Here is a 288,358-nt window from a genome sequence, read left to right on the forward strand (position 1 = left end):
GTATTTTATCCAAATGTTGCACTCTGATCTCTCAATGCTTATCAGAAACCACTTAGGTTGAATTCAGCATGCCACAGTTGCACACTCATACTCACGTAAACACAAGCTGATCTGATGTGCACCCGTGAACAAAGCAACTTGTTGCAACAATGATTTTGAAATTTTAAGATTTTTACTGAACGATTGTCTTTTTTTTTTAATGCTAATTCGACCACACATGGAATAGTAACAATGGTCATTTCATGTACTCCTGTAACATAACATTTCTACAGTTAAAGTTGCATATTATAAGTTGAGCCACACTTCGGCGCAGAATATAATTAGTAAGTATTCAGAGTTTTCATGCCCAATTTAATGATTTCAAAACACTGCTGTCCTCTGTCTGTTTGTCTTTTGGTGTTAATACGTGGCATGGTTTTTCAGCAGCCAGGGCAGACTGATGTCACATCAGAGTCACCCTCTCTGTCTCCAGGTGACAGAGCAAAAGCGATGGATCACTGGGTTGCACCAGAGGAGAGTGGAGGCAAACAGAGTATAGGACAAAATGCTATCAGCTCTCTCTACCGTATGTTGATGGCATTAGGCATGGATGGGCAAATCTTACACCGTCAAAGATACACAAGGGACTGTGCTTTTCACCTGTGTGAATATTTGTGAGTGTACGTGTGTGTATGCGTGAAAGTGTGTGTATAGGGGATTGCACAAGGGTTCACCCAGCTGTGGTGTGAGGGCCTACAAGTGATCGACTTTTCTTTCAGAATTTTCGGACATGATGTCGCCTTTTTTCCACCAAACAACTCTGCAGTGAAAGCTAAAATAACAGACTGAAATTAATTTGAGTGCCGTCTGTGTCCTTTATGTTTACATTAGCAAGTTAAGTGTGCTATGTTAGCATGAGCCTGTTTGCTAGTTTGGTTCACAATATTATTAAAACGTTTTCTTATTACTGCTAGATAATACATCACCTCTTAGTTTGTGGACTATCACCTTTAAGCCAAGAGTTGGCCATGTTAACTAGTAACTGGTCACTAGAGTGACTTTAAAAAAACTGCACAGGCTAGCTAGCATAGCGAGGTAAAGCTATGATTTAGTGTAGCACTGTATGGAATGCTAACTGGGTCAAACTGATATAAAAAAAAACACCTAATTTGAAAAGGTCTTATAAAAGTAGTGGTTACTTGTTAATTAAAAGCTAAAATGTTAATTAAATGCAAAAAATAATTAAAAACTAGCTACCTTCTTGGATTGCCTTACCTAAGGATCTTGAACCAGTAACAGTTATTTTTTATAATCTTTCTAAACCTGTAATCAGGTTTTTATGTAGTTTTAATTCTTACTGTGTGTTTTTTTAGCTTGTATTTCTTGTTTTTAAAACATTTTGATAGTTTTTGTTTCATTTTTCTACTTTTGTCAACTTTGAAAACAGTCTCAATAGTAATAATAATAACAAAGGGATTAAAATTATTATACAAATGTAGTAGCAGCAGAGCTTAGGTCAGTATCAGCATTAGCAGTATATCTGTACTGCTTCCGCACATGTAAATACAAGGACAGACTTTCTCTTGCATCAGTACACATATTTCCACGAGCCCTAGAGACAATGCGAGAGGGTACACACTACTTCACAGATTATGTGCATTACCCAACTTGGTTTTCACCTCAGTGGCACTGCAGTAAATAAAGGAATGACATTCAATATTGACTAAAGAATGAGCTATTGTATGCATTCATCTTAGCTTCTCAACTCCCTTCCAACTGTGCTCTTTGTTATTCATTGAGGGGGCAAAGACAATAATGCTAATGAATTCTGAATATGCATATCTCTGAAGAAATGGAAGAAAAATGTAGCCAGATTAGTTTTTCATGTCAAAGCTTTGGGTTAGCACTGATTAAAATGTGTGCAATTCCCAGTGGGTTACACTGCAATTATTTGTTTGTAAGGATAAGTCATAAACTTCAAAAATGAAATCCGCCCTAATGAAGAGAAATTGCTATTGCGGAAGAGAGGCGAGATTAGAGCCGATTTTTCTGCCTAAATTGCACAAGTTATAAGAAATCATTTACACACATGTTGGACTTTGCCTGAGAAATCATTCATTATTTTTTGAAAAGAGAAATTAATAACTTGAGCCCTCAAAGCATTATGCCTATTCTTCACTTAAGAGTTTAACAGTAAGGCTTGAAACAAAGCTTGTTTTGAGCTGAAACATGTATGTCTTATTCAAACTTTAAGAAGCTTTAAGAAGAAAATGTCACTGTATTTTTCTTTCTTTTTACATCCCACAACATGCAGTCCCTTCCAAATTACTCCTACCGCTGCCAAGAAACATCTACCTACGAAAATTGTGTTCACAGCAATAAATATTCCCTCATCCCTATGTTTCTTTTTTTTTTCTTTTCTTGTTTTTTTTCTCCTGCAGCACAGATGTGCTTTTTTGGCAGCGGCACCCGTCATTGCATCTGCCTGTACCTCAGTGCTCAAGGATTAACTGGGACAACTGAGGATAATTAACCATGCAAAAACCCACCCTGACTCTACATCCACCTGTCTAACAGGGTAGATAAATAAATTGATGACCCTGGCTTGCATTAATATTCAAGGCCCTTTCACGAGGCATCTGTAAACACTTTCTCCTTTATTTTCAAAGGATTTCTTCTTGTCGGAAGAACCGCATGCCGCTCTCTCTTCCACTCTCACTGCCTCTACAGAATGTGTAGGTGGAAAACTTCAATGAAGGACCTGTGTGCTTGGAAATGGGACCTTCTCTTGCTGTCTCCAAACATGAGCGGGGAGATGAAATAGTCAAATCGCTGCGAGAAGGCCTAATTTGCAGAACGACAAGAAATCCCGGCTCACTGGCTCTTCTCCATCGATCGGCGTTGTATAAAGCAAAACCCGAACCGCTGCATACAAATGATTGGATGCAGCCTGTTGAGATCTACTTTATATGGGTGAACCACAGAGGGTATCGCAAAGTTTTAAAGCTTTGAACTTCATCCCGCATGTGTAATCAATTGAAGGATACGTGCCGGGGAACGTGCATCGATTGGCTGAATGCGAGAGATCGGGCTGTGCGTCTCTGCCACGTGGAGAAGACGCCATTAAGAGGATTACGTTTAGAGATTTCGCCATATTCATGGTGCAAATGGGATCACTGCAACTACAGTTCACACACATTTGTGGAAGCCAGTGTTATATGGCGCGGTAATAGGATCATGTTAAAGGCATTAGGTGTAATTTAAGTTCACCTCCTTAGCTGTTTATGGATGTGCAAAAAAAAAAAAGTACAAGAGAGTTGTGGGGTGGCAGGTGGCGAGAGTGCTCTTTTTCCCTTAACCAAAAGGTCACGCTATCGATTGGCACAAAGAGAGTGGCCATCCATGACAAAGTGTCCTTGAGTAAGACACCTTCTGTAGCTGCTGCAGGAAGGATGCCCAAAATGACTCACTCTTATATAAAACAGCAAATCCATTTATGCATTCCAAAACATTTTTATAGATTGTTATTCTTTAATTAGTATGCCATTCAATATAAACCCATTAATTAATTGTTGTTGGATTTTTTTTTCTAAATAATGAATTGGAAGGAAACAGAATGTGCTGAAAATGCCACCTAAGGGCCCCGGGGAAGGCAGAGCATTAGGTGCTGGTGAGACGGCTCGCCTTATAATGCTATTTTCAAATGACAGAATAATATGTTATGGATCATTTGACTCCTCTCTCATCTTTTTTTTTCTCCCTCGCTCCACTTGCATCTCCCTGAGACGAAGGCGTGTGCTGCGTACAGGCTGAACAACACTGCCTCATATAATGTGGCATCTGGCAACAGTGAAATATCAGAGCGTGTAAGGCAGCCAGAGGGGGAAGGGGGTGGGTCGGGGTCCTGAGGTACGGGAAAGATAGGAACTCACAGTCGGCAAGAGTGACTTTCCATGGGGTATATGCCATTCAGACCCTCCTTTCCCTGAAGCTGGAGGGCCTTTAAAGAGTCATCCCCCCACGTTTCTGTGGCTGGGAGCTAAAGAAGTGGTGTTAGCTCAAGAGGTTCTGTCACATGATTGTGGGAAAAGGTGCTCAGTGAGTGGAACACACCATCACATGAGAAAATTGCAGACGGGAAGAGCGTGTGTGTGTGTTGTACACGTGTACAAAAAGGGTGGGCGGGAGGTCTTTCATGAGAATGGGAACAGGTTAGCAGGCAAAAATCATTCTTTGAGTGTGTGCTATGAGCAGGCAATGGGGGAAAGAGAGCATGTGTGAGACTGTGTGGCTTGCTGCTGTTTACCCTGACATTTGCCTGAGGTATTGCTACACTGACCTTTCCATCTAGTTTTTAATTAGTATTTCTGCTCAGATGAAAATAGTATCAGATTTACAATCGAATAAAAGAAAAAAAATGAAGCATGTGTTTGATGTTCTTTCACTTCATTTATCCTCTCTGTTGTAACATTTGGTTTTGACAGGCTTGTGACTGTCTGTCTACACATTTGAAACGCCAAAGAAAGGGAGCGAAGCATAAAAAATTCAGACAGACTGGGCGAGAAAAAAGAAGGGAAAGTGAGAGGTAGAACCAATAATGGTGAGATGGAAAAAAGAGGGAAATTTGCATTGGTAATACAAGTAATGATTATTATCAGAAGTGAGAGTAAAATTTACTGTGGCATGAATGGCACCCTGGCATTTCTCCGGGATCTACTGTGCTGTGGATGCCCAGGGCCATGATTACTCATCTCCTCACTGCATTTGAAGTATGTCTATTAGCTGAAATAAATAAAATACAAGCTTGGCATCTTTTTTCTTGTGATTCCATGCTAGCACATAATTGACACATAAACACTTTTCCCCCTCCTTTTCCCCTTCCTTCCCTCCCCTTTATCCCCTTACTTATTTGCTTGCTGGCGTTCCATCAAAATAACAGTAAATACATAAAACACTCAAACTAATTAATGATTTTGGAAGACTATGGGGTAATGAAAAGTATATAGATGGTGTAGGAGTGCTTAAATCCATTTAATTACATTTAGAGACAGGAATTAATTAGAGGATAGAAACCCAGCCAAAAAGAAGCAGATTTATAAAAGTGTGGAGTTCAGCCAGTCATCCTTCACTCATTAGGGTGTGACAGTTGCCGGGATGTACAGGAAGTCATCCAAAAGCGGGGTTGACACATGCATTTTTCAGGTAGTCTTTGTACAAGTGACCTTGGTGGCCTAAAAGTGTCCATACCACATAATGAGCATGAAGGTAAGACTTTAGAAATGCTTGTGCTTGTTTTGACTGATTTACTTTTGACTAATGTACTGAGTGCATTTTTTGTTTTTCTGCAGTAAACAGTCCCTATATTAATGCTCTCAATTTTAGAATTTAATTTAATTTATTCATTTATTTATTTTGCCTTTGACTGATTTAGTCAGTATCGTAATTTGCATGGTCAGACATGCTCCTACTTTAGGAAAAGAAGGAAATCTAAAGCTATCAACATTTAGCAATTGAGAATGAGTAACTTAAAAAAAATCTAACTCAAGGGGGTTATTAGGCTATGAATGAGCATAGTGTGTATTATATATAACTTTCAGACTACTTTTTTTTTTTTGCATATTTTGTTTATTCAGTAATTTCAGGTTAATTTCAGTGGTGTGTATTATAGCTAGGTCGTCAGCAGCCTAGTTACCTGGTCTTGCTATCTACCTCTTAGAACTACTACTACAGACAGACACATACAAAACAAAACCAAACAAAAAAATCCCCAAAATGCATAAGACAGAGAACAATGTGTGTAATTTGTGTGCTCCAAATACACGTAGCCTATGGGGTATTTAGCATTCAGGAGTTAGCTAACACTCAGCAGGTATGTATGGAAAATAGGCTATATGTGATGACAATAACACAGCAGGTGTGGAAATAATGTGGAGAACAACTACATAGCATTAGCATTAGCAAGTGGCAATGACTTATTGACTTTGATGACATTAACTCAGTTAGCTTAGCTTACTAGCTTCTAGTTTGTAAGCTAGGAAACTAGTATGAGAAGCAAGAGGTTTATGACAATGCGAGTGAAGTATGTAAATCGGTATCCTTATGTACCACACGGTATAAGAGCACATATAATAGTAAATATACTAATTTCTTACTTTATAACTTTATAATTCTGGCCAAAATCTGCCAAACCCCTTTAAGTGGTAGTTTTTTAGCCCCTAAACCTCTGCTATGTACCGGATGTGTACCACTTAAACTTGACAAGTGTAAGGTTACTTCGAGAGACTTTCTGAAATTCCTCAGCACTTTTGAGACAAGTGCTGAGAGCACTTTTCCATGAGAGTAGTGAAAGTGACACCATTCATGAAACGGGAGGGTGACAAGAGAAGAGAGAAAATAGGGAAGGGGGAAGAGAGAAAGTAGGATTTTGGGAGGGGTGAGGGTGAAGAAGAACAGATTTGGCGGGGGTTACTTTGCCTTTGCATTTCATCTCCTTAGAGCGCTGACTTCAGCATGGATTAGGCAACGTGTTTGTTCTCAGTGGTCTGTTCTTCTGCTCAGAGGAGGAGACGAGAGAAGCTGTACTTCATGCACTGTCAAGGTCAGCAAATGCCCTCAGATAATCATATTCCACTGTAATTTTACCTGTGTGTTGAAGCCAGCTGTCGGCGTGAATAGATGAGCACCCAAAGTACACTCTAGATCCCAGAACAAATGGTGTGGCTGTGTAGGTGTTTGTAGTTTTGTGCACTAATATCCACCTTTGTGTTAGTTTTTCTGTATAAATTAGACTACTCATTGAGCTGGAGGGCAAATACCAATTTAAAACACTGTGTCGATTTGGCTTATTTCCACTGGTGACTTTGCCTTTAGGATAATGACAAAGAGCCTTGAGAATCTCCCCTGCCATTTGTTAAATGAGCCTAAGGACGGCAAGGCAAGGAAATCCCTTTTGAGTGAAAGATACAGGCAGTTGTATCATTGCTATGATAACTTTCCTCTGGTTCACAATGTGCTGGGTAGTGGAGCTCGTGTCTCTATAATGAACCTCATGGGCTTTGCAGAAGACACTGTGAGCTGCCTGAGCTGTGTGCGGTAGCCCTTTCCCATAGCCTCTGGCAACCTAGCACGCTAATGATGCTGTGCTGGTTCAAAGTGTTCCACTGAGCACATTTCTGTGTGAGCAGGATACCCAATGTACTGTTTTGCGTTTGTGTGTGTGTGTGTGTGAGAGAGAGAGAGAGCGCGAAAGAGTGCCTTTTCATGTATCTGCAATTGTGTGTTTTTGCTTTCATGTATATGTGTGGTTGAATGTATTGCTGAATGTGGCCTCACAAGATTATTGTGTTTTTTTTAAAGCACACTGTGGATTATGTTCTAATTAATAAAAAATTAGCTTTGAAGGCCACTAAAATAGCTGACCGGCATTTGAAGGAGGAGCTGACCAAAGTACAAATAAGGAAGTCCAGATGCTGCACTGTCCCATGGCGCTAAGTTATGAAGGATCAACTGTTGATGCAGTCATTACAGTCTGGGATAATTACCTAGTCCACCTCATGCACTCCCAAGAGGGAGTAATTCTGGACTACCCTGCCAGAAAACACAACATATAGTTAGTCAGCTATTTTTCAGTTACAACACTGGGAAATTTACAGCTTATTCAGTGGAAGACAAGCAGCAACTGCACCCAGTAAAAGGGTTGACATAAACTTGTTTTTATTTTAATGTATGTTTTGTTTATTATGTTTTTTTCCCTGTGGTTTCAAATGGAAACTCGTTATCAACAATGCAGCTATCGCCTAGGTGTCATTGTACCTTGGCAGAAATGTCTAGTTGAAGTCCAGTTTTGTGTTGAATTAAAGATCAGCAGGGGTAAATCAAAAGTATAAATTACTTTGCAGGCATAAATAATGTAGGGTATACAGAACATAATGGCTCAGTCTCACTAGAGGAAGAGCTCAAATACAACCTTGTGAATCAGTGGTTACCTGGTGTTTGTGCTTATTTTGCTGTTGGAGACCAATTACGAGTAATTGTGGTGGCCCAGAGGTTGAGTGTGCAACCCTTTCAACTTCTGGGTGGTCGCTTTTGATAACAAGGTGACTGAAAAGGTCAACAGGTGGGAGACAACTTGTCTCCAAACAATTCTGGTGTGACTCAGATTGACTGCAGTCACTCCCAGACAGTGTGGTGACGTTTCGCGAATAGTTACCCTCTAATTTACAATTGCAGACTGCATTACAATCAATTTGAGTAACTCTGTGCTGATGACCCAAAACATGTCTGCAATGTGTTGCTATGCAAAAGGGAACTCAATTCAATTGGTCGCCAACTGGCTGTATTCTGGTTATATTTCTATATAAAAGTAAGGTTGTTGTCATCGTGCAGTTAACAACTATGTTACTACATTACTCTCTAAGGAATTTCTGAATCTTATCCATGAGGTTCTGGCTAGACTGAATGATATAGCTATTTTGTGAACTTCTGAGTACACGGGAAGAGATTGGTGACCAACGGTGACAGAGTTGCAGTTTTCAACGATCACACATAGATTGCATGTGATTGCCAAATTTACTCCCATTCAGCTGCAAACTGACAAAAACACTTGCACCAGTAAAATCAAACATTTAAGTGCTCTGACAAACAGTGTCACCAAAATCCTCAGTGAAATGACACAACATGTTGCGCAGCTCTTGATAATGATCCCTATTTTATAATGCATTTACTCCCATATATGTCACTTGGATCCTTTACACTATCAACAGCAGCCATATATAGAAATAATGCAATTCTGTAGTACTCGCAGCCAGCTGCTCTCTCACAGTGGGTATCTAACCTTTTTATCTGGTGTGAAAAAGACAGTGTTGGAGCAGCGGAATTATCCCGACCTCTAAGGTCTGAGCTATACACTTCTGCTGACGTGCTCCTCGGCTAAGGTCTTTATACTGTGTCACCTAGCCCCTTCCAATACCAGCAGTTTCAGTTTCCTTAATGTCAAGCCACTTTTGTGCATTCAGCAGCAGCCTGTTCCTCAGAGGAAAAGGTTAAAATGCTGTGTTTCAGGGGCTTGGGCAGGATGCCTCCCGTGCTTTCACCAGAAATAGTCCCACGGGGAAGGCCACAGCTGAAACTAGCTGACAAGTCCACTTTGCCAGTAGGTCATCACGTAAATTGGAACCAATTAATTTTAGATGTAAGCAAGTAATTCTTCTGATCTAGATTTTGGACAGCGGTGACTCGCATGAACTGCACACATTGTGTGTGTTATGTGTGAGAGCAAAAATGCGCTATGCCAAATGTTGCTGAGCATCTTGCCCTCAGGGCTGCAGGTTCCCAAAGGAAGATCCGCGTATGGGTGACAGTTTGTGACTAACAAGTGGAGCTGCTGCTTTGCACTGTTTGATCAAGGTCTACACACCTGATAATGACGTGGATTTTTCCACATTATCCACCACGGATGATTTCTCAAAATGATGGTCTGCATTTTGGAATTTCTCTGTGATTTTTAGGAAGTTATATCTCTCAAGGACAGTGAGAAATTTCCCACATGGCGACTTGGCTGTATTCACAGTACTCTTACCAGCCTCTTCTTTTTCTTCTTTGCTATTTTCTTTTCTTTCTTTCTTTTTTTTACTGTTTTTCAGCAGAATCACAAAGACAATAAATGCAGTAGGAGAATGTCTTCTAATCAGGGAGTGTGACAGAGGATTTACAAGAAGGGAGCAACAAAAGCTCTGTGTGCCACAAACAAACAAAACCATGAACAGTAAATTTGTTTCAATTTACCAAAGGAAAAGAAGCATGAATAATTCATACTTTCTTTAGTTAGATTTTTACAGTAGATGATCCCCCAGCATCATACTCCATGGAGAGTTGTGGCTAGAAACAAAAACAATAATAAAAAAATAACTTTTTTATTAGTAACACTATGTTCTGCCCAAATCAAAATTCATTTTATCTATGCATTTTGTTTGTTTACTTCTACCATCCTGAAAAATGCTGAATTTTTCAGTTTTCATTGTGTGAAATTGCAAGAGCGCAAAACGGTAAAAGGATAAACAAAAACATGAGAGAAACCTGCAAAAACAAGACAAAATGTGGACTGTGTATTGGTAAAGATGTTTTGTCTTATTGACATATTGACAGTTCCCTCATCCAACCACGCATATATATATATATATATATATATATATATATATATATATATATATATATATATATATATATATATATATATATATATATATATATATACACACAAATTGAAAAACACAGTTCTCATATGTATGGCTTTGATTCAGATATGTATCAGCCATTAACATACAGATAATGTATTTTTGTATACATGTGTATACAGAAGCGCCTTGAGGCAACCATTGTTGTGATTTGGTGCCATATAAATAAAAGTGAATTGAACTGAACTAAACAAGAGTCCTTACTATGCTAAAATAAATCTGCTGGGTATCTACTCAACAATTAGTTTCACTTCACCAAGGTCAATGAGCCAAGAGAAGGTGTAGAAGGTACCATCATATAGGGCCTTTGTAAAAACCTTAATGCTAATTTCCAGCCATTGATTTGACCTTTGCTGGAGAAGTGAAATGAAGAACCTTTCATGGTTGGTTGAATGAAAAACAAAGTCCATATGTATCTTACCCTAGAAAGCATCAGCTTGTTAAAGGGTTTGAGGTGGGTGTGAGAGAGCACGAAGTCGTCACTGTACCTGTGCAGTGCTTATGGAGGGCCCCTAGCATCCGTTTTCCATATTCCTCATGTTGCTAGAAACTATATGGCACATTTCTCTGAGGCAAAAATCCCCCAGACTCCTGCTGGCAGACCGAACAGAACATTCTGACCTGAAACTATCTCTTTCATAACTAATTAATGCTGCGTTTAGGCCTAATCTCCCAGTGCGTTTTCTTTTATGCCTTTCTTACTGTAGTTTATCATCACAGTGACAGCAGGGATCTCCCTTCCTCGAATTCAGTGAGCAGCAGCACGCAGCAGGAGGGAATTTTCGACAATAAATGGGTATGTGACTTAAAATACTAAAAAGCAACATGTGTCATCGCTGTTCAAACAATTGATTGCCATTCAAGGTCTCACTGGTCAAGGATCTGCTGCTGCAGCAGGCTCAGCATGGAGTATGATGCCAGACTGGAAAGATAAAGACAGGAAATCAACAGCCAAACTGACATGATGCCATGGTTAGGGTTACGTCAATCTTACACCCTAGCCTTAGCTGACAAAATTTAAGAACAGATATCTTCTCAGATGTCTGAGTCATTGCTGCACTTGGGCAAATTAATCTCAAGTCCCAAATAGGCTTAGTATCATCATTTGTATATACAGTCGCAGCCAGCTCACATGTGGTCATCAGCTGAGAGTGTAATTCTCGCTGTTTGCCTTGAGCAAAGCTCCAGCTGACCCTCATCTTTTGTTTAACGAGTAACAAACTGCAAAATGAGGAATCACCACAGCTGCCTCAAATAGAATAGTTTTTCTTTTTTTTCAAGGGCCTTTGTGAGAAGATAGCGGGGGTTTCAGTCCCCGATTTCCTCTTTGCTACCATTCCTGTCTTTTCAAGTGATCTTTTTAAACGGCACTTTTACAGAGGTGGCAGTGAGTCATAAAGGAAAGATTGGGTGGCTGTCTTATGGGGACATATTTGTCCCATATTTATCCAGTTTAAGCTATAACTGCACTGTAAATGCTCGTGCTCATTCAAGTTGCTGAAGGAAAAATCACTTTTAAATAACAAACAAATAACGATTTCTCACGCGTCACAGGATGAATGTTTGTAATATGATTCCCGTGCAGTGTACAGGAAATGCATTATTGTTACAAAAGTGCATCGTGGTTGCATTTTATCACCGATACGCAGCAATTTGAGTTCATTTGGAATTAAAAGAAGCAGACACTGACATGTGCAGTGTAAGAGGGGAGAAAGACAGGATTGCTTCTTAAAAAGTAGCATTGGGAGGGGGGAGTACTCTGTCTTTATTTAGGTGTTAAGGCCCCAGTCACACAGGCCTACAGACCAGTCGCTAGGGAAAAATATATATTCCCTGAGCAGCTGGGAAGTACTTGGTCTAGGTTCCTGGCTGTCACTTGCTAAAGCCACAGGGAGACACAGAACTTGGCAGGACCTGCAGCAACCTGCTAGAGGCTGCTAGAGAATAAGTGTATTTCCTGACTGATTGCTGGTGGTTGCTAAGTGGAATTGTTCGCTGACGTTTCCAGTGCTGCACCAAAAATCTCCTTGCCGTTGCTTTGGTTACTAGCAGATTGCCATGGCTTGTATTTTGCACCAAGAGTGCTAACTTCTCTACAAACACTCGCCAACTACTTGATAATTGGTGAAACCGTGCCTTTTTCAAATTACTTTGAAGGTGAACAGTCACCTTTTATGTTTTACTTTTTCAGTTTTCAGTACTTGGAAGCTTTTTCAGATAAGTCAGTTTCTCCTCTGCAAACTACAGGAAAAAGAAAGGATCACAAAGAGGTTTTTGGTGCAGCTCCACTTACGGATGCCAGATATTTTGGGGAACATATATTCTTCCATCACTGACGGGTTTCTAGACCTGTGTTACAAAGGCCTAAAGTTCTGTTCATGCTGCATATTTACTCATATTTGTTCACCAACTCGTTCACCTTCTGTTGGAATAAACAGTGTTAAGCAATAAGCCAATAAGTCGTATGAGGCGTCTTTCTCTCAGAGTAGCTCAGCTGTCTCATGGTCACAAACACAAAAAGACACAGACTAATGCACACATCAGGAGAGGCGGGTGAATATGACCCAACACTTCACATTCACCCGTAAGGAGCAAATGGAACAAAAGGTGAAATATAACATCTCCGGAAAGGAAAAGAAGAGATGCAGAAACCATTTGGAGGCAGCGCTATGGAAGCATTTTCTTTTTCCTTATGTCTTTATTTTCCTTTAATAGTAAATAAACTTCCTTTTACATAGCAAGTTGTCTGTGTATCCGTAGCCACATTGTAAACAGGGTGCCAACATGTCAAAATCAACATAAAAAGGCTTAAATAAAATAAGGCTTATAAATTATGCCAAAATGAATCCATTGTCCAAATCATGATGTTTGATGGTTTTCAGTCTTGTATCAGGAAAATGGGCAAAATTCATTGTTGTCTTCTCTCGGTTCTTTTACATTTTATTTTGATAACAGCTACACAGATTCCTTTATGAACGCAAATACAATTCATAATATTCATATGGAGAGTGGGGCCACATAAATAAAATACTACTAATACTATGAACAGAAGCGATTACAGTAATTTTCCTGGAGGTCTAGCAGAGACTAGTTAATGTCGCTATCCATGGTGCTGATTTGAAGTCAAGGGCGCAACGAGAAGAGCTCTTAAAATACATAAATCATACAAGAAGTTTTAACTCTTGCAAATTTATATTAAATAAATAAATAAAAAGAACAATACACTATTTAAATCCCCATTTATGATGGAGGATTCACCAGCACAAATGTTTACCTGAAGCGGTGAAACAGTAGTCATGAATATTCACAGCGTGATCGGAATGTCTTTGTGTCGTTGGGGGAAATGCCATTTGCTTTTCAAACCTGTGACAAGATCAACTTTTATGAAGTGAGTGTAGGTTGGCTAGGTGGGAGGTCCATCTGGCGCTATGGGATGCCCTTGTCATTGAGGGGGGACACAGCATGGACATGCCCACGGAACAAGGCGACAGATGCCAAAAAAAAAAAAAGAAAGAAAAGAAAAGTACAACAAAAAAACAAAAGTACACACACTGACAGGAGCTGCAGCTGGCACCCGGGGGTGGCATATCCTTGACATGCAATCGCCTTTCCTTGATAAGAAAGTGAAAGACAAGAGGGTGAAAGCAAAGGAGGGTATGATTGAATGTGGGTTTTGCTGTTGTTTTGTGTGTGTGTGTGTGTGTGTGTGTGTGTCGTAGACTTTTCCGCTGCCTCAGCTCCTTGGCAGTATCTGTCTGTCGCCAAGGGGCCCCAGCCCTGGCCCCGAATCAGCCGGCGAGCTGTGTCCACTCAGCACTTCCCCTTGCCGCTGGTAAATTAGTCCCAGCAATATGCCACACAGCTCCTCACACCCTTCTCACTTGTGTGCTATTGTTCATGCCCTTGAGGGAGGCAAGTATGTGTGTGGACTCTTCTGTGTGTGTGTGTGTGTGTGTGTGTGTGTGTGTGTGTGTGTGTGTGTGTGTGTGTGTGTGTGTGTGTGTGTGTGTGTGTGTGTGTGTATGCACTGCTGATGCAAATATGTTCATGTTCAAATGTGATTAAGGAAGCTTATACTAGATTTTTAGGCATATAAGCCTTATTTCCTATCAGGGACTTTGGTCATAATTCCAGCGGTCACCTTGAGTTCCACAAAGCTAACAAAAACTAGTCTCCTTTAAATCAGATGATGAATTCAGACATTTCAGCAATTCAATAACACCATTTCAGTGGTACGTATCTGATGGGCCCTCAGGCTGAATTTTCTTCTTTCAAAAGGTCTCTGCTGAAACCAGAGTGTGTCTGTTTTAAAGAAACACAGAGAGTGCTGTTTGTCACAGGTTGCCACATTATAAGAAGCCACATGATACTATGATGGGCACAGCCTTTCCATCACATTTGGCAGAATTGCTCTTAATTTTCAGAACAGCGTTATTGGCTTGTGGTCGCAGGGCTATCGCGCTCAGCTCTCCTTTCCGATTTACAGCTTTGACCAGGCGGAAGTACATTTTGTTACTTTTTGGTATTTCATGGGGTCATTTTTAGATCTTACTCAATTGAATTTCAGAATTTCAAAACGTGTTCTGTTTTCAATAGAGGTCAAGGTTGTTCATTTTGGACAGTTGTTGCTGTTGTTACTGAAACAGTTTAGTTTTTTTAATGGGGAAATGTCAAACAATAGCCTAGGGCTTAATGCTAGACATGACAATTTTTTCTTTCGGCTCACCTCACATAATTTCGAAGAAAACTTTTCTGTTAAGGGTGAAAAAAGAAGCAGACATCGGCAGATACGATGCATTGCAGTTCTCTGGTCGCATGAAGCACAAGACAGCGGGTGTCTTTGGCACTTTGCGCAGCAGCCGGGACATTAATAAAGCTGAACTGCCTGACTTTGGTCTTGTCGGTGAGCTTCAAAGTTAAGGTTATAAAACCCATGTATCAATATTAAATAAGTGTCGTTTTCAAATTGTATCGCCAGTAATGTGACTGCTTCTCACAACAGTGTTTTCATTTTTAAAAGAAGATAAGCTGTTCACCTATATAGAGCGCATAAATAAAGATGTGACATTTAAAAGGCCCCACATTCCTGGCTGTAATTCTACACACTCACCCAGTGGGTGGTGGAATTAACGAGGCTACTAGCCACTAAAGCACATGTAGCGGGTGGGGACCCCTGATGGTTGCAGTGCTACTGCCAGGGCTGGACAAACTTTACTATCTTAACCACAAACCAGGTCCAAAGGAGAAACACATCCTGTGATCTGTCACCCCCCAGTTGTGCATCAGTTCAGTGAAGTGGACCCCTAGCTTCAAGCTCCAGGCAGGTCAACAGATGACTGTTCAGACCTCCTTTGTAGGTAGAATCTCCTAGGGCCCGTTGCCACTCACAGATCACTACAGAGAATTTGCTTTCTAGATACAAAATATGCACCATTTAGAACAGCACGGCAAGACAAGATTTAGAGCAAAGATTATTTCTTTGGTTTATAAAACCATTATGTTTACCACATTACGCTAATTTCCTACCACGGAGAGATAGACATCGTATATGGCTGTATACGGTTCACTTTGATCTTAAATTAGGCCAGATCAATGAAACTGCCCTTTCTGTCAGGGTAAAGAAGTTTAATCATGCATTGAATCCCTCAGATATTTTCATGTCAGATAAAAGAAGTACGATTTAAACAGTACGTCTCAACTTCTCTACATGATAAAGAAATGCCGCTGTGATAAATACAGGAGATCTGTTAGCACGGCTCTTTGGAACTAAAATGTAAGTAATACATGTATAAAATTACAGTAAACGTAACTCACTGGCCAGACTGTCTTGTAATGATGAAATGAAACAAAGCTGTTTTGCTTAGATTTTTTTATACTGACTAACTATAGAAATGGACATTTCTGTTGTAGATAGTGAACAAAGAAGAAACATTATGCTATACCAATGTTTATCTATTATTTAGTTTCTTTGGTGTAGCATCACTGGCCAAGGAAGAGGCCTTTATTGGCACCCGTTTAGCCGATTCTGGTCCCTGTGGGCACTGTTGGGTTAGGGTCTATTTAGACTCAAAATTTCTTGCTACTGCACAGACACATTTTCTCCAAAGACGTTGATGTACAACTGATACATGTTTTAACACACCGGTGCTTGCATGAAAAATGTGCCTTCTTCGTTTTCAAGCACACACACACACACACAAAGCGGAAACGCAGCTTTCATCCGAAGAGTGCTGAGTTTCTTGTTTTTGTGCTATTGATACGAGCCCCGGATCGATGGGTCGATCCGACCTCTCCTTAAATCAGACAAAAGAAGGAAGCAAGTGTTTGATGATAACTTTCTATTGACAGGGATCTGGGGGTGTAGGGTGGGGGTGTGGATGGAGGCATTTAACATAAAAGCATAAAAGGGGGGGGGGGCAGTTGTAGGACACAAAAAGCAAAACATGACAGATAAGCTTCTGTGGATTTTTAACATAAGCCAAACCCTTTTTGGGGTTGTATTAGGTTACGTACAGTGCAAAAAGCCAAATCCTCACCTCATTAATTCACCCACATGTTTAGAGCATAAATATTACTATCCACACAGAATTCTTAGGAGCTTGTGGTAAAGGTGGAGTGAACATATTAGCTCTGATTGCCAGTCTGGGGGAAATGTGCTTTTACATTTTTTGCAGGTGGAGCAGCTCCTGGATCCAGCATGTATACCTAAGAGATGAGGTGCTGATGGATTTTGTGGATTTTTCTTTGTTTCATTTTGGTCATATACAATTCCCCGTGCATCCCGGCTCTCTTCACCTTTCCTCTCGATTACTGAATATTGTTGTTTCCTCAAATCTCTTTTATTCATATGCTGGAAAGCACCTGGCCAACTTAACACCATTCATCTGGATCCCTTAGCATATCAAATGCTTTCAGTCAAGGGTCGTTTGCATATCCTCTTGTCTTTCTGAGGAGAATGGTCCCCACTGATAAATGCAGAGCGTATGCTGCAAACTGAAGACAAGCCAAGAGTTTGCAGGCGCTGTGAACTTGGGCGATCAGTCGGCTCTCGTCTGCCCTTGCTTTTCACGCTTTCTGAACTTGAGCCATAATGGTAGTTGATGAGCAAACGCTAAGGCATCTGTTTCACTATGATGTACAAAGTTGTTTCCACAGGGACTCAGGTGGCAGTGACACCTAATTATGAGTTCAGCTTAAGTTTTTCCAATTGTAAGTAGTTGTACTGGCATGTAAAGACGTGCCACTGTTTAGAGGGAAAATTATTTCGCCACAAGCTGTACCGACGTCCACTCGCAACCAATAACTAACACGGTGTAAAAAATGTTGCCATGTTTTACAGATTTATATTTAAATGTGTGGAAATGGTGATGACAGTGGATTGAAGGCAGCGAGGCGCTGCTGGAGATGCAGCAATGTTTATTACAACCTGATTCTGCATGCGGCACGGCACTTGCTGCCAAGAGAATGGGTGGCTTTCTTCTCTGTCCTATTTTCAGTGTTCGTTTCCTTCAAGTGGCCATTTTGTGCCATAATCCTGTCACTACGGCCGCTCTGTTTGAGTTTGATATTTTAATGTACTCATTGCATGGCTCTATGAAGCTCTAAGCCTTTCCGTGCAGCTCACCTCAGATGAATTGTTGGGAGGGGGTTGGGAGAGAAACAGGGAGCCAAGAAAAAAGGTTTGATGCAAGTGCTGAAAATACCTAAATAAAGTGGATGGTGTATACTGGTGACATATGACTGCAGTGCAGTATTAAAGCACCCTGCCGAGAGTACAGCTGCACGCCCAACTTTCTCTGAGGCCTTCTAAGGTGCAGCAAATACTGTTGAATATAAAATATTCATATGCAGCTTTACCAACAGGATGATAGAACTGCCATGTGACTGCAATCTTGCAGTGGAGGCATAATGTCTGAAATATACATTTGTAGGGTTTGATGAGAGCAATAACAGCGCAGGCAGAACTGCTGGTTCGGCAGGCACACCAGACGCCGCAGATTGCACTGCGCCATATATTTTATTTTTAATCATGCAAAGTCCTGAGTCTAACGACCAAAACAAAATGCTACATCAACGATAATGATAATGGCGCTCATGATCAAGAAAGCAAAGCGCTAGTAAAGTGTAAAGGAGTTTTGCAGTGACAGAAACCACATTTACTGTCCATATGGTAGCCTGTTGAACCACATAACTCATCGAACAAAGCGTGGCGAAGGAGAAACCTGGGAGGAGCGCTCAACAGGCAAATGGAATTGGAAAATTAAAAAAAAAGGCACCCGAATAAGGCTTACAATCACCCTTTTATAAATCAACGAAACAACGTTCATTTCCAATCGTCGTGTAAATCTCACAAGCAATTCCTGGTGCTAAAAGTCGCAGTGCTATCAGGGAGTGATTAGTTCCCTCGCAATTTCAACACTGACACTACTCAGAGACACTAAAATAGTATGTCACAAATTAGAGGTGATGATAATCTCAGTAGAAATGTGCTGAAGAGTGGAAAAGCAGGGCAGATGGCAGGAGCTTCATCACTGGTCTGTTTAGTGACACACCAAGTCGCTTTGCCAGAGCAATATCAGCCCCCATCCCATATGACCAATTATCAGAGTTTCACCTTGGGCTCATGGTGGTAATGGTGCTGATGGTGGGTGGATGGGCAGGGGAGGAGAGGGGAGGGGGAAGGTGGGTAAAGGCATGAGCACCTGTTACTAAAGCAAACTGAATCCTCTGTCATCAGTTGTCTTGAGGATGCGCCTGCTTTCCGTCTATCTGTTAGTGTCAAACGGCAACCGTAACAAAGGGCAACTGAGCAAGCAGATAAATACTCTAATAATGTGGGAAGATGGTAGGAGGTTGTTTGTAATGGCTGCGATCAGTAGATGCTCGGCCTTTGATGCCCATGGCTTCAGCCGTCCTCTAAATTTGTCAATTACACCTCCTTTGTGTTCCCCCATTGTTAAGCCTTTGCATGCCACACAAAGCCAATTTCTGGCTGTGCTCAACAGGGAATCCCATCTTCAAAAGGCAGCAGGGATCTGTGTTTATTAGATTTGAGAACCTGGCCGGAGATAAGGTGAATTACCCTGTTGTGTCATCTCCCAGATGAGAAAGGGAGTGTGAAATACAAGTTGTTTGACTAAGGGAAAAGGGAGCAATTCAAGACTACAGATTAGTCTTAAATGGGTAGAATTTGTAAATGCCTCCAGGCTGCCTACAATATTTATCTCTTTACATCACTCATCATAATCAAATATTACATATGAACACATTTGATCAAGAGCATTTTCACATTTAGTAAACAATTATCAGCAGCTATTATCATGATGTTCAGTTCCAAAGCTTTTATGTTCAACATGTTGCCTGCCCAGCGCCCTGTCAGATGGAGACCGTCATCATTAGCATCAATGTGCACATTTGAGCTGATGTTTATAGAGCCTAACAGAATCCTAACAGAATGTTCCACATTCTCGAGGATTCTGGAAAAAAAGCAGAAATCTGATGAAAATACTTGAATTTAAGTGTTTATTTAAAAAGCATCAGTTATAAATTAGCTTTAAACTAATGCAACAAATAGCTCTTTTCCCTTTCTTTTCTCATTTGACATAGATACAGTTAGATATTTATCAATATACCTTCATCAGTGTGCATGCCTCCCTTATCTCCACTTCATCCTCTTCCTCCTCGCCCAAAGTACCATTTTCTAAAGTGAAGCCAGGGCTCTAACAAAGGGAAATATGCCTAAATGTGATTATTTATTCCTAAAATTTTACGCAGTTATGTATTATTAGTTTAACTTTGTTACGTTCCCACATGAAAGCTAGGCGAAGAGGGTGGGGGACTGTAACATTAGCATATCACAAATGTAACCCTCCTGTCTCAGGGCAGCTGAGAACGAGGCAGCCTTATGAACAACAGTTGGTTGTAAGCTAACATTATGCTAGCTCCTAGCTTTTAGCTAAGTGTCCTAAAAATCGCATTTTCCCCTGATAACACATTTTAATATGCTCTCACATTGCATAAGAGTATTTGCTAGATGCCTGACAACATTAGATCCACTTCAGTTGGGGATAATTTATTCCTGTCAAACATCTATAAATGGCTACTTGTTCAACACATCCCCATGTTTCTATTTCCGTGCCTTGCCCTCCACTTTCCTCTGGTTGACATCTGTCAAAGGTATCAGGGGATCCGCCAGACCTGAGAGCTGCCAAAAATTCAATTCAGTTCAATTTTGTGTATATAGCACCAAATCACAGAAACAGTCTTCTCAAAGTGCTTTATACTGTAAGATAAAGACCCTGCAATAATAAAGAGAAAACCCAAACAATCAGACTCCTGTGAGCCGTTCTTTGATGAGGCCAAGCTTTTTGCTTCTATATCAGTAATCACATTGCTGGCACTTTGATCGGATAGAAGTGAGCTTCATTGACTCAGTAACTTATATTGGATTTCTTTCACAAAGATTTACAGCCAAAAATTTTATATAGTAGAAATTCAGAGAAACTAAGGCACAGAGGCCTAAGCTAGTGGTGGGCGGATCGATCCAAGTATCGATTTTATCGATACCAAGTCGGCATCGGTATCGGATCGATACTAGCCTGGTTAAGTTCCGCTCTTGTTTGCAATGCTGTGGTTTCGGCAAACATGAAACAGCCAGGTCGCTGGACTCACTGTTCCTGTATCAGCGCAGAGCAGACACAGTTCCCCCTCCCCCCTCTTGTGTTTAGATGTTGCACTGTCACATGACATAACTTAGGCTACGTTCACACTGCAGGTGAAAGCGCATCAAATCCAACTTTTTCACCCTATGCGACCCACATCCGATCATGGCATGACAGTGTGAACGGCACAAATCCGATATTTTCAAATCCGATCTGGGTCACTTTCGTATGTGGTACTGAATCCGATTCATATCTGATGTTTTAGAAAGCGACTGCTGTTTGAACGGTCATGTCACATTAAATCTGTCTTTTACGTTACTGACACAAGACAGACGCCAATTATCAGCGCCGGAGAAGCGCCCGAAGACATCGCGAACGCTTCCTGGCCATTCCGTGTAGATGTCAGTGAAACTGTTGGGAAGACAACGTTGGAGAAACGTGAACATTTTATTTGTACTTTATAATCTGCAGATTCTGACAGAAATCTGCAACTATCCTTTGAAGCAACGCTCCTCTCTAAAACAGCAATAAGGATAATTATTAGGCCATATGTAAGTAACAAAAAAACTTTAAAACTTAAAGTCAAAGGAGCTCCTTTGACTACGATGACCTGGATGACTGAGAACCTTCACAGACATTTAAAACTTAAAGCAAAATTGGGAAACATAAAGTCCGAAACAAGTCTTTATATTAAGGGCCATCAGTCAAACAATACTGTTTGCTCTGGGTCTAAACAGAGCACGTTGTGTGTGTGATGTCTTCTTTTGCACATGGAGGTCGCTTTGAGGGCCGTGAACAGTTCATGCTGGAGCGCGTTTGCTGTCACATTTTATTTGTAGTGTGAACAACCAGACAAAAAAAATCAGATTTTATCAAAAAATCGGAATTGAGCTTTAAGACCTGCAGTGTGAACGTAGCCTTAGACGCTTTGGGGGTTGTTGTTTACATATTATTTATATTTTCACCAGTTGTTGTTTTTGTTGTTGAGAATTTTAATTGTAATTTTTGTATTATAGTTTCTCAATAGTACTTGTTTGTTTTAATTTGTTTACTGGTTTGCATGCACTGTTTAGATTTTTCTTTAAAAAAATTAGAATAAAGCATTTTCTATATAATTATAAACTTTGTCCTAATTATATCCTGGGTGTTAACTATTTAATAATGAAAACGGAAACATCACAAAGAAGACTTGTCATGAAAATTAATTGACATTTAGCAAATCAACTACATATCCACCTTATTTATTGAAACGTATCGGCATCGTATCGGTATTGGCGATACTGGTCCGTACTTACTTGGTATCGGATCAATACCAAAATATGCAGTAGCTTAAGCTTCGTACTTTTTAGCATGTCACATTATTTGTAGCAATAATTATTTTAATTACTTTTTATCCAAATATTTTAAGTCTTTATTCTATTAATTTATGTATATCAGACTCTTTGTCGTCCCACTCTAGCTCTTCCTTCCTGATATTGTTTTTCTTCAACGCACATTAGTAGGTACAATTCCTAGTGTAGGACTGGTGCCTGCACTTGCTTGCATTTCACCTTCCTGCTGCTTCTTTCTCTTTACAACTCACTGTTTGTCTCCATGACTGATTTGACTGCGCCCCAGTCCCGTGCTCCAATCCCGCTGCTGTAGTAATCCACACACCTGCTTTGAAAAGTGCAGCTAATCTGTCAGTCAGGAAGGCTATGATTTCAAATAAGCAGCTCACAAGGGTGCCGGATCCATGTCAGGTGGGGTGGGGATGGAGCATAGAATACCAATTTACCATAAGTTCCTGTAGGAACTGGAAAGCAAACCCCTAAGTTATTGGGCCAGTGCTCTACGACGTTACCCCCACTGGCAAGATATAAATACATGTCAGGGTTAGTAACTCACATCCTGGTCCCTCCTCAAAATGAGATCGCAACAAAAATGTAACGATTTTGTTGTGGTACACGGACAAAAACTGTGCCTTTCTGTGCTTACTGTACTAAACTTAAAGCTGATCACCTGTCATTAAACTAAGAAATGTATATATTTGTTTTTTCAAAGCAGTAGATTTGAGAATTCATGGATAACAACAATAACAACTATATTTTAGTATTTAAAATATAATTTTTATTAAAGAGCTTGCACATACTGGTGGTTTAACCATAACCAGGAATATTTTTTAAAATGTATTTTATTAATTAACAATATTATGGCTGTTGTTAAGAGCAGCTGTGGTATGAAGCTTACATTGGGTGGTGATATGATACATTTAATAAGCACTGCTTTTCAAAGCATAGTTAATGGCATGTTTTTGAGCCAACACTCACTCAGAAAACTGAGCTTTTAAATTAAAAAGTGTAATCATTGTATTTTAACCCAAACCAGTACCTGAATAGCTCTGTTCCCTAAATCTCAATAAGAAAACAACGAATGAAAATGCAACTGGAGTGTAAAGTTATAGCCTACAAAAGAGTTCTTAGGAGTATACTTGTAGTCTCTTCACTGAATGACAAGTGAGCCATTGCTAACACCTCCTTATGCACACGTAGTTGCTCTTTCAAACTGGAAGCACAAAATATGTTTCAGGAACACACTGTGTACATTTCTTTACCATGAAAACGAATCAGTAGATTAAAGTGCTACGCTTGCCATTAGACTGTGTCGAAATGTAGGATGACGTCTTCTCAGGGGCGAGAATATAACTTGAACTTACATGTGAAAAACTAAACGGTGTTAGAATGCATTCAAACGCCCTTAAAATTGGCATGATATAACTTACAAGTTGTGCTTTATGTCAGGTAATGATATAGGAGCAAAATTGCCAGCCAATAGTATAATGATTTAACATTATTATTGGCATTGGAGCGGATGATGCCGTCATTCACCTCCTACATCGTTCCCTCGCTCACCTGGAGACCGCTGGAAGCACTGTGAGAATCATGTTCTTTGATTTCTCCAGTGCCTTCAACACCATTCTTCCCTCGGTTCTGAAGGACAAGCTGGTGAACTCTGGAGTGGACCATCACCTCACTACCTGGATCCTGGACTACCTCACCGACCGACCACAGTATGTGAGGACTCAGGGCTGTGTGTCGGACAGGGTCGTCTGCAGTACGGGGGCCCCACAGGGAACGGTTCTGGCTCCGTTCCTCTTCACCATCTACACTGCAGACTTCTCCCACAATTCCACCCAGTGCTTCCTGCAGAAGTTCTCTGATGACTCTGCAATAGTCGGCCTCATCACTGATGGGGACGACAAGGAGTACAGAGGTCTGACCCAAGACTTTGTGGACTGGTGCCAGCTGAACTACCTCCAGATCAACGCCAGTAAAACCAAGGAACTGGTGGTAGACTTCCGCAGGCACAAGCATTCTCCACTGCAACCACTGAACATCCAAGGTATGGACATTGAGGCTGTGGACAGCTACAGGTACCTTGGTGTTCATCTGAACAATAGACTGGACTGGACTCATAACTCAGACGCCCTCTACAGGAAAGGGCAGAGCAAGCTGTACCTGCTGCGGAGACTCAGGTCGTTTGGAGTGGAGGGCCCACTCCTGAAGACCTTCTATGACTCTGTTGTGGCTTCTGCTATCTTTTATGGTGTGGTCTGCTGGGGCGGCAGCATCTCTGCTGGGGACAGGAAGAGACTGAACAGGGTGATCCGAAGGGCCAGCTCTGTTCTAGGATGCCCTCTGGACCCAGTGGAGGTGGTGAGTGACAGGAGAACGGCGGCTAAGCTGTCATCCCTGATGGACAACATCTCCCACCCCATGCAGCAGACTGTGACAGCACTGAGCAGCTCCTTCAGTGGGAGACTGCGGCACCCACGGTGTGGGACGGAGAGATTTCGCAGGTCTTTCCTCCCCACTGCTGTCAGACTCCATAATAAAGACTTTAACTGATCAAGCACACACATCCATACATATGCAATAATACTAAGTGCAATAATCCTTTCTGTCATCGTTGTATTTTTACTCAGTTGTATATAGTATTTGTATTTGTATTCTATTTTTATCTTATTGTATATTTATTTTATTTTATTCTACTGTATATAGTATTTTATTTTATTCTATTCTGTACAGTTGTGTACTGTATTTATTCTTATTGTATTCTAATTTTTGCCTCATAACTTTTGCACTGTCCACTTCCTGCTGTGACAAAACAAATTTCCCACGTGTGGGACTAATAAAGGTTATCTTATTAACCTGTCTATTTAGACAATTTAAGTTTAAGTAAAAATCCATTTTACTTTTATTGAACTATTCCAACTATTTACCTTACTGTTAGTTATCTGTTCAGACCTCCTTGTTTGCTTGTTAATTAGTTTTTTTATGCACTCAGATACACAATACATGAAACCACAGGTGTTTTTCTTTTTAAAAAAAACAAGTAATCTCTTTTTGCCCTTCATTGAGCTGCTGAAGGATTTTACCACTTGGTAATAACAAAAACCAATTAAGTCAGCCAATGTTCATTGCTCTGAAAAATATGAAGAAGTAAAAAAAGAAAAAAAATGTCGTGTTGAAATTGTGTGTCAGCCAGCGAGAGAATGGCATTCACATTTTCCCTTCAAACTTGTATTCAAATTGGGATGTGTGACACCAGTGTCACTGCTCCACCTGGCTTGAGCGTCTGCTGTCACCTTTGGGGAGTGAGTTCAGCTTTTGCCAGAGTGTCGATCAGCCAAACTGTCGTTAGGCCACAGAACAGTCACGCACTGCCAACTTTAAATCGCTGCCAAGACAACTTTGTATGCAAGCATCTCCTTCACTTCAGATGCTCCTCTTGCCTCTTTCTTCCTCTTTTCTCTTCTCACTTCCCTCCATCCTCCACGCCACCTGTCCTGCATTCTCTGAGATTGAGCGCAAAGTTTCTCACTTTTGTCACCAAGACAAGGGATTGCGAGTGCGCGCGAATGGTGTACGTGTGATGGCGGCCGTGGCCACAGACTTGTGGGGTCTTCGAGCCTGCTGGACCTCCACTTTCCCCCACTAGTCACCCATTGGTGCGCTGAAGTGGTGTCCATCTGCTGAGTGTCTGTACGCCTGCCTTCCCAACCCACACAAGAACCCCTCACTATGCCACAAGTTCATTTTACTAACCAAATGGAGCACATCTTGTATTAGACAGATGGACATCCTTAGTCAAAAAAAGAGGTTATGACTTAGTGTTGATAAAACGTGATTTGGCTAAAGAGCCAATGCATGCTTTGTGTGTGTGCAGGTTTTTTTTTGTTTTTTTTTTACTTTCTTGGTGCTTGTATGTGCTGCTTCGGACCTTTTCCGAACGCCATGGAAGTAGAACAAGTTGCACACTAACAAATGATTTGTCAAATGACAGACAACATTAGTAACCTTTTAAGTTGCAATGCTAATGAATCGCTTATGTATCATGACCAGCAAACTGCCAGGCAGCATCCATCCAATTGTTAGGTGAGAGGTGGAGAGAGACAAGGCAGGACCAGCATCTGAGCACCATTAACTCTTTATGTTTTGTTATTCAGCACACAGTTTATTCTCTTGTGTCTGGTGGAGGAGCCTTGGGGGAGATAACCAAAAGTTATGTGACTGGGCTTTTGATGAGTCTCAGCAGCATTCAGTGAAGTGCCGTGCTTGGTATGAGTTTACTAAGGTTCTGGAAAAGGGAGACAATAAAAGCTGTATTTCATTACATACTATTCTATAAAGGCGTATAGAGGTATAAAATGTTTAAAAGTGGGTGTGTTAAAATGGAAACAGGTGACTGGAGGAGCAAAAAAGTGCTGAAGCAGCTTGTTTTCAGATTAAAAGTGAATCTGAGCTGATTTTTAATTACCCTGTTTTGCATTTTTACTTTAACACCCGACAGATGCAGTTCCCTCAAAGAAATTATACTTTTTTCTTGAAGAGGCATGAAAAAGTAAAATCTTGTTAAAAGTACAGTTAGGCCTATATGCATTTGAATGTACAGTAAGTCTGTCACTGTAGATGACCACAGTGGCCTTTAAATCCATCTCTAAAGATGTGATTGCAGTGCAGACCTACAGACTGTGCAAACGTTTTAAGTCAACCCTCATTTCTTTATATTTTGCTTCCAACGAGCCAGACTTTCTTTTTTAAGGTACTTTTAAACGATAGTTCTCTGGTTTTCCAAAGGTCTTTCAAAGTTCTTCTTTGGCTGATTTTTCATTCATTTTCAGTCCAGTCCTTGTACCTGATCATTTTGTGAGGAATGTTTTTGTTTGCCACTCACCTATTAATCATTTACGGATAAAGAGACACCTAACCTGCGAAGTTGTCTTTGCTAAGACTTGCAACAGTTTAATTTTTCAACATGACAATGATCCCAAAGACGTTATCACTGCAGTAAAAACATACCTAGATAGAAAAATCACACAATGCAATACTATCAGTCACGGAAATGACTCATTCTCTATGTGTTAATTCACTCACTATGTGTTAATAGACCTCTCTACACTGAATCAAGCTTGTTATTCATCTCTGGCACTCTTCCACAGCATGTGTTTTATCCTGTCTTCGGCCACCCCCCGGCCCTCGAACCTCGATCTGCTGGAGGTTAAAAGGGAGATTTTCCTTTCGACTGTTGCCAAAGTGCTTGCTCATAGGGGGTCACATGATTGTTGGGTTTTTCTCTATATGTATTATTGTAGAGTCTATCTTACAATATAAACTGCCTTAATGCAACTGTTGTTGTGATTTAGAGCTGTACTGTATAAATTACACTGAATTGAATTGAACTGAATGGATTGGTTTTCCCAGAGACAGGACCTCAAATTATTGTATACTATATAAGACATAGCATACATTTTCACTGCTATGCTGATGATACCCAACTCTATCTGTCCATGAAGCCAGATAACACACACCAATTAGTTAAACTCCAGGAATCATACCTGTTATTAATCTCTGTCTCTCTTCCACAGCATGTCTTCATCCTGTCTTCCTTCTCTCATTCCAACCGGTCACAGCTTGAGCCTGGTTCTGCCGGAGGTTTCTTCTTGTTAAAAGGGAGTTTTTCCTTCCCACTGTCGCCAAAGTGCTTGCTCATAGGGGGTCATATGATTGTTGGGTTTTCCTCTGTATCTATTATTGTACGATCTACTGTGCAATATAAAGCGCCTTGAGGTGACTGCTGTTGTGATTTGGTGCTATATAAATAAAATTGAATTGAATTGAAATTATTGGAGTAGTGTGGGATCATCTCTACAGAGATCAGAACTAAAGGCAGAACATCCAAAGAAGAGCTTTGAATGACCTTCAAGAAGTCTGGAGAACTATTCCTGAAGACTACTTAAAGATATGAGAAGAAAGTTTGCCTCAGAGAGTTCAGACTGTGTTGAAGAATAAAGGTGGTCAAACCAAATATTGAGTTTCAAGCGCATAATTAAGAACCATGCAAACTTTGTTTTTGCGTTTATGCTGTATTTACATGTATGTTTGCACATGCTTAAATAAGTCAATTTCCTAGCAAAAGATAAAGAAATGAGATGTTGCTCCACCCTTTCACGGTTCTGTAATGTAAGTGATACAGTCATTTCTATACATAGACTTTGTGTCCAGAAATGTCCAGAAATGTACTACATAAGAGGGAAAGATGTGTTTCTCTTGCTAAATGTTTTACCACTTGTATATCCATGTTAGAGTTCAAAAAGAAAGTTATTTTCTGTTGCCTCTTTCTTAAAACAATATTGAGGCTAAAAACAGGGCTGAAAGTTTTAGCAGTGAACTAACTCGCTTCGCTATACTTTAAGCCTGCATCCCCTAAAGCATTATGTGAACCCTAATTAGAAAACACAGAGCATGATTATAAGTAAGAATAGACAACATTAATTAATTTAGCGCCTTTTCTGCATACATCAGTACATTGTTTCGACATTACTAAGCCTCAGATTGCACAAACACGGTGCTTATAATCCAGCAATGAGGACGCTTCTCTATACAGTAATTTCCCTTGTGTCTTAAAAAAAATGTATATAGCACAACTGACTAATTGCATTCACGAGTAGCCCCGTGTATACTGATGATTGTGAAAATAACTATGTGTTAAAGACATGACACTACTGTGCTAAAAGCCTCTAAATAAATGGAGCAAAAAAAGAAGATAAGCCTACCGTTAACAGGATTAACTTTTTATTAATCACTACACTGAAAGGAGTCTCAAAACAAGGTCATATCTTTTGTTTTTTTCAGTGCTGAAAGACCTTAACGTGCACTTCTTAAAAACGACTCCACTTTACCAACCTAAAATATTCATGTTTTAGATATTTTAATAGTTACCTGTGCAGTTAAGAAGATGTTATGTTGGGTGTTTGCTTGATGGACTCACAGATAATTATGGTTGTTGCTTGGTGTGCAGATCGTGGCTCAGTCTGGGCCCAACGTAATTGCTTCAGTTTAAAAAACAAATGGTAGTTTTATGAAACCAATTCCAGTCTTTAAGACATCATTTCGTAAATGTGCGTCTTACTCAGATTTACACAGTATGTTAATCGTTTCTAACTGTGAATCATTTGCAAATGGAACGCACACAGGCGTACCGTACTACATGCATTAAGGCGCTCCTCATTGCAGTAACAAGAAACTGCTTTAAAAAGTGCTTGAAAGCCTTAAACAAGTAAAACAGAATTATATCTTGCCTCACAAATTAAACAAAACTAAAAGAAAAAAAAAAGATGCTTTCCCTTCTGAACTTTTTAATTCCTTTTAAATCACTTTACGAGATTTAACTCTGAGCTGAACAAAGGAGACGACAATTAATTGAAGGCTTTTCATTAATCGTGCTCAATTTCATATCAGTCTCCGGGGAGAAAGATGCTACGATCGCAGTTCTTTGTCTCATTACGTTTTCTTATCTTTTTCAGCGCACTAGTTAATGTTTATTTATTTAACTCGATATCGTCTACAATGCAAGGTAATGAAGACGAGAATGTGTGGTTGAGAGGAGGGATGTGCAAAGAGCGACCTGTCAGGATTGATTAGCCTTACAACAGTGCAGACGCAAGCAGACAGAGGCAGAAAAAGAAAGGGAAAACTCGGGGGACTGTGTTTTTTTATTTCCTTTTCTTTTTTGTTTAAACTCCCTAAGCCCCTTTGGAGGAAATCCTCATGAACATTATTGTGTTGTATTTATTTCTTTATTTTTTTAAGGGTGTGTGTGGGTTCTTGTATCACTCACACTGCGGGGACACAAGTCTCTTTCATCTCTATCGTTGCTGGAACACACCTCCCTTTTGGGAAGACCGAAATAACAAAAAGCAAGTGTCTGTATAGAATTTAATGTCATGGAAATTTATAATGAAGACTAAAGGTGTGGGCCTATGTTTAGAGAATAGGCAAGTAGGTTATCCATTTATATGTTGAATGACGGGTGTGTGAGATCCAATTTAGAGTATATACTTACCTAATGCTTACCTAAGACCAACATTGACCAAGTTATGGTTGCCCTTTGGCGATTACTGTGTATAAAAGCAGAAAACCCCAAACAAATGCACCATTTCTTCCTGACTGCATTTCCATTACTGTTTCTAATAACCTTGAAGGATTTTTTTTTTGGCTACAAAATTGCAATTATGTGGAAAATATATTGTGTTCTTTTAGTGCAAGCTTAGGTGGCTTCGAAGAAGGAATGGTGAGAACTAATGCTGCCACAACCCCAGCCCCTTCAACTATACCTATTAAGCTTGATGAATTGAAACTGAAATGACTGGGATCCCTGCAGTGAACATATAAATAAGCTTCTCTCCGAGGGACAACAACAGAATGGGTTGGAGATTTATTGACAAGTTCTGGAATAGTGGGGAAGGTTTTTTTTCCTGTTTTCTTTTTTCTGAGGGGGACTTTAAACCTCATGTTTACACTACTTTACTTTATAGGATATAATGTAGGGGTGTATTGTGTAGATCAAGACAGTGAGAGGGCCAATATAGAGGATGCACATGCACTCCAAGTTTTAACTCTATATGGTTCAGAGGTGGATAATAACAACTTACATTCATCTTTTTTAAAACTTATTATACACATTATTTTAATGTTTGGGGGGGGGGGGAATACATTTGGGTTTCATGCACAATACATTAAGAACCCGATCTGTGTGGATGTCGCCCCTCCTCATGAAACTGTTAAATAAAGTTAAAAGAGATTGAAACAACACAAAAACATGAGCTCAACATGAGCTTCAAAACTCTCCTGCTTTGTGTCATAAGTATAAGTTAAGGCTGTGCATCTTTTAACTGTATTTAAGTAGTCATGTTAGTCTGATGAAGACAGAAAATTGCATGCATATAATAAATGTAAGAAAATGTTATAACATATCAGCCATGACATGGTTGGAAGTGAAGAAACCTAAGTGTCTAAGTTTGACAGATCACTCAGAATAAAACATCAGCTCCTTCCTGACAGCAGCATGGTAGTAGAGTGGTCAGCACTGTAGGCTCACAGCAAGACGGTTCCTGACTTGAACCCCTGCTGGGGACTTTCTTTGTGGAGTATGCATGTTTTCACAGTGCCTGCATTGGTTTCCTCACATGCATGGTTATATATGTATGTAATGTATGACTCGAAGTCCCAACTGCTTGGAGTGGTCAGTATGACTAAAAAAAACGCTATGCAAGTTCCAGGTGGATGCAGCTTTGGAGTCTGAAAAGTAAAGCTAGTACAGAAATGTCTTACACTTGTATACTTTTTAATGTCCACCAGGGAGGCAGATGGAAAAGAGGTCCAGCTACATATAAGTGTGAAAGAAAATGGTACTTATTCTCATTTTATTTGTGCTGTCAGAAAAAAAAGTTCCTAATAATTTCATGTTCTAAATTGTCATAGTGTTGATTTTGCAAATTATGCTTCAGTTTACAGTACAATTAAGGATAGAATATGATTGGCAAATGTGCATGCAACACCCCCAGTGCACAGGGTGCGGTAGTTAGCTGGGGTACATAACTCTTGATGTATTAGCAGCAAAAGAAAAGAACGTCCTGGCAGTGTCATAATATCATGTAATTTGTTGCAAGAGGTGATCCAAATGCCCATTAATAGCTGTATTTTTGGTCATTTGATTAGTCAAAGGAGTTTGCAAAGAAAAGCGTCTGGTCATTTGATTACATGCAAAATATGAACTGAAACAAGCGGGTTAAATGGATTTAAATTAGGGCAACAGTTGCAAAGGCCTAGCATAGCATACATATACTTTATATTACTTACATACTTTTTATAATGGAAAAATCTAAGTCTGAATTTCCACTGTTAGCTGTATCTGTCAGGTGGAAATCAGTGGTGTAAAAAGCTTAATACTTGAATAAGGAAGCAGAAACTAGAGCATAAAACTGGGGCACTCAAGTAAAATACAAGGACATGCAATTTGTACTTGAAAATAATATAGTTACATTCCAGCACAATGTGAGGAACCAAAACTGAATTTTTACTTTAGTGCAAGCTGATATAAAATCATTAGGGGAATATTGGTTGTGCCAGTGTGTTTTCCATTATTTTTTCTTGATCATTACATACCTAAAGAAATGATTAAGGTATAAAACTTGGCAATGTGGATGTCTATTTATCTTAGTTGAAGCCTCTGGTGAAAGTGTTGTGACTGGCAGCTTGTTGGATAGTGTCCCTTAATCATGGTTAATGAACTGTGGGATGGTGATCAGTGCACAGTTGCATAAAATGTATCATTTCACCTAAATTGGGTCTCTCTCCTGAGTGCTTTGCTTTCCTCTCCTCGGGGATTCTTTGATAGGTGATGCATACAGTTTCACACATCACATCCTTAGCGGAGATGGTTTTATGTATATTTTTTTTTACATGTTATCTTTTAAGGTTATTTTGGCTGTAAGGTTTAATCAGAGTTTCTATGGAAACTGCTCCTGATTCCAAAAGATTTCCAGCCACTTAAAAACTCATTTTTAACATGCACATGAGTTATTTGACTGATTAGCTGAAAGAGATTCCACTCTATTGCTTTAGTTAATTAATTAACTTCATATAAGGACAATTAATGGAGGATATTACACTCTTTTGTAAAGGCAATTCCAGTTTAAACTCAGGTAATGAGTTTGTGGACCTCTGCCACCAGCTGTTGGTCTCCGGTCTACAAAAGAGTTTCGTAAGACTTCCCAAGGTAATCCGACTTAGTTAAAATGCCAGAGACTTTGATTATGAAGAACAAAAAGGAAAAGGGACAGGTGGGGGGGCAGCATTGTTTCATGGTTCCCCTTCAATTAGATTTAGCTGTAATTGAACCCCTGGGGAAGCACTGATCGTCACAATAAAGTGCGGCATTACCTCAAACCGGATTTAGTGGCAACACGATCCTCCGCCGCTCTAGGTGAGACATTTAATTAAGTCCCATTGCTTTTGCAGCGCAGCCATATAACTGAATTAACAGTGCAGAGACCCACCAGGCATGCATTCACTCACTTTATACGGCATCTTCTTATAAATTACTACCTTTTCTGCCCAGCTTTAACAACAAAGGGATTTGAAGGCATCTTTCTTTAGCAGAAGGGCAAAAGCACAATGACACTGAAACTTAAAATACAAAAGAAACACAAACATAAACTTTTATTTTTCATGAACACATAAGCTCCTGGTGTGTCAGGATCTCTACCCCTTTGGGCTTTGTTTTTGTTTTTTTGCACAACTTACTCTAAGTGAGTCTGCACCTTTTCTCCAGTGTCTAGCCTTATTGATGTTTGCTGAGATTTAGTCATGCAGTAATGAAGGCCAGCTTTGATTTGGTTGGTGGCTTTGGTCTTGTGTATGTGTGTGTGTGTTAGAGGCAAGCAAATCAGGGCATGCTTGATAACACCCCTAGCTTCCCTCTCCTCATTACTGCCAGACAAATAAATGCTGTGCATCTCCCTGGACCGCTGGCCGGGAAGATGGACCCTGGGACTTGAGTCTATGGGAATCTCACTGTGAGCTGTGCATTTACAGATACAGGCACCAAATTCACCACACACATTCAGTCACCAAGGAGACGAGAGAGGAACTGACAAATATGACAGCGAGGGTTGAGCAGGAGTGTAGCGTGAGGACAGAAATACGCAGAATGTGTAAAGCAGCGTCACTGTCCCAGAGTTGGCTGAACTCTTATCTAATCTTATAACAGTTGTCCAACAGTCCGATGAGCATAACAGTGTGTTCTTTGTATCAAGGTCACAGATCAAGAGGTCTTTTACTTCTACCTCTTTAAAAGCTTTACCTTCTTCTTCTTCTTTCAGGTGCTCCCTTAAGTGTACCATCCCCCTCTGTCACACACACCCTCTGCATGTCTTTCTTCACTATATTCATAAACCCTCTTTGTGTTTTTACTCTTATTCAGCATTTTTTGTCCAATAAATCTACTATCCCTCCTCTGCAAACGTCCAAAACATCTCAGTCTAGAATCTCACTTGATTCTGGTACTGCTGATATACGCATTTCCAATTCTATCCATCCTGGACAATATATGAGCTTATTTCATTTACTGAGAGCATGGATTTCCAATTTGAGATAATGATTTATTGTTTTCCTGTTCAGCCATTGCAATGTTCTTCTTCAAAACTAAAACTCTTGCAGTGAAATTGTCTGCACTTCGGCACTCACGTATATTTGGCCAAACGTAGCCCTCCCTTTTGCTCTCAGACTGCTTCTGCACAATCACAAAAACCATTGTTGGATTGTTTTGTTTGGATTATTGTGTTACAGCCCTATCAAAATCCCCCCAAAAAACACAATGGAAGATATGGTGCCGGTCAGTGAACTCATCTTTGCCTCATTGCGGGTATGTTTGTTCTTCTTCTTAGAGTGCTCCTTGCGGATGAGTATTGTTCTGCTTGGCAAACAAGTTGGTAGATGCTAAATTGGATCAGCAGAAGGCATGCTCTGGTCTACTGTGATTGGTTGCTTAGCTACCAGGTTGTATTTTTCTTTTCCCCATAAGGCAACTGGTGATGTTCTTGGAATCTGAAAATGCTGTTCAATATGTCAGAGTCTTCCCAACTTTGTAATAATTTATACCGAGGATAGAAGAATCACACGGGTCACTCAGAAGACGAGAACTAGGAGGAAGAGTTTGCAAAGTTAACGCACCTTCTTCTCAAAAGACATGCACCACATTCAGAGAAAGACAGATGCATAGTGATGAATATGCAACATGTATAAAAAGCCTCTTTATTTAGCTTGAATGTCACCTGTTATCAGAATGACTTTCAGCATGGATGCTTGCCTCACATCTGTCTCAACCATGAGAAAGAGACCAAAACAGATCATTTGGTATTTTTTAACCTGTTTTTTTTTTTTTAAATCTTTGACGATACTTCTAATGAATCTCTACCACATCCAAAGCTGTATGCCCATGCTGTTTTCTATTTCTGTCTATTTCTGACTAGATAACAAAACATATCTACATACAACGTTCATTTCAGTCGGCCACTAGACAACATCTGTCATAGTAGCCCTCAGGCTTCCGCTGCCTGAGCATGTAGGGTCAATAGATCTAAACTGACCCAAATCTCACCGGACAGCCTAGGCACACTGCAACAACGGGGGAGATAGAGACGAGTCAGAAATGAGATTATTCTTTTTTTCTTCCTCTTCTTCTTTTTCAGGCAAGTGTGCCTCTCGCTCACTCGTCTGTCACGGAGAGATAGACAGATGAGACATAATGTCAGTGAAGACAGAGACAGTCAGGCATGGACGCAATGCATGCGTGTGTGCATTCAAATGCAAACAAGCAGACAGAGCACACCGCTATGGACGCTTCGACGTACAAAGTCAACCAACTGTCTAACTTTCTCTTGAATTTGGCCTGACAAAATACCCATCTAAATCTAAATTTTCCATTAAGACACTTTCACTGGCCCAGTAATCTTCAGGAAAAAAGGGTCGTGCAAGGCCAGCTGGTGAGAGGCTTTATGGCCGCTGAGTCTCACTTTCAATCCCCTTTTAGGAAAGCCAAAGCTCCAGAGATCACCTAACCACTGGACAAATCTGGCCAGTTCCATCCAAACAGGACCTTTTGTACCCCACACCGGATTACCTGCTGAGTCCCATAAGTACCCAATGTCTCCTCTCTAAAGATTTAACAAGACCCAGGGGGGAAACCTCTAATTTTCTGGCTGTGTATTCAGTTGAGTTTCCCCTGGCATAATCCCTGGTCAGCACCGTTGGGTCCAGCTAATCAAGTGCTCTACTGTGTTTGGACTCGGTCGTGGTCTGAAGTCAGTCTTCATATGAGGTGTACATACCAGAAAGAGAAGAGAAATAACACAATGAAGGCCAGTATCAGTATTCGCTGATGTTTAGGTCATGGGAATTGCCTGTAAATAACCCATTAGGCTTCAGAGTGTAGGAGATACACACAGGGGAAAAGAAGCCAGTGTTACTCTTCCTCAGCTTTCTTCTGGCATGTTTTCCACAGCCAGCTGAAACAACAGCTACACAGAGCAACCAAAGGATTCTTGTTCAAAGCTATACATTTATTGATTTTTGGCCACCACAAGGCAGAAGATGTCCAAAACAAGATGATAGAAGGAGGCTAACATGGTACCAAGCAACTACGTGCTTAGACACCGTGCCAAGACAGAGCAACATATCCCACTGGAGTTCTGTTTTTGGCCATATGACAATGAAAGTCCAATATATGTCTGCTTTGTGTATGCTTTGAACTCTAGAAACTAATGATTGAAAATGTTCTTTTTAGCTGCTACATGTTAGACTTTCTTAAACAACCACTTCTGGCTGTTTATTTCAGGGCAAGCTCCATATACGGTGCGGTTTTATCCTGTGGTTGTTTGTGTGGTTGTCGTCTCTCCACACAGTTTCTGTTGAAAATGGTTTGCTGCTGATACATTTGACAAAAAATATACAGACTTTCACACTTCTTGTTATGACTCTACATTGAAATTTGTTAAGAAAATTAAGAGTGCCTTAGATTGGGAGGTAAATATCTCTTTACTAGACCAACAATTCTTCAATTCTTTTGTACATTGCTTAAAATTCACAAGAGATGCATGGAAACTAATAGAAAAGATGCGAATATGCACTGGAAGCACTACATTGTTAATTGAATATAAGGGGACAGCAGATTTCATTCACAGAACTGCTAATGAAGTTAGCAGAAATGGTTCTCACCAAGAATTATTTCAGATTTGAGAGTATGCTTTTCCCACAGAAGCAGGGCTCTCAATGAGTAGCCTTTTCAGGCCTAATTATGCAAATTTATTTATGGGGAAGTTTGAACTAGTTCATGTTTATAATAATAATAATAATCCATACTTCTTCTTCAGCAAGTGTTGATTCAGATATTTAGATGACTTGGTTTTATATTCACTAGGACTTTAGAGGACTTTAGTGGTTTTAAGGTATACCCTGATGCTAGGTTACCTAGACTGCCATTTACACCAGAGGCCACTTCTTTCTTTCTTTCTTTTTCTTTTTTTTTGGATCAGAACTATTACATTGAAAGGAATAACTTTTTAAATTATACGTCTTATTTTCCACGCTCCTTGAAGAAGAGTTTACTTTATAGTCAGCTCTTGCAGATAAGAAGGATTTACAGTTCTAAGGAGGAGTTAGAGAAACAAGCCAAAAAAAGACAAACACAAAAACATTTTAAATGACCGTCTCTCTAGGATCAGACAAATTGGATAGAAACGACCTTTTGGCATTTAATAATTCTTCTCGACAGGGACATTCAGTTGTTTTTTTCACCCGTTTCTCATGCCCTTAAAAATGTGATAAATATTGGCGTTTTTTTGTCTAATGACCCTGCTGCGGGTAAAGTTTGATAATTCTTCCTTATTCTCCACAAGGCATTCTACTAATTTGAGAGATAATCTTGTAAAGACAGATATTTATTTATTGAACTTAAAAAACGAACTGTTATGTAGTGCCTTAATTAAAGGGCATCATTCATCACACCCACATACAGGTAAAAAAACAAAAATGACTAATAGAATCACTTGTGTACGTTTATATTTATTAAAGTGCCCTTGTAGATTTTGTTATGTGGGGAAGACTGAGATAAAGGTGATAATGAAAATTTCTGAGCAGAAGAGTAATATCAGAAATATTGATGAAAGGTCTCCTAAAGCAAGATATTTTTTAGTCTGCTCCACAGCACCACATCATGGGGATTGAAGCAGCTGAGTGGTTGAAAAGAGGACGTGATGGGGAATGTAAACCTCCAAAGGGAGGCCTATTGGGCATATTACCTGCAAACATTGTGTCATGGAGGATTAAATAAGGAACTACAGTTTATTAAATACATTAACATATCTGTAGTTTGTACCAGGAGTCCTATGATATGTATATAATTAACTGACTTATGTAGACATTTGTGGAGTTTTAGATGGATTCTTTAGCTTGATATCACAGAAAACTCGTCATTTAGGATTTTCTGCCCGTTGAAGCAGATGGCTGCCCCTCCCTTCTAACAGGTTTCTTCCTGTTAGAAGGGAGTTTTTCCTTCCCACTGTCGCCAAGTCCTTGTTCATAGAGGATCGTCTGGTTGTTGGGGTTTCTCTGTTGTAGTGTCTTTACCTTACAATATAAACTGTCTTGATGTGACTGTTGCTGGGATTTGGACCTATATAAACAAAAGTGAATTTAATGGAATTGAACTTTGCCCTTCTTTGTACGTGGAATAAATACATCATTACTTTTGTTAATGCTGTTGCATCAATGATTCTGGGTTATGCTCAGATATGTTTCAGAAACGTGTCTTTTTCTGTATTTTCTATTCTTTTCTTCCAGCCATATTATATTAAATTACATTCTAAATGCAATTTTGAGTGCTGGAGTTCTTATTAATAATTGCTGCAGATACAAACATATAATTGCAAATGAGGGGTCTTTAATATCCTCCCAATAAAAGAGCGGGCTCAAATGATCTGCACTGAAGAGCCAGGCAATAATTCTCTGCTTAATTGTAACAAGCAAAAACCCTTTCACATTAACAGTCATGGTTTCGCCATGTGATTCAGAAAAGATAAATGATGATGGCGATATGACAAATGATTAACAGAGATTCAAGGATGTTCTCTAAAACAGCACACGCAGTCCTCCTGTGGATGCTATCAACTTCTAAAGCACTCTCTGATAATGGCAGTCCAAGCAGGCTTTATAATGACAATCAAATGGTTTCCTGTCAAAACCTGGGTCCCAGCATTTGGAGTAGGAACTATGTTATTACCCTTATTGACATTCACAGCATTCGTTCCACAGTTTCAAGAAAGACTGCAGCAATTGCCCTTGAGTATAATACTTGAATAAAATTTATACAACTTCCTGCTATTAAGATATCTTCCCACTGACTATATGAGATGTTATCTCTCTATAATAGATGTATTATTTATGACCAGCCATGCTTTAAAGTCAGCAATAAACAAGTGACTGAACACAGGAAACAAAGGCTCAAAGGAAAACAGACGGTCTTGGCTAAGTCGCATTAAGGCATGTCAAGATGCCCTCTGTGTCACTGTGGGGTCTATAAAGGCCTGATTAATCACTTAATAACACACCGTAGAATTAAATCATCTTCACTGTTGCAGACAGTTAAAGCATGAGAAAAAGGTTTAGAGAGGAAAATGAAAAGAGAATACCTCAGCATCCAGCTCAGTCCATGCCGATTTTCCTGAAAAAACGTTACATATTGTTAATGGTCTGTTGTTATCGTATCTGCCCTGCATGAGGTGGTCATGTACGTCAAGGTACTGCTAATCACAGCATACACTGATTATTGTTTTCAAAGTGCCATTTTTCATTACCGCACATGTAAAAAATAATTGGAATTTCTTTTCAGTTGCTGTACTAATAGCTTGCCCGCAGGTTAAAATTTCAAAAAAAGGGAGAAACAATGCGATCAACACATGCAGTTCATTGGGAGTATTCTTAGTTTATGAGGTTTTAAAATAATTCATGGGTATGAGTGCATTCCTGACATGTCAGCACATTTGCACTTTGCTTGATTGAAGACGTTTGTGTCCGGACGTATTAGTAATTCATGATCTTGGATCATTTAAATCCGAGTTACTACTGCTGCATTAACTTTGGACTATGCAGTCTTACCTGCAGGCAGGAGGCTTTTTTTTTTTTGATTGCTGAGGTGCATACAGCTGTTGAATTCATTACTTTTATTCGGTTCACTTTATTCAAATAGTGCCAAACCTCTGTCGTCTCAAGGCACTTTGAATAGAGAGGGAAAAAACGCACTACAGGACCATGTGAGCATGCCAAATAAAAGCATGGAGTGAAAGAGAAGAGGGGAGGAGAGATGCTCAGTGCTTCACAAGAGGCACCCCAGCCACCTGAGCCTACACAAGAATAACCAAGGGATGGTTGAGGGTTTTCAGAGCAAGCCTTAACTCTAAGCTATGTCAAAAAGGAATGATGATTTTTAAATGTACAGAAGACTGTGCCTATATGAAAACCAGACTGGAAGCTAGTTTCACAGGTGGAGACCAAACATCTGAAGGCCTTCGAAGTTAGGGATTTCTGTTACACTGATATGCTCAGGGACGTTAGTTCAGTTGAGCTAAGGATTAAAGAGGTAGTGATGAAGCTCCTGAGATAGCAGGTTCTACTTACTTTGGCTTTCCTTAGTCACTAAATTGTTATATATATATATATATATATATATATATATATATATATATATATATATATATATATATATATATATATGAAAGAGAGAATACCCTCATTTTAGAGTCTCCTCCTTTTCATTCTTTTTTGATATCATTATTCAAGTCACTGTCGGCTCGTAACAGGTGATGATTAGATCCCTTCCGAGCCCTCCCAGCTTTGTCAGGCCAAAAGGGTTCACCTAATTCCTTTTGGCATTCATTCCACTTAGTCTCCACTCTTTGCTTGCAACTCTCGCTCTCTCTTTCTCACTCTTAGGGGAGTTGTCAGACAAGGATAACGCCTCGCTGTGAAGAGAGAGGGGGAGCGAGTGAGTGGGAGTGAGTGAGAGATGGAGATAGCTGCTGGGATAAAGGGAAAACACACCGAGGAGACAATTTACTTAGTAACAGCTTTTTTTAATAGAGATTTTGTTTAATGCTTTTTGAGGGGAAAAAATAGGTGCTGCAGGTTTTACAGCAGTAAGATAACTGCTGTTCTTAAATCTTATAATCAAAGGTCTTTAAATTGAAAGGTACGACCTCCATCTGGAGGTGGTACTGTTGGTTAATGTAGGCAAGGCGGAGGTGAAACATTGTGGGTTTATTGTTAGCGGTTCAAATTTTACATTGACAATTTTTTAAACGCACACACTTTTCTTCACCACTACGATGCAGTGAAGCAAAGGAAAGTAACACCTACATGTGGATTGGTGAAGCACACGCACATTTCGCACTTTCTAAAGACTATCTCAAAGAAGACAATGTGTTGTTATGTAAAGCAGAAAATTATCTTTTCTTATTTTACAGGAATAATTGATTCCAACACAGAATAAAATGTTATAGAAAATAATATAAGCTGTTCATCATTTTAAATAAGTTCGTAATGGTAGCATAGCTCTATTGCTCATGCCATGACGAGGAGTCCATCCATCCGCGCACAATTGCCAGAAATCACTACTCCTCTTGCAGAATGGGCCAGAATTTAGTGAAACTCACACACATCGATCACCTGATGGGGCTTCTCAAGGTCAAAGTCAAGTTTGCTTTTTTATGGGCATTTTCGCCAAATTCTTGTCCCTGACATACAGCAGAAAAAATATCCTGAGTTATTAAATGATGTGATATTGTAGCTAGAAATATCATTTGGCCACACATGCTGTATGGTAATTGTATCCCATTGAACGGTGATAATCATGGAGGGAGTGGCTCCTATCGGTTGATTCCCTCATTAAGCAGGCACGGTTGGAGCCTTCTCATCACCATTAGGGCAATATCAGTAATGGAGTCATGCATATTCGTGCACATGTTTTCATGCTTTTTATGTCCATAATTGCAACTGACCATATAGCCTTAATACTCTTGAACTCAAACGCTTTGATTTGGTGGTGAATGATGCCGGCTCATCCCGGATATGACCGTTTGTGAGCCTCTTTGAGTTCTCGGTGGATTTTAATTCTGATTAATTGATGCAATGATGAGAAATATTTCCCTTTACTTGTGGTTTGATACATTACCATAATCTGTGAATTGTAATGGATCGTGAGGTGGGTAAGCCACTCCCGGTGTTTTGTTTTTTTTTGTTTGGTTTTTTTTTTTTTTGCCTGTTCCGTTTGGCTCTTTTGCCATCAGAATTGTTGTCTAAAGGCAAAGAAAGATGCCGGTGTTTTGGTTTTAAGTGTAGGGTGGTTTCTTAATATGCATACTTGGGTGTGTACTTGTGTTCTGGTGGCCATGCCTGGATGCATTCTCATTCTGCCCATTTTATTGAGCATGCACTGGTGGTGACTTGTGTTGTGTAGCCTCTGTTGCATGATGGGTCATGATCATAAACTGTAGATTTGATTATACTTTCCAAATCAGTGAATCTGCTAGAGTCTACCAGGGTCCACTTAGGTCTAAGTGATGTAAATTTCATCATCTCACGGTAAGCACAAGGGTCGCACAGACTGACCCCCAGAATCTTTAACCAGTGCACCCAATGCTCAGCCGCCCCCAGGCAGCGGACTTTAAGCAGACTTAAAAGAAGTAAAACAGGAATGACTCCTCAGCTGTTGTGTATCAGCTCTCCTTGTTCATGTTTTACAACATACAGAAAATGTTGACAAGTTCACCAGTTTGTTCATTCTAATGGGTGCAATAATACATTATGGGCTGCACATTAAAGCTTCGCATGAACATGATCAGATGTTAAAATTTACCTCGCAGTGATAACTTGGGCTTTGATTTGTGCAAAGCAGGGATCCTCTGACACATCATTAAGAAAAGCAAAGACCATCTGGTGGCCTAGTGCTTAAAATGCATGACATATAACAGCAATGGCCTGGTTTGATTTTGGCTGGAGACCTTGATTGCATCCCTCCCTCTCCTGATATTTCTTGTACTTACATTCATTATAAGCTGTCTGTTAGAAGCGAAGCCCTAAAGGATTTTTCCCCCGCAAAGAAAAACAAAAAAAACAAAACACACATTTTACCATGCTTTCCAAGTCAAGGAAAGACAGTTTGGACCATGCATCAAATTATATGCTCTAGTTGCAGTTGTAGCCCAGCCCCATGGAAACAAACAAGCCCTGCAGCAGCGTGTCATATTTACAAGTATTTCTAACACTAATACAACCTAGCATTTCTAAAATGAGTATAACGTGGCTGCAACATGATCAAGGTGATTATATTCAGAACTGTAAAGGCCAAAATATTTTTATCATTTTATTTCTTTTTAGGTTACTTTTATATTTACTCAAAACAGGCTCTTATTTTGAAATTTTACATAATTCCAGCATTTTGTTTAAATGAAATAGCGCCTTATATTGTAGATGAAGGTTCCCAGGAATATACCAAAGCATAAGATAATGAAAGGGCAGTATAAATGATATAATGTGATCAAATGAGATGCTACATTCACTTATCGTAACACTTACCCCTTGGCTGCCCACTCACACAGCCCCTATGGACATTGTCAGTGTATCTGTCACCAGTTGTAACCCCCCCTAAATGTGTGTGCCTGCTTTCTCTCATCCACACACCTACACACACTAGGGTTGCCAACCGTCCCTTAAAAAACGGAATCGTCCCGTATTTCGAAACAAAAGTACACGTCCCGTATTGAGCTAATAAGGGACGCACTTTGTCCCGTAATACAGTGAGAATCAAAAGTAGTCTATAACTTTTAATGGAATTAACGCTTTGTTTGAAAACATAATTCCCAGCCCCTCTCCTGCTTTGTGACCAATGAGCTGACAGCACACTTATGACAATTCGAGTATGACAATTCAGATTACCGCTCATCTCATTGGTCGAGGAAAGGTCGCTTGCGGAGAAAATACCGGAAGACAACAGATGACCACAACAAGAAGCATGGCCAACAGGGAAACAAACGCTGACACTGCGGTGCAAGTCTCGGACGACAGTACACCTAAAGCTGGGCAAACACTGTGCGATTTTTTCAGTCACGTTATTCAGCTCCTGCTCAAACTGCACAATTGACTCGCAGGGGTTAGAAGTTTGCAGGTCACGATGCAGGTCTCACACTATACCACCCGATGCTCTGATGCGACCTGAGTGCTCACACTGTGCCTCCATAAAATGAAGGTTATAACAGAAAATCTGTCGCTCGCTCTCCCTCTCTGTCTTTCACTCACACAGACACACCACCACCATCAACTTTGCTAAATTGCTAATGAAAAACATGATCAGGCAGCTGTGAATGAGCAGCAGTGTAAATCCAACTATTTTCACGGTTGTTGTGGTCGTGATAATTTTGTGAGGCCACATCGAAAAGACTCGGATGAGCTTTCCAAAGTTCTACAAGTTGTGCCTCCATCGCTTGTGTCCAGATCACACGCTGCACAGCCGCGCTGCTCCGTCTTTTTCACCGACGTTTACGTGTTTGCGCGTGAGCAGTGTGAGCGGCTGTGGTGAGACCCTCACGAGCGATTGATGATCGGGAGCTGGTCGTGAGGTGTTAATCGCGTCTCGTTACCCCACGTATACTACACGATGCACGACGCACGATGAAGGCCAAAATCGGGCCGATCGCCAAATCGGTCGCACGACTCAAAAATCGGTTCAAAATGGGCCAAAAATCGCACAGTGTAAGCCCAGCATTACACTCACACAGACACACCACCACCATCAACTTTGCTAAATTGCTAATGAAAAACATTGATCAGGCAGCTGTGATTGAGCAGCAATGTAAATCCCACTATTTTCACGGTTGTTGTGGTCGTGATAATTTTGTGATGCCACATCGAAAAGGCTCGGATGAGCTTTCCAAAGTTACCCCACGTATACTACACGATGCACGATGAAGATCACTCAAAAATCGGCTCAAAATGGGCCTAAAACCGCACAGTGTAAGCCCAGCATTAGAGCAGCAATGTTTGTTCCCCTCAGAGAAGGGGAAGAATGGGAAAAGGAAAACACCTGGCTGGAAAAAGTTAATATGGGCATGTGCAGTGAATATCAGCGCTATGTGGCCAGAAGTGTGATAATATAATTTATTTTGTGTAATAAACAACTGCAAGGATAGATGATTACAAATAGATGACTAATACATAAAAGTAATACATAGATGAATAATGATGATGAGTTAAGATGCGTAATCATGGGAACAAGCGGGTTTACAAACAGGAGCAGCTGATTAGCATTAGAAAAGCTGAAATAATACCTCAACTGAAGCCAACTGTACTAAATGCACTAAATGTGCACTGTTACAAGAATGTTTTTCTTTCTATTGTTTTCTATTATTTTAAGTTAAGCAGGACAGAGTTCTTTTAAAGAAAGATTTACTTATATTCTCAAAAGTTAAGCATGACAGGCTTCTGTTTAAGAAGGAGACCTGTTTTACTGTGTTAATGTTGTCATTTTGAGCTAAAAATAAATAGCTAAATGATCATTTGTTTCACATGTGTTCATATCACAAAGAATATGCATCTGCTTAAATCAAATTCAAGTCAAATGGTTAAAAAAATAATTTCACACACAAAAAAAGAGCTACCACACTGGGAAGGGTGAAGACAACTGGGTCGCCCGGCCCTGGCCACGAGGTGTCCCTTATTTATTTTTCAGGGAGTTGGCAACCCTAACACACACACACACACACTGTGGATGGCAGGGAAAATGCGGGGACAGTCATCCTATCCGCCATCACTGCAGGGCTTCTGGAAGAGTGGACACCAATTACAGCCAACCAGACTGAGCCAAACACTGCTTTAGTCCACCAACCGCTCCTCCATCCGGCCACCGCAGCCCCCGACACCCCCTTTCTCTCCGCCTGGCTCTGTTGCATTCCCTTTGGTCATAGCTGTACGATGGCCAGCCATGTGTTACAAATGGGATAAACTGCAGCGGTTGGGTGATGTGCGTGTGGGTGGATGTGAGTGGGTAGCCATGGCAGCCAGCGGCCAGGGCACGAGATAGAGGGAAGGTTGGGGTTGAGGGTGTGAGAGGAAAATGGGTACAATTTTATGTGTGTGTGTGTGTATGAGTGAGAGAGAGAGACTGCACTGGCCTGCATGTGGAAGTCGACATTTGACAGCTTTGAAAACACGACACCAGTTCGACCAGCCCTACCTACACAAGGACAGAAAGCAAAGCAGAACTCTGAAGCGCTGGTCTCTAATGCACTTCAAGTGCTCATCAGCTGTGTTTGTTTATCCGCAAGGTTTCATTTATTCCCGTGGTCCCAGCACACTTGGCAGGTGGAGGGGTGAAAATGACTCGTGCTGGTGAGTGGTGCTGCGCGGCGCTGCCAGTCCCTGCCTTGGAAGCACATGGCAGATCGGCAGGCGCACTGGGCCACCATATTGACCTGGCACTGACTGACACATGTCGGGAGAGAGAGGTGTGAAGAAGAGGGAAGGGGAGGTCAGTGATACGCTCATCTGTGTCATCAAATCGTTTCTCACTGCCCCTCCCCACCTCCATCAGACGGACATTAAACATCTGCTGCAATGCCCGCTTCTAAACCCAGACTCCACAGCCACCACCTGCGGGCACGGCCAGCTTGATTGCCTTCCATCCACAGTTGCACACAGTGGAGCCTGTGCAAACCTGGAGAGCACTCAGTTCTGACCTAGGCACCCCTCCTGGGCAGATCATCTGCTGACAAACAAGCTTGTGTACCATTAAGCGCACCTGACCGTTCAAAGGATGGATGCACAAACAATTAGGGTTATGTATACTTTGTTAAAGCCATTGTCACCTCCACAAGACAGGGACCGCAAGCTGAACATAAACTTCAAATGCCAAGTGCAGGCAGTGAAGCGCAGGAGCTGCTTAATGGGATCTTGATCTGAATCCATTTGGCTCTTTCATCATTTTGTTGTGATTAACAATCCCTCCCCAAACACCTTCCCAGATTCATTTTGACTCCATCAAACAGTTGGATTGAAATGGAGAGCCTGATTTTGGAATATGGTAGATGGGTGGTGAGATTGATCTGCAATGCAATGATGACAGCTTGCTCATTTTTAGAAAGGAAGAAAAAAAAAAACTGTGGGTGCAGAGCTCTAATTAAGTCATTCATCAAGCTGTAGCCAATATATTCTGCAGGAGAATTGAGGCTAAAAAGGGCCGATTGAGGCAAAAATCATAATTTCCATACGTGCTGTTTATGTCAGACGGCGCTGCTGGGAGATTTAAACCACAACAGAACATCTTGTTTTTAGCTTTCACAGCAGTACAGGCACTAGCCATCCGAAATGTATGCTTATACTTGTGCACCCCTCTTTGTGTCCTTATATCAACCACGTACACACACATTTTGACTTGGCATGAAAATGACTGTTATCTTGCTGCGAGTGGGCAGGTAGGGGTTTAGCATCTCACTCAGTAACCATTTCGACAAGCCAAATAGTCCCTTAGTGGCTAAACATTTTAGGTTGTGAGGATCAACCATGGATTATAGGTTAGGATGAGAGCTTCAAAGCTGCAAAAGGTGCACAGGCATGCAAAACAGGACGAGTGCATGAGGAGAAAGTTTATTAAAAGCATCGATTTAATGACTTCCTTTGAGGAACTTGTTTATGTTTTGGTGCGTTTAATCCAGGCTAGTGGTTGGCTGGCACTGTTGAATTGTTGAGCCAGTGTTTGGGCTACAGATATATATGTAGAGAGGAGGGATCCTAATGATGTTAATGAGCTCTTTCCTTTTACTTTAGGTACAATAATCCAAATTATTCATAATCAGTTTAATTGATGGGTATATGATTATTTAGTAATGAACCTCTGATGTGAATTAGTCAAATATCTCTGTAGATACTGTGACGTCCAGTGCACAAATCTGTAATGCCAGTCAAACTATGAGCGCTTCAAGCTTCCAGAGTTCAGTTTGTGTCACCATGTCTGTCTTTTGCACAATTTACTATCATCCATAGTGTGCGGGAATGTAGACGAGGTGTCTCATCTTTATTAGCATAACTTTCCTTAAGCAACATTTATTACCGTTTAGGCCCTCTACCGCCTCCCCCTTGTGCCTTCTCTCCCCCATCCAAACTTGTTTCATATTTATGATGCTGATGATGACTTTTAGTGCTAATCTGTTATACTTCCCACAGTTTATGACTATGTATTTTGCTGATGTAGGTGTCTGACAATTTATGAGGGGGCACAAATGACTCTTGAAGAAAGCAGCCACACACTGAGTTGACGCTTCCCAAAAACCTTTATTAGATGCACATACGGCTCCATGTATCTTCTTTAGGCAGGGGGGAATAGTATTGGAGTAAATAGCAGTGGCGGTGTTGTATGAATGTGAGTTGTGTAAGGGATATTTACAAACTTGCACCAATTACTGACATTTATTAATGATGAAATAGTTCTAGATATAAAGAAGAAATGTACTTTTGGTGAATTTATTATTAAAGAGGATTCTGTCTGACACAACTCTTGCTACAGGGTGTCTGCTTGACTGACCGGTGTGATGGCTCTTGTTCTACCTCCAACCTCTTGATCAGATCGCGGCCCACATGCTAGCCCTGGGCGAAGCTTACTGATGTGCAATGTTTTATTGAGATGGCTGCCAATGCACAGCCCTATAATTGAAAGGTTTTAGATTGAAGCAGAAAGGCATTGCATTCAAAAAATAGCAAAAGAAAGAAAAAAAAAAGCTGAAGGTGTTACAAAAGTACAGCTGCTTGATTTTCTTCCTCCTTCATCGGAAGAATAAATTCAGAAAAAAATGCAAAGAAAATGCAAACAAGGGCTGTAACTTAACTCATTTCATTTTGCTGTGAAATAGTGAGCCAAATCAGCCTTTACCCTAATTGGTAAATGACAAATTAGACTTTGCCAATACTTAATTGAAATGCTGGGCTAAATGCACCCATGCTGTTGCAGTCGTGCTGTTGTGAGAATAATTACCAAACCAGTCCACAAATATACAGGAGGGGGGTAAGAATTATCATTCGTCTTCATTGTCGAAGTGGTAGGGATATTGCTCTCGGGGTCAAATTAATTAATACTGACTATCCGTGTGGTTAAAGAGTGAAACGCTATAGTTGAACACTGATGGAAACCAATGTTTTATTTTCATTTATATCTTGAAACTTCTGTTTTATGCTGTTATTTTTTATTATTTTTGGGGGGAAAGGGAGTTCAGAATATTATTGAATCAGTTTTGTGATCTACTATACTGAAGTTGTCAGGTACTGCCCATCTTGTTGACAACACCACCTCTATTTACAACATAATTTCATCATTTCAGTACAAAATGTATTTACTTTGTATTGTGGTGGCATGGGCTTGACCATAGTCTGACAGCTAAAAAGCCTGGAGCCAATACTTCAACATTAAATATTGTTTCTGTCTAATAAAGCGAGACATGCACAAAATCCTGGATGAGCTGGTGTCAGTAGTATATGGTTTCAACGGCAGAAGCGTATATGTAATACACACTCACTCACACGCACACAATTACTTCCTATTTCCCCCATGTCTGAATGTAACTTTGAGGTCTGTAAGATTGTTCCAAAGTTCCAAATGAAATTGAAATAGTCTCCTGTGCTCATAGATTATAGATGGCCTGAACTTAAAAAAAAAGCATTTGTCTTTTATTTCTCTTTGTACTTCCTAGAACATATAATAAATCTCAAGATGATAAAACCTGGCATACTAATCTAGGTCTATTTCCATCTTCCACTTGAGAACTAAAAGGATTTTGAGCCACAGATAATGTTCCTTTCTATCTCCCCTGTTCATCCCTAACCTTTTGTGTTTCTCTGGGGTAGCTATTGTCTCGAATTTGCACAGGCTATTTCAGGACAAAAAAAGAAAAGAAAAATAAAGCTGCCTCTAAGTGCAGCCCCATGCAATACTTAGCTCAAAAAAATACTGCAAACCAAAAATCCATTTAAACTGTCTTGTGAGTATATAAGAAATTATTTTGTGCCGTTATTTTTGTTGGTTTTTCTTGTTGTTGTTTTTTTACTTACAGCTAGCTATATTCTGATGCTTCATCAGTATTCATTGGCGCTTTACAATACCAAGCAGTGTCTCAGTGTCAATATTTACTCTGTAATAATACCAGGATGTGGATAAGGAATTATAACAACCAGAGATGGGAACTGAGAACCAGTTCTTGTAGAGAAGAGGTTCCTAGTAGTCAAATTCTTTGGAATTGTTAGTCTGCTTTCCTCTTGGGCCTGTTTATCGATTCTTGCACATTCGGCTCATTTCAGTTGTTGAATGAGAAGAATAGCAGGGCAGTTTACAGCGTGGATATTGACATAACTTTTATTTTTATTCCACAAAAGGACAAGAGCGTTATGGTAACTGGATACTGCATCCAGGACAGAAACAACTGTACTACCGTATGCTGCTAAGCTCTTTGTGAGCTAACAGACAGCATGCTAACGCTAAGCTAGCCAAAAACTCAGAGTGACGCTAAAGCAGAGTGAATGGCGACCCCAGCCCAGCACTGCGTCTAATGAGCAGTCATTTGTGAGCTGTGGTGAAGCCAGCTGCTGCTGAACTTCATCAGGTAACAAACAAGTTTTTCTATCTGTTCTTGCTTCAATAGCAGCAACTAGTGATCAAGTGTCTTTGTGCAGGTTTTCAACTTTGTTTTGTACTGCTAAATTTGTGCTCATACCTATATACTAAGAGAAAGACAACATATTTGTCCTCATCATGACAGGGATTTGTGTTGGTGTGGGAATATAGCCTTGGTGTATATTGTTAAATGGTAATTATGAGACAGTGCGTTTAAGGTTATTTTACAGAGCAACATTAAAGTAATCTTATGAGTAATATAAGATTAATATGTATTTATTTATTAACCTTTATTTAACCAGGAAAATCCCATTGAGATTAAAAACCTCTTTTTCTAGGGAGACCTGGCCAAGATAGGCAGCAGCAGGTGTCTCACAGTTACAGAAATTACTCAAACACAGGCAGCAACAACACACATGCAACAATAAGTTAAAGAATACAAATAAAATAAAATAAAATTCAATAAAATTCAACTAAAAATAAATAAATAAATAAATAAATAAATAAATAAAAAAATCAGTTAAAATGACAATCAATCTAATTGAAACAGTTGCATGTTATGGACTTGGCCTCAAGGATTCGTAGTTTAGATTTAAAAACACTTAATGAAATAAATTCAGTCATATATATAATTCTAATCATATAATTAACTAGTTAATATAATTAACTAAAATACTAAATACTAAAAGTATTTTGTGTCATATGTGTAATAGATTACTTTTTTAAGTAATGACCCCAACACTCACAACAAAGAGAGGAAATAGATCCACTATGCCCAAAATTTGACCACACAGCATGCAATTAATTTGCACAAATGACTTTGATATGCTGCTTAGTGAAAGCGGAGCTAGTGACAACGCAATGAGAATCGGTAAGAGAATTGATAAGGAATTGAATTGATAAATAATATTGATAATGGAATCGGAATCGCTTAATTCTTATCAATTCACATGACAAAAGTCTGCCTGACTTTTGGGATACGGCCTGCAATATTTAAACAACTTCCACTGCTATTTTCAGACAGGTTGTCTGCCATTTTCTTGTTCACTGCTGTGACAACACCAGCAGAGCACATTTAGCTGCATTCCCATGGAGTCAGAAGTTAGGGGACTTACTGGAGTCTATCAGACTACCCTGCAGGTTGAAAACTTTATCGCAAAGGGGTTCCTATTGCGTAAAAATATGACACGGGCAGACAAGTTGGGAGCGAGAACTGTTTCCACCCCTAATTTACAGCTTAATGTCCAGATCTTTCCATGGCTGATTCCCATAACTATAACCACTGTCCCTGCTCTTTCCAAGTGGAACAAGTGGGAGTTCATCTTGTTTGGCAAGTACAGCTTGATGTGCACCCAGTTGTTAAACGAAATGAATTCAAGTCAAACTGCAGATCACAGATAGGTTTCTGTGTTCTGTGCACAGTGCAACACATTAAATCCAGTTGGTGCCTCACTCTCCTCATGCCACACAGTATAACACACACACCCTCCTGATTTGGCGGCCTATTTAAGCTGCAGAATTTGTCATCTCCCCCTCTGACATGTCAGTGCTGCTGCAGCTGCTTTGCATCATTGCCTGCTGTTTCAAGTAGCTGTTTACTTATCATACACCAATTATATATGCAGCATATTTGCAGGGTGTGATGAGCACGGAGGCTAGAATCCAAACTCTAACTGTATTCTGTTGTAATGATTTTAAATAAAGTCACGTGATAATTTTTCAAATTTCTCTTTTAAAACATGGAGCTTTAGGAAGGGTCAAGGTGCGCACCATCACCACCGTCATGGGTGTCTTGCTTATTTTTACCTGATAGGGCTTAACATCATATCAGCTAATCTACATGAGCCAGTTATGTTTTCTGATCTTTAATTCATTAACTGTTCACAAGGACAGAATTTTGAGTAAATCGTATGAAAAATAAAAAATGAAGATAAAAAATGTTTCTTTTAATTTGCTCTCTGGATGAATTTTATAAATCCTTCTGATAAGGACAGCAGGGCAGTGTTTGAAAAATATCATGATTTAGGTTAAAAGTACTAGTAAATGACTTTGGTCACATATATAACAATTTCCTGCATCTGTACTCTGTAAGGCTGTATTATTTGATTGAAAAATCAGAGATTATCTGGGGCAATTCTGTGAAACAATGAACAGACAAATGTAAAGTTAAAAATCTGCAGTCTTGAACTTATGGTGCAGTAAGTGAACCTCACACCAGCTCTAGTCCGATGATTCATAACTAACTCTCTATTATTAGTCCAGCTTCTCTTGGACACAGATGATATATGCTCTTTATCGGTGAGCTGCTATTGTTGGAGAGGACCTGATGCCCCTACGAGGGCCAAAGAGTGCTTCATGTGGTTGCTAGAGATACCTAAATGCATGTCTGATGATGGATCCTCCTTTTGTTCAGTATTTTTCTGCCAGAACTGAAGCACTGCATCCAGCCATTTTTGTCCATTTACTAAGAACTACAATCTGACCGATATGCCTACTTCAAGCAATGGTTGGTGGAGTACATGAAGCTTTGATAAAAGGGCAGGTTTGAGCTTTCTTTTTTCATTAGTTATACAATCACTTTGTGTCTGAATATGCTGTGACGGTAGTTCATTAAATACTCACAGAATTTGTGGACATGAATTTTTCACCTTTTTCATGTTCATGCACACAAATTCTGTGAAGTCTCGAACCACGTGGTTTCACGGGTTTCACCCCCTTTACTATTATATTGATCTTATAGTTACACATAACTTCACTTCTCTACTTCCTTCTGTTGTTTATTTAGTAGTATTTGTAGTAGTATTGAATTGAATAGAGCCCGACATATCCACATAACCACACAATGTGTTCTTACCCCCTGAACTCTCCTTTGGTTGTGTTGCAGTAGGTTTCATGGTGGATGGCCACATCTGGTTCTGTCAGAGGTTTCTTCCTGCTTAAACTGAGTTTTTCCTCCCCACTTTTGCCAATGATTGCTCATAAGGGGCTGTGTGATCGTTGGGGTTTCTTTCTAATACCATAGGGTCTTTACCTTACAATATAAAGCACCGTTTTAGGGAGAATATAATGTGGTGGAGCAACAGCTGCAGAACTGACAAGCTAAAAACGACTAATAGCAAACATGTATCTACTGAAACATATGGATCATGTGATTAATTGTCTCTCTGTTTTGTGACATTTTTTTCTACTTCCTTTGTGTGCTTATTCAACTTTTATTATGTTTTGTGTCCTTTTGCAGCGCTTTTCCATTTTCTGGCGTTTTCTCCAGCTATAGTGCCCGTGAGCTGTCAGGGTCACTGTAAGTTTATATACCAGCAAGTATTTATAGGTAAATAAAATGGCCCCAAATGGACCATCAATTTGGTCCATTTGGTCATATGAAATGAGCAGGCACAACAAATGCACATGCTGAAATTATCCTCTTTCATTAATGCCTCCATGTTATTTCAATTTCCTCCTGTGAAGAGGTTATATACTGTAGGAATAATTATTGAGGCAAATAATTCTGCCAATCTACAAGGAAATAATTGGCTTTTAGCTGCAAAGAGAGATTTCCTTGGCTGCCTGAACACAGAGACAGCTCTGGAGTCGTTTGGCGTGTATACATTAGCAGGGGACCAGCAGTGTGCAGAGGCCCCGATGACGGGGAGAAATAATTATGAACGGAAGCAATGTTCAAGCCAAGAAGCCAATTTGTAAATGTCTCTTGGTTGCTGCTGCTGTTGTGTGCGTCTCTTTGCTCTCGTGACTATGTCTGTTTATATTTAATGCATTTTGTGCAACTTTGCATTGTGTATGTGCGTTTAAATGCTGGCTGAGTGTCTCTTAGTCACTTAGACCACTGTCTGGGCCTCTTGTCATCCCTTTTCTGGAGACCTACCTTATACTATATATATATACTGTAAACACTGAGGGCACCATGCTGAACCTTACACAGCAAACATTTACCAGACAAAAAAGCAGCTTCTATATCAGGACAATTTAATAAAAGGGCGAAATCCTCTGTGGGTGAAGGCTGTTTTCTATTGGCCATCTGATCCCCAGTCACTACAACTGAGCCAGAATTTTAGGTAAACATTAAAGGTGTTTTCACAAAGCAATATGGCATCTGTGGTGGCCTCAGCCATCTTCTATGGTGTGGTCTGCTGGAGCGGCAGCATCTCTGCCGGGGACAGGAAGAGACTGAACAGGCTGATCCGAAGGGCCAGCTCTGTTCTAGGATGCCCTCTGGACCCAGTGGAGGTGGTGAGTGAAAGGAGAACGGCGGCTAAGCTGTCATCACTGTTGGACAACATCTCCCACCCCATGCAAGAGACTCTGACAGCACTGAGCAGCTCCTTCAGTGGGAGACTGCGGTACGCACGGTGTGGGACGGAGAGATTTTGCAGGTCTTTCCTCCCCACTGCTGTCAGACTCCACAACAAAGACTTTAGCAGCTTATCAAACCCTCACACGTGCAATAAGACTGCTATATGTGCAATTCTAAATGCTATATGTGCAGTTCTTGTTCAATTCTTCTTCTGACGAAGTTGTACTTTTGTATTTTCTTACTCGGTTGTACTTTTGTATTTTCTTACTCAGTTGTATATAGCATTTGTATTTCTATTTTATTCTATTGTATATAGTATTTTATTTTTATTTTATTGCATTCCAGTGTTTTCTAATTTCTGCTACATAACTTTGCACTTTTGCTGTAACAAAACAAATTTCCCACCTGTGGGACTAATAAAGGTCATCTTATCTTATCTTGTCTCAGTTCTGCTAAATAAGCAATATAATTCCATTTAAAGTGGTATGGAGTTATTATGGAAAAGCACTATGTGTAACTTAACTTGCATCTGCATTTTTTTCTCTCTCTCTGCCTCGGGGCCTGCCTTGCCAGACCTGATGGTGTGACCTGGTATGGCAGACTGTGTGTCCCCCCCTCGTCCCCACACCTGTCAGTCCTGCCACAGTGTCCTTTCGCACTGGTCAGCAGCACCATTAGGGGGTCTCTTCTATGACAAGAAGCCTGCATGGAGGCGACCAGCCCTCAAACCTGCTCTGCAAGAGATCACACACTGATACCACCTTCATGGGTGTGCCGAATATACTAAAACAAGAAAAATGAGTTTTCCTTTTATCTGGTGATTTTTCTTTTTTGCACCATGGTGTCTCAACAGAGCGTCATTTCTGTACAAATCTGCTAAAAAATATCGTATATTTTATGGCGGAAGGGGATGATGAGGGTTGGGTGGGAAGTGGGGGTGAGAGCTGGGGGAGAAAATGAATATGTATGTGCATATTTATCCGGAAAATGATTACTTGCTGAAGCATTCATTAATCGGTTTTCATAATTCATTCTGTGCATATTCTCTTTTTTATTGAATTTAAACAAACCCATTAACGGGGATTAACTTCCCTGAATGAGACTTTGGTTCTCTTCCCAATTGCTTCCAAAAAGGGCCCCTTGTTCCGTCAAGTGGAATTACTTGTGAGCGTCTGCAATCTCCTCGGAAAAGAATTATAGAACACAAGGGTGTGCTACACCGTCCCTCCTTCCCATTTTTGCCACTCTCCCTAAAGTCAATTTATAATCACTTTTCAAAGGATATATCCCCTCATTGTTCATTTTTCTTTCTTTTTTTTTTAGCAGGAGGGTGTGTGGAAAATGTTTCTGCAGTAATGAGAGCATTATTGCGTGTTGTTTTTAATAACTGGTAATTTGTGTTTGACCATCATCACCATCTCTCCCATGGTTGTTGTCAAGTTATTTTCCTGGCCTTTGTTGCTGCTTATTACATGGCACTAATTATAGCCTGAAGAGAATTGCTTTTCTGGACCCTGACCTCTTCCATCTACTTAAGGCCACAGAGAGGATAAAAAAGAGTATGAAATGAATGAAAGAGCTAAAGGAGGTTATGGGGAGCTTTGTAGCTGATTATCCATAAGGCATACATTAATGATAATTGGATGAGAGGATATGAGTGGAGCCGTGAGCGAGAGATGCACTCCTTTATTTCTGCAATATACTCAAGGTTCTGTTCATTACTGCTCTTTTTCCTCTTTTTCTCTAAAGAATTAAGGAGAGCCAACAAAGATTGCCATTAGGTTTGGGTGGAGGATTTGACTTTGACATTTTGGAGTGGGGGAAACATAGAAAGGCTGCACTATATCCCACTGTGCAATGCTGCCCCAGATCTGTAAGTACAGCACACATTGCATGTTACAGTAAACAATTCATTTGATATCTATCGTATTTTGTGTTTTCAGTGATAATACCAAAGAAAATTTAGTCTTCTCATTCTCTCTCTCTCTCTCTCTCTCTCTCTCTCTCTCTCTCTCTCTCTCTCTCTTCTAAATTCTGAACCGCCACTGTAGAAAGGATGCAACGAAAAAGGGTAAACATGGCTGCCGGCATTACTGTTTGGGGGAAAAGTCTCCCAAGCAGGTGTGTCCCTGGTCACAAAGCTCAAATGAGCACACCAATAAAGCAGCTCTGTGGCCGCACCGAAGCAATGCTTACTCACATGTGCAAAGGCAAACTCAAAGGAAATGTGCACACGCTTGCATAAACACATGCATGCTGAACATGCAATCATGGCTTTAACTCCAAAGTGTTCACCGATTGTGTACCAGATGAGATTTACTTGCCCTGTTGGCACAGCTTGAGAACAACATGTAAATGATGCCAGCCAAGCCAATTAGCTTTGATTCAGACATGAGACAGGAGGCCAAATATCAGACAGGATAGACTGTTTTTGCTGTGACACTTTTCAGGATTAGAGCATCAAATGTTGGCCCAGCTGAAAGCAAAACTAAATAAAGTAGCGCTCTGGCTAAGTGGCCGGAGATTGAATGCAAGGCAAGTTAAAAAGAGAAAGAAAGAAATCCCAAAAAATATTTATCCCTCGTGGTACATGAGCATCTCTGTGCAGTCATTTCTTCATCGCTCACTTTTGCATCTCCCTCTCACCATTTTCTCCATTCCCCCCCGAGCCCTTTGGTGAAAAAATGGCAAATGATCACGCTTCTGTGAGCACCATCTGGCAGCTCGTACACTCATAGCACCCATCACATCTCTCACTTTTCTGCCAACCTATAAAAATATACTAGTACACAAAGCCCTTTTCTTTCCCATTGGAAAAAAAGTCAGTAGGAGCTAATCGCAATAGGCACTTTCTATGTTTGGCCTAATTAAGCAATCTTGCGAAAGAAACATGGAAGGTAGCGATGACATATTTTCAGCCGGTTCTTGCCTTAAAGTGGCTCCTTTGGCCACACCGATGGATGGTTACCTTTAAAACAGCTAGTTCACTTCAATATTAAAGAGCCAACGTTATGTCAATGAAAAAGTGAGTTAATGTTGTGTCTCTCAAACTCAGGTCCCCAGAACCCCAGGCGTCTGCGAGCCATAGATCGGTGTTCCTCAAAAGCATGTAGTGGCAAGTCAACACATGTGCATCATCCGAGGTTAAGCTAATTAGCACAGTGGACAAAGACTGAAGTCTGTCCAATTCATCAAGTAATGCAACAGACAAACCAGGTAAAATTAGAAAGTATGACAACAGTTACCTCGAATTTGGCTTCGTTGAGGAAGGCTTCGTTGGCTTCGATGATGGAAGACCAAAATGTGCAGAGTGTCTTCAAGTACTAGCAAATGAAGCAATGAAGCCAGCTAAGCTAAAGCGGCATCTCATCACAAAGCAGCCAGAGTTTTATTAGCATGAGGATTATAAGGGGGTCCTTGGGAAAAATTGGAGTCCCTGGGGTCCAAAAGCTTGAGAATCCCTGCTGTATAGGATACTTTATACACAACAAGACACAGTAAAGATCACAACCTGAATTGGAGAGATACTTAGCAATGACTGCAATTCTTAAAATCCCTAAAAATTTTATCCTATTCAGTTTCACAACACCTGTGTTTTGTAGTAGTGACAGCAACGGGTAAATGGACTTCTGTAGTCTGACTGAAGCTACAAGCCGGATTCCTCATTCACCCTACACGATCACTATCACACGCACACATATGACCCACTGCAGACAATTTTAGCGGTTCAGTATCACCCTAATGACACTCAGCATGCAGAAGGGGGTTCAATATGCACATTAAAAAACAACAGCCTTCTGATGAGAGCCTGCTCCCCTGAACTACAGTTATCTGTGAGACAGTTTAATAAACCAGTACACTTCAAAACATTCCAGGGGCAGCGATAAAAGCTGCTGTCTTTGAAATATGTCTGTTAAGAAAATAAGGAAATGAGAGTGAAAGTCTTGATAAGCGTTAAACTTACCTACTTCCTTTCAGATTTAAAATATTTATTTATGCCACCATGGGTGGTGGCATTGACATATCTTGTTTTTTTGGTTTTTTTTTTTTTTTTTACCTTTTTTACTTTTTTAAAATTATTTTTAGAGATAATCTTTTTATTTGATTTATATTAGAAATGAACAATTTTTCAGATTTTAATCTTGATCACAATTTTGGCCTTCCACAATTAAATGAACATGATCAAGTCGCTTTTAAACAGAACACAATAAATCAAATCAAGCGCTCCCATAAATTGCTGTCTGAAAAGGTGCCTGCGTGTGTACAGATGTTCCCTGCAATGGGCTCTGGACTAGTCTGGAGGAGTAACGCTGCATTAAAAGACAGCTATACAACAAAATTCAAATGTCTGGCACATCAGAAAGCAAAGAGCTTGTCCCTCAAAGCAGATCATTATCTGTTGTTCGGAAATACTTTGGCTGTAGTGCAAGTGATGTTAACTAAGAACACATTATATGCAAACAGTGCTGTAGAGTTGTGTCTGTAATGCAAAGCAATGGAACTAATTCATTCATATTCATAATGAAGGCCAAGGAAAACAATACAGCGGTTTTTAATATGAATCGTCCAGCATCAGTTCAGAGATCCTGAGACGTGAGCCTATACAGCATGTCAGCGACAAGGTGAGTAAGGTTTCAGGAAAATGGTTAACATGCTGGGAAAAAGCAATTGTTTCTCCAAAGTGCTCAAATTTGTGCTGCATGCAGTAGGTATGTCACACATTGTAATAAATTAAAAGAATAATAGTGACAAATGGATAGATATTAGTAGATATTAATTTCATACAAACAAAAGAGTCCATGTTACTTCTTATTCATTTCAATATCTTTTCCATATATTTTACACAAAGGATAGCAATTTCTTCATGTATGTTTCTTTTGTTGTTAACAGGGTGTCACAGAATATTTACATCAACCCATCAAGTGACCTGCAATCTGTAAAAAGCGAAGTGACAGCACTGTTTCTCTGGTTTGGAGACTGACTTGATTTTCGCTGCATATTGTATCGGGCATAGTGTGTTGTGAACTTGATAATCTAGTTTTGGGTGGTACACCATGCCAGAAGCAATTGGAAAAAGGGTGAAATGGATTGTGTTAGCAGACATAGATAAGATAAATAATTCTGTGGCAATATGGCATCCAAATATTTATATAACAGTGTGTATTAAACACTTCTACATTGCCCTGAATGCATTTGTGGATAACAGACAACAAAAACCCAATGGAAAACATATGGAAATCACTCCAACAGGAGTTTGTTCGTATTGTATGCAGCTGACAGACTTTAGTGTTGTACAGGTCACATTTCATTAAAGCCATTACTATTATTATTATTGATTTTTGATTTGATTTTTATTGATTAGCATTCAAATATCTCAGTGAAAACAGAACAAAGATCTACCACAAAGCAAGAAAGCATGAGACAAGGCTAATCAAAAGGTATTGGCTTAAGCATTTGCTTATTACGCCAACCCTTTTAACAAAATATCTTTTTGCATGCAGCTCCTGTACACAGGGCTCGAAGCAAATAATAAAACAAATTATTATTATTAGTAGTAGTCGCAGTATTATAAATACTGTGTTTAATGAAAGTTAAAGGTACTGCATACCTCAACTTTACGAATTTAAATCAACATCAGAAGTTACATTTTGGATTTCTTTCAGTCTCTTTGATGCAGTTTCTTTTGACCAATTTTGATTCTTCTTCCTTCACCTACTTTGTGCTTTAGTTGGTTTACATTAAACCTGAGTCCAACTACAGTCTCAGTTGCTGATAGCAAACTGTTGTGGGTAAAAGCATCTGTTTAAATGCTTAAGAAGTAACTCCCAGGTTAGAAATGTTGGATATGGATGTGGAAATGAAAAGACACTAAGTAGACTGACAAAGAGAAAGCGCAGACTTGTCAATGAAGGGAGAATGTATGAGCATGTAAAGAGACAAAAGTAGATTTACAAAGCTTATAAAAAACTTACTGCTTCAGTGCAATAGACATTATGGACATTAACACACAGCACATACTAACTACCAAAGTTTTATACATCATTTCTGTTGCATATTACAGCAAATTGTTAGTTTAGAATCATAAAATCTTTTGGGCAAATAGCAATTTGTTTTTTCCATTAAGCATGAACTATCTAGTTATGATCCACAAGAACAGCAATGACATTTAAAATTCTAATGAATAACTAGGTATGTATGCTAACAGCTCAGTAAGGCCACCAGCTAAATGCTAATGTCACCGAGCCAACATGCTGACATAGTTCATGCTAGTTCTGTATTTGTCTGTGAAGGTTCTCAGTCATCCAGGTCATCGTAGTTAAGGAGCTTGCAAAGAAAAGCGTCTGGACTTCTTTAAGTTGCTTGAAGACGTTTCACCTCTCATCCGAGAAGCTTCTTCAGTTCTAAGGTCCAATGGTGGAGAGTCCCAGATATAAACCTAGTGGGAGTAACCCCCCACAGAGGGACAAAATGACCCCTGATGATCCTCTAATCGCTTGAGCCCCCCCTGACCCCACCTTATCATGTTCACACCTTATCATGTGAACATGATAAAGTGTGAACATGATAAGGTGGGGCCAGGTTTCACAATGAACTCACCCGAAACTCTGGCCGATTGGGACCCACACCCAGTTTCACACCTTGGCTCAGGCGATTAGAGGATCATCAAGAGGTCCTTTTGTCCCACTAGGTTTATATCTGGGACTCTCCACCATTGGACCTTAGAACTGAAGAAGCTTCTCGGATGAGAGGTGAAACGTCTTCAAGTAACTTAAAGAAGTCCAGACGCTTTTCTTTGCAAGCTCCTTGACTAGTTCTGTATTGTTTAACACATCGAATATTTTCTTATGTACATTTAAGTTGACATTTACAGATTAGCATGACTTATGTTGATAGTTGTCAGTGGTTTTGGATGTATACCAAATCCCTCTTATGGTTTCTGACAGATGTAAATTAAAAGAAATCAAAGGAAAGTTTGATTTCAGTCTCTCTACATTTTCACACTTCCCAAACTTTCAACACAAAAACTATGAGGAAGTCTCCCAAACACATTTTTTCATGAAAAAGTGAAACTTTCAAAACAGCTTTCTTATATATATTTAATGCAAACTGTATTAAACTGTAAACTGTATTACCATCAAGATCGTTCTATATTTTCGAAAAACAAAACAAAACACAATTAGGCTTAAAATTTGGAACTCTCCAACATTTTGTCTTAGAACTGAAGAAGCTTCTCAGAGATGAGAGGTGAAACGTCTTCAAGGAAACTTAAAGAAGTCCAGACTCTTTTCTTTCCAAGCTCCTTAGATGCCCAAGGAATGTTTTCAGAACCATATATGAACTCTTTAACGAAAAAAGAAAACATAGCAGAGACAGGTACTCTAGAACAATGGAAAAAACATGTTTCTACATAGGTTTTTGTAGTTATGCACACACACACACACACATATATATACACACACACACACACATATATACACACACACACACATACACACGCACACACACACACACACACATATATATATATATATATATATATATATATATATATATATATATATATATATATATATATATATATATATATTGTACACATGAACACAATTTTAAATTGGCCATAAACTAGTAAAAACAATTCATCCATTTTTTTCACCTTAACCGGTTCAGAGCCTGTTCCATCTGTCAGATGGGGAAAGGTGACTACACCCTGCACAGATTGCTGTTCATGTTCACATTCACACCTACCAATTCAGCCAATCACAAATGAACCTAACCCCATGGATGCCTTTGGACTGTGGGAGGAAGCTGGAGTATTTGGAGAGAATCCATGCAAGCATGGGGAGAATATACAAACTCCACACAAAGAGTTTAACTGGGTTGATAATTATTAACTATCAGTATTATTGTGTTGCTGTTCAGGAATCACAGAAGTTCATTTTCATATCAAATACTGTGTGACAACTCTTTTTTCTGGCCTATTTCAATTAGTCAAGCAAATCACTAGAATCAATTATTTACTCAGTCTTCATTAGTAGGCTAGTAGGCATCTGTCGAGCTGCACACCTACAGAACTACCACCCATCTAATTCCAACTGATATTTGAAAATTGGCAGCCCAGAAAATACTAAAAGAAAGATTCAGGAAATTAACAGAACCTGCTGGGATTCATCTTCTTTACTTTTATATTTGTACAATAATTCATATAAATAAATTTGCTTAGTTTGAATGTGACTTTGTAATCCTGGCGTTATCGCTCAGGTCAAAAATGGTTACAGTTTGATGCCAGAAAGTAAAACATTGACAGACAGATGTTAACGTGGTTTTCATGTACTGTAGAATAGTAGTTTGATCAGACTGCCTCTTACAAAGTAAGGATATATACAACACATTATTGCAAAGAATGTAAATACATCTGTTAAAAAAAGCAGCTAATTTGGTTAGTACATGGTTGTGATCAGTCTTTCCCACATACACAGCCCAGTACACAGTGGAATGGTGATGATTAAGCACCAACTCAAACCAACATCATGGTAGTCTCACTGTTATCTGTTAAATTGTTTTTCCTATGACTAAATTTTAAGAAAATGCCATTCACTGTTAAAATGTTTGCTGGAAAGGGTTTGAAGCAACCTTCTTGCTTGGAAGCATCAGGGCTAAAACATCAACCTGTTGGTGTTTCTACAGGAAGTCTTGTCAGATCTGGGGTTCATGAACACCCTCCTAAAGTTTTATTAGTAATTCATCCAAAAGTTGTTGAATTCTCTAAGTCTGTTGTCTGTTGGGAAACTTTCAGAGGGCCAGATGCTCCATCTTTAGACTAATAATGTAAGCTTACATCACAACCTGCTTCAAAAGTTTTACTGTCTGCTCAAAGAATAATTTAAAGTTGGCAACAAAGACACTAATTGAATTGTAAAATCAAAACATTCGCTGAAGGTCTATTTGAAAAAAGGTAATGAGCCATAGCCAACACATCTGACAATGCAAGAAGAACAACAGCAGCTCAAGGCGGCTGTTAAAACTAGCTAAAAAAAAACTGACCTCTCTGAATATCCCGTTATCAGGAGCATTGTGAATCTGATGCAGGTGTGTCTGCTGATATTCTCTAAATTATTTCTTTTTAAATAGAAAATCTTTAAAATCAGTGGCTGAAAGTGGAAACTATTCCGTGACCAACACCAATATAAAATGTAATTTCCTCTTCTTGTTAAGCTAAATAAAATATGCAATGGAGGCTTTGCAAAATTTGTCGTCACAAATCGAAAAAAAAAAAAAGAAAATCTTCTTCTCTAAGTAGCTCATAAACTTCAGGAAACTACATCATTTTCACTGAAAAGTGACAAAAAGTTAAAGTATCTTTAACGCACTTTTCAACATACTTCTTGGTGAAAGTTCAGAAACGAATCACAGGAAGCTCACTGGTTCACAGGTGACTCAGGATAGCATGGAGGTCTGTCTTTTCATTTAAACATTACTGCTGTTTGACCACACTAAAAAATAATATATCATTCATGTTACTCACTATACTCACTATGACGTGGTGCACCTTATGTTAAAAAGGGAATATTTTCCTCAAGAAAATGACTACATAGATCATATGTGCAAGCTGCTCCAGCAAAGTTGCTTTGAAGTCAAGAGATCTCTGGCCAGGGTCTAACCAGGGTTTAGAAATTAGTGAGGTGTATCACATTTAAGGTGCACCACCCGTGCCTATATGACCAGTTTAAAAGGCTACACTGCGTCCTGCAGTTGTAATAAAATCAAATATAAATTTTGAAAATCATTAGTGCAACTTCCTTTTTTTTGCAGGAGAAACTGGGTATTAACCAGTGAAATAAAATAACACAATATAAATGTTCCTTCCTTTGAAATTATAATAGTCCAAGGAAAAACATTACTTACTAAATGGCCTGCTGAGCCACTGACTCACCCTAACCCAGAAACACAACGTAAAGAAAGGTAACTGAGAGCAGAACTTAACTTTGTAGAACTCTTTACCTCATAGCTGGTTACGACTGTGCCTCCTGCAGCTGTGTGAATAAGTATATTATAACTATATAGCAGAGGTATGGACTTGAGTCAGACTCAAGTCATTAATTTTATGACTTTAGACTTGACTTGAAAAAATGTTCTAAGACTTGTGACTTGACTTGGACTTTTACACCAATGACCTGGGACTTGAATTGGACTTGAACCGGTTTACTTGAAAAGACTTGATATTTTACCCCAAATATAAAATTCAACATGCATATTATATAGAGATTGAAAATGTGACGTCATTCAGGGGTAGAACCGCAAAGGATTCTGCCGACGGATAAAGAGATCGGTTGTTATCGGATTACGTCGTTGAGAGAAATTGTTCAAGCCGTGTTTCCGAAGTGACAAACAGGCGACGGATGGCCTGGATTGCAGCCATTCAAAGATCAAATATAACGTCCCAGAACACTCCAGCTCACAGGTTAGTCTGCTCCAAGCATTTACACGAAGGTCAGTGTTTTTTAGTAGTTAATACGTCATTTTCATAACATAATTAGTGATATAGGTTACAAGCAAGTCTGGCGCTGAACAGAAATTGTCGCGCTATGCTCCTTTATTTATTGTGCATAAATAGTGAATTGTCCTGACACAATATTGCGTTTCGCTTCTGTTATTATGGTACATTGACAAAAACATATACTTTTATTCACAGGGTAAAACAGGTTTTTTGTATCACTAATTGCCCAGTACGATTACAGCATACAATATTATTGTCACTGCTACATTTCTGTGATGGGTACCAGAAATTATTTCCACTGCTAATTAATTACCCTTGAGCTCAAAGGTCCTATTAATAAACGGTTAACGAATATGTATCTATGAAGACCATTTGTGAGACTGGTAAACTTATGATACGTACGATGGTCGTTTGTTCTACACGGTGCATTTCAAGGTCCTGTACCCATCCGTCGGTAAACTGTACCTGGGCTTGTTGCAGTGACCTGAAGTTACTAAACTTCATGAGTGTGTGCGCTCACTCCAAGAACCGTATGATTATAAATATGCATATAAATATGCTACGATGAGATAGCTGACTTCATCTAACTAGCAAATGTTGTCCAGGCTACATTGGTGATGCAGTTTTTTTTAATGTGTATGATATTTTTGTCATGCGATTTTAAAGCCGGTCCTACAACCGCATCCAAGAATAACATGCAGCTTATCTCAGAACTGTCGGTGAAAATTATTCTTGGAGCTAGGTTTAATTGAGCTGCATTTTAAAGAGGTGCAATTTCACAATTTGTGTATATTTTCTAAGTTCACTACCGTATTTTGTCATGTGTTGAGAAAAACACAGATTTAAAAATTACATGGTCTAATATTTACATTTAGCATAACTGCAACATGCTTTTTTCGTGTTTTTTTTTTTTTTAAAGACTCGAAAGGACTTGAAATTCAAAATTTCAGACTTGTGACTTTACTCGGACTTTTACACCAGTGACTTGAGACTCGACTCTGACTTGCCTGACATTACTTGAGACTTGACTTGAGACTTGAGGATAAAGACTTGAGACTTACTTGAGACTTGCAAAACAATGACTTGGTCCCACCTCTGCTATATAGTAACTAGAGATGGGTATCGAAACCCACTGTTTCAATTCCTTGGAATTGTTTGCCATTTTTGCAAACGATTCCCTTATCGATTCCAGTCGCCCCGAATGATGTCACCACGTTGCGGAGCGTCATTTACCTGGCAGGAAACACGGCGCCTAAGCGGCTCAAACGCTCAAAGGTTGGTTATACTTTAGAAGAACGGATGACAACAGGGCAACTTGCAATACTTGAAAAGTAGATATTTCATTTAAGGGAGGAAACACTACGAGTATGCAAAAGCATTTGCTCACAAAACACACGATAAGCTTAAATGAATGTCGTGTTTTTAATTCCGCTCCGGACTCGTGAATCTCAACCCAGCAGCAGCGGTAACGTTTGTACGTCCTCTCCCGTTAATGCGACAGGTAAATAATCAACTAACAGTGCATATTATGTTAGTGCGATCTGCCTTCTTACAAAACCTGCTATTACTGTGCATTTAGGTGACCATGATGAGAGAGAGAGACAGAGTCTGGCCCAGATGCTGGCAGTTGTCGCTGCAGTCTACCGGTAGCGTCTCCTTTCAGGCCAGGATAGACGAATGTCACCGAGCAGTGACTAAGTTTGTGGTCAAAGGCTTGCACCCATTTGCCACAGCAGATGCCCCGATTTTCGGTAAGTGAATGTGTTTAATTGTAGGCAGGGACATTACTGGATATTCTTGTGTAATTGCTACAGAATAATTTATGTTATACTTTGTTATTGCTACAGAAGAATATTAATTTTATTATTTTACATTTACAAATTTTTTTCCTGGGGACCCTGTGACACCCCATTGAAGAGCCGTAGGCTGTGGATCTCTTAAGATCTCACTGTTGGGTTTGTAAGGCCATGTTACTCCTAAGTTTCTATCTTGTTCAAAGAGAAGATATAAAACAAAGTTCTAAGATAATCGAGCTTAGTGTTCTCCTTTTTTTAAAAAGAATCGATAAGAGAATCGATAAAGAATCGAATCGTTAAACAGAATCGAAAATGGAATCGGAATCGTGAAACTCTTATCAATACCCATCCCTAATAGTAACTATATAAATATTACATGCTCATATGGTGTTGTGCCTTTGTTGATTACCATGGAAGCATGATGTTGCAGCATAACGAATGTGCCTCATACATTACATAATTAATGTAGCCAAAGAGTAAACCCAACTGAACCAAAACTGAAACCAAACAGTGAGTGAAAATAAAACTTAACAGTTTTTCCAACACTAGAATTGAAGCGTCCTCATGGAAAGTCAAATAAGTTTACCTCCTCCAGTGGCCATTTTAAGTCAGAAACACTGTGTGTCTGGAACACTTGTGTGAGTCTTACGAAACAGCTGGAACAAATGGCCAAAATGATCATTTAACTGAAGGACTGTTTGGTTAGAAGTCTTAAAATTGAGGGATTCTTCTTTACTTCTATATTGAATGTGATCATGGACTGAACATTACAGATTAATGCCTCCTATTCTCACAGATAAATTACAGTCAATTCAGACTGCGAAATTATCAGTCCTCTCACAAGCACCGTTTTCCCTCCACAATCTCTTTTCTGTGTAATTGATGGGAGCCCGACTATTGAGTATTTGACTGAAGCTGTCTTCCCTGTAATTTCAATCAAGACTTTAGTAGGGCAAATCAATAGGACAGACTCCAAATGAGAAACTATAATGCTGACTCTGTCCCATATCTGTCACATGACCAATCTATTACACCTAGCTCTTAGAAGCTGTCTAATCACTCAGATGCTTATGCTAACAAATGCACACACAAATAAGCTAAATAATGCCATATATTAAGAATAACATGAATTGATGCATTAAAAGTGACAGTTATTAAATTGCCAACATTTGTATGTATTTGAGAAATATGTATGGTACAAGTGTTGGTCATTTAAAGATATAAATTGGATGGATTAAATTATGTAGAACCATAGTAAAGCTTTTGTTTCCATTAATTTATGACCAACCATAGATTGGTCTGTATAAAAACAAAACTCAAACTAAAAAACAAAAGCAGGCCATATCGTTTGAGGATCGCATTTTAATCATTTTATCAGCATGCCGACTTTCTTTGGCAGTCCACTTTATGATATCAGCACAGTAGTCGGCTCTTGGACCTACGCAGATACGTCATTAATGAGAATTCCCATGTTGTCGACTGTGTTTGCAGTTTGTCTTAGCCGTTTGTGGATCGACGACTCCAATAAGCCCGCATGAGCCAGACCCAAGATTTTCTAACAGTTGAAGCCAAGTGGAACGTTGTTTGTCTGGGCCTGCAGCCAAGTCTTCCATTAGGCCTTTGGCCCAGGTGAACAGTAATTAAACAAGGCTGCGCTGAGTCGGCAGTCCGCATCGCCAATGCCTCTGCATTCACATGATTTTTGTTTATGTTGCTCTCCGGTGTATCCCCCCCCACAACCACTCTCAGTAGGGACGTGAGCCATATGTCTGTGTTTGTATCTCTCCGTGTGTGGACAAATTTGCTCTAAAGCAGAAGTTTCCTGTAAAGATGCGCCTCTCGGTGGAGGGGATAATGTTTCAGGTGAAAAAAAGTGCACAATGTCGGTCTGAAGACACACACACACGCAGCAGTGTGTTGATTTTGACAGCAAATTTTGATGTAGTTGTAGTCATAGTCTTTTGACCATAATGTCATTTAGTTTTAGTCATAACTAAGCATTTAAATCTTTTTTTTGTTATAGTCTAGTAGTGGTCAACTAAACATCATAAGATTATTGTAGACTTTATCTAAAGTTGAAAGTTAAACTTCAAAGTGTAAATGTTTACCGGTGGGCGCTGCTCCACAAGGTTTATAAAGGATCTTATTTTCCTTGGCATCAAATGCAAAATATGCCCATATGACTGCTCTTCACTTTCCCCCTGCCTACATCTCCTTTTTTTGTTGTATTTATTTGTTGATGAAAGTTTCGATACATTTCATCACGGTCTCTGCCATCATGTTTTAAATTTTAATTTAGTTATCACCTTGTTTTCATCAGAAAAAAAGGTAATCAAAATTGGCCACCGGCAAACACACAAAGAACTGCAATTTCCCAGAAAATCATGTTTTTTAAACCTCCTTGTTTGTCTATGTGAGGCGGTCTTTTCCAAAATCTGAAGGACATAAGGTCACAGGAAATCCCTCCAAAATCCCCATAACAGGAGGATTAATGGTAAATGGTAAATGGCCTGTATTTGTATAGCGCTTTTCTAGTCCCTAAGGACCCCAAAGCGCTTTACACAACCTGTCATCCACCCATTCACACACACATTCACACACTGGTGATGGCAAGCTACAATGTAGCCACAGCCACCCTGGGGCGCACTGACATTTTTAATAATAAAAATGTTGAAAGTAGTAACCGATAATGCATCAAGGACAGTACCGAGGAACAGCAGCACTATCTGTCAAGTCATCCATGTTTGATACCCTCAAATATTTCCACTTTGAGAAGAAAAAAAGAAAGAAAAGTAGAAAAGAATGAGTAAGTCCAAGCAGGGGTGGATGGAGACATTATGGTGTAAGTGTAGACATTTTTGCTGTTGTTAGACTTCAGGAGTGACAGGAGTGGAGGAAGACAAAATAACGGTGTGTGTGTGTGTGTGTGTGTGTGTGTGTGTGTGTGTGTGTGTGTGTGTGTGTGTGTGTGTGTGTGGGGAGAGGAGGTGCTAAGGCTTGAAGATGATATTGAGGGAAGAAGCATGGAGGAAGGAGTATTTTGATAGGAGAAAGAGCAATAACAACCTAGGAAGCACATAAACAAACAATAAAGAGATGACAGATGGACACTGCAAAGAGAGAGGAAGGAGGCAGTGGTGGTGGGAGTGACGGCAGAAGACACCCACCCCCCACCGCACATCCTCACTTTTCACTTATCCTGCTCTGCTCGTGTTGGTTAGAAAGTAACCCCGGGAGGGAGCAGGAAAAACACACAGAAAGAGACTTGGAGAGTGGGACAGTGCTGAGGCTGCATTCACAGAAGATTACAGTGCAGGCCGATCAGGCCCACCACCATTTTCTCTTACTGTGTGCAAAGATGCGTCCACCTCCCTTTGATCACGCCCGCAGCCGTAAGATCACACAGGTGGGGTAAGATAATGTAGACCCTTCTGCTATATATGTACACATGACCATGCCGGGAAATCAGATTGCATGTGCTGGGGACAATATTCATACCTCATCAAAGGCTAGCATGCAAGTGAGCGCGAGAGGAAGGGACGCAACAATTAAAGCTAGAAGAAGTGTGTTTGTAAATGTGTGTGTGTGTGTGAGTCACATGGGTGGGTGCGTGGTTGGGGGTTCATGAGGAAAAAGAGCAATATTCAAATCTCCTAATTCATTCCCAGCAGGGATGAGGATCGATAGCTCTTTATGAAGGGACTTAGTGAACTAATTAGGTAGCTGAATGGCTGTGAATTCCAAATGAGCTGACCGTGTGCACAATGAGAATTAAGTTGTGGATGTGCGACAGCAAACTGAAGGCGACTTAATTCACGAAAGTCCCCCGAATCCATCAATTGAACAAGATTACTCAGATACACACACACAGAGACACACACACACGAGCTCAGGTGTATGTGCACAAAGCAATGTGCATTTTTGCTCTCATCATCGCAGCACGGTTACTGTTGCGTGCAGATGTCGTGCTTGTTAGGCTGTTGATTTCTATCAGAATGGATTATTTTGTGTTTGGTGTTGTGAGTAACAAGTTAAGCATGAAACATCAAAAACTAAAGGCTGGAAAATGGAAACTAGGAGGTTATGAGACAGGAATAACAATTAAGGCTAATCTCAGCTTTACTTTCTGCACTCCAGGCAAAAATGTTCCAGAGCAAGTACATTGTGTGTTTTGATATTGAGAGCAGAGAAGAATATTAGCTTTGGAGCATTTCATTTGTAAGCAATATTACAGATTAACCTCCTATCCTTGAGTCTGAGATGTATTTTGAGATTGTATTTGTTCTGTGTGTCACACTAGGTCAGAGGATGGTGCAGGATTGCGGTCTCACAGCTGGAAACTTTTGGATTTGAATCTGCTGGTCGACTCAGGTCCATCTGTGTGGAGTTTTTATGTTCTCGCTGTGCTTGTACGGGTTCCCTCTGGGGCCACTGTTTTCCCTCTACAGCCTGAAGACATGTGTGCTAGGTGAGTCTAAATTGGCTGGAGGTGTGAATGGCTTGTCTCTCTGTGATGGAGTGGCAAGCTGTCCAGGGTGTACTTCGCTTTTCATCAAGGTCAGCTGGGATAGGCTTGCTTTATGCTTGCTTTTTGGGTGGACTGACCTTTTTGCTCTTATTGTAAAGTGGTCTGTCTGTACAAACTGAAGGCAACTTAATTCAGTGGTCCCCAACCTTTTCCCTTTTCTTGATCTTTTAAGCTATTAACCCTCATCCAGCTGGGGCCTGTGCACTCCGCCATTTTTGTCATATTTTTACAGATGTATCATTCCAGCTGTGTATGACTTTGCCAATCATTTTGTTCCCAATAATATCGCACGCATTGTTTCTTTTTCTGCTTTGAGTTGTGGCGTTTAAAAATACAAATATGACCCAAGTGAAAGCACACATTTTTGCATATGTGGGTTTACCCCTCATCCCTTAAAAGGCTGATGGGAAAGCCTGCCAGGTGAGCATCCAGCATGAACATCCGAATTTGTGAATATAATATTTCAAATTATATTAATACCATTGGTGCATGTACTTATTTAAACTTCTGAATCTGTAGCACCGATGACATAACCTGCATTAGTGGCCGACGTTGCATTCCTGGTACATTTATGTTAATTACCTTGTGGTTAAGTCCCAGTGTTTTATATGAGGTGCTAGGACTTTTTTCCCTCCTGGGTCCTTTCAGCAATCTCCCTATAGGAATGTGCTGATATTAGTGAGCTTAAATTGATGCTATGATTATTATTCCTTATATTTTGTAGTGGTTGGGATGTGAATTAGCATGTCCAACTCTAAAGCTGTGGTTCTCAGAAAACGGTGGGATGCTCAACAAGTTGCTGCTCCAAGTGGAGGATTTTAAGCATCTTGGAATCTTGTTCGAGAGTGAGCAAGATTCCAGGGAATAAAACGGAAGACTGTCAGACAGACTGGTGCAGCGTCTGCAATGGATGTTATACCACTCTGCTGTGGTGAAAAGAGAGAGAGATGAGGGTGAAAATAGAGCTGGTTGTTTACTGGGTAATCTAAGTTCCTACCCTTGCCTATGATCATGGCCTGGTTTGTGAGGGGAAAAAAAGCTTGCAGATACAAGAAGAAGAAACAAGCTTCCTCCATAAGGTGTCTGGACTCAGCCTTAGAAAGAGAGAGAGAAGTTTGGTCATATGGGAGTGCTCAATTAGTGATGTGTTTTGGGTAAGTCCTCAAAGGCCGTGTCTTAGACCGAGGGCACGCTGGAGAGATGACAGATTCGGGATGGCTGACTGTTTGTTGATTTGAAAGAAATAAGTTTTCCCTTTATTATTTTTCTGAGAGTATGTTAATCTTTGCTTCCTCTGGGATCCCAGTGGGTAGTCCATGTATGTTAAATATGTTGGTTGGATAACGGTTGTAGAAGAGTAAAATCCCTTATAAATTGCCTTTATATTCTTTTTTTAGTAGGTTAGTTACAGCTTGTTTTATCCTATAACTCTGGTCCAACCAACTTTAGCTACCATATTTAATTTCACTTCAGCTCACTTGCGGACTCACGCTATTAATAACAGCAGGAGATTAGAAAATTATAGTTGAATTACTTGGAAGGCATGTTTTAACCAGGCTTTGTTACTGTAACACTTGGGTAAGTGTGTGTGTGTTTCTCATGCCTATCAAGATAAATATGAACAGATTTTATTGGAATTTCTTCTTCTCAGTTTCTTTCAGTTGAGACAGTTGGCAAAAATAAAAAGCATTCTGTCGAAAGATCATTTTGAAACAGTAATCCACGCCTTCATCACAACTCGGTTGGATTGCTGTAACTCTTTAGATGTTGGTGTTAGCCAGTCCTGCCTGCCATGTCTTCAGCTGGTGCCGCACAACTTTTAACTGGAACAGCACATTACTTCTCCGTCATACTCACTGCACTGGCTGCCTGACAATTTTAGAGTTCATTTTAAGTCTTTTATTTGTTTTTAAGCTCTTAAATGGCCTTGCCCCGCCCTACCTCTCTGAACTGCTGCACTTGCCCTTTATTTTAGTGTTTCTCCATCCCTATGTTCAGCACTTTGGTCACTGGTTGCTGTATTTAAAGTGCTTTATAAATAAAGTTGGCTTTCCACATACTCTTGCCGGTGTTCTGGGAATCCATCCTACCTGACAAACCAACCCGTTGATTCTATGCATGCGCACAACAAGAAATTCAATGGCGAACCGTCCTACCTTTGTGAATATAAGCTACAAACATACTCTGATGGGTAAAATTAAGTGCCAAACCGTCCTACCTTTGTTAATATGATCTAGAAGCATACCTTAACTGCTAAAATTAAGTGACAAACAATCCTATCCTTTGTGAATATGAGCTAGAAGCATAATTTTACAGCTAGAATTCAGTGGCAAATCATCTTGTCTTTGTTAATAAGAGCTAGAAACATACTCTGACAGGTAAAATCACGTGCCAAACCATGCTACCTTTGTGAATGTGACCTACAAGCATACTTTAACGGGTAAAATGAAGTGGCAAACCGCCCTGGCTTTATGAATGTGAGCTACAAGCATACTCTGATGGGCAACGTTAAGTGGCCATCCGCCATACCTACTTAGATTTGTGCTGGAATTACTCTGTGACAGCAGAAATGTGCATAAACTACTTACGGTAGGACGTTTTGTCAGAACACCGGATTCTACCCCCAATGGTAAATGTATAGCTTCTTTGCAATCAATGATCATATTACTGGAAGTTGAAAAGCACGTAATCATGGTTTGATATCCACCACAGTAATACATATAAAGCGCCTTGAGGCGACTGATGTTATGATTTGGCGCTATATAAATAAAACTGAATTGAATTGAACTCAATTTGAACAAAGGCAAATCCAAAAAAAAAAACAATGCAGATGGCATTCTTCAAAGATCTGTTGCCAAACTTCTGACGTTAGTTGCAAAATTATACCATTTTATATGTACTGTAGAACTCTTCCAGTGGACTTTGCAGTGTAAGGAAATGGAGCTGCTCTAAAAAAAACTTAAATAGTACTCAATTTGTAGCCTGTAAATCCCTGTTATTTGATCCTCCGCACAAATAAAAAACTCTTAAGACGTTGACCGTGAGAATCATTTTAGCCGTTTTCCTGAGAGATGCAACAAATGAACGCCAATTTGCATCTGAGGTAGCAAATTGTCAGACTGGATGGGGTGGTGCTGGGGATGAATAACACAATTTGTCAGTGAAAATGACCATTCTGCTGCCCAACTGTCATTTTTATTAAAGAAGGTAGAGGCGTGCATTCATCAGTGCCAGTTAGGGCTGCTCATGGCAACACTCACAAACTCTCCAGATACACAGCTTACATTTAATTCCATCTGCCTGCCTGCTGCATTACATTTCCATGATGAGCTCTCCACCAAAGGGAGGCTGCAATTAGCTCCATACCTTGTGGCGGGCACACAGTTAACGCACTGCTCTCTCTACTCCACGGCTTAAGAAATGACCAGCAATTATTATGAAGGAGGATATTAGAAGGACTTTAGATGTGGTCAATTTGCATGCAACAGTGTGGGCCTTGTGGATCATGTATGCACAATTAAACAAGAATTAGTCATCATGTTGCTTGCAGCCTGTTAGCAGAGACCTCTTGCATCAGTGAAGTGCAACTGGATTTGACTAATTGTCAACTGAAGTTTGGTTTCTTTCCACCAGTGAAGGGGGTGGGGGTGGGGGGACAGTTCAGTTCAAAGATTGACACAAAGGAAAACATGTTTGCTTGGATGGATCAGAGAATGACACAGTCAGTCCTGCTCTTTGGTCCAGATTTCAGTGTCTTGGTAACTACTGTGGAGACTGACATTACATTATTACATTACATTTTCTTCAAACATTCATGGGTTTGAGTTGGAGGGGGGGTTCCTGACTTTTTCTTTAGTGCCCCCATGAGGTTTCCACTTTCTTTTTTCCCTAGATTGCTGGAAATTTGTTCTGGGGTTCTGTTGTGCTGTGAACATGATTTACATATTCACCTCCGACTGGTGAGTATTATGTTTTCTCAGCACCCTGAGATGGCTAAGGTTGTTGCTTGTTTATTGTATTCGAGAACTGAAAAGCTGTGGACACAGCAGCAGTGCGCTAACCCCATTTTATTCCTTCTTGTAATGTTGTGGTTAAAAGAAAAAACAAACAAACAAACAAAAAACTGAGCATTTGTTTCTGCTGGAAACTAGATGATTGTGATTGGCTGACACCTGGCTGTTGCTACAACATGACAATGATATTTTCCCAACTTTACCTTGTGGTGAAGCTGAGGAGGAACAGGATTTATTCACCTTTTGCTATTCAAGCTTTTTTTTTCAGTCTTTACAGTATATGTGAAATGTGGCATGGGGTAGGTGGGTGGTTAGGGAACTACCTGTTGACAAAAAAATCCTCATAAGTGAAAGACAAAAGTGGTCTACCTTCTCTCTGAACAAATAATTGAGTACATTCCAAATCCACACTGCTTAGAATAAATGTTCACGCTACTCTGTGGAGTTACATAATTAAAATCATTCCAACTTGCTAATATAACATTAAAGCTTGAAATAAAAGTCTCTCAACACAAATAACAAGCTTCCTGCAAAACAGAAATCCCTCTCAGCCAATTCCTATCATCAGGCTGTTGCAGGGAGATTGTGCAGTGATTGAAGGGTTCCAGTCACTTGGTCGGATTACTGGTTTTGAGATGATAGCCAGATTTAATAGACTTCTGAAGGCATCAAAAAGCAATTCACATACAGAGACAGCGAGCCTTTGCCCCTCCCATTGACCTGCTCCTGCCCTTCTATTGACTCTTTAACCTTCATCTTGGATCAGCAGCATCTCTATTTTAAGCCCTCCAGCTCATTTCTTGCTTTCTCACATCGCTGAAATGTTTTGAATCTTTAAAAGTTCTCAGTGAACAAAGTCCTTAATTCAAGCTATTAATGTGAGATTAATCTTCCCCTCTGACCTAATCCCTTTAACCCTACCTGACTGGTCTTCAATTTTCTCATTTGTGCTCTCCTTTTTAGCCTCTATAGGTGGTCTATATACATAGACTGCTGGGAAACTCCTGACCTGACAAATATTTGGAATCTGCCTCTCAAGTCTGGTGTCATTAGCCATTTCCAGGTCCAAAACTCTTCTGTTCCCAAACTGAAACAAACAATGTGACGTCACCAAGAGTTAGAAATGTCTGAAATGTCTCAAAGTCTTTCATCTTCAATAAAATGATTTGTGTGGGTGGTCTCCCAGCTGTTACAGTAGTTGAACATTAAGGCATCTATCAAAAAGAGGATTTACAAGGTTTAATGGCGTTAGAGGTTAGCAGGAACCTTGCTAGCATCGATCTAAAGTTGATGTACCAAGTTCGGACTGAGAGATTTCTAAAAAACTAAAACAGTTCTCCTATCACTTCGGACATAAATGAAGACAGAAAACTGAACACCAACAATGTTTGTAGGGTTTTTGAACTTTGGCTAAGTGGCAGATAATGGTCTGCCGCTTAGTGGCTAGCTACAAAGCTATGGTTAGGATAACATGAACACATTAGTACATTTAACCCTCCAGCGGTTTAAGTCAAAAAAAGGGACCCAAAGTCAAACAAGTCCCTTTTTTTGACTTAAACCGCCGGAGGGTTAAGACAGAGGATGAATGTTATTTTTTTGCTCTCAATACATTATTATTTTAAATTATATTTAATTATACGGCACGAAAAAGACACTGAAAATAGATCAAACTTGAGCCAAGACAACACCTGAGATGATCCACTCACAATATGAGGCTAGTGATTAATACGCTGCTGCATGGTTTGGATGACTTGCTGTTAAAACACAGTGAAAACACTTGCTTCGAAGAGTTATTCCATTCTAACTCTGGTTCCTTTTCCCTTTGTTGCAGGTCATTTGTGCAAAAATAGAGTGTGAAAAGAGTAATCGGACTTTGGTGTGAACCAAAACAACCAGACTGAGACCCTTTGGAGGAGCTAGTCTCAGTGAAGTTTCGAATGAACTCCAGAGATGTCCGTTAATAGTGCAAACTTGATCCAAACCCCTTTGTTGGTCATGCCCCAGACACATATGGCCAATAAGCAGACTGAACATTGTCACATATTTTGTAATGATGCATTTGGTTTACTTGGAGTTCACTTGGACTTTTCTCTGTGTGAAAAGAAACCGTATCACAGGGGAAAAGCTTAAAGCTAAATTTTACAAACTCATCAACTGATTCGGGCCAGAGTAAATGAACTCTAGTTAACCAAGGTTAGCCTCAGAGTGATTCTTTTCTGAAGTTTTCAAATATTTTGTGTCTATCAAACTGTGAGCTGTGATACTGTAGTTGCATTTTAAGGTCTTAAAAACTGTGCTTAAGAATGTGCTGCAAGGGAACAGTGGTAATAAACAATACAAGACAACAGCCTTAATTGGCTTGAATATAGAAGCAGGGTTGATTCGTCGTCACTTTACAAATGGAGTCTCAGGCACAGATGATTGACTGCAGCTCTCCAAAAAGTGACACTGAATGAAAACTTGTTTCAAATAATTCCCCTATCTTCATTATGCAGAATCTTTTTTGCTTTTATGATAAATGTTGTCTCGTTCTAAAAGTAAAAGTCAAAGAATACTAAGTAAATTATACATCTACATAGCTAAATCACCATTTTAGGGTGGCAAGAAACTCTAGTATGGAATTACAGCTAGAAAATGACATTTTTATTTGAGCATGATAAAAGTGAAGGTAGAAGACTAGATTTAAAAAAGAACTGTCAGAAGCAATATCTGAAGCAACCACAGTTCAAATTGTAGTTTAGAAAGAATCATCCATCAAGTACAGCATGAGTTATCAGCAAAAGCAAAATCAAACAGGGATGTGGTGAATAATTCACTGTGGCATACTTTGAGATTCATTTCTAATCAGCCAAGATGTTGATTTTCCAGAGCTTTGGCATGTTTCATGGCCATCTCTCTGTACCCTACTGATCTTTCCTGTGAAACCCCAACAATTTTTATGAAACCTTATTTTAAGCAAATGCCATTAATTTTGAATGCGTGTCTGCCATTGCCTAGGTTGCCAGATCATTTATGATAAACTATGTTCACACATGTCTGTGAAGGTTCTCAGTCATCCAGATCATCATAGTCTAAGGAGCTTGGAAAGAAAAGTGTCTGGACTTCTTTGAGTTGCTTGAAGACGTTTCACCTCTCATCCGAGAAGCTTCTTCAGTTCTAAGGTCAAATGGTGGAGAGTCCCAGATTTAAACCCAGTGGGAGTATCCCCCCACAGAGGGACAAAGGACCCCCTGATGATCCTCTACCTAATCACATGAGCCAAGGCGTGAAAACGGGTGTGGGTCACAATCAGTCGGGTTTCGGGTGACCTCATTATGAAACCTGGCCCCACCCTATCATGTGATTTCCTGAGATCAGACACAAGCGAGGGAGGATAAGAAAGACAGAAGCAACAACATTGTCATCCCCTATGGAGCCGGTGTATCTGAGAAACTGAGGAGAGTTTTCTCCAAGCACGACATCCCAGTGCATTTCAGACCCAGCAACACGCTCAGACAAAAACTGGTTCACCCGAAAGACAAAACTGCAAAACACAAACTTAACAATGTGGTGTATGCTGTACAGTGCAGCGAGGAATGCCCAGACCTCTACAGTGGAGAGACCAAACAGCCATTTCACAAGTGCATGGCACAACACAGAAGAGCCACCTCCACAGGACAAGACTCAGCAGTCCATCTGCATCTTAAGGATAAAGGTCACTCTTTTGAGGATGCCAATGTTCACATTTTGGACAGAGAGGACAGATGGTTTGAAAGAGGAGTGAAAGAAGCCATCTATGTCCACTGTGAGTGACCATCTTTGAACAGAGGCGGTGTCTGCCATCTATAATCCAGTTTTGAGTTCCCTTCCCAGACGCCTTAACACCCTGGGCCATCTGACCTCAGGAAATCACATGATAGGGTAGGGCCAGGTTTCAAAATGAGCTCACCCGAAACCCTGGCTGATTGTGACCCACACCCGTTTTCACACCTTGGCTCATGTGATTAGGTAGAGGATCACCAGGGGGTCCTTTGTCCCTCTTTGGGGGGAAACTCCCACTGGGTTTAAATCTGGGACTCTCCACCATTTGACTCTTGGAACTGAAGAAGCTTCTCAGATGAGAGGTGAAACGTCTTCAAGCAACTTAAAGAAGTCCAGACGCTTTTCTTTCCAAGCTCCTTAGATTATATTCACACATAATCCTCACACCACATGCAATTCAGCAGATCTGTCATTGGAACCTCGTATATAGAGATGGCACGATACCACTTTTTTATGTCCGATACCGATACCGACATCATAACTTTGGATATCTGCCGATACCGATATGAATCCGATATAGTGTTTTTTAATCAACAAAACTGTTTTTTAAATATCTTGCTGCATTTTGTATAAGTTCATACTCAAGTTTAAAACAACAACTACACTAAAGCTATTCTGTTATACCTGTATGCAAAAAAAATATTTCATAGTTCAGCAATACTGATCAATCTAATAAACTTAAACCTGCACCATCCTCCCTATTCTGGTATTTTAAAGAGTACTTAGCGTAAATATTAAGCAACCTAACTAATAGGGTTCCAACTCCCAGCAACAACAAAAATAAATAAATAAAAAATAGGGAACCACCCCTCACGCTCCACCTCATGATGCTTAATCGACGTAATCAACCTTAATTTGATGCAGTGTGAAAAAAAAATGCACAGAAATCAATTATTTTTCAAGAAATATTAAATAGATTCAACATCTTTCTTCAACAAAATTGCAGACTGCACAGATGGTACCTTCCCAAAGGAAAAAGTACTATAGCTTACTAGGGTATATATATTACACTTAATAGTCACTATATACAGTAATTGACTTCTATTCATTTTACATCAAATTAAAACTTTGGGTGTCAGATAATTATTTATTAAAAGCGAGACATTTTAAATGAGAATAAGAAAGAAAAGTATGTCTTTGTGCCCCTTTTCCCTGTTCATGCCCTGTCAGCCCCCCTGGCTAAACTTTGCTAGATCCGCCCCTGCACAGTTACCAGCGTCAGCTACGTAGAAAAAGATCCTCGAGTAGAAAGTAATATTAAATAAATTCTAACAACAGCTTATCAAGCTTAAACGTTCTGCTGTTGTTCAGCCGCTGGTTTCCTCTTTCTGGTGCAAAGTGGGCCAAAAACAAACAAGACAGACGGACTCGCGACAGAAAAGCCGATCAGCTGATCATTAAGCAGTTTCATGATTGAAGTAGCAGCAAGAAGAGGCAGTCGCTTGTTAAGCTTAACGCAGGAATGCTTTACAAACATTCAGAGATGGACTTACACACTTGCTTTACTTCTCTCGGGGATAACTTTGTCGGAGATGAAATGCCGGGTTGCTAGCGAAGCTCCACATGCTATCCAGACCACCAACAGGTCCCGCATGCCACAGCCGCTCTATCACGTGATGCATACTGCTCCGACGTGCTAACGTTCTGAGGCGAGTTACGGCGTGTTGCAAGTTTTGTGAGGTGCTTTCGTGATATTTAATGGATCGGATTACATTTTTTATTTTTCTACGATATCCGATCCAGTAATTTAGGTCAGTATCGGACCGATACCGATACGTAATATCGGATCGGTCCATCTCTAATACTGATACAAGTGTCGTTCCTGCTGCTTTCTATGAAGGCACATAGATCTCTTTAATGTTGGATAAATTAGCTTTCCTATCCTAACCACTGTTGCTGACTCACCACTTCTGCTCTCTTAGTTAAGAGGACACAGTTGATTCTGATGCTTTGAAACCAAAACAATAATCGCCCATCACACCATGTCCAACTCCTTAGGTATGAATGAGAGAGATGAAGTCTTTGTAAAAGAAGGAAATATTCAGATTCTTCCCCTGTTGTTAACTAATAACACAAACTATGTTGCTGTCCAACTGCAGTAAGGTTCACTATGAGCTACAATCCAGTTTTCATCTGCCAAATTGGAAAAAATATATTAGTCTTATTAGCCAGCTGTGAGCATGTGTGCAGTGACTGTTCATCATTGAGATACTTCACTCTGACAAAGTGCAATTTTACCAAACCTTTTCCACAAATCACTGATCTCTTCATGGTTATACCACAATATTAAGTAACTGGAAAAAAAAGGTGTTAGGGGGGATTTTTCCGATAGGAACTCCTTTGCTCTTGGATACCTCCTATGCCTACCTTTGTTTCTCTTTTCTAAACTGAACAGTTTCTGTCATATTTCAGGCCTCCTTTCAGAATAAAATAATGGAGTGTGCATCAGAAGTTAGTGATGGTGATCTCTGCCTACTCTTAGAAAAACCTGGAACCTATTCTAATGGTCATCAAACCACATTTTTATTGATATGTATTGAGCTGTTAAAACTCATCATTAAGGGCACAGGGTGGTCAAATGAAGGAACGCGTTGAAAGGAAAGAGCTAAATTAAAAAATGCTGGTATGTTGCATTGGAGCAAATTGGCATTCAGTTAGCCTAGTGCACATACAAAAACACTCAGAGAATACCCAACTCTACAGATGAACATACTACTCAAAAAACCACCACACAGATCTGAAAGGACAACGTGTCAGGAACAGATGGATGAGGAAAGTAGGTTAGGGTGATAGAAGGTAAAAGACAAAACGTAGAAATAAGTTGAGGTAGAAGAGAGGGAATAGAGGAAATGCGAAGAGGAAACTTTATGGTGTGGAAAGAATGTGGTGAGAGTGCTGGATGGAAGATAGAAACATGAGGTTAAAAGAAATTGGAGGATGGGGTATGGAAAAAAGGAAGCACTAAGCAAGAGGTGAGGGAGATAGAGAAAAAGCAGGGATGCATTAGATGGAGTATCAAGAGATGATTGCAGATATCCTTTAGATGCTTAACTGAATTGCTGCCCTGGTATAGAACAGCAGTTAGGTAGGTGCTGCATGTCAAATTAAGATCCACATGAAAGAGGATATCTGATATCTGTAACACAGACAGTGGAAGAGGATGACAAGCCTTTGTCTTGCTGATTTAGACTAAATATTCTATGATGTTTGGTTTTGGTTTTGAATTTATTGGTCCTCCTTCCTGTGGTTCTCAGTATACAGTTTCTCTCTTTTTGAGTACTTTTGTGATTGCGCATTACAGAATCATCACAAACAACCTATGTACCTGCTGTTCAATATTAGCTATAGCTGGTTAACAATGAACTTACCATATGTACGCATGGCATAAGGCTTATTTCCGACTTATTTGACAGAACTTAAATAAGATGGATCATAGACAGCATAGTTTGTCCAAATGGTAGCACTAAAGGACTATGCCAACAGGATGTAGCCATCACAATTTAACTGCAGTAGTACAGTAAGAAAAACAAAAGGGGCACAAAAAATTGACCAAATGTCATCCTTAAGAGATGTTATAGAGATTTTAATTTGGATAAATTTGTAGATGATGTTCAGAAAACATGTTGGTGAGAAATTTTATCTGAAATGCATCCAGAAAATGCACTAGCAAAGTTTGAAGTGTTATTTATGCCAGTGGTGGAAAAGCATGCACCATTAAGAATGTTTACTGTTAAAAATGTTAGAACACCGTGGTTGGACAGGGAATTGAAGGCCCATAGGGCAGAGCGCAATCAGGCAAAATTAATAGCCAGAAAATCTGGTTATAAATATACCTGCCAGATTGGCAGGTATATTGTAAATTAAGGAATTTTCTTACTGGGTTAACTAGGGGAAAAAAAGAAATTATATTATGAAAAGAAGATTAAAAATGCAAAAAAAAATGTCAAAAAAGTTATAGAATGTATTAATGGACTTAATGGGCAAAAAGAAAAAAGACATGCCTTTCTATATAGAGACAGAAGGTCAAATTTTAAGCCAGTTGATATCGCAAATCATTTCAATAAATGTTTTATAAATTTTATACCTTTTATTCTTCATTAAAAGCTTGATTTGTTACCTTATAGAAAAGGGTATTCTACAGCTACTGCTTTAACTCAAATGACTGATGATTGGTTGAGAAGGATAGAAGAGAAGAAAATAATTGGAGCAGTATTCCTGGATTTTACAGTGGCTTTTGATATAATGGATCATGAAATACTATCAAAGGAATTATAACGTTATGGTTTTTATAAGTTTGCCTGATTGCTGATGAGGAATTATTTGAGTGAAAGGAAACAAACAGTAGTTTTAAATGGAACATTTTCAGACATAAGTGTTGTAAAATGTGGAGTGCCCCGAGGAACCTGTCTTGGACCACTGTTGTATGATATGGTTACAGCATACCATTTGTCCTCAATGAGGCAACTATGTCTATGTATGTGGATGATTTAACTTTATATATAACAGCTAACACTGAAAAAGAGTTAAAGCTAGATCTAAATGTTGAATTACAATTAATCGTTGGGTTTCTACTAATGTTGCACCTGTTAACCAGGTCTATGAGACCAGGCTCCTGGGTGTAACTTTGGACAGTGAATTTGTTGTGGATATAGAACAAAGATTGTAAGAATGCATACATTTATTAATTGGTTAATTGTTAAAGATAGATAGCTTTATTCTTTACTTGTACTTATTAGAAATATTATTGTTACAAATACAAAAATCATTTTGTAAAAAAAATTGTATTTCAGTATGGATAGACATGGATACTGTACTAGACAAGCTAGAGGAAGAAGATTTTTATTATCCAAAGCAAGAACCAATTCAATCAAAAGAACAGGTTTGTACATGGCAATGGAAGAATGTATTTTTTTTTACCAATACAGATAATACAAGAAACCATAAAAACTGGATTAAAAAAAACCATCTAAAATGATATTTATTTGGTCTGACTTTTGATCATTGTTAAAAATGGTAACATGAATTTGAAATGTTGTGTGTGTGCTGTCATAATGATGGTAAATTAATCTCACGTTGTGCAAATGTTATATTATCAACGCTTACCCTGATGCAAGGCCTAAATTGTGTTATATGGAGCTGTTGTTTATTGTGTATATGTTTGGTTTGTCTTGTCCAAATGTTACATTGTATATATGTGTCTATCTTATAATACATTGCTAAAATCTAAAGATTTGCGACCCCAGGAAGAATAGCTGATGCATTACTTCAGCTAATGGGGATCTTAATAAACATAAACAGATGCCTACAGTCATTCTTTTGATTAATAAATCAATAGACGGTGCCTGCAAACCGATGAAAAAATAATCTTCCCATTGAAATGTTTTTGTGATTTCCTGCCTCTTTGGAGCTAAAAGAAGCCACTCAAATACATGAGATTTCAATTGAAAGCCAAGGATGTCCTCTATTCAGTACATCATGACTTAGTAGGGTATCACAAATAAGTCAAAAGATGTAAACCAACAACTAATGTCAACAGAGGACATAATTGAATTATATGTGCATTAGTCTCGTAGTGCAACAGTCTCGAGCCACCTCTCATTTCTTTATATTTAGCTCCCAATCAGTGAAAAAGGTAGAAGAGAGGGTATTGCTCCAGACCAGTAGTTCCTCAGGCTTGCTTTAGGACTTCCAGTTTTTCTTGGGACATTGCCTCCTTTTTCATTTATTTTCAGTCCAGTCCTTGTACCTGACCATTTTCAGTGTTTTTTTTTTCTTTTTTCCTGAAAACTACTTAAAGATGTGATAAGAAAGCTGCCTAAGAGAGTTCAGACTGTGTTGAAGAATATAGGTAATCATATCAAATACTGACTTTCAAACACAGTAGAATTGCACAACCTGTGTATTATGTATAACGATTACGGTGTTAACTGCCTTCATTTGTAATATATTAACATTTGTATAGATCCTTCATAAAAGCTACTTTCAGCTGCTAACTTTGTCACAAGGGGGCAGCCTCAAAAGGTCCTGGCACAACTCCAAAGAGATTAACATCTTCCCTTGGCACCAGACATCTTTTACTTGTTTGGTGAAAGTGAAACACTCACCACTAGGTACATCATTAATACAAAGTGTCATTAAAATTAGCGAGTATGGAACTATTTAGCAAGGCACTAATATGGTATCTCCAAGTCTACATAGCCTATAAAGGACTTCTGTCACATCTTTCTTGTTTTTTTTGTAACTATTTTTTAGTAAACATGCAAAATAAGTTTTGCGTGCTGATTTGTAAAATCTGACTATTCTTTTATAGTTATTTTACTATTTGCCAAGCTCTTTTATCATGAAAAACTAAAGTCTTTGAGTAGCGTTATCACATTTTTCATCCATAACTTTGTTGAATATGTACAAATTAATTATAAGTAACTGCTACTTGCACATCAGTATTTTCCCTTAGAATTTTTCTTTTCCAACGATGACTGTATTGCTTAGACAAGCGAGTTCTCACCAATCCACCAAGAAAAAAACCCCCAAAAAACAAAAAAATAATCTAACTGTTTTTGATTACTAATCCATTTTTAACACTGTTTAACTGCAATTACTGTGAAACTATGACAGCCAATTTCCAATGGTGTTGAGAAACACAGCTTGAAATTCATTTTCTTAATCAGATAAAACTTCAAAACATTAGAAGCCTGCCATATCCTCTGGGAGAGGCAGACATGGGGATCCAGCAAAGGTTTCACATATCTCTCCTGGGAGGAAAATATGTGCACAGCTAAATAAATAAATAAGAACGGAAACAAATAAGTTTGCACTGCTGGGCAAAACATGACACAGTCACAATGTGGTGTATGCTATCATCTCAGTTAATTAGAAGGCTCATTAAATATAAGAGCAGGCTGATGTTGAATTCCTAGCAGTTGTTAAATTGTCTAAAATGGTAAGGTTGTGATATCTTATTAATTAATCTTCTGCTCACAATTACTAAATACCTTCAAGTTAAATGGATCCAAGTCAAAATGAATAGGCTGTGCAGTTGATGAATTAAGTTGTAAGATAAATATTTTCTGATGAGTGGTTTGATGTTGTTTCTCACACATTCATAGACACTAGTAGACCAAAGTGACTGTGAAAGTCCACACACACACACACACACACACACACACACACACACACACACACACACACACACACACACACAGTCTTTCTGGGGCTTTAAAAGTCTTCTTAGATTTCAGACATGCTTAGTATTAGCCCACACTGCAAGAGAATCTTGACTTGAAGCAGCTCAGCTGCTGAGTCACTTTTGTTCAATTTTCCATTTAAACCATTTCAGTCTCTTTCAAAAGCAACAGAAACCATCTCCCAGTGAGGCCAGGGCAAAACTGTAAGTAGTTCAATCTTTTTGCCTGAAGCTCTTGTAAACAAGCGACTTCCAGTCTGGCGGTGACCTCGTGAAACTTCAATTAACGGCATGAAATACATGTAGCTTTTAAAGAAACATGCTTTAAAATTTTGGAATACACACAGAGTAATCTTTAGAGGAATGTGCAGCATTCTGCAGATAAATGATCTTTATGTGCATTTCTTGTTATGCTGTAAGAGAAATGAAAGCTATCGCTAAGCCATCACTTACAGAGACAGTGGCACAAGTGTCATCACTGACCAGAATATACTTAAACTACCCATTTCTGTGCGGGGCAGGCAGTAATGAAGAAAATCAAAACTTATTCATGAAACAGAAAAGCTTAAAAAAGGAGATTAAATAAAGCTTTAACAGTGTTAATGACTATGGATTTGCATGAAACCAGCAGTGTCTTTGAAAAGGCAGTACTCGTCCAAATTAAAGTATTTTCTGTCAGTGGAAATGAATTGTGAGCATTTTTGATTAATAAGCCTCTAAGCAGACTAGTTATCTCATTTGTGGGACAGTCCCTGCATTTAAATTCAAACAAATTTTCAATGTAAAAAGCATTAAAAGGCTTTTGTGAAACGCATTCCCCATCTGACCCCGTCCTTGCCCTAACAAAGCTGTTACGTGCAATGAATTGCAGCAAACCATCTGAGAATGTGTGAAAATATGTTGGTTTTGATTCAAAACAAATTGTAGTTCAATCAAAAGGAGAGATCCAGCTATCTTAGGTCGACACAAAGGAAGATGGGGAAAAAAGACGATTAAAAAAATCTGGTTATGTTGCAAGAATCAGTAACCGTATACTAAAATAGTAATCAGTTCACGCTCCCCAAGCAAGGCATTTTATGCCGAATTGCATCATCATGAGCAAATACTGCAGGTTTCCTGTGTGAACTCACAAAGTGCTCTGCCTTCCGCTGTCACTCTCTGAAAGCTGTCTGCTGCTTCAATTTTCCCTGGTTGATTTGTCACTTTGTTGTTGCCATTCTTCAATAACCTTTAGAGGTACTGTATCTCCAATCCACCCACACGCTTGCAGTCTGTCTTGCTGTTTTGTGAGGCCACAAGTAAACATTCAGCAGACCGTCAGGTATACTGGCAACTCTGGTAAGACAATGTACTGTTGACATTTAATGGTCACAGCTAGAAGAAATACTTTTGTGTCCAACCAATCTCAGACATCATAACTTTTTTTTTTGTTGTTCATGTCTAAGAGTACCCTTAAGCTGATGGCATGCCCATTTTGCTGACAAATAACCCACATGAAGTCAGTGTCTGCATAACACTGACTCAGAGTGCCTGCGTCTGAAAATGTCAGGGATAGGTCAAAATCGAGCCTAGATAGATTGTGCAGCGTTTTTGTTGACAGCTACCTGGTGAATTGAGCAGTCAGCAGTTAAATGTTGCTCATTTCGGTCCACAGCTTCATCATAAAAGAAGACTTTTGCAGCAAGTGAACATGACCCATCGTGGACAGATTTCCAATATATCGTACTCCCAGAGAACCAGTTTAGTGGAATCCAGGAACTCCCTGCTACAAATCCAGAACCAGTTTACATTTTAAATAATTTTCTTGAAAAAGTTAAACCACATCAAACTTTTGTCTATTTAAATACTATTTTCCTAATTTAGACCATCAACTGCATGTCCCATCTCTGGACTGATGAATGGACGGAGCAGTGAGGTAATTATTCTCATAGTGAGATATAATATGAACAAGCAAGCTGTATCACTTTGTGGACTTGGCCTTCATCACTTGTCCTCATTCACCTAGGATAAATTAATAAAGTCGAATTCAAGCACTGAGCCAAATTAGCTTTTTTTTTTGTCTGAAGTTATATCATCCGGGGCACCTTCAGTTAATATTAAAAGAAGCTCTGGACCATGCAGTTTCAATTACCTAAGAGAATCAAAACAGTGAAAAGGCCTCAAATTGATTTTCTTTTATAGAGCCCCCCACCTTAAAAATAACAGAGCAGGAAACCTTAAAACCTCTAAAGATAAGCACACATTACTGTTCTGTTTGCTTCACTGTTCTGTTTAAATATGTATTTTAGCTGCCAAGTTTCATTTTAGGATTTCTTGTTAAGTTTGTAAAAGCTTTCACTAACACCGTTTCTTCAGATATTTCTCTATTCAGCAGTTGGGAAGATGATGGGCATAATTCTGGGCATAATATTTAGGCCAACGGTATCAAGACTCCATAACAGGCAGCAAGATTCACATAGTAAGGATCAACACTCCCAAATTCGGTTCAGTTTGAGGCCTCCATAGAGGCCAAACGGATGGCCAATGGCCAAACAGGTTGTACAAACAACGGTGCTTTAAGACATACCCAAAATAGTTATCCCGGACCTAAAAACAGGGAACATTAAAAAAATAGGTGGGTAGTTGGTGAGATGGTGAGTATTTGCTGACAATTGGGTGTCTTCCATACAAACTACTGGCAACTGTGGCAACCTACCAGTGAACAAATCAGTTGCAAGGAGGTTTATGGTACAGCTCTGTATGCCTCTTTGTTTCAGCAGACAACCCCTAGCCAATCATTGGTGTCCAAATATATCAGTATGAAAGAGATCCAACAAAAATCATACAAACATAGAACAGGTTCCAAACAACACCTCACTACCAGAATTTTTTTATAAACCTTGGCTTGGCAGTACTTAAGTAAACTTGCTGACAAACATACAAATGACCCTGAAAACACACAAAAGCGAGAATTGAGTCAGATTCAAGTTCATAAGCAGGTTTAATTGGAGTAGGTGGAAAACCAGAACTTATTAACTTTATTTGTGTATTTAAATGCTTTACAGTCTATACTGTAGAAAGGCTGGGTATCCCTGGTGTACATCATTGAAATTCAATTGACAGCCAGCCCATTTAAGTTAGTCTTGGAGATATCAAGTTTTTAAAGAATAAAGGGTTGTTTCATAGTTAGTAATTTATAAAATGTGTTTTTTTCTTCTTTTTTTGTAAATGTCACAATTCAGTGACAGCATTTCAACTTGAGATGCACATAAATAGACTCTTCTTGTGTTCCTTGACTTCTCAAAGTGTTCGACAGTACAATCCTAATTCATTCATCCTGACAGGGCTTTCTTGTTGTACAAACACAATGGTTGTGCTTTCACACACTCACCAGTTACATACTAGGGGTGCTATGGGTGACAGTATATTACTCAAGGACACTTTGATTTTTGAATTGGAGGACCTCTGGATCGAAGCACAACCTTCCGATGAATGAACGACTTGATTTAGATTTTAGCTTTCTTATTGAAAGACCTGATGATGTCCTAAATAGGCCACAAAAGTACATCCTTATCTAACCACACTGAGTAGGACATGGCTTCAGTATGCACTTAGTTTAAAAATATTGATATGACCACCAGATAATAAGTAGGACCAAGTGTTTTTTAAACTGTTTCACAAGTTCAAAGAAACTTTTGTTTTTATTACCTTTTCAAAATTTTTTTTACCCTTTTATTACAGCAGCAGTGTAATCTGTAATCGCAGGATTTGACTTTCACAGTGATGCATACAGTGTGGAATAAAATTCATCCAATATTAAATTAAAAACTGAATGTCCTGAAGGTTTTTTCCATTTACTGTAAATCTGCTAAATGAAAAAAAAAATCATGGCGATCATCTGTACAAGACCTTGTGCTTCTCTTTTTCTGTGCTTTCACTGTTTCCCTACAAATAAAGTGCATTCACTCTCTTGTGAAAAAGCAAATCTTGGGTGAACATCCCTTTATTCTGTACTGTTAACCTCAGATGTGCATAACAATACTCACGCATCATGGCGGCACACACGCGCCCCCACATGCCTTTATTCACAAATACACACAAACACGCACATTAGACACTGAGCCAGTGAGTTGCCATAAGGTGGAGCGCAGATAATAGATTTAGGCAACTGTAAGCAGATTTGGGCGTGCACCTTACTTAAAGGCAGATCATTCTGTGGCTGTAAACAGGTTTTGGAGAAATCAAACCGTTAAATGGAAAATACATTTATTAATTCAATCCGCTTAGTTCAGGTTCAGCTCCTTTCCCTCAAATTAAGTTTGCTGGATTTCACAGGATATTAGCAGGCAAGAAGAAAAGAGGGGCATCGGGATGGCTGCCGTGTCATTGCAGTCATGTAGGCGCCTTGATGTCACACTAACCTCGACTCAGATATCCCTCAGACTGAGAAACCAGCAGTGATGACATAAAGAAAATAAAGCGAGATTGACTTTTCAACAGCTGACTGAATAGCCTGTATATATTGGATGTAGCAGGTATCAGAGAAAAAGCTAGGGGTTGTTTTTCCATCATATTAGATTGTGGTAGGCGGCATGTCAAAGCTAACAATTATCAACTTACTTAAGTGCTTCTTTTACACAATATTAAATGGAAAATCACTTTTACTCTAGATCTGCAGTGAATACATGCTGTATGTGTTCATTCTCTTCTCTGTTGTACCTGTATGATGCCTGCTTTCACTGGATTGTTGCTGAATATCACGCTGTTATTGTAAGACTTCCTATTTCATCCTTTACTCAGGTTATGTACACGTTTTATGGACATTTTTGAAGGAGTTGAGAGGTTGAAAGATGCATTTAACATTTCAATCTAATTAGATTTTTACTATTTCTGAACTCAAAAGAACCAGAGAATTTTCTTTATGTCAGTGAATGAAATGGTAAAATGGGTACAGGTTTGTAATTTCCTCTCTGAGTATATTTCTCCAATACAAAGAGAACCTGCACTCTAGAAACATGCACAACTACATTTACCTCAATAGCGACATGTTCAACCAGCCAGTTCACTCGGAATAAATGGATTCTAATTCATTTATTTTTACATTATATCTTGCATAGCAGATAGTTGTGCTTGCAGGTGCAGATCTCGTGTCCGTGTCAAGGCACCGGCTGACCTCTGTGTGACCTCTGTTCCTTTTGTGCACCACTTATAGTCATTCCTATTGTTTTACTGTTTCACGTTTGGAGATTTCCCACTGATGCTTCAAAGACTAGCAGATGCACGTCTCTGAGGGGAACCTCGACATATGTAGTCGGAGCACAGGCAGTTTTCATGACTGAATCAAGGCCCTTCCTGAACTCTGAAGGACAGAATGGATGGTTTCATGGTTTCAACATCCCCTAAATTCATCGTTCTCCCTGACTTTACCCACAGTGATGGTTCTAACCTGGAACAGCCCCAATCTACCTAAATATGTAGCACCTGTACACCCGTAATACATTTAAAAATGGTTTCCTTTTAGTGTTTTTGAATCATTTTAGGAAAAGTCATCAGATTTCATGCTAAAAGATTTAGACATTTAGGATAGGTTTACTGCTGAGAAATTTTGTAATATGTCAAATTTAACAGTATATAAGGGTTAACAAATTGTATACTGTACATAGTTGACAGTATCACTTGGATGTTCTTATTTAATTTTGGAATAACTTGGAATGATGAAGACTACTGGGAAGACTTAAGTCCCTGATTTGTATACTACCTGAAATATATTTGGTAGCACATACAATTATCACTTGTGGTGTCTGTTTTGTCAAGGCGAGAAATAAAAGCAAAAACATGAATTGCCTTTTACAGTCATCTGCTAGCACAGACTCACACACTTCTAAACATTCACATTTTTGCTGGACAGACTACGTTTTCTTCCCTCTGTTTTACCTCTTTTGACAGCTTTATTTGAACAAGTACCCTTGTGGTTCCAGTCTCACCTGTCTCAGGGTTGTCATTAGTATTAATAATATTGTTCCAGGTTTGAAAACTACTTCTTTTTTCTGTCAACTGCAATCACATTTATTTTTCCAGAGAGTTAAAAAAAGAAGAAGTAAGTGGAGTGAGTCTTACCAGCTGGTGATTTCAGTTAACTCACACCTGGTCAGGTTGATGGACAATAGTGAAAGCTCGTTTTTGACAAAAACTGAGGGCATGTCAAATTTCCTCAGCTGCTCCTGAAAGTTTTTTGGAGCTTGCTGTCAATGTGCGGAGGTCAAGCCTAGAGGGTGAACTCAAAACAGGTGAGGGCTTCATGAAACGTGAAGTCTCACTGTGCCTTGCCATTTCTATTTCTCATTTCAGTTCTCTGGCTGGTGTTGAATTACCAGCTTAATAAAATTCAGCTAGCCTCTTTCAACTGACTAGACAGTGAAAATATTCTGTAAGGCTGGTTTTCTATTTAAGATGCTGTTAAAGATATGATAGAAAATTGAAGCTTGCCAAAATGATATATGTTGTTGGGTCAGCGAAATCAACCTAAACAATACATTACTTGGACATTATTGCAGCTAATCACTGGCCTAATGGAATGTGTGGCTGGCATATTGATCCGGAGTACACCAGTCATCCATAAACATTTCTTGAATGATCCCCTGTAACATATGATCAGCCATGTGCACCTGCTCATGTCTCTCAATCAATATTGAGGAAAAAAGTCCCAGATGTCCCAAATCAGATCCTAGGAATGTTTCCACAAGGTCAGAGTTGTGTTTGGAGGATACTGAACTTTTTTTCTTTAAACAAGTAAAAAAAGACATTTTGTAATAACTATACACTATATATAAAAGATGCAATATCACATATCATGTAAAGTCATACTTTAAAGCTTTAAAATATTAGATTTGTGCTTTTCTTATTATTAGCTTAGTTGTTAGCTAATGCTAGCTAGCTCAGTTTATCTATAACTGCACTGCTGAAAGAAAGAAAGACTTTAAGAGCTTTAACAGTGAGATACAAAGAAAAAAATCCTTGTGCAGTACAGTCATTTTACAGAGATTTAAATAGTTTTTGAACCTCACTCTTTATTTAAAATAAATTTCGGATTCTGTGGAGATTGACTTTGTTCTGAACACAGCCTCAAATGGTTATCTGAGGAACTTCAATTTTATGGCGCGTTTCTTGGTTTCATGTGTCACCCTTGCTGTTTACCATGTTACCATAACCATACCAAACAGATTAGTGAAGCTCGGACGTCTTTTTTTTTTTTAATGAGGGAAACTACCACCTTAATTGCTGACGACTGTTAATCTGGTAGGAAATAAATATCTTAAATCCAGGAATAATACTGGTTGGGTGAAAATGTGTAGGAACTTATGGCCCATAGAGGTTAATCTTCTTCTAAATATATTCTCCAGCAGATTGCATACATGGAAGTTTAAATGCCCTGTGATTTTGTAAATGACAACATTCATACTCACATTAGGAAGTGATATCATTTGCTTCTGTTTGTTCTAATTAAAACCCTATTAGATTTAAACGGCAATGAAAACCGGGGGTGAGGAAAAGGAAAATAAAAACATTATTTCTCAAAGCCTGAACCCTGTGTGCCCTCCTAATAGAATTAAAACAGTTTCATGTGCATCTCTTTAATTGGGACAGAAGTTTGCATTTGAGAATATTAATTACTTCTCATTTTATTTCAGTATATCCCCTTAAAAATATCATCCTGTTCCTATTAAGCTATCAAAGTCAAACGTAAAGATGAGATCATGAAAATTTTAAACATTGCTGAGGAGATGTGAAAATGTGTGAACCTTAAAAAACCGAAAATGGTCATATAATGCTTATTTAGTTAATGAAAATTTGCATCGATTTAAGCCGCAGTCTCAGTCTAATGCTGCTTTAAAATCGAGGAAACACAGCAGCGGATTGCGAAAGCAAATCTCCACTTTAGCAAAGCCAATTTAACCTTTTTCAGACTTGCTTACAGCAATTTGGAACTCAATTAGCACAAAGCATGTGTTAGTTTATTACAGAAATAAGTGGTTATCATTGTCTGCCTGAGTCTTCGCAAAGCCCCCCCAAGAGTTCTTCAACCATAATGTTGAGATAACAACATGAATCAACTAGCAAAGCAAAGTGTGGAGTTGTAGTGGCCTATCCACTGGTGTTTCTCGTGCGCCCCTAGAGGATCCGATTAAAGCCCTTCTCAATACACAAAACAGTGCCAGAGGTAATGGCGTCCTCCCACAGCAACACACCACTTCATTAGCACCAGCAGTTCTGTGCAGCTTCATTTGCATGTATTTAGATTACCACATATACAAAACAGCTCTCTCATGAGTTCACTGGCTGTTAAGAAGAAGTCCTTATTTTACCTCTACTGCGGGGAAAGAACCTAAAGCAGTGGTAAAAGCAGTATAGTTATTTATTTTAACTGTGTTAATTATAGTAAACTCTACTATTTTTACTCTTTATCATGCTCGTGCAACACAACAGTTTTCCTTGCAGGATCAGTAAAGTATCTATCAATCAATAAATTGTGAAATTGTTTGTTTGTTTTTTCAGATCCCCACATGGGTTGGCTTTTATTCTTAGAAAAGAAACTGTAAGGCATTTTCTAATAAATCCCACACAGGTTGATAAAGTTGTAGAGTATTAGCTAATACGACTATCCCCTTGTACACTGGCTTAATGTTTGCTGAAAAAAAGGGCCTCTGGGTGCTTACATAGATAATCCATAAACATTTCAAATAATTTCTAATACCATTGTATAACAGATGACTGCACAAATTCCCTTTTATTCAGTTTCATATTGTTTTAGATAACGAAAAGTTATTTATTTTAAAAAACAAGGACATTTTTAAGTAAATGCCAAACCTTTGAGAGGCAGTGTATTTTAATCTCATCAGTACATGTATATCAATCTTCTTTTCGTTTTATGATATAAACTACATCCATTTTAACATGTTTGGCACAATGTTTTTTGGGGATCAAATTGGCAAAAGAAAACGAAATACATTCTACTCACTCTATTGTGTGTTAAAGCATGACTTTCTATTTTTAATTCTACTTTTGATTATTTTGCTCGTGTTCTTTTTTTAGGCTCCGCCGTGAAACGAGAACTGCGTTGAGTTATCCCCAGAAAAGCAGCGGTGCAGGTTAAGGCTTACCCCGCGTGCGGCATACCTAATTAAAACTCATTCAACTTGTTCCATCGTCTGCATCACAGATGACAAATGATCAGAAGAACTCGAACATGCTTATCATCCAGCTTTGAGTTGTTTTTCCCGCTCGTCGTCTCGTCTCTCTTCGTACTGCTCGTTGGGATTTAGCTCCTAATTGTCTTTTCACGCTTTTGACATTTCTCTCTTGAGTTTTCCCTTGCTCTCGTTTGACCCAGAGAGGTTGCGATTGTTGATCTTCAAATCTGTCAGGTTAACTCGCGCCTCCACTTTTTAAATGATATTAGATTGTCCTTAGGTGTTGCTTTAGCTTTTATTCACACACTTCAGCGTTCCCTGCTCAGATATTCCACTGGAAATTCTTTTCAATCTTTGTATTCTACCCTCCACCATTTCACTTCCTGTCAACCTCATCCATCTGCTTCTCCCACTTTTTCCAGATACTGCTGGAAGGCTTTACCAAAACAGCAATCTGTCAAGGCCATAGGTTACGTTTTACCATCTGCTCTAAGATTAAATTAGGGGAGGTTGTCTATCTCTCATTGTTTGGGCTGCCTCTGCCCTCTACAATATTTCCTCTCACATCAGGCCGGACATGCCGAGACCATATAAAAGATGGAGGGAGGAAAGAAGGAGAGGAAGAGATGACCTGGATGCCAACCAAAGTCAAGATGAGCTTTTGTGCTGTGAGTGTCGGGTAGTGAGATTAGTTGGCATTTCTTTCTTTCTGGCTTTGTAAATTTTTTTTGCAGCATCAAGAATGCTCTGGCAAACACACACGTGAGCACTACCCTATGCCTGCTTCTTTATCCCCCCCCACCGCCAATATACATCCTTGGATAGTAAGTGCAATTGTTGCATTGAAGTGTGAGGTATCATTTGTTACTGGGAATCCTCAGCCATCTCTGCGAGGGACTTGGCTAAATATAAGCTCCAGGCTGAATCTGTACTCTGCAGCTGAATGCTTCCCCAAAGTCTTCAGTCAAAGAGTGAGAGAGGAGAGAGCAAGTATGAACGAGAGAGCGGGAGATTTCAATGCCCCAGGGCTCTGTCTGAGAGAAGGGCAGGCCCATTGCCCATACACACATACTTATTCCATTCAAATGTCCTTACATGAGCAGCTCACACAAACATATTTCAGGCAACAAGAAATGCTAACAAGCGTCTCCAAAGAAGCCACTCAAGTCTACCTTTATCCTGGAATAGAGGCCTGAAATGTACAAAAACAAATATGAAACACCGCGACTTTCACATTTGAATCTGCGAATATCCCCCTCCCCCCCCAACATTAATTTCTGTCTTTCATTTTTTTAGTTTTAAGTTTTGAAAAACCTAGGTGTTCGTCCCTGTACAAAAATGAAAACCTGCTGCTGGTGGTCGAAAACATGACCATGTGTCTTTAAACATTTATTTTTTTTTTTAAAGTGTTGGGGAGAAAATTGCCCAAACTGAAACAGAGATAAAGATTCAAAAGCATAAAAAAGCATCACCTCCCACAATGCAATTTGATATTATTATTCCCGTCGTCTTTGTTAAAGTTCTGTCTGCCAAAGATTGCAATGAAGCCTTTTGTTATAAATGTTTTTCCTCAATACCTGGAACATGTAACTTTAGTACTATAATTATGCCACACTTGACAAAGCTTGTAATAGCAGAGCATGTATAAAAGCACAGAAGCGCACACCTACTGTACAGCACAAAGTAAGCTTCTGAATTTTCAGGAAAATGAAACAGCAGGAACTTTTTTTTACCTTGTGAAAAGAACATTTACTAAATGCCTTATCCTGGCCTTAAATCACTGATCAAACAGACTTTAACATTTCTGGAGGTAAGTTATGAAGTGGTAATAAACGATTCGTTGTCTTTGGAGGCAACACCAATAATAGAAATGAATTTTCAGAAATGAATTTTCAGTCACTCCCCAGGTTTCAAACACCTAGTGAGTGCAACAACAACCAACGGGTGTCTAATGGCAGCACTCCCTGGTCTGAAGGGAAATTCAAAGGGAAGGGAAATGTATAACACACTTTTTGACTACTTTCTCTAACCAGCTTGTAAAAGCTTGTCACCGTCACTGAAAAGTACTGCGCAGCATCCATATCAGAGATTGTGTTGAATCTTTTAAAAGCAGGTTTTTACAAAAACGGTGTTTGAAGAGCATGCAGATAGATAACATTACAGGTCATCCAATGGAAACAAAATTAATGTTTACTTCCTATCATGTTGACATACACACAAGCCCCTTATTCCCTCTGAACACTGATACAAATGGCAGCTGCAGAAAAATGGTTCCTATGTAAAATATTTCACAACAAGGTTTTTGGATTTTTTTCAGTAACCAGGTTATCATTTCTGGAAGAGGCATTGCTCCTGATTAGATATTATTTTACTGTAAACACTGCCAGGCTGGTGTGGTCTAGCTCTATAATGAAAATATATAAAGCCAATATCGTAACTGGGCGCTTCACACCAAGATATTCTAGAAGAAATACACTGATCATAACATTATGACCACTGACAACTGGTGTGAATAATACTGATTATCTCTTCATTATGGCACCTGCTAGTAGTTGGGATGTATTAGGGAGCAAGTGAACATTTTGTCCTTAAACTTGACGCAACAGAAAACGGAAAAATGCTCAATTCTAAGGACTTGAGGGAGTTTGGCAAGGGCTGAATTGTGATACACATCTTCAACAGTCTGTTTCTGATACCATAAATGTTCATTATACAAATTTGTATTTTTCAGCCACTCTCCTAATGCCACTACTCGTATGGACCCTTTCCTGATCTGACATCCTCCTCTCATTTTAGCAGATGTGTAATGTGCTTCACCTGCTAAATGATGGGGAAACAGGCCTGTGTGAAATGGACTGGCCAAATGGAGCTTGGACCTCTCTCTGTCTGTCCAGGCAATTAGGGAACAGATTAGCCAAACTACTGGGAACAATACAGTATCTGCTAATAGACCAACATCACAGCTGCATATAAAGATGATGATAAAGTCATATGAACAAGCAGATGAAATATATGTATATAACTATATATGCATACATTTGTACAAAAAGTCCACACACAATTGTTTTTAATACATAAGGACTTTAAAGTTTCTGGGACACAATAAAGAAAAGGAAGTCTCCAAAAGCCCAAATTTGCACTTCCATGAGCACAATGGGGAGTAGAGATAAAGCCAAATAAATGGATGCTGTGACATTGTGTGAAATTAGTTAAAATTATAGGAACTCTCTAAGGATACTTTTCATCACATTGGAAGAGGAACATAAATGCGAGTCTGGGATTGTAGAGGTGGACTGGGAGAGAAAAAGCAAGAGGGCCTGAAAGAGGGACCGAGAAACACACTCTCACACATGCATACGCGCAGCCCAGCCAACCCTTCCAGTGACATCTGGACAGCGGTAATAACACGGTGCAAAATGCCATCCCAGAGAAACTGCATATTAACACCCAAATAGAGACATGCTAATGGCAGTTATCATCGGCTCTGCTCAGCTGTCTCTCTAACAGACCAACAGAAAGGGTGAAATAAAGTGCGAATAAGAGACGGAACTAAATCCATTAAAGCTTGAATAGGAATAGGAAAAAAAATGTAACCAGAACTGAAATGGGCAGGTCTCCTTTTGCTGTTCGAAACCCCACCCATCAGCATCAGAGGTTCTAAAAGGTAGTCAGCATTGAGTTTAGATGCCACATCACAAGTAAAGACATTTTTTATAATACTCACCTCTGATGTGTTATGTGCTGCCTCACTTTAATTACGGTTCAAATTTAACATAATACACATTTCCTCCTGGTTTAAGGACTTGGTGTACTTTGTGTCTTGTGTGATTCTACCCTCCACAGACCTCGAGAGACCTGTAATTTTAGAAAGTGGGAACTTTCACAAAGGTATTCAAAAAGGTAATCAGTGAAACCTTAGTGCAAAACCATGGCAACAAGATAATGTTTAAAAGAAAAAGCTCACAGCAGCTTTTCAGAAATCCATCAACTAGTCTGCTGACTTGGCATCTGGGGATAATAGTAGGTTTTCAGGGCTTCTGGTGTCAAAACCTTGTTGTTTCATTCCACCAGTCACTGTATGTTATGTTGTGCATGTGAGGCCCGACTGATTTTTGAACAATAAAAGCTTTTTATCTCTTTGATCCCACAACTTTTGGCAAAATGGCAGTATTTGACAATCTGGGATTAGAATAAATTGGTTGATCCAGTCTCCAAACTCTCCAAATCCCAGGACAGTTGAGCCTGATCCACTGCGGTTCTTCCCACACAACAAACCAAAGAATATGCTACAAGTTTCCCAATGCCAGACACCACCCGCAGAAGTCTGGTGAACACATCCTGATCCATTTGTCAGCACAGGGATGGGAGTATACAGCAGTAGGCGAGTGGCTCGTGTAATCTTATACTGAAGAACTGAAAATAGCACTGTTAAAGGGACAAAGTCAAACAGGAATGTATGCAAAATAAATCTGCAGTTTGGATAAAATTATTAAATAAAGAAATAGACTGACGGTAGTGGGGAAAAAAATCTGTACAGGCTTTATCTGAGCAAAACAGGGAATGTTAACTTTGAAATCAGCTTTTGAAATCCTGCTTATTTGTATTTTGGGAAATTAGCCTTTGAACAGTATGTTTTTTTGAACTTCAACAGCTCCCTGACTACTTTAACAGATCAGGAACAGGGAGGAGGAAACAGACAAGGAACAAAGTCTCCACAGAAATGAAAAAAAAAAAAATCCCTTAATGCACAACAAAGTCCATATTGGATTAGATACATTTGAGGTTTTATATTGAAATGGAGGCACTGCGTGTTTTTGTCTCCATTTTCTTTAGTGTTCAAATGTGTAAATCTGCTTTTTTATTTGTTTTAAGCCCAAATTGTTTGTGTATCGATGTGTGTGTGTTTTGAAAATTAGTGTGTGTGAGAGACTGAGGGGGTTGGGGGGTTCTCACGCTACTGGCTGTTTTAATCTTCCAGGCAAACAGCAGCAGGCCTCAATATCAGCATGAGGTAAATAATTTTAAATCTAAACGTGCTCATACAGACACAACAACTTGCAGCTGCACATTATACAGTGCACACTAATATAGCCTGAATTTGTATGCCATGCACTCATAATTCACAATTCGCACACGTAACAACGATGGGCCTGGCCAGGCAATAGTGACCAAGGATTGCAAGGTAGTGATCTCATCAAGCTGAAATGGACCCAAAGTGTAGAAGAGCAGTAGTTTATCATGAGACAGGAGTGGAAAGAAACTGAGCTAGAGACTGGATACTACTAAAGGATTTCCTAAATGCCTAAACACAAAACCAAAACCACTAACTCAAATTTATCGTAGTTGGGGCTACTTAAGTACAAAAAGAGTCAAATGTCAAAATATGACAATTATCACCAGATAAAACCAGCTTGTCAACAAAGCTGAAGTTACAAACAAAGCCATTATGAAAATACATCAAATAATATATTACTTATTAAATGTGAAATATTTTTGCAATTTTGGTCATTCTTCTTAAGAAAACACTGTACTAACCAATGCCAAAGCCCACACAAACAAAGTAAGAAGGAGCAAGAAACATGCACCTTCAGCTGGTTAGGCAGGTTAACAAGCCAGAAGCTTAGCCACATTATCTGTACCACTCTATTTAGGGAAAAGGCTGAAAGCAAGTTTACTTAAAAATCTTTGGAATAAATCTAAACCTAATGGCTTGCTCTTCCTTGTTTCTTCTTTCTTTTAATGTGTTGGGTAGAGTCAAAGGTACTGCTGCTACCATGCTAGGCAGGCAACTGCCCTGTGGCCTGAAACTTTCCACTGCAAGTGGTGAGAATGAGTTTGTTTAAAGCAACCCAATGAGAACAACCCAAGTTATCTTTCTGGAGGTGAAAAAAAGAGGGAAAAGGGGAAAGAGAAGAAAAAGTGGTATGGTGTTGAATGGAGCCGAAATTATTAAATGGCCTGTATTTATTTAGCGCTTTACTAGTCCCTAAGGACCCCAAAGCGCTTTACATATCCAGTCATCCACCCATTCACACACACATTCACACACTGGTGATGGCAAGCTACATTGTAGCCACAGCTGCCCTGGGGCGCACTGACAGAGGCATTAAATGCTAATGCTAATGTTAAATAGCTAAAATGATGCTAGCCTAGCCTGAAATGAGGGGGAGAAACCCTTGAACGATGTAAATTCCACTAGCGTCACATTATTTATTGTGCTTAATTTAACATTTAACATTAGTTAACTTAGCTAGCAAAGCAACCATGAATGAAGTTGAGACTGAGTGCACGAATCAGGACATGTAGTTACACTAGTTACACTATTAACACTTTCTGACCAATCATCTTGCTTGCTTGTCTTGCACATTCTTTTCCGGAGTAATATTTTAAATGTCATTTTACTGGACTGCTGTGCTTGTTATCAGATTACTTATAACATGAAGAATGCTGTTTGAAGGGCCTCCTGTGAATTTTTGCTTAGGGTACCAACAGACTCTAGACTCACCACTGGGCAGAATTTATTACAGACAGGCATGACAGCCAAAGTAGTTAAAATACAAATTTCCTTGTAACAAATGCATGCAGTACCTATATGTAGCCTTGTACGTTAACCATACTGATGTACCTATTGGTCAGGTTCCTTCCACCTATCTCCTTGCAAATGAGGTTCATATTCATTCAGATTCACATCATCTTAGACACTCCATCCCCCAAAAGTCCACATGGAGATTACAATCAGAGGCTTGTCATATTCAATTTTAGAAGCGATTTGTCCCAATTGCTATATCTCCATTTCCTGCTCATTCCATTCACTTATGTCACTGTGATCAAAAGCGTTCACCTGAGCTTCCTTGTTTTAGAGGACAGGATGGATATTTGCAACTGGCGCTTTCCATAAGGCTCCTTGACACGCTCATATCATCATAAACTGTGAGAAGAAACAAGATGTGGGATTGCAGTATTGGATAATACTTCTGGATACGAAATCCTAATAATAGTAGATGGTTTGAGAGTGTTTATGAGGCCAAGCCAAAACACTGAAAGAATATTTCATGATATTGGATGTATGAAATTATGAGAAAACAGTTCTACGGGCAACAAAACAAGACAAGAATCGCTATTTGATATGTTTAGTGATCATACAGTATCAGTGCAGATGAAAGGTCAGCACATATAAACAATTCAGGGGCCCACAGGCCAAACCTTTGGCTTCATTCAAAACTGATGTCATGTGAAAGGGCATGAACTGTGATTAGAGACTTCTAGTTGAAACATGTCTCTTAAGGCACAGCTGAAAGGGCAGCAGGGCTGTCATCTCTTCTGGTCAGTAGTGGAAGCTTCCGGAACAAATGGAAACTTTGAATCTACTGTTAAACCACACAGCCGTTAGGGATGCTGCCGGAATAAAATCTCCAAAGCACACACTCTACTACAAATTGGAAAACTGAAAGGTCCAAGGAGGTCTCCTAGTACAAAGACAAAAAGAAATAAAGCAGAAGCGAAAGGCAGATCAAGAAAAAAAACTATCTCAACAAAAAAGTAGAGATGCTGCTGAACAAATTTATAAAGTCATTCCAGACTCATTGCTTGGTGACCTTGTTACTGACATGTCTCTCTCTTCTGCAGGACACGCTCACACTCTCCCAAATATGAAGCATGACAAGCGGAACTGCACCAACTGCAGTTTTACTTTGCCGCATGCTGTCTAAACATTAGCAAAACTGACATGGTCACGATCATCGCTGTGCCCTCCCTAACTGACCTTCTTAGGAGATTCACATCAAATTACATTTATTATAGTTTGACCTCCATTTATTTCACCACTGTGCAGCTTCAACGGGAATTTCATTTTTGTCTGCCTATATTTGTAGCATTTACCTACATTCCATTTATCCATATAAAACTTATGGAAATTACATCAGAACTGTAGCTACACATTAAATGACATCCAGCCTTTGACTACTTTTCTGATTTTATTTTAAAACTTGTATATTTTGTGTATTTTTCTATGATATCCAGCAAAGTTTTGCCAGTTAGCCCATTTGACCACACACATTATGTTTTCCCCTCACTACTTATGAAGGTTTATGCAGTACTGTGCCAAAGTCACCCCTCATTTCTTTATATGTTGCTTCCTAGGAAGTAAACCTACTTGGAAATTTCAAAGTGGTCTTCAGCATTAGCACCGGCGACCATGGTTCAGGTGGAACCACATCGAGCTCATCTGTAACCGGAAGGTTGCCGGTTCGATACCCCAGCTCTCTCTGTCCTGGTCGTTGTGTCCTTGGGCAAGACACTTTACCCTACCACCTGCTGGTGTTGGCCAGAGGGGCCGATGGCGCGATATGGCAGCCCTGCCCCAGGGCAGCTGTGGCTACAACTGTGGTTTGCCTCCACCAGTGTGTGAATGTGAGAGTGAATGAATAGTAGAACTGTAAAGCGCTTTGGGTGCCTAGAAAAGCAGTATATAAATGCAATCCATTATTAGCTCTTCAGACTTTCAGACTGTATCCCTGGAAATTGGCTGCATTTTCAATCCTGATTATTTTCTTAAAATTGTATTTCTGCACCAGCAAGTTGATTCTTAAAGATAAATGGGCATATCTCGCTGTGATGTGTGATGTTTATTTAAAAAATAATAAGTAAACTTGATAAGTGGCAGACAAAAGAAGAAGGGGCAGGCCTAAAAACTATCTACAGCAAATGAATGTTCTTAAGAAAAAGGAAAAAAAAAATCCAACTATGAAAACAAAAACAGTACGGTCAGGTTTTGATCCACCATGCAATGCAATGATTGGAAAGACCTTGAGTATGACAGTGTTCGCAGATGCATTGCAGTAAAAGCATACCTGGATAGAAAAACACAGTGGACCACTATCAATCATGGATTGGCCCCTCTAGTTGCTGTACCTCAACATTACAAACAAAACAAGGCCAACATCCAAAGAGGAGCTTTGAATGTTCTTTATGCCTGGAGACTAAGTTAAAGAACAAAGGTGTACATACCAAATACTGACTTTCAAGCTGGTCAGAATTGTGTCTTTTAAACTAAATTCCAAGGAGTGTTTCTGCATGCATCAATATAAAATAGAAAGGAAAAATAAATGAATGAGAGGTGCTCAACACTTTTCCACAGTAGTCTGTATTTATTCTATAAATTTAGTTTTAAACAGGCATCCATATCCACATGTTGAACTCTTGCTACAACCAGTGTGTAACTGCACATCTAAGAAGCCATCAGATTTGACAAAATGTGCCATATTCTGCTCCCTGGGAGCGATAACCTTGTTTGCGTCATGTGTTTTCTATTGTAATTTCTAAATCCAGTCATAAACTGCTGGAGAAATCATTAAGTTATTATTACAGCTGCATAAATTTGTTTCCGTTAGTTTTTCCTTTTCGTTCTAATTATTTGAAGGCATTTTAATTTTCTCTGAAAAGTACTTTTGCCAAATTATATTGACTTTAAATGTGCTCTATAAATTAACTTGACCTCATAACAATAAAAAAATAAACAGCGAGGTTTTCCTTTTTAACAAATTTTTTCACAAATACTCGACAATCACGTAGGGAAAGGTCTCTCTTAGAACAGAGAGGGACACCAAATCAGTATCTTAATGGTCATAGCTTCAACAGATCCTGATGCACAATAGCCATAAGACATGTTTTGATTGAGGGAAACTTGTGCACTTTCTTGGCAGAAAACCTCTCACTCTACTGCTTGCGTTATCCTTATTGTAGTCTTTGCCTGCAGCAGAGGATAACAAGGTCTCCCCTTCTACAACCACAGTTAGCTGATGTATAAATAGCACCATAAGGGTATATGATGTTGGGATTTTCCTTCAAGTCATATAATGACTTGTTTACAGCCACTGTTGACCATTAAGTCAAGAAGAATGTTAGCAGGATGAATAAGCCTGCCTGTCCTCTCTTTTTTGGTATTATTCACACATATTCTTCCATAAAGGATTTCTTTCTTTAGTCAGTCTTATTTTTGGTTAACTGATAGATTAGGCATTTGTTCTTCATAAATCTTCACTGATGAAGGGCTTTATTTATCATATTCCTATTAGGCAAATGGGCTTGTCTCAGTGCCAATTATGGATATGCAGTACTGTATCTGATTCTAGGGAAAAAACAAGAAGAAACAATATGCAGCTCAATATTCTGATCATCACCTCATGAAGCCAGAAACCTAGTGTTTGCTGCATGATTTAAGTGTGAAAAACATCCTTAGAGACTCGCCTGTGTGGGACCAATCAGCAAACAATGAGTAATGTTTTGATGCTGACATGATTCTCCTTTCATAACTGCCAATACTTATCAACATCTGTTGAAGCTGGTTGTTACAGATATGAAACGAAGCGCGATCTGTTGCTGCGTAGCCTCTTTTAAACCTCGGCTGATTCAAAAACAGGTTCTGGCACAAAGCTGTGGGGAGAAAAAAAGAAAAAATGGTAACATTTTTAGAACTGCCAAAATTATTTTTCAATTGGAAAGTCACTGAAAGCAAAGACTGGTTCATTAATGAGTTGGAATTGTCATGCACACGCCTAAAGGAACCAAAACATTTGGCTCTATTGGTGTGCCCACTTGAAAATATCAAAGATTAGTTTCACCCTGCTGCTATGGCACCGCGACAGTACACAAATCAGATGTCTATTGGGCTTTACATTTGATTCAGAGTTGCTGCTATAACTAAGAAATTGAAAGCACAATAACAACTGTGATGATATTGCAATGGCAGCCTGTTTGCCTCATCGTCCCTCGCTTTGTGCAGTCCCCTTTGAAAGTCTGGCAAAAGCTTGTGTGCAGCAACGAGTTTTTTTTTTTTGTCGCTGACCAGTACTGATGTGGAGCTGGGTGTATTAATGAGTACTAAGGGATAAATGCGCATCCTCAGGCTGGCTCGCATTCGTTTACCTACGCTGATAATAATTGGACGATAAACACAGTGAAAAGCAAATATTGGCTAGAGAGATGGTAAACAATAAGGCATGCAAGGAATGAATCACTAATATGACTACATCTGTAAACAGAGTGTGCGTGTTGCGTGGAGGGGTGGGGGGGGGGGGGGGGGTTACATTTAACAAGGCCTTGTGGAATAGTTTTGCATTTTTGTTATTTTTCTTACTTTACCTTACTAATAATCACAACAATGTTTTTTTGTTTATGAACGCTAAACTGGGGGTCCAAAAGTATGACCACCAGTAAAGATCTCCTTTTCCATTTTCCCTGAATTTCATACAAGCGTTTTCACGACTGTATCAGCTTAACAATTTGACTGGAATTTTGAAGCTCTGAATTTCACATATCTTTGTGTTTGGCGTTCCTATTTTTTGCTTTAATGACAACGTGACCTTGAGCTGACTCCAAAAGTCCACGCTGCAAAACCCGATAACCCGCAGTATCTCTGATCAGTCTTCCGAAGAGCTCCTAGTGAGAAATGCTTTGCTTTCTCAGCCTTCAAATACCTCCACAAATGTTGAAGTCGAGGTTGAAGTGAAAGTGATTGTACAGGAAGAGGAAACTTGATGATAGCGAGCACCTCCTGTTCTTCTTTGGCATTCATATAATTCTTGCAGTGCTTTGATGTGTGCTTGGGTTCATTGTCCTGCTGCAGTATCAATACTTCTGCAAAAAGATACGAACCAGAAAGTGCAGGGAATATCTCAAGTCAATATTAGGTGTCCAGGAAGGGAATTCAAACCCCAGACATGAATATTCACTGTCAGGATGAAGCACTGTGGTGCAGATTTTCTCTACTGCCAAACTCCTTACATAGTGTATACCCCTCTGTAGACTTCATCAATAAATAGGACATTTTTCCAGTCATGCACTTGTGAAATGCTGGCATGTCTGGTATATCAAACTTGTAGCGTTTGGCACTGTTTCTCTTTTTGAGATGTGGTTTGCAGGCTGACACGTGTCTTCTGAGACCAGTCAGCCTTTTTTTTTTTTGACAGGACTTTCAATGACAGGAGTGTTTCACTTGTTATTTTGCAGATTTTATATCTGTGATGAAGTTGCTTTTTTAAATAAAAATCTGTACATGTGAGCAAAGCGTTATCTAGGATAGTACGGTAACTCGGCACGATAGCAGTTTAAATAAAACCTCGCGCTTTTGCACAAAGTCTTTTGGAAACCTTGAGTGTAAGCATGATTAGACACAGTTTTGCTTGGGATAACACTTTGACTCCTGACATTTTTACTTATCTTCGATGGCATGTTTCTCACTATCTCAGTGCTGCTTAGTCAGCGTGGCTCTGCTGGAAACTTGGGGCACAGCCATTTTTATAACAACTGAACAATACCTGCAGGTCGAATGAAATGAACAAGCTTCTGGGGAAGTAAAGGATATAATGCATGAGTTAACATGGTCAGTGTTTGCTGAATAAGTTTGTTGAACTACAAATAGCCCATAAACTTATAGAAAATAAGTCCTGTGTTTTTAGAACACTCAGGTTTTCAGCATATACATCCTCAGTGAGTTTGGGATTAAATAGCATCTACAATGTACAGAAGTTAGAAAGCAGAAAATTTAAAGCACAAGTAATAGAGTGACTTAGTTACTGCTATATCTGTTATTTCTAAATATCATATATAATACATATGAAAAACAAAAAATATATCCAGTGTGTAGCAGTTCTCTGGGTGAACGTGGATGTTGATGTCAGTGGTATGCGGAAAAATGTGTCTGAAGGCAAAACATGCCTACTACGACATGAGGAAACTGTGACTGACATTCACACTGGCTCATCAACACTGGACAACAGAAGACTAAAAAAACGTTGCTTGGTCTGATGAATCTTGTTATGTTCTCTTATAACTTAACTGGTAAGTAACGACGCCTTCTTTAGTCGTAGGAATTTACTTTAATAACCAGTCTAAGGAAAACAAGGCGCAGGCATATCAATGCGCGCATACACCACACTTTGTGTTCTACACTCAATAACAGAAAGTAGTGCCACAAACTATAAACTGATTTTACTAAATACATAACAGTTCCTCCCATCCAACCTTGATGAACACAATAGGTACCAAACAATCAAAATATTTCAGATAATGTTGTAAACCAATAATTTAACTTGAACTGAAATATGACACCTACTCAGTGATTTACAACATGTAGGTAGGTTGTTTCCTCTTAAACATTTGAACTGCTTTCCTACAGAATTAACGTGAAACCTATAAGTTCAGTCTCTGAGGTGCTCTGCGATTTCTCTCAGGGTACCGTCTGCCTATTTGGTCAGACTCCATAGTGCTCTGTGTGGTAAGTTCAGGTGTGTGAGCATCGGTAGCTTCACGTAAATCCTGAACCTCAGGTGGTGGAGCGAGGGCAAACTCTTCTGAATCTTGGTGTGTAGATGTGCTCTCAGGTGGCTGTGGAACCATGTGGCTTTCCGCATCTACAATCTGATCAACATGTCTACGCCAGACTAAGTTGGCTCCAACATCTACAGTATATGTCAGTGGTCCGGTCCGTGACAGGATCGTGCCAGGCTGCCATTTCTGACTTGGGTCTCTGTAGTCCCTGGCGAGAACTTTTTGTCCGGCATTGAAGAATCTAGTTTTGTTTCTTGTTGCTTCCACCATGGAAGACTGTTTGTCTGGGACATTCTTGCGAATGTCTGGTTTCAGCAAATCTAGACGTGATCTCAGATTTCGTCCCATGAAGAGCATTGCAGGTGTGTGTCCAGTTGTTGCATGGGTGGCGTTCCTGTAAGCCAGTAAGAAATTGTCTATTTTCTGTTGTAGCGGCTTCCCCTCTGTGCGACTGGCTTTCATTGACCGCTTGAAGGACTGAATGAACCGTTCGGCTTGTCCATTTTTTGCAGGATGATGGGGAGCTGAAGTGATACGTCGTATGCCGTTACTCCGAAGGAAACACTGGAACTCCTCTCCAGTAAACTGACGACCATTGTCACTTACGAGCTGTTGTGGCAGACCTGTGCGTGCAAACAGTGACCGAAGGCTATTGATCGTGCTGGCAGCTGTTGCTTGCTTTACGGGGAAGATTTCTGGCCATTTTGAGTGAGCATCAACCACAACTAGGAACATTTGGTCCATAAATGGGCCAGCATAGTCTATATGGATGCGTTGCCATGGAGCGGATGGCCACTCCCACACGTGTACAGGTGCTGTTTGAGGTTGACGCAGCGTCTGCTGACAACCAGTGCAGGATTTTGCCATGTTCTCTATTTCACAGTCAAGGCCTGGCCACCAAACATAGCTTCTAGCAAGAGATTTCATCTTAACCACACCTAAATGTCCAATGTGCAGTGAGTCCAGTACCGTTGTACGTAGTTTGGGTGGCAGGATGACACGAGTTCCCCACATAACACATCCTTGGCAAACGGATAGTTGGTCTTTGCGGGTGGAGTACGCAGAGAACTGAGTGTCAGTGCAGGACGGCCAACCATTCACAGTAAAATCGTATACTTTGGACAAGATTGTGTCTCGGCTCGTTTCCCTTTTCACCTGAGCACTTGTGACAGGTAGGGGTTCCATTTGTGTAACGTGAAACACAGTAGCTGGATCAGTCAGTTCTTCAGTGGGTTGCATGTGTGGAAGACGTGAAAGTCCATCTGCATTTCCATGTAACTTTGTGCCTTTGAACTCAATGGTGTAGGTGTGTGCACCTAGGAACAAGGCCCATCGCTGCAAGCGTGCCGCAGCCATGGTTGGAATACCTTTCTGAGGGTTAAAGATGGACACCAGCGGTCGGTGGTCTGTGATCAGGGTGAAGTGTCGTCCATATAAATACTGATTAAACTTCTTCACGCCCCACACTAGACTGAGTGCTTCTCTGTCTATCTGCGCATAGTTGCGTTCGGCTGCATTTAGGGACCTTGAAGCAAAGGCAACTGGGCGTTCCGATCCATCAGGCATTTTGTGAGATAGCACAGCACCAATGCCATATGGTGAGGCATCACAGGCGAGGCGAAGTGGTAGATTGGAGTCAAAGTGTGTCAGAACCTCCTCTGATGTAATGAGCTGCTTAGCGCCATTAAATGCCTCTTCACAGTTTTTTGTCCATTTCCATTTGACATTTTGTTGCAGCAGAGAGTTCAGCGGGTGCAGAACTGTTGAAAGGTTTGGTAGAAACTTGTGGTAATAATTAATTAAGCCCAAGAAAGAGCGCAGCTGACTCACATTTTTAGGTTCTGGTGCCTTCAGGACTGCTTCAACTTTGTCCTTGGTTTTGTGGAGCCCATGTCTGTCGATCTTGTGTCCACAATACTCAATGGCATCCTTAAAGAACTCACATTTGTTTTTGTTTGCTCTCAGTCCATATTTTTCTAGCCTGGCCAGGACTGCTGTTAGGTTAGCCAGATGAGTCTCCTCATCAACACCAGTGACGATTATGTCATCCAGAAAACACTGTGTTCCTGGAATGTCTTGTAGGACCTGATCCATGGCACGTTGCCATACTGCTGGGGCACTGGCAATACCAAATACCAGTCTGTTGTACTGATATAGGCCTTTGTGAGTGTTTATTACCAGATATTTTCTGGATGTCTCTTCTACTTCCATCTGGAGATAAGCCTGGGCAAGGTCAATTTTTGAAAAGTGTTTGCCACCTGCTACTGCTGTGAATATGTCTTCTATCCGTGGAAGTGGGTATTGATCTATGCGGAGAACTGGGTTCACTGAAACCTTAAAATCACCACAGATCCGCACACTGTCACTTGCTTTCTTGCTTACTGATACTATTGGTGTAGCCCAATCTGACCATTCCACCTTGGTGAGTATTCCTTGCTCTTCCAAGCGTTGAAGCTCTGCTTCAACTTTAGGGCGTAGAGCATAAGGTACAGGGCGTGCCTTGTGGAATCTTGGTTTTGCATTGTCCTCTAGTATGATCTGTGCTTTAATATTTTTCAGGGTGCCGATTCCATCTTTGAACACCTGGGCATGGTTATTAAGGATCTGTTTCAGTCTTTCATCTACAGAATTTGCACTCAGGCCTCGTTTCAGTCTCATTGACTTTATTTCTTTCCAGTTGAGGCGGATGTGTTTCAACCAGTCACGCCCAAATAATGGCACACCTCCATTTTTCAGAACATAAAGTTCCAGGTTGCATTTCTTTTTCTCATATTCCACTTTCACTTTTAGTTTTCCCAGAGGAGTTATTCTTTCACCTGTGTACGTTTTCAGTTTCACCGAGGTGTGCTTCAGTTTCAGATTGGGGAATTTGCTTCTATAATCTTCATATGAAATCAGTGAGAGAGCAGACCCGGTGTCCAGTTCCATCTGTAACTCAATCCCTTGTATTTTAGGTGTGAGCCATATTGCATCGTTATCTTTCTCTTGCATTGTGTACAGTTCCAGGCATGCCAAATCCTCCTCAGAATCAGTTGGCTCTGACTCGTTTACTTCATGCAGCTTTCTGTCTCTTTTCCACATTTTGTTTTTCTTTTTATCATACTGCTTTGATTTACACATTTTCTGTACATGCCCCTTTTTGTTACATTGCAGGCATTCTTTCTCTTTAAACCAGCAATTAGCAGCGTCATGTGACTTCTTGCCGCATCTGAAGCACATCGGTAATTTGTTATTGCGCTGCGGATATATTTTGTTTACAGAACACGGCTCCGTGCCTTTTCCCTGAAGCTCTCTGGCATCTTTTGCTGCTGTCTCCATCGATATCGCTATCTCTAATGCACGGTGCAAAGTGAGGTTATCCTCTGTGAGAAGTCGTTTCTGTGTGCCTTCATTGTTCATGCCGCAGACGAAACGGTCTCTCAGCGCATCTGACAGCCCCTCCCCGAACTGACAGTGTACTCCGCTGTGGACTCATTCTTTAGTTGATTTCGTTTATGAAATCGGAAACGTTCGGCTATAACCAGTGGCTTCGGTTGGAAATGTTTTTGGAGCACTTCTGTGATCTCCTTGAAACTTTTGTCAGCTGGTTTGATCGGTGTGATGAGGCTGCGCAACAAGTTGTATGTTTTCGCTCCCATCACACTCAGTAACACAGCAACTTTCCTCTCGTCCTCTACTTTATTAGCTCGACAATACTGTTCAACTCTCTCTACGTATGTTGTCCAATCCTCTGTGCCATTATCGAAAACGTCCATTTGTCCAACGCCTCCTGACATTTTTCGGTATTTTTATAAGCGTCCTTCACTTAAAATAATTGATGTTACTCACGTCCTCTCTTTAGCCAGGCAGGTGAGCTAGCATCCACACGGAGGGTTAGTTGTTTTGGCCCTAACCGTTTTTCGTGTCTTTTTGGCCACTTTCACAAGGATTTCCCCCTCTCTGTCGTCCAATGCACATCGGGGATCCGTTTTAATCCTCGTCGCCAGTCTGTTATGTTCTTTTATAACTTAACTGGTAAGTAACGACGCCTTCTTTAGTCGTAGGAATTTACTTTAATAACCAGTCTAAGGAAAACAAGGCGCAGGCATATCAATGCGCGCATACACCACACTTTGTGTTCTACACTCAATAACAGAAAGTAGTGCCACAAACTATAAACTGATTTTACTAAATACATAACAAATCTCGATTTCTGCTGCAACATTTAGATAGTAGGGTTTAGCTTAAACGACATGGATCCATGCTGGTATCAGTAATTTAGGTTGGTGTAATTGTGTGGGGGATATTTTCATAGCACACTTTGGGTCCCTTAGTACCCAAAGTTTCACCCAAGTGAGCATCATTTAAAGACCACAGCCTACCCGAGTATTGTTGATGACCGTGTCCATCCCTTTATAGCCGCAGTGATGGCTGCTTCCAGCAGGATAACACACTGTGGCTTAAAGCTCAAATCAACTCAAAGGGGTTTCTTTAACATGACAATGAGTTCACTGAAAGTTCACAAATGGCCTCCACAGTCACATTTATCGCAATCCAACAGAGCACCTTTGGGATGTGGTGCAACAGTAGAGTGACATTATGGATATGCAGCTGCTGTGTGATGCTGTCAAGTCAATATGAAGCAAAATGTTTTTATGAATTTGTAACAAAAACATTTTGAAGGCAAATGAGGGTCCAATATGGTGTGTGTATTTGTGTATATATATTTTTTTTTTCACTAAACTATGCTAAATTTGAAGATGTAATGTTTGTCATTGTGTTGCATGTTATATGTATTCAAGCAGACAGAAAGAGTGATGATTGACATTTGTTGACAATTCAGAAAACTCAAAAGTTGAATGTGTTTATCTTAAATAATGTGCTTCCTTGACAGTTTTTTTTTTTATTTCTCTGCATAAACACTTGAGCTAGATGATAATAAGATGACTTCCATTTCCTATTATATATTTTTGTAAATTATGTCTATTGGGTAAACCTGTCTATTTGAATAACTCTGAGGTTTGCCTTTTAAAAAAGCCTCTACTGTATGACAGTTCTCATTAGTGACCATATGAACTTATATTAACCACATGTGGGAAGCAATTAGGGCCTTGTCATGACAAAAACAAGTCCTGAAAACCAGCTGGTTGCATTGATAAGCAAGAAATCAGGTAAAAAATTTCCAATTATAACTGCAGAATGCAGAAATATGTTTCCAAACTAATAATTAGTCCTTCATGAGTTTTTCTTCTGCTATAGGAGTAAGCATTCAATGTGGAGGAAACAAACTGTTTAAAGAGCCATGGTTGCATTCAGTAGTGTTTTTGTAGTTTTAGTTACAAGGACATTAAAACAGTATATAATTGGCAGGGTTATCTGTGGGTTTTGTCTCATTGTTGTCTGAAATGCCCAGAGAAGAAAATGGTTTTGGCACAGAGCTGTGATGCAGTGACGCGTGTCTTGGCAAATATATTAGTTGCACCTTTGCCTAATTTATTGTTTGTTTGCTTCACTTTTGTCCACTGAGGCTACTACCTAATTGGAAAGAGAAACCTAATGAAAAACTGATGAGAAAGGCTCCAGCCCAAGACATGACAAAAACACTGAAGAACCAGTTTTTCTTCATGGCCGCAAGCAAATGTGCCACATTGGAAAAATTGTGATTAATTTGGTGATATTTCTTGGCCTTATTAACATTGAAAGAGGGGATAGATTAAAAAAATGTATTAACTTTGTTTTTCCAGAGTTACAACTGAGAAACAACTATTTTCTCATATCTTAAAAATCCCGACATCAGCATTTACCTACATTAGCATAAAGAGTATAAAGTAGAAAGATACATGTCTCTGTTCAAAGACAATCCAAAGTATGCAACCTCCCACTGAGCAAGCACTTGGCGACTATGGGAAGAAAAAACTCCCTTTAAAAGGAAGAAACCTCCAGCAGACTCAGGCTCAGCGAGAGGCAGCGATATGCCATGACCAGTTGGTGGTGACGGGAAAGGAGACAGGACAAAAAATAGACTGTGAAAGAGAGTCAGAGATAATAATAAGCTAGATTGTGTTACTTTCAAACACAGCTGATCACTCTTTGTGAGTGTAAGCTAAACTGACTGACTGTTGGTTTAACCTGCAAATATATACCCGTGGTATCAGTCTTCACATCATGCTAATTCCATGTTTCATCCCACTCCTTGAAATCTCATTTTTATCATAAAACCAAACTTGGACTACAAAACAACATCCCAGAGATGTGACGAATGACCAAACATCCATAGAAACATATTCTCGAAAACAGACCCGGACAACCGCCTCCCCCATTTTCCACACATACACAAACAGAGGTGGGACCAAGTCATTGTTTTGCAAGTCTCAAGTAAGTCTCAAGTCTTTATCCTCAAGTCTCAAGTCAAGTCTCAAGTAATGTCAGGCAAGTCAGAGTCGAGTCTCAAGTCACTGGTGTAAAAGTCCGAGTCAAGTCACAAGTCTGAAACTTTGAATTTCAAGTCCTTTCCAGTCTTTAAAAAAAAAAAAAAACGAAAAAATAATGTTGCAGTTATGCTAAATGTAAATATTAGACCATGTAATTTTAAAATCTGTGTTTTTCTCAACACATGACAAAATAGTGAACTTAGAAAATATACACAAATTGTGAAATTGCACCTCTTTAAAATGCAGCTCAATTAAACCTAGCTCCAAGAATAATTTTCACCGACAGTTCTGAGATAAGCTGCATGTTATTCTTGGATGCGGTTGTAGGACCGGCTTTAAAATCGCATGACAAAAATATCATACACATTAAAAAAAAACTGTATCACCAACGTAGCCTGGACAACATTTGCTAGTTAGATGAAGTCAGCTATCTCATCTTAGCATATTTATATGCATATTTATAATCATACGGTTCTTGGAGTGAGCGCATACGATCATGAAGTTTAGTAACTTCAGGTCACTGCAACAAGCCCAGGTACAGTTTACCGACGGATGGGTAGTAGTAGTAGTGGGTAGTAGTGGGATGGGTAGTAGTGGAAATAATTTCTGGTTCATCACAGAAATGTAGCAGTGACAATAATACTGTATGCTGTAATCGTACTGGGCAATTAGTGATACAAAAAACCTGTTTTATCCTGTGAATAAAAGTATATGTTTTTGTCAATGTACCATAATAACAGAAGCGAAACGCAATATTGTGTCAGGACAATTCACTATTTATGCACAATAAATAAAGGAGCATAGCGCGACAATTTCTGTTCAGCGCCAGACTTGCTTGTAACCTATATCACCAATTATGTTAAGAAAAATGACGCATTAACTACAACAGCAGACTGACCTTTGTGTAAATGCTTGGAGCAGACTAACCTGTGAGCTGGAGTGTTCTGGGACGTTATATTTGGTCTTTGAATGGCTGCAATCCAGTCGCCTCTTTGTTACTTCGGAAACATGGCTCGAACAATTTCTCTTCAACGACGTAATCCGATAACAACCGATCTCTTTACCCGTCGGCTTCCCGTGGCTGTCATTCGACCGGCTATTGCAGTTAATAATACAACAGCTTCTTGACATTTTTGTGTTTCTTTTTATCGCTGTATAACTGATTTTAATTGAAAGCCTGCGTGCGCTAGTACCGCTTGCCACGAGTTCCCAGAATCCTTTGCGGTTCTACCCGTGAATGATGTCACATTTTCAATCTCTATATAATATGCATGTTAAATTTTATATTTGGGGTAAAATATCAAGTCTTTTCAAGTAAACCGGTTCAAGTCCAATTCAAGTCCCAAGTCATTGGTGTAAAAGTCCAAGTCAAGTCACAAGTCTTAGAACATTTTTTCAAGTCAAGTCTAAAGTCATAAAATTAATGACTCGAGTCTGACTCGAGTCCAAGTCATGTGACTCGAGTCCACACCTCTGTACACAAACAAACATACACACACTGCCCTGTAACCAATATTCAAAAACATGTTGCCATTTCCCACCTCTCGGCGCTTTCTTTCCAACGCCTCCAAAAGGAAAGAAACAAAGAGGCAGAATGTGTAACATGAGTTGACACTCCATTCCTTCCAGCCACTCATGGCTAGTTTTTCCACTTTCACCAGGGTGCACTAATGAGTAGAAAACAAGCATTTGTTTGTTGACGTGGCTGCTCTGTGGCTGTCTGAAGAATCTTGACCGGGCTGTTGTGAAGGAAACACCAGTGACTCAAGGGGCCTTGTCTCCACCAGTGAGCTGGGCATCTTGACACCTCCCGAATCCGCCTTACACTACAGCCATTATTCCCCCACTGACACAACTGCTTGAGTAGAAACACTGTGACACGCTCTTGACCCAGTTTCAAGTTCTAATTCTGTAATGGGTTTCAGCCTAATTTAAGCAAGCTGGTACATATAATTACAAGGAAACAGATTGTTACTTAATTGGAGTTCTTTCTTGAGGCATAGAGGCAACCAGTGTTTTTTAAACTGGCGCGGGAGATGAATATGTTATAGATGAAACTTGTAGAATTCACTCTGAGTTGAATATTTAATTAAATAAGGAAAGTGTTCCAGGCTTAAGCGATGATGTACGCATGTATAGCTCACATGCACAGCAGTATATAAGACTTTGAGATCCAATTTATTGGAAATGTTTTTATTAAATGAAAAATAGATAAATAAATAAACTGTAGTGGGAGCAAATTAGTTCTAAGGTTCTATGTATCAGGAAAATCTGGTCCTTAGTAGGACTTAGCATTAGGTTAATGCAACCTCAAATGAACTATGACAAACGACATGTTACACACTGTGTCATTATTTATTTAACAAATTAAACCCAAATGCATAAGCAGCGTGTGGAAAAAAGACATCTTTACTGCTTCCATAGCAATTAAGGAGGTAAGCAGCAGCCAGGTGCTGCTAATCAAATGCACTCGATTAAGTGACCATCAGCAGGTGTGAGAACCTCTATGAAAGCAGTTTGCTGGTCTGGAGCATTCAGCTGTGTGTTCACATAATGCCAAGGAGGAAGGATATCAGCAATTGCATCAGCAACTGTTGCTGCCCACCAATCTGGGAAGGGTTAATAGGCCATATGGGTTGTTTTAATGGTTTTCAGGGAAGTCTTTTCTCCATAAGAAGAACATGGCAGCACAGATTAGGTTTGCAAAGTTGCATCTGAAAAAGGTCACAAGATTTATAGAGCCATGTCCTTTGGAAAAGGTTTTCTAGAGTCAGATGTGAGGCCACCTGTCTAGCAGGTACAGTTTGACTGAAACAGAGTAATGCAGCAGGACAATGTTCTCAAGCACAGCAGCAAATTTACACGAGATTGACTGAAAAAGGAAAGAATCAAGGCGTCGTAATAGCCCAGGCAAAGTCCAGACATCAACTTGGTGGAAATACTGCTAGGATCTTAAGAGAGCTGTGAATAAATGAATACCAACAAACATCAAAGTCCTATGTAAAACCTAAACCTGAGCATATGTGGTGTGCATGGATAGATCTCTGTCTTCTCTCTTTATGACTGTCTGTCCCGTCCTAATTAGACTGACACATGCCCTGTTTCTACCTGTGGCTTGTTGTGTAATTCCCTTGTCAAATTGTCTAGTTTGGCCCTTGTGTGTTTCCAGTGTAACTCAAGGTCTTAGTGTTCATTTTGGCTTCATAGGTGGACATCTTTTAAGGGTCAATAAGTGTTAAGTTCAAACTCACCCAAACACACAAAGACAGTATTTAATAACTGTGATCGTATTACCTTTTATGGCTCCCATTAAATATTTCCTTTAATTGTTTGCAGACTTTTTTGACCTCCTTTATTTTTTTTTATGCTTGTTCCATATGATCAAAAACTCCAACCACTGTAATAGTGTTTTTGAATTTTGAGCTGGTGCTGCTCCTTTTTCAGATTTTCAGCAAGCATAACTGTTTGATAGTATTTGTGTATGCCTTGTCCTCCTTAGCCTAGATGTACTGTTTGTAGATTGATCCACACGGTTCCAGTGAGGTGTCAGTTTGCCTTAAAACAGACCTGTCTCCAGATATACTTACACATTCAACTGTTATGTGCTTTTTGCTTCAAAAAGTACTGCAAAGTTTCCTGCATGAGGTCTGTTTATTTTATGTTTTTCTTGAAACTTTTGTGTCTTGGAAAGTGACTTTTTCTTGGGCAACTTGGTTTTAGCTTATCAGCAAACTTTTTGGTTTTAGGTTTGCTTCTTAGTGAAGCACATGTATATTACTGATTCATGGATTGACTCATTTATTTATTACATTTGGTCTATTCAAATTTTATTTATAAAGCAAAAATCAAATCCACAGATATAGTTACCCCGAAAGTAGTTTTATAATTTCAGTTTCAAAAACAACAATTTTTTTTCAGTTATTTTTAGTTTATGTAAGAATCTCTAAATGTACAATGATAAGCATTTTATACAGGCTGAGACAAACAAAATTGAATATTTCATCCACTTAGTCATATTTAACTATCTTAATATTTCTATCAAAGTCACATAATTCGACTGTAATCCTCCAAACAAACCCCCATCAATTAATTGGCCTCCTGCAGTTGTAAATCACTGTGGAAGCCATGAGGGAGGGAGTGTGCAGATACTAAGATGAAAATAACTGATAAATATGAAATTTAAAAAACAGAAATAATAGGAAAGAGAAATTCTTATTGCATTTAAAACAGAAGTGCCTTAGATCCATTTTCAGATTGCAACAAAAATTTTTGTAATTTTGTTTCAGCATGCCATCGGGATTTAAAATCTAGCAAAGAAGACAACGTTGAAGTACAGAGTTTAGTCTTTAATTCAAGGGCTTTAACAAAAGTATTGTAATGACTGTTTATGAATTACGCACACTTTTATGTACAGTGTCCCGTTCTCAGAAGTTCAAAAGTATCATCACTCCAACCATTCCAGACTGAAACAAAGAGCAAAGGGATGAACCCCATTTGTAATAAGCTTCAAACACACCATTCGATTAAATGCAAAATGGTATATAAACACAGAGTGAAAAGAGGTGAAGAAGAAATGCTCAGTGCATCGAGGGACATCCTTAGGAGCATAGGCTTATAACTATTAACTAAGGGACGGTTCAGGGCCACCTGATCCAGCTCCAACTATAAGCTGATAGAAGCAGCAGGATGAATTGTGAAGTGTGCAAGGCTATACTCTGTGCTCAGATTCAGTCAAATGCTGTGAAACGGATGGGACGGCGCTTCACAGTGCAAATGGATAATAACCTAAAGCATATTGCAAAAGCAACCCAAGAGTTTCTCAAGGTAAAGAAATGGGATATTCTTCAATGGCCAAGTCAGTCACATTCATCCAAACATAGCCTGCTTTACTGGATACAAACCTGAAGGCAGAGAGACCCACAAGCTAGAGCAACTGAACATGTTTGCAGGCCTGGCATGATTTTTTGTGACACTTAACTTCGGGCCATCACTGACTCCAAATGATCTTCATCTAAGTACTAAAAAAAATCCTCTTATTTCAATTCATATTAGTTCATCCATATTCTTTTGAGCCTCTGAAAACGAGTCTTATGCATACAAATGGCTGCAATTTCTAAATATTTGATACCATACTAAAAATCTGCACTCAAAGTTCATCATGACTATTGGATTTCAAATCACTATGTTGGTGAACAGAAGCAAAAATACAAAAATATTGTTACTGACCAAATACTATAATAACTACTGTATTCAACTGTAACCAGCAAAAGCATAAAAATATGCCTCTTTTACTGTACACGCTGTATACACAAACTCTACACGCAGTCATTACTTGAAGCATAGTGTACAGCGTCCCCATTTCTGCCACCATACAGGCTTTGGATCAGAGGCTTTCTGGAGCTAACATGCCTCATATACTGACAGAAAGTAGATGTCTACCGCTTGACCCAAGACGTCACGGTGGCACACCAATCTGTCAAAACAGTGTCCTCTTCCCCAATCACACAAACACCATCCTCCCCCCCCTCCCCTTTCCCCCTCCAGAACTCCCCCCAGAACTCCACATGGGCTGTCAGCTTTCTTGGAGGAGAAGCTGAAAATGAGACACACTTTGAACAACATGAGAGAAAAGGAATGGGCTCAATAAAGGCAGGAAATTGGCTATGTGTGGCAAAATGAGCAGCGCTTTATTCAAGAGAACTTGACGCAGCAGGCTTTTAAGTCGCGTGTATCTGCGAGGGTAAAATGGGGTCGTACCGTACAAGCCATGTTGACTAGAGTTTTGCCAAAATGTTATGAGTTTTAAAATCAGTCAAAGACATTAGACAATCTCAGCTTTTATTCTGATGTACATTGCTTGCTCATTCACCGCGAGACACCACAGAGAAGAACAATACAGAAATTACATGGTGTAAATTATTCACGGGCAGAAAAAAAAATTATCTCCTTTGTTTTTTATGATAATACATTTATAAGGAAGCTAAACAAATAAAGTAAGCATGTGCTTATTCAGTATTTATTGCATCTGGAGGTGGAAATACACTGGATGATAAGTTTCACATGCAAAACTAACAGCTATAACTATTAGACGAATGCACAGAAGTGCAGCACGGACACAAATACACAATCGCCTCTGTCAGTGCGCCCCAGGGTGGCTGTGGCTACAATGTAGCTTGCCATCACCAGTGTATGAATGTGTGCGTGAATGGGTGGATGACTGGATATGTAAAGCGCTTTGGGGTCCTTAGGGACTAGTAAAGCGCTATATAAATACAGGCCATTTACCATTTACCATTCAATCTCTCCATCAATCCATTTCCCATGTGAGCACTTTCCAGCAGTTCCTCTACAATCGCTGCCAATTTGCATACTATCACACTCTCCTGGCTTGTATCATCATAATCATCAAAATGGAATAACAAAAACAACAACTGCTATAGGGCATTTTAACTTCCGTAAAATAATTGAAAAACAGTGTGGTGCATTTGTCTATGTTATGACTGCAGCTGGGCCATAACACAGCGTTTCTTTTGTTACATCATTAATGGCATGTTTTCTGAGTCAGCGCTGACTAATTTGAATAACAAGAGGCCTTACTTAATCTTTTTCCTGCTTTTCGGAAAATAGCATCTGAACTTCGTTTGAATGTTTTATGCATCCAATTAGTGGTGTAGTAGCGGGGTCTGTCATTTTTTTTTTTTACCCTCTCTTCTCCTTGCCTTTCTCGAGGGAACATTAAATACAGAGAAATGTTCTATAAAACACCACTGATGTGAAATAAAGGTAAAGCGTGACTTGTGAAAATGTTGCCAATTAAGCTGCTAAGACAAAGTCGGTTCCTCGCTATTCATTCATCTCACCTTAGTAGGCCAATAAAAAAAACTAAGGCAATATTCATACAAGAGACAAAGATGTCTTTAAACCTGAGTGTGTATAAACTGTGTTATAAGGGACACATCTAGCCACAGTCAGTCATTATGTTTTTTGGACATGCACTGTGAAGCCTCAGTTGTTGTTTTAGGCTATGCACAACCGTGTGTGGATGAAAGGTAGGAGTGCAAAATTATCAGCTGTCATTAGCAATTTTAGCAAGGCACAGTAAGATATAACTAAGATATTTATAAAATACTAGTTTTTACCTCAATAAAACTTGAGCGCAGTTTTCTTTAGAAGATAGAAAAAGGGATGTTTTATCAGTTAAATGTGTTAAAATACGTCAACCATGCAAACACAGTCGAGAAGCCCAGTTCAGTGATCCAGAGTAGCTTAGGTGGCACCTTGCACACAAGTAGAGGCCTACAGTAGATGGTACATATATACTAGTCCTGTATAAATGGCCTGTATTTATATAGCACTTTACAAGTCCCTTAGGACCCCAAAGTGCTTTACATATCCATTCATCCACCCATTCACACACTGGTGATGGCAAGCTACATTGTAGCCACAGCCACCCTGGGGCGCACTGACAGAGGCGAGGCTGCCGGACACTGGCGCCACCGGGCCCTCTGACCACCACCAGTAGGCAACGGGTGAAGTGTCTTGCCCAAGGACACAACGACAGAGACTGTCCGAGCCAGGGCTCGAACCGGCAACCTTCCGATTACAAGGCGAACTCCCAACTCTTGAGCCACGATCGCCCCAGTGTGTGAATGTGTGTGTGAATGGGTGGGTGACTGGATGTGTAAAGCGCTTTGGGGTCCTTAGGGACTTGTAAAGCGCTATACAAATACAGGCCATTTACAGGCCATTTAGCCAAAACAGCCATGCCTCTAATAATGTAATTTGAACAGGTGTGAAGGTTGTCATAAAGGTGGAAGGTAGGAACGGGTGGATCAATCCAAATATCAGTAGGATCAATACCAATGCTGGAGTTGGCCAAGAAGTGGGCATGACTGTGCATACACCACCACTCCCCTCACATCATGCATGCACCCCTTTCTCCTCGACCTCCCCTGCTCGACTTTGCTGTCATGACTCAGCGGTGCACAGTTGGTCATCATAATTGTTACTGCAACTTATGTTCTTTAGACTTTATCCAGGTATTCTAATAATAAACTGAGCCCAATGCAGTGTTGAATCAATTCTTCTGAAAAAAAAAAAATGTTACAAAAATTAATTATGAAAATCTAGTAACACAGGCTAATTACCCTTCTATGCTCACTGTCAAGTCAATTTCATTTATATAGCACATTTAAAACAACAGAATTTGACCCAAACAGCATTCAAAATATCCAGTCCAAAATACCCAGTCTTAAAACACATGAAAAACTGTTAACAGTGTGTTTTATTGTGTTAACTAATTAGCAATGGAAAGCATTAAACAGTAATTTAATGATTAAAATGTTTTTAGATGTAGCACATCAATGATGCATTCATCTCACAAATCCTGGCACACAGCTGTCATATATATATATATACATATTGGTACTTGTATCGACAGTACTGCTATCAGTGATATTAGCCCTGTATTTATGTGGTATCAGTGTCGTGGGAGGCTGTGTGAGGCAGACAGGATAGGACCCAAAATGCAAGACTCTCAGGCAGGACTAAACTAAAAAAAAACAAAAAACGGCTTTGTTGCCGGATCCACAAGATACAATAACTAAACTGGAAGGCACTAGAAACTAAACTAAACTGACAGACAACACAGCCGAAGGAATGAGGGAGATCGCGACACTGGACGGAGGGAGTCACAGAAAATGTACACACAAGAGGGAATCGGGGCAGAGAGGAAACACCTGGGGAACACGGCTGGACGTAATCTAACTGACAAGTCGGGGGAAGCAAATCTGAACATGATGCAGAAAGGACAAGTGACTATCAAAATAAAACAGAAAGCGACTAAGACACATGAAACTGACAGGCTAAAGTAACTACAAAGACAATACTGACTAAACACGATAACACAGGAACGCAGACTAGGCATGGGGAAAATAGGAGGACAGGAAAAACTTAATAACTATCCAGATCTAAATGAAAACATTACCCAGGGAAAGTTAATATTCATCCAGGTTAATATTAAAAGAAAAAAAAAAGGGCAGGGATAGCTTGGTAGGTAGAGTGGTTGCCCCATTATCAAAAAGTCGGAGGTTCGACTCCACTGAACGGCTACCCTGAGGTACCCCTGAGCAAGGTACCGTCCCTACACGCTGCTCCCCGGGCGCTGCATTGGTGGCTGCCCACTGCTTCACTGGGTGAATGGGTTAAATGCAGAGGAGTAATTTCCCTATGGGGACTTATGCACATTATATTATATTTAAACTGAAAACCACAACAACGTCAAACAGAAAATATCAAACAGGAGAAAATCCAGGGGGAACAAACACAGCATCATGAAAATCAGATAGCAAATTTTGCAGTATTTTATGCTACAAAGTGAAAGTAGCAGGGACTGAAGTGAGATTTGGGAGGTGTAGCAATGCACTGTTTCCCCGTGTCTTCCTCTCTGCAGGAAATACAGAAACTGTACATTTACCTTACAGAAACTATTTATGTCATTGCTGTTTAGGAGTTCTAAAAGTTCCATTTGTAATCACCTGCCACTTAAAAATTTTACTTCTCATGTTACTTTTCTGACGTACTGTAGCCACAACTTTATGTTTCCATCATGAACACACTGCTGTCATGAAAAGGAAAAACGGGAATGTTATAAAGGTGTAGGGGGCCACAGGATTATTTCCTTTTCACTTAGCAACTCCCTCCATATGATCACTGGAAGCACCGACAGGCTACAGCACACAACAAACTAACTTATTCAGTAGTAACATGCATTAACCTGCCTATCAGTTTTAATTACTAATTAACTGAAAATGCTATTCAGGCCCATTTTAACCAGTGGAAATGAGCAATTAAGACCAAACTAACATGTAAAGTTGTGTATTTCAATTTGGAGCTAACCTTGAAGTGGCCATACAAGTTAAAGCACTTGGCACTTGTGTTGTATTTTGTGCCACTCCCAATCTGAACTGAAAAATTTAAGATGATTGTGCAAGTGATCATTTTATAGGTTAAATTAACAGCTTTTTTAGTCTTCATGTAGTCGTGTTTAAAGAGAAAAACACTTTCTTTTCTTTTGCCCTCTTACAAGTGTAACCTCTACTCTTAAAATGCTACTCTTCCAATCAAGTCAACACAATTTAGATGATGTCAAAAGGAGAGAAAAATAACATTTTGCATTTTGAAAGATCTCGCAATCCTGAGAGACAAAACACAAACAAAGTGCTTCATTTCAGGCGAATCACAATGAACCCTTCCCGGATGAAGCAATCAATTGTTAAATGCCTCACTTCTGTTCTCGCTGCTGTAGGCAGGAAAATGGGAAACAAACTGCCTAAGTGGATCAATAACGATCTCTATCACATCATCAAAACGCCTGATTGGGATTTTTAGCTCTGGACTATGTGCACCAATCATACTATCTTTTATTATCTGATTTAAATCACACTGTGCATCCGATCACAATTTGTGATTACAGACTTTCAATAAACCCCCGAATAGCATGTATGGAGGAGACGCCGACATCAGAGGAGAAGGGCACAGGAAATGCATAATTCTATACTTTGTGTTTCTATAAATTACTACTAAAAATTTAAAGGTGGAATAATGTAGAAGACTGTTTAATATAAAAAAAAAATACTGGGTAAACTGTGTTTGCTGACCCTGCTGCTCCCATTTTTCTAATTCTAATATCTTTCTTCGCCATCGAGATTGCTTTTCTTTTTTCTCTTCGGAGGATTGGAAGCTTGGCTGGGAAAGCTGCCAACTCTCTGGAACTGATCATTCAATCTCCTACAACTCTTCTGCATCTCATAAGCTCTGCTTTCCTGTCTGCTCCTCTGTGAAGGCAAGGGACCCTTCTCTATTATTTCCTCATCTGATCTCCCCCGATGCACTCTCAGTGCTCATCGCAGCTCAACCCCTCTTCTGTTAATCCTGCCTTTCATCTGGCACTGGGGGATCTTTCAGCCCATGGTTCACTTATGATATCAATCAGTTGCACAGCTACCAACATAGCCTCACACGCGCGCGCGCACGCAGGTGATCTTGTGAGCTCGCTGCCTTTCCACATCATCTCAAAAGGCGAGGAATAGCTACAGAGAAGACTATCAGCCCTGACTTTTAAAAAATCCGATGATATTACCTAAGGTGAATTCCCGTTCTATTAAAAACACACACATGCAAAGGGAAGGGATGCAAATTCAGATGTTTATGAAGAGAACAGCTGTAGGTTGCGGTATAACAGACTAGAGCCTGATGGAATTTGTAGGGTTTGTGTTGACAAATAATTCAGTATTCACAATATTTAATATTCTCTGAGATCACTGGCAAGGCACGGCCTTCTATTTCGGGTGGATTTTCACTTCAAATACAGCATTTGTCATTTTAAAGTTACTCACCCTTGGGTTTGCGGCGCGTGTCTCTGGGTGGTATTTGTCATATTATTGTTATTCCTACAGTACCGCTGCCAAACAAAGTGTTAGTGTGTGGCCATTTAAAATTCTCTTTCCCTGCAAGAGCTACAAAACAGTGCAGTTGCTAGCATTTTAAAGCGTCAGCCCCAACATGGCTATGAAAGCTTGTCCTGTCATGTTTCATCAGGGCATTGTCTAACTGGTAAAGGCTAACAAGGGTGAATGCTGAGAGCATACAGAGCCATAACCCAACCCTCTCCTCCCCTCCCCTCCCCCGTTAGCATGCTCCCGAACTCCTTCCAACCACAGCCTTCACATGGCATGAATGTCACGCAGATAGTGCCTAGATTTGAAAAGTTTATTCACTACACACTCAGAAGACAGGCAGTATAAAATATGAGTCGGGAGTGTGCGTGTGGTTCAGAGCATGGAAGGCAGTCTGAGTGAAGCACTAGACATCTACAGTCCTGTCAGTCACAGGGGAGTTGTTACAATTTAGAGACATAACAGATTGCAAGCTCATGGGGACTGCAAACCTTAAATTATTGCTCCATTTTTTATATTACCAATAGATCAAATTATGATGGTTAAGTTATTAAAAAGAAGTCAGAGAGAATTATCACCCGGCTCTGCTGCGACCCTTTGCCTCTAAGGAGGAGTTTGGGATCTTTTATCATCATTGCGTGTCTTTAAAAGAAAACAGATCATTACTATCTGTTTTCAGTTTCATCATCATCCTCACCGTAAGCACTCTGCTGCTGAAAAAGCATGCTACCAGCTCATAGCAAATGGTAGACAAGAAAAATGCAGTTAGCAACTGCCTAGAGAATATAGAAAGGCATCTTCTCCTATTTATTTTCAAATGAGCTAGACTGGTCTGGTAATTTGATCAAAAGTTGATCACTTGAAAAGTGATCTTAAGCAACAGTTTTCCAGACTTTCTGGTGGTCGATTGATCAAGTTTTTCTTTTCCATTCATTTTTAGTTCAGTCCTTGGACCTGACCCTGTTTCATAAGAATGTTTCTTAAGCCACTCAAATGCCATTTCATACTGTTTAAGTTGACATCAAATTGATGTCACGTCTGCTACTACTAGCTGCTGTTTTACCAGGTCATGAAGACACAGGATTATGATTATGCTTTGATGATATACCAGTTTAGAAGCTCAGAAATTCATAGATTATACTGAAGGAGACGAGACTTTGTGGGGGGAAAAAGCGTTTTTAAAAAGTTGGTAATTTCCTTGCTTCCAGTTTTAACGTTTTCTCCTCTTTGTGCTGATGTTTTAGTTTTTGTCTGAGTGATCACACCTATCGCTCAGAAGAATAGCATCAGTGGCTACATGTGCCATAACAGTGAGGATATGTGTATCCAATTGTGTGATGATGTTACTGGTAGCATGCAATCTGATACCGGCAGATTAACAGTGACCTATGAATCATTCAAGCATACAAAAGGCACCAAACTAAAGGGACAAACCATTGTTGTGTCTACTCATAACAACTGAGCAAAGAACCCCTTTGTTATTAGCAGCCTGTCACAAAAACACAATTTGGTCTTGTTTCTTGAGTTGAATTTACAAAAGATGTCAAAGATAACAAATTTTGACAGGCATAAAATAGCATTTTTGCAGCAACATGGAGAAATGGTCTCAGAGGAAGGGTGGCTGTCAAGATTCCCTTCTTAAAAAAGAGAAACGGGGAGAAAAAGCTGAGGTATGCCAAATTACACAAGAACTGGACTGAAAATTAGTGACAACAGGTCTACAGCTATCTGTAAAACACAGCGGAGGCCTTTTCATGGTGTGCTGGGGTTCTTGTCAAAATTGATGGAATTATGAAGGCAGAAAAGTACCATCAGATTTTGATCGGCTATGCAACACCATCTGGAAAGTGTCTGATTGACAGTGGCTTCATTTTTCAGTCAGGTAGAAGTAGATCCTCTTTTATGAGACTGAATATTCAAAGTTTAAGCTCAACTTAACAGCGAAACTGACTGAAGCCCACCACGATCACCACTTGTGTTGCTATCTAGTATAAATAAAGAACGCAGGGTAAATGAAATCAGTGTTCATAGGCCTATTAACTCTTAACACTGTCTCACCTGTTGCCTCAAATGGTTGTTAAAAGAAACATCTATGGTATTTGTCAAACACTGATGATGGCAACATTTAAGAGACGAATTAGTCTTTGAAATATACCCACATCGCCAACCTTTTACTGCTGCTTCAGTCAACACAGGATCAAACCTTCCAGCATCAAGCTGACAATTATGTACAGAGGGATGCTAATTCATCTGGACTACATATAGACACACTGCATCCCCCATGCCTGGCATTGTCCACAAACAAACTAATTTGCTGCCTGGATTTAAAGGAGAACCTAAACAACTCCACATTGGCACAGAGTGAAATTGCAGCCGAGGGCTTGTGATAAAAGTTTAATTGAATAAAATTGGTGCTTCAGTTTATGGTAGAGAGTGCAACAGCATGTGGGAGATGGGGAATTATAAGGTTAGAGCAATTTTACTGAACAAGCCCAACACACTGACCAGCACCTATAGTTAAAGCCAACTCAGACTCACCTTCAAAGAGATGGCTCTCCTCCTAACAACAATACTGAGCTGGTCTGTGTTGTGTTTATACTGCGTTTTGTCTTTTTTTTGTTGTAGTGTCCCCTTTTAAAAGACAAAAGAGGAATTTATGAATTAAGGTTATTACTCAACTCTTACAAGACATGTGTCAGACAAGGATTTACTCACAAAAATCAGCACTTTTCTCTTTTTTTTGATACCGAATAATGATGTTGCTGGACGACGGATAAATCCAAACATAATGCAATGTTGGTCCAAGTCATAAAAGTCTCACAATGCATACAGGAAATGAGAACATTTTCTATTTCTTGTCAAGCATTGTGGAAGTACCTCTTTTATGAGCTTCAGCAAAGCTTTTCTCTCATTTTAATCATTTTAACTGTAATACTTTTATTATTGATTATTGATTTATTATTTTTTCCCTCTGAGGATATGAGACTAAAGTGGGATGGGCCTTAATTTTGGTTGTCAAGAAATATCAGAAAAGATAAATTATGGATTCAAAAACGTCAGCAACTGAATAAAGCCATTGTTAGCATGTTTAACCTTAGCATTCTGTAATTAGCAGTGGGTCGAGCACTGGATTGTGGGAGACTAGACAAAAAAAAGCAATAAACTTTCAGTCATTTCAGTTTGTTGCATTAAAAAAAGGTAAAAAAAACCCCAACATTTTCTTGAAAATTATTTGTTTTTATGACAATTTTGTCAACTGGACATTTGCTTGCATTTCGTTGCATTTACTTTTCTGTATTATGTGAATATTATGTGTTTAACATGTTGAAATTTCATTGTATTTATTAATTTATCTTCACTTTAAAGAGAACAAAGTCAATTACTGGGCTAGGGTAAACATTTAAAGGACAAAAGGGAAAAAAAGAAAAAGAAAAAAGTCTTTTTGGAGGGAAATCCAGAAAGGTCAGTCGTTTTCTCTTGGTCAGTGTGTCCTAATGAAGACAGTCTCCTGCTGGTACAGGAGGGAGTGTTAAGGTTCACAATTGAGGAGGGAGAGTACAAACCACTCTTGGTCCAGAAGCTCTTGGTCCGACAATGATTTTAATGAACACACGTGTGGGAAGACACTCTGTACGCAGACAGCCAGTAGTCCTCGACTTAATCAAAGCATGAACAGATATTTTATAGCATCAGGGTTTGTTTACTGACGCCCCTTCATGCGTCACCGATACATTTTATACATAGATCAGATCAACATCACCATGACTTTTCACCCAGAAAATCATCTTCTATTTTTATGGCTGGTACTTTCCGTTCTTGTCTCAAAGTGAATTGTTCCTCTTTCTTGTCGAGACATAACTAATCTCTCCTCTAAATAAGTCTAACCAATGTGTGTGTATGTGTTGACCTCACATGCTCTTTGTGTCACCTCTTCACCTCCTACTGTCTGTGTCTCGTCCTCAAATGCTCTTTCCCAATTCACCTGTTGCACTTCTGACCTTTCACTAGACCAGAAGCTCACTGAGACTATGTGTATGTCTTCTACTAAATAAATGTTTTAACCAAGAACCTCTACTAAAACCTTAATATAAAATGACCTGATATAAGTGTTTTGTAAGCATGTATTGCAATTCCTTCTATGTTGTAGTTTTCCCTCAGCATGTATCACCTGAACAGTCACGTCAGTGAAGCTTAAGACCTTTAAAGAACCTGAACATCAACTCAAATAAGCACAGATATGCAATATGTATAAAATAGTTATAACTGCACCTGGAATACAAAATTAATATAATAACTTGTATGCATAAACATCTTAAGGCCATCTTAAAGCTATCTGTTACATTGTTAAAGCAATGATCATAGTGCAGATTATATTATGCTGGTCAAATACTTTTCTGTTCATCCCCACAGGAGTCAGAAAAAGCGAAGCCTATAATTATCTTGCACCCTCGGGTAAACGCATGAGTTCATTATTTTCAAATATCAAGCCAAGCCGTAATAGCCAGCAATGAGAGGAAAATACTTTTAAGCACTGGGCTTGATTTTAATGTCCAACATGAAGTCCTACTTCTAGTTTATTGATTAGGCATGTTATAACTGATTTAGTGGGCCAAATTACATGACACTTGCTGTGTTTTTGTTCTATATCTTTTTTTTCTCACTGCTTATAATGGAGATATATCTGATACATCCTGTAAAATCATTGTACACTTGGACTGCAGTGTTGTACACTCTCTAAACAGTGCTGCTCTTCAATATATGGCCTTTAGTTTCTGTACATTTCCAGCGAGATCCATAAATTTCAATCAATCAGCCTGTTTCTGAGGATTATAATGTGCTTTCTGACAGAATCTCTCCCACATACAGACTCTGTCTCATTAAGTTACTGACATATACCATCTCATTTTAGTCAAGATAGAGCAAATTGCTTCCATCACAGTCATGCGAAAAAGAAAGATTTCACAGGACTCTGTGCACTCCTGCGGAAAACTGAGAACACCCCATGATCCAATAGCTTTTATGACTGCCTTTAGCAGTGTTTAAAATCTGAGATGAGCAACAACACTTGACATATTACACATTGTCATTATTTGTTAAATAAAACCTGAGCCAAAATGCCAAAGCAGTCTATAAAAAACATCATGATTACATACAATAACAATAATTATTCCTATAGCAGGCACGAATCATTTTCTGTATGACTCCATCCGAGTCTCACGTCGTTGTCGAAAAAACCTTGGCCCACACTTTAAGGTTTGCAGGGATTCATCTCTGCACAGCTCAGGTCCAACCACAGCATATCAATCGAGTTGAGGTTTGGACTTTATTGTGCCTTGATTCTCTCCTTTTTCAGCCTTTTTCTGTTGTAGATTTGTTGCTGTGCTTGGGATTATTATCCTGCTGCATGGCCCAGTTTCACTATCAGAGAGATGTCCTCGCATTTGGCTCAAAGAATACATACAGAAGAATACACAGGAATTCATGGTCGACTCAATGACTGCAATGTTCTCGGGTCCTGTAAATGCCAAACATCTCCAATTTGGTCGCATACAGAATGTCCACAGGACGTTATTACAGAAGCCTTGTGGTTTGTTCAGATCCAGCTTGGTAACTGCTGTGCCGCCATGGTTGAAAACCTAACCTAAACCTAACATTTACATGCTAACCGAGGCCTGTGGAGTCTCTAATTGCAGTTTCTCTGACCACTGCACAATCTCACCTTAGGGGAAACTGTCCACCCCTGGGACGACGTACACACACCTGAATGTTCCATTATTCCAAAGAAACGTCCGTTTTTATACAGGCCCCCGTAGTTACAGATGGTCTATTAATCAAGCATATCCGATTATCAGCTCCCAGGTGCTACTTACCCTCTTGTAGTTAATCTGGGACTCTCCACCATTTGACCTTAGAACTGAAGAAGCTTCTCGGATGAGAGGTGAAACGTCTTCAAGCAACTCAAAGAAGTCCAGACGCTTTTCTTTCCAAGCTCCTTAGACTGCGATGACCTGGATGACTGAGAACCTTCACAGACCTCTTGTAGTTAGTTTTTCCCAGGACTACATGATCCTGTGCAAACTTCCTTCTTCGCAGGACTCTGTGCAGTGCTGTGAAAAAAATAAAGTTTTGCCAAAACCTTCTTTTTCACAGGAATGTATATTTTCTTTTCTATTTTTTTATTGCTTCAAATCTATAGGGTGTAAAACTTTCTGAATTTGTTTCTGACTTTCCTTGAGTACGACTGTCAGCATGCACTGGCAGGAGACAATGTCATACATTTCTGTATCCTACGCTCTCTAATAATATGCAGGAATGACGGCTGTGAATGTTACTATTTTCAAACGCACTGCTTTTGCGCTAACACTTAGTCCAAATATGCACTGACTGATCTTCTCCATGAAGTTAGGTTTTTCAAGAGAGTCCTGTTTGTGTAGAGGTGTCGGATTTTAAGCAGAAAACAGGCTTACAGTTAAGTAATAAATACTTCTTCTCTATTTATATAGATTCAATATATAAATATCTCTTATATATTGAATCTATTTAAGAGATATTTGAAAGCACAGGAGACTATATTTCTACTCTAAAAAACTCTGACGATATGAAGTATTTAAGACCTTTCCCTCCTGCGTCCCTTCCTCATTCTTACCTGACACTTTGTAAACTTTTTTTGACATACATCCAGCGCTCAGTATGCTGAGTATTAAAATTTCGCACACCTTTGCTCTCGAAAACAGACAGCTTCAAACGCATTTACACTCAGAACCCTCACAGACACACACTGGCGCAATTACACACTCCAACCTTTTGATGTGGTGAAACCAAGAGGCAGCTGTTAATTAAAAATTTGAAAGGATAATGCTGGTCTGAATGTATGTCTGGTACACTCACAAAACACAACTAATTAAAATTTGAAATGGATCCCAGCGCGTCTCTTTTCCTGTTGCCTCTTCCCGCGAAGAAAAGGAGATCGAAGTTAAAGCAGCAGCACGAGCTGAGACGTGTTTCAAAGTCAATGAGTTTAAGTGGTGAGTTGCATCTCCCTTGCCTGCAGTGCAAGAGTTCACGGCGTGCTGATCAAGGCGAGGGTGGCCACAAAGGATTAGCAAAATAGGTGACTCCTCACATTTCCCTGTCATACCTCTTTTCACTCACGCGGTTTACTGTTCTAAGCTTTTTAGAGCTTCGGCTGCCCAATTGTTTCGGCTTCACCGCCTCGAGGAGGGCTTTGACACATCCTATTCAAACAAAGCTTATCGCTTTAACATTTATCAATGGCCACTAAAAAGTCTGAAGCTAAGATTTGCTTGCGAACGTATAAGAGCATCTGAGTTCACAACTTTCTGCGGGTTCAAACCATCGCACAAAGGCTTTTTAAATGCCACCTGTAATTGCTTCTTTAATGTTTTAAGGCGATATTGTGTCCACTAATTGTGCGTTTAAACTTCCTGTCAGTATGTTTAGAACATTGAGAGGTGATAATAGCATTATTGATCAAAATGTGACCATTAAACCAAACATTGTTAAAGCTGAAACTATCCATCCAAGTAGTTTATAACATCTGTATGTTCGGAGAGAGGATTTTAACACTGAAATCATATAAAGCACGACTCTAGTTCACCCTTATCATCCCCGTTCTCTCCTTCCAGCATCTCCTTTGTGTGGCAGCAGGTTTTCCACAGAATGGAAAGCTGACACTGCTACTCATATTTACAAATCCGATTCATTAAATCAATATTGAACACTGCGGGTGCAGCTAAGTGCCCCATTTACTGTAAACATCTCATTTCCTTTGGATGTGAGTGGTAGGAATTTGTGTTCTGAGGGCTTGGGCTTGTCACTAGCTTAACAGCTTTTAAGCTAGTGACAATGTTTTTAAGTCTCAATCTGGACTTAAATGCTGGACTTAAGTCCAGATTGAGAGAGCCTGAGAAAAATGTTTTTAAAATGTAATTGTTACTTATAATATGTATGTAACTTTGTAATTTCAACATGTTGTCGCCTCTTGGCCAGGACTCCCTTGAAAAAGAGGTTTTTAATCTCAATGGGACTTTTCCTGGTTAAATAAAGGTTAATAATAATAACAGCAAATCCACGGCACCTTATGCCTCGACTTGGTCAATAGACCATCCAGATGTGTCTGTGTTGGTCTAGCAGGTGTTTATTGAGAGCAGAGAGGAGGAGGCAGATATTGTAAGCGTGTGGATGATCGGATCAAAGGATTTAAATGAGGTGGAGGCAGTTCTTGCTTCTTTCTCCATCTGTTTCCTACTTGTTTTCCTCTGTTTTCACCGGATCATTCCCCCTCCATAAGTGGTAACAACTTAATGGTCGAACATAAGCTCAAGTTCTTCAGTCATCATCTTGTGCTCCAACTTGCTTCAGTCATTTGTGGCATGGATCGGTCACATGTCTGAGATTTCCAGGCCCACTCACTTTGGAGCACCTTCTTCACAAGCAATTCACCTTCAACAATCCAACTCACCTAATTTATATTAGCCATACAGGATAAACTCCACACGATTGAATTCAGGTTCTTTAAATTTGCAGCATCAGTGAAACATCACTAACTGTGTCTCACTGATGCGACACTTTTGTTCTCACTCGAGTCTCAGAACACTTATTGATTTTAAGGCAAATTGGTTGCTGACATTCATCTGAGTTTTTCAACTGAAGTTTTTTGGGGGAAGACAATAATTTGACAAAACACCTGGGACAGAAACCAAAACATGTTAGGATTACACTAGGACATGTTTAAAAGAAGCAGCAGGTCCATCAGTGCTGTGAGGGAGAAAAAGAAGCAAGATTATGTGTGCTTTAATCACATGACTCATGTAACACTGTAGCTATGTTTGCTACTGCCTCCCCAAAAACACATCTTTTGTGTTGTGTGAATTTTAATTTATTTATTTGTGTGTGTGTGTGTGTGTACTTTTGCAGGAGGTTTCTCTCTTTCTCTCAAGGCCGCCATAAATTTCCAACTTCCTGACAAAGCTGCAAGGAGTATCACGTCTACTTTTTTATGTATCCTAAGATCTGTTGCCATGTTGACTTACAGGTAGCACTAGCTCCAGGTGTTAGCTAGACATCGTCTCATCAAATATACGTCACTGAACTGGATCTTTCAACTCTTTGTGGTATAGTGCCTTTTGGAGCCTTTTTTATGCATTTAGCTGACAAGTAATGTGGCTTGCTGTGTTACTAATTGTACTAAAAGCCCATCACGTTTGTGCTCCAGTAATGTGGTAAATTTGGTAAATGTGTTTTGTTTGTGTGTTACTTAGCACTAATAAGCAGGTGTCAGTGTCTGTGCTCTACACCCATTCTGCTTGCCATGGATACTGATCACTTAGGCCAGATACGGTCAATTCTGGCTCAAAAAGAAAGAAAGAAAGAAAGAAAGCTGGTGACAACAAACTGCTAAACTTCGAATCAGTCCAAGGACAAAGTAAATATGTCCAGCTGTTATATCCAGATTATGAAACTATCCCAAGGCAGGCAACCACTGCACGCACAGTCAAGATGGCCTTGCACAGCACTGATTTCATTTGTGATATGATAGCTGCCCACATTACCGTGTCATTTTAAATGTTGTTGCTGCTTTATCAGTCTTGCTTCCAACTCTTTACATGCAGTGAAAATGCATCCTGTTGGGGCAAACATTCCTAATATATTATATCAGTAGTTGGCAGATTTCCCAAAAAGGTAATCTATGCCTAATATTGTGGCACCATGTCACAGAATAAAACAGAGTAGCAATTAAAAACAAGCTGAAGCTCCTTGAGCACCCACCTCTATAACACCAGGTCACACTCTCAGTAATTAATGGAGACCAATAACTCAATATTGCAGCCAAGGTGCAGGGGGCTGTATAGGAACTTCAGATTACAGGCTCATTGATTTCTCCGAGGACACTGAGGTCCGTCCACATGGTTCTGTGGGGTTGATGTTGTCATAGCTACAGCGCTGTTTGCAAAGTAGTTCTTAATTGCTTGATTAGTCTTTGAAAGGGCAGTAATAACTGCATGGTGTAGCATTATGAACACAAGACTTGGCTGCCAAGAACACCAGCGATATTCAAACTCAGGCGATATCAGTAGTAATCTCCAACTTGAGGCTGCTGGCAGGCTACCAATTTACTTGGCATGTATGTTTGTCAGGGCTGTCTCATCATGCATGTACGAATGTGCAGTGAACCCGTTTTCTGCAGGAATGTGGAGTTACATAGTAACCAAAAAAAACTATGATGTGAGAAAAAGATAAAAAAAATCCTCCCCACAGTTTGTCCGGAGCTGCTGCGTGAACATATTAATATTAGAATAAATAATGTATTAATTCTAAGAGCCAGATTTCAAGTAATGAAAACGCTGCCTGTTATATCATCTGTTTCCAACCAGCGATACCGAATTAGCATGGCAGCCGTGTCAGTTGGTCAGCAAACTTTGATGTCTGTTTTTGAATGTTTTCTTTCCCTTTCCTCAAACACCTACCACCATGTTCATGTTCCATGAAATGTGTCATTTTTTTTACCCTCCAGCACAAAGGATATTTGTAAACTAAATCTTAATAGCCTAATACCTTTGAACTGAAATGCATGTGGTAAATTAAAGTCCCTGTGTGCAGCATCTGAAATTTTTAGACTTTGGTCCTAATTACATTGTTTTTTTGTTTGTTTATGACTACTGGAAAGCATCAAAGTACAGCCATTCCACCGCCTACAACCAGCAATTTTGACCCGAGATCACTGATTATCACTTGAAACAGCATAAACTACACTAATATTTGCTGCAATTGTCTAATTATTCTATCAAAAACAGCAAAAGTTGCCAGAGAGGTCACATGACTAAAATGACTGTGTACAGCAAACTTGTAATCTTGTTGCCTTTCAAATGGTTACTTCAAAGATGGAGACCACGCCGGTGACCACTCGCTGTCTGTTGTCATCCTTAAAGCAACTTCAGTGCATCAAGACGGTGAAAAGCCAACGGAGTAAGTCTGCTACCAGTTTGTGACTAAATAGGGCATTTACATGCAATCTATTTGTGATAACGTTCGAATATCTCAAATCAAATCAAATCAAACAACTTTTATTGTCACATCACATGTGCAGGTACATTGGTACAGCACATGTGAGTGAAATTCTTGTGTGCGAGCTTCACAAGCAACAGAGTTGTGCAAAATACAATAATGTAAACAAGCAAAATACAAGAATGGCTACATCTGAAACTAATAAATATATGTACAATATATAATAGTATATGCATTCCTGGATGTGTATACTAAATATTTTTCTGTGTGTGTGTGTGTGTGTGTGTGTGTGTGTGTGTGTGTGTGTGTGTGTGTGTGTATACACATATTTTACAAGATATTTTACAAGATCTGAGATAACAAGCGATAGAAGGACATTCAAGAAATTCACCAATCCACTGCAAATGACTGCCGTCTGCATACACACACGTTCACATTAACTACTTACATTCAGAGTTCAGCAAGAACCTCACAGATACTCAGAATCTCATCCACAAATAGTGACGTAGTCGCTACAAAATGGTGATTTAACTGCAATTGAACTGTATGAAAGTAAGGCACTTGGCAACCACGTAGGAATGAAACCAGAATACATGGCAGAATAGATGGCAAAACTTTGCTGTCTGTCTAGTCATTGCAGTCAGTCCAGGTCAGCCTGTAATTATTTGGCTACTGGTTACCTCCCACCGGATGAGTCGCTCACTCACCTTGTGATGGAAAGTGGCTGCCAAGAGGTTGATCTGGTCACACGCTCAACGTCTGTGCGACCAGCCGATTGCTGCAACTACATGCAATCAATCGCTTAATGCAAAAAGAAAAATTCAATGCAATAACCGGGAAACTATAATTTTTCAGTTTTCACAAGGAAGTTATTGTCTGATTTTGTGTGACTCATAATCACAGTAAAATTTACCACCTGCTGGTACAAACATATTAGACATGTTTGTATTAGACAAAAAATATACATAGTAAACTGTGTTTAAAAAACTATGCATCCCTGGACACTGCTTTGTACTACAGGTGTATATAGAATAGACTTGTAGTCAAGACCTCCTAAACTGAGACCAGAGGGTATCAAGACCAAGACAAGACCAAGACCGAGACAAAGTCGAGATGAGACCAAGACCGAGACGAAAAAGTCTGAACTGAAAACTGCAGCCAGATGCTGCTTCGTTTACGGGTGTCAGGCATATTTATGTGTTTTTGCGATGGACTCCTCCTCACCGCTGTCTACTGTCTCACTCACTTACTGAGAGGACAGACGCATGTTCCACTTGACTGTCGCGTCTCTAACCCTCTCTGTTTATCACATAATGATATTATCCCATATCCTCGTATGTGATTGGCCACAATATGGAGGGATTGGAGCATAGCTGAGCCACTGTGTGAGAGCTGAGCAGCGAAAGGAAATTAAGTGAGGAGCCGGCTCTCGCTCAATGGGAGTCGACTCTTGTGATTCACTACAAAGCACTCTCTAAGCACGGCTCTTAGAGCTGATGCTTTTGCCCATGACACATTATCGAACGTTACGTTGTGTGTCAGGATACTGTTGACTCCAAATCTCCCGACCACTATGTCGATCTGAGACAGCAAGGCAAAGGCAGCGAGACCAAGACAAGACCAAGACGAAAGTCCGTCGAGACCAAGACAAGACCAAGACCACGTAAAAGTGTTCTCGAGAACCTTCTTGGTCTCGAGACATCCAATTCTAATATAGAAAACGAATTCTCAGCCTTACAACAGTCAGTAATCATGGTCTAGACCGTATTTAATATAATGTGTGATGAGTTGACTGACTTCTTCCTGAAGGGACTTTTAAGGCCCTACTAACGCTTCAAGATTCAGATTCACCAAAACTAAAAGTATTCATATTTTTGTGTATTCTTGCAAACACAGATTCAGCTACATGCATATTTAAAATTGCAATAGGATAATTTTCTATTCACAGTGCAAATCTAAAATAGAACCAGATATACAAATGTTGCTGCTGAGTTTCTTTGAATAATAGTTCTTTGAATCCGTTCTTACTGAGAAATCTGTAGTACTTGTGGTCTTTTTTTGAATAACTTAAAAGTCTGGGCCCTGTGACCTTGACTTGGATCAGAAATTAAGCAGATGAATGGAAGTAGATGAATGAAAAGAAAACTCGAGTTAATGTAAAGCTGACACGTAAAGGTCATCGCAAGCATCACAAATGTCAGCTCTGCATAAGAAATTACATAAATGATCAAGTGAAATGTAATGAGACTCTTGACTGGTCCAGCATCAATCTCATTCCCTCTCCTTCCAGTAGAAAGACCAAATTAAGGGACCGGTGTCAGTTCGTCAGATTCAAGGATTCGCAGCTTATCATGCAGATTCTACTGTAATAAAATAAAACTAGAGCGAGTCTAGATCCACCCAAATTCCATCCATGGTCGCCTGCTTCAATAAGTGACCTTTTCCTGTAACTCCTATACATTCCAGAAATTGAGAACAATGACAGCGAGTCGGTGGGGGAATAGAAGGCTCCATTCAACTGAATGAATGCATCCCCACTGAGCTTTTAGCTGTGGAGACACAGCAAACCTGAAGTGGCTATAGCCCTACTGTAAATCATGATGCCTCCCAGTGCTCTCTGCCTCTCTCCATTGTGTCGGCCCTTTTCGCTTTGCTACCCATGTGTCAGAACGGCTCACATCCCCGGCATGCAACATCTCTCCCCTGGCTGCTGCCTCTTCCTGTGAGCTTCACACAGCTGTCTGTTTCGCTTCCTCTAACACCCCGCATCACCTTCTCCCCTCTTTCTCACTTTGTCTTCAGCCATCAACCTCTCTCTCTCTCTCTCTCTCTCTCTCTTTTTCTCCCGCACCTTTTCCTCCCCCCCACCCTCCACCTCGTAGTGATTTTCTGCCTGCTGAATATGCAGGGCAGAGTGACACGCTATTGTAATAATGTCTCACCACGCTACGCTGTCTGTGTCTAAAATGAGCTCAAAGAGCACGGGAGAGAGTCGGAGCTCAAACAAAAGAGAATAAAACCTGAAACCACGGCTTGTTTAATCACGGAGCCGATACAGATATGCCGTCCCTGTTTTCTTTTCGCCTCTAGATGCATTTCACACTCTTTCCTGCACAATAAAAATACAAATAAATATAAGAAAAGAACATATATAAGTATCTTTTTTAAAAACTTGGATTGTTTGAAACAATAACGGAATAATCTGTTCCTGTTCTCCAAGTTTCTCTCTGTGTGCATTGCTCTCCCCGGAGATGACAACATGTTCCACACTGTCCTCTTTTGGAGGATTAGAAAACTGCATGCTCTGAGCCTAACATGAAAGCCCACAGTGCTGAAAGGAGGAGAAAAAACAAAGCATAGATGGACAGAATGATAGAATGAGAAACAGACATTTCTTGCTCTGTTTAGATTCCCAAGAACGTGTGTGCGTGTGGGTGTGTGCATGTGCAGATAAACTCCGTTGCAATGTCAGCATGTTTATTTGACTTTGACTATCAACATCAAATACATTTTTCAGAAAGCACTTTTCTCTCTTGCATGCACACACACGTGCACGCACACACACACGTGCACACACAGGATATAAAAAGAATTGTTTGTGTACAGTCAGCAGTAAACAGATGGGTTTTTGTAGCCCGGATTTCAACACTGTGACTGTCTCTGGTTCTGTAACTGTAACAGACTGTTCTGCAATATTGATTCTCAGAATAAACCCTGCTGTCTCCATCTCATCCACTGTATGTGCTGTATGTGAACGTACGTTTGCGGCGAGCTCGCCGTGATATTACGACCTCAGGATTTGCGCTGTCCGGTGTGGAAGCTGCAAATGATAATCGGCGTCAGCAGAGATCACAGCAAAGGTTTCTGCTATCAGGGCGAAGTCTTTACCTTGCATCAAAGCTGCTAGCACACTGCTTCGGCAGCATGATAAATGGCTCTGCTGGGAATAAAAAAAAAAGTCTCATCTAAGTAACTATTTTACCTGAAATGAAACGGCAGTGTATCGCTTCACAATCCACTATGTGCCATAGTATCAATCTCCATGTGCTGATTGTGTTAGAAAGATGTTTGTTACATAAAGGGCAGCTGTGTAAAGTAAATGCATTTAGTCAAGGTCTTCATTGGCTGATTATTTTATGTACAAAGCTGTGAAGAACTATTTAAAGCTTCAAAATGGAATGAACTATGAATGCTAAAATGCCAAACAATTTCAGCTGAAAATGTTATCAGACAAGCAATTACGAGCATCTGCCAACTCTAGGAACCCATCAGCAATCCTCTGATAGTCTCGACCAGGGGCACGGCAGTAAATATTTCAGCGCTTCCAGTATGGCAAGGAAATATCAGGGCCAAGACTTTCTGAAAAAGCCAAATCTTTAAGAAAAACTGTCCTCAGATGCCTGATTTCCAGACTGCATTGCACCTTATCTGTTCTTTCTTTACATACATGTGATCAAAGCCTGCTCAGACATAACTAATCGAAACCATAAAACAAATGTCTCAGAAAGCTTCTCGTATCAAAATAATAGATTCTGTGTAATAATATGCAGATAAAGAATCATTTTTAAGCAAAAATGACCATTTATGATGTCAGCTTCTCAAATATCACTAATGCCTGCGTTTCCACACTTTAAATTAACATATAATAAAATAATATGACTTTGGATTGCGCAAAATAAAACGGGACTTAATTATCTTTTCTTGTGTTTTTATTTTGAAAATAATCAGTTGGTTAATGAATGTTTAGCCCGATATACAATAATTAATCAAAATGCTTCAGCAAACTGCTGCTTAAATATTAATGCAAGAAAATAATCATTTGATGGTAATTGAGAAATATTTCTTCTCTGAACACATTAATTTTCCTAATAAAACAATCCATTGCAGCCAGAGCTGTCTGAACTGCAATCTCTCATAGTCCACAACGCTGACAGCCGGTGGTGGGGTTGTGTTAGAGATGAGAGCAAATGCTATGTTTCCATAAATGTTATGTTGTGGTTTGGTGTTTGGTGTCTGGAGGACAGGATTTCTGACATTTTCTGGGAAAACAGAAATAACTTGTGCTGTAATGAACGTTGTAAAGTGGCACCAGGATCAATAGATTGTGATAGAGGGTGGAATAAAGTGACTGCGATGTACTAGCTTGTGGTGTTTTTTTGATTTAAGCCCACCGCTGGCTGGGAACATTCTTAGATCTGAAACCTAAATAATATTATAATCATATAATTTCGCATGGTGAATCTGAGGCAAGTAATCAGCATTGAAAACATCTGTTGTGCAAAAGCTGTACCTACAGTAAAAGTGAACCGCTAAGCCAAAATAAACAAACCCATGTGCAGTCATTACATTGCCCAGCATGCTCTATGTCCATGTGCCCCTGGCTGGTAATAACCTTTAGCTAATCACTATTTCTAGAGCATCTTAATATCAGTTCATGAAGCAATGCAGCGCTAATTAGGGAAAGAGAGCAAGATGATATCCAATTAGGGGCCTGTCTCTCGTCTCTAAACAAGTGAGCCGACCCAATTCATCTTCACCTTGCTTGCCCCACAGCTACATGTTCGGAGGGTGAGTTTCATTGAAGGGATAGGCCGCATTCCCTGATGGCTAACGCCATTAGCCAGGCAAAAAACATGTCAGCCAAAAGTCATGGCAATGATGAGGACATTACCTGTGGGGTGGGGGATCTGCAGGCATATTCGCGAGCAATGAGTACAGACCTTTCCTTTGATAGTGGGAAATGTGTACAAAGTCACTTGCTTGGCAAAGCCAATGAGCTTGCAACTAAAAGCTTGCACTTCCCAAAAAGGCAGTTCGGAGAGGAAATTTGAGGCCGAACTGAAAGCATTTATTAAGCTGCACTAGCAGCACTGTGAGTTTAAAGCGCTTGCCATTGCATCCATTTTGCTGTGTTTTCTCAGTAACTTACTGTTAACACCCACTTAATTGTTTATATCCAATTGTTATAAATTGACGCCTTATAAACCAGCTGAATCAAGGCGAAGGTGCTTGTGGTTAAAGAAGATACACGGGAAAAGTCACATTGCACGCCACACTGTATCTGTGTCTGCACGATGACCTCAAGGGGCAGAAAGAAAAATATTCATCAGGTTCCTCTGAAATACCTGCAGGTTACGCAAGAATGGCTTGCCCTGTTGGTCATTTCCTTTTTTAGTAGAGACTGGTGGGCGCAAAACAGTCCCTTTACAGACTAGAATCAGATTAATGTCATGAGGCTAGCTTCCATGAATGGGAGTCATGTCAGTGGGTGTCGGCGAGCGGACCGCCTGTCACCACCCCGTGTCATTTCAGCCTGATGGCCTCCTCCCCGTAGACATCACAGAGTAGCCGATGTAATCTGCAGTCATTCAGCAGTGACCTGCAGAAATGGAAACCAGCGCTGGCGGTGAGAGGGAGAAAGAAAGTGAATGATCTGGTCAGCCAATGTATTTATCTACCTGGCGCTCTGAACTCTGTCGAACTGGTAGGAAACCATCTTTTTAGACCGAAGCTTAATTTAGGCAACATCGGCAGCAGCACAGTAGAGACGTAAGATTGACGGGCGCTTGGCTAATTGGCTAAAATGATGCATTAAGACATATGCGTGCCTAACTGCTTGAACTGCTGTAGTATTCTCTTAAATTGCAGCATAAACACTTGAAGTTGTTGCAAATAGACAAACTGGCTTAGTCTGCTCCTGATCTGACTGATAATGAACTAATTTGAATATATTTCTACCCTAGTAATTACAATCTAATTGAAATTGATGGATCATTTGGGTCCAACCTGCATGAAAGATTCATTATTACAAGCCCCAACACATGGTCGGAGCATTTTCCACATCAAACACTGGCGTTTAGAACTAGGAATAGACTAATGAGGTGGACACACTATACCAATGAAGGCAGCTACTGCATGTGTGCTTTGTGCGTACAGCATGCATTAAAATTAATCACGTTCAGCGCCTTATTTATCAGCCTCTGGCTTCCAAATAGCCGGCACGTTGCATTGCATTTTATGGACATAAAAATCACAAGTCAAGGACACGTGAACAAAAATCTGTGATGTATATTTATGTGTAAACTTAAAACAGACTATACATCAAATGGTTTCTAAACCTCAGTGGTCTCCCTTCTGTGCTCTTCCAAACAGCATATGGTGGGGAGACAAAAAAAACCCCATGTCATATCTATTGACATATTAATGTATTCAACTGCATTTTATTATTAGAACAAACATTAACATAATTCTCCACTTGGCGGCTGTCCAGACATCTCTAGTATCTAGACTGATGGCAGCTTGGCTTGGCTTTGTCCAAGTCCCTGACCTGCATTCGCAATGGCCTCCCGAAAAGAGGGTTTGGGGCCTCTGTGAGACAGAGGGGATTAGCCATGCAAGCACTTCCTCCATTTTGGAGATTTTGTTATTGAGTTGCACTTTGCCAATGCTAATTGCCTGGGCCCACGCAGGGTCATAGAGGGCCCTGGGATGGATCTCTCTACTTCATCTGGACATTATATTACCTCCGGCCATGATTTGCGTCAGCAGGCTTGATTTTAAATCCCCTTAATCACATTCAGGCACCCTGGCAGAATCAATAAAGACACAACAGTCAGGGCCACTCTTTGTCCAGCATTCCATTTAGGAGAAAGCAGCCTCATTTAACCACGCTAGAAAAAGCTAAATGCTAAGTATGACACGCAAAGCTGCTAGGATCGCAAAGAGACTTCTGACAAACTTTTTTTTTTTCTGGTTTCCTAAAAATCTCCTAAATGTGTGGGGATGCAATTAACAGTTAAAAATGAAACACCTTCAGTTTATCTCTAACAGCAAAGGTTTTTTTCCTTTTGTTTATAATGCACAGAAATATTAATATGTCACGTATGCCTTGATTTTATGTATTTATTTATTTACTTACGTAGTTAGCGCCTCCTCAGAAGAACTTACTTCCAGATGTTTCTTTGGGTTGGAAGATTTTGACGCTGAGAGCAGCTTGGTTGCTGGCAAACTGAGTTTGCATTGCACGGTCAGATTTCACCCATTCCTTTCTTCTTTAAATGTGAAGTGGTGTCGGAATTTCCAAGTAAGAAATGCATTCCTGCCCGTGCACTACTGGCTCTGTTGTGCTGGCACCAGGTCCATTGTGTAACTGACACCACCAACGTTAACAGGACGCTGACATTAGAGCCTCTTATTGCGTGTTTTGTTTGGGTTTCCAGCAATGAGTGGAATTACCAAAATTAGAGAGAGGATAGCCTAACATATGAAACAGGAAAAGACTGCTGTGTAATCCATTTATTTCAACAAAGTAACTGTATTCTGAATACCACCTATTTAAGCTGTAACTGTAACAGAATACAGTTACTCATATTTTAAATATGTAACTCTGGTATATGTATTTCATTGCTCCCCAACACTGACTATGCATACATTATACATAGACTACACACTATACAAAACAGTCACTAAACCAACAACAAATGTAGATTAAAAAACATCAAATTAAGCAAAGTAAATAAGACTGTGTTTGGATAAGAAGCTTTTCTTGCTCAACTAGTCCTGAAAGCAGGTGAATATAATCTGGCTTTAAAGAGTGTTTTAAAATGATTGATTGATTTGGCAGGTCTTACTGTATGAGAAAAGGCTCTACTGCCTCTGCTTTTAAAGCTGGATTTAGGAATATTCAAGAGCAACTGGCTCATAGACCTCAGTGCTCTGGTAGGAGTGTAGGATTTCAAAGGTTCTGTTAAGTAAGGTGGCACCAAACCACTGAGACTTTTTAAAAAAGCAACAAAAACTATCTAATATAATAAGTATAAATCCATTACAGTAAGTGTTTGTTGCAGGAAGGTGGCAGGGCTACCAGGAAGTAGGTGCAACCTTTGCAAAGGGCTCACATACAGGGGCAATTTTGTTCTAGTACTCAGCCCAAGATCAGTAATCAGAAGTGTTGAGTCAGGCCCGAATTTTTGGTGGAAAAGATGGATGGATGTATACAGTAAGAAGGAATGAAAAACAACTAAAAAAAAAAAAAGATGCAACTGCTTTCAACCAAACGGTACAGAAGAAATCAATACGACATAGCATTAAGTGTAGGCAGAAACTGCAGCTTATTTGGATCAAAAGTCATAACTGACAAAGGTTTTAGGTCATGATCTGCAATATACTGCGAATCTAAGCTTTTAAGCATGGACAAAACATTCTTTAAGTGCTTCAAATTAAATAAAAACACACACTATGAAATAAAAACTTAAATATGCACTCAGTGTCCACTGCCTGACTATTATTTAAACACTGTACAATCAGATGCCCTTCTTCACCCTTCAAACTTTAAATACATGAGGGCAGTTTATAAAATATATGACTTATTACATAACTGTGGGCATATATCACATTAGTTTACTGAACTGATTCTGTCAGCTGAGTCAGAAAGTGAGCAAGTGACAGAGACATTATTTTGATCTTAGCAACAAACGCTTCAGTACCTGACGTAGTCATCAGCCCACATTTGACCCTGTTATGGCTTCTACATATCTTTGTGTAGGGCTGATCTTTCATGCAAAACCTGAGCTAAGTCAGAGTGACTGGCGCGATACTGCTGACCTGCTGCCATGTGAGTTCGTTAGTCGGTCGACCGAGGCTCAAGAGATCGATTGGAACACCTCATGGTGAGAAATGACACTGACTTGGATGGAGGTTTGAAGGCTCCGATTACCAGTCAGGACGACAAAGAAGAAATGTGTTGCTAATGTTCAGATTTTAGTTTTACCTGAACTTGCATGTGAAAATGTCCACTCATCCATCCATTTTTCTTAAATGCCAATCGAATTCAGGGTCGCAAGGGAGCTTGGGTCTATCCCAGCTGTTATAGTGCAAAAAGGTGTGAAAATGTGCAGCTACCAATCCAATAGCCTGAGGTTCAGATTGGAGCCTCCTTGAAACCCCCGCTGTCCCCTAGAGGAACTCTGAAGCAGTTATCACCCAGATGCAGAAAAGGTGTAAGGAGAAAAAAAGGAGACAACAAAGCCCCGAAGTCATGTTTACTCAGGCAGGTGCCATCGCCCACCGCTGCCGCCTCGCTGCCCACTGCCACCTCAGTGTCAATCTTTCGCCTAGGCTGCAGCACTGGAGCATGTGGATTTTGAAGGCGTCAACTTTAAGAGAGCTCTGCTGTGGCCGTTTGCCAAACAAGTGGGTGAGAGTCTTATGTGAGGAACGAAAGCGCAGCCTTGCGTCATAATCCTGCTTTTATGAAAAAAGTAATGTATTGTGGGGGTAACCCAGTTGAACCCGGTGTCCTTTTATACCTGCTCTTTCTCTCCACATGGACAACAGCAGCTGTTCGGTCACTTTCATATCTGTTGTTGCTAGATTCGAGATTTTAAGACGAGACACCAAACTGTGTTTAGAGAGAACACGGAGTTATTTACATAACCGTTTCTTTGAGTAGCTTCAGTGAGTGTCTCACTAGGTCAACCTCCTTGCTCATTTGTAGTGAGGAAGCGGTGAGCATCTTGAGTAGCTGTAAGCATGGAAGCAGCCCCTCTGCCCTCCATGATGAGCCGAGGTCCAGCCAGTTCTCTCTAGTGGCGAGTAGGAGCTACTGATGAGGTTACAGCAAAGGTGTTTACAAAGTAGAGTTTTCAGTTTATTTTTCTGAAATTTGGCACTCAACTTTCTGAAGGTCACTTTTTGAATTTTATAAGTAAGGCAGTAACTTAATCCAGACCATAGACTATATCCCAAATCCCTTTTTGATATCTAGCTAGTTTAAATGCTAGCTTAATTGTATATTAAGAGCTTACCCATCCATCCATCTTTTTGTCTTTGTCCTGGTTGTCATGGTGGGGTTGGACCCTATCCCAGCTGTCACAGAGCGAGAATCAGGGTACACCCTGGAAATATCACCAGTGTGTCAACACATTGAAACAGACAACCATTTCTTTGGATTGTGGGAGATGCTGGAAAAAAAACTGAAGAGAAACCACGCAGACACGAGACGAAGACACAAACTCCAATTCAAAAGTCATGAAGTTAAAATGATGCACTGAAACACACGTGCTGCTTACAGTCTCCTCATGTTTTGTCACTTTGAGTGACACACTCAATTAATCCCTGTTACTTAACATGTGTTTTGCATCTGAGTGGAATCATAATTTCCGTGGTAGTACTCGTATGTGCAGTGTCTGTTCATGCGAGAAGAGATCTCGTGCTCCCATGTGAGCTACGAGCGGGTGATGTCTGTTCCAGAGTCAGTATTTTCTTGTATTGATTCACAGTCGTGTCCCTGTGGTTCACCAGTGTGGCCAACCAAGGACTGGAGCACATGGCGTTTTAATCTGTCAAGATGTCACCAGCTCTGGACCAGAGGGAAAGAGAAAGGGAGGGTGGGGGGAAGGTTTGGATGGAGAAAAAGAGCGATGACACCCACACGCATGCACACATGCACCTGTGCAAAAACACGCATAGAGCATGTCTGTCAGTCAATCAGTCAATGTCCACTTGAGAGACTCAACTTCTGCCCTTTATATCCCCAAAGACATCTCAACACAGCTCACTGAGTCCACTGGCAGTGCTCCACGTCACACTCGTACAGTACAACTGGGAGTTTGTGGCCTTAGGAGGGCGGCTGGTGAGGATGACCTGCTTTATAAGTCGTCGAGATCAACTAAAGTGTCACTTTGATATCTTTCATTCAGATTAGCAAGTGCGGTGTTACTGTACACGTGTATTATACTGCCTTCTTATATTTCATGGCGAGTGCATTCTGCATGTACTGTAACTTTAAAATTAAACTTGCATATTTCTGTTTATCAGTGTTGATGTTGCCAGCTGGGGTTTTTGTGGTAACAGCTGATTCTCGAGACAAGCTGCCATGGTGTTTCAGAGTAAGTCTGTGAACTGCTTTCATAGGCAAACATGTTAAACGGTAAGATGTTGAATTACAACATAGCTTTTTAGGCTGTGAGTCAAACCTTTCTGTGTACAGTGCATCTGTGTACACAGCACATAATATTTTCTCCTAGGAATACTAGGTATTCCACAGAGATGGCTCTGTTACTTCAAATGGATTAAGATGAGGTAGGCGGCTGTTAGCAAAAACAACTTTTTACGCCAAGTGACAACACATCATTCTGTGGATATTAGTGTTAAAGCAGGATGATGAATAGAGATGTATTGATTAGATCAGAAGCAGAAATAAAACGTATACTGTGTCTAAAGTCAGTTTGGAAACAGTTACTGGCAAAGCACAACTTTCCAGTATTTTAAACTTCATAATACTCCACGCTTTGACCTTTACCCCAGTCATAAATATTTGGAATCTGTTTTTTAAAGCTGAAAATGTGTAACCATGAAAAAGCATAACATCAATACAATTGTATAAAAATCCATAACTGTTATGGTTTTCACTCTCAAGAGATTCACTGTCAGATACAAGTGGAAGACAGAGTCTTCAACTGAGTACAGCATTTTTGAATATAACAAGTTTTTAGATATGCAGTCTTCTTTTGTGGGTGGCACCGTGGTTTGAACTTACGTCAAACACTTAATCAATGACCTTTTTCTTTCTGATGAAAACAAGACGATAACTAAACAAAAACCACTGCAGGAGACAAAAACTGTTATGAAATGTATTCACACTTTTGTCAAGGAATAAAAAAAATTTGATGAAAATGTTCTGGAGAAACCAGAGCCAATCTAAACTAATTCAAGTGTTAAGAAAGGCGGGGCAAGTTTGGAAATGATCCAATGAGAAGGAATTTCCTTGTGCAGTTAGTTTAGACCTGCACATTTTGGATGGATGGAGTTTTTTAGGGTTTGTCTCGAGGTCTCAATTAACACAGGCGAGTTTATCCACAGTGTTTAACTCTGGTGGGTTCTTCCCTGAGGCTCCACAGGCTTAATCACAGGTTAGTTTCTCCAACAGGGTAAAAGTGGGACAGGCAGATTTTTTTTCCTAGATGGGCAGGTTGACAAACTGGAGAGAGATCTGCGATGGAGGAGGACAAGCAGGATAAGTGTAGCTAGTAAGGTTTGGAGAAAAACAGTTACTAATCAAAGGCCTGAATGACTCTGCTGCACAGTGATCTCCTGATGAGGGACAAGGAGAGCTGAGGTTATAAGACATAGGTGATCAAGAACACAACAACCTACTGATGATAATAAAAAGAAATGGCCTAGGAAGCGACACCCACTCCTGGGAGGAAGAACACAAAGTTTATTTTACACATGTGCCCGCACAATGAAGGGTAAACAGAATACTTCGACTTAGAAGCTGTTGCTTTAAAGGCAAAATATGTTCATACATACACTTAACATGAGAATAACTGATTACCATCCTTGTGCTTTTAGCACCCAGAGCAGTTGCATAGCTCAGTTTTGAACAGCATACTCAAAAACATGCTAATTAGAATTTATTCTTCCAGTTTGTTAGTGGCTTTAGTTGCATAGAAAGGCGTACGGACCCATAGAATGTGCTACCCACATCCTATAGGTAAGGCAATAAATGGTTTATGTTCAAGTATGCTGCCTCATTATGACAAAAAAAACTCAACTTTAAATTGTTGTGCACACCAACTTTTGCCAGTGTGTTTGTTTTGCACGTTATTCTAAATTAGGAAGAACAATTCAATTCTAATTAAAAGTCAGACTCATGTTTCCTCAGGTAAAAGCGGCAGAGAAACAGTTACCTCATCGCCCTCCATGCGGTTCCTGTGAAAGCATAAAGCTGCTGCCTGCCTGAAGAGAGAAGCGCTGGCCCCATGCAGTGATAAATGCATTACTTTTGAGAAGCAGTCAGCTTAATGTCTAGCAAGACATTAAATATGAAGCAAATATTGACAGTTTGGGAATAATTATTTTGGGTGTGGTTAGGAAGTGGTGTCTAAAGGAAAGCCGGATTTTTGTGACAGGAGTGCCTGTGTGTGTCCGTGCGTGGATGTGTATGTGTGCATGCGCAGGTGTGTCTGTGTCTGCTTTGTTGGAGGTTCATCTATAATGTACAAAGACGATTAAGTCTGAGCAGAGGCTGGGGCAGACAGACAGTTGAGTGGTGAGGTGCAGATAAGAATGAATGCAAATATACACCGAGAGTGACAGATTAACCTTGGACAAGGTCGTGCATTAATGCTGTGCACAGGCAGGGAGCACTTCAGCGTCCGCTGAGGTAAAACGCACACACGCATGCACTCGTGCACTTCTACAGCTCTGTTTGAAAAACAAATCTGTGATGATATGCACATAAATAAACACAGGTGGGCATTTAAGCACAAATGATTGATTATCGATCAGTGGTGTTTTTCAGTGTTGAAAGTAGACTGCACTTTTTTTGTTGTTTTTTTGGAGGGGGGTTGTATTTAAAGTTGCATAAAGCATAACAGCTGAGAGCAGATGAGGATAAGAGTGCACCAATCCTCCAATCCACACTGTACATGTCTGCAAGTAACAGCTACCCTACCTGTGGTCTCATCATGTGTTAGGTTTCCTGTTTGTAGGTACAAACACATTCTTTATGGCAGGTGTCAAGAGCGGCACCGACTGCCAGTTCCATTACAAACATTTTTAAAGGTATATTGTGGGATTTTTATTAATTCCCACTGATTGTTCATCATAAATCAAGTTCTAGTCCTCAAATCAATCATTAAATGTAATGGTTTTTAAAGTTACTGAACTTCCTGTGGTGGATTTTAAAGGATCCGCATGCTACTAAAAGCATTCGGCTAGCAAAATGCAGGATACACATGATTGTGCAGCTGCAATAGCAAAGAAGTGATTGTTCTCCTGTTTTTTTGTTTTTCTCCACAGCAGCGACTAAAAAGAAGGAACAGAGTGCGTTGAGCTGTGGCTACAGACCTTGCAGGAGAACATTGTGGATTTAACCTGGCACTGTTAACGTAGCAAAAACACAACACTTAGCGCACAGCATGTCTGTAGGTTCAGCTCCCAGTTGTTTTTGTACAAAAACACAAATGAAAAGAGAAACGATTCTGGGGTGAAACGGCTATTCTGTTAGGAATCCTTGTTAACCATTTACCGAAACAGTGATTAATCATTCGACCTTTCTAATTATGCAATTAGCAAGTATAACTGGATGGATATCAGCTGAATTGATTGTTCTTTTTATTCTTCTTTTTTTATTGTTCAGCTCGTTCTGTTTTGTTATGTGTGTGTGTGTATATATATATATATATATTAGGGGTGCAACGATATTCGTATCGATATTGAACCGTTCGATACAGTGCTTTCGGTTCGGTACGCATATGTATCGAACAATACAAAATTTTTAATTTATTTTATCAACTTTCCTTCTGACGATGCTGTCTGTGTTGAGCGCTCAGTGAATCTGCACTCGACAGTGCAGCCTAGGCGGAGCAGTCGAGTGCAGATTCACTGAGCGCAGGGCAAGCTAGCGAGACAGAAGTTAAGCTCTCCTTGCAACATGGCAAATTGAACCTCCCCCACCCTCATTCAGATCTGGCGTTTGGAACTATTTTGGTTTTCATGTGACGTATGCCCCTGAAGGTAAGCGAGTCATGGACTAAAGTAAAACAGTATGTTGGATGTGCCACGCAATGCTCAATTACATGGGTGGGAGCTAGTGTGTTAGCGCAGTTGGCTCGTTAACGTGTTGGCCGTCCAGCCCCATGCTCAGGGCGATCCGCGGTAGCTCGTTAACGGAGATTTGCCGTGTTGTGGCGTTAACGTCATTTCAACGAGATTTACGCTGACAGCACTAGTGGGAACAGAACGAATATGACTGCACATTTACTCCGACATCATCCTAGTGCAAAGACAAGTGGAAGCTGACAAAAACAAAGCAGGCATGCTACAAACTTTACCCGAGTCATTTAGACAGCCGTTAGCACATGATTCTCCTTATGGGGACCTGATATGTTTAATATGCTGCTGAGACTATAGCTCAGAAGAAGCGTATAGTATAGCTTTTATTTTGGAAAGAGCCATTTCTCTGTAATAAACTCTCTTTTCCAAAGATGAGTGATTCCTCAATCAGATACAGGGCTCGCAAAATTTTTCCAGTCGGGCTACCAAAATCTATCTCTGCCCTGCCCGTCGGGCTATCACAGGAAGGAAAAATATATGTCAATGCTTTTGCATTGATATATATTTGTAGCTGGGTAATTATGTCATTGGCATCGGTGAGCCACTGTCAATATGTGACATATTGAAATCGCGTTTGCTTGTTTTTTGCTTTCATTTTGCAATCGTGCGAACTGTGTATAGAGAGCGACAGCACTGATTGGTGAGTGATGATCATTTGCGCACCAATTCCTCTGACATCGTCTTATCAATCGTTAGCTTACTATGCAAACATGACAAGTGAAATCTCCCGCAGCTTAAACATGTGAGAGGTTGATCACACAGAGAATCGCTGAGCGTTATGTGAGTGCGTGTGTAAAAGCAGCAGGATTTATATTTTAGTTCTGCTGAGCCAAATAAGACAGGTCAGGGTGAAGAAGTGACAGCCAAAGAAAAGCTTACCACAAAACGGAAAAGTTATGACAAATCAGACTATAAGGCAAAAAGAAAGTGCAGCTTTATGGTTTCATGGACAAAAGAATTTCTGTGGCTGCAATATGATGAGCTAAATAACCAGGGCTGCGCATTCGCTGTCAAAATAAAAAATGCGCACAAGATAAGAAGTTGCAACGCGTGCATACATAAGATTTTCAGGAGGACAGACATTTGTTTAGAACTCTTAAAGATGTCGAAGAAGCTCCTTTAAGCAATTACTTTGGTGTTCCTCCACCTCCAAAGAAATGTCAGATGGAGTCCGAACCACAAAAGAAGCACGTATTCTCGGAAAAGTAGTTGCAGGAGGTGAGCTGGCTTCAAACAAATGATGAACGCACAGAGATGTGGTGCGGAATGTGCTGTGAAAATTTAATAAATGACAAATTAAAAAGGCATGAACATTTTCTTTTGTATCGAAAAAATATCGAACCGTGACACCAAAGTACCGAACCGAACCGAACCATGAATTTTGTGTATCGTTGCACCCCTAATAGTCTGCTTTTTATGTAAAGCAGGCTCATTAGCCTGCTTTACATAAAAAGCAGGCTAATGAAAAACCTGCGATACAGCGCTTAAATTAGCTAACTCAGAATCAGCTGGTCTGACCTGCTACAAAAGTCAGACCAGCTGTTCCGGTTAACTACTTCCCAGCTAATGTGAGAACAACGCAAGAGATTGATATTTTTAATAACACATATTCATAACAATTGACTAAGGACTGCGGTCTCTAATAATTTGTATTATTAGCTCCAAATTTTATGCCGTTGTGGTTCTTTATAATTAAGTTTACTGATGCGCTGTAATCACTTTCATTTGCTTAGCATTGTTATGCAACAACAATGATCTTTTTTGTATTATCCAATGAGTTTCTGTTGTGTTTACTTTTTGTTCCATAATTACGTAATTTTACATTTGTTAATGGCTTTACACCATTTTAAATTTCATTGCATTCGCATCATGTAAGGTGCTTAAATAAACTTTAATTAAGCTTCTTGCATCATACACAGCATTTAATTTAATTTCCATTGCAATCATTAACTTAAAATTATAAAGTCAGTTTGCTTGGGTACACTGTGATTTTATTCATCTCCAGTAACTGTTTGTTTGTTTTGCTTAATTCACCAAAATATAAATGAAAGGTTTGGAATTTGCAAAATAATGAACTGCAAGATTGCAAGAAGTATATGTAAGGCGAAGGACAAGCAATATCACAAAAGCACAGTCATGAACTACTACATCGAAGCACACTGTAACACATAAGCACGCAGTTCATCAATTAGAATGCAGGAAAAATCCAGAAAAATGTAAAGTTGAGCGAGATATTTTCATATTTATAAAAAAAAAAAACACTATATATACTGTCATCCAGGGAGGTGATATTTAACATACAGTGATACAGGTAATATTTACATACAGTGTTTGCGCCCTTCCTGATTTCCTATTTTTTTGTATGTTTATCACACTTAAATGCTTCAGATCATCAAACTAACTTAAATAATAGACAAAGATAACACAACATGCAGATTCTAAATGAAGGTGTATTATTAAGGGGGTAAAAAAAAGTCCATTATATGGGATGTACAATCATCACTCTCATTTTAGACCAACATGCTTATGAGGGACACACTATTAAATCAGGTTCCAGAACTATATGATACATCCCTTTTTGCACTCTGCTATTACCTTCTGCATTGCATTCTTGGAAGATGACAGCAAAGAGCCAGCAAAATCGCACTCTAAATGAATAATAACAGCTCTCCGTGTCTGTCTCTTCATCTCTCTCGGTTGACGTCACCTGCAGGGAGACCGTATCCAGGAGCAGGTAAAAATAGTGCGGCTGAGGTAGGAGACATCAGGTTGTGATGTGCTGAGCAGATGGAGAGAGGAAACGGTGAATACCAATAAAGTAGATGGATTTAACCTGGGTGGCTCTTACTGTACAGTATTTTTCATATTGCTATGCACTGAGTTCTTTTAAGGCCCCCGGATATGAAAACCTAGGCCGGTATGTAAAAATGAGGAGTGAAGCGATGAAGCTGTTGGCTTCTGTTGGGTGACTTAATCTTGCACTGAGTGTTAAGGTGTTATTATTTATCACAGCAGGTGATAATGTGATCAGTGATTGATAGCAACATCAGGATGAAAGCCAGCAAACTGCGTGTGTCGTGTCAAATGGTGTTGGTGATGGTATCAAAGTCAAAATCTGTCCTGTAAAGATACAACAATTAAGTACTGAGGTGGGATCTGAGCTTCTTAAACTGCAGCAGAACATTAATCTGTATTTTAGAGTTGGTGCAAATAACACATGATGTATTTCACCTTATGGAAATGTTAAAAAAAGAATAATGCTCTTTCTTGGCATTAACAATAAAGGTTTATGATAGGATAGTTGAGTCAGTTTCTTTAACAAATGCTCTTAATCTGAGAATTGGTGCCGTCTGACTAAATATGTGTTGAGACCAACTTCAGGCTTCCCATGAATTTAAATTGTCAAACATGGTGATATAATTTAATCAATTAGTTCCAGACTGAAACTACTGACAGCATTGTCATGAAATGTTTTTCATTCAGCACCCCCAGGGGATGAAACCCAAACAACTTGCAGACTTTTTGTGCTCCCCTGATCCCCCTCCTAATTACCCAGTCACCCAACTTTTGCGAAATATCACACAGCCATGGGAACACAATAGATGACCTTTTTGCCCATACATTCGGATGATGTCATCCTGCACTTCCATAATTGGTAACACTTCAAAAACTGGTCTGATTCACCATCTGAGCTTGTTTCCTGAGAGTGAGGAAATGCGGTTCATTCGCTGAGCTCGCCGCGTAGACCCTTAGAACCAATTAGAGAACATTTCTCTGTGAACATTTCTCAGACCACTCCAGTCCTATTTGCCTTGAAAAGACACCGCCCTAATAGGCAGTAATGAAGGAAAACAGAGTTTTCCACTGATTCCCCGTGTAGCTTATAGATTTTTATTACTGCTGAGAAGAAGCTCACTGTACGTGAAGTTAATAACGCAATCCAGCACAAATGGAGATGATCAATAGAACAGAATAAGGATGGGCATGCTCACGAAACAAGAGCATCTAAACACAGAGACTAAAAGAGTTACATGTTGACTTGCTTGCATAGAGCAATAATCCAGGCAGGAAGACATGATAACTGACATGACAGAGAGCAAAAGCTTTTGGAGAAAAGTTTCTAATGGCTGAACAAGATGGAAGGATTCATATATCTGACTAGGAAAATGAAGGCCCGGGATGGTGGAGGGTGGGTGTGAGGTTGGCGGGCTCTCCGTCTGTTTTATTGCCTGTTCTTCACTTATGATCTACCTCAGACTCGGTGGGTGTATAGCTAGTCAAGCGTCAGGTTTAACGATATGTGGATAAGAGTAGCTCTATTTACTCTTAGTCTTTTTCCCCCCTTGCCTTCTGTCTTTCTCTATCTCCTGTGTGAATGTGGGTGGAACCTACCTGCCCTATGAAGTCCTCCCAGAGGCATGCCCTACCAGCTGGCTGAAATTCCGGTGGATGCACCTGCTTCCCACCTTCACCCACCTGTGCATAAAGGACTGGCTGAACATTCATTGCCAGATTGTTACAGCTTTCTCAGTGGTTCCCAGTTTGCCTGCTTGTTTTCCTGCCAGAAACGCTGCCCTCTGTTATTCGAAGAGTCCCCGGACCCATGCTCCCTTCTTGGAAAATCAAAATCACATGCCTGCCTGCTTTTCACTGTTCACCTAAAGGATAACAGATCCTAAGGATACCTAACAGATATTCTTTATAATGTCAGAATTTACCTGTCCTGTTGCTTTGCCACACCGCTGCTGTTAAAAAGCCAGGTTCACAAAGGCTTAGCTCAAATTTTGGGTCTCCAAATGTGAATCATGTCATCCAGTCTCACTATACATAAAGATGTGTTTGTATCAATATAAACCTTGGAAAAAGTAAATTGTTGGAGAGATTGTAGCTCCCATCTGGCGTGGGAAGGACATTAATCTGTGGAACAGTTGGCCAGGATGAGGGAAGTTTGGGTTTCTATGCTCAAACTTCTGCCCCACAACCCAAACCCATATAAGTGGATGGATGGATGGATGGATGACCATGATTCTTATTTAAACTAATGAGTAATAACAAGGAGTTTCTGAGGTTATGCACACAGGGACAAAATAGCCTCAGACTTTATTTTGTTGGCTCACCTTTAGTTTTGTCACTCTACTTACTCTGATGCCTCCATCACTCGGGACCAAGCTAAACCTGGACTCGTCAGAGCACATGACCAGAGTCCAATCTTTATGTTCACTAGCAAATTGAAGCTTTTTTCCAATTACCCTCACTGATAAGTGGTTTTCTTAAGGCTACACAGTTGTATGATGTACACAGACACAACGTATTGGACAGTTTTTAACTCATTTAATTTTTTGCCTCCTTAGTTGCTTTCATTTTTGGTGCATAACAGCATAACTTGACCCTTCAAGGTATGCTGTTGAGCCTTGAAGTAACATATTTCCCATGACCACCGGGCATGTCTTCTGATATGGTTATTTATTTAGTTAACTTACAAAAATATAATTACTGAATTCATATCTATTAATTTTACACCATTGTCAATGTTAACTACCCAGCAATAGTGCATAAAAATGAGGAATTTTTAAATGAGTAATTTTTTTTATTATTATCTTTTGACAAAACATGTTTCAAGACCTGCATGTAGCAGAATGGGCAGTTACGTAGCTATGCAGCACACTGCAGCCGAAGCAGGTGGATAATTGGTGAGCTGAGCGCTCTGGTGTATTTTGGTCAAACTGTCAGGAACAAAAGCAGGAATCCACAGCGATAAAACAGGCAGAATCAGCACCATGGACAGCTGCAGACTGAACTTTGTAATGTAGGGTGGAATTAGCACCACGGGCAGAGGCATAAATAATTATCCGGCTTGAACTGATGTTTATGAGGCCTGAGGGAAAAATATGGGCTCAAAATGTGGTCATAAATATTTTGTACTTGTAAAAAAGATTTGTATGTGTAAAAAAGATTTGTGTGTGCGTAAAAAAGATTTGTATGTGTAAAAAAGATTTGTGTGTGCGTAAAAAAGATTTGTGTGTGCGTAAAAAAGATTTGTATGTGTAAAAAAGATTTGTGTGTGGACTTAGAAAAAACCCCCTGCAAGTTACAAGTACGGATTTTTAACCCTATTTTTCTTCCCTTCATCTGATTGGTCAATGTCATGTCAATCACAAATGTAACAATCCAATCAGAGAACAGATGGGTTTGGCTGTCGGAGGGGCGCTGTTTTGAACTGCAGGTCCTTGAAGGGTGATACCGTTTGAAGCTGGAGGATCGCTATATAAATATCCGATAGCAGCTAGGTCCCCTAACTTTCAGTAGCTGTTGAAAGGATAAAGTTGTGGTATATCAGTGGTTAGAAATAACATTATTACTTTAGGATTAGTTTAACACAAAGTCAGGGCTGACCCAGGACCATTGCTGTGAGTCACAGTGCGCAGCATAAAAGTTCTTTCACATCGGATGCAGGATACGCTGCTAATGCTAACTGCTAACTAAAAGCAAAGGATCCAGAATTTGTTACGCTGGCTGCTGGGCTCTGTGGGTTTTTGCAGCAGCTCTACCTGTACTAGATGCACCTGCTCCTTGTCTTTTCTATCTCTGACTTTATGTCCTCTACAAGAGTTTGGATTTTTGGTAGTTCGTCAAATGTTCAATAAAAACATCTATGCTAATTCATAACGAAGAAAGCTTTGTAATGAAGACTGTCATTTCCAAAACACTGCCCGCCCCCACCCCGCGGTCCGCAGCGCTGTTGAAGGCTGTGGAAGTCCCTGTATTAAACACGTAGTCCTGTGACACAAAAATCACCAAACTCGGACGACCACAGACTGTTTTCCTTCGTGGTGATGAAGGAAAACCCTGGGTTGGCATGTAAAAGGGCATTTATTCCCTTCAAAGACCTGCAGTTCAAAAAAAGCGCCCCTCCGACAGCCAAACCCATCTGTTCTCTGATTGGATTGTTACATTTGTGATTGACATGACATTGACCAATCAGATGAAGGGAAGAAAAATAGGGTCAAAAATCCGTACTTGTAACTTGCAGGGTTTTTTTTCTAAGCCCACACACAAATCTTTTTTACGCACACACAAATCTTTTTTACACATACAAATCTTTTTTACGCACACACAAATCTTTTTTACACATACAAATCTTTTTTACAAGTACAAAATATTTATGACCACATTTTGAGCCCATAGAAAAAGGAAAAAAATAAGAAGTTTGAAAGTAAAAATTGAAGCTAGTCCTTAAACAAGCAAATACATCTGCAAATTTAGTCAACAAAAAAGATGTTATTGTACTTTTTATACTATTCCGCACCTCTGGACATTTTTTTAAAATGTATTGCAAAGGCTTCATCATAAACTAGCATAAAGACTTTTTATCAAGGAGGCAGTGTGTTTCGAGGTTACCTGTGCTAAAGATTAGAAGCAAGAATCTTGGGTGTGTACTGTGTACATATTGCGATCTCACTATACGAAACATGCAATGAGCACATCTGTGCAAAAGAAACATCTGTTGGTGAAGACCACATGATCTTGTTTCAGCTGTTTCATTAATTGTGATCTTAATTTTTGAGGTTAGACTACTTGGAGAAATCTTTCCAGTTTTCTTAACTTTTAATGACAATCTGGAAAAACAGTGTTTAATAGCATTTAACCTGCTGGTCTAATTTTCATGTTACATCACAAAACGGCAACCAATATTCAAACCTTTTGGAACAACCTGTTAATACATGACCTCTCATCATCTGCTATTCATCTTACTGTTCCGTCCTCACACCTTATCACTATGGGGAACAGAGCTTTCAGTCGCTCTGCTCCCTGGCTCTGGAACTCTCTTCCTCCTGCACTAAGAAATATTGACTCCCTTTCCGTATTTAGCCTCCTAGGACCTGGCGTCCATATATGTGGACATCAAATTTTGGGTTATTTAGACAAAAATACTCAATTTTGCTCTACAAGCGCCTGATATCCACTTATGAGGACATTATACTGCTACTGTTCTATCAAAATTTTAAACGAATATCCTCATATGTGGCTCTTATTTTTCTTAAAAACAAAAATAAGGTAAAAAAAAAATCTGGTAATTCTTTGTTTTTACATTCATCGGGCCCCAATCAGCCAAAATATCAAAGAGAAATTAAAAATGCATGTCGTGGAAGGGTTCAGGTCTTAGGAGGTTAAGACACAGCTCAAAACACATCTGTTTAAACTGGCTTATTCGCTTTAATGCTGATTTTATCTGTTGTCAAGCTCTGTTTTGTAATTTTAACTTATTTTATGTATTTTATGACTACTGTTCCTTTTATTAATTTTGTTTTTTGTAAGGTGACCTTGGGTTTCTGAAAGGCGCCTTCAAATAAAATGCATTATTATCATTATTATTACCTCTGAATTTTCATGGTAAGGGTTTTTTATGTTTTAACTTTGAATCACTTCATGTTTAGTAAGAACAACACTAACATGACATTTAAGATGCCAAAATAACATAGCTGAGCATAAAATTTAATGCTATTAGACATAAAGAACCGTTTAATGAGAATTCTTTTTTAAGCTCAAAGCAACGCATTAGGTTGGCAAGTGACCTTCTTCGCTTTGATAATGAGATGAAGCATCAAAAGTTCCAAAATACACAGTTTAGATGGTTTCCACATTCACCTAACAAGCAGAATATCCTGGGAGGAGACACAAATCTTTTCGTTGTTGCATCAGGAAGGGCGCCCGGTGTAAAAATGTGCAAAATCAACCATGCGGCGCCGCCTGCTGTGGTGCCGCCTGCTGTGGTGACCCTGCGTGGATAAGCAAGCAGCTGAAAGTAGCTCCCACTGTAGGCGGGTAGAAATGTAACCTTTAGTTCCCGCATATTTTTTTGTGGCTTCTAATAACGTTGTCACTTCAACGTGGTTTAAGTTTTGAGCAGCCGAGAAATAACTTGAAGGGTTTACTTTAGTCTTTTTCATGAAGTCATTTTTATTACCTAGACAATTTGATTTGGAGTGATCTGTTTATGCCAGAGCAGAGGAGGCGCTTTTTTAATAATCACAGGATACATCAGCACTTCTCAGGTATGCTCCACTTTAAACTCCCAGCCTGTGTGCATGTGTGTACAGTACGTGTGTTTAGGCAACCTGTGTAGGTGTATATAATTATATCAGACAGAGAAGAAGAGAAGTGCTAGAGCTAGTGCTGCTGACAATATTATTCTCTCTCTGTTGCTCCTGTTCCCCCTCAGCTGCTTGAGCAAGAGAAGGAGAGAGGAAAAGGTTACACCAGCAAGGGTGGGTATTGAAATTCAAGACCACTTCACCTAGCCCAGGAGTGGCTGTCTGAAGATTAATGAGCTATTTGGGGAGAGTTCAGCTATTTCACATGCACAGGGTCCACATTAGTGAAATAATTAATTTTACAACACTGGGGTGTTGTCACCCCACAGTAGCGTGCAACGAGCCTATGATAAGCAATCCCTAATTAAACAACACGCACACAGGAAAAAAAAATTAAAATTTGACATTCAGAGTCTTGGGAGGAAAAACAAGCTTGAGCTAGAGTCAAGCCACAGCCTCTAAGGACACCTTTGCATGAGTTACATTACATACATCAGAATACACTAATTGGATAGATATTGATTTTGCTGTCTACATCAAGGCTATGCAAAATTCCAGGTGTGCTGGGAATCCGAGGCAAGAATTGTGATTTGTGACTGTACGGGAGTTGTCCCCATTACATGCAAATACTTCAAATTACTTCCTTCCAAGCTAATTATTCCAGAACAGAAATGAGTGTAAACTTTATTAGGATAGCAGCTAATGCAGTTAGCAATGAATAATGTTATGTTGTAACATTGGCACATGTCAGGGTCTGGGATATTACAGACTGATAGTATGCTATAGTGCTTAATGCTTTGGATGTGGTGGAAGTGAACTGCTTGAATGACCGAAGTTACTTGAGAAAGCTCAAATCATTATTATCAGAAGTGTCTAAGTCAATCTATAGTCCACACTTTGAGTCTAAGCTAATTGGTGGCATATGAAGCAATAACCACAGATAGGGGTAGTCATTTTAAGTAATGGTTTCATGTATGTCAGTCTCTCAGATCATTGAGGAGGAATTGTGGCCTATTCTTCTTTCTTACATTGCTTCAGTTCATTGAGATTTGTGGACATTTGCTTATGCAACTCAGCATGTTTATTCTTTCCATTTTCAGTCATTCTGTTGTAGATTTGTATTTTTATTAGTAATTGGGATCTTTGTCCAGTTTCACATCTAATTTCAGACAAGTGTTATCTGTTCATGGTCGACTCACTGACTGTAAGGTCTACAAGTACCATGGCTGCAAAACGAGCCCAAATCATTATCGCTCCGTGCTTAACAGTTAGTATGAGGTGTTGATACCCTGTGTGAGATTTTGTCCAAACATACTGCTGAACTTTATTGCCAAACATCTCCACTTTGATCTTGTCTGTTCAAAGGTCATTGTTTCAGAAGTCTTATGTCTTGTTCAGCTGCATCTTTGCAAGCTTAAGCTGTGCTAGCATGTTCTTTTTAGAGAGAAGAGGCTTTTGACCCCTCCAAACAAATCAGTCTCGTTCTAATTGTACTGTCCTGACCTTTAACCTGCAACATGCTAACTGAGGCCTGTAAAGTCTGAGATGTAGCTCTTGAGTTTCTGCAGTTTCTCTGAGCAGTGAGCGCTCAGACCTTGGGTTGAATTTGCTGACCTCCTGGGAAGGTTGTGGAATTGTGATAAGACACAACTGAGTCTAGAAAAATAAAAATTCCAAAATTGCTTTAATAGAGGTGGTCACAATGTGTTAAAACCCTCCTGCTGTGTTCACCCCACCCCCTTACTTTAGTATTCTGGTCACAATTGGCCAGTTAGTTTTAACAGCTCTTAAATTAACAAACATTTTTTAAGAAACATTTTTCACCACCAAATTCAGTTCAGTGGGTCATTCAGTAGGTCTTTCATTTGGTCATTCAGTAGGCCTTCAGGGGGTCAGAGGCCAAAGGTGGGGTAGGGCTGGATTCCCATTCATTTCCTATGGCAGTAACCTTTGACCGGGAACACCACAGATGTAACAAAGTTGATTAAAACACTCAAAATTCAACAAAAGAGGTGCTCATCACTTTTATATGTTCAGGCGCATAGTGTAGAGGATGTCATAAGGTCTCGAGGCAATCGGATGTAAAACACAATATTTATGAGTTTTTTAATTTGTAAATCACTCAGATTTGACCCGAACACGACAGGAAGGTTTTAATAAAGTCCATTTAATCAAGGCCGATCAGCAAGCACTCCAGCGGGTGGTGAAAGAAGCTGGCAGAATTATTGGAACAAGTCTGCCAGAGATCAGTAATATCTTCCCCACTCGCTGTCTGAGGAGGGTGCACAGTATCCTGCGGGACCAACATCACCCTGCGCGCCACCTTTTCCATCTGCTGCCCTCAGGGAGAAGGTACAGGTCTATACAGGCCAGAACATCCAGACTGGCCAACAGCCTGTATCCACAGGCTGTGAGGCTCCTGAACTCTCTGCCCCCCTCTCACGGACAATAACCATATCCAACTTCTTAATAGCAATGAACTGGTCTGCATTGGTGCATCATATCTTTATTCTCTTCCCCCTCCTGCCCCCCCCCCCTCTTTCTTAAATAGATAACTATCATATCTGATATCATATCTCACAGTACAATAATATTGAATGGGTTGCATTGTTGTATTTTGTCATGTTTCTCAGGTCTTTGTCTGAATTTCTACGAACATTATTGCTAAGGATTGTCTTATTGCATTGGAGTCACACTGGGTTAAATATGTACACTTGGGTTTTAAGGGGTATTTATTATTTTCTTCTTTTTTTTTGGGTTGTATGGAAGCCCCAAACGCAATTTCATTGTTCTTGACAATGACAATAAATAAATAAATACTAAATACTAAATACTAAACATACATTACTATTTGGTATTGTATAAGTTTACACAATTGAAGGCTTAAGGATTTTGTAACTGCATGTAGTTGGAAATAAACACTTACTGCAAAGGCAGTATATCAGCAAAGGTTTTCTCAGTTTTTACTTAACTGTATATGAAGTGTGGATTTGTGTGTACTTTGCTTTAGGTCATGATGGCATCACCACAACTGAAAGCACTTAAATAAAAGCAGAAAAGAAATGAGCACATGCCACTAAAGACAAATAACAAAAATAAATGTGAAAAATTAACATCCAGTCCCAGATAACTAGTTTCTACTTCTCAAGAAGACAGTGTCAAACTTGACAGCACAAAGGCTCTTTACAAATGCCTAATGTTAAAAGGATTAAGCAATTTTAGTCGCCCACAGTTAATGGACAGCGTGCTGACATGTCAGTTTATCCCAGAGCCAACAAAGTCTATCTTAAAGAAGGACAGCTATAAGTAACTGTATGAACGTGTGAGAATTTAGCAAACCTAAAGGAAAAACTCATACGAACATTCTGGCACGTTTATTATTGACAAGTATCATTAATATCCTTCAGCATATGAATGAGATTTGCACTCAAATTAGACTGTAAATATAATAATAGTAATAAGAATTACATTTAAAATGTTTACAGGGAATATCAGTAACCTGAAGGACTATAGTATGTCTTTAGTTTCCTCTCACTATGAGCTTTACAGCAAGCAGCAGCAGATTTTTGAGCTGATCACTCAAAAGACCCCTTCATTTATATGTACACAGTCCCAGGTATAAATGCCTGTCAAATATATGCACACAATATAATTAGCTTTTGAAAAACACCCTCTGCAGTATGGTCATAGTTTATATTTCCTCACACAAGAAGGGAAATGTCAGTTCAGCGTTAACCAACCCAGACTATTAATGCAAACACAAACGCCCCCCCTCGAGACCTTTCTTCTTAGGTGCCCGAGCAGCGTTGCTCACCTTTATGAGAAATGAGTGGGTTTTATGCTAATCTTCTCCCACATGTATGGACAATGCAGCTTGACTGTTGTGCATTAATAAATGTTAGCCGTAATTGAGAATCATGTGGTTAGAAAGGTTAGTCCACTCAGCATGGAGTATGCTTGCGACACAATCTACAGAGAAAAGACTTTATTACTTCAAGGTGCACGCATACAGTCGGGGATTTACGAAAAAAAAAGCAAACATGATTTTAATAGTTGTTTACCACGGTTTATAAATTGTAAACAACTACTTGATGGCAAATGGTCAGCATGGGTCCTCAGAGGTGCAGTCATCTAATAAAGGAGCTGCAGTTACTTTATAACCTTAAAATGCCACGTGCAGCACTGTGCAAATACAAAGCAGAATTATTTATAGTCTGCAAAATTTCAGCCTAATGGAATAGTGTATTGGCTGCCCTGGAGGAAAAATATGTGGTAAAGAAGAATTAATTTGTGTGTATAAAATGCCATGGCCATCATATGATTTATGTTTCCACACGTTAGATGCAAAATGGAATAACCGCTTTAAAAGCATTTGTTTATTTAAACCCTCTGTCACATCATATCATATGCACAACTTGGCTATGCAGCTGACTGTTCTGACTGATTTTTATGTAAATGCAGCTGAGAAAACTCAACCCTCATAGCATTTTTTATTTGAATATTGCGACTAAAACATGAACAAATGTGGTTCATTAACTTTTGCAGTGCATTTATACCTACTGGGGAGGTTACCAGTTAATCTGAGCCGCATCCTTAAACTAGAAAGAGAAGCCCAAGCTTCTAAAGACAATACACGAACATTAAAAACAAAACATTGGCATATTTCAACTTCACGTTCTGGTGCAGCTGGTTACATAGCAGTAATTTAACAGCTTGTTTTTCTTCCCTGGTTTTGCATTTTTAATAATGATGATAAAGCGCCTTGCTGTTTGCTTTATGCCACTTGGTGGGGAGAAGTCTGCTGTAGGCTACTCCGTGTGTGATGGTTGCCCTAGGGTGCAAAAAAACATTATATTTTTACAGACTGGAGTTCTGACAACATGGCTTGTGAAGCAGACTTTTTGGTTGCAAGTACTCGTGCAATACACTGTGTGGACAAACTTACTGGGCCACCTACACGTTACACCTAGGAGCTGCTCGGCCATGGAAACTCATGCCGTAAAGCTTCTGGTGCATAGGTTTTGTACTTATGTTAGTGTCAGAGCAGGTTCAAAAATCTGCAGTTATAGAGTTATCACAGCATTGTAGACTTTTATGCACTTGGTGACTCTGCTCTGTAACTAAAGGCTGACTTTAGCTGACTTTTATCATGGATGGGTGCTTGATTTTATACACCTCTGGCAATGGGACTGAAAACACCTGAATTCAAAGATTAAGACGTGTGACCCGATACTTTTGACAGTATCCGGTCGTTAAGTCTGACGTCACTAGCCATGTCTGGGCCTAAACTCCGCTGCAGGTCCATATATCAAACGATCACTATGGCATTACTGAGAGTTGAAAAACTGTCTAAAGTCTTTCATCTTTAATAAAATGATCAGCGTTCTGCTCTACCAGGTGTAACAATTGAGTTTAAAATCCAGGCATCCATGAAAACGGAATTTATGACATTTAACGGAGTTGGAAGTTAGCAGGGAGTTAGCTCGCTAGCTTCTATCTAAATACAATATAGCATGTCCTGACTGCGGGGTTTTGGAAACAAATTAAAACGTACAGCTCTGTTATCACTTCCAGCATAAATGAAGACAGAAAACTAAACAGCAGTGACGTTTGTAGGGTTACTGAAGTTGGGTTAGCTGGTATATAATGATGTGCTACGTGACCGCTAGCGACACAGCTATGTTAGCATAATATAAACAAGTAATCGCATGGCAGGATGCTGTAAAAGGACCAAACTTCAGCCAGGAGAACAACTGAGATAATCCATCCACAATACGAGGTTAGTCATTCATATACTGCTGCATGGGCTGGGCTGTAGTTACATCCTAAGGTTTTAAAGACTGAGCTTAAATAAATGATTAGTGGTAATAAAAGCCGAGGGAGGTCAACAGTGATCACTGACTGTTTTAGGAGCTTTTTGAGATTAAATAAAAGAAAATACAAAACATTAAACATGTTAACAACACAAAAGCCATATTAAACGCAGACTACTTTAGGCCTGGAAGTAGGATTCGTCACGTCATCACTTAACGACCGGATAGCGTATTGCTAATCAGTCCGTGTACAAATTTTCATTGCTGTTCGGGCTCTTCTTTCATACATGTCTATATTTACACATGGGCAAAGACAATAGTGTTATATGAGAGAAATGGTCCAGTCAGGTCATCGTTCAAAAAGGTTAAAAACCAAAGAAAATGCAAAAACTCCACCACTGACTGGCTTGTTTTCAGTCATACATAGTGTATACATCAAGCTATTCACACTCACAGCTGTGAAGTCTTGAATCATCAATCACACATACAAATGCCTTGAAGCTAGACTGATCCATTGGGGCTTCCTAAACAAGCAAGAACCAGCGCAATTAACCATAAATTACCAGACCTGCTTATACAAAAACCATTACACGCTTTTCCTCCTCACAGCACAGTTCATTTTTTCCCATGGGTGCTCACACTTGCTCAGAGAATCAACAAAAATAACCAAAAAAAAAAAAAAAAATGCAGGTTGTACTTGCAGATGTTGTGCTTGACTTCCCCCAGACTGGGGAAAAAATGCCCACCCACAAGCACATGGATGCCAAGACTTATGAAAGGAAAGCAGCCATACACATATGCTCATTTAGCAAGTGCCAAAACTGACTAGTAAGTCCAGCAATGAATGGGGTGAAGCAGAGGTATAGACAAATGCTGCAGAGGTTTGCAGCAAATTATTTTTCGCAAGCTTTTGCAACATTTCACACATTTTGGAGTTTTGGGTGGAGTCCATATTTATGCATTTGCTGGCTTTGAAACTGGTTGCTCTAAAGTTGTGCTTGTCAAACGTGCAGCAGCAGTGGCTGTGGGGGAAAATGACATTGACTTTGAAATGAACGTTTTACGCATCAAACATCATGAATAATTTTACATTTAAAGCCATCTTGATGTGTTTGCTATTTCATGTGCAAAGCAGACTAACCAGAAAATGTAAGACCTCAAAGAGCCTGTTCCTCCTTTGTATTGTCTTTGTCACGGCTTTGCAATTGCGCTAACGTTAAACATTGAGCATCGACGCCTATGTGTGTGTCATCTGCGGTGTGTGTTGCCTCCACGCCATTATATTTGTAAACTCAAATAAATGTAAAAGGACTGCACATATGCAGAAATTTGGATTGATTCAGCATAACAATGCGCACGCATCAATACCCCCTTTTATCACCAGCCCCGAGAGCTAAACAAGCCTCCCCTGACAGCAAGCCCAACATCCCTCCAAGTTTTGTCGCTTTCCCTCACCAGCTTGCCTGATAGGTAACACAGTCAAAATGGGCAGAAGTAATGGGAGACAACACAAGCGCAGACAGTGCCAAGAGCTCGCGGGTCCTGCATGTAGCGAGCTGTGCCCATGCGACAGATGGATGTAGTCTCTGGACTGATTATTGTGTTCACTGGCCTGTGCTTCAGTGGCCGCGGCAATGAAGGAGTTCACAAAAAAAGCGAGCCAGCTATTTGTTCTGCCTCCAAAACAGGTGCTACACATGTTTGATCCCCTTCATTCCACCGCAGTTTGTATAGGTGAATGATCCAACCAAGCATATCTGACATGAAGGTCAGAGAGACATTATTCCCTACCAGAATGCATAAATGAATCCAAGGCGAGTCAAACTATGTGCATGAATAAATTCATCATGAAACATAATGGTAAAGCACAAAAGTGTGGAAAGCAAATATGCAGTCAAAGTCAAGGTCGAATTTATTTACAGAGCCTTTCAGCAACACACACTGCTAACTGCTTTACAAAGCAACAAATTACATAAACAGCGTATCAAGTTATACAGGCTGCACACAAGCTTTTTCACTGCTAAGTCTAGTTAATGCATCCCAACTTGATTGATTTCTTTCTTCCGGTTTACCTGCCACAGTGGTCTTGTATTCTATTAGGGTACTATATGAAAAAACAGGAAAAATCAATATGCATTCTTCAAGACTGAAGGAGCGCCTCTTCTTGATCCCAGTGTGATGACACAGGAAGCTTCCCGGACAGCCAACCAGGACGCCAGGACTAATGGTCTTCAAAGCCAAGTGACAGTGAGTCTTATCTGCTGTGAGCCGTATTTCCTGTGCCTCCCCAAAGATCTGGCCGGACAGTGTGTGTTATCCCTTCATCCTGATAAACCTCATCTCCCACACACAGATCCTATACAGTATGTCACATCCAGGCTATGAGCTGCAAGCGCTCTACTGTCCCCCCCCACCCCCTCCACCTCACACACACACACACCCATGACCGCCATCCACTCGACAGGGAAAACAAACGTAGTTTTTGTTCCAGAGCCCACCTAATACTCTGCTGACACACATACCCTCCTCCGCTACTCACTCCTCACACTTGTTCTTACATTTTATCCCCTTTTTAAAGATCCCTTCTTCCCCCTTTGAGATTAGTGGTGGGTAAAGATGAAAAATAGCGTTTTCAGTACAGTGACATCTAATCTGTTTGGTGAGCCTTAATTTCCCTCGATGATATAAGTGCTGGTGGGCCACAAGCTCGCGACAGACATAGTTTTGTCAGAGGATGAGTGTGACACCATAAGAGAGCAGACTTTTGCTCATCTTTGATTCCATTTTCTTACCCTCAAACCTTCTTTTTTTTACTCATTACAATTTTATATGTAGTTTTCAGATTCTAATGAATGGCTGAAAAGATCCGCTAGAAGTGATTTTTTTTGGGGGGGGGGCACCGTTTAAGACAATTTTTCATAATCTTTAAAAGCTGTGCATGAAATAAAGGTGCCCTAATTCATGTCTAGATCATTGCTGAACTTATTAAGTTGGCTTGATAAGTCCAAGTTTCTTCTTATATTCACTGAATAAAGTCAGTGGAAGGAAAAATTAAGTTTTAAAATTTGTACTTTCTCAATAAACCTGGGCACATTTTTTCCCATACTGGCAGCTTGACTTTACAGATGATAATGTGAGTTTTCTGGTAGCCTACCTCAGTCCAGCTAAACTTATAGCCACCCATTGATTTGTGAACCTGGTCAAACCTTGAGTTTCACATTAAATATTTATTTATTTTTAAATCTGATGAGATGGTGGGGTGACACATTATCAGGTAATACTAACTAACTTGGTTTGCAAGGTGCTGCTAGGTGCTCTCTGCTAATTAGTGGTGAGAATATATAAATTAAATACTAGAATACCACAGTTCAAAACAGGAGCATGACAAGTAGAGGTACAACCAACCACACAACAAGTTGTGCTGCTGAAAATGCTCAAAAATGCATAAACATGAGGTAGAAATCCAGTTTCTGAATTGCCTGAATAATGCACAACTGTATGGCTATGGATGTGTGTCTTTCTGCTGTAAAGTTAGGCATTTTAGCTGGGGATGTATGGGGATTAGATTAAACACACTGAAACAGCAGTGAGAGAGTCTTCCATTTAGGTCTGTAGGCCTCAGTCACATAGTCCTACAGACCAAACCCTCTAACAACTCCAGAAAAAAATGTGTATTATCGGTGATTTCTGGAAAGAATTATCTCCAGAGCGTTACATCTTTAGCTCAATGGTCACTGGGTAAAAACAGAGATGATGTAGTTAAAATGGTTTAAGATAGACAAGCATTTTGAGCAAAGTTGCTTCCAGCAAGTTCTGCTTGTTCTTTTTATACCTAACTGCTGTCAGTGTGTGTTATTTGTGCTAGACAGGCTGATAATGTCACATCATGACCAGCTGAGCATTTTCCTCACAGCTGAAAGAATTTGGGGTCTAGACAGAATCATTTCACTGCATTAAATTAAACCAGATTAAGGATTGTTTCTCTTTTCTAACATTACATGCTGGACTGTTATCACTGAGTAGCATGAGTGTGCAATAAAGAGACTATAGGTTTCTTTTTGTATGGACAAAATAGGGGCTATTTTTCACTCCACCATGTGTAGTGTGGCTGTGTTGGCGTAATGTGCAAGTGAGATGAGTAACACAGGAGTTTCTTATTGGCTTCAACCTCCTCATGCAAAAAGGCTGTCATTTAGGTTGAAATTAAATTAGTGTGCTTGACATTTTGACACGGCAGTCAGGTGCCTCGCTCCCATCTGCCCCCGAGAGTCATCGTTCAATTTCGTGAAATCAGAATTATGTTGTCATTTTGCTGTCTTGTCTAAAGATCCATCGCTATCTCCTTGATGTAGCAAGTGCCCACTGCACCTCTTTGCAGAGACAGATTGAGTAATAGATAGATCTCAGGCAGAGAAAGCTGTGGAGGGGGAGATGGGGCAAGGGGTTGACCGGAGAGGTAGTTGAGTGAATCATATCTTCATTTGCTACCACTTTGACATGTGTCACAGTGGAGCCTGCTGCGATTTCATAACAATGAGGACCCGCAGAGTTCACCAGCGGGCGTCTGCGATATCTGCCTGATAAATATACTCGGGGGCTTCGAGGCAGCCATGCAGCAAGCTAAGTTAAAGACCAATGTCACATCAAGTGGTCGCAAAGTGTTATCAGCTCAGCGTGTGATAGATAATGACAAGAAGGGCTCAATAGAGAATATGTTACGTATCCCAGTTTCCCCAAAGCTTTAAATACATTTGTTCTCAATATATCTACAGTTGATTTTTAAAGGAATGTGACTCTAAGAGACAGAATTTAATTGAAAAATTTGTTAACGCATCTGTCTGTCTGTCTGTCTGTCTACACACAGAGTGCCGTGCAAAAGTCTTGAACCACCTCTGATTTCTTTATATTTTGTTAGAAAAATGGGAAATATTAATTGAAACAGGCAAATCGGCCAGGGCACGGCTGATAACAGGTCATTGTGTTTTTCTATCCAGGTATGCTTTTGCTGGCATGTTGTGTGAGGACCCAAAGTGCAAACTTGAGACACAGAAATAAAATAAAATGTCAACATCTACATGCTGCGTTGAAGATGCAGAACCATTTACTGCATTGGCAGTGTGTTTGGGATCATTGTCTCATGATGAAAAATGACAATCAGATGCTTTGATGGTGTTAGCTGGTAAATCAAAATCTGATGGTACTTTTCTTTATTCATAATTCCATCAATTTTGACAAGATCCCCAAAACAACTGGCTGAAATACAGCATCAAACCAAAGCCAGAGCCTCCACTGTGACTTACAGATGGCTTTAGACACTCACTGTTCTACTTCTCTCCTTACCTCCTCTGTAAATACTGATGACTATTTCAACCCCAAATTTCTAATTTAGACTCAAGATTGGTCGTCACTCACTTTCAGTTCAGTTCTTGCATATTTCAGTCTTTTCTGCCTGTTTCCCTTCCTTAAGTATGACTTCTTGACAGCCACCAATACACAGAGACGGTTTCTGATGAGGCTTCAGCGAACAGTAGATGAATCAACTGAGGGCTAGAGGTGTGTCTCACATCTTGAGTCAGGTCTTCACCCCATCACAGGTCCTGTCGTCTTCTTGTCCTTCTACTTGTCCACTTTCCTCAGATTTCTTAAACACACTAAACAGAGTGCTGAGATGTTTCAATTTTTAAGGTAAAAGCAATTTGGGAATCACTTTGTTGGTGCAAAAATACTATCTTATGACAATTAAATTTTATGACAACAAAAACACACAGAGTGTCACAGAACACTATACATATATTTGTTATGAAATGCAACATCAATATTCCAGGCAGAACATGATGGGATGGGACTGGATACTTTTTATTTATTTTTAAGGAAAGTGCAACGTTTCTCGGTGTTATGGCCAGTGCTTTTCAGTGCTACATAATAAAGTAATCTTTTGTTTAGCCAATATTTGTTATTTTGATGCAGATAGAGTATGGACAACTGAAAACATTTCACAGTGATGTAGCTTGAGCCTAGCCCAGTAGGGTGAGATTCTGGTCGTTATATGGGTTGGAGCAGAATTAGAATTTCACAAAGGGACAATAATTCCAGGTGGCTGCTTAACAGTCAAAAAGAACTTAAAGCTTCTCTGTAATTTTAAGTCCTTAATTGTGAGTAAAACTTTCAGTATTACACCAGAAGGATGCAACCTATTTCCTGCGGTGAAACGTCTTGAAACGATGTCAGTGAAGGTGAGAGTGTAATTGCCTCCAATTTTATAGGATAACTCTTCAACATCTCTGTCTGTCAGCCAGGTGGAGACTGATCACTGGGCTCTGATATGGTGCAGCGCATTAACCATGTCAAGCATTTGCACAGAACTGTTCTCCATCACCTCCCTGAGCACTTAGCCCGGGTAGTGGGGGGAGACCTAGTCCATCCCACCCCTGATGGCTGAGACTATTAGCGTGATGCACGGCATCTCATTCCTCATCCTACACGGGAAGGGTGATGGATCCACTCCAGCCCCAGATCCAAATGGGGTTCTCTCTCGTTTGGAGCAGGAAGGTGAGGAAAGGGGAATGTGTGCAGTTGTGGATGCATGATGGAGAGTTATGAGGCTGAGCCATGTGTAAACGGTGAAGCGGTACCTCCTGTCTGATCACCAGGACTGCAGGTTCAAATCTTTGATAAAGGACAGCAAAAGATTTGATAATTAGTAGTCATGTCACCTCTTCTTCCTCTGCTTTTCTAACAGCCAACATGTTGAGCAATAATGTTTCAATAAGGGCACTATTCGTTAAAAACTCTATTCTGATATTTTTCACTGGTAGGAAACTGAGCACAGATTAAAAAAAGGAGGCAAAAATCGAGTGGTAAGAAGTAAAAGCAGACATGGTCTGAATAAAGGAAACTCTAATGACCGCTTTTAGAATTCAAATCGGACTTGTGAAAGGAAAAACATTTTATGCTATTAGATCTTTTCTGCACTGATAAAAATGCAATTAATTGTCTAAATTTTCCTTCTGGTGGGAGAAAGAATTTGTTGATAGTTCATCAGCAAAGTAAAAATTAAAAATAAATTTAAAAAAACAACCTTGTTAACAGCAAAACATGCACCTTTCAGCTCAAATCCTCTGTGATAATGGAATAGAAAACCTGCTTACTGTACATACTCAGCTATCAAGACATCCTCAGAAACACACACACACATGCAGGCACATGCACATGCTGCATGCAGCATAATGAATAATCACAAAGTCATAATTACCTTCTAACAACCTTTTTCTCACTACAGTGCATCTTTGTGATTGAAGTCCACCCACATTGAGTTAATTGCATTTATTCCCCGACGCCACAAATATGCAATTAAAATGCAGGCATTACACCCAGCCCTGCAAAATCATCAATACAGTTTGCAGTTAAAAATAGAGCCGGTGCTTGACTCTAAAGAGCGAGCTGAGATTTGTTCTGTTTTCAATTATTTTCAGTTTACCTCAATGGAAAACAGATTGCGTTTATTATACTGTGACATTAACTTATTGATGATTGGGAAAATATTATATGCAGCAATATTATGTGCAGTAAAAGTAGGGGGGAAAAAGTTTTTTAAGCTGAATACACAAAAAAATTTGTCTGATCATATCAGCTTTTGACATCTACAGACGGTTAACGTTTTTTAACTACTTCAACAGACGAAAAGACTAAAGTTGAAGTGCAAATTGGCAGTAAACTAACTCTGTGTAAAAACACATTAAGACTTATGCTGTAAGGTTGATAACTACATGCCATCAACCAGATATCACAGCAAACATAACAGGCATGCTGCTCCATTATGTCCATTTCACCCTTTGCCTCTCGTAAGTGTGAACTGTATGCATGTGAAAAGCTTCAGTACCAGCAGAGGGTGATATTTATATAACAACATGAAAATAATTATGGGAAGTGTTTGAAGAGACATACCTTCCTTGGTCACTAGAGACTTGCTGGCTTTAACAATATTACATGCTATTCCATCCATCCATTCGCTTCCGCTTATCCTTTCCAGGGTCGCAGGGGGCGCTGGAGGCTATCCCAGCTGTCATAAGGCGAAAGGCGGGGTACACCCTGGACAGGTCGCCAGTCTGTCGCAGGGCTAATACACAGAGACAGACAACCATTCGCACTCACATTCACCACTTAACCTATTCCCACTAACTGCATGTCTTTGGACTGTGGGAGGAAGCCGGAGTACCCGGAGGGAACCCACGCAAACACGGGGAGAACAAGCAAACTCCACACAGAAAGACCCCGGCCTGATCGTGAAATTGAACTCAGGACCTTCTTGCTGTGCGGTGCGGCAACAGTGCTAACCACCGTGCCCAATATTACGTGAATATATATAAATATATTAGATATTGTAGTACTTAAACTTCAAAATGTGTGTCCATTTCACGCTCATAATTAGAAATCACTGTGTTTTTTAGGAACTACCTCTCAACAAAAAAAAAAAAAAACAGTGACTTTGTGTGTGGTCCAAGCTTTTTAGGGCTCTTTCTGTGGGAAGTACCCACTACAGAGCACTTCTGAACAGCTCAGAATGAGTGCTGGGACGGTTTGCTAAGCACTATTTTTCAAAACCACCAACCTATCAGAAGGACGTCAGGTATCAGCAGAGTGCTAGTGTCTGTAACAGCAACTTTAATGATGGGAAATTTCCCATGGAGAATTGAAAGATTTCTCCAAATCTGGGATCAATTTTATCTTGTAGAGAGAGAGAGAGCGAGAAAGAGAGACTTCTCATCATCTCGGCTCACCTCGTTGTTGGAATTGACATCAAGGCTGAAGCTGTTGTGAATTTATTGCCATGTTATAAGTCCAGTGGATCCAAAATGGAAATACAAAGACTGAAAGTGCTGATTGAGGGGCCAGTATTAGCAGTTACTGCAGTGAAAGGGAACTAAAGTTTATAATTCCTGCTTAGTATTACTGAAAAGGAGAAAAAAGGCAACCATTTTGGCTCCAGAGGGAGCTGATAAATTCAGACATATCTAATAATTGTTAGTTGCCAGTGACAGTTGCCCGTTTGAAAGTAGAAAAAAAAAAAAGAAATCTTGTTGAGAATTAAAGAAGAGAAGAATTAAAAAGTGAGCTTACCTGAAAGCTGAACCACTGCATCTGCTCACTGCAGACCCTGGAGGTATATTTTATTCACATCTCAAAGGTGTTTATTAAATGATTTTTATTTATTTATATTTTTATCATTACCATATTTTAGAACTTTGCAAATTAACTTGTTATTAATGATTTTCATATCATTGGTTTCTATTTCGCTGGTTGTTACTGTTTTTTAGAGTCCTAGGGGAGCCCAGTCAAAAGCACCCATTTCCACAGATGCAGGTTTAATAGATTTAAGTATTTATTCAGTTAATGTTTGCCATGGGTCCGTAGTTAAAGCATCACACTGTATGAAGGGAGGTAGGAGCACTCCATTAGTTTTTTTTTAAAGAAGTTAAACTCAGACGCCATCACTGCCTTTGTGACCTGGATGGGGAAATTCCCGCACTGGAAGTTATGATAGAGCACTGCAGATGTTGCCAGATCTACCTGAGACTCCAGGAGCATGCCGTGGTCATTTCACGGACAGAGCTGATGGTGTCACACTATAAGCCCTAATCAGAGGAGAAATGACCCTCTTGGGAGTGGGGAAAACTCCACCTGCTGACTGTTCGATGCTCAGCTAAAATAATTGCTAGAAATGTGTCTTACCTTTGACCCCAACACACAGACAGGAAGATAGAAACTGGTCCTCCTGTCACATTCTGGCATGCACTGAGCATACTGTGCTGTAACTCCATGTGGTGAGTGTTTAGTTTTAGTTCCTTTTAGTTATTTCTGGACCCTGAGAGTTGGGTTTGCATTGCCGACATCAAGTCAATATCATCATAAGGTCTTCTCAGGATTTCATCTAACTTTTTGCAGATGATGTAATTCTGTTGGCTTCAGACATGACTTAACTGGGAGCAGATGAGTGGGAAGCGGTTGGAATTAGCACCTCCAAGTGTGAGGCTATGATTCCCAGCTAGAACAGGGTGGAGTGCACACTCTGGGTATGGACTGAGTTGCTGCCCCAAATGGAGTTTAAGTATGTTGGGCTCTTGTTGGTGAGTGAGGAGAGAGAAGAGTGGGAGACTGACAGATGGTTTGGTGTAGTCTTGGCAGTGATGTGGACACTGTACCATTCTATTGTAGTTTTATGGTTTTATGGAGACTTGAGCTTGAAAGCAAAGCTGTCTCTTGGGAGTGATGGAAAGAATAAGATCACAGATGCGAGCAACAGAAATGTGCTTCTTCTAAAGGGACTCTGTGCTAAGCTTTGGAAATAGGGTGAGGAGATTGGTCATTTGGAAGAGGCTCAGAGTACCACAACAAAAGGGCCCAGCTGGGTTGGAACAGGATGCCTCCCGGAGGCCTCCTAGGTGAGGCGTTGCAATGGACGCCCTTGGACAGACCTAGGAGATGCTTAAAAGATTGTGTCTCTGGACTTGTGTGTTACTTTATACTGAGGTCAAAGTGACGCCAGTTATGTTCATCGTAAAACAAACAACACAAATAATTTGCAGAGTAGGAGTGAAAGGGTGGTAAATAATTAATTAATATTGTGGAATATATTTGGGATAAAAGCCACAAGTTGTATTTAGGAAAATGCATTCATAAAATATCCAAAGTATTAGCAACCCTTAGATTACATTAATTACACAAATAATGCTGTGTGGAGAAGAAATAATGTTTGATGTTTTTGATATTTTTCTAATATATTTTGATAAATTATTCCAGGAGTCCCCAGGGACACCGGTTGGTGGTTTGTTAGTAGGATGAGGGTGGAAGTGGGTTTAGAGCTTAATGGTTGTGTGATACAAGTAGGCGGCTGATCAGCAGGGACTATAATAATTTGAAGAATCTTGGTGTTAGAAAAATAGCAGAGATGAAGAATAGTTTGGCTGGAATTTCATCAAGGGTACATGCATTAAATAGTAGTTGTAGTAAAATAAGTCTTCAAGGAGAAATATATGATAAAAGCTGCTCCACTTTGTTGTTCCGGTCACATTTCACATAGAGTAATAACGATTTGCAGTACAGTGTGAGAAATTTAATTAATGTACCAATCTAAAAAAGGATGTGACCTAACAGATCCTCACCCTAGTGAAGCATTGAAGAAAACCCTAACCCTAACCATGAACAAAGGACACAGGAGGCAGAGAGTAGACCGTGAAAACCAAGAAATGAAAATTGAAACAGGAACTGGCAGAATAGAAACCTCAAACAAGTAACTAGCTTTAGTTAACCAAATAACAAGTCTTTAGAAGGAAGCTGGAGTACCTAAAGGCAACACAACCGGCCTCAGGGAGAACATACAAGCTCTACGCAGAAAGGTGCAAGCCAGTGTGCAGGTTTCAGCCAAGAATCTCCTACTAGAAGGCAACAGGACCAACCATTGTTGCCTTCCAGTACCGTTTGTGTGAATACTGGAGGATTAGACGACAAAGATTTTGTGCACATGCAATAGGTACAGTATGTTTGGATTTGTATCTGCATCTGTTTGTATGTACTTTGTACAGCAGACATCATGAGTAGAGAGGCAGAAACTTAATAATGCAGCTCATTGAGCAGGTTGACGCCGTCTCCATTTGTGGAGGCAGGTTTGGAGAAATGCTGATGATGCAATGTGCTGACCCAAATTCTCAACCTGCTCCCAGCAGACTGTGCCAGCTGGGGCAATTTCTGTCTCACTTGCTTTCTACCTCTGTCGCTTTCATAAACCTTTACCCCTCCTTTTATTTCTTTCTCTGACTGTTTAAAAAAAAACAAGGCTCAGTGGTGTAACTTCTTTCTTTATTGTCCTGTTTTTGCTCTACTCTGTGCCTCCTTAAAGGTGATTCTCTGTGTGCAAGACAATCACACTCACAAGCCCTTAGTGTCTTCTTTCTGGTCTCATTTTTCTCACAATACCCAGTGTAGCCTGGCCTGAAAAATGCCTATTGAGTGAATGATATGTCATTGAGTTAGCCAGGAATAAAAAGCAAAGACGCTCACTCATGTAGCGCAAAAGCATTGGAGACATAAAGGCTGATGAAACCTCTCACCACTGGCTGACAGGGGGGAAAATTGTGCAGAAAATGTATCACAGATAAAATAAGAGAACCCTTTTGATCAGCTACACAAGATAGCGTCCACCAACACGCTGCTCAACCGTGCTCTCATGCTGGTTAACTACAAAAGTAGCAGATGACCAATTTCTCGCTCATTGCTCTCACTAGACAGGCAGATCAAAAAAGAAAAAGAAAAAAAGGAGGCTACAAAACACTCAAGCCTTTTATAACACCAGTGTGTGCCCAGGGGAACTGCTGTAGCTGTAGCTGTATCCACACACACACACACACACGCAATGTAATACCTGCAGTGTCGCGTTATATGACAGCCATTGTACCAGTGGTGATGATACTGGTAACAGAATAAGACTTGGGACCAGAAGGTCTTTTGTTACAATCTCTGAAGCCACTGGTAAACTTATGGGCAGAAAGAAAGCTGGACTTTTTAGGAGGTGAGTAATTTATGTAATTTGTCAAAAGCTATTGATACCAATTCCAGAGTCAGCAAAATAGTCCAAGTCAAGTGATAACTCACGGACAAGGGTCAGTCCAGGGTTCAATAAAACCAAACACATTGGAGTCAACTGGGAAGTTAGACAAGGTCAGATCAAATAAGTCATTTGAGAGTCTGGTGGTAACAGGATATACAGGTAATAAAATAATCATCTTTTTAATAAAGAAATTATGCTGCAACTTTCCTTTCAGCAACCAATGTTGTCCAGCATGAGTCTGCCAATAGCTCTTCACATTGAAAGCTGATTATTTTAATAGGCAGTAGCTTTACGAGATGGACATAGCCACTTTGCATCCATCCACTTTTCTGCGCACCATTTTCAGACCTCCGAGGTTTGGCATTTTGTTTGACACAGTCAAGTTTTTTGGAGCTAAACCATAAGGTAGAGCATAAGCTAGCCAAACTATGTGAGCTAGCTTGGCTAGCATGATGCATACACTACATGGGTGGATTGCACAAAGACGGAGAGCAAATGAGTGCAAATATAAGGGAAAATAATAACCACACACTCACTGGATGCTCTATTAGTACAATTAACTGTGCATACATCTTTATAGTAGTTATTTCTTTTGTTTTTGTTTAAAGTACAAAAGATCCAGTACAGTCAAAAGGTCCAGTTAAACAACTGAATTAGGTACGATTAAAGACAGCAGATGGAATAGCCAGTGTTGATTAAATGGGCGTGATGCAAAATTTAGAAAATTTACAGATTTTATTTTTATTTTTTCCCCACCAGGCTTGAAACAGTTTTGTCATAATGTTGGTTGCAATGCTGGGAATGTGCTCCTTGTAGACAGGCCACAGTTCTTGACACTTTCAGCCCTGGAGTTGTCACTTTGTTACCCTCACGAGGAGTTCAAGGTGCCCTAAAGTGACTTCTCACTTCCTCAAACAGCTCAGTGTCCATGCTCCTTCTTTTTCTCTGAAACATCTCAGTGGTCTGCTTGGAGCATTTACATGACTATTCTTGATTTTCTCCTTGGCATGTTTGATTACAGACTACCTGCCCCTGCTTCATAAATGTCCACCCAATCGCATGCATTCGTACGAGGAATGTTAGCACATGTAGTTCGTCGTGCGACCAAGACATTGCATAAACTCCTATGGTACAATGTGCCATAAGAGCAGTCATCACAGTGTCACCGTTCAGTAATAGAGTTGACATAACAGTTATATAAATGAAAACCATTGAAATTGCTACTTCTAAGTGTAGGTAAGTGCGGTAACACGAATGTATAGCAAGATTTTAAAAGAAAGGGCAAGTTCAACTCCGTTCAATCATCTTTTCTTTGATAAAAGAAAAAGCCTCACATTATTCAATCTTGTTTTTCTCCTTGTTTGAAATGGTGAGACGAGGCATGAATGCCCCGCGCCACTGAGAGTTCTAAAAGAAAAAAAAAAAAAAACCCTGAGCTTTTCGAACAGAAAGCAAGATTCAGGTTGTTCATATCGAACGGCACATTGGCTCCATGTGAAGAAGGGAAAGAAGGAAATTGACAGCTAATGGTTCATCCACTGCCTCTTTTGACTGCATTTTCATAATGAACACTGGTTACATTGCATGCTCAGATTGCAAATGTGATGCGGCGGTGTTCGTGTCCCTCGGTGATAGGATAGTACGGAAAATGTATCACTGTCAGAATATCAAAATTCAAATTATACAGCACAGATAATTCTGTGTAACTATAGCAGTTCTAAAACTTGAATCCTTTCTGTGGCTGGATCAGTTTGGTTTTTAGCGAGGGGGCTTATGCGTATAATTACATAGTCACACTTATTTTCTGCATGACAGCATTCCTGCCATAATAGCTTCTGTTTTCAGGAGGAAAAAGAAGAATGAGTATCAGGTAAATTGCAATTCTCTCACTGTGTTTTTTTCCACTAAGCCTGTGTCCAAAATTACTTTTCTGTGTCTTTTTCTGACGAGAATGATTGTATATCCAAAATGGGGGATGCTAAAAGCGCCAGTTAATATGGGATAGATGAGAAGGTGAGGTAGATCTATTTCCTTGTAATGCTCAATGTTGGCTGCTGCTATAAATAATTTTTCATGGACCTCTTGACTGCTTCTGACTACTCTGTCTGCTTACTGTCTGCCACCATAAACAGCTGCATTAACAAAGAATTATTTCAGCATGCCGCATTTAAAATCTTCATTTGCATATTCAGTAGCACTGGTAATGTCCTGCTACCTCACTTATTAAGTAATTGTTGATTTTTATCCTTTCTTTTCATCCTTCCGGATGACATTTGTGGATACTGGCAGCAGAGCTCAAGTTTCCATAGTGTTAACGAGTTAAAGGAAAGGTCACTGATGGCAAAATGTCTTCTCTTGCTTGGCCTGCATATTCCCTCTAACTAGAGGGGCAGAGGGCAGTATTAACGCATTCATTAAGAGGTCGCGGTTTACACTTATTATTCCATTATCGACCTTGATCTGGAATTTGCATCATGCTTTCTTCTTCATTCAGTGGCGAATCGATGTGCGCTAGCCCGTTAAGTTTTAAAATCAGTGATTGACGTTGATAAATGGAGGTGTCAGTAGAACGCTGAAGACAAAGACGGAGCAGGGTGGATGAAAAGGTACAGAGGGACACATTGGGGAAAAAGGAAAAATCATTATGCCGAAGACGGAAATTATTAGAGGTGGCAAATTTTAAAGGAAGGGGAAATAGAAAAGTATTTGAAGGAAGAGGTTGATGTTCAGACACCCTATTAGTCAGCCCTTCATCCCTTAACCCCCAGCCAAGAGTACAGCAAGATGAGAGGTGAAAGAACGTACTTTAGAAGGGCTGAAGCTTTATTATTTTAAGAAGGAACAAAATATTGAAGCAGAGAAGGGAAGTTCTAGGGATAAATAAGGCTCCAAAGCTAATCTTTTTAAACAGGGAAAAGACTTAAGTCAGTCACATGAGAGGATGCTGAAATATGGAGGTGAAACAGTCCGGTTTTTTTTGTTGTTGTTTTTTATTCTTGACCTGTAGCCAAGCTTTCATTCATGTGAGACAAAGCTTAAAAGATTCAGGCTAGAGAATCTCAACACAATGCCCTGTGCCAAACAATGAAGATTTTACCCTCTAACTCTGTTGCTTCAGTTAGATTGAATCCACACTGGAATATGAAGGTCAGGTGCTGCGCTACGTACATGCTCAATCTCCATGGCCATTAGTGCTTACTTATAAAGCCATTAATGTCCATTATCATAATTACTTTTGCAAACTCACACGAGCTTCTGCTGCTGAGTGAAATCTACAAAAGTTGCAGCACAACAGTCCCCCAGAATTCTCTCTGCCAGCCATTAGAGTGCTTTTCCTGCCTTGCAGTCATCCATTGTCTTCTGCTCTTCCACCTGACTGCGCCCACCTTCTTCCTGTCCCCCCCCCCCCACTTTTTTTTTTTTTAAATACAACCTGCAGCTGCCTCTTGCATATGTTTGCTCGCTATGAAAAGGTGTGCCATTAATATGCTAGTGCATGTCATGAATTACTCATGCAGCCCCCCCTTGCCAATGCAGTCTATGTCAAGTTCAGTAAGTGCACGACAGAAGGAGGACTTTTGGCGGGCTGCACCGATGTACCTCCCTGCCGACTGTTGAGCAAGCAGGGCTGTTGTTCCCCTTAAGGGGGCAATATGTCCCCGTTCCATACCTGCAACTCAGCTCCCACAGGGATGCTGTTTCCTACACAGCACATTCCTTCCTGAGGCTGAGGAGAACTCACAAATAGAACTTTTCAAGATCTGTCATCAGGACAAATGTAGACCGTATATATGGTGCGTTTTTCATCTCCTTCCTTATGTGCAAAAGAATCTCCTTCTGTACATTCAATCCCTCCTAGACCTCATTAGTGAACGAATCTCCAGTGACAGTATGTCTCACATTTCTTGCCCATGATAGACATCCAAGAGCACTATTTTTCTTTCCCTTGAGTGAGTTTTCTTTTTTCCAGCTGGCGAATTCACCGAGCACCGTGGTACTTAGGGTCAAAGGTTGATAACGGCCAACAATCCAATTTCACAGCGCCTGCCTCTGACAGACACCGTGTGATCTTGGGTGGGACCCCTCCCAATCCCCTCTCTGCATATCCTCAAGAACACTCTGAACTTAATCAAACTTTAATTAGCCCTCTGCTTTGGTGATAATTGTCAGTCCAGGCAGGGCCAGAACTCTGCTACTCCAAGATGCAGTCTCTATGTATCCAAGGCTAATCGTGACGGGAGAGATGTGGAGCCATTGGCCATAATCTGCTTGAAAACCAGATGAGACCTCTGCGCAAGTCCTTGGTCTATATCACATTTTTTTCAGTTTGTCTTCAGCTGCATATAGAGCAGTAAAATGAACCAAGTGATAAGCAGATTTAAAAAAAAAAGGGGGAATATGAGTCTCCACTGCCCTGTGAGGCAAGTCAAATCAGAAAAGGTTTACACAAAACTTTTTTTCCTTTTTTTTAAAACTCGAATCCAGTTCTTCCAGAATAGTAAAGGTTAAAAAAAAAAAAGTCATTATCTGGTGGAGTGATTATCACCTGTTATTGTCAAAGCTTGCACTGAATGCTGTGAAGCTTTGGGTCTTTATTTCACATGTGTCTGACTGGGCTAAACAAAAGCCAAAAAAAATAACCCACCCACATTTCAGTGGGCACCTTCATCTCACTGGAGGTTCAGGGCTAATCGAATTGAGAGTTTCTCAATATAAGACCGGAGTAAAGGAATCACAAGGAAAAAGCTGACCTATGTCGTTGATGTGTGTGCAGTATTGAGCAGTAGTCAGAAATATGATACATGGTTATGTTTTTAGACCCAAAAAAGTAATAAAAAACAATTATGGTCTAAGACTCTTTGACCTGATGGAGAAAATCCATGCCAACCCAATCTTGTTGTACGTGCTATGATCTTCTGAATTGAATGCCCTGTGAAATGAAATCAATGGAGTTACTCACTCCAGAGCCACATCAATCTGCTGAGATTGTGGTGCATGTGGATTTAGAGGCCTACTGTTCCCCCTAAGACGACTTGGGTCAATAGCATTAATGTAAAAAATTTGAGGATAGCACATTCGCCCCTCAGGCTATGACACATTTCGAGTCAGTCTTCAGTTAACAGTGGTGGGTGGAAAAGTGAAAGCATTTCCATTGGAGGAAGAAGAAGAAAATTAAAACAACTGAACAAAATTATTCAATGGTGACAGTAATGTTGAATACTGGATGAATACAGGATGAGGTCTGTTTGGAATAAGTAATTGTTTCTGCAGACACGTGAAGAAATAAGACAAAGCAAACAGAAAAGTCATCAGTATCCTTGATACAAGCTCGTTTTTGCACAGAACATCTGCAGAAATATTCCACTTCCTGTTTTAACTTAACCTCCTGGTTTATGAACATTTGAAAAAACTACATAGTAGTAATAAACTTGTCTGCATTTAACTATATTTTATAAAGACATTTTATAGTATAGCTTAGGTTGGCTGTAGTTTAGAATTTAGAGTGGGCCATTATCTAATTGGAAGGTTGGTGGTTCGATCCCTGGCTCCATTAGTCTGCATGTTAAGGTGTTCTTTGAGACCCCGAGTTACCCCTGATGCATCTTCTGGAAAATAACCATGTGAATGTTAGGTTAAAAGCACTTAGTCATAGAAAAGGATGCTTGCATAGAAGTATGGGTGAATGAGGCTTGTAGTGGAAAAGCACTTAAAAAGCTATATAGTAAATCCTGGTCCATATACTATTCTTATGATATTGAAACCATTGCTTGTGCTTATTAGCCTGGTGTGAATACAGTTGTAGTCCATGTTATGATGAACACTATGTTTTATTTAAGACATGGACTTCAGTCTAAATATAAATAGTAAATGGACAGGTACGTACCATACGTAGCGCCTTTCTACTCAAACTGCTTTCCTACTACAATCACTAACCCAATCACACATACATTCATAGAGTGTTTTTATTTATGCCTGAGTGCTTTAACATTCATGCACACTCAGTCAGCTACATCAGGGCCACCTTTTCATTCAATACTTTGCCTAAAGCTACTTTGGCAAGTGGACTGAAGGAGTCAGGAATTGATCCACTCTACCACCTGAGCCAAAGCTGCCAAAATACAACCAGACATGATGAAAATGGTACTCAGGAGAACCAAGCCAGTAAAGAAAGAGTGAATATTAGCTTTGATGCAGAGGACTAGACCACTATATCTTCAGTTTCAGAGGGTGCCTCACATTAGAGCCAACATCTGTGCTTCAGAGTGAACCTGGCCTGCAGTAATAACTTACCTTAGTGACCCATTAGTGAAAGACACCAATAAGAAGATTTGAACAACTTGAACAAACAAAGGCAAGAAATGGATGTTAGGCCAAGCCCATTTTTTTTTTAGTTTAAAAAAAATGTCAGCGTCCACCCTCTGTGTCTCTGCGAGATGCAGACAAGGTGAAAAGCAGATGGCATGTGCATATGTGGTTTGTACTGTTAAGCATGGAGGAGGAGGTGTGATGGGACTTGTGACACTGTTGGCCATAATTCACATTTCAAGGCAATATATACCCTCATGACTGCCACAGCATCCAGCAGGAAAACATCCTCCCATCTGGTTTATGTGTAATAGTCGATTTTTGTACATTTTATACATGCGTTAATGCTAAACAAGGCTTTTGTTCATGAAATGAGAGAAATTTGGAAACAACGTGCTTCACAGAAAAAAGGCACAATTGATCAGAACAGGAAGTGAGTACTGGAAGTCAACAGAGGTGCACGAGGATCTGGATTTAATTTAATTTCACACTAACTTGATGGCTTTACATTCGGAGAAAGAGCATCGAGACTGATCTACTTCTTGTCTCATAAGTCCTTGTGCATCATGCAAGCTTTGAGTTTTACATCAGACTTTTCTTTCTGGATTAATGTTAAAGTTATTTCAGTTTCAGCCCTGATACAGCTGCAATAATGTTAAGCTGTTTTAAAGGCTCAAAGTATCTCTGTGCTTTTGGCTTATCCCCTTCTCTTAGATATAACCATTTTTCAGTTGACATATCAGGGGCATAAAATAGAACAAAGGAAACTCAAACGCTAATCAATTTTCTCCACAATATGTGTTTTTATATAATAGCAGAATCAGCAGTTCCCAGATGAGAGAAGAGATGCTCAGTGCATCATGGGAGGTGCCCAAGACGCTTCCCCCATAGCAATATAACTATGGGATGGCTAAGAGTAACTAGAGATAGCCCTAACTGTAAGCATTATCAAAATCAAAATTTTTAAGCCTAGTTTTAAAAGTAGAGAGGATGTCTGCCTCCCAAATCCAAAATGTGAGCTGGTTTCACAGGAGAAGAGCGTGATAGCTGAAGGCTCTGCCTCCCATTCTTATTTTGGAAACTGTAGGAACTACGAGTAAGCCTGCACTCTCTGAGCAAAGTACTCTATTGGGATAATGGGTACTAAGAGGTCTTTAAGATATGATAGAGCTTTGTCATTAAGGGCTTTGTATGTGAGGAGAAGGATTTTAAATTCTTTTTTCTGGCTTTCTAGGGAGACAATAAAGAGGAGCTAATATATGAGAAATATAATCTCTCGTCCTAGTTTCTATCAGTGCTTTCACTTTCTCGAGCGATATGTATCAAGCTCGCATGTTCTGACTTTGATCCGTTTAACTAAATGACAGATATTTAACTGTTTCTGCTTGTGATGCACTGAAACTTTTGGGTCTTTCATATTGTTTTTGCCGTCATTGTCTCTCAATGCCAGCTCGAGGGACTCTTGCAAGTACATCTTTGCACTGTATTTCTGCAGATGCTGCCCTTGTCTGTTATCAGAATTGAATATGTAAGCGTACTGAATATGTTAGAGTTAATGTCTGTGCTTGCTGTGGTTTAACTAATATGGAGAGAAAAAGTTCAGGTCTGATGGAACTTTTTGGAGCACAATGAGCCGTTGTCTGTTTGGCACAGTTTGTGTTTTGGGCCTCAAGGACAGCCAAACTGTTCTTTGATAGAAAACGTATCATGTTTGCCCATCTGGAGCCTGATAATAGGACTGAGATGTGGGTGGCCATGCCTGTTGTAAGGTATGTTCACTCCTTTTCCAAAAGATGTTCTGCGATTAGTGAATCTATATTTTTTGCTATTTATTTGAATCTCCTGAACAATTATTGTTGTGCAAGGGCATATTTCATCATATGTTCCACAACATTTGCTGTAGACAGCTGTAGAACTTTGCATGACTCTTATTGAAAGTGAATCATAATGTCGACGGGCTGTCAGGCTGTCAGACATTATGTACATTGGCTGGTGTTTTATGTGTGCATGTTGTGTTTGTGTGTTTATCTACCCAAGGTCCATTACTCCAGGGATCCCGCTGCACTGATTTATGATAGGATTTTTGAAGTTCCACGGTACAGCGCAACAAACTCACCTCCCGAAGGCGTAGCATTAGCATTCAAGGATACATGTTCCCAGTTTAGCACAGACTGGGTAAACTTGTTTCCCTGCTGGCCTAGTAAAAATCAGGCATTAAAAAAGGAAAAAATACCTTTGAAGTACATGCTTCACAGACTCGTCAATAACTGGTATTGACCCTTCCCACTTTTATTTAACAACGTTCCCACTCCTAAGACTTGGTTAGCTAGATACTCATTGCTATGCTAGCAGTGCTGCAGTATGCTGTCATACTGCTGATGCAAAGTATTTCTAAGTTGATTACACCTCTGGGATTAGCTCAAATGCAAATGCAGCTGTGTGAGTTAAGAGTGCTGGAGAAGCGAGAAAAAGACTTATAAAGACTCATGATCATTTTCACAAATATAAGTCTCCTTTAGTGTCCATATTACACAATACATGGTTTTAAATACGTTGTGGTTAAACTGCAAGCTAAGAAAAAAACAAAAGAACATGACATATATTTATAAAGCCTATTCATGTTCAAAAAGTGTCTTTTAATATAAGATCAAAATATAGTACCTCCCACGCATATACCTAACAATGGACAGCGTTCGATTCATGCATGTAAATTGCATGTGAATACTGGCATCTGTGAGAATCCGGCTTCCTTGAAAAGCCTGGGAATCATTATGTGGAAAGAAAGCACACAAAGCACAGCGAGATTAACGCGTGGCAAATAAGTCCCCCGTCTTATAATTAGCCTGTGGATGAATGTGTTATCAGCCATTCTGGATCGATCTTTATGAAAGCATCAGCAAGATGCGGCATCTTTGCACATCCATGAAATTCCCCAACTGTACGCTCAGGTGTTCTACCTTACTAAATGAATCCAATTTTGATTTTGCAAACAGCAGATTATCACAGATGTGAAGGTCAGCGCAACATAGCTGGTTGATTTAATCTGTCTTGCACAGGTGCTGTTCCATTTGTGTGTTGGGTCAGGGATTTAGCAGGTAAACGGTACAGTACACTCAACTGTGCCACGGCTTGCTGAAGTACTGTCAGGAGGATAGAAATTAAAGGCTAATTTGATGACCTCTTCCCCTCTGAAACAGCTTGATGCATCAGTGCCATGACACATGTGCTCCTTTCCTCTCAACCTTTCAGTGACCAGCATGTTTGGACTTGAGCTGATAATTTTCCTGTATCTGGCGAGCTTGCCAAATATTTGTTTTAAAAATTATAACGAAACATACTTTGACACTGTCCTGACCTGCTTTTTGATGCTTCGCCTTAATTTGGTGCCCCAAATTACAATAATATTTTACATTAATTTCTGTTTAAATTTAAAACTCTAATATAGGGCAGATATATAATTTTAAAGGTGTTGCGGTGATGTTTTCACCCAAAATACATAACTAAAAATGTGTGTTGCTGTGAGCGAATTCACATCTGCTCCATGGAGCTATATACTGTATTATGCAAAAGTCTTGAACCACCTCATTTCTTCATATTTTGCTGGGAAAATTTGAAATGTTGAAATATACATTGAAATAGAACACAGTATATAAAGCAAACACAGAAGTTGTACAATTCTTATGAGCTTGAAAGTTAACAATTGGGTTAAACAACTTTTTTCTTCAACACACATCTCTTTGGCAGCTTTCTTGTAATTTCTTTAAGTAGTCTTCAGGAATAGTTCTCCAAGCTACTTAAAGGTCACTCAAAGCTCTTCTTTAGATGTTTCTCCCTTTTGTTCTGTTCTCTGTCAAGATTATCCCACACTGCTGAAATAATGTTAAGCTCTGGGCTCTTGGTAAGCCAATCTATAAGTGATAGTATTCCATTGTATATTTATGCAGGTATACTTTGTTGTGCTGAAAAGGCGTTGACTATCAAACAGTTGCAGACGGTGTTGCATTATGGATTGAAATCTGACGGTGCTTTTCTGGCTTCATAACGCCATTAATTCTGACAAGATCCCCAACAAAACTGGATCAAGTGCAGCCCCGAACCATGACAGAGCCTCCACCAGTAGATAGATTAACAGGGGGACAGATGCATCTCTCAGGTCTCGTTCTTAGACACACTCCACAAGTAGAAAGGAAATGATAAATTCATAGTAAGGCACAAGAAAACCAAGAAATCCAACTCCACAGCGCCTTCTTACTAACCTTAAGACCAACCTTGTGACATTTGCTGCTGCTCATAGAGCCAAAGGAATATAGGCACTCCAAAGACCTTGGTCATCTTTAGTTTGTATGCTAAATCATGCCAAATCATTTTTCAAAAATGAAATTCACTTTAATGAGACAGTTACAGACTGATACTTCACCTCACACATAAACACCAACATGATTTACTTGTCTGGAAATAGCAAACTGAAAATCCTTCAACTTCCCCGGGGAATGGAACTGAGCTGAGTTGCCATATGGAGGTGGTTGGGCCACGTCTTGTGGGAGTGTATGTGTTGGTTCCACAGAAACAATCCGGTAGTGGAGGGGGTCATCAACAAGCCTCACTCTCCCAAGGGATGGGGCATGATAGTAGTTGTAGTTTGGCATCACTCGCTCTCCCTCACTCAGCTGTCACAGCTGCGTGACTTAAATGACAGGTGGGAGATGCCAAAGAAGGATTGGGGGAGGGATCTGAGAGAATTATTTTATAGTCTGCAAATGTAAAGTGCGAACACCTGTTCGCAATAAATGTGGACAAAGTTTCAAGCTCCACATGGCTAGAAAGAGCTTTTAACTGTGCCAATTCCTTCCGGACAAAATCTTCTACCTTCCAGATCAGACCAGCAAGTTTATATAGAATTCAAAATCTATCATTGCATTTTGTCCAGTAATTCTCGTGATTTTTCAGCCACGTTCAGTTTTAGTTTGCTCTGACTAGTAAAGAGCATGGAAGCTCAATAGAAGCCCTAGCTCAATAACAAGACACTTTTTAAACAAATCAAGCATAGCGTTAGTTTACTCAGGCCACGAAGTCGACATCAGCCCCAACTCTGAAGGAAGACATGGAAAGGGTTGGTGTGACAGAGGGGATGTTTAAGGTGAGATGGAGCCAGATTATTTCCTGTCACTATGCCGACCTCTAAAAGGAGGATCAGCTGATCTGCTAACCCAGACTTTAGGACATCACGCTAGGTTGTTGATTCCTTTTATTCATAGTGGTAGATGGATATCAGGAGAATGGGGATGCATCAGAAGAGAACTACAGGGAGTGCAGAATTATTAGGCAAATGAGTATTTTGTCCACATCATCCTCTTCATGCATGTTGTCTTACTCCAAGCTGTCAAAAGAAGGACTTGACAGGCTCAGAAAAGTCAAAAATAGTGAGATATCTTGCAGAGGGATGCAGCAGTCTCAAAATTGCTTCTGAAGCGTGATCATCGAACAATCAAGCGTTTCATTCAAAATAGTCAACAGGGTCGCAAGAAGCGTGTGGAAAAACCAAGGCGCAAAATAACTGCCCATGAACTGAGAAAAGTCAAGCGTGCAGCTGCCAAGATGCCACTTGCCACCAGTTTGGCCATATTTCAGAGCTGCAACATCACTGGAGTGCCCAAAAGCACAAGGTGTGCAATACTCAGAGACATGGCCGAGGTAAGAAAGGCTGAAAGACGACCACCACTGAACAAGACACACAAGCTGAAACGTCAAGACTGGGCCAAGAAATATCTCAAGACTGGTTTTTCTAAGGTTTTATGGACTGATGAAATGAGAGTGAGTCTTGATGGGCCAGATGGATGGGCCCGTGGCTGGATTGGTAAAGGGCAGAGAGCTCCAGTCCGACTCAGACGCCAGCAAGGTGGAGGTGGAGTACTGGTTTGGGCTGGTATCATCAAAGATGAGCTTGTGGGGCCTTTTCGGGTTGAGGATGGAGTCAAGCTCAACTCCCAGTCCTACTGCCAGTTTCTGGAAGACACCTTCTTCAAGCAGTGGTACAGGAAGAAGTCTGCATCCTTCAAGAAAAACATGATTGGGTGCCGCCGGTGCGTCGAGCCGCCTGGGGGGCTCTTCAACTGGTGGGGGGGATGGTCACATCTTGCAGGAGCTTTCTTCTCTTCAGGAACTCTCTGCAGGAGGGGGAGATACAGGAGAGGTGGAGGAAGATCTCAGCCTGGGCGTTTACCGTCTTATGTAGTCTGGAAGATGTGTGGATGGTGGGGTGGGTGCAGTTTTCTCTGTGGTGGGGTTGGGTGGACTGTCCAGGGCTCTGTGGAGCCGGGGGGCGCTACTGCACTGGGCCCCGGTCTGATGGGCCTGGGCCCCCCTTCCCTGGCGGGTCGCGGAGGGTGGGAGTGCCTACTGGGGTCAGCGGGGGAGCTGGCCCCAGGGAGGGGTTACCTGCCCCTCCCTTCCTTCCCTCCCCATCTCCAGCTGCCTCCCTCTTCCCGCTCCTCCACAACCACCCACACATGCAGGGCCTTGGAGTGGGGGTATGTCACCAGGGTGCAGAGGAGGCTACCCCCCCCCCCCCCCCCCGTCCCCTTCTGGCTGCCTCTGCCTCAATTTTATCCCACAACTTAGACATTCACATTATTCACACTCTCATTACACATACATATAGGATCTTGGGGGTGGGCACAATCACGGAGTCCAAATCACCATCAGGGTGTATACCTCACCCCTGACGTCGTTGCCCACCTCTCAATTTTAAATACACTTAGTCATTGAGGGCTAGCAGGAGGGACTATGCGCTTACCTGCTGCTCCTTGGCAGGTAGCTCCATGCCCTCCTGGGTTTTAATTGCACCTTAGAACACATATGCATCAACACTACAATGAGCGGGTGGAGGGAGGTTTGGAGTCTTCTCCCACCCCCATTCTCTGCGGCCTGCTGGAGCGGGAGGGCTAGTAGGAGGAGTTGGCCGTCCGACTGCGGTCTGGGGTGTGGGGCCTCCCTGCTGCTGCGGAGTCGGGGTGGTCTGCCTCTCCCCACCGCAGGGAAAAGGGTAACACCACCTGGGTCTGGGTGCAATTCCCCCCTCCAGGGGCAAGGGTACCTAGACCCGGTTCGTAGAGTACGCTTGGGGAGTGTGATTGTGTGTACAGCGTCTCTTTATGTCTGTCTCCACGTTGGTTGAGTGTGGAGTGAGTGCATATGAGAGCATGAGGGTGGGAATGGATGTTTGTGTCTGTGTGTGCCTGTATGTCTGTGTCTATATGTCAGGTTGGGTATCAGACGCCACCTCTCTGGGGACACCTCAGGCCCTCCAAGGTTTGGAGGCCTATCTCCACCCACCACCACTTCCCCTGCCTGTGGCGGACTCCCTCAGGTGTCGGTGTGTTGGTGGTTCTTTGTGTCTGGGGGTGGGCGTCCGGGTACACACCGGCTCACTCCTTGGCGGCCGCTTGTCGGGGCCTGGGGCCTGGGGCTCGCTCGGGCCCCTTTGGAGGTGGGGTGCCCCCGGCCTCTCGGCCTGGGGCTCGGTCACTCAGGCACAGCTGGGGGCCGGCGGAGCTCACGGGCGCGTCACTGCAACTCCCCCTGACTTCTGCTCCGCGGCTGCTGGGCGAGCCCTCATCTGGGACTCTCCTCAGCTCTTACTGGAACAGTGGCGCGGCTGCCCCTCTGTTGGTCTTCCATGGTCTCTTGTGTTCTGGGGGCCTCTGGATGTCTAGAGTTTTGATCTCCTCCATACCCGCTTCACACCCTGGAGGACGGGGCTGTGGTCCCCCCACACTCCCTAGCAGATCATTACATGGAGAAACCTTTGGAATGCAAGCATGCTGATCCACACAGGTATGCACACATGGGTATTCACAGACGCGGACTAAAGCTTTCTTGGCTGCTGCCTCAAAGCACACTGTGCGCTGTCTATCTTGCGTGCTGCACAATATTGTTTATTATTTAGTAAATATTGATATCTATGACTAGCTAGTTTATTGTGATGGTGCTTTGTTTTCTCTATTATTATGTTACTCTTTGTTGTTTGCTGTCTCCTCTGTTTGTTTTTTTTGTTTGTTTTTTTTTTTTTCTCCATACAGGTGACCCAGGAGTTCTTTTTTTTTTTTCTCTCTCTTCCCCCCCCTTCTCACCGTCTCTTCTCCCCTTTGGTTTTCTTTCTTTCTCTCCCCCTCTTTCTCTCATTCATTCCCCCTGTCCTATTTATTAAAAAAAAAAAAAAAAAAAAAAAAATGACAAAGGATGAACTGAAGCTCTGCCATCACATAATGTCGCATACTGCTGTTTCTGATGTCATTTAAAAAAAAAAAAAAAAAAAAAAAAAAAGAAAAACATGATTTTCATGCAGGACAATGCTCCATCACACGCGTCCAAGTACTCCACAGCGTGGCTGGCAAGAAAGGGTATAAAAGAAGAAAAACTAATGACATGGCCTCCTTGTTCACCTGATCTGAACCCCATTGAGAACCTGTGGTCCATCATCAGATGTGAGATTTACAAGGAGGGAAAACAGTACACCTCTCTGAACAGTGTCTGGGAGGCTGTGGTTGCTGCTGCACGCAATGTTGATGGTGAACAGATCAAAACACTGACAGAATCCATGGATGGCAGGCTTTTGAGTGTCCTTGCAAAGAAAGGTGGCTATATTGGTCGCTGATTTGTTTTTGTTTGGTTTTTGAATGTCAGAAATGTATATTTGTGAATGTGGAGCTGTTATATTGGTTTCACTGGTAAAAATAAATAATTGAAATGGGTATATATTTGTTTTTTGTTAAGTTGCCTAATAATTATGCACAGTAATAGTCACCTGCACACACAGATATCCCCCTAAAATAGCTAAAACTAAAAACAAACTAAAAACTACTTCCACAAACATTCAGCTTTGATATTAATGAGTTTTTTGGGTTCATTGAGAACATGGTTGTTGTTCAATAATAAAATTATCCCTCAAAAATACAACTTGCCTAATAATTTTGCACTCCCTGTAGAACACTTAAATTGATATGTGTATTTCATCCCGTCAGCGTCCTCCTATGTGTGGTGTCAGTGACACAAAAATATCTCAGTAATTTATATGCTGACAGTCCTGATTCTGTGCATAAACTGCTTTGTCATATTTTTCATTTTTGTTTCCCAAAATGTCCTGTGTGGTGACCACATTACTGATAAAACCTTTCATGTTCCAATACGCAGGCTTGGGGTTGCATATCTGCACTCTCAGCTGTCACATAGGATGCAGGAATGTTCCTACAGTACACAGTGTGCCTGCACAACATTCTTCACGATGACCGTCTCGTTAGGCCCTGTGTTGTCCAAGGTGCTTGAGGCATAGAGGCACAGTGGTTTTGATTAGCTCCATTATTTATTTTTTTATTACCTCTCCACTGACCCATCGGTTCACTAGCCTCTCTCTGTTGTGGGCTTATTAGGGGGATTTCACAGCCTGAGGACATCAGTAAAAAGTTTAAACATCAACAGATCATAAGCGTGTTTTACTTTTTAAATTGATGGGCTATTGATAAATGACCAAATGCAGCGTCAAAGAAATATGCTGAACAGGCAAAATTTTAAAAAAGAGAGAAAGAAAGAGGAAAAAAATGGACCCAGTCACCACTATGTTTATGTTCAGCTCCAAAGCTCGTCTTAAAAGCAATTTCCTTCCTTTCCTGAAGTTGGGTACAATCTTTTGAAATGCTGCAAGTAGGAGGAAAGGGAAATATTGAACTGACATCTACAGAATTTCAATGTGCTTGAAGAAATATATTATCATACTGTAGGTCCTTGTATGATTCTCTGTTTATATAAAGAGGATGAAGGAATAAAGTGTTGTAACGGACAGATTCAAACTTGTGTATGCACAGACGTATGTAGATGTGTGTGGGTGACCGTCCGCGCTTTTGTAGTGTACATATCTGAGTGTGTGTCTATGTGAACATGCTGAAAGAGCGTGATAACCGGAATGTGCGGTCACCTTGCCTTATGATTAAAGGTTTGTGCTCTTTAGCAGCTTAAAAGGAGCCCGTTTGTCCTCAAAAGGGAGAAAGGAACACAGCAAGAAAAAAAGCATGTTTTTATCAGTCACAGCCAGAACCCAATATTTTGCTTTCCCCCCCTTAGATTAGGCTTATTCACAAGGTCCTATAGGTGAAATGCCTTCAAAGATAATAAAGAGATTAAGATCACATTGAGAAATCCCTGCCAGCGAGAGAGCAGAGCGTTTGAAATAAACAAAGCAGTTCAACTTTCAACAGTTTCATACTTCTTTGTTCCTCACCCTTCCTGTCGATTTGGAATCGGCTTATTCTTAACTTCTTAAATGTTCACATTAAGATCTTAAGATGATGCATTCCTTCCCCCCCCCCCCCCCCCCCCCCCCTTTTTTTTGGTATTCCCGAGGTCAGAAATAAAAGCAGGATGAAACGAAGGATCAAAAGTCCATCCCCACTGTGGAAAATGAGAAAAGAATCCTGAATCACCATGTGCTGGGAAAAAAAAAGTGCATTCATTTGAAAGAGTGAAATGGAATTTGAAATTACCAATAATGTTTCTGGAACAGGAGCTGATTGAGCCACACGATTATTCCACTGGCCACGCAATCAAAGCCACGTATGGACAGACTCCCTTTCCAAGCTGTCACCCGTTGTCTTGCTGTCAGAGAATCTGGAGAAGCTGTGGGTGGCCCCAGGTGTCAGTTTAAACTTGAAAAAGACAGTGTCAGTTTCCTGGCTCAATGAGATCATAACAATGAGCCAACGGGACTTCTATAAATGGATGCAGAGGATTTAGCTGTGCATTTATTAATCGAATTTCAAAAGAGGAACCATTTGCAGTTGATAGTGTAAAGACATACAGGCAATAACAATGGCAAAATCCTTTGACCAGGATTCATATCTTCTTTTATTATTTACATGTTTACTAACCTTAAAGTAGACCTGGCAACAATAGATGCCAGATAGATTATTTGTTATGAACTGGTCTGCTCTTACAAGTAGAAATTTGAAAGTCTGCTAGACTTTAACTTCACTACATATACTACTGTGTAAATGTTGTGAGTCAGACTGCATTTCTTTATATTTTGCTTCCAATGAGCCAGACTTTCTTTTTCTGAAGGTCTAACAACATTTTTCTTTACACATTGGTCCAGTCCTTAAATCTGTCTATTTTCACGGGAATGATTTTTTTTCTTTGTTTGCTAAGGAACTTAACACTAACCCTTGAATCTTTCAAGCACAAAACAGGCACCTAATTCAAGGGATGAGCCTGTGTTGTGTGTACATATAACAGGCAGCTTAGCAAAGAAGCCATTTTAAATTGTATCTTTAGACACTTTGTTACTAGCAACTATCAAATGAACAGTTCTTATTTCATTAGTTGAATCTATGAAAATTGTAACAAATAAGAAAGTTTGACTGGAATTAAATAGTATGTTTTCATCAACAAAGTGATACTGTCATGGTCCATGGTCCTGTGTCTGTGGAGTCTGTGTGTGTGTGATGCTTGGGTAGCCACACCCCCGGGCTGGGCCATCACCTGCTTTCCATCGGGGTGATTACTGGAAGAGCTACTTAAACCTTAAATCTGCCTTCTTTTGTTTAAGATTTCAATCCGGTGTCCAGTGTCTGCCTCCTGCCTGTCCTCCTGCTCGATTACATAACTCGGTGCATCATCTGGCCTCGTCACTAACTCCACGGACTCCCGCCTCACGGACTTTCACACTTCCCTCCCGAGCCCCACAGTCCCACTCCGATCGTAAGCCTACTACTCCTATCCTGCCTTGTTGTGCTCCCCTGCTTCCCGGCTTACTAGTAATTTTCTCCCCTTTCTGTTGCAGCCTCCCACGGTCCTGATTCCGGCTTCCCCGCGTCATTTGTTTCCCCGGGTTTTTCTGTTCCTTGTTTGCTCCTCTGGTTTTCCCAGGTCGCCTTTTGTTATTTATAATAAAGTGTCTTTTCCTGCTAGCACTTAAGTCTGCTTCTGGATCCTCGCCTTGGCGCATGACAGATTCATAAAGAGTTATGTTGAAAACTTAGCATATCTTGACATGGAGTGGAAGAGTGACTATAAATAAGCCATTCTTAAGGAAGGGAAATGAGAAGAAAAGGCCACGATATGCCAAATTGCAGAAGGAATTAACTTTCATTTGGTGGCAACAGGTCTAATGGAGTAATGCATCCAAAATTACTGGTTTAGATTATCATCATGACCATGACTTTATTTTTCACCATTTGTGATTCCACACTCAATGCAGTAAAAGCCTTCCATAGTGGAACATGACCGTTCATCAGTCATGACCTCAACATTGTTTAAGTATCGTGGGATCATCTTGATAGAAAACAGAACAAAAGGCATCCAATATCCACAGAAGAGCTTTGAATGTCCAGAAAAGACTATCATGGGAAAACATTGCCCCTGAAATAAAACCCAGGTAGTGTCTTGCTGCATGCTCAATCACCCAGGTAAGGAAATTCCAAAAAGTTGATTCTGTTCATCTGGATGTAGAATTTTCAGTAGGAGAAAAGTTTTACTGGGAGAAACCCAGAAACTGGTTACAGAAAGAGGGTGACAGAATGTCTGTAACAGTTAGAACAAGACAATGCTATTGACCGAAAATCATACAACAGGCTATACCCAGGGGAAACTACACCAAGTCTGTATGGTTTACCAAAGATACATAAACCTTTAAGACCAATTGTCTGTATGATCAGCTCTAAGTTTCTGCCTTCAATCCTGAACCTACGGAGTCCCGCAAGTGACATGGGAGAAAAAAAAATTAAGCTGGACTTTTGCGAGATCTCGCAAGACTTTTAGCCGCATTCTTCGGAGGTCGCCAGCTCGAAGCCGACCGGGAGGTCGAGGCACGATGTGCCGGGAGAGCGGTGTTCCTCCCGGTTGTAGTACGTCTCGACCTCCCGTTAGCTTCGACATGGTGGGTGTCAGATCTCCGAAAACGTCGCAGCACTTTTGCAAATATGTGATGTCTTGTAAACCGAGCACATATTTGACGTTTACACAACTACATTCACGCCTCAAAATATCTTAAAAGTCTATTTTGTGACCCAGAAAGAGTAATATTACAACTAAGTAGCTGCCGCCATTGTTGGAATTCAACTTTTCCGAGTTTGTTTTGCGAGATCATCGTAATTTTGGTAGGCAGCTCTGAAAACCACATCCAGAACACTTTGGATTTTGTTGAGAAAGTAAGAAATGTCATTATGGAGGCAGATGCAACAATGGTCTCATATGATGTTACACTTCACTTGTGTTTCAGTCAATGAAGCAGTGGAAGTAGTTGGTGAGAGATTACAGGATGACCCCAACCTCAGCAACAGGACCACTCTCAGCACTGAACTGTGTCTGTGTGGAACTGTCTTCATTCCACCTATTTCACATGCAAGGGTCAGTACTACAGGCAGAAACATGGGTGTGCCATGGGTTCCCCAGTTTCACTCACTGTGGCTATCTTGTACATGGAAGAAGTCAAAAAGAGCAGGACCAACCATCTCTGAATCGATGAGGGGGCCTAAGGGTACATCTTTCACCATTTTACAACGCTATGATTGCAGCCATTCGTCAACTCTCTGTGAATGGTACTCATTGCCATTGATCAGTTGTCACTGATAACAATCACAAAGTGCTCTGCTTTTCATTCCAAGCTCCTTAGATCACAATGACCTGGATGACTGAGCACCTACACAGAAACATAAGAATATACAGCTTTATAGACTGCAACATAAAAGACTACATCTATTTATGTTTGTACATGTTTAAAGAAAGGAGTGGCTTAAGACTTTTGAACAATATTGTAACTCGCTAACAGAATCATGCAACCACAGTGCTTTACTTCTAGTTCTGCTCAACCTTTAAGGTCAAGTAAGAAAAAATGAGTAGTGTTGACAGTGCATGCAGCACACATTATAGCAGTCGCTGAAGTAATCAGCATTGTCACAAAGGAGATCCCGCCCTCATCAACACATCGGCAGCCACTGGTGGGAAGCCGCTGTCCTTGCATTAATAAAAAGCCACATTTACATACTGTAGGTTGATGGGTGCACAGTGGTCAGACCCCAGCTACCCAGAAGGACTCCACATTCATTACAGCTAAGTGAGTGAGCATATGGATACCCAGGCTTTTAATGCAAACAGAGCTTCTTTGCTATTTAAGATACAATCCATCAATATTTTCTGAAATTTTAATACAGGATTTAAAGATTGTGCTTGATCGTGAGTGTGCTAAATACCAATTTGTCTGCCAGTGTCATACAGTATTAAGCAGGATTAAACTAACCATTATTTTTAACACTAATTATCAGAACAAAGTGGCAGACAGTTTATCGCCACTAAAAGCCAAGAAATTGTACAGTATTCATATTTATGTTTTGTATTACCCACTTCAATATCTTTAATTCCAGCATCTGTACAGACGCGTCAAGGCAGCTTTTACAATTCAGTCACGCAAGGTTGCACAGTGTCAGACTACAGTTTGAGATTGTGGATCAAGATTCTGCACTGACTTTGTTTGATTAATGTCACTGAATTTCCCAGCTGATGCATTTGTGTAAGGGTACCAATTATTTATGCATTTTCTGTGTTTTCAACTGCCAGATTTGCAATGTGGATCCAATTCTTACAATTTTTCCTCTCATTAACAGTTATCTCCCTGAGACGGATACCTCAAAGAAACATGTACACGCTTAAACTGCGTTCTTTGATGTTCTCTGCAGTCATCTCTGAAAAGAAATGACACATTTTCAATATGAAAAAAGGTGTCTCCAGACATAAATGTCACATTCACACATTGGTTGATCAAGGACTCTTGCACTGTGGCTGAATAGTCATACTTATAGCTGCAACTTTTTTTTAAAGAAAAGGCAGAATAGGAAAGTTGTCCCTTTAGTAATCTTCCATCTCGTTTGTGCTTTTTATTTCTCCTTATTTGTCTTCTCATTCATGAATAAAACTAGAATATTCTCTTCAGAGCTCTGCTGAACATTGTGACTGTCATTCTCAGTCGTCTTTCCAAGGTAAAGCTGCAATCTGCAATGTATCATCATTGGTTGCAAGAGAATTGTAGGTCCCAACCAATAAAATCCTAAGGTCTCCAGTTACAATATGCAGTATTCATAAAATACATAAGTTTACAAATGATTTAAAAAATGTTCTGAAAACCAAAGACGATATGAAGCACTGATGAAGGACTGCAGCAGGCTGTATACTGAGCTTTAAAGGGTGGAGGGTTCCAGTAGAAGCATCTTGGTTGAGGGTGGAGAGCAGATGGCAGGAAGATTCAGAGAAAAAAAACTGAAAATCCTTTCATATGTCTGGAAGGTCCCATTCACAAGAGACATCAGCAAATATGGACAAAAGCTGTGTTCAGGGTGCACATGGGAACTGTTGACAAATTGGAACTCGGGAAAGCGATGAGAGATTAAGTATCTTCAGCAGGATTGATCTGTGCTGTCACTGCTTAGACAGGAGCATATCCTCAGAAAACACACTATAAACAGTCTATTTTATGCCCATTTAGGCTATTTACACCACATATCTGCTGCACATATTGCGAGCAGACATTACAAGCTTCTGGAATGGCCTTCCCAAAGTCCCAGCCTCAGCCCTATTGTGGACTACACTTGGTCCATGCACAGAAAACCAACCATTTTAAATGAACTCTACCAATTCTCCCAAGGAGTGGTTGAATACCCGCCCTGAGTTATGCTTGTTGATGGCTAAAAAAAGCATCTGGTAGATCTGCAAGTTTTTAAAGGGGCATATTATAATGAAACCAAACCAAATATTAGTAGAGGGTTTATGTGTCACACACACATAAACACAGACAGGTGAAGCTATTAAAGCCTTTATCTTTTTAACCCTATGTGGCGTAAAGAAAATTCAAAATAATTCCAGACTAGTACACCGCTTCCTGTTTTTTATAGTCGTTAAAGTTGTGTGCTGTACAATCATTCCACCCAGTAAAAGAAAAATTCCAAGAAATCCTTAAGAGCCGAAAGTTACCATGACATTCATGCCCAAGATGAATGTATGTGAACTTCTAACCACAACTGTGAGGTCCTGAATAAGCTAGTAAGTAAAAAGTACAGTCCTGCGTAATTATATATTTTTTTCAAGACATTATGCACCCAAATACTAAAACACAACAGACTCCTGACTCCCCAGCTCTGTCCCTACCACTATGTCTAGTGCAATAATTTATGTGTCACACACACATAAACACAGACAGGTTGAGCCTGTAAGTCCACTTAGTGCATTTAGTTTGACAGACTCATATGATACTCAATTCAATTCAATTCTTTATTTATTTAGAATTGATCAACTCTTCATCATCATCATGCTGTAAACAGAGTCCATAAGGCTGCTTTCTGCCCATAAGGCACTATAAAGGCCCAGTTCGTGCTAACCAAACTGGATGAAACATGTTTGTCAAAATGCACTAGGAAATGCAAATGCCATGTGCATTACTCAACGTAATGGCAGGTCCAGCAATAAATTGCAATAAGTCCCCATCTCCCTTAAGAAACCTATTCAATAATTCAGAATATATTATAATTGGCACACCCATAAAATATACTTTTCCTCTGGAAATACTGATGGAGGCTAGGAAATTCATTTCATCATATATTGGGAATGTACACTACTGTGCATTAGTAGCTAATTTCCTCTGGGAAATTAATCTCTACAGGGTCTAAGATGAACACTGTCCACTATGTTCTGTGTAAATATTGACAGTACCGGAGAATGAGGCAGCTATATCTAACTCATACATGCAACAGTTCAAATGTGTCAACACAGAGGCTTAAATTTGGAGTACACTTGATATGTCTAAGAACCAAACTGATGAACAGTTGAGATCTCAAATAACTTAGGTGGAGAACGGTCTGGGAAAATCAAATGAATGGGCTTGTTTTTGCCAGTGATTTTTGTGTGAAGAAGTTATTATTATATAAGGCTTTCCAGGTTAAATCACTCACATTTAAATTCATTACAGATCCAAATGAAGAAATGTATATGTGGGCAGCTCAACAACAAAATGGGAGCAGTGAAACCTGTCCGCACTTAGAGTTCAGTTTCTTTCACCAACTGATGTACAAAATTCACAGAGACAGCAAGACAACTAGAGAAAAATAATGGCTTTGTCTGTGAATGCAGTAAGTCTCTGCAATATTTACAGTGTTCTGTAGCCACCAAGTTTGGCTTTGAAGGCTCTCTTGGCATGCATAGATTGCCAGAAATCATCAGTGCTGGACTGATGGGGCCACTGCACCCCTATCTCATCATCTTTTTAGCTATGCAGCCTGTGCATAGATATGCCCACCATCACTGAGGACGACCTCCCAGCTGGCTAACAAACACCCCCATGTGCTATTTTTCCTGACTACTGCCAAAGACTAATAGACTAATCCTGGAGAAAGACTAGCAGTCAGAAAAGAAAGAAAAGTCTGAAATGTATGCACAAAGTGTGGGAGCTTGTGGGCACAGCATGATCAGAGCCCCTGTAGCCAAGGCCACCATCTAAAATTTCATACAGTTTACTCTAGTGGATGTGTAGAACCAAGATCATTGCCTTCATAATATTTTGCCTACTTCTGAATCATTGCTTCTACCCAACTGTTAAAAAAGTCTGTCCCAATCATGCTCTTACATTCTATGTCTTCATCCACCAAATACAGGAGAAACATTTGACCCTGGATTTTCATTGTGGTGAAAATGAAGGTTTGGTCCTCTGCTCAGTGACAGTGAATGCGTTGCCATGCCATCAAATGCTGAGAGCTGATGTGGGCAGATAGGGACATTTATGCAAATGAGGGGGATGATAACCAAAACATGGTGAGTGTTTTTGCAGATCTGCTCTTCTCTCAGTCACCAGAGATGAACTCTAGTGTTCCTGTATTTGCACAATCCCTGCAATGGAACATGAACCGTTGCATAAGTATCTACTTAAGGAAACACACTGAAAGGACAGACTTGAGAAGGAGGGTTGGGATTTTCCCGTAGTTACCCAATAGCTGCTAGACATTTTTAAACTTCCCATAGTGTTAAAATGCCTTCTGCATTGTTGAGTCAGGGCATTTATTATACACTATAGAAACAACTGCGTAAAAAAGTATTTGCCACTTTATAGCTCATTTTTGTTGCATATTTGTCCCATAAATGTTTTAGATCATCAAATAAATTCTAATATCAGACAACTGTACCCTCATACACACATTACTAACATGGACTGAACCACCACTTACAACCACTAGCACTTTATAAAACTACTGTAGAAACCATTCTTCATGAACAAATACACTGATATTGTCACGGCCAGGCGGATCAGCTGCACGCTGATCAGCCCTCTCTGTTTCTCTTCCTCTTCTCTCTCGCCGGGGCGGAACTCACTGTGGGTTCATGCCCTTGGCCCACGCCCTCGGGAGATGAGACCCAGGTGTCTCATTAAGGGGAGCAGCATTTAAGCCAGGAGGTGACTGCTGTTCGTCGCTGGATCGTTGTCTACCACGCAACCTCTTGGATTTTTCCCCGTGTGTTTCCCGTGTGGCAGTGTTGGAGTGTGAACCTGTGATCGTGTGAGTGGATATTCTGAAGAACGTATGCTTTCCCTTGGACTTCCCTGGAGACCCCTTCTTCCCCCACTCAGCTGTATATAACACCCCCCTGCACATTCTTGTATACACCTGGTGACTTGTAAATAAACTCTTCTTGTAAGCATCAGTACCGGAGTCCTGCGCTTGAGTCCTCCTTCCAACCGTAACAATAACGATCCAGCCATCATGGACTCAGCGGACTCAAACCCCACCCAGCAACCCGTCCTCACCCCGGAGGCAATTCTGGAACGCCACGAACACATGCTTCGGCACATAAATCAACAACTGGCCGCACTCACTCAAGCCCTCGCTCAACGTCTACCGTCGGTAAGCCCACCCTCACCCCCTCCGTCTGTTTCTCCTCAGCTATCGGCTCCCAGTCCCTCTGCAGCCGCTCCGCCTGTTTCCCCCACGCCGGCCCCCACAGAACCACCGGAGCGATCGTTACCAGCGCCGGAGCCTTTCTCGGGTGAGTTCGATAAATGTGGTGGATTTTTGACTCAGATCACACTACAATTCCGTCAGTTACGAAGAACATATGAGACAGATGGGGCCAAAATCGCCTTTATGGTTCAACTATTACGCGGGCACGCATTAAACTGGGCGCAAGCTGTTTTGAGAACAGCCCCGGACATTTCTTATGAGGACTTCCTCACCAAATTTAAGAGTGTTTTTGAAAGAGGCACCGGAGCGGAGGCGGCTGCCCACAGACTGTTAAATTTGAAGCAGGGGAGGCGGAGTATGGCGGATTTTTCGGTCGAATTCTGGACCTTGGCCGAAGAGACTGGCTGGGGGCAGTCGGCATTGATAAGTACTCTCCTGAATAATGTTTGTGATGAGTTAAAGAGAGAACTGATGATGAGAGATGTTCCTAAGACCTTGTCTGATGTGATTACGCTGTGTGTGAAGTTGGATGAGCACCTACGGGCGCGTTGGGGAATCGGAAACTACATTTCCCAGAGGCCCCCGGGGCGCATGGAGACGTCAGGTGGGGGCGCGCCTAGCGGCAGTCACTCGTTGGACAGCACGGAAGAAAGTGAACAGCCCATGCAACTGGGCCGCTCCAGTCTGTCGCCCGAGGAGCGGTATCGTCGCTGGAGGGCCGGTGAGTGCTATTATTGTGGCCGCAAGGGCCATATTGCCATGGATTGCCAGGCGCGGCTAAAAGACAGCGCCCGCCGGTAGTGAGGAGTGTACGGGTGGGCGAGGTCTCATGTTCTCAGTCTCCTCCTCGTCTCATGATTGCGGCTAAGCTAACGGTTCGTCTCAGGACTCATTCTCTCGACGCTCTGATCGATTCCGGGGCAGAACAGAATTTTATTGATGCCTCGCTGGCACTGAAGTTAGGTTTTAGCACGGAGCCTCTGTCTCATTCACTCCAAGTCACAGCCCTTAGTGGCCAGCGTCTTCCAGACATTACTCATGTCACAGAACCGATTTCCCTGTCTCTTTCCGGCAATCATGTTGAAACCATACAGTTGTACGTCTTTAAGGCCCCACTCACACCACTAGTCTTGGGCTATCCCTGGCTATGTCAATATAACCCTGTGATTGATTGGAGGAAAAAGAGTATTTCGGGGTGGGGGGAGGAGTGTCACATGTCCTGTTTAAAAGCCGCCACCCCCGCCATGAACCTACCACCCAATAAAACTATTTCAGAACCGCCTGATCTGTCCTCCATACCGTCTGACTATCACGACCTGGCGCAAGTGTTTTGTAAAGATAAGGCACGCTCTCTTCCCCCTCACCGGCCGTACGATTGTGGGATTGACCTCCTCCCAGGCGCGCCGCTTCCGACCAGTAGGTTGTATAGCCTGTCTCGACCGGAGCGGGAAAGCATGGAAAATTACATCAATGAGTCACTTGCCGCTGGTCTCATTCGCCCCTCGTCCTCACCTGTTGCTGCTGGTTTCTTTTTTGTCACCAAAAAAGATAAAAGTTTACGGCCCTGTATTGACTATCGCGGCCTCAACGCCATCACAGTTAAAAACAAGTATCCCCTCCCTCTGCTGAGTTCCGTGTTCGAGCTTCTTCAGGGTGCCACCATCTTCACAAAGTTGGACCTGCGCAACGCCTACCATCTGGTGAGGATTAGGGAGGGAGACGAGTGGAAGACGGCTTTCAATACTCACCTGGGCCATTTCGAATATCTTGTGATGCCTTTTGGTCTCACCAATGCTCCAGCTGTGTTTCAGGCTCTCGTGAATGACGTGCTCCGAGATTTCATCGACCATTTCGTTTTCATTTACTTGGATGACATCCTCATCTTCTCCCAGTCTGTCGCCGACCACCGACGCCATGTCAGGCAAGTGCTTCAGCGTCTCCTCGAAAATCGTCTCTTTGTTAAAGGGGAGAAGTGTGAGTTTCATGTCTCAACTGTTTCCTTCCTGGGCCACGTCATCGATCGGGGTAACCTCAAGACTGATCCCGCAAAGGTTCAAGCCGTTGTTGCCTGGCCGACCCCTTCCGACCGTAGACAGCTTCAAAGCTTTCTGGGGTTCGCGAACTTTTATCGGCGCTTTGTTCGCAACTATAGTAAACTGGTCCTGCCTCTGACCCGTCTTACTTCTCCCAAGGTTCCCTTCTGCTGGGATGAGCTGGCTCAACGTGCGTTTGCCCATCTGAAGGACCGTTTTGCCTCGGCGCCCATTCTCGTCCAACCCGATCTCGACCGGCAGTTCGTTGTGGAGGTGGATGCCTCGGACGCTGGAGTGGGGGCGGTGCTTTCCCAGCAGCAAGGAGGTAAGCTGCATCCCTGTGCCTACTTTTCACGCCGTCTCACCTCTGCAGAGAGCAACTATGATGTGGGAGATCGAGAGCTACTTGCCGTCAAGCTAGCCCTGGAGGAGTGGCGCCATTGGTTAGAGGGTGCTGCCCAGCCGTTTGTGGTCTGGACCGATCACAAGAACTTGGAGTACATTCGATCGGCAAAACGCCTCAACGCCAGGCAAGCCAGGTGGGCCCTGTTTTTCACTAGATTCCAGTTTACGATCACTTACAGACCCGGTTCCCGTAATGTCAAGCCAGACGCCCTCTCATGCCAATTCGCCGCCTCCGAAGACGCAACTCGGGACTCTCCCATTCTACCGCCCACCTGTGTAGTCGGGGCCCTGACCTGGGAGATCGAGTCGGCTATTCGAGAGGCTCAGCGGACAGAACCGGACCCCGGAACGGGCCCTCCAGGGTTGCTCTTCGTCCCCTCCTCAGTAAGGTCACGAGTGTTACATTGGGCTCATACTGCCAGATTCACCTGCCACCCGGGGGTCCACCGCACTATTACCTTCCTCCAACGTTTCGCCTGGTGGCCTTCCCTTGCCAAAGACGTCCGCGAGTATATTTCCGCATGCTCGACCTGCGCTCAAAACAAGAGCGTCCATCAACCACCCTCTGGCCTCCTTTACCCTCTGCCGACTCCGAGCCGCCCTTGGTCGCACATCGCTGTTGACTTCATCACTGGTCTGCCCGTCTCGTCAGGTAACTCTGTGATTCTCACCATTGTGGACCGCTTCTCCAAAGCTGCTCATTTTGTCGCCCTCCCTAAGCTCCCCACTGCTCTAGAGACCGCCCGGCTGCTAGCTGACCACGTGTTTCGCCTCCATGGCATCCCCACGGACATTGTGTCAGACAGAGGACCGCAGTTCACGTCGCGTGTATGGAAGGAGTTCTGCAGTGCCCTCGGAGCTCAGGTCAGTCTCTCCTCTGGTTTCCACCCGCAGACGAATGGCCAAACGGAGCGTGCCAACCAGGAGCTCGAAGCAGCTCTCCGGTGCCTGGTCTCCACTAACCAGTCAACTTGGAGCGAGCAACTGTCATGGATTGAGTATGCTCATAACAGCCTTACCTCCTCTGCCACCGGTGTGTCCCCTTTCGAGGCGTCCTTGGGCTATCAACCGCCACTCTTCCCAGCTGTCGAGGGTGAGCACTTTGTTCCCTCTGTCCAACAGCGTCTTCGGAGGTGTCGGCGCGCCTGGAGGGCGACTCGGGCCTCCCTTCTCCGCACGGTGGAACGCAATAAGCGCCTGGCGGATCGCCACCGGACCCCTGCTCCCACCTACACACCTGGACAAAGGGTTTGGCTGTCTACCAGATTCGTCCCGCTCAGGTCTGAATCCAGGAAACTGTCTCCCACTTTCATCGGTCCCTTTGAGGTCGACTCTGTGATTAACCCTGTCTCTGTCCGCCTTCGCCTGCCCCGGAATATGAGGATCCATAACTCCTTCCACGTGTCGCAAGTGAAGCCGTGTCTCTCTAGTCCTCTGTGCCCTCCTTCCGGACCCCCTCCGCCCGCCCGGGTCATTGATGGCCGCCCGGCTTTCGCCGTTTCGCGGATCATGGATGTCCGGCGCCGGGGGCGCGGTCTGCAGTATCTCGTGGATTGGGAGGGCTACGGGATGGAGGAGCGTTCTTGGATCCCGCGGGCGGCCCTCTTGGATCGGGGTATGGTGCGGGCGTTCCATGCGGCTCACCCTGACAAGCCTGGGGGTCGCCGGGAGGCTCCCGTCAGGGGGGGGGGGGGGGTACTGTCACGGCCAGGCGGATCAGCTGCACGCTGATCAGCCCTCTCTGTTTCTCTTCCTCTTCTCTCTCGCCGGGGCGGAACTCACTGTGGGTTCATGCCCTTGGCCCACGCTCGGGAGATGAGACCCAGGTGTCTCATTAAGGGGAGCAGCATTTAAGCCAGGAGGTGACTGCTGTTCGTCGCTGGATCGTTGTCTACCACGCAACCTCTTGGATTTTTCCCCGTGTGTTTCCCGTGTGGCAGTGTTGGAGTGTGAACCTGTGATCGTGTGAGTGGATATTCTGAAGAACGTATGCTTTCCCTTGGACTTCCCTGGAGACCCCTTCTTCCCCCACTCAGCTGTATATAACACCCCCCTGCACATTCTTGTATACACCTGGTGACTTGTAAATAAACTCTTCTTGTAAGCATCAGTACCGGAGTCCTGCGCTTGAGTCCTCCTTCCAACCGTAACAGATATATTTAGTCTATCATACTGAATCATTCTTTACAATACAATAATTATAGTTCTACAACTGTTTCTAACAGTTTATTAATTCTCACAACTGTGTATCTACAATCTGTATAGTTTTCACATTTTTAACCATATTTATATCCTGTTTATAGCCTGTACATACTTATAGTTATAGCATATTCATAACATACCTTCATACATGTACATACATGTAACATACCTATAATAGATCCGTATTTTGTATTATATCTATATTATTGCTAAAGCACTTTCTGGATGGATTCAAACTGCAGTTTGTTGCCTTGTACTTGTGACATGTGCAATGACAAAGTTGAATTCTATTCTATTCTAAAGATAATCCAACTAAGTACAAAAATACAGTTTTCAGTGAATGGTGATGAAATTATCATGAAATTAAGTCATCATTAAATAAGAAAAAAGCTATTCAAACCTACTTAGCTCTATGTAGTAATCCCACCCACCCTCCGCTCCATGTAAATGATGAATTGACCGTGAGTAACAACATTTTTTGGAGTTCAGTTTAACTAGCCACACCCAGGCCTGGTTACTACCAGACGTGTTTAATCAAGAAATCACTCTGTAGAACCTGTCTGACAACGTGAAGAAGGCTAAAAGATCTCAAAAAGCAAGACATCATGCCACAACAAGAAACAGCTGAGAAACCAAGTATTCGACACCTTTCAATCTGAAATGGGCTACAAAGCCATTGCTAAGGCTCTGGGACTGCAATGAACCACGGTGAACAAATGGGGATAACTTGGAACAGTGGTGAACCTTCCTAGAAGTGGCTGGCCAACCAAATTTACTCCAAAACAGCATCGAGGAGGTGAAAAAGAAGCCAGAACAACATCTAAACAGCTGCAGGCCTTGCCTGTCTCACTTAAGGTCAGAGTTCATGATACAACAATAAGAAAGGGACTGGGCAAAAATGACATCTATGGGGAAAAAATCAAAATGAAAACCACTGCTGACCAAAAAGAACTCAAAGACTCGTCTCACATTTGCCAAAAAATTATCTTGATGAGTTCAAACCTTGCCCTGATAACGTGCGTGAGCCTTGTAGTAAAAGGTTATTTGAGTGCCCAGTTAGTTTAGGAAAGTAGTTCATAAATATCAGACCATTTTATTTCCAATGAAAAATGTTACTACAATTAAACATATTGTCAACTTGTATGTACATGTATGGCAGGACCTGGACCAGTATCCATGAATTCTGTTCTCTACCAGAACATCCTGAAGCAGTTTTTCCTGCCATCGGTTCATGCCCTCATGCTCAAGAGCACTTGAGTTATAAGGCAAGACGATGACCCGAAATAGACAAGCAAGTCCACCTCTGAATGGCTTTGGAAAAAAAAAAAAAAAAGGGTGTTGGAGTGGCCTAGTCAAAATCTGGATTTAAACGTGATTGAGTTACTTTGGCTTGACATTAAACAGGCTGTTCATGCTGGAAAACCATCCAGTGTGACTGAATTAAAACAATTCTGCAAACTAGTGTGGTGAAGTGAAAGACTTTAGTTTGTATAGCCTTGGATGGCACAAACAATTATTGGGTTTAGGAGCAATTACTTTTGAACACCAGGTAAGTTTGAATTACTTGTTTCACCTTATTAAATGAAATCATCGTTTAAAACTGCATTTTATATTCACTAAGATTGTTTTTGTCTAATATTAAAATGTGTTTCGTCATCTGAAATATGTAAATGTGACAAATATGTGAAAAACAAAAAAGAAATCTAAGAAATCAGGAAGACAGTAAATACTTTTTCACAGCACTGTATTTGGCAACATTAGCACAACCCAATAAAACCATGAAAGCAGAGACGACCAAGTGCACAGTTGGTGCCTCAGATTCAAAAGTAACACCTAGCAGAAGATAATCCACTTCATATTTCTTCACGTTAGGCAACTGCACATCAGACATATTATGCACTTGTGAGCCTGAAGGTCCCTCCCACAATGGACAGTCACATTCTTGCACGCTCCTTTTTCAGGTGATGTCACCATATTTGTGTGTTAAAATGGCTTTGGGTGCTATCAGAAGATATTACAAAGACCCGATTTTCATAAATGTCCTACTGAAGCATGATGAATCTCAAAGCAATAGTTGGGTACCACAGGCAACACAGGAAGAAATGATCACTAATAAACTGCAACTCCATAAGTATTGTCAGCACTGCTGAAAAATGTATCCCGAGCCTTCCCCCAAGGGGCATTCGTTGCTCGTGCCCTGTTCTGTCAATCCCAGGATCCCCCCCCCGGTCATAACAATAACATTAAGCGCCGAGGATTTTCCCCACACAACACCTGCCACATTATGTGATGACGTGAACCATCCTACCATCCCAGTTCCCATCTGGCAGCTGCCAACATTATAACTGTTCGCTAACATGGGGGTTAATGAAACCCCCGTGTTAGCGAACACACCTCAGCGTTCAGGGCTCAAGCTGCTTGGAGATCCGCATGCAGCCCTGAAGGATTGGCTCCATTATGGATGCCAGCACGGGGCTACACAAACTTCCTGAATAAAATAATGCTCACACCTGCTACCTGGGCTCAGTTGTTGCCATGCAACACAGGGATGATGCATTCTGCTGTGTATTCTCATGCTGTGTGCACAATGTCACCAATTACAACACGATTAGCGGACTTCCAAAAGTGTTAACTTGTACGTACAAGGGCAATTGTTTTTGCTACTATCCAACATTCACCTCGTGCTTTAACAAACTGTTGACTTCAAGGAAAACAACATCAAAGATGCAGTTTTAGGCAGGGGCTTTTCCTCAGCATAATGTGTCATTAACGACTACTTTATATTCCTCTGCCTTCACATACAAGCACTTTTTATCATTTTCTCAGTAGGAGCTAATCGGAGCTGAATGCACAGACAAATGAAGTGAGCAAAATTGATCATCTGGTTGCAATGCAACATTCTGCTGAGAAACCTTGGGTCCTAGCGATCGCGTTAGTTTAGCATATATCACCCACCTAATTGTTTTTGAAGACTAAACACCTGCCAGGTTTTCACCCGCCCTTTTATACAGCAGTGGAATGCAGAATAGGTGTATTTTAACATTTAACATACTGGGATAGGATGCATGAAAATTCAAAGACAAAACAGTCATACGCACATGTGCACAAGCCATTGTCACCTGTAAATCTAGCTTAAGCTGGTTTTACACTGGTTTAATCATATATTTGCGTATCACTACAGCTACCTGCTCCTTTGGTCTTCAGCAAATGGAATGCTAAAAGCATTAGCATTACTGTAGTTGCCATTGCACACAACTATTCTATTCTAAGGCTATTTATAGTGCCATCTCACAAACCTTGCAGCAACATCATCAAACACTGGGGAAGATAATAATTTAGATTACAACACACACAGACTTTAAAAAATAATTTCTCAGGCGTGCAATATTCACACATTGCTACACCAGACTGTGTTTTTTTACAGCGAAAAGTAAAAGGGGCTGAAAATATTTCCAGAAAAGAGATTTAATTTATGTTTAAGCCCAAATTTCTGGCATTTTGGAGGCGTTTTACAAGGGAAGCTAGCGTTTCACATCAAACAGCGGCCCGTTCAATAATCCGTTACATTTAAGGAGACACATCGAGAGGCCAGAGCATGGAGGCACTCAAGAGGGGGGGCCTGACCATTTGAATCCTGCTTCATGGAGCATGGAGAGGCGGGCGTATCTACTCTGTCACCATCAATACCCGTGCATGCTCTCTCACACCTTTCCCTTTCTCTGTACACTTACTAAATGCCACATGAAAGAGCCAGACCTTTTCTCTTTGGCTTTTAAAACCCTTTGAGGATGCAACCCAATATTTATTGCAGCCGGTGTCTTTGAAACAACAAGAAACTTTCAGACATAGGTTGGGGTGTTGGGGTGTAGTAGGGTTTATGAAAAGAAGCTGTAAAGGGGCAAAGGAGATGTAATAAGAATGCAAGAAATAAAAGAATAACTAGTGTTGTGCCTCCAACTTCATGTTTTGCAGGCTCACAACAAGCTTCACACATCAAATAGTGTAGCAGAGCACATTTCCCCACAGTCGATAATGCACTTAGAGCATCACAACGCACTAGGCATTGATGTTATTTTGAGATTATGTTGACTAATCAATTTTTTTTTCTAAAGGCATCCTTTGTGCTGTTTTTTTTTCCACTGCCTTCCTGATAATTTCCTTCTTGTTCCATTTTTTCTCATCTTGGTTGATATTTTTATGCAAAGCTGGAGTGGTAGGGATCAAAGCTTCATCCGCTATCTCACACTGAACTTCAGCTTCAAAGGATTCAGCATCCTGTGAAATTTCAATCACTGAACAACAGTTAATGATTGTAACACTACATTTAGCTGAGGGTAAGCATTGTAGTTCCAACACCTAACCAGCTTCTTGGCTATGATCCACAGGCCCTTGCAGAGCGTTCGCCGCTTCGTAAGAGAGCAAAAAAAAAATTTGTGTGTGTGTGTCAACTTACGGGTACAACTGCCTTTCTTATTTTGCGTGAGGTAATATTAATACCTTATGTGATCTATAGATGGGGATTCAGGATTGGATGAGTGCACTCTATTACCATCTTCATCTCCTTTTGCTCTTTTTGCCACTATACAAAGAAATGCTAATCGGCCTCACCTTGAAAAGGTCTCATCAGTTCTCTATAAAGGAAAACAAAACACTTTGCCAAGGGGAATCAAGGTGTATGAGCATTTATTGAATGTAGAATATAAAGAATGTGAATGAATGTGAAGTATCTAAGCTCGTGTAGTAGAGGGCGCATGAAGAATAAGCAAACGCAAAGACGAGGACCAGAGGAAATTGCAACTCCTTTTCAGAAGTGATTTAAGCGACTGTCCGTGATGCAGACGATGGTCTGATGCTAAGGGTTTTTATATGTAATCACAGGTCACTTGCATGGATATGAGCTCATTTATCTCTGCCGCTTTAGCACTCTCACCATGCCGCCTGTCCTTTCTGATTGGGATCCAAAGGTGAACTTGAGCTTCTGTCGCAGATTTTTTAAAAATCATAATCATACCCCCCGTAAAATGATAGCAGACAGGAAGGTGGGATGACACGCCTAACATGTACATCAAAATGTGAGATCTGAGGATGGTAATCCTCAGATCTCGCCAGATCTCGCCAGTTGGTCAGACTTTGATCCAGGATAAATATCAGCAATAATGTTATCAATTGCGAATGAATTCAAAGCGGCTCAGGTGGTAGACATGAGACGTGAGACTTTATTGTCACCGTGCCACTGTCACAGCATCACAACAAGATCAGTTGGTAGATAGATATATAGATAGATTTGTATATATGCAGTTTAAACACCATATAAATACATATACACACAGACACAATAAAAAAGCTGTTCTGCTGAAGTTGCTCTGTATCTCATTCTGAATGGCAAGAGTTTGAAGAGGTGGTGTGCAGGGTGGATGATGTTGGTAGCCATGTAGGCACGCTGTTTAGGCAGTGGACTTTGAAGATGTCACTGATAGCAGATAGTGGGATCACAATGATTTCCCGGGCCTACTTAGTGACCCTCTGTAGCACCTTCTAAGCCAGCTTGCTACATCCCGCAAACCACACAGTGATGAGTATTATATGAATGTATGCGTGCCTGAATGAGACCTGTAGTCGAAAGTGGCTTGACAGCTCAATTCAAAGTACCTGTCCATTTACAGAAAGGTAAAAACGATGAGATTGTATCTCTACTACAGTGGGGCAAAAAAGTATTTAGTCAGCCACCGATTGTGCAAGTTCCCCCACCTAAAATGATGACAGAGGTCAGTAATTTGCACCAGAGGTACACTTCAACTGTGAGAGACAGAATGTGAAAAAAAAAATCCATGAATTCACATGGTAGGATTTGTAAAGAATTTATTCGTAAATTAGGGTGGAAAATAAGTATTTGGTCACCTCAAACAAGGAAAATCTCTGGCTCTCACAGACCTGTAACGTCTTCTGTAAGAAGCTTTTCTGTCCCCCACTCGTTACCTGTATGAATGGCACCTGTTTGAACTCATCATCTGTATAAAAGACACCTGTCCACAGCCTCAAACAGTCAGACTCCAAACTCCGCCATGGCCAAGACCAAAGAGCTTTCGAAGGACACCAGGAAAAGTATTGTAGACCTGCACCAGACTGGGAAGAGTGAATCTACAATAGGCAAGCAGCTTGGTGTGAAAAAAATCAACTGTGGGAGCAATCATCAGAAAATGGAAGAGATACAAGACCACTGATAATCTCCCACGATCTGGGGCTCCACGCAAGATCTCATCCCGTGGGGTCAAAATGATCATGAGAACGGTGAGCAAAGATCCCAGAACCACACGGGGGGACCTGGTGAATGACCTGCAGAGAGCTGGGACCAAAGTAACAAAGGTCACCATCAGTAACACACTACAACGGCAGGGAATCAAATCCCGCAGTGCCAGACGTGTTCCGCTGCTGAAGCCAGTGCATGTCCAGGCCCGTCTGAAGTTTGCCAGAGAGCACATGGATGATACAGCAGAGGATTGGGAGAATGTCATGTGAAGCATGGGGGTGGAAACATCATGCTATGGGGCTGTTTTTCTGCCAAGGGGACAGGACGACTGATCCGTGTTAAGGACAGAATGAATGGGGCCATGTATCGGGAGATTTTGAGCCAAAACCTCCTTCCATCAGTGAGAACTTTGAAGATGAAACAAGGCTGGATCTTCCAACATGACGATGATCCAAAACACACCGCCCGGGCAACAAAGGAGTGGCTCCGTAAGAAGCATTTGAAAGTCCTGGAGTGGCCTAGCCAGTCTCCAGACCTCAACCCCATAGAAAATCTGTGGCGGGAGTTGAAAGTCCGTGTTGCTTGGCGACAGCCCCAAAACATCACTGCTCTCGAGAAGATCTGCATGGAGGAATGGGCCAAAATACCAGCTACTGTGTGTGCAAACCTGGTAAAGACCTATAGTAAACGTTTGACCTCTGTTATTGCCAACAAAGGTTATGTTACAAAGTATTGAGTTGTATTTTTGTTATTGACCAAATACTTATTTTCCACCCTGATTTACGAATAAATTCTTTACAAATCCTACCATGTGGATTCATGGATTTTTTTTTCACATTCTGTCTCTCACAGTTGAAGTGTACCTCTGGTGCAAATTACTGACCTCTGTCATCATTTTAGGTGGGGGAACTTGCACAATCGGTGGCTGACTAAATACTTTTTTGCCCCACTGTAAATATTACAAATGTAAGCACTAGCTTTTTGTCCTCCATTCTTGAATCGAGACTACACATACATGTATGCTGAATGGCAGACGCATATGATTGAAAGATAGTAATATACTTACTGATGCGTTCGGCACTATCCTGTCTCGATAGCTCAGCATCTACCTGTGTCTGAGACCTCACAAGCCATCTCATTCATTATTCACATTACTTTCAACTTTGCGAGACCTAACCACTTGATGACTGCAGAAAACTTAAGCACACATGAATAAAAGGACTGACTTAGTACAAGGGCAGTTGTCATTGATAGTGTTGTAATTTAATTTATCCTGACTAGTCGCTCCACAGATTGGAAATGACAATGATAACCTTCATATCTGCCTTTATGTAGATGACGATGCATTCAAAGAGTCTCCGAGCTCATAATGTCACCTCCACTCAAGTGCTATGTTTTGTGTTTTTTTTTAACCCGATGACGCGTTGATTAAGGTAAGTTTTCAATATTAAACACTTGTCACTCATTTTTAACATCAATTTCCTTTGGCAACGACAAAGTGTTTGATTTGCTAATTTGCCTTTGAATTGCAATTGGGCTCTCCTTGGAGCTTTCCGCTTGCCATCGCTTAATTTAGCTCCTTTCTGTGTGACTTTTGGGGAGGTCAACATCAACAATACAACCAAGCCTCAGCGGAATCCTCTGACCTGATAAGACACAGGACATAAAGCCCAACAGAACCCTATCAGCAGCGGCATGTGCATGGTGAAAGCCCTGAATGCATGGTATGAAAGGATAAGCAGAGCAGGGAGCTTGGGCACGTTCAAAACTCCCACAGATGAAAATGTTGTGATTTGTTTGCTTGTGCACCAATCTGGAAATGCTGTACAGCACAAAAGGGGGGGAATTAACATGGAGCAGGCACTTTTACTTTCCATACTCATGCTATTGTCATTTTTCCTCCCTCCTTGGAAATTTGAGACTGTACCTATAAACTCGATCCATTTCTAGCTAAGAGCCAAAATTAATGACCAGGCTCCAAAAGTTCAACTGCAATTCCACCGAGTGGCCTGTTTACATCTCTATTCTGTATAATGCGGAAGACAAGAGGACTTTTTAATTCTCTCCTCAGCGCCACATTTATGACTCTCACATATAAGTGCTTCAGCAGACATGGCCAATTACCTTTACTCATTAAAAAGCCTGAAAGGAAGCTAATCTAAGTTCAGCGTCTTGACCCGGCAATAAATAGCATCACGCAACAACACGTGCCATTCTTCTGCTCCCTGCCTGCACCATAGAATAAAGGAGATAAATCATAAAATTATATTAGCTCCTTTACATTCTTTCTGCATTATCATGAAATGGCTATAATAATCACAGCTTGTTGATACAGTATATGGTCATACGTCCTTGATGACTGTGAAGTGCATAATGGTTTTATGCACTTTTATGCAATTTGAAATGCTTACTCTTAAGAGACACCCCAGGTCCTTGCTATTTTTTTTCTCTAATCCCTGTAAGTTCCCCCCTCCTTGCAACCTTGGTATGACCCAAAACGTGTATATCAGAGCACACACCTGTTTTGCCCAGGTGTTCAAAGATTTTGCACTCACGCCATGGCACGTTTTGCCTGTCTTTGCCTTTTTTTTTGCTCACAACTCTTCTCCTCTACTCTCCATTTAGCATCTAATGAGGAACATCAAATAAACAAATAGGCCAGTGTACTACTGACCCACTGCAACCTCCCATAATAGTCATCTATCATGTTTTGTTTTTTTTACCTTGTTGGTAATCTACTTTATACTGTCTTCCCTGTGCATCAAAAATCAATTTCAATAGCATGGCAATGAACATTACCTAGCCCTGAATGTGATATGATTACTGCGTCAATTACCAGTGGTGTTTGCTGATGCCCTTGGTAATATTGACGTTCTTAAATTAAGCTATATGAGGCTGAAGGACTCCACTGCTACTGTATTCTGAAGGGGTAACTGACTTCGCCAGAGACTGCAGCTCTGGCAGTGCATTCAGCAAGGGATCTGCATGTCATAATGGGATATCATTACTTCACTACCTTCATTACAAGGTCCTCATCTGCTGGGGCTTGAGAGTAATGTTAATTATTATGGAGGAGCCAAACCAAAGGGGGCATTGTAGCTGAAAATGCCATTTTGATTAGGATGACTCTTCCGCCTTTTTTTAATGGCTTGTTTGGGTGTCAGTAGGAAAACATGTCAAGACAAGTGGCGCCTATGCTGTATACAGTATATATGCTTCTTCCAGCATTACACTTCACTCTTTCTTGAGGCAAAAGCAGTTGGAAAGAAGTGGAAGTGGTGACTCTGGACACTACTTTTCTAAGCTTTAGGGAGAATCACTATGCAAATGAATGTGTGGTTGTGTCTCACACTGACACTGGCCTTTGTGGAAAACCAGAGGGCAAAGAGACACAAGTTTAGCCATAGTTAATGCAGAGCCGAGGAACGCGGTATAGAAACTACCAATAACCATGGGTTAAAGTGGGCCAGAACGATCCGGATTGGCATTCCGGCACTTTCAGTTAATGAGCATTTAAATCTGATAGGTAGGATAAGGAATATTACTGTACAATGAGTTAATTTTTCATGTCCTGCAGCCTGGCTTTGCTTCCAGTGACGGCATGGAGATACTTGCTCAGTAATAAGAAAATAATGGCGTCCCGCGGCCCGCTTAAACCCGCACCACTTTTCTTTTTTCTTTCCTTCTCATCCCTGTGATAATGAAGTTGGTGCTGCGTCAGTTGCATCCATCCTACTTTTTCTGCATGCTGTGTGACGGCGCAACTATGTATCAAAGCCAAAGGAAAGAATATGACACACAGCACGCTGTCAACATCATTACTTTTGCGAATGTGTCTGCGAATTCCTATATTATAGTCTGACAGAAGACAGTACCTTTGTGAGAGCAGAGTGTTATTCTGAAATGTTTGGGATCTGCCCGAGTCACATTAGTAGCCATATTTTGACAGACGTTTGAAGATGTTTTGGGAGCACATGTGATATGAGAGAGAGTGTCCTGTAAAGGTAAGCTAACTGCGTGGACGTTGATTTTTGATGTTGGAGAGCTCTGTGTGTGCACTGCTTAGGGAAGACACAGCTTGTGTGTTTCTGCAGTGTTTACTGTGGACACACTGCTCTGCAGAAATGTAATACAGCACTGGTCACTACTCCCTGTGCTCGATAAAGGAAATAAAATAAATAATAACCACATTGAGTTTTTTTAATGTCCACTGTCAGTGCAATTCTTAGATCAGGGGAGGGGGAACTCCAGGCCTCATTGGGCCGGTGTCCTGCAGCTTTTAGATGTGTCCTTGATCCAACACAGCTTATTTAAATGACTAAATAACCTCTTCAACAAGCCTTGAAGTTCTCCAGAGGCCTGGTAATGAACTAATCATTTGATTCAGGTGTGTTGACCCAGGGTGATATCTAAAACCTGCAGGACACTGGTCCTTGAGGCCTGGAGTTCCTCACACCTGATTTAGATAAATCCCATGGGATTTTTTTCACCTCTATCTAGCTCTGGTTCTGCCCCATAAAAGTTACAACATTAATCACAAAATCACAATGAGAAGAGCATATTTTAGTACTCCATAATCTAAAATTTATTAATTGATTCATTCTGATTTAAACTGCCTGCCGTGCAGCAATTCCTTAACTTAGCTGGAAGAGATATCAATGTCTCTTAACCTATTAGACGATATAAATTATGAACGTAGTCAGTGTGACATCAACCACTGTTTTCTTCCATTGGCATCTTGTTTGCATGCACATTGGCCAATGCCTTGTGATTGCAGCTCGTTATAAATGAGTTTGTGGTTTCATACATCCCGTACCACTCAGATTGAATTTTTTTTTTATTCAGTATGATCCAAAATGACTGACTGAGCCCATGACCTCAGCATGAAAGTGTTTGCAGAGGTCAATTCAGAAAGCCATTTGTCCATAGACATCTATGGGACTGGAAGTCATTTTATAACCACAGCTATCGCCATCTGGTGGCCTTCATGTAGAATGCAGGTTTAAGGCATTTCTGCATTTTCCAACCTCACAAGCTGCATCCACACAGTACGTGACCACGCAGTCACAGATCAGATCAATCACAAAGGATTAGCAGATAATAATTATACTTCAAATTTTCACAGTTCTTCCGATGTATTGGTAACTGTATTTCAAGTCTGACTTAAAAGCAAGTTCAACAGAAATTGCCATTCTAACTCATGAAATAGCATAAAAATTTCCATGTTATGCAGGAGAGGTTTATTAAGTGTGTACCACCCGTCTCCCCCCTTTCTTCAAGGTAAGCAGTCTGAAATCTTAAGTACCTGTCCAACTTAACAAAATATGCCCTCACTTGAATCAGTGTTGCAGCTGTATTAGTTTTTCTTTTTTAAGAAGCCAATAAATGCATTACATTTAAAACATATGCGCCAAGTTGTTCTTAGCCACAAAGATGTACTGAACTCCATTAAATCATCTTTTATTCTGAGCATATTTTATGACCAAAAAGCAAACCCAACATAATGACTGAAGAGAGCTCACGTACATAACACAGTTCCTCTCGAAGGTTGTTGATTTTGTCCTAGATGAATGGTTCAGTAAATAGAAACTTTCTAACGTGATCCCACGCCACATTTTTTTTGACACAAATTCAAGTCAACACCTGTGGTTAGCCAGGATGACTGTAGAATTACAGCAACAGGGATTATAGCCATCTGCTATGAATGAATCAGATTGAAAACTTTCCTTTTTGCTAAAGCATATAGTTAGGGTTGGACCAGGTGACCCTGAATCCTCCCTTAGTTATGCTGCAATAGATGTAGGCTGCCGGGGGATTCCCATTTCCTTTCCAGTCACCTTTCTCACTCACTATGTATTAACAGACCTCTCTGCATTGAATCATATCTGTTATTAACCTCTGTCTCTCTTCCACAGCATGTCTTTTATCCTGTCTTCCTTCTCTCACCCCAACCGGTCGCAGCAGATGGCCGCCCCTCCCTGAGCCTGGTTCTGCCGGAGGTTTCTTCCTGTTAAAAGGGAGTTTTTCCTTCCCACTGTTGCCAAAGTGCTTGCTCATAGGGGGTCATATGATTGTTGGGTTTTTCTCTGTATCTATGAAGCGCCTTGAGGCGACTTATGTTGTGATTTGGCACTATATAAATAAAATTGAATTGAATTGAATTGAATGCATCTTATGTGTCAAACACAAGCTTGGGTGTTCAGGCAGTATCGGGCTGTCAGCCGTGTCCCTTGGGTCCACTTTCCTCTTTTCTTCCTCTTGTCTGCACTGTGTCACCCATTCGTGGCCCTCTGCATGTAACTCTATGCACGTCTGAATGTATGTGCGATGCGAAGCTGTGGGGTTTTTTTTTTCTTTCACATCTTTCATGTGGGCCTGTCACACATCATGTCGACTCTCCCACTCACACTCCTCCTCTTTCTCATACACAGAGGCACTCATACGCGCAACACACAATCAGGTCAGGGTCTTTGAACAGAACCCACAGGCAGGGTACTATCCAGGCTTCTCTGCTGTTTGAGCTGAGCTGTCTTAGTCATGTCTGCCTTTGAAGTAGATGCAGACAGTTGGGTGGAGGAGCTGTGTGCTCCTATGGTTGAGGAGAAAGCTCAGGGAAACATCAGTGAGCCGAGGCTTGACATGGCCATGCGAGTATAGACACTGACACACACATATACAGTAAGTACAGGCGCGCTGCATTGCAGGGACAGCAAAAAGAAGAAAAGAAAAAACAACAACAACAACAATAACAAAACTCAATCCAACAGAGTAGAATAGACCCAAAGCTCTGAGTGTAAACAAAAAACTGCAAGAGCCAGAGATACTGACTGCTGGAGGTCTTGACCTTATCAGTTGAGGAAAGTCCAAAGGTGTAAGAAGAGCAGAGTCTCCATTAGGTTCAGTCAGTTGAAGCCCACTACAACTGGCTTTGCGCAAAAAGAGCCTGAAGGTTGAAATGAGTAACAGTGAAGCGAGTAAAGTATTTTCAGGTGACTGCGAACAGGGGATGAGGGGGAAGGCGCTTGAGGGCTAAAGGAGCAGAAGTGGGAGGAGAGGGATAAATACTTCAGAAAGAAACAGAGCGAGCTGCCACAAGGGGAGGTGACTCAGGGGTCAGCTGTGGGTGTGAACAAATCCCAGTGCACAATTAAGTCTTCAGAAGAAGCGACGGTGTCTTCGAAAAAGTATGCCCCATGAGCGCGCGCACACGAACACACGCACCCTCAAAATAATCTAAACTACTAACAGATGTTTGGTGATTTGTTTTCTCTCACCTTTTGTTGTCTCTGGTGTGAAGCCGGGCAGCACTGTCCAGCAAGAATACTAATTTTATTCCTAAAAACATCTCTCAGCAGTCCTTGATATCCACAACAAAAAGGCAAACCATCTGCTGTTTTGTTTTTGTCTACAGCATTAAATCAGCACTCTACTCCGTCCTTAATAGCAGCTAAATAGAGCAATGCAATGTGAGGCAAGACTGACTTTTGTGTGTCAGTTTGAAATAATGTAGACAATAGTTGCTGGCACCACTGTCTACTGCCAAGCAACTCTAAAGTTTGTTGTTATTACTGTATTTTATTTTAATAACGACTGAAGATCTCACTTTAACCTCTTACAAAAACTCTGCGTTATTGTTATGGAATAAGATCCATTTCATATACGCTCCCCCATTTTCAGAAGCGCGAACTCTATTGGACAAATTAAGATAATGTTAGATAGAAGTTTTGTTTTATATTGGGGTATATTTATACTGCCTGAAGTCTAGAATGAATCCATGCACATCACTAGATGTTGTGTTTCCTCCCCTGAGATGCTCTGCCGGGCCTTTGCTGCAGCCACCTTCACTTGCTGCTTCTTTGTGGGTCTCACTGCCTTCAGTTTTATCTTCAGGAACTGAAAACATGCTCTACTGGGTCAAAATGAGGAAAGGTGACTCACCGGCTGCTTTAGAATATCCCATTTCTTCGCCTTGAGAAACTTGGGTTGTTTTTGCAGCAAGCTTTGCATAATTATTCATTCGCACTGTTAATTGCTGTCCAGTTAGTTTTGCAGCATTTGGCTGGACCTGATAGGGAGCACAGCCCTGTCCACTTCAGACAGTGTTAATATGACGTTAAAGATTTGGCAGTTATATATTTGTTTTTCACACTGTTAACATTGTTATTAACAAATATATAAAATAAGTATATATAAGTATACTGTTTCCAAAGAGACAATAGGGTACATCACTGGCACAAGCTCATCTAGGCTGGAATAGCTGCATGATGAAGTAGATAATAACATTGTTGCATAATCTGGTCATTTAAAGGTTTCATAATATCCTGTAACAATGCTGCTGCCCAAAATCATTCTATAATTCTGAATTCAAATTATGACCCGGGGAAACAAAAGCGTATTATTTTTTAATTGATTGAGTCACCATTTTTGACCTCCTTCTATGATTTACAATCACCTCTGTCTCCAAGCCTGGATGTTTGACTGTGACCAGCTAATGTTGTCTGTATTCATGCTACCAAAAGGAAGAAACATATCGATTTTGGTGACCCTAAGACCTTCTCTCAAGTGGTATCAGACCAAAAACCTTTTGTTGTCATCTTCTGACCCCTTGCTCATTCTACTACATCATTTGCTGATAAAAAAAAGTGAACACTTTCTTATATTCTGCCGCGAGAAGATTCATGCAACCATCATCATGAAACTTGCACAAAAAAAAGAATTATATATTAATAAAACCTAATAAAATATGTTTTTAAATTCTACACTATTGGAGTGTTGTTGATGCTGCATTTAAATACTTGCTACCCTTCCCAGCAGCTCATACATAAAACAAGACTTCACAAACAGAGGAAACACACAACTCTTTGACAGCTGGGCATATCTAAAACCCTAATAAAGACTGTGTTACAGACACTAAATAGATACTTTAGTGAGACGATTGTCTCTAAAGATTATTATCTTTACTTGTCCCACATAATCAAAACAATGCACTCATACATGGCAAACAAAAGGCCGTGTCAATTGCAACCACAGCATTAAATGGGAAGCAGTGACTCTATTGACTGATGTGGATTACAGGCAACACAAACAAGGCACAGCAATTTTGCCTTTATGGCATTTGTCAAAGCAGACTTATTATGCTTTGTATTACAGTGACTGATGCTTTTTTACTAACGTCAGTTTTGTTAATGCAACTTTAAAATACAGTAAATGTGTCAACTACTGCAACCTCTGATGTAAACCACAGGAGCTTCCTTGTCCAGAGACCAGTCGACTCAACAGACTGCATCAGCAACTAATAAATAAGCATGTTGCTTCTTTGGATCGTGTTATTCAAGGATATGCTGCATATGGGTTCCGGCATCTTTTCCGGCATTCTCTAAAAGTGACAGTGGTATTCCGTATTGACTGATATTTACAGTGGCAATCACAAATGTTGCCGTTTGTTCTACTTGATTATCCGTTCTTTATCCATATGTTTAGGTAATGCCTGATTTCTTTGTTCATGTGATTGGCATTTTTCTTGGAACAGAGCTGACTTGGTTGAGTTTGTTATTTTGTTGATAAAAACTTTTGAAAGTAGTGTGGAAAATTGCTTCCTTCTAATCCGCCGATGAGTTCCTGTAGTTTTTATCTCCATTTCTATTTGTACTAGCTCTTTTTCTCTCTACTGAAGTAGGGCTACACTTTTCCTTTTTTTCCCCCCTCGAAGACCACTGAACAGAAAATAGCCTTTTGAGGCCATACGTGAGAGGGGACACCATTAGAGAGGCTGATAATTGCACACCACTCTAGTTCTTGTACAGCATGTGGTCTTGGAAAAGCACTGCTAAAAACCTTAATAGGACTGGATGACAGGGTGGCTTAGTATGGAAAGCTCAGGAGGAAAAATAAAGTTTATGAAGATGTGTTTTCATATTTAACTTAAGAGTACGCGAGAAGTGAAGTAGGCTCGATTGAAAGTTTGTGGGCCATAAATTTGTCCTACATACGAAAAAAAGAGAATGCACTTTACACACAACTCAGCGAGACGTCCAAGTGATCCAACATATCTTGTAAATTAGGATCTTTCTCATACAGGTTCCTCTATGCATGCTTGAAACAGGAAGAAAAAGTACAAATTTTTCAGCCATTTCATACAAATACACACAAACAACTGTTGTTACACAGTCTGAAGGGTTTTGAAATAGTCTTCAAATTGCATTGATGCATTCATTTTTGTGGATGTGAATTATAGTACTTCCAATTTTCTGTAGCAACAAAGAATAGGAAGTGATTGCAGTAGGGTATCTCTCTCATCATTTACTTGAGAGGCAACTTTTTTTGTTGATGGTCACGATAATTTAGATAGATTTTCACTTGCCTTCAGAGTAAGTTCAGGCAAGAAAACTACTTGATTATGGTTAGAAATTGTGATTTTTGGATAAAATAATAAGATCACCACTTGATTAAACACTCTTGTTGTGCTCAGTCATGTTGCATGGTGCAAAAAACAGCACCTTATATACAAAGAAGCAGAAGTTTTGATTCTCATCCATGACTCTGGGTATAATACAGTAGAATAAGTACTACTAAGTGCTTATTCTACAGTATTGTTGTAATAGTAATGAAATTAACATGTCTCTTAACATCTATATTGTGTCTTTTTTTTTCTATTGTGCTTTTGAACTTATGTATATGTTACGCGCAAACTACAACCTGAATCTGAAAAAGTTGAGACATTCTTTCATTTTGAACAAGTGAAAATGAAAAGACTTTCAAATCACATGAGAAAATATTTTATTCACTGCTGAACATAAAAATATAACGAATGTTCAAACCGGGAAATTTTACACCTTCATCCACCAAATAAGCTCATATCAAATTTGATGCCTGATACAGGTCCCAAAAAAGTTGGCACAGGGGCAACAAATGGCTGAAAAAGAAAGAATGTTAAAATAAATATTTAGCTGGGAGAACATCTAGCTGGCAATTAAGTTTATTGATATCAGGTCTGTAACATGATGAGCTATAAAAGAGATGTCTCCAACACTCCTCTCTTTACCGGCTTCAGTTAGTTCAGAATGCAGCTGCGGTACTAGAATCTATGAACATGTCACTCCAATTTTAGCCAACTTACATTGGCTCCCTGTTAAATATCGTATAGATTTTAAAATTCTTTTGTTCACTTTTAAAATTCTAAAAAATCTAAAAAAAAAACAGCTATCTTTCCGAACTCCTCCACTTGTACAATCCCAATAGAACACTTAGATCATCCAATCAGATGCTCCTAGCACAACCTAGGTCTCGACCGAAGTCAAGAGGTGACTGGGCCTTTGCAACCGTAGCACCTCGACTCTGGAATAACCTCCCTGTTCATATTTGTACCGTCGAGTCTATCCAGTCTTTTTTTTTTTTTTTTACCTTTTTTTACCTTTTTTTTATTCAAATCAGGCAACAAAGTATGTATCTCATTTACAGTGACATAGTTTTTTTTTTTCCTTTTTTTCCCCCTTCCCCTCCTTCCTCTCCCCCTCCTTTTTACATAAAATATAATTACCATTATATAAACAATCATATATCTATGTCTATACATACACATTTATATACCTAAATAAGTATATACAAAGGAGGGGGAGAGGAAAAAAACAAGAAAAAAACAAAACAAAACAACCCCCCCCCCCAAAAAAAAAAAAAAACCAAAACCAAAAAAAAACAATACACCTGCCCAGACCAATGTGTATAATCTTGGAGCAGATATGGGAGGAGGCCATCCCTCCCAGTTTTACTTATTAAAGTAATCTATAAAGGGTTGCCAAATTAGGTAAAACTGTTTAACATTATCTCTCAATGAAAATTTAATTTTCTCCAGCTGTAAATGATACATGGTGTCTCTTAACAAAGCAGAATGAGTTGGGGGGGGGGGGGTATTTTTCCAATTTAGAAGTATAAGGCGTCTTGCAAGCAATGTTATAAAACTCAGAGCACGAATTTGTTTATTATTTAAGTATTTAACTGTAGCTACACCGAATAGTGCCATTACTGGAGTCTATCCAGTCTTTTCAATCACATCTTAAAACCTATCTTTTCACTTTGGCTTTTGATTCTAACTAGTCGTCTGTTTTCTGGGTTGTTGTGTTCTCACCTACTGTCTCCTGTCCTGTTTTCATTGTTTTGTTTTAATTGTCTCATGCTTTTACTGACTGTGAAGCACTATGGTCAGATTTGTTGTTTTTAATATGTGCTATATAAATAAATTTTGATTTGATTTGATGTCTTAGAGAGGCCGAGACTCACAGACGAAAAAACGAGTAGAGGCTCTCCAATCTGTGAAAGAGTGCGTAAAAAGATGGACTACTTCAAAAACAATGTTCCTCAATGTTGAATTGCAACTCTCATCATCTACAGTGCATACCATTATCAAAAGATTCTGAGAAACTTGACATGTCTCTGTGCGTAAGGGATGCTCGTGTCTCAGACAAAATTGCATCACTCATCGGCATGATTGTCACTGACATTACTAAATGGGCCCAGGAATACTTCCAGAAACCACTGTCGGTTAACACAGTATGGAATGGGCAGCTTGCATGTTATGGAAGGAGCTATGAAAGGTGAAAGGTATAATAAGACTTTATTTATAAAACCTTATCGCTCCCTGACTGATAATGTTTATTTCAGGGAAGGGCTTGAATACTTCAGCAGGACAATGCAAAACCACATAAGCAGCTATTACCACAGCGGGGCTCCATTGAAGAAGAGTCCAGCAGCTGAATTGGCCTGCCTGCAGTCCAGATCTTCCACCTATAGAGAACATTTTACAACATGAACTCTTCAACACCTGGAAACCTATATCAGACAAGAATCGGCCCGAATTCCAACACCAAACCTTCAGAAACTGATACCTTGATGCCCAGATGTCTTCAAACTGTTATGAAATGTTCTGTTGTGAATAAACTATTGGCTACAAATTGCATTGGTATTTTATGATATTTAATGAGTGGACATAAATCGAAAGTCTTCAAAGTAAGCTCTTGTCATTATAACCCATATTAAGATGATATAAATGTGGTATTCAGTGTTCTGTTTAGTATTTTATAAGATTTTCTGATGCTCCTCTGCTCACACATTTAACATGGCATACTGTGAGGCCATTAGTAAGAGGAAATAATTAGCTCATTTCCATCCGTCTGTATAATAATGGGGCTCATTTGGCAGACTCAGATTAAGAACTCAGGGGAATACATCTCATTCTAAACAAACGAGCAATAGCCCCTTTAACTAAAAAACACAACTAGCAATATCATGTGCTGCTATGAAGTGAGGCTCATGTTTGAAAGACTGCAGACTGTACAAGGCTGCCAAGATCCTGAATGCACATTTACCCCACTGTTAAGTTCATTTTCAAAATTTCCTTTTATATATTCTTAATCTCCCTTCACTGCAAGCTGTTATGTCCCCAGTTTGAGTCCACTGTCCTTATTTCCAATCAGCTCTTTCCTCCCCCAGCTCAGTTTGTAAGTTTGCTCACAAAGAATTGAACAGTCTCTAATTTTATGCTAGTTTCATTTTAATGAGGACAGAAGGCACATGAGAAAGCCCATGTTCAACCAAAATTGAGCTTTTTGGTGTCAACCAAACCTGACTTGTTTGGAGGAAAAGAAATGCAGAGTATGAACCAAAGAAGACCATTCCCACTATAAGCAAGGAGCTTTGAGCTATTTTTCCTGCTAAGGTTACAGGACGAATTCACTGCATTGAGGAGCCAATAAACGGGGCTATGTACCGCAAAATCTCTGGTGAGAACATCCTTACCTCAGCCAGAACACTGAAGATGAGTTATGGATGGGTCTTCCAACATTACAATGACCCAAAACGATACCCACCAAGGCAAAAAAAAAAAGAAAAAGAATGGCTAAAGAAGAAGCACATTAAGTTTACGGAGCGGCCTAGCCAGTCTCCAGACCTCAGTCACTATACTACGGTGGCCCCTAGAGACAAAGCACGTACAAACTCCAAAACACTTGCAAACTCCAAAACACTTGCAAACTAAAAAACACATGCAAACTCCAAAACACGTACAAACTCCAAAACACATGCAAATTCCAAAACACATGCAAACTCCAAAACACTTGCAAACTAAAAAACAAATGCAAACTCCAAAACACGTACAAACTCCAAAACACTTGCAAAATCCAAAACACTTGCAAAATCCAAAACACTTGCAAACTAAAAAACACATGCAAACTCCAAAACACTTGCAAAATCCAAAACACTTGCAAACTCAAAAACACATGCAAACTCCAAAACACGTACAAACTCCAAAACACTTGCAAACTCAAAAACACATGCAAACTCCAAAACACTTGCAAAATCCAAAACACTTGCAAACTCCAAAACACATGCAAACTCCAAAACACATGCAAACTCCAAAACACGTACAAACTCCAAAACACTTGCAAAATCCAAAACACTTGCAAACTAAAAAACACATGCAAACTCCAAAACACTTGCAAAATCCAAAACACTTGCAAACTAAAAAACACATGCAAACTCCAAAACACTTGCAAAATCCAAAACACTTGCAAACTCAAAAACACATGCAAACTCCAAAACACGTACAAACTCCAAAACACTTGCAAACTCAAAAACACGTATAAACTCCAAAACACTTGCAAAATCCAAAACACTTGCAAACTAAAAAACACATGCAAACTCCAAAACACTTGCAAAATCCAAAACACTTGCAAACTCAAAAACACATGCAAACTCCAAAACACGTACAAACTCCAAAACACATGCAAATTCCAAAACACAACGGAAGTGCTCCAGGACGCTAGGGGCAGTGTTGAGCTCGATTTGCAAAATAAACGGCAAGTTTGTCTGTATGGGACGGTCTAGTCTCCGTCGCGCTTCCCAGGTTGCCTAGCAACCATGATACTAACCGCTGGAAACGTGTCATACAACTTGGTTTGACAGAAATGAGGGAGAACATATTTTGTTCATTTGTTTGTTTGTTTCTACAAGAGCTTTGTCTGATTTGATAAGTATCTGAGGCTGAGACCACAGGACAGTAAAACATGATTTTTGGGCTTCATTTCTGTACTGAACAGTTATTTCAAGCCTACCGCAGACATGAGCGAGACAGATAAATATGAAGGCATGCCGGCTCGGACGTCGCCCGGATCAACAAGGTCCGCGTCAGGTGTTGAGGAACCAGGGCACCCTGACGAAAAGTGGGCTACTGGAACAAGAAGGCATCGGTGGGCAAGAGACGAAAACAGGGCGTTGTTGGAATGCTACTACGCAAGTAACCCCGGCGGAAGGGGCTACATGAATAGGATGAGGGACCTATGGATTCTTCGATACCCAACATCCACAATGACGGCGAAACAACTAGTAGCTCAGTGTTCCAACATTCGAAAGAAGGGACTGCTCTCACAGCTAGAGATTGACGAAGTGCGATAGGAGAAGGATCGTTGAGTGCGAGAGGAACTGACCTGAAAAATAGGATCATGGCCAAGCTTGAAACCTGGATCCCCCGTAGCCGGTTACCAAGATTACGTGAAGTACCCTCAGAAGGTCTGCTAGATGATGTTAATGCAGCACTACGGGCAATACCTACAACCACGATTACCGACACTAACAAGCTGATCTACAATACGGCAGCAGTGATCAGTGAGATGCTTGGCTACAAGTTGAACAGCGACAAGGGGCAGTACCCTCCATGGAGAAGGAGGCTAGAGGGCAAGATCAAAGTAGCACGGAGGGAGGTTAGCCAACTAACGGAGTTGCAGAAAGGTAAGACAAATAAGGTGCCTAAGAAATACAGCAAGCTGTCCATACCTGAGGCCTTGGAAACTGCCAAGCAAAGACTCACAGCCTTGGCCAGCCGCTTGAGGAGGTACACCAGAGAGATAGAAGGCAGGAGAATAAACCAGCTGTTCTCCACAGAACCAGCAAAGGTGTACTCTCAGTGGCAAGGGAACAATAAGAGAACAGCACCACCAAGGCTGGAGACGGAGAAATACTGGAAGAGCATATGGGAGAAGGATGCAACCCATAACGGCAATGCTCAGTGGCTAGAGGATCTGAGGGCAGACCACAGCGACCTCCCTGAACAGGGTCCAGTAACCATCACAGTGGCAGATATCCAAGAAAGGGTCTCCAGTATGAAGAGTTGGACAGCACCAGGGCCCGACATGGTTCACGCCTACTGGCTGAAGAAGCTGACTGCACTCCACGAGCGTCTGGCAGCACAAATGAACCAGCTGCTAGTTAACGAGAGACACCCGGAATGGCTAACTGAAGGCCGGACGGTCCTGATCCCCAAGGACCCCAAGAAGGGACCGGTCCCCTCCAACTACCGACCAATAACCTGCCTCAGTACTACATGGAAGCTCCTGTCAGGCATCATATCGGCTAAGATGAACAGGCACATGGGTCAATACATGAGTGGGGCACAGAAAGGAATTGGCAAGAATACCAGAGGCGCAAAACACCAGCTACTGGTAGACAGAACAATCAGCCGAGACTGCAAGACCAGACTGACCAACCTGTGCACTGCCTGGATTGATTACAAGAAGGCCTATGACTCAATGCCCCACAGCTGGATACTGGAATGCCTAGAATTGTACAAGATCAATGGGACCCTAAGAGCCTTCATCAGGAACTCAATGGGGATGTGGCGTACAACACTAGAGGCCAACTCCAAGCCCATAGCACAAGTCACCATCAAGTGCGGGATCTACCAAGGAGATGCTCTGTCCCCACTGCTGTTCTGCATAGGCCTGAACCCCCTCAGTGAGATCATTAACAAGACTGGCTACGGATACCGACTACGGAACGGAGCAGTTGTCAGCCACCTCCTGTACATGGATGACATCAAGCTGTATGCCAAGAGTGAACGAGACATCGATTCACTGATCCACACTACCAGGCTATACAGCAATGACATTGGAATGTCGTTCGGACTGGAGAAGTGTAGCCGGATGGTAACAAAGAGAGGGAAGGTAGTCAGAACTGAGGGGATTGAACTACCAGAAGGCAACATTGCAGACATAGAGGACAGTTACAAGTACTTGGGGATCCCGCAGGCGAATGGGAACCATGAAGAGGCCGCTAGAAAAGCTGCAACCACCAAGTACCTGCAGAGGGTCAGGCAAGTCCTGAGGAGTCAGCTGAATGGTAAGAACAAGATCCGGGCCATCAACACGTACGCCCTACCCGTGATCAGGTACCCTGCTGGGGTAATAGGCTGGCCAAAGGAGGAGATAGAAGCCACTGACATAAAGACAAGAAAGCTCCTTACCATGCATGGAGGGTTTCACCCCAAGTCCAGCACCCTGAGGCTGTACGCTAAGCGGAAGGAAGGGGGCCGGGGACTGGTGAGTGTCAGCACCACAGTCCAGGATGAGACAACGAACATCCAAGAATACATTGGGAAGATGGCCCCAACTGACCGAGTGCTCAGTGAATACCTCAGGCAGCAGAAACCCAAGAAAGAGGAGGGAGACGAGGAACCATCATGGAAGGACAGGCCCCTGCACGGTATGTACCACCGGCAGATAGAGGAGGTGGCTGATATCCAGAAATCCTACCAGTGGCTGGACAAAGCTGGACTGAAAGACAGCACAGAGGCACTAATCATGGCAGCACAAGAACAAGCTCTGAGCACAAGATCCATAGAGGCTGGGGTCTATCACACCAGGCAAGACCCCAGGTGCAGGCTGTGTAAAGATGCCCCAGAGACAATCCAGCACATAACAGCAGGGTGCAAGATGCTAGCAGGCAAGGCATACATGGAACGCCATAACCAAGTGGCCGGCATAGTGTACAGGAACATCTGTGCCGAGTATAACCTGGAAGTCCCGAGGTCAAAATGGGAGATGCCCCCAAGGGTGGTGGAGAATGACCGAGCTAAGATCCTGTGGGACTTCCAGATACAGACGGACAAAATGGTGGTGGCTAACCAACCGGACATAGTGGTGGTAGACAAACAGAAGAAGACGGCCGTAGTGATCGATGTAGCGGTTCCGAATGACAGCAATATCAGGAAGAAGGAACACGAGAAGCTGGAGAAATACCAAGGGCTCAGAGAAGAGCTCGAGAGGATGTGGAGGGTGAAGGTAACGGTGGTCCCCGTGGTAATCGGAGCACTAGGTGCGGTGACTCCCAAGCTAGGCGAGTGGCTCCAGCAGATCCCGGGAATAACATCGGAGATCTCTGTCCAGAAGAGCGCAGTCCTGGGAACAGCTAAGATACTGCGCAGGACCCTCAAGCTCCCAGGCCTCTGGTAGAGGACCCGAGCTTGAAGGATAAACCGCCCGCAGGGGCGTGCTGGGTGTTTTTTTTACATATATATATATATATATATATATATATATATATATATATATATATATATATATATATATATATAAATAACCATGTGTTATGGACAGGAGTTTTAAATATTTCACTTTTATTTCAGACAAACCTTGTTTTGTTCCTCAGGTTGGAATGCCAGATGGCTTTAAACATTAGAATACCCAGGACCCAGGAGCACTAGCTGCTTTTAAAAAACCTTTTAGACACCCCAGTTAGAGCTGGGCCACATTCAAAAAGCTTTGTTGTAAACAAAATATGGTGCCATGGTCGAGTTCATCCAGCACTGACCCACAATCAACAAGATGCATATTGTTTTCTCGACAGCCTGGTCTTTTGCCCAAACTGCGACAAGCACGGCTCTACTTGAAGCTTTGTGAGAGTCTCGAGAGTTACACTTAACTTTTAATTTCAAGGTTTTATGTACAAAATCGCCAACTACTTACTCAACCAACACAGTTGCTCATCCTTTGCACATATTTTCAAGCTGAGACTGTTTGAATAGTAAAGTGCGCAGGTTCCACAGGTGAAAAAAGTGGTTTTCATAGAAATTATACCCTGCTTCCATGCATATATTTTGGAAATTTAGAAAACAAATGTTAAATGTTACATGTTAAATAAATATCACCAATACTCCCAACAGTAGTCTTTACACTACAAATCCGTGTCTTAAACAAGCAACTTTAAGTATTTAACAGCCATGGTTTCCGTGCACTCGTTGCTTTCAGCAATTATATAAAATAGGTGGAAAGGGCCAAGGAATTTTCCATGACCAGCACAGAACGGTGAGCCATGAATGCTACTGAGGTGAAGTGGCACAACGTTCTCAACTCCACACTTGTCTGTGTGTGACTGTGAGACAGAGGAGGAGCGGCAGACATACCGACAGAGTAAAAGTGCTCCCCATGCTACAGTAGCTCTTGTCAGCACGCTTTCCTTCTCTCCGAACATGCGGAGGCACACGCACTCCACTTCCTGCGCTGCGCCTCCCCTCCGCCTTTCTCCTCTCACTTTGCCTGGCACCATTACCTCACTGCAGATCCCAGCTCCTACACACTGCATGCATTGCATCTGTGATTTAAGAGGCTGAATCTGGATGGCATGGGTAGTGGGGAAAAAAAGTCCCGTGCCAAGCAGAAGCAGTGTCACTTTCCCAGTTTCCCACTGAAGAAAGTAGAAGTCAGCTAGGTGATCATCTGCAAGGAGTTCATATCACTGCACCATAGCCTGATGTCTCTCCAGTCTGCTGCCTCACTCGTTTCATTTCCTCTGTCTCCCTCTCTCATTTCCTTTTCTCTCTCTCACAGGCTCTTTCCTCTTATTCCCCGTTTGCAGAGGCATTAACCAGACCATTAATGTGACGGCAATCTACATATGAAATGTAATTTGCTAGAAATTAATTTCTACCCTCCATCTGTACATTTGCTCTCATCCTTAATTTGTTTTCGAGGAACAATTCCATTGGTCACCATCTGGGCATTTGGAAAAAGGAACAGAGATGTATTCGTTTAATGTTAATAGCATATGTGATTGGCTCTGTGTGAAAATAAACCGAAGAAGGGAAAAAATGGAATAAATAAAACCATGTTGAAGGAACGCAGATGTCATATCAAACATTTAAAGAGGGGTGAATGGAAGCGTCCCATTAATGGCACAAACAGCACTTCAAACCAGGAAGTCCGTCACAACAGATGTGCAACATAATATTGGGTTTAGGAAAATCATTCTGGGGGTGATGGGGAAGGCTGCGAACTCATACTGCACTGGGCCCACTTTAAAATCATCACAGTTCTTGCCTGCACCAATGGCTCCCCTCCGTTACAGGCTGGTGTTTACCAGTTTACCGCGCCAGCCCTGCAAATGAGAAAACATTCTCTGCTGTCCTACTATTGTGGCCCTGGCAGTAAAAGTTTGGAGGCAAGAGGACACGTGGGGATGGAAGAGCAGAGGAGCCACAGAGCAGCAGCACATGCCTTTGGCTTGTATCGTTCAAGCCCCAATTAAAGAATTTCAATCAGCAGCTATGCAGCCTTTGGGGCCCGGGTGGAGCCAAGTCGGTCTGGGGGACGAGACTTTGGAAAGAAGCAAGTATGACCAGTACCGAGGGCTGCATACCAATAAGAATAGTAAGAAAGTGAAAAAAGATGGCAAAATGAGTTGTATTGTGAAGTTTGGTTGTTGTTACTCGATTCTCTTGCTTAAATGTAGCTACTTTTATAGAAAAGTGCTCCTTTAGCAAACAAACCCTGATGACTTGCTGAACCATACAGGCCACAACAAGGTGATAGATGCGGCGACAGCACTAGGAATTCACTTTCACGTGATTCTTGATTTTAAAAAATGTAGCGCAGATGGATTTTCTGTATTCCAGGTCTTTATATTTGACTGTGATGTAGTGCAATTACTTTAGCAATCAGAAACGTAATGCAAATGCAGCCCACTGGGTTTTATGGTTTGAGTTGATGCAGAGGTTGGACTTAATTGAAGCAATAAGAGTAGTTATGAAAATGAAAAAGGCACTCACAAAAAGCACTTGAACCAAACTGTAGTTCGGAACAGCGCAATTTACTGACTACTGGTGAATCTTTTCTTATTTAATAAAAAAGAAGAAGAATTCTTCCTAGCAGGAATGTTTTGGACACATTTATATATAATGTATAGCAAAACAAATACTTATTAAGGTTAGGGGGACGAAAATCTCTAGATAAATCATGGTTTAAGTTGCACTACAGTAGGGATGTCACAATACCAGCAGTGTAGTAGGTGGTAGCAATCCCAGCAGCATTACACAATTCTTGACATAGTTTGATACCAAAACAAAATGATTGTGTGATCTCACTAAACATAAACTCCTTTATTAAGATTCATTCTAAATCACTGACATGCTGATGGCAGACTGTTGATTTAAAATGTTAACATTATATTTCTTTGATAAGACACTGAGCAGCCTAACTTTACTATGAAATATAATGCTAGTTACATTATGTCAGCTGAAGCATTTAAATATCATTATCCACGGTTAATTTTACAGCAGCAATGTCAGCTGTATATACCCTGTATTTCAGGATAGCACAAGACGAACAGAAGTTTGGATGTTGAATTGAAACTCATTCACCATTAACTCCGTTAACAGATTGGGATGCTGTTTTTTTAGGTGCTTCACTAAACTGGACGCATTTCCTGCTCTTGGTCTGAAAAACACAAGTACAGTGGTCCCTCGTTTTCCGTTCTAAAAATAACCCGGGATAAGTGAAATCCTGTATTTTTTTTACAATTATTATAGATGTTTTAAGGCTGTAAAACCCCTCACTACACACTTTGTATACTTTTCTCAGTCAGGCATGAACATTTTCACCCTTTCCTCTCTGGTTTAAACACCCTCAAAGTTCAAACCTTCGTAGAAAAATAAGTCCAGTATTATAGAATGAAACCAACAATCAAACCCTGTTTTCAGGTCCAGAACACGGGAATAGAGCAGCTGCAAGAGAATTCAACATTAATGAATCAAGAAGTGGAAGAAGCAAGAAGAATGAGTTGAGTCAAGTTTGACTTATCTGACTGTTTTGTTTCGCTTAATGCGCCTTATGGTCCGAAAAATACGGTAACTTCTACCTTAATTTGACAAGTTGAACGCATTCTGTACTGGACAGAAGTATAGAAAGATAATGTAAGCATAATTATGGTGAGATCCCTACAATTCAGTAAAATTGACTCTATGTTAGAAGCCAAACTTGTTTTTGATTTCTACACTATCATTAATATGGTTGTTATTTATGGACTTCACAAACCAAGCGTCAGTATGTGGTAACTAGGGGTTGCTTTTTGGAAATACTTTTTGTGTTTTTACCTACTGCTAGTAAATTATTTACAAGTCAAGCAGCCCTCAGTAAAGGAGAATGCCACAAACTGCAGTTCCTGGAGTTACCACTTGACTTCAAAAATGTGGAATTTATTACCGTTAAAAAAATCCTTAAAGTCTCATACAAGAACTGATTGGTCTCTATTGACGGTTTAACTCAATTATAACCATTGCACCACTAGCCTTTCAATGTATTTTAAACTCGGGTTTAAATACAGCTACTTTTGGCTCCAAAGACCAATATGTCATTTTCATGAGTCTGACACTGAGGCTTCATAAAGCAGAATCCAAGAGGTAACATCGCTGTTGCTATTAGATAGAATGAACTGTCAGAATAGTTCCCCTTAAGGCCACATGCATTAAGGCTTCTCAAATGAAGTGGGAATGAGAAAAAGCAGAGCGCTGTCTAGTAAACAGTACTAACATTTAACAACTACAAGAACCTAAAGCAAAATTTAAAATGCTTAGTTAGATGTTTTCTGCACATAAACAGAGGTGAATTAATGTTCAAAAAGAAAGAAAAGAAAGGAAAAAATAATCAACTTGGACTAGACAGGTTAATGTTGGTTTGGGGTGTATTTTTGCTTAAGGATCCAGGCTCTAGATACAGTACAATGGCAAAAATTAAAATATTGTTTGCATTTCACCTGCTCTCTTATTTATAACTTTGCCTATTTTTTTCTGTACACACTGCATCAGCTCGCTCCTCCACAATGTACAAATTTGCATCCCTCTTGGCCTCCTGGGAGCTGCGTTTGGAAAGGCCCACAGGGAAAAGTGCGGAAGAGTGAAAGTGCAGCAGAAAAAGGTAGGTAGACATGTAGGGGGAGGGTACTGGTGAAGCACACATGCTCACGTGCACCTGCGGTGTTTGATGAATGACGAGGATAATGACTGATGATATCTGGGAGGCCTGGGGGAGAACACCTGAGTGGTTCTGTCAAACACACACACAGAAACAGAGACACACTCGCGCACATCTAGTCAGCCCCGTGGCTTTAGACAGGGTCGCTGTTGATAAAACAGTGTAAAGTGTTAGATGGACCTTATCACAGCATTGGCCTTGTTTATCAAGCGAAATAGCTCAACAATTACATTTCCAGGTGTTGATATTTCTGCATATTTGCATTCACTTTTTGGTCTATACATCTGCTGGCATTTTGAAAACAAGGCCACCAGGAGAGCATGTTTAAAGGTTTGCCTCTTAGTCAGCTGTGGTTCCTGCTATTATAAGGCCGTTTATTTGCTGACTTGGAACTGAAAATATCTTTTTTTTCTTTTTTTGCAATATCACAAACAATCTAGTAAAGCAGAATAAACATTGGTTAGGTAAGACGAATTCAAAGGGTATCTGGGTAACTGGTTATTCCAAGGATAAGTATCCATCCTTATTTAAAAAACAAAAACGTGAAGTGTAATTTCATCCCTGACCTTTATCTGACAGTAACATGCAGTCCCAACTAAACATTGCAGTTTTAAATTAAGTTCGACATTGAGTCATGAAAATAGACAAAATGATGTGAAATGCTCTTGAAAAAATTTGAATGTGCAAAATCTTCAGGCGGGCGGATTGAAGTAATGTGGTTTATACAGAAGAGCCAATATTCCACAAGAATCAAGAATATTGTGTCATCTTGGTTCACAGCTAACAATCACTTTAAGAATTTATTCATAAGGATCTTTAAGATGTGACCCACACTGAGACAAACACCCTGTAATAAAGTCTACCTTACTGCAGCCATGCTATATAAATGCATACATAATTAAATAAGATGTGTTATATAAGCCATAAATGGCTTATATGTGTGTGTGTGTGTGTGTGTGTGTGTGTGTGTGTGTGTGTGTGTGTGTGTGTGTGTGTGTGTGTGTGTGTGTGTGTGTGTGTGTGTGTGTGTGTGTGTGTGTGTGTGCTGGAGCTAAAATACTGGTTTTTGTGCACAGCTTGGCAAAGAGAAGAAACCAGATGTCTTATGATTTCATGCACAGAGCGAAAACATTAATGCAGTTTTAAATGCTAAACGCTGACCAGAGAGTTATGTGAGTGCGAGTTATTCAAATGAGTGTCACGTTTGCCTACATGTGGCAGGAAGACTGCAGTGTAAATGGCTTTCAGAGTGGCTTAAAGCCTGTTTAGTATTAAGAGCTCATCAGATGACCAGTTTTAAGTTTGCCTGAACTGCTTCAGCCTTAAAGCCCTGGTGGGTAAAGGCATTTGTTCCTACTGTGCCTCTTCACCACACTCACACTCTTTTTCTCTGCAGCACCACAGAAACAGAGCAAAATTTCTCATAGACATGGTATCTCGATGTTATATTTCAGTCAAACTACTCAGGATTGGCATCTAGGTCCCGAGCACATCGCTGCACACAAATGCGATGCACATAAATATTGGGAAATGATGCGTGAACGTTCTCTGGGAGCCTACAGGTGGACGCTGAGATGGTGATGGGGTAAAACAGCAAAAACGGGATGCTGGGCAGATTCTGCTCTGATGTGACAGAGACCCATTTCTGTAATATACTCACATATCTATATTATTGCTAATATATATTGTAATATATCTATATCACTAAAGCACTTCTGGATGGATGCAAACTGCATTTCGTTGCCCTGTACCTGTGCATGTGCAATGACAATAAAGTTGAATTCTATTCTATTCTATTCAGAGGGAGAGATGGAGAAATGCTGCAGCTTGAATAGACTACAAAAGTGAAAGGGTGTCTTTGGTATATGGCACAAAAAACAGCATAAATGCTGCTTCTGTTTATTACATGGTTTCTTAAACACTACAAGCCAAGTCCAGTTAAACAAAGTCTCAGTTGACTTTGCTCAACTTTTTTCCCCATTGCTTTTTAACACCTTTCTGTTTCTATTTCTATAACTATTATTAACTGTATTTGGGCTAAGAGTACAATAAAACTCCACAAATATCTCTAATATGCAGAATTTTTTTCATGGTTATATGATTTCAGCCAAGTTTGAAAGGCTGTAGTGTGATTAAATGGGAGTAAATTGTTATTCTCAGATAATAAAGAAATTAAACGTCCCAGAAGCGGGTGGGTTATAATAACAATAACATTAAAAATCACAGATTGGAGGCAATAAAGAAAAGTACCAATCTTGATTTCCCGGGGTTTCATGCATTTAAAGCACATGCTTATGCCACCCCTGACCCAACGCGGCGCCATCATTACAATCAGCATAATCCCATGTCTCATTTGACTGCAAGCCATGCACCAAAGACAATTAATTCCAGTTAGTGTAAACTATGTTTCATGCATGCATCTGAATAGACGCGCGCGCAGGATGTGAGAACATTTGCATGGGATTTTTACTCATTATCTGCTTGCCTCTGTAGTTAAATTACATCAGCATATGAGTTCCCTCGCATTTGCATTTTTTGATTGTATCCTCAGGAGGAACAAGAAAAAAAAAAAAACACCTTTGATTTAGTTTCTATTATAATTTGCTGCACTAAACAATTTATTTATTTGCTTCTCTTCCAGCCACTCTATACATTAAAGCACTGTCATACCTTCACACATTGATTTATGTGATCAAACACTTTTGTTTAATTAAGAAGGAATTCTGCTGTTTCAACAGCATCATCCTGACATTTAACCTAATGTGTAATTCTTGCTCTCCCACCAAGCAGCGATGGATTCAACTAGACTAATTGTAAAAAAGGCTGCATCGTATTTTAATGGTATTTTACCGAAGAAATCTTTGACCTTTAGTTAATCAGCTTGATTAATTGATATCATTGATTTTATTGCAGCATTTGCCAGAAAACAAAAGAGTGTTTCTTGTCAACAAAGTCTATTTTACAGTCAGGAAAGCAGCTTAATGGCATATAGGGAAACAGCACACTTATGGCACCTTTGTCTCCAACAATTATATTCATATCTCTCTGTAGTTTTTAATATTATTCAGGAAAAGTGGTTTATCTAAGTGAAGGTTAAAAAAAATAGTCCTGATGCCTGAATCAATGCAAAAAAGGCAAAAATTCATCTTGCCTTTAAAGTAATGTGTTCTCTTTCAAGCGAGCCAGTTACACTGAGCACATTATATAACTTTATAATCCTATACAGAAACCTAACGACGTGCGGGACAACATTTTTAATGCCCTGACCCATTATGAGAGCAAATCTGCAAAAATATGCCTTAATAAATCACCCGATGTGAACCACAACCCCTGCTGCCAGAACCTTTAGCTGTGACATTTTTAGTCTTCAGTTCCATTATATCCACTTATCTCCAATTGCTTTTATAACTGTGTATTAAAGTAAATACACCTTGAAATTCTATGCAGCACACTGAGTTTCTTGAGGTAAGGCTCTCTCCCGTTTCTCACAATACAAGACAAGGAGGGCCATTTTTAGTTAGCCTACACGACCCCTAATTATGTTTAACTGCAACAGCTGAACACAAGCGCGATCGCTGCAAATTAATTTCCGCTGTCATGCGACCTGCTCGTCTCCTACCTAACACTTATAGCAGAGACCGTCAGCAGTCACGACTCTTTTGAAGTGGTTTGTTAGGAAGTTTGAAAAGTGGACCAGTTCAGAGTGTATTTTAGGCATCACAGGAGTCACAGGGATTATCATAGGAGTATTATACTGCAGGAATATTTAAGAAATACAGTGAGAGTAGCTACTTCTGCGCTACAGATCACACATATAGTGAAATATGACAGCGAATGCAATGGCTGGCTGTCTTAACCTAATAGTAACAGAGATTTGTGATAGATGTTGGCTCATAGTCCAGCAATGCACGTTATTCTATTTGAGTGACAGTGACAGAAGAGAAGGGATAGTAGTAATGCAGACAATATCTTTTATACTTTAATATATTTTGGGAGAGGGGCTTTTTTTAAGCCTTTTTTGCAATAGGACAATGGAGAGAAGACAAGAAAGCTGGGAGATACACCAGGAAAGACACGCAGTGAATGGCCTCAGGCCAGCCTCTGCATTAGCCTTACAGCATATGGATCACTTGCTCCACACAGTGAACTAAATTACCAACCAAGACGGTGTTACTCTAGTTTGGTTTTTTATAACTTATTTGGAAATCTAACTTCTGAAATGGTTTTAGTGCCATTTGGAAACATATTGTGTATCCAAGTTTTGGATTCTTAGAGAATATATTGGAGTTGGTGTTTCTGTTTGGGTTTTATTCAAATATTCAACATAGTGAAGTTCTGCATGTCTGGTTTGATCTCTTTAATAGCCAAATAGTGAGCCTGACTTCTTATATCATTTAGTCTTGGGTTTTGTTAATATCTTCACTGTTATCCTAGTATGTTGGGCTAGTTTTATTCTATTATTTAAGCTCTAGTTACTGTCCAGCATTGTGGCGTTTTAGATGCATGCTTGGATGATTTTCTCTTCCAGCAATAATTCTGGATTTTAATTTGTATTTAGCATCACTTCTTACTAGGACTGGCCAGTACACCGGTTCTCTACCTGTGTCTGGTGCAGTGTTGGGACTAACGCATTATTAAGTAACAGCTGCCTCTTCTTCTGTCATTCTCTCCCCCTCCCTCGCCTGTTTCTACTTCAATCATGAAACTGATCAATGATCAGCTGATCGGCTTTTCTCTTTTGTTTGTTTATCACCCACTTTGCGCTAAACGACAGCAGCACGTTTAAGCTTGATCAGCTGTTGTTAGAATTTATTTAATATTACTTTCTAGTATCAGCTGATGTTTGCTGGAGCCACAGCTGTAAACCTGCTGGTCATGATGTCGGTTTGGATATGTGATGAGAGGGAAACATGAGGATGAAACCAGGAGATGTCCTTACTGAAGCATCAGAGCTGAACAGGTGATGGAGAAACAGGTTTACCTTTTAGGTGACATGAATGAGTTGAAGGGAAGTTATGAACTGTTTCTGAGAGACAAATAACACCAGGATCCTTTTTTAGGTAGCGGACGGCTGGTAACTGTGCAGGTGCGGATCTAGCAAAGTGTTGCCAGGGGGGCATGTAGGGCATTAACAGGGAAAGGGGGGCACAAAAGAAATACTTTTCTTTCTTATTCTCATTTAAAATGTCTAGCTTTTAAAAAAATATTATCTGAATCTTACAACAAACGATTGATAGATTGATGCATATATACCATCAGAACAGTGTACATCACTGTCACAACAGTGTTTATTTTCATTCAAAGGCTTTATGATTTTTCCTATAATCGCGGGCCGGTCAGTCAAAACGCCCGGGCCGATTTTTTTGTCCCAGTCTAGCCCTGTATGCAGCTCATCTGCAGTCTGGTGTTACCTACATCTTCCTATTCAGAAGGCAGAATTTCCGAGTTCTGAGTACAATCGAAAGCACCACGACTGCAGTTTTCATGTTGGATGTAAAAGGCGCACATGACGCTGTGACGTAGGCTAGAATCATGGCGGCGGTCAACGGCGGTCCAGGCGTGGGATTTCTCCCGTGGAAATATGCACATTATCTTTTCCTTTCTATTGGTAGGTGGCACAGTGCACTTGTGGCAAGTAAGCAAGCTAGAAGACTGGCAATCTGGCTGGGTATCCAGTTACGGAAGCAACACATTAACAAGAGAATTCTGAGTAAAACCAAATTTACTTTCCGTAGTAACTAGTTACTTTGAAAGTAACGAGTAACTTGAAGTAAATGAGTTACTTTTGATAGAAGTAACTAATAATGTAACTAAGTTACTAATTTAAAGTAACTTACCCAACACTGGTCTGGTGTGCACAAATTAACCAAAACATGTACATGAATTAACAAAAATACATGCACAATGTCATCAAAACTTAAAAACCGAAACTCTCATTCTAGATGTGTAAAATAATAACTGTCTCAGTAAGGTGTGTTTGACAGGTTATTATTTTAATGTTAATCCAGTTGTTACCCTGAAGTCATATTCTTTTTAATGTTGGGAATTTTCTCACACTATCCATTTCAGGGTGACGAATGGGCTGAAGCCTATCCCAGCTATCAAGGCTGCCAAGCTATTGTGTGGCTAATACAGAGACAGACAGTCATCATTAACCTAATAAGCCTACTCTTTGGACTGTGGGAGGACTACCCACACAGGTGGGGGGAAACATGCAAATTCCACACAGAAGAGTGCCAATCACTGTTCACCACCCAAAAAGTGTTCTTCTGAAAATAGTCATGTTAAAAGACTGGACTTTTTTTTCACTCATGCTCACAGCAAATTAAAACTTTGCCTCCAGCCTGGAGAACTATTGATCAAGACACCTTTAAAAATGACTAGAAAGTCTGGCTCCTTCAAAGTAAAATATAAAGAAAGGAGTGGATGGCTCAGGACTTTTACACAATTCTGCATTAACAAAAACACAATTGCAGCAGATTATATGCCCTTTTGTTTTACTGCATACAACATGTGTAGTTTTATTTCTCTTATATAGATTTTGTCATCTTCCATCTATCTACACCTAGTGGCTAACAGGAAGTACAGCAAAAAAAAAAACAACCACTAAGCGTTCTGCTGTCACTTCTGAGTCTGCAGTTACTGAACTGTATCTGGACTTTTGGGTCTTGGTTGTTGTTATCTGTAAAGCCACATGTTGTGAACTCAGCATTACCATTATCAGGGGGGGGGAAAGAAAACAGCCTAGCCAAGCTGTCACCGGACAATTAGAAATATGGCACTGAAAACAATGAATAATCAATAGTCACAGCATTATTGCTGCTCCAGGTTTACTTGAGGTTGGAAAACAAAATGACTTAGAGACGCTTACACTGAACAGCCACCGACTTCACGTCCTGAAAATAATGTAAATAATAGAAGCCCAAGTAACCACGTTAAAACCTCAAGTGAGTAAACCTTGAGATGCTATTATCTGCTGGGTGTTCAGGTGAGATTGCTTTATCTCAATTTGTCAGGTCAGAATTCTTACAAATCCTGAATTAAATTCTCTGTCTGTGCGGCGTGATACTGACTTTATTTTTGTAAAGCAACTTTTATCATGATAGACACCCAGCTCGAGCTCCAGGGTGAGTAGCGGTAGGGGGGGGGTCGAGCTCACGTAAAAGGAAAAGGGATTTACTAGCATGATGTGCGCATTTATTTCGTTTTTCATGAAAAGTAATTAAAGCCTGACACAAGCTCTGAGGAAAATCTCCACCAATCACTCCAGCACACGTGTGATGTGTGTTGCCCATGCTCACATTCCTAATTACACTTTAACTGTGTCTCTTTTGGAATATAATAAAAGCAAACCACTTTCAGTGACACTCAGCCGCTATGAGCGATGGCGGACCTGCTGGCAGGAACAACCCCACTGATGGACGTCTTTAATTAGCAAACCCTGACACAGGGAGAGTTTTCCACCATTTCATTCATTCTGAACTGCTGCTGATTGGGTCAACTTCATTTCAGCACTGTCCTAAATCTGCTAAGGGCCCGTTTTTAATGTTCTTGGCTTAAAGTCACGCAAAATAACGGTCTCCACAGTGAGAAATGTTTGACGAGCTTACAACGCTAAAGTAGAGTGGGGAGTTTTTGTTCATTTGATTCAACATTTTTCTTCTTTCCTTTATTCTGATTCAGTCTGACCTCAAGAGTTCCTTGCTCAGAACAATTACCAGTTCTTGACATTTAATTCTTTCCATAGATGAGTGAGTTCTTGGAGCTCGTTTGGTGCAGCTTTCCATTCTTTTCAGTACGCTTTGATATAAACAGACAACAGGCCGGTCCGTCTTAAACTCCATGCAATAGCTCCTCATGCTGCTCTCATCCTGCTAGCATTGACAACTCATTAGACAGAGGGATTTTCAGAATTTTCATAATAACAGCGCTTAAATGCTTGGGTTTTCCTGGTCCCCCTTATCCCCACATGCCTGCAAATTTGGCACGGGTAAAGGGGAAGGAAATGGCAGGTTTAGGGGGAAAAAATCTTATTAAACAAATTCTCTAAAGCATTGAGACCAACTGGTGTGGAGTGCACTGATAACAGCTGGCCATTTTGGAGTGTCACCTCACTTGGCAGCTGCACCAGCAGAGGGAGAGGGAGAAAATGTTTTAATGGCTCTGGCTCACAGATTTGAACGCTGTTATTTTGGCAACTTTTTAATTATCTCCAAATGAATGGATTGATAGGACTGGTCGTAACGAGACAGAGATAGGGGAACATTCTGCTGTGGCAGTGCTTTTTTTCCTTCTTTTTCCCCCCCAGTTTTTGGTCGTCTCTCACGCAAAGATATTTGAGCAAGATGGCCTCCAGACTGAATTGTTTGAAAGTTTTGAGGGCAACTTAGCTAATGAGAAATGTAATCATGCACAGCCAGGAAACTTTAACTGTATGCAAACGGAACCAGCTTGAAGAAAACTGGATTTTTATCACATGAGATATGGGGTCTTATCATACTCAAAAAACTGCCATTTAGAATATGCATTCGATGCTTAATTCCTTCTTTTTTTCATTTTCTGTGTTTTTTGTTTGGTTTCCATCAGTAAATTGTTCAGGATAAAAAGGTTTATTTCACATAAATTGTGTTCTGGTCAGTTGAAGGGCTTCCATTCTAATGCAAAATTCAATTTGCCCAAACTAAATTACTTGGAGAATGATGGCTCGCCATCATCACATCTCCCAGCAATCCCCACATTCAAAACAGACAAATTTTTCAGATGCCAGATTTTGTATTTCATCAGGTGCAGAAAGAAACCTAAACTTGCTTAATTTAAAATCTTAAAAAAGACACATGGAGAATGCTCCATGGACACACAGCAAATCCAGCATGTCCAAATTAACACTGTCGGATTTGATTTCAACACTATTAAAGTGTCTATATGGGTCCACACCAGAGAGTGTTAATTTAACTCTTTTTGGAGAGTTGGTACGTTAACTCTGATTTAGTGTTAAACACCAAATCTGTCTGGAGTTGATAATTTAACACTGGGTGTTAAGAGTTTATATATTAACTCTCAAAGAGTATTTTAGTTTAACTATGTAAGAGTTATCTTCTAATTCATTCTAAAAAGCAGGAATTTTACTGTTCTGAACTTCTAGAAATTTCTTTTGGAAATAAACATTTACTAAAAAGATGCAATGGTTTTTGAAAAACATTTATTCTGAACTGTGCACCACAATTTCAAAACATTTTCTGAAAGATGTAACAGTATACATGTTCTCACTTTCATTAGAATTTTGTTTATCAAAAGGTCTGACATGGTAAATGCAAATAACAGCATTCTCATCACTTATTTCTTCAATACAATATGCATGTCCTTCATTCATCCCTTTGTGGAACTTCAACGCACTTCTGCTCTCCCCCATATTCCATCTTCACAAGCATATCCTGTGCGGAGATCGAATAAAAATTAGTTGACACTAATTAATGGCACAAATAATCCAGTAAACAATTGCAGCACAGTAAAAAAAAAAAAAAAAAGGAATCCTCTTTGAGCCATTACTTGTGTAAAGTATTTTCCCAAAAGACAAAGACACAGGCAACAGGTAATACTGAACTAAATGTAAAACCTCAACCTTTTTCATTTTTACCTAAACCGTGTGCACAAAACTCTGGAGGGATCTATGCTAACGTAGAACCCAGTCAGGACGTGTGCTACTGCTGTTTGCTCGTTTTTTTTTTTTATGGGCGATCGTTTTCAGGCTTCAAGTAGCACCATTATACCAACATTTCACATTCTAGACATTGTTTTAGGTGTATTTGACCAAAAGTTTGACTGAAAATTCACATGCAAGCTTTTTTTCAAGGCTGTGGTATTTGCCCGCAAACAATACCTTTCAGCTAGCTAAAACAGAATATTATGCTATCACCGAGCAATATGGCTACTGCCTTCCACACAGCTTTGTCTCAACTCCAAAGAGCCACAGAAGTAAAAGCTCATAATAATAATTGAAACAATATTTGAAAAAATGACTTACCAAGCATGGCAAACAACTCGAATATGTAGAGCAAAATGTTCTGAAACGGCTTCACTTCAGCTTCGATTGGAGCCGTGCTGGGGGCGGAGTCTGTGAATTTACTCTGTTGGTGTCATAGCCCCTCTAGGAGTTCAGAGTTAAGAGGTCAAGAGTTAATGTTTCCATTGTAACACCTCCAGATTTGACATAGAAACACTCATTTTTAACACTCGATTTTAACTACTATCATTTTACACCTCAGAGTTACATTAAAAGAATGTGACTCTGCTTAGAGTAAAATTAACTCTACTTTTGCAAGAAGACTATTAACACCAAAACATTTAACACTTTTGAATTTGCTGTGCACACACAGATACACAAAATAAACAAATACAACTCAAAAAAATGTGTGAGCTGCTCTACAAATTTCTTTTGCAGCAATCCAAAGCATGAAAATCATTCACTACCTCCTGTTACATTTCCAGCAGACATTAGTATCTGAAAGTCAGGCGTAAAATCACTCCAATAAATTAACATAAACTGTAGAAATGGAAACAGTTGAGTAATAGAATAATAAATGTAGGGCTAGTCATGGAAGTCCACTGGTACCAGCCTGGATTTTGAAAATCTTGCCAGATGCATCTGTTATCTCTGATCAATCTGTTGTGTGATTTGTGAAACGGACATGATAATGTGTGGGCAAACTAGAGTAGCTTTTGTATTGTACTATTCTTGTATTGTACTATTCTTAGTTAGCGTATTGTCTGTCTTGTCTTAATGTTGGTTTAAAATGGAGCACTGTAACAAAAAATAATTTCCCCCAGGGATCAATAAAGTATTCTGATTCTGATTCTGATTCTGATTTTGTTCCTCTCCCAAGATTTGAGCCGCAACAAAGCAGCATAACAAAAGCCCACAAACTTTAAGCCAAGCGATACTACAGCCGTTACATTTACATTTTTTTTGTTCTTGGGATATTTCTCACTTTAAGAATTAAAATCTTAATTTTAACACTGGCTGTTATATTTCAAAGTGTGTGTATTCACCCAAAAGGAAAAGCCTTGGGCATCTAAAGAGTTGGCAATATGCAAATTATGTAGGCAAGGGGCAAGGATTTCAGAAGCTGTCTGGTTTCAGTTTGTAGTCCGGTTTTAGGTTTTTCTTGACTTTGGCAGCTAGCACCTCTTGTTTGAGTTAGCAGAGTTTAAGCTGGATGCTCTTCCTCACACAACTCTAAGGTTTTTTGCCTCTGGCCGGAATTAAACCAGCAATCTTCCTCTTGTCAACAAAGTGTATTAACTGCTACACTGTAGTGTTGCTACAATAACATGCTAGGAGATGAAGTACTGTCAAGATGGTGTGACGTTTTACAATGTGTTGCAAAACCAATTACACGCGACACTAGCATGCTAATAGTTTTTTGTTTTGTTTTTTTGTGTCCCATTTGGATCTTTAGCCATCAGAATTGTTGTCTTAAGGCCAAGAAAGATGCCAAGCGGATTTATTTTACCACGTGGATCATCATGGCCTTGCCATATTGGTCCATTTGATTGACCTTTATTATAATTATGAATTTATTTTATTTTCAGTTGCTACAAACGGGACAGACATGACTGGGGGATAGGACAGGGAGAAAGAATGGAAGAAAGAGAGGGAGAGAAAGAAAACCAAAGGGGAGAAGAGACTGTGAGAAGGGGGGTAAGAAAAAAAAAACACCTGGGTCACCTGTATGGAGAAAAAAAACAGAAGAGAAAGCAAACAACAAAGAGCAACATAATAAAAAAAACGGCACCATCACAATAAACTAGCTAGCAGTAGCTATCAGTAGATACTAAGTAATAAACGATATTGTGCAGCACGCAAGATAGACAGCGCACAATGTGCTTTGAGGCAGCAGCCAAGAAAGCTGTAGTCCACGTCTGTGAATACCCGTGTGTACACCCGTGTGCATACCTGTGTGGATCAGCATGCTTGCATTCCAAAGGTTTCTCCATGTAACGATCTGCTAGGGAGTGTGGGGAGCCACAGCCCCGTCCTCCAGGGTATGAAGCAGGTATGGAGGAGATCAAAACTCCAGACATCCAGAGGCCCCCAGAACACAAGAGACCAAGGAAGACCAACAGAGGGGCAGCCGCGCCACTGTTCCAGTAAGAGCTGAGGAGAGTCCCAGATGAGGGCTCACTCAGCAGCCGCGGAGCAGAAGCCAGGGGGAGTTGCAGTGACGCGCCCGTGAGCTCCGTCGGCAGCCAGCTGTGCCTGAGTGACCGAGCCCCAGGCCGAGAGGCCGGGGGCACCCCACCTCCGAAGTGGCCCGAGCGAGCCCCAGGCTCCAGGCCCCGATAAGCGGCCGCCAAGGAGTGAGCCGGTGTGTACCCGGACGCCCATCCCCAGACACAAAGAACCACCAACGCACCGACACCTGAGGGAGTCCGCCACCGGCAGGGGAAGTGGTGGTGGGTGGAGATAGGCCTCCAAACCTTGGAGGGCCTGAGATGTCCCCAGAGAGGTGGCGTCTGATACCCAACCTGAGCATGCTAATAGTTAATGCTGTGAACATTAGCCATGCTAACGCTAATTTATCATTTCACAATTTTAAATACTGAAGAATATGCAAAGTTAAAGAAAATGTTTCTATGTCCCTAAACTAACCAGCTTGCATGCTATAATCTGCTACACCTTAGCATGCTAATGTGTTATCTTTTGTCATGACTAATAGTTAGCAACAACTAGCATTTCATAATTTGTATAAATCCACCTATTGCTCTAATCTTATAATTTAGCAGGACGTACAGCTGAAACTGAAGTCCAAATCTATAACACATGGCATAGCATGGATTGTTTTCTAATAGTGTTGTTATGAGTATTACGGTACTGCTGGCTCCTTGTGATTTTGAAAGAAATGTCACTGGTTAGGAAAATGTAATGTATTTCTAACATTTAGGAGATGGATGCCTGTGACATTCTGCATTACGTCAAAGACACTTCATGTTTTTCAGAGCTTCACAGAGGTCCCACACCTGTGCTTAAATTTTCTTTTCAAACTGATTGATTTTAGAAGCCCATTATTAAATGTAGTAAACAAAACGTGGGTTCAACGTGTGACAGTAGTGCAGGTTTAAATAACAATAAAACACCTTTAGCTTATTTTTTGGCAATTTAATTATTTTCTCTGCCTTTATTTTATTATTTACCTTATAATGAAACTCATTTTTTTTTCAGTTGTTTATATGTAAGCTGTAGCCTTTGTTGTTCCAAAAAGCACTTTGTGATGAATCCCTTTGTTAAAGCACTCTATAAATACATTTGTCTGGATTTATGAAGCTGAAATGTCACAACTGCAACCAAAGCTAATGAGCCAATTCTCTGTCAGCTGAAGTGTCATAGTGAAAACTTTTCTCACCATAAGTCAAGTGTCTCATGAGGGGAAATAACAGACCAAAAATGAAAATGTCATTGTGGTATCTCTTCACAGCTGACAGGTTCATCCATACACCTGAGCACATGGCTTTTCAACACTCAATATATTCTGGAAAATCCTCCACATATTGAGATGGCCTGTCTTTTTTTTCTTAAAGTTTAGAGTATGTTGACAATAAGGTGTCATTGTGAAGTTGTGTAACAGATTATATAATTCATTTATAAAAATCCTCATTTCAGAAAATATCTGAAATGGCCATTCAGGAAAATTGATGAATGTCTTCTTGAGTGTCATCCAAGTGTTGTACCCCTCAGTACTTCTTTTCTTTTTTTCTTTTTAGGTTATTATAGAGGATTTAAAGCACTACAACGTCTTCATTTGTCAGTGACCTTGGACGAGTCTTCTCAAAATCTGCAGACATAAACACAATAAAGACAAGAAAAAGTGAGGTCTCTTGCACATTAAGGCACTTTAATCAGTATGAAGATGGCTCTAAAATTTAAAATGTTATACAGTTATACAGTGCTGGACCTGGAGTGGTTAAAAACACATCAAGGCACACTAAGAATTAAGAATCTGCATATTGACTTGTGAAGTCTAAAATTATTTTATTTAATACTGAAGGGTGGCGCTGGAAAATGTTCATGACATATTAAAATGGCAAGTAAGTGTGTCAGGAAACTGTATACATGTAATGCTACCATGCCAACCAGTGCTAACATTCAGTGTAAAGTAACTATTTGTGATTTGGCTATTAAACAATATGTTTTATTAGTTTTATAGGTTTCTCTGCATAGGACTCTGCATAGACATTAGACAAAAAAGCTAAAAAATACCATTCCTGTAGTCACACTACAGTCTTCCATGATTACAAAAGTCTTTAGAGATCCTTCTTCTAGGACCAGAGGATGCATTTATGGTTAAATAAATCTGAATGCATTTTGTTTCATGGTAGGCATAATTTGTTCAAGCAGCAATCTAATGATAAATAACAAGCTTTCAGATTTTCAATGTTAAACAAGGTATTTGTGCAGTAGGAGGCTTATTGTGTGGGAAGAAACTACCTTGTTATGTTCCCACAGCAAAGTGCATGGCAATCTGTTCAGGGGTCTTTGAAATACTATGCTCTCCACCAAAAGGTTTGACAGATGAACTGACTGACCATCACTGCCATTCTCATCCCTGTTGTTGGCAGGGTAAAAATTGGAGTCTCTCTTGGCCATGAATGGAAAAATGGCTTAATTATGTTTCTTTTTTAACAAATAGTGAAATGGCAAAGCCTTCCCCATAAGCCTAGTCTGAAATTCATAAATAAAACATGAGGGTTTTTTTTAGAGGCTGTAAACTATTTCAAAATCTAATGTCCACAGTTCAGTCAATAAAAAAAGCATCGTTTTGATTTTAAAAGTGTGGTCACAACTGATCTGGAACAAAAGGTTTTTTTGTAAGCTTATCCTTGCTATACCGTGCCCTCTATCCCCGTGCCTTACAAATCCGTTTCTGCCTGGGACCCACTTCAATCCTATAGCTTCAGTGTCCATCAGTCTCTTTCCATTCATCCCATCTTCTAAGACCCTGGCTAAGAACACTTGAGGATCATGTGTCCAGGCTACAAAGGTTCTCTAAACTACAAAGCAGAGAAGAAAGTGTAAAAGGTCCAGAGATAAACCACAACACCTTTCATCACATTTATTCCAACCACATATACACGCCGGGGGAACACAACGAGGCAGACAGACCAAAAAAACAAAATGAAAAAGAAAAAACAACAGATCTTTCTTTTTTTTTGCCCCAACAGAGTAATCAGCTAAAACTCTTTAATCATAAAACAACAGAGCAGTGGACTCCCTCAGTTACCTCCCTAAGATTAGTCCAATCATTGTACTTTCTAATATGCCACCAGAGGACTAAAACCATTTCATAGTCAAATCACAAAAGCAATTTTACTGTCAGATTACTTCAACTTTACAATGACATTGCTGTGGGTTGTTAAAAAAGGAACCTTTTGATGAATTTCTCAAAGAGCTAATGGTTTGTTTTCCCCGGTGCCTTTTCGGCCCAGCAATGTTTGGTTTGATGTGGCTTTGCTCCTATGGTGAGCCATCACAAGTCACGCTGAGATTTTCAGAGATTATCACAATACTGTATGCCCAACTACACGTAATGTGTTTGAAACCAAGATACACAGAGGACTGATTCATTGAAACGCCTCAGAGTAAAAACTGATTGAAGTTCTTGCTTAAAAAGAAAGCCCACTGTAAGAACTGATGATGCCATCAGGTGACATATGACTGCGACTTGAAGCAAAACATGTGTACTACAGTTAGGTCCATACTCTTTTGGACGATGACATGAATGAGTTAACTTTTGGTCATTTTGACTTCAAAGAGGTTTAACAACAGTTTTGCAGTAAATGCTAAAAAGCATTTTTATGCAAAAAGTCAAAGGCCCAATGATCCTCTTAAAACTTTATAACTTTATACTTTTTCTTCAGAAGAATAGGTTGCAATTTTGGCCAATCCTTCAGGTATACTATATTAACGAAAGTATTGGGCCCCTTTATCTATATCCGTTTGCATTGCCACAGGTGTATAAAATGAAGCGCTTAACCATGTTTGTGTCTCACTGCTTTTGTTGGTTTTTGGTTTTTCAGCCTAATGATGGCCTCCTTCACTTGCACTGACAACTCTTTCCACCTCACTGAGAGTTCCAATGAAAAGCCACAAAATGCAAGATCACCATTTGACGGTGAAGCTACTTCCCAGACAACTGCCCAGTTACTTTTGATTCTCTGAATGTGAGAGTGGGAGGGTTATGTTTAAACACGGCTGGATTTGCTAAACAGTCACTTTTGCAATACTTTGGTGAAATCCCTTGAACTAAAGTCAAAAGTTTGCACTTCAATCGCATCTTGACATCTTGATTGTTTCATTTGAAATCCTCTGTGCCGAGACAAATCTATAAAAATTGTCCTTGTCTGAAACCTTATGAATCTAACTGTGTTGTATATTAATCTTTCTTAAACCAACATCAGAGAATATATCCACGATGCTCCTTGATGTCATAACTTTTCTCCCTTATGTATGCAGGGTAGCGTCTGGATTTTCTTTTTCTTTATCCTTACTTTATTCCCCCTCTTTACTCTTCAGCTCAGTTCTTCTGTGCAGTTTTCTCCTAAATCAAACACAGTTTTGTTTATCTCATCTATTGAATGTATCCCAAGGGCCTTCTAAACATGTCGAATGGTTTTCCTACCACAAAAAAAACCACGTGGAAAGCCTTTGTTTAAAACACTTGGAAATTATGACGCATTTCCATTGTTTACTTGGCCTTGTGGTCTTGTTCTCACTCAAAGCTACCGGTCAGCTGAGTTCCTTGTGATGATGTTTTGGTGAAATTCAAAAACTGAGCTCTACGAAACTGACTTGACTCTTGGCCAGGACAACAGATTGCAATCTTTTACCTGGAAAAATAAAGGATAACACAAAATCACAGAAAATGAAAGTCATTTTTACAAAAAGGGTCGATTTTCTCTTTATAGCAACAGTCTTTGTGGTTGTTTCAGCAGTTGCAGAAATAACACTGGACAAAGCCATTAGAAAAGAAATACACTCAGCATTGGGGGGATATGTGGGGATTCATTTTGTGAGGTATGGAAGTAGTAGGTGGCTACAAGCCAGCTAACTAATATGCAGCTAAAGCAACAGTGATTTCTCCTGATATTTTTGGTTTCTTTCAGTCTGAACTGTAAGATGAAATGGAAAGTAAACATCTACACACTTAAAGTCAAATTTCCTGCTAATTTTCTGCATGCTTTTTTCAAAAATGGCAAAATTGGAAACATGGTTACAGAGAATTCCTTAATTTAAATACAGTAGATTGCACTCTATTTTTAAAGATTCTGTTAAAGTGACTTTTTATTTTTAGTTGTACCGTTACACACAAAACACATTTGTTTTATCCAAATGTTTAGCTATGAGTACAACACATAAACCCATTTTGGGTAAAGTGTTTCACCATTTTGGGTAAAGTGTTTCAGCTTTGTTTTTGCTGTGGAAAAAATATGAAGATCCCACTCGTGAAAAGTTGCAAAATAGCTCTGTCTTTTAATAAAGTTCTGACAAAGACTTTCAGGACTCAAACTAATTGGTTCATTTGGCAAATAAAAATCTGATTAAACATCCCACCTCCATTAGACTGCAGCATATTGCCACTTTATTGAACTGAATAATCAACTAAATTAATGAACACGCTCCATATCTATGTTTTCTTAGAGCAAGAATGTATATAGACAAGAAGGAAAGGTTTATGTGATTTATCAAGAATTGCAGAGCACCGGCTAGAGGGAGGTAGAGTGTGCAGCATTGGGAAATGTGCAGCAGCTATTAAGGTTGGAGCTCTGTAAAATTGCACTCTAATGATGATCTAAGTGCTCAGCTGTTTTGAGTCTAACCTGAAAAATAGCATGCCTCTCTGTCAGCTGCTGAAAAATTGATGCACTCTAGGTGGCTTGCTCTCTTTGCTCTATCTCGTGTCGTGAGGGCATCGCAACCCATGCCCGACACCCTCCGCTGCCAATGGCTTCCTGTCCCCTCTGTTACGGATCATCCCACTCTCCCTCATTCTCCAAAATGGCTATGCATAATTTCCAGCCCCCTCGCTGAAAAGTTTGACTAAATGGAAGGTTATTCAGTCACAAGCTATTAACAGTGGTGCACATTAAAGTTGTTTTGCAATCGAAGAGTGAATTATAAGTATTTTCTCACTGCATTATTTTCTCCCACAAAGTGCAAAGATATAAAAAGAGAAAGCAAGAGAGCGTGAGAGAGGAGGAAGCACACAAGGAGAAAGAGAGACATAAACACAAAAGGTCCCTGGAAGTCAGCGAATGCAGAAATGTACAGTAAATCTCACTTGACATGATTCATGGCTTGGTATTTCTATATAAAGTACATCTGAGCATTTCCAAAGAAACAAAGGACTCTGAAAATTCATAAAAAAAACAGAGAGAAGAAAAAGTGTTTGGGTGAATTTAGGTTACTTTTTAACATTTCTCAAAAATAAAACCGCATGGTCCCAAGGGAAATTCTCTTTACGAGAGGAGAGAAAAGAAAACACCATATCTAATAATGGAGCACATTTAAACTGTTTTATTGCCCATCTTCTGTCCGACAGTCAATCCAGCAGGCAAAAGGAACATATATGATTCTTTAAAAGCTGAAAGTATGCTTTCTTGCTACTTTCACTGTTTTATTGTTTTACTATTTACATTTTTTGTTGATGAGGTAAGAAATAACTTTTTTTTAAGAGTTCTTCAGGTGAAAATTGAAATAAAGTTTTCCTTGCAAATTGCTGTAATATGTAAGTGTTCTGTGTAATGTACCCAGTGTTTTTGCTGTCCAGTTCTTGTCCGTGTCATAACAGGAACAACAGGAATTTTTATTATGAATTTTATTAAGCTTATAAAGCAAAAACTAATGGTTTAAAGCCTGTTTTTGACTCTTTCAAAAAGCTATATCTGGTTCGAGCTACATCCCACATTCATGTTACATAGACAGGTTTTTTTTAAATGGTGACACATGTTCACAAGTTTAGACAAATGTTGTATAATGAGCTTTACTGATATAAACTACTTATAATGCGATAATTAACATTATATTACAACTATTGATTGAAGCTGCAGCATGGCTAAAGTTGCATAGTGTTGCTTTAAGTATAGATTTGAAAATTTATATTATGTTACTTGAATTCTGAACATTCACACATTTGAGAACAATACTCTACTTTTAACACCTGTAACAGTTTAACTTCCAAAACGATGGCAAGCTCATTAAAAATGTAAACTTGAAGATTAAACCAGTGTTTCAGAATTGTTTTGGCTTGTGACCCTGGGTGTGTTTGGGGTGCCATTTGATATTTTCAGATTTCTGTGAGCTATCACGAACAGGGCCCCAGTGACACAGAGACCAGTCCGCAACCCTTATGTTAACCATCAGCCACTAAGAAAATGACAGCTAACTCTGACAGATTAGCAAGTCTTGTAGCCGCTAGGTAAAATTTGTTGCATCAAGGTTTGGAAAACACCAAAAAAGTTGTATGTTTTGAAATATGCTGGTTAAAGCAATAAGAAACTAGTTTTAACTTTCGCCATAGCTCAGCCAGTAGTTGGCAAGTGTTTGTAGACAAACTACAGGGGTGGCTGTAGCTCAGGAGGAAGAGCAGTCTGCAAGGTGTTTATAGGTGTTTCAGTCTGCAAGCCAAATATCCCTGGATAAGATACTAATCTAAAGTGTCTCTTCAATGCATCCCTTGGAATAAACAAAGTATTATCAGTCAATCAATATGAATGTGTGTGAATGTTAGATAGAAATCACCTATGTAGAAAAGCCATAGAAAAAAGTTCTTGAATAGGTGAATGAGGCGATTTATAAAAAGCGCTTTGAGTGGTTCGAGGAGAAAAGTGCTATATAAGAACCAGTCCATTTACCGTTTACCAAACCAGTATCTTCCATGCAAACTACAAATGATCCAAACAGCCAGACTCCTGAAAAATGCCCATGCGGCTTTACAAACGTAAGTTTTCTCACTCTATCACCGATCTAATATGAAACTTTTCATGGTAGTTATGCATTGGCTGCTGGTTCGGGAAAAGTTCGGGAAAAGGCCACTTAGGAATTTCAATTTCAAACTATTTTAACACTCAAATTCTTCCCATTTCAAAATAAATGTTCTAACTGACTGTATAAACATTTTCATTTAAAAATACAAGGTTGACTATTCAGTCCTTTTGTTTTAATGTACAGGTTTTTTTCTGCTGTAACTGAAATAACTGTTCAAGGCCCAAAAGAAAGATGTACAGTGATTCATTTTAAAAGCAAAGATAACTGAATATACATTTAAGGAGATGAATTTTGTTTCCCTTTTGTTCTTCCACGTCAGTGTAGCATGGGACCTTTTGGAGAGTATGCAAACTCTAGGGTACAAGGGAAAAAAATCAGTGAAAGTAACAACGTGCATCTTATAATGGAAGGTTTAACAGTTCTACTTCTTCAGGGTGACGATGATAATTTTGTTTTTACATACAGCTCTACTTTAACTTTTCATGGATGTCTGTTTCTCCCAGCACACATATCTAAACCCTTTCACGAACCACACACAGTCAAATATCTTGTTGAAAGACAGATATGACAGCATATTTAAAACTAAAGAGCTGGGAGCAGAGCTGCCTTTTCAGCAGGAAAAAAACACCCTGCAGTGGGATGAGAAAAAAGTTTTGGGGGAAAGTGTAGTTATACATGATTCATAGCGCTGCTTGGAGAGCAGCTTACTGTTGTGTGAAATTTGACATTAAGCATCTTTTATGTTATTCCTGTTTTAGTCTGGAAACCCAAGGGCAAAAGAATATGCAATGTGTAATTTTGCTCTATGAAGAAACATTGGGGTGAACGGTAAAGTGTTCAGAACAGTGTCTGAGTTTATTTCAATGAGGGACAATATGATGGTGGAATATAAATTAGCCTCTACGTGTGACATGCAGAGCTGAGGCCAAAGAGCACTTTTCTGTGTACCGCAGTCATTCTTTCATAAGAACGTGCATTCTTTTGTAGTATGCATGTGTATTTATAGATAGAATTTATCACCTTTAACCACAGGAAATGTTTTTCAGCAGCAGCATCTTTTTAAACTCGCATGTGTGTAGTCTACAAACTGCAAACTTACTATGCTGACAGTCATTTTGCATGTTTAGCCTGATACTGTAAAAGCTAAATACGGAAGTCATAAATGCTTTTTTTATGTATCTGCATATCCATATTTATCTTTTTATGTGATTATTCAAAGTTTAGATAAATGGCACCGCTGAATTAGACGTTTAAATCTCTTCTTGACTCAGACTGTCTTGAGGCCGATAAGTCACCAACTGGATGTTTCTACATCAGATGCTAAATTTGCAGAGCCTACACAGATTTATTATACATTTGTTCAAATAATACTTTCTAAGATATCAATTTAATGTCATTTTCATAATAAAATCTCACCACTTTACTATGTCAAATGGGTAGAGGACTTTATTAATTCATTCATACATCCGCACCATCGCAACATGTTTGAAGTAGATGTCAAAATAGAGTCTTATTAAAAAAATAAAAACTGACAGCCTATTTTTGTGTCCCTTTCTGTGTACACACAAATCTGGATACACAGGGTGTACTGTACACTAAGTTGCATGTCATCATCGTCGACGTGTCGCATTGCTTCGCCAGTGTCTTTGTCCTCATCTCCAATCACAATGCGCCCAACGTCTTACGAGAGCGTGCCGCGGTTCCCTCTCGTTAATGCAATTTAATGTGGTGTCTTTCGCATTAGATTCCCAATTGCCGTTGCCATGGCGACGTGCATACAAATCATCTTGTAGCAGCTTGTTATTGCCTCATTACAACCACGTTTGAAGTTTTTTTTTTCCCCCTTCTGTCTTTCCTCTCTCGCTCTTTATTTGTTTGTCTTTTCTGAAAGAACCTTGGGTAAGAGATAAGCAGACTGTGGCTCCATCAAAGGATGTCCTCCCCTGCAAGCAATTACCCCTCCAGGATAAGCTCTTGTTATTCGCTTTACAAGGAGCGCTGATTTCAGTCCACCAAAAACCAGAGGGGCTGGCACACACTTGAAACTTCAGAGGCCGTCATGATAAGTAAATCACAGTTTTGTGTGATACGAAGGTTCGTAGATGCCCTTTTTTGGCAGAAATTGACGATTTTATACTTTAAATCGAAGATCAGAGTGAATGGCAGATTTCAGTCTGGACTTCAGTGTTGTTAATGTACAAAATATAAAGTCGCAGGCCTCGGGTCGTTCTGTGTTTGCCACCCCCCACCCACACCTGCGTGGGTTCTGCCATAGTCCAACGACATGCTCATAAAATTATTCTGTGAATTTTAGTTAAATTAGCGAAGTTTTCAGTTTTATTTAATGTAGCAAATGTTAGACAGGAAGGTTTCAGCAGGGGATTAATAAAGAAAGTAGTCACACACTATAAAACATCCTATAACCTCAAATGTGTACAAAGACTACTCTTTTTGTATTCTATTAGCTTTAGTGCAATTTCTCTTTATTTTATGTAAAAGACACAAACAAATTCTGTTTACATCAGAACATCTATAATTGAATTAATTTATTTATTTGTTTTCTGCTTCAGCTCTGGATCATTTCCCAGGAGCTTTAACTAAGATTTAAAACAAAAACAACTGACTCCACTTAATGTGTCGGAGGTTACCGAAGCAAACTAAGAACTTTTTATGTAAAAAGTCTAAAAAACAAAAGAGCTACGTTGATGGGGATATACTGCTGTTTTTTGACAGGTTACTCTGGATAAGTGATGCCAAACTTCTTCTACAGTAAAAATGGATTGTGCAGCTTATATAACGCGTGTTGCTCATAGTGACAAGAATAATTTTATAGTCTCGCTCTATGAGGCCTTAAGGCTCTTTCTGGCTTCTTTCAACTTATGGCTTTGGTTTCTCAGCCTCCAACTTTAGAGAACCTGTTTCCGTCTCACTGCTTTCATTAGTGGCATTTTCAACAGAAAAACCTTGAAAAAACAGACTGCACCTTGTCTGGCCAGTACTAATTGACAGACAAAGTGGTGACCATAGTGAAGTATAACCACTAAAAAGCCATATATTTTCCTCAGGAGGTGATGAAAAGATGTTGAATTCATCAGTTGAACATGAACAAATTAAAGGCAATTTGAATAAAAGATGTTCATCGTGTCTGCTTGTTAGTGTGATCGCCATGTAACCACAAAGGTAACCGTGTGCTGCTAGAGCTCGCTTCTGCTGCCCATTAGTGGCCAAAAAGCCTTTTAATGCAGGTTTAATATTGCACATCTATGGACCACGGTTCACTATACCTAGAGACATGCTGAGAAAGTCACGGCACTCAGGAGCCTTAAATGAATTCTGTAAGAGATTTAAATGGTCATGCAATGTCCTGGTGAACAGTTCAAGTTAGTTTAGATGTTGCTTCAAAATAAGTGACTAAAAGAGGCAATAAAACCACAGCAACACACGAGCCAAATACCAAAGTGAAACAGCAACTAACTCAGACTCACTAAATGAACACCTGTACTAAAAAAGGTACTATAGAGGAAACCAAGATTAAGAACAAACTCCATTAAAAAAAATAGAACTCAAATACAAAAGGAACTGAAAAGCTTCAAATACAAGAGTACAGAGCCTCAAATGAAGTATGAGAAACAAAACTGAACATGCACTCACAACAAAAACGCCTGATGATGACTAAGAATGCAAAACTCTTAAAAAAAAAGAAAATAAAACAAAAAATACACAGACACCAAAACATGACGCAAGGACACAGGAGAGGTTAAATAACAAAGAACACAAGGGACCAAATATGAAAAGCTCTCACTAGCTTTTAAAGGAAAACAAGGACAGCGTTCACACATAATTCAAAGACAAAAACTGAAACTCAGAAACTAGAAAACTAAAATACATCAAACTCCCACGAGCCTACAAAACATAACACACAGTTATAAAAATCAGATTTTACTAGAGCAGCTTGGAAATTGGGAGGTGACTGCTGGTTAACCGCCTAGTCTTAATGAAACATTTTCCACTGTAACAAAAACAGAAAAATATGTACAGTAAGAGAAAAAAAAAGTTGGGCGACCTTAAAAATACGATCTAAAACACATTAATTTATTACTAAGTGCATGATGTCATCTGTCCAGGTTATTAGCCCACAATGCATGTGCAGTGTCTCAGCTTTTTCCATCACTTATTTTACCAGTATTGTGAATTTGCCTGGTAATAACTGGTGATCTAAGAAATGTAATATTATTATTTTTAAAGTAAAAGCTCAGATTAAATTACAGTACGGTTTGTTTTAGGTAAATAACTTTTTTCTCCTCTTGTCAAGATGTGATTGGAGCTTTAATTAAAGAGGTTTAATCAGTTGAACCAATTAAGAATTTTCTGTTTAGAATTACAGTAAAATATCTTAATGGGTAATTGCTGTAAACTTCTTGTTTTTGTGCAATAAAGCTGGCTGCATGAATTCTCCTCAGCCAAATATCACCACAGGCAGTAAGGGTACTTTGAAATTTGAAAGTTTACCCCCGTGGTGGGGCTAGAAAGGTCAAAAAGTCTCCAAAATCAACAGTGTTCCTTTTTTTTTCTCTCAGCAAATGGTGTAGTGGAATGAGTAAGGGGTCAGAAGACGACAGTAAAAACTTTTTGGTCTGATACCACTTGAGAGAAGGTCTTAAGGTCACCAAAATCAATAAGTTTCTTCCTTTTGGTAGCATGAATACAGAGAATATTAGCTGGTTACAGTCAACATCCAGGCTGGAGACAGACGTGATTGTAAGTCAAAAGTGGAGGTAAAGTTGGTGAATCAGTTCAAACATGCATGCTATTGTATCCCCAGGTTATAATTTTATTTCAGAAATGCATATTAACTTTGGGAAGCAGCATTTAAATTAGCGGATTATAAAACAATGTTAGTATCTACTGATTGGATGATTTTGTTGAAAGAGCGTACTTAAACAGTGTTAATGAATAAACATTTACTGATTGACAGTAAATTAAAAATCTTACGTTCATACAGTTATTTACATGAATTTTTGATTTTTTGATTTATATATTTTAGTCTCTGTACATAATTACCGTGGATTTTAAATATAATCAAAATGTAACTTAGGTGTACATTTACAGCTTTAATTCAAGGGGTTTGACAAAAGTAGTAAAAAAACGTTAACTACAAAAATCAAACACTAATTGGCAGTTAACTGAAAAGTGTTCCAGGCGAGAGCTGTTGCTTTGTTATTCCATGTCAAAATAAGATGTTGATTCCAAGTACTGAACTTGTATTTGGTAGGTGTTCACTGATACTCTCAATCTGAAGTCCAAGGGTATGAGGGTCGAGTATGAGGTTACACTCAAGAACATGAAGGTGACATTAAACTTTGCCAGGAAACATCTAAAACAGCCTGCACAGTTCTGGCTTTTAATGTGGTGGATTGATGATGTGAGGATGGAAAGAAACAGCTCGTGACCAAACGTCTATCATGCCATATGTTAAATAAGACGGCTACGTATGACTGCTAATGGAACCAGCTCACTAGTGTTTACTGATGGCGTGACTGATGGATGAACACACTCTGCTCCAATTCGGCCAAAAATTTCAAAACTGATCGGACAGCATTTCACAGTACAAATGAAAAATGACCCAAAACATACTGCAAAAGCAACCCAAGAGTTTCTCAATGCACAAAAATGGGATGTTCTTCAATGGCCAATTCAGTCATTGGACCCACAATCAAGCAGCAAGTGAAGGCAGCTGCAGTAAAGGCCTAGCTGAGCGTCCCACGGGAACAATTCGGTGATGTCCATGGGTTCTGGACTTCAGGCAGTCATTGGCTGCAAAGGATTTTCATCCAAGTATTAAAACAATCCTCATATTTAAAATTATGTCACTTTGTCCAATTAATTTTGAGGCTCTAGGTGTGAAAATGGCTGTAATTAAAGGCTAATGCAATACTTTGGTTAAATCCCTTTTAATTAAAGTTGTAAGTCTTCACTTCAATCACAATTTGATTATTTGATTTAAGATCAACTGGTGGTGGTGTACAGAGGCAGTGTGACAAAAAAGTGTGCTATCGTCCAAGTATATGCATAGACCGAACTATATACCTGCTGCCACAAAACTTTGAACCTTTAACTGTGTGCATGGGTCTTTGCAACAGTATGAATGGCTCACCTTTCTCAGTTTGGTTATTATAAAGCAGACGATAGGCTCTTTGATGACAGAAGAATTCTGATAGGCCAAGGATGGCAGCTGTGTACCCTCTATTTCTATTTTTATCTTATAATGTTTGCGATTTAGCTCAATTTGTGGAAAACATGACATATATTTCTTTTTAGGGCAAATGACAGCACAGAATATGATCTTTGTTCCATGTCCAAAGATTCTGTCAATTTTAGTTTAAAAGATCAGCGTTTTAGATCTATCAGCAGCCGCAGTGAGTGGAAAATATATATTACCCTTGTGCTCATATTCCTTACTTGAGATTCCTCTCGTGTCATCCGGTGTAGTCGTGCTATAGTATCACCAAATTTTGGCTTTCCACAGTGAATTCCAAACAGATCCTTCATTCGCTCACATAATTTTATTGTCTCATTTGCTATGTGCATTAAAAAGGGCAGTTAATCATGTTATACACTGGCAGCATGACATGAGAGATTGCCTGAGATAGGTACTATAGGAATTTCCTGTTCTTGTATGAGTCTCAATACATCACAGATGAGTCAGAGACATGCTACATGGGAGCCATGAACAGCAAAGGGCTCCCTGAGACATGCAAATAAATCACTGTTGCCAATTCCCGCTGGAGATGTGTTTTCAGTGTTTCAGAGCAGACAATTATTTTGTTTCGTAGTGACACGTTTCAAGGACACACTGTATGCTTCGCTATAGTGTAACAGTCTGTCAGTTCATCTCACTGCTGCATTACTCCTCTCTATCCGTGCAGTGCTTTCATTGCAGTGCCTGGACACCTCTATCTGCACATTTCACAGCTGTTTTCTCACACTTTTGTACCGTAAGCGTGGTACTGCATGTTAAAATATCATATGCTGACATCCTTAACTATGTAATCCAGTAAAGACGAGGCCAGCAGAAGTTTATTCCTTCGAGTGCACGATCATCTACCTTTAACCTCATTCATGCAGTCCTGGATTTTACAAGGCCCCTCGCAGATGGTGAGACAGCTGTACACTTCAACGTGGAATCGCTGGGCCACTGACAGGAGGTTGGGTTCTTTGCTTGATTTCCACTGGCAAAAAGAAATCCTCCCCCTTTTCTCGCTGCTGTTCCACCTCACTGAAATATTAACTGGGTGCACACCCATTCATCTGCGGTGATAACAGGACCCACGGTTTCTTTGTTGAGTTTGCTTGGCGGGTAGCCGGGGGGGATGCACAATCAAAGCGAGAATCAAAGCGAGAAACAATTACCGTGGCTTGTGTCTAGGTGAATGGCAGCAATGAAAAGCTCATTGTCAGCTTTGTGCGCCAGCTGTGGCATGAGCAAAAGATTTAAAGGGTGATGAGAATGAGGAGGCGGATGCAGAGGTGTAGGTTACGTAAGAGGGCATCTGCTGTCATCCTGCCCTCTTTGGGTACCGCTAAACTTTGCTAAACAGACACGAGACAGGATGTTTTTAGTTAAGGAATTTGTTACTTCATCATTATCAGGTTGTTCCCTAAAAATTAGCCAGTTAATCCAAAATGCTGCAAACAAGAGTGCTGACAGGAATGAGAAAGCGAAACAGCTCTCATACCGCACGTTTATTTGTGGTTCCTAGAGTTTCTAAAAGTAGAACGGGAGGCAGAGCTCCAGCTTCGGCCGCTCAAAACAGAGACAGAAACCCTCTCCACCTTTAGGACTACACTTATAAGTTATAAGTCTTATAAGTAAGGCCGGATCAGATGACCTCAAACCATCCCTTAGTAATGCCACTATAAGTTCTGACTGCTCATGTGTGATCCTATCTTCTTCTTTCCCCTCACCCCCAGCTAGTCATGGCTTGCTAAGCATGCCTCAACTGAAAGTTTCTTCCTATTAAAAGAGAGTTTTTTCTTCCCACTTTTGCCAAGTGTTTGCTGAAAGCAGGTTGTCTGATTGTTGTGATTTCCTCCTGAATGCCGCCGGGTCCTTTTGCAGCATAACACGCTCTGAGGTGACTCTTGTTATGATTTTGCATTATATAAATAAACCTGAATTGAATTAAACCTGAACTTTCCCCCAGGCTAAATGGCTTTAATTAAAGCAACGTACCACCAGGGCGGAAATTTGGTCCAAGCTTTCCTCTGTTCCTCCTAGTTATCCAGGCAGTGGGGGTGGGCTGTACTGGGATATTTACTGGTCCCACTAAATGACTGCCTGCTTCTTCATCAGTCTCTTATCAATCCGAGCTCTTGGTAGTGGGCAGGAAAGGAGGTCGTGTCTCTGAAGTGATCTTGCCCTTCTTCCTTTCCACTCACCTCCCCTCCCTCCACCCATTTTTACACCCACACGTCTGTTTATTCCCTGTCATCACCATAATACTAGTCATTTGTATGACGCAGAGCTTGAAACCTGTAATTTTCAGGAAGTCTGCCCTGTTGAGAGAGTACCTGAAAACGATTTCTCGCAGTGCATGTTTTTGTGGAGCCACGTTATGTAAAACAGGACTACAGGTTGATAGTGAGTGTTGATGTGTGTGTGATGATGCTGTTACACTCTAGACAGGAGAAAATACTAGACTGGACAAAAATCATTTTCTGTAGTACTTTGTAAATAATGGGGGGAATTTGGGGATGAAAAGTTTGGGATGTTTTATTTTCTGTATAGATAAATATTGCACAAAAGGTTATGGCTGAATTGTTGTTTTACTGTACGTTGTACGGCCTTATTTACCCCCACAAAAAAAAGTATATTAAAAACTTCTGTCAAAAGAAAACCGCATAACACATCAAAGGCTCTTACAGCAAGGATGCAAATAAATGGGAAAACAGACAAACTCGAGTACAAACAACTCACCAGCTACTCAGGAAGGGAGCAAATACTTTTTCACAGCATTGTGCATGTGCTTCACTAGCTGAAGGACTTAAGTGAATCCATCACAAGGAAGCATGTGGAGTTCTGGTTCTTGATTGTTCTACGATATGCTGCTATTACCAGTATCAGGGCTCTGCAGAAGCATTCACTCTAATCAAGTTCATGCCACTCATTCATTCCAGATCAAGTCCTGTGGTGAGCTGATTGTATAATATGGGTATCAAATGATGCAAAAGCACACACGGGCTGTTCGATTTTGAATAAGTAACACGAACTTACCATATTTTATAGTCAGTGTTGATTTATTTCTTTATTGCTCCTTGTGTTCATCTCTTCCTGGTCAGGGTTTGTTCCTGTGCTTTTTATTTCTGACTTCTCTGAATCGTTACTTTGTTCATTCCCCATCTGGTGGATATATCTGTACATGGAGCAAGAGCATTGTGAATTTCCTGGGATTTTCATGCACAGACATATCTGAGGGTGAAGTGTGGAAAGCAGCAGGAGAACGCAGGTGCGGATTTTACAGAGTGACAACTGAAGGATAAGTGTGAAACTGACACCTGTGCATTTTCACTCATGTCAAGTTCCTTACATGTCTGCAGACACACCGCCACCTCCTGAAGAATCGCAGATCAAGAGTTTTACTTTGTGGCTGGAATTAGTTTGTTTTTTATTTAGTTATATGAGCTACAACTGGTCAAACTAAGAAGAAGCACGCTGAACGAACTGTGCCGTTGGTCTTTGGAGTCAGTAACAGTATTGTGTTCAAAGAACTTAATGTCTCTTTGCCTCAAACTCATATTCCTTAGACCAGGGGTGTCAAACGTATGGCCACATCCTTGAGATAATTTCAGATGTTAATTATTAATGGCCCGTCAGTATCTGGGAGCCTAATCTTCAGCCCTTCTGTGAATCCATGGAGGCAGGGGTGGGACTTTATTTTGACAGACTGAGATTATACCATTATGTTAAAGAAGGAAGAGACGGGGATTTAAATGCAAGCGTGTCAGAAAAAAGTGAAGAAACGAGCGAAAACGTAAAACGAGCAGCATCTGGCTGCGTTTCAGTGACACTGGAGACTGCAAAGCCCAGTCATACAATTACAGGTTAGATAAAGTGAAATCCGTTTTTATTTTGAGCTATTTTCCATTGTGGAGGACAAAAGGTTTCAAACCAAACATGCTCTTCGTAGACGCCAATACATAGAAGTTAGTCATTTATGAAAATGCTGAAAAAAAAATTGCTTTCTTGAAAAACACTAAAGTTACAGTTCAGTATTGAATGTTACATAAAAAGTCTTTGAATGGCAGAGATGCAGAGCCATGGCTCAGTGTCTGAGTGTCTGAATGAGTCTCACAGGCCTGAATGTGTGCTTGAAGCCGTTTATAATTCTGAACCTGTTTGATCTGCTGCAGAAATGTTGGACTTTTAACTGTATTTTCATAAGTTTTGCAGCTTTTCTTTCTGATAAAAACCTCACTTATGGCCATTCATACTACACAAAGTAATTAAGCTTCTTCTTACTTTTTTCTTTTTAAATCAGTTAAACATGTGGCTTCTTTAAAATGACAGAACTGGGAGTTTCGCTGGTCCGGCCCAGTCAAGATCAAAGCGGCTGTATGTGGTCCGCGATGTACAATGAGTTTGACGCCTGTGCCTAAGACGCTAAACTTTTTTCTCTCAACAGCACAATCATTTCGGTACTCTGAAATTTCTGAGAAGCAACATTTTTCTTTTGCTCTGGATGTCTTAAAATAATTTCCAGTATTGACTCATTCGCTGATATCGTCACCACAGTCAGAAAACATTCCTTTCCTTTTCATACACACTGCAGCAAACTAGAACTGGGCTCACTTCTCCTCAAAAGCAATACTTCAATGCAAAAAATATCTTGCATGAATGCACTAAACTACAGAAGAAATGGCATTCTCTGGGATGTTTTTGGCATAACTTTCTATGATATTATGCTATGTGAAATTATTTGTAACCTTTTATTGGTAGCACTGTATTACAGCTCACTAATACTGTGGGGCTATATGTGCACTTTGTTTTATAGTTTTTCACTTTGAAGCCGTGATGATTATAAACATGTGTTTTCAGGTCACACACAAAGTTTCCTTTAACAGGTTATTATGATGGAATGACACAGAAACAGTTTTGTATTTTTAAATCCTTATTTCTGGTTATTTTCCTGAAACTACCAGAAGTGTTTTCAACAGCAATCTACATTAAACATATGTAGATTGTTTTTTAATCTTATAAAAGATGCAGATGCTCCACCAGGCCATTTCTTCCAACTTACCAGGGAATTTTAGCCTCCACAGAGATGTAATCTTTCCTACATTCCCTGTGTCTGCCTTGGAATCTCCTCCCTACTGGATGTACCTGGGACAACTGACCTGGAAGAGGCCAGGTCTGACCTGGAAGACGTCCTGGTCATGTTCCCAAACCACCTCCACTGGGTCCTTTTAATGTGGGGAATGGCAGTAGTACTCCATACAGCGAGTCTGTTTGTTTGCAGTCTAGCATTGTAGTTTTCAATATATAATTTCCGAGTTTTGTGTCAGCTGTTTTAATATAGGTGAAAATCGGGTCAAGATCACACCAAAATATGAAAATCAGTACAAATATTATCTTCAAACTTCACAACAACATACTAAGCCTTGGGGGGCATGAGTACCTGAGCATTTGAGCAAAGTCGACCTTTGACTTTGAAAAAAAAATTCAAGTAACCATAATGGGTTACTGGCCAAAGATTTCAGTCAGTTCTGCTCCAGATATATGGGTAAAGATAATAAAATATATCATTTGCAAAGCATGCAATGCTTCAAGGCCATAGGTCAAAGGTCAGACATCAGCGTGTTGTTATAAAATCAAGCTGACGTCAGCATATTGTAATAAAAACATCATAAAACATCAAAATTTTAGTATAGCTCTTGCCTTTGGAGGGGTGTGTTGAACTTTTTACTAATTTTTTACTAATTTTCAAGCACTGCTCCATATAGTGTATGCTGTAATTTTCAGTTTTTAATGCTAAACACGTTCTCCTTTGCAAGTATAAAATAGCCCCTTTTATCTTACAATTCATTTTTTCCTGTGAACACTGACACTAGTAAAAGTAGTACTCCATCCTAGCGACGCACTGCTTACAAATATCTGAATCCTGTTTGAATACCAGCTCAGAATTACCGGGAAAAACTTTTTTTGCTTGCATGTGATGATTTATGTGAGTGAATATACAATGATTTGTGTGACTATGCATGCATATTTTTAAGCAGCAGCTATCCTTGTGATTTCCTGTCTCGCACAATGCATGAATTCACCCCCTCCCACCTCACCTATCCTTTCACACCTCATCCATTATTCACGGAAAGTGGACACACTCGTATCGACTACGCAGACTTTTTAAAAAGCAAAATGCTTCACTATGCAGATAATACCTGCTTGACTGGGAGAAACTGAGTTGATGTCAATATCCAAAAGCTCACAATCTTTCATTTTAAAAAGCTGTTTTTTTCCTGCCACTCCTGCTGGGTGGAGGAGGAGGAAAAGAGACGTTCCAGTTGCCTTGGGGGAATAGTTTCTGCTTCTATCGCTTCTGTTGACAATGATGTGTGCAACATTTTCCTCTCATTTCCCCACGAGGCAAGGTCACTTGCATCATTTACATTTTGTGGAATTGTTTTTGAGGAGAACATTCTGATTTTTATTAATGTGCGTGTACATGCCTTTTTTTTTTTTTGACATGCCCTGAATATTCAACACCATCCACAGGTGAAGTCAATAAATTCATTCAGATTACATGAAAGTGGACACCGTGAGGAATGCTGAGGAAATTACTGTCTTTTGGTGAACGCCTGGACTGGAGATATTCAAAATCCACATGTGGTTGTCCTTGAGGCAAGTTTCATTATACTTTTCCAAATATGTAGTTTTCAGATTCTTTGTTGGCATGCGCAACACACCTTGACAAAAGCAGCAGATCTTTTAAGTACTGCCGGCTTGCGAGGTGGGGCCTCATGGATTTGACTTGACTTCCACATCCAACACAAGCTCGATGCGCTTGAGAGATGGGAAAGTTGAAGGCCAAGTCAACACCTTGAACTCTTTATCCTGTTCTTCAAACTTTCCTGAAGAGATTCAGCAGTGACAGGGTGCATACATCCATCTGCAAGTGGCTACTACCACCTGCGAGTACAATTGCCCTGAAGGGGTGTCCGTGATCTTCGGTTGCTAGTACGTGCCCGAGTTATATCTACATGAGCTCAAGGAGCCAAGTTTTCACTGGAGAACATCACATTGCCACCGAAGGATTTGCCTTGTTTCCACTGTGCACGTTGCTGCGATTTCTTCCCCAAGTAAGTGGAGACGCTGAGGTCTACTCCTTGTTTGTCGTTTCCATTTTAATTGTTAACGCTAATGCACCATTCATTCTAAAAGATGAAAAAATTGTGGATAGCAGCTTATTAGAAGCCCACTCAACAGCATGTTGAATTGTAGATATGTATTAAACAGCAATGCGCTGTTTGGGGGATTTTGTAGTTCTTGTTGTTATTTTCTTTTTCTGAAAACTTTTTATTGCCAGCATTGAGCTTTTCAGCGATTGAAGTTTTGCAGCTCTTTGGCATCAGATCACACAGGCCAGCTTTCGCTCTCCATGCACATCAATGATTAAGTCCATTTGTTTCCTCAGGACAACTTTATGTACAAACCACTGCTTATGGGGAACATGACCTCCACATGACCTGCTGTTTGGAAAAACCGTGTAACCAGTTGCCAGGCCATCAATTTGGCCCACAGTCCCTCATTTCATAAACTCTTACTCGTTTTCTTGCTGCAAAAACATCAAGTTCAAGAACTGAGTATTTATTATAATGAGATAATCCATCAAACGTCTAGTTTGAATGTTGGGGCTGCTTGGTGGATATACTACGTGATAAATGTGCAGCCATTTTCAAAGACATCAGACCCCAAAAGCATAAAGGATTCTCGTATTTTACGTGTTATTCCTGAGAATCTGCCATTTCCCCCTTAATTTCATATCCTCTGTTGGAGAGAAACCTGTTTCACTCACAACACTACCCCTCTCCCCAAGTTTCTTGCATCATCAGAAAGTGAGCCCATGGCAAACTCTGGCCCGGTCATTGTGCCAGAGCGAATGGATCCCCTGGCACAATTCAGTGTGTACAGCCCTGCTGGCCATGATCTGCCAGTAATCTTCATACTCGGCTAATCAGCAGAGTGGTGAGTGAGATGCCAGAGAAGGAGCCAGGGGCCACATAATGCCCTCTGGTGAAGCTGAATCATTTTTACATGGAGGCGGTCTCAATGCTACAGCGAGAGATTTTCTAGAAATGAAAACTGGACACTCTCTGTAACTGTAACGGTGGACTAAACTTATTCCTAAGGGTGAACTTTTTTTGCGTGTGTTGTTTTTCTAATTTTCTTTCAGGGTCTCTCAGCTATGTTTCCCAGTGAGTAACCCTGTTTTTGGCTCTCACATACCCAGTTTGAATGTATTTTGATTTTTCTTACACTTCCAAGAACAGTATTGGTCGTTTAAAAGCAACATTGAAAGAAGAAACTAAATTATAAAAATGGTTCAAAAGATGGACCGATACCATCATTAAAGACACTGAGGCCATGTCCTTGTTTTTCATTTCCATTTTAATTATTCACGCGGAGGCACCATCCATTTAAAAATGAATAAATGGTGTTTAGTGCCTTATTAGAACCCCACTCAGCAGCGTTTTTACAGCCTTTACACATTACAAAAAGGTTCCACAATTACTGTAAATTACCTTTTTGTCACCATCTCTTCTATCTGCAGTAAATAAATAATAATAACCTCTATCAAAATTGTTTGTAAAATAAATGTTTCCTTACTCATCCAGGCAAAGAGCATGATTTTAAATAAATTAAGTCAACAGTTTGATATGGATTAAGCCCTTTTTTTTAAATAAGAACTAGCAATTAAAACTGAAGTTCATTAAGTCTAATACACCCACCCACCCAGTGCAAGGTATATGGCACAGATGCCCTAAATTAAAAGAGTTGGTAATTACCAAACACATTTTTATGTTCCTATTATGATGCATCCACCAGTATGCACAAGCGCTTTAATCAAAATTATATTTTTACTGATAAAATATCATTATTTTTACTACCACTGAATTTGGAACTATTTTTTTACATTAAAAAATAGTGAAGCACGTTATTTTTGTTTATTAATAAGCCAAATACAGTTATCTACTTGCATCCCTGAAAAGAAAAAACAGCTTTAATTCTAAAACGTCTCAGAGACGTCCAGTTTAAACTTTAGATATAAAAATGAAAATTCAGTTCTTTGAATTCAGTAATTTTTAGTTTTCTCATTTCTAATAAATCATGTTTTCTTGTCTTTATGACAGATTGGCTAATAAATTTGTTGTGTACTGTATATATTCCAAAAACGCACGATTTCCAGCTGTGAGTAGCAAATATAGCTATAAGCTGTTAAGACACGTCATGCAGATTGTGCTCAAAGGACATAAGATTATAATAGTTAATATACAAAATAATGAGGTTTTTATAACATTTTCCTTATGCCTTTATTTCACTCTAACTACTTACTACTACTTACGTTTCAAATTATGATGTTACTTATCAAATAAAACTATACAAGCTTAAGTGTGTTAAAAGTGTTAAAATGCCAACATTTCATGCTTCCAGCTTCTTAAATAAGCAAATATATTCATTCAGAAATGTTGATTTTGGTTTGTTTTTTTTAAAGTCTAGAGTCAAGGCACAGACATATAAGAATCATTAGGCTGTCCTCATTACCAGTATTTGAAAGTTGTTGATGAAATAGTTATAGGAACTGCTGGATGATACACTGCTGTATGGGCAGCCCCTCAGCTTCACTGCTTGGCACCAAAAATGTATCTTTACAACAGATAAATTAGCCTCAACTGTATTTAATGTATCTTAAAGATACTGCCTTTTGTTTTTAGAAATAACTAATGTAGTCACATGACCATTAGTATTTTAGTTGCATTTAGGGAACCTCTCCTGGTACTGATAATACTGTTGCTATCTCATATGAGTTCTTTAAAATTATATTTTTCTATTAAGAGCTATACCTTAAATTAGTTATAATTGGAAAATCTTTCCATATTTAGTATGTATATGTGTAGAAAAATGCAAATGTTTAGCCACACACCCTGACCCCACTCTCTCCCTATTGCCCCATAAGTGAGACTAGCACCAGCGTGTATTTTGTTAAGCATGAGTGAGGATTGCACGTCAGGGAAGAGGAAAAAGTTGAGGAATTTATTAAACATCCACAGTGGCTTGGGTGTACTTGACAGTGGGTAGGTGCTGGCCCTTTTAACCAAACATGACTGTAATCCCATCTCTCATAAGCAGGTGCGAAATTATGGATTAAAGAAAGGACCCATGAGTTGGTCAAAGGATTGTATTGTTATATTGCACTTACTGGTTGGAACAAGAGAGACAAAAGCATAAGGTTTTTGGGAAATGATTAAAGGAGAGTGAATTTCACTGAATTTGTCCTTTTTTTTTATGCTTCAGAAACATGTTTCCCCAAAAAAGACCAATGAAAGGCCTTCCTAATGAGAGAGAAGGAAGTTACAGAACCTAGTGAAGTACAAGCCGTGATAATGTCATGACTTCAACACACAGAAGAACCGATGCATGTTCCTTCAAGCAATAGTCCTGGTTTTGCACGTTATCGGTAGATTTACAGGCTTTGGAGGCTACAGCTAGCCTTTAAGAAAAAAGCTGGTGCGTTTACCAGGAAGTGCCAAAGATAAAGCTGTTTATTATGAGAAGGAGATCATGGTGGGATATATCCCCCAATATAGAGACTTTTGATTTTCGCAATAAGATCCTGCTTTAATTAAATCACATTTGTCCAATAAAAAGACAAAATGTAGGAGATAGTTTTCACTCAGCGTACGGTATAAATGATGATAACCAAGACTGATCGTGTGTAGGTGTTGCAGAATGACAAGCATTCAAATAATGCAGAGATCTTAAAGTCCTTCGCACATGCCTGTTACACATAGTACATGTAAAATAAAATCATTACATCCAAATGAACTCGATTTTCTCAGGTGTTTGGATGTGTAAAGAGTTCACGATAGCACACGTTGATGAAAAATGTCTCGAATTAATGTGGCATCTGCGAGACTGTCAAGCAAATTTTTCCGCCAAGCTCTGTTTGTGAAAGCAAAAGACAAGCATTATTAACTCCAAACTATAATCCCTGCCACCGACTTGAGCAAAAATGCATCTTAAAAATAAAAAAAGAAGAACATCCATAAGCTCATTATCTTTCCGGTGTCGATGGGAATTGAAATTTGCCTGAATGAGCCACAGGTTCACACCCGTCAGTGTAATGTTTGACGCTGATGTGCTATAGATATCTCGCGTGTGTGTGCAGCTCTATCTTTTCAGCTCACAAGATATTCTTTTCTTTAATCTTTCTCTTTCTTTCCATCTCATCTAAGCACTAATCGGACTCTTTGCCACACATCCTAAACAAAAAGACTGAACTTGAGCCAAGCTGCCAAAGTAAATGCTGCTTGATAACTTCTTTATCAGTCGAAAATAAAAATTGTAAATAAAACCCACCACTTGTTCTATTTGAGACTGAAGACAACGAATGTTTTTTCTCTTTTTTCACCCAAAGGTTACTTTAAGTTCAACCATTAAACTGTGAAAACTTTCTGACACAAGCTACTGCAAATGGCTCTGGAACCTAAATCACGACACTTACGGGTAACACAGTCAATTAGAGCATTGTCCAGTGAACCAAGTAGTCTTGGGTCACGTAATGAAAGCTCGTTCAATTTGCACCTCGCTTGAAGAGGTTAATGCTCATGTTCATTCATCAATAAAACATTAGTGGGTCTTGCAAGGCCACGAGCATATACCTGCAAGTGTTAGCAAAGGTGCTTCAACAGTGTTGAATGTACACTTCGTTGATTTAATATCTACTTTCCTACTTGCAGGTGCACATTTAAATAAATTGAGATATTGCTGATGTTGTCAGCAGAGCTATGATGAATCAAAGTACTAATAATTCTATATTATGTATGCCATACTTTAATCAACCTTGATCAGACCCTGTGATATGAAAACTTTTTCCCAGCCTACAGGGAAGGCACTTTCATGATGAGTTAAGGTGCACGGAAACTCTTAAGTGCATGTCGTCCCGGCTATTCATCTAAGGAAGTCACCTCCCTCCGAACACTTAAAACTAATTTGCCAAAATCAATTTGCATTATTCCATTTGGATTAAATAGCTCTGACACAGAAACGGACTTCATTACGGCTCTGTCGAGACCGAAAAAAGAAAGGGAGAAGAAACTGAGAGTTTGCAAAGTGTTACATTAAAATAAGAAAGCTTTGCCTTTTTTCAGAGTTTCTCAGTCATCTCTTCTAACCAAGCTGACCGCTTATCAATGCTAAGCCGGTAAACGTGTAACATGACAAGCTCATGAAGTTTTCGTAGGTCAGCACTGTGGCACTCCACAAAGTCAAAGCATAACCAAAGCATCTTAAATTATCCAGTGAATAAATACGTGCAGACGTGCACTGTTAAAATTGGGCAGTGTCAACAAAACAAAACAAACATTTTGTGCTGCATCGGTTAAAAGAAGCAGTTGCAGTGAATGGTAGATGTTGCATGTTAATTACAACCTTTGCCAAATGTTTGTAAAATACAAGCCAGCGTTCCATTTGTCTGCCAGTTATTAGATAACACTGCGAGGTGCACATATACACAAGACCCCAGCTCACTGTTTGGAATACTAAATGAGTCGAACATCACAGCAGACATCAGACACACACACAAAAAAAGAACTGTGCTCCTGCAATTACTAATTCATGAATGTCTTTGCTCGGGGTGTAAAGTTATTATTTGTTGTGAATACACTTTGTTTGGTTGTGACAAATCCAAAAGTGCAGCGCGTACACGCAGATTTTTAACAGTGTTACATCGGGGTGACGTTAGTGTGATAGTCGTTAGTATGTGACAGTAGACATTTATAACCACTACAAGTCACAAAATGCTAATCACCATGCTTTTCTCAATAGAGCCAGAGACAATGTAGCCATAGAAACACTGGCAAAGAGGCAGAAACTCAAAAGTTGCTGTCAGTAGAAATGATGGGACCTAATTTGTTGTGAGAGAAAAATTGAACAACTTTTTTTTCCCCTCTCGACAAACTCTGTATCTATAACACATTTTAGATAAACTTACATAGCTATAAAGTAATGCAATCCCATACTACAGAACTGCAATAAGTCAATGAGGCTCTTCACATTCAGTTATGATGACACTGTGTCATAGACACGCTGATTGGATTTCATGATAGTGCCTGAGTCCTAAATATTGCACTTGGTTGCATTATATTGACAAATTTTTCCTTATTTGTGAAGTAAATGCAGGTGACAAAATGCCCAAAATGCCTTTAAAGCAATGCTATAATTGGACTATGGTGATGATGACACCGCAGATAGCAAAAATGTCTGATTGACTCGACTGATGTTGCGACTCAGAGCAAGGCTGGTTCCTGCAATTCAGCTGCATGTCCACCTAATATGGGCCAGATGTTAAATGTGTTGTGACGTCTGGGCCAGGTCTGACCCACATACTCTCACAGACACTTCGTTGGCTACACCTTGTTAGTACCGGGTAGTGCCATGCACCCTCTTTACCTTCAAAACTTCCTTAATTCTTCATCTGCATATAACAGACAAGGTGGCTCAGTTGGTTTTAAGGGGCCCAACGTTTGACAAGAAAATATCCCCCATACCATTACACCAGCAGCAGCAACCTGAACCACTGATACAAGGTAGGATGGATCCATACTTTCATGTTGTTTATGCTACATTCTGGCCCTACAATCTGAATGTCACTGCAGAAATTAAGACTCATCAGATTGTCATCCAATTTTGTTGAGTTCACATGAATTGTAGCCAGGGTTTCCTGTTCTTAGCTGACAGGAGAGTCACCGAGTGTGGTCTTCTGCTGCTATAGCCAATCTGCTCAGTGTTTGCCATGTTGCATTCAGAGATGCTCTTCTGCACACCTTGGTTGCAAAAAGTGACTAATTGGGTTGCTTTTCCCTTACTATCAGCTCGAAGCAGTTTGGCCATTCTTCTCTGACCTTTGACATCAACAAGGCATCGTCACCCACAGAACTCCTGCTCACTAACTGTTTTTACCATTCCCTGTAATCTCCGGGGATGGTTGTGTAGCATAATCCCAGTAGATCAGCAGACGAGCCCATCCAGTACCAACAACAATGTTACGGAGCCCCGCAGGGGACATGGGAGAAAAAAAAATTAAGAAGGACTTTTGTGAGATCTCGCAAAAGTTTTGCGAGATCTCGCAAAACAAACTCGGGATCTCGCAAAAGTTTTGTGAGATCTCGCAAAATAAACTCGGGATCTCGCAAGGCTTTTGCGAGATCTCGCAAAAGTTTTAGCCGCATTCTTCCCGTTAGCTCGAAGCTAACGGGAGGTCGAGACCTACTACAGCCGGGAGGAACACCGCTTTCCCGGCACATCGTGCCTCGACCTCCCGGTCGGCTTCGAGCCGGCGTCCGAAGAATGCGGCTAAAAGTTTTGCGAGATCTCGCAAAAGCTTTGCGAGATCCCGAGTTAGTTTTGCGAGATCTCGCAAAAGTCCGTCTTAATTTTTTTTTTCTCCCATGTCCCCTGCGGGGCTCCGTACAATGTCACGTTCTAAGTCACTTTAATCACTTTTCTTCTCTGTTCTGATGCTCATCTTGAACTTTAGCAGGTCATGGCTACCTGCATAAATGCACTGAGCTATTGCCATTTTATTGACGGATTGGAGCTGAATAAGTATACCTAACAAAGGGGCCAGTGACATAACCAAGATTGGTACCCCAGTGAAGGACCAAATGTTTCTGCTGGATCTTCCTTGAGTTTGAGTTTGAGCTACCAACTAATATGTTTACTAGTTAATGCACCTGCTTTTTTAGAAATAAGAAGTATTTTCCTGCTTGAATTATGAATTTGCTGAGGTATTGGAATTAAAACTTTTCTTTTCTGTGTCTCAAGTAAAATGTTTGGAAGTAAGCTTCATCATTTTTTTAGTAATAGTGACTCTTGCTTACTGCTTGAATGCCAGCCATCGTCTGTCTGCAGCTTGTCATGCTCAATTTGTGCAACTCCCTAGCAGTCAGGTAGTGAGCATGTCACTTCTACTGTGTGGAACATTTTTCCCCAGGTCACACAGGAAAAACACACTCGGAGACCACTAGCGTCATGAACAAAGGTAAGAAGACAAACACGAGCAGACAAGACAACAAATCCACCCTGAAATAAAAAATCAAACACCACAACCAAGCATCCATACAGACACACGCCGATTCTTTTACACTCATCTCTGTGGTGCATTTCACATTCACTGGAAAATATAATGTTTTACGCTTGGGCACAGCTAATTACAATGCAAATATATGACAGTGCTGATTCGACACTAGCCCATAGGTTGACAAGAACAAACGCGATATGGAGATTCTCCCTCATTCTGCTTCACCTAGACAACCAAGGGCAAATGGAAATGGTTTAGTGGGGTGGATCAGCCCCAACATAACCCTGGCAGGGAACTTTGGTCTCCTCTTTAATTAATGAGTGCCAACGTTTTGGAATGTAAATATGCAACTAACCAAACAGACTGTGCACTCGAGTGAAGAAGCCTGACTGCGAGAGTATGCATATATTTGACTGTCTATTAAACGGGAATTTTCAGACATCCTGCGCATGATCTCACTGATTCTTGATAAAGTGACACAGTTTATCATGCAGATGTTGAGTGCAGCCTTGATCGGCCGATGTTTTATTCATGATGACTCGTACAGCGACACAACTGAATTCTGACCAAACCAAGCCCTCCTCAGTCATGTCGCAGTCTTCCAAGCACGCTGTACTGGCATTGCTTATTTTCTTTAAAAATATAAGAAGTTCTTAAAGCAACAGGTTCCATGATGGCTGACAGAGGTAACCAGCAACCATCAGCGTGAAGCTGGATTCATTGTTGCTATGGTCTGCAATGCAGAAACATCGGATTCTCTGTATACAAATGTGCTTCTATGCAGTCCTCAAAAAAAAAGAAAAGAAAAGAAAAACAGCAACAAAGGTAATGCATAGAAATTGAGATGATGCCATGCATGTGTAAAATGCTCATTGATTGTGGGCATGAAGAGAAAATGGAGGGAAAGCCATGAAGGGAAAAAGTCTGGGGAAAAAACACAAAATAAAAAACAGGACATGAAAACTCAACCAGCAGCTGCAGTGGATAGTTTTCAGTTGTTCTACATATTTGTGATACTGGTCCCTGGTGACAAGTAAACAGCTAAAGCATTGAGACAACAGTCTGCAAAGCTGTGCACAGGCTCTGCATAAGACCAACACACAAGAATGCAGGTCGCTTACATCTTACTGTTTTAGAGTTAGATGGCTACCAAATTGACTTAATGTTAGCTCCGGGGGCGTGAGTTGAAAACACTGTATATGACTGGCTTTTTAAAATATTTCTGGGTGTTTTAATATGAAAATCGTGAAATGGATCTGTCAGGTGTGTGTCTCACTGCATGAAACATGATATTTTTGTCAGTAAGCAGCACTGTGAATTGCTGTGGAAGGGCAATTTAAAAATTGTTCCTGGGGATTTCAAGACAGTGATGAAAACCTACGTAAAGTTGGGTATTGAAGTGAAATTTAAGTTTCTGGCAGCTTTACAGCCCAGAAAACCCTCACAGTTAAAGTAGGTAAAGCTACAATCTAACACTGAAACGCCCAGATCAGCACAAAGGAGCAGGAGGCGAGACAGGGAGCCGGAGGAGGGAGACACTGACCAATGAAGAGAGAGGTTGGTGCAAAACTTTTTACTGTTTTAATGTCACAGGAAGTGGTGCATTTCTCTGACAACCTCTAAGCAAACCTCTGTTAAAGACATACACAACATGCAACCAGCTGCAGAAATATGAATAAATAGATTGATTTTTATTGTGTTTTCACAAATCTCTAACTACAAGTCTGGATTTTCATAGTATGAATAGTGACACATATATATATATATATATATGTATTATGTTTCTCTGTAGCATGCTCATTTTAATGTTTTCCAGGTGCCTGCTGTTTTACGATGAGACTGGACCAGAGACTTCAGCCTGAATTGACAGATAAGAAAGAGTACGATTTATTAAATGAGATTCATGGCATTTGTTTCAGCTTCATTGTTGATGTTGGTAGACGTGATTTGATGATTGTCTTATTGCTTGCAGCTGCCCTGAGTCGTGCAGAGTCTGCTAGCTGCAGATGAAATAAACTGTGGAAAGACAAAACAACTGATGTTTGAAGAGGAGGGACGGCACCTTTGAGGAGGCTTCCTTGTTCAACTTTAGTTTCATCTGTTCCACATTTTATAATTCAGTGCCAGCAACTATTTACATTTTAGTTTTCCTATTTCTTCTTTGTTTCAGTAAAGTTCTGACGTTCCTCTGTTTTTTAAGAGGATTCTTGTCATTGATTATGATTTAAAACATATGAAATGAATGATGCACTCACCAGCTCACTCAGGTATTAAGTGAGTCACGAAAACATATCTCACGGCATCATACCATCAGGAGCCGGGACCTTTGATATAGGGCAGAATGGACCATGCTTTCATGTTGTTTATGCCCTGCCCTCATGCTGTAAGAGATCATGAAATCTGGTAACATTTCTCCAATCTTCAGTTATCCACCTTTGGTGAGTGTGTGCAAACTGTAGTCTGATTTTTATGTTTCTTAGCCAACAGAAGGGGAATCCTTTGTGGTCTTCTGCTACCTTAGTTGATCTTCTTCAAAGTATGCTTTTCTGCGAACATCGGTTTTAACGAGTACCTGAGTTTATTGTTGCCTTCTTATCAGTTCAAAGCAGTCTCCTCTAACCAATGCAACCTCTAACCAAGGGAACTGCTATTTTCTCTTTTTCAGACTATCCTCTATAAACCCTTGAAATGGGTGGGAGTTTCAGAAATACTCAAAACAACTACGTGACTCATGAAAGAATTTTCAAGTTCTTTATTCTTTCATGACTTATTTGCAAGTTTCTCTTTGTTCACAGTCGAAGAGGTTAACACATGAGGAGCGGATCGAAATTGTGTTGATATCTGGTGAACACAGTAACCGGGTTATTGCAGCAGATTTCAGTGCAAGACACCCTACGAGACCACCCATCTCCCATGCTACAGTTAGCAAACTGCTTGCTAAGTTTCGTGAAACTGTTACGTTGAAACCAAGCACACCATTGTTTTTCTTGTGACATTACCAATAAGTTTGATGTGTCACATGGCCCTCTTCCTATTGAAAAAACAAAAGTTGTATCCAAGATGGCAGACTTCTAAATGGCCACCATGGTCACCACCCATCTTGAGGAGTTTGTCCCCTCACATATACTAATGTGCCACAAACAGGACTTTAATATCACCAACCATTCCCATGTTATTACGGTGTATCCATATAAATGGCCCACCCTGTATATTTTGTTAAAATGCATTTGATCAGGTGCAGCTCATGAATCAGCCATTTTTTGTATATGTAATATCATTGCCACTAGGGAAGGATTTAACCAAAGCTGTATTCAGTGACAGATGTACCAACCAGTCTTGTTAGTTTGTGACAAATATCTGTATTGTAATTTGTTACTAACATCTCTGCCATCATCACCACTATGCCCTGCATGGTTACAGCCGACAAGGTATGTGTGGACAGTCACGGTTAAGAGACGCAAAAAGTTTATTGTGGACAATCCTGTGTCAAGTTGATATAGTTTAGGCAAATCTGGTAGAATAGAGGTATCACAGTTTAGGGAAAAGCTCCAACACAGGCTGAAGACTTCTAGTTACTAATGAGCTTTTATTAAAAAACCACAAAGCTCAACCAAATCCAAAAGTGGGAGCCAGAACTAAGCACAATGGAGAAATGAAGAAGAGCTACATCAGTCAACAAGCTTTCAAAGGGTGGCACAGACAAAATGCACACGAGGGACAGAGAGGTAACAAAAGGTAAGCCACTAAAGACGAGGAAAAGAACAAAAGATTAAAGTAAAAATGCAGAAAACCACATGAGAAACCATTCTTCACAATAAAACAGGAAATAGACCCAGATGAGGCATCAGCCACGGATACAGAAGAGTAAGACAAAGGACACACATGGACACCAAAAGAATACAGATCATAAAAAAAGACCATGACAAGGGCGACTGTAATACAGTGGTTTGCACACCATGAAGGCCGAATTGACCTGTCACGTTGGTCACTTTGGATGCTGCTGGTAGCATCGTCACACAGCCGCTTCTATTTATGCTCATCTGCAGTATTCTCCTAAACAACAGGTGTAGCCACTCACACTAAACCTCTACATGAGTGCTCATATACGAGGAGAAGACGTCGAAGCTGGAATCAAAGAAACTGCAATGTTTTTTCCCACAAATTCACATGTTGAAGAATCATTGTCTGTATAAACTGTGAAGCTCTTAGCTTCTGTGCCAATATATCTTTAAAACGGTGTTAGAACCCAACATTATGGCACACTTGTATCTTCAGCTGTGTCCTCAGTGGCACAGCACATCATGTTACAAAAAACGAAACATGCACAACCTGCAGAAATAGCTCCTAACTACAGGAGTGGTGACATCAATTTGACGTCAACCAGGATATAAAGGGACCCTGAGTCCCTGCAGGGGGAAAGGAGATGAATTATGTAGGGAAAATAAAGAAGATGCTAATATTCAGCTAAAAACCTTTTTCATTATTTTTTTAATTATTACCTACTGGATTCTGAATGGGCCTATAGAGGAAAAGGCTCAAGAACCACTGTTATTCTGGTGTACATACAGCGCCTTGTGAAGCTCTCCTGTGTAAAGGGGTAAAACTCAATTTTAGCTTCTCACCTGTGAGACTTTATTGGTTGTTGCATAGAATAAAAGGATGAGTAATAGGCAAGTAGTACATTAATCTGTGGTTTTATGAGTGATGATGACTTCCCCTCAGGCCTCCGGCTCTTTGTTCCTGGATCGAAGTTGGCCGGCACGCATTAACATTGTTTTAGGAATATAATCTCCAACAAGATGCTGATGAAGACTTTCCCTCTCCTGTTTGGTCAGCAGAAATCAAAATGTGGGCTCGGAGTTTAATGTGTCAAAATGAGAATGAATTATAGATCATCAGTACTAAAGGCTTTTAATGTCCTGCAGCATGAGCCAAATGAAAAGCGATGGCGTTTTGCTGGGAGACTCTAAGAGTCTTTAATAGTTTAAAAAACATTGTTGGTGGCCTTTGGAGGCAACTTGGATTTTAATGGAGATGTGAGATGGCTTCGGGTAAGCACTGCTTTTATTCTAGAGTAGGGTTTGCTGCAATATACAAGTATATACTTTTGTTGGTTACTTGTGTTCTAGCCACCCAGGTCTGCCATCTAGGACAGTCGTGTGGAAAAAATTTGCCTCCTTATTATGTCACGTAAGGAAGCATAGTGTGTTCTGCAGATGCAATAATGTTTGCAGAATGTTTACTAGAAAACAACAACAGTCCCATATTCCTGTAAGACACATTGATTTATAAAGTAATGATTATACTGTAAAGACACCAAGCCAGAAACCAATTAGTTATGCCGCTGCACAAAATGACCTTACACAGTCACGCAGGCAAACTGATGAGGTCAATTGCTCTCTGGGAGTTTTCAAAGGTGCTAAATGGGTTCAGAGAAAAGAAAAATTAAAAGCACAGAGAAAGGTATTTTTACAAGTCAGCAAGTCCCCGAGCTTCAGCCCAGGACTCCAGGGCCCATATCTCCAAGAAGCTCACTAATGAGGCCAATCCTGCTATTCCAGGCAACTACCCCCACCCCCAGCACCACAAAAAAAAAGAAAAACTTGCAACCCAGCAGTCTTCAACTTGTTTCTTCATATGCATTTTTTTAAGAGTGTTCCTCCAGTAAATGGATCCCCCTCTTACCAATGTTCTCATTTGGCCTAGCATACAAAGGTCACTTCAATGACTTCTTTTATTATGGAGGACCAGCTTGTTTTTTTCACTCTTTTTTACAGTGAAGACGTACAAACGAGTGCGTTTCTTAATTAAGCAAATGGTGTAGCATTACCATCATCATTACATCCTAAATAACAGTGACAGAGGGAGAGCTATTATCAGGATTCACAGTGACAGTGAGTGACATTTACTTATACCCAATCAGAGCATTTGTGGAAAATGTCTCCCTAATGATTAATGTCTGTCATTCTTTTATTTTTAGGGGAAAAAAACATATATCAGGAAAAAGGAGCAAAAGAAACCCACTTCGATCAATATTGTCTGAAGTAATGAGGTGTCAATTAGATCACATCATTTGGCAGCAGCAAAAACATATTCCGGTGTGCAACCACTGAATGTCAACTAGGTTTAGATCGCTGCAACTGGGTGATCAACTCATTAGATACAGTATGACTGGCACATTGTTAGCATCATTAGCGATGGCCAATACCCCAGACTTTTCAAAGTGCTGCTTCTTCCTTTTCACTGTTTCCCCTTATGGACAAGAGTTTAAAATAGCACATGCCCTTGCACTGCCTTAGTTATTATAGCAGCATTCCTGGTCCTTTTTGTTATAATAAAGTCACATGTTCGATTATAAATATGTGTGTTTGGAGAGCTGTTTAAAGTTATTCTGTAGTTTTAAATTCTAAGTAGTTGTTGAACCTAAACTTAACATCCAATACAAAAAAGTTGTGGAAAATGTTCCAGCAACTAACGTAATTTTTTTGAAGTACATTTCTATTCTTAATTTTGCATTCTAATTGATAATAAATCATCACATAATTTAATAATATATAATATATTGCACTATATTGTTAATCTGGGATCCCTAAATACAGCATTGATTGTAGTTTGATGGAAATGCACATTATTTACCACAATGTTC

General features: G+C 40.3%; 1 long non-coding RNA gene across 3 annotated transcripts; it reads left to right on the forward strand.

Moving 5' to 3' along the window:
• Positions 1 to 66,502: 66,502 nt before the first annotated feature.
• Positions 66,503 to 199,376, forward strand: LOC146674989 (uncharacterized). Of its 3 annotated transcripts, none has more exons than XR_014909792.1 (5): positions 66,503 to 66,757; positions 66,836 to 67,007; positions 71,353 to 71,520; positions 198,988 to 199,139; positions 199,222 to 199,376. It is a non-coding gene; the product is annotated as an uncharacterized LOC146674989 (long non-coding RNA). The 3 variants fall into 3 exon arrangements; XR_014909793.1 differs by lacking the exons at positions 198,988 to 199,139; positions 199,222 to 199,376 and adding exons at positions 75,473 to 75,539; positions 77,425 to 84,691; XR_014909794.1 differs by lacking the exons at positions 198,988 to 199,139; positions 199,222 to 199,376 and adding an exon at positions 77,425 to 84,691.
• The last annotated feature ends 88,982 nt before the right edge of the window (positions 199,377 to 288,358 follow it).

This window comes from Rhamphochromis longiceps, linkage group LG3 (genome assembly GCF_057381845.1).
Source record: "Rhamphochromis longiceps isolate RC_006_pf linkage group LG3, R_longiceps_female_GT1.1, whole genome shotgun sequence".
Lineage (NCBI taxonomy): Eukaryota > Metazoa > Chordata > Actinopteri > Cichliformes > Cichlidae > Rhamphochromis > Rhamphochromis longiceps.